Source organism: Python bivittatus, unplaced genomic scaffold (genome assembly GCF_059951505.1).
Source record: "Python bivittatus isolate LINGU-HERP-01145 unplaced genomic scaffold, Pbiv_v1 ctg000610_np1212, whole genome shotgun sequence".
Classification (NCBI taxonomy): Eukaryota; Metazoa; Chordata; class Lepidosauria; order Squamata; family Pythonidae; genus Python; species Python bivittatus.
Window position 1 is genome coordinate 20,729,750 of NW_028277088.1, and position 275,762 is coordinate 21,005,511.

Sequence of the window (275,762 nt, forward strand, 5' to 3'; positions counted from 1 at the left end):
CCTTCCAGAAACCCCTTAAAACTTGATTGTGTCAACAGGCCTGGGGATCCCAAGGGTATGGTAATTTGATTAGATGGCTCCATTGTTTATAATCTGATGCTCTCTCTTAGCCTTTTATAATAATATTAATTTTTTGTACTTTTGAATGGTTTTAAAATTGTTTTTATGATTGTTCTGTACACTGCCCAGAGTCACATTGTGTGAGATGAGCAGCCATATAAATATAATTAATAAATGAATACATAATCTCAATCATTTTTCTGAGAAATTGACTAAGTATGGTATGGTTTTGACTGTATTTTAGGAAACGTTACAAAATATTAAATAAAATGTTGATTTTAATATTTAATATTAACTTTTTAGAAATCATACGATCTATAACAAATGTCAAAGGCTCTTCTTGATTTTTATTTTTAATTAACCGATGCTGTTGATGTCTTATCCATGTGTTCATATGAACACATGGAGATCCTATCCAAGAATGCTTTTCTCATTCATCATTGCATAGGAAGAAACATGAATATAGATGTAAAATTCTTTGAACATGTAGATTGGAGTTTTGAATTGAATAAGCAAGGAGTTTCCATATGTATGAGGCTTCTGTACATCAGAAGATAAGAGTACACATATGGCAAGCAGGAAAAGTTCATTCAACGGAGACTTGCTTGGTACAGTTTTCCTTAAAATAGTTCTCTTTGAATAATTTCCCTCAGATGCATCTTGTTTATTAGAACACAATGTCTCTGGCTCCCAAAATAAATGCAAAACTTCAGAATTTAAAGGACTTAGAAGAGCACTTCCTTGTTTATATCCTCAAACTGTCATTTGGATGCACATTAAATAGATTTATTATTGTATTTTTTATTTCTTTTTTTTTTTAGTTATGTTCTTGAATGTTGAATCCTCTTTCCAAAGTCCATAGCCAAAGCTGGTTTGATCATGTATTCACAAGGCTCCTGGTTTCACAAAGAAAGCCAGAATTTATTCCATTCAGTATTAGATTTCGGGCTCAAGAGCAATATTTTCTTTTCTGGTGTTCTGTTTTCCACTTAGTTTTACTGTTTTTGTTACCAATGACCTTTCATAAAAAGATTGGCTTCAAAATATGTATATTTTAGATCTTTCTCTTATTTTTCCAGAATAGCAGAGGTTGATACAAATATGTGCTAAGACCATCACCCCAAATACCAGCATCAAATCATTTCTGATTTTTTCCCCCTACATCAAGAAGAATCACTTAATAAAAATCTAAGATAACCAATAATCCAAATACATTGCAATAAAGATATCTGAATATAGAAATTATCTCAAGCTTATTCAGTGCATCTGACAAAACAAGCTGCTTGTTCATACAGAACATACTTAAGCTATGAAATTCGCTTCTATAAGATTTGGCAGGGAGAAGTTATCTTTTATAGCTGTAGTGTCTGTGTGGAATTGTGGGAGCGTGGTGTAGATATTCTCATATAACAGCTGCATAGGGAGGGAAACTTGTGTTTTTGCAAAAAGGTTGCCATGGGAATTTTCAAGTAGGTCATGTCCATACTGAATGCTCACCATATTTCAATTGACTAGATGTCAAACTGAAGTATTTGACTCTTGACAATGTCTTCTATTTTGCTGGGTCATTTTTTGTCCAGCTCAGGTACATAAACTTGTGCATTGGGCGCAACCACTCACAGTCAAGCAGATCACTTCCCTGACTGCATCACCTCACACCTTCTCTATGCACCATGGATTATCTGGATGGGAGGTTGTCTTCCATTTTCCCAGGGAAAGGACTATTTTCATGCCAGCACACTTTGCACTGGCTTCAACCTGCCTCACAGCAGCTTTCCTACAAGATCACAGATTGAGTATAAGAGAAAGTGTTCCTATGGTTGAAGACTTCTGATTCAAATTGCCTGGCATACGTTGCATTTTGTTGGTAGTGGTGAGAAGATCTTCAGCAGGTGAGACACTGTAGAATTAAAGAATGGTCATTCTAAGCAGCTGCAGAAATAAACAAAATCTGCTAGTAAAGATGCAGCAATGGAACTGAGAATTCTGGTTCTCATTTCAATCTGTTGCTACTTGGACAACAGTTAAATGATCTTTCAGGAGATGCTGGAGAACCTTTTATGGAAGAGCAAATGTGTAGTTCTGTATGAAGCTCATAGATTTACAGTCTGTGTGGATACCAAAATGTTAATTCATTCTCTGATTTTAAAACCACTCTATGTAGACATGTAAACTTTTTTAGAATAGTGTAATGAAGTCAAGGGTAGCCAAAAAGCAAATCTCTCTAGGTCTATGAAACATTTTCTGCCTGGTCCCTAAAGAAGGACTACAGAAATCTGCCATTCCCAATATGGAAGTGTAACTCATGACTAAGTAGAGAATGTATAGTCCAGTTTTGGAATCATCTGTGTAGAATTGCTCATGAATGAAGGCCTGGGAGATATGAAAAGCAAAACAACTGAGCGATATCCCATGCTATAAATAGAATGCTGATGTTTACTCCAGAAGTACAAGCAGAACCAGTGGGAATAAATACCAAATTTCCAAAAGCAGGATTTTGGTCAAAATCTTAGCATATTAAAGCAAACTCATTTTTTTTTAAGTGTCATACACTCTGCCACATCTTTTTGTTGTTGTTGTTTTTTGCCTGCTACAGTCCTCTCTCTAACTTTTCAAAAGTCTTTACTAGAGAATCTGTACTAGGCAGACTTCCTAAAATCTATCAGTAAATCACACTTATTTTGTTGGCTTTCTACATAACCTTGAAAACACATCTGTTTGGAAGGGTATTCATTGTGTTTTTTATTGTTAATAGCTAAGAGATTTGAGTGGTTAGCTTGGTATAATCAATAATAATTTCTTAAATTTATATTTATTTATGTATTTATTTTATCAGATTTATATGGTCAACCACCTCACACAAGGTGACTCTGGGCAAAGTACAACAAAACCAACCATTAAAATCTAATATAAAAACCAATTAAAACAATTAAATATGCCGCCTGACTCTCAAGTATCAAATAAATAGATAAATAGGTAGATGTTTGATAAAACAGTTATTTAAAATTATTTTTGATTGATTGATTATATGCCATCAAGTTGGTGTTGACTCTTGACAAACACATAGATCGATTTTTTCCATGATGATCTGTCTCTAACCTGGTCCTTCAGGTCTTCCCATGGTGTCCCCATAACCACTGTACCTGAGTCCACCCACCTTGCTGCTGGCCGTCCTCTTCTTCTCTTTCCTTCTACCTTTCCCAGCATCAGAGCCTTCTTCAGAGATTAGGTCTTCACATAATGTAACCGAAGTATGATAATTTGAGCCTGGTCATTTGTGCCTCTAGTAAGAATTCTGGGTTGATTTGTTTGATGATCCATTTGTTTGCTTTCTTGGCTAAAAATTGTTAGACTTATTTATTATGAACACTTGGTGCCTTTTAATAGAAATACTTCAGAGAATTACTTTAGTACTGTACCTTCATGTCTTTTTGGCATAACATGGGATTGATTCTGGATCAACCTGAGGTATCCTAGTTATTGCTGAACTACATTGTATCCTGAAAGTTGTAGACTGAGAAGGGATTGCCCTGGCCTTTGTGTCTATACTTCTTGAATACTCCAAGGCTAGTATCTAAAAAATGTAGAACCTTTATTTTCTGCAGCAGGAGTGGGCAACAATTTGGGACTGCCCTCAACATTTTTGGGGAGACTCTGAGATTTGTAGTGGGTGGAGAGATGATACATTACAACAAAGCCACATATAGATAAAACCAGGAAATTTGTTTACATACTTATTTGCTTTTCTTGAAATCTGGGGAGGAATTTCAAGGGTTGTTTCAATTTTTAAAGTGATTTTAAACTACAGAGGTTTTTGTTTGTTTGTTTGTGAAACCATGCCATACGTTTTTGGCTATAGCTTTGAAGTGTCTGACTGCACACTTCTGCTCTACCACCTGGAATATTTATTAGAGAGTTTTCTGTTTTCTCTGGCAAAAAACTAATGAAAATAGTGTCGAAAATTAAACATCTGACATCTCAGCAGCCGATCATTTATTCACAGTTTTACAGTAACTCTCTTCCAGCTCCAATCATTCTAGCCAGCATATCCACTGAATGGTAGAAGATATAATCTAACATATTGCAAGCAAGTAAAAGCTGTTTGGAAGTGTTAGAGTCATCCTTGTAATAATTTTAAAGATGACCTTCACAAGAGAATAATATGTGTATGTGTGTATAATTTATATTATAATCTATGTTAAACTAATTTGCACTACCCATACTATTATTATCCCTGATTAAATAAAATTTCAAGCAGATCATTTTATAGATGCAGATAGAAGCCCTATGTAGAATATAAAAAATCCCCTTCTTAGTCACCCTGAAAATCCTTATTTATGCTTTAGCTGGCAAAAATTAATTATTTTTTTAAAGAAGAGTGTCTTAATACTTGCAATATCTGGCAGTGGAATGGAGGCAGACAGCTACTTGATTTCTTTGTTTTCCTTCCATTTGTATATCCCAATATTTACTACATAAATCCCTACTCAATATTTCCATAATTCCATAATTTTGAAAGGGAGGAAAATTTAGAATGACAAAATCTTAGAATCATAGAGTTGGAAGTAAACTTTTAAGACCTGAGTCCAACACCTTACTCAGGGCATGAAATCCAAATTAAACCTGCCACCTCTTGGATGGGTCATTCTGTTATCAAATTGTTCTTATTTTAGTTATTCCATTATTATTTGCCCTTGTTCTAATTATTTCCATTATTTAGTGACCTGCACACTGGTACAGTGGAAAATAGGTATTGACTTTCTGAATGATATCTTTTCACGGACTTGAAGTGTGCTATCATATCCATCCTTATTCTTCGTTTCTTCACAGGATACTTCATTTATACTCTGCATGATCAATCTCATTGCTTTGTCCAGTCCTATGGCAATTTGTCTGAAGCATTCTTAAAGCATGAGGCCAGGACCGAATGCAATATCTGAGATGGAACTTAACCAATGCAGAATAAAATGAAAGTGTTTGGGGGAAAATGTGTTACAAAGAACAAAGCAACAAAGGAAACACATTTCCTGTTCTTTTCTGTTGTGCCAAATTCCCAAAGTCAAACATTTCTCCACAATAGTCACAAGTAAAATATTCTATGTATCACCCAATTATATATTAGTATAAGTAATATCGGTATACTTGAAATCTGTTGGGAGTACAATATCACCATCTACTGCTCAGTCAGTTGAACTATTAGGAGGGAGCTGGTTAATAACCTGCGCTCAGTACTGAAGTTGCATTGTGCAGATATTCTTACTATGGCATTCTTACCATTAATTCCTCTGGTGCCTACTGGGAATGTATCCTGGATAAATGCATAATGATTGCAGATGCCATTGGGTATTTATGTCCCAGCACGATCTAGAATCCACGAGAACTGATTTAGCTGCATGGAGCGAGATGAGAAGTTCACATCAGATTCATTGAGAAATCAGTACAGTTATAAAAAGTGAATGGGAACTCTTCTAGAGCTGAGAGATTCAGTACCAGAGATTCTATAAAAAATTAGCCACGGGGTTGGGCTAGATGAAGCTCTACAGAGACTGAAAGCCATGGAATCACCTTCAACGCTTATATATATCTCTCTTCATTTGGATTTCTCTTTTAAAAGAAGGAAGCTACCTAAGTTTAGTGATTAAGATCTAGAATAACAGTCAATGATATTGCTAAGAAAGGAATGCAGAAATCATACATCTAAAAAGGACTTTGGGGGCTACTTCGTACCTTATTTTCATAATCTTGTGAAACTCCATGGATTGCAAAATGGGTCTTTAAGACATACAATGCTGTTATTCCTGCAGTAGGCAATAGCTTACCAGAAGTATAAATCTGATCTGAGAAGAACTTTGGGAGCTACCTTATACTAGACCAGATTGGGTCAATTATTGCCTACTGCAGGAATAGCAGTCCTGTATATCTTAATACTCCTTTTTGCAATCCATGGAGCTCCCCAAGATTGTGGCATTGAAAATTGATGCCATAAATTACAATGATTTCCTCCCACATAACAGTTAAAGTGATATTTTAAGCCTCCAGTGGCACATCTGTTTATTAGGAAAAAGAGTCTTAAATGCCATGCTTCTTGTAGGCCTAAGAGTCTGTAGAAATAGCTTGGAAAATGGAAAATTTCCCATCAAAAAATGATTGTCTTCCCTTATTCTATCATGACTGTCTTGGATATCAGGCAGAGATTTTTTTCACTATGTACCAACAGAATATTGTTGTTTTTAAAGTAAATTGGAGATACCAAGATTGGAGCTTCTGAATCTTCTGGATTCAAAGAACTACAGACCTTCTCTCTACTGAATGTTATGACTTGCTCTGAAACTTAATTTGATGGCACTGCTCATCCTCAAGGAAGTGAGTTATCAGTGATACAAAAATTTTGACGCAATGTTTTGTTTGTGCTAAAGATTCTGTAATCTCTAATCCATTCTGTAAGCCAAGAGCAGGTTGAAAGCTTTTTGGTGGATCATGGAGGTCCTATGAAACAGTCAAGAATATCTATACCTGACTCAGCATTCCCCCTCTCACCAGACAGCAGAAATGGAGACCATTTTGACGAGAACAGAGCCAGCCACGTTACCAAACAGGATGATAAACCTATCCTGGATTAAAGGATTTGTGCATCTCATAATTTGATTGATTGATTGATTGATTGATTGATTGATTTTTTGGTGCCGTCAAGTCAATTTTGACTCCTGGTGACTGCCTGGACTAGTCCCTGTAGTTTTCTTGGCAACATTTCAGAAGTGGCTTGCCATTGCTTCTTCCTAGGGCTGAGAGAGAGGGACTGGCCCAAGGTCACCCAGCTGGCTTTGTGCCTGAGGTGGAACTTGAACTCCTGGTCTCCTGGTTTCTAGCCTCAAAATAATTTAAATCAACTGTCTCTCCAATTATGCCTCTCCTTGCCAGCCTCACCCATATGTGTTCCATGTAGGCCCGAGTCTTTCCATTATACATGAGTGTTATCAGTCAACCTGAAGCCCCCCCCTTTTTAGGGAGGATAGGAAAATTACAACTACAAATATCAAGGTTACCCCCCATTTTGCCCAACCTTGGTTCTACCGTGAGTGCCAGGAGTTTAGGAAGGAATTGGTCACTTGTTTAAAAAATATGAAGTCAATTCTCTCACACATACTGTCCAAGATTTGTTATCTCTGAAAAAGTGTCAAAAGCATTTTCTTCAGTTCAAGAAGAGGCAGAGGAAATCATTGGCATCAGTTGGATTCTCCATCCAAGTATTCAGTTCTGTTTGGCATCTGCTAACCTCCCATCCAACTATCAGCCCTTCTTGTTCTTCCTTTCTTTCTACGGAGGATCATTCAAGGGCATTATGTAGGCAGGATCAACCAGCTGAGCTCAACTTAGAGCAGTGATGGCGAACCTATGACATGCGTGTCAAAGATGATGCGCCACAACATTTTGGGTGACATGCCAGCATTCACCAAGACCTGACAACAACTATTCTCCCTGTTTGAAAAGAAACTGAGTTTGTATTACTTGTATTTATTTTTGTAATTATTTGACGTTTCTTTATATAATACATAGCACCACACATGATTGGACTGTATTTTTTTTTAAGAATTGTTTCTCTTTTGTTCAGGGGTGGTGGTGGTGGTGACATGCCAGCAAGAGTCTAGTTAGGCATTTTACGAATTCTTGACACGCCAAGCCCAAAAGGTTTGCCATCACCAACTTAGAGCTTAATGCAGGTTTGTTTCCACAGTGGTCCCTGTAACAGGCTCACAAATAGAAGATTTGGTTAAACCAGGGTTTCTTAACCTTGATATGCTGGCTGGGGAATTCTGGGAGTTGAAGTCCACACATCTTCATGTTGCCAAGGTTGAGAAACACTGAGTTAAATAACTCCAGCCTGCTAAAGCTCCATGCAATGAAGTTATTTGAAATAATCTAGGCCGGTGGACCTGTTTGGGCCTCACTATTCACATCTGTAGATCATAAGGCAGCATAAAACCCCAAAGGATTGTGGTTTAGCTATGATAGTTTCTATCTATAAAAAAGGCAAGTGGGATTTGCTGTTAATTATTGGTCCATTAACATAATGAGCAAATGGTATGTTAGTCGTTTTATATAAACTCTTAGAATGGGTTGATTCAGGAAACATTCTGGCTGAAGAGCAAGCAGGCTTCAGAGGTGGACACTTGATTTTTGATCATGCTTTTACTTTGTAACATCTGGCTGAAAAAATTAAGTCAGGATCTGTGCTATACATGGCTTTTATTGATTTGAGATTCAGTTTTGATTTTCCTTCTAGAAATAAATTATGGTGTAAATTTAAGAATTCTACCATAGATAGGCCCCTGCTCCTCCTTATATATAAACTTTACAAGAATGCTAACTTAAAGGTTAAGTACAGTATGCAGGGCCATTGCACCAAGGAAATTATTACTGGCAGAGGAGTTAGGCAGGGAAGTATCTTGGCACCACTACTGTTAAATTTGGATATCAATTTTCTGGTGCTAATATGAATATCAAGCTCTTCGTCTTCCAAAATTAAAGAATAACCATATTCCAATGCTCCTATATGCAGATGATGCTGTACTGCCAACTCAGATGCCAGCTGGCCTAAAGTGAGTCAGAAGTGCTTACCCACATATTTCACTGGAGAAGCTCTTGAAATTAATTATTTAAAAATTAAGAACATAATTTTTGCTAAATGCCCTAAAATTCATGCCAGGCAACTGAACCTACTTGAACAGGTTAAAATATTCAAGTATTTAAGGGTAGAGTTTCATGCTACTGGAAAATGCTGGATGGATATAGAGTACGTTGTTCAAAAACATATAGAAATCTGCAACGGTCCTGCAATCTTTCTATTATTCTAGAGGTGCATTATTCATACCTGCTGCACTAAAAGTACAACTTGTATTCGGTATAACTTGTATTCAGAGCAACTTCACTCCTTTGAAGAGGAAGCAAACTAAATTCCTAAGGAACATATTTCAAGTTCCACAGTGTTCCTAATGTGGATTTGCATAGCGAGGCCAGTGTGGACAAAACTGAGACTCCTGTTTGGTCATGCACCCTCTGATATTGGCTAAAGTCACTTTTTTCTCCCATGGGCTTGGCCTCCGTGATTTTAACTGACAATTACGTTTAGTCTTGGAATCAGACATTGCATGAGAAATTGAAATGCTACGGTTTCTCACCTAATGTAATTCTGATGACAGGACGTGCACATGTAGCAAGCCCCTAAAAAGCGTGTCATGGATCTGGAAAGTCAATTAGACCTGACTGTCTTACCTAAAGATATAGCCTGGATGTTGCTCCCCATTTTTCAAGCTGGCAAAATATCTAAGCAAACTAACAGGTCCCAAATTCAGAAGAACCATAACTCTGGTAAGATGTAATGCTCATCTACATACTGTTCTTGAGCGGAAATTTCAGGATATTCCATTTGAACAAAGATTTTGCTTCTGTGCTTGAAAACGTTACTGAAACATTAAGCCATGCTTTGTTATCCTGCCCTTATTACAAAGATGCCTGATTACAATGAATAATTCCTCATCTAGTCAGATTTCCAGGCTACCTGGATTCATTCTATTTACACAGGAATAATAAGCATGCTAGTCTGACCAATTGATTTTATTTCTCTGAGCATGGCTAACTTTTGCTTTAAAAGACAGTATTTTAACCACATTGATTTTATAATTATTTAGTATTATTATGATTTTTATTTGCTCTCTTAGAGATTGTCTTCTTTATTCCATTTTTGAATTGGTCAACGACTGTAATAGAGTTGATTGATTGAATGAATTGCAGCAATTATTTAATTATTTAATTAAAAAGTGAAATGGTGAGAAAGTCATTCTGGTCTTTCCACCATCAGAAGTATGTTTGGTGGGAACAGAAATGCAAGGTTTCTAGTGGCTGTTCCCGGCTTTGGGAATTGCCTATCAGAGAGATCCCGGGGGTGGGGGAGGTCAAAAATATGGTACTGTGGCCATGCAATCAAAGCCGCAGCCATTTTTTATGCACATTGCAAATGCAACACATGTAAAAAGGGTAGGGTTTCAATCACATGGTCACAGCCACAATTCTGACGTTTTTTACCTCTCCCTGCAGACATTCCCGTTCTCTATGAAGGGGAGCTCAGGAGGTGGTTATCCTCTGGTTTTCCCCTTTATTCTTCTCCCAGAAGTTAGAAACATTTTGACAGGCCTTTGACATATAAACAATTTTTTGGCTGCTAAAGATGATAGGATGCTAGGTTTTGTTGAATGTCATTATAGCTATGTCTTAAATGAGTTTTCCATGATCTTTTAAATGCCTTTTTTGTTTGCTGCACTGAGTACTATCCATAGGCAGAAATCCCTGAAATCAACAATGTTTTCCTGTGTGACTAAACATGCTACATTTATGGCAGGGTGTAGGCCATCCCAGCTTACTGATTTTAAGGTGCTATATACAAAGCTCCATTCTTTTCTGAACCTGATAAACAGGTATATTGAACTAATGATGGCTCTCCTTGCCTTAACACAAAATAATGTGTTTGATCATTCATCTTGCTTTGGTAATGCCCATCTAAGAGAGTTGGAACCTTAAATGAATACAGGTCTTTCCCACTGACAAAAGAAGGGTCATTTTCACAGTTACAGCCAAATTTCTTTAAACTGCACTAAGATACAGATGTTCTTCTTGTTGGTTGTGTGTCAGAATTCCCTGGATAATATACAGTATTCCTTCACAGTAAGTTCAGTTTGCGCAAACCTGAATATGGAAAAGTAAGACCAGTAAGTGCAGTGGTATTCAAAGCTGGATGAATTTGCATTGAACAGAATTATTGAACTAAATAAAAGTAATGCATCAGCAATGCCAAGTTCAGTTTTAAACTTGGGTCAACACTAAGAGAAAGAACCTGTTTGATCATCTTTGAAAAACTGCACCCCTCTTGTCCATATGTATACGGAAATTATTCTAGGCATAAGAACGAATCCAAAATCTTGGGCATATCACATTATAGTATTTGGGAAACTTGGGAATTTTTTTTCGATTCAGGACCACATACGACATGAGGATTTGAAGACCTTAATAAATTGAACATGTAGACAATTCAGGCAAGAACACATTGTTACATGTGGCTGGCCGTAGCTGTGATTTTCCTGTGCGTGGATTTTTGTTGCTTTTGTTTTTAATTAGGTTATGTCTCCTTTAAGGACTTAGCATACTTTTGCATGTTTCTCACCTGAAAATGGTAGAAATCTGCATTGCTATTGTCAGTAACATGGAGACAGTTCTGGAGGCTGCAAAAATATCTGGGGCACGTGCAGCCGGAGGCCCTAAGTTGTCCACTCCTGATTTACAGCCTCAGTAGTCCTACAAATCATTTTGCACGTTACTTTTAGATCCTTTTCATCAGACTTTTCCAGAGGCCTTCACACTGCAATATATCAAGGTAATTTGGATTTTATTTCTTGCCTATTTCTTACTCTAAAGATACGTATGTTGCCTAATGCAATAGCCATAAGTTTTCCTGATTGATATATTTCTGGCTTGACTGTGCAAAGTGAGCAATGGTGAATCAGGAAAAGGCAGCAATGTCAGTACACCCAAATACACCAACAGTTTAACTTTTTTAATCATCTTATGTGAACATCTCACTGAAATAATACAGATGAATTCTCATAACAATGGCCAAACTTTTTATTTGAACAACCATCCACTCTCAGGAGCCCCATTTGGGCTCAGAAGTTTTGATTGCATATACTGGCTAATATGCCTTTTGTTAAGTGAGCAGACCTAAGTACATGGAAGATATTTTTTTTCTCTGCATCAACATCATCATAAAAGTGGGGGAGGAGTCTTTTGCAGAACCCAAACTAATTTTCAAGATACGGTTATTTTTTGCTTCTAGAATGTGTTTTTTATAGAATCTGACATGATTTTTTGGGAAGAAAATATGCGAGATTAGGCTAAAATGTGGTTTATTAGTTGTAGGTTTTATGGTTTTAGTCGTGGGCTAAAATGAGGCTGATGGGTTTTCTCAGCACAGGGTATAAACCTAACCCATCTGGGTCTCTGAAGCCAAACATTTGCCTCTCTTCCTCCATGACACTCCATTGTATTTGGAGAATTTAACAAGATGGCTGCCTGTTGCAGAAGAGAGCCAAGCAGAAATGTAGCTGACTGTAGTAAACATGCACAGGATAAACTCAGTACTAGGGAGAAAGGATTGATGCCGAGAGAAGGGGTTGTGGCTGCAACAAACATCATCATCATAGCAGTGTAACAGGGGAAGTAGGGGCTAGATAAAAATCTGAATGGCAACAGGTTGGAATAGAGTCTGCAGGTGCCCAGATATACCCTACCTGATGCTCAGGCTTTAGAACTGTTAAAACCCAAGAGGCCTACCGTATGTCAGAAAGGTAGCTTAGCTTAGCCAAAAAGAGAGCAGTGTGGGTGCCTGGCAAATCTCCTGGTGGAGGAATTCCATTAAGTACTTTGATGCTCTAGTACAGTGTTTCTCGACTTAGCACCTTTAAGACGTGTGGACTCCAGTGCTGGCTGGGGAATTCTGGGAGTTGAAGTCCACACATCTTAAGGTTGTTGAGGCTGAGAAACACTGCTCTAGTATTACACACCCTTATTTTACAAAGACAATTCCTACAATGTCTTCACAATGTCTTCAGGGAGAAGATGAACACATTGTAGGTCAGTCTTCCCCAAGCTATACCTTGAAATTTTTGGGAGTTGCAGTTCCAATATTAGGTTGAGCAAATCAGCCTGGTTTAGTTGCTAGCAGAGTATTGTATGTTCTGACATTTGGTTTCCTGATGCTTGTTTTCTAATCACGGCTGTTCCTACCATGTTACTGCAATTCCAACACTCCTAGGCAACTCTCCCAGGCACCTGCTTTTCCATCAACATTTACAAAGGAAAGTGCACTGAAATGTTGTTTATGTGACCTTGGCCCCAATAACAGCTGTTTTAAAAATGGAGTTAGAAAGACCTTTTACCTTGTGCTTTTTAACCATCTGATATTTTTCTCTCAGCCAATGGCATTCTTCAACTTTTAAAAAGACAATCTGACATTGCACATTTACAGCCAAAGAATGTAACAACATTTAAATGTGTTAACAAGAATCACGAGTTAAGCTGCCTCTAACTGTGTATTATTAACAGACATTCTCAGTTGTAATTTTGGTTTCAAGAGCCCAGAGAACAGCTTTGTTTCATGTGATGCAACACAGTTGGCATTTTCTCTTAGGTCATCTCATTTTTCTCTTGAGAAACGAAGAATTTTTCTTTTGGGAGGGGGGAATGTTGCTTGCCACTTGATCTCCATGAGGAAAAGAAAAGAAAAAGGGGGAAAGGAGGAAGAAATATCCAATAAGAATTTACGGAAGGAAAAAAACAGAACCATATTGAAATAAATACTTATACAGATAGTCCTCGACTTACCACCACAATAGGGACTGGAAAATTCATCATTAAGCAGTGCAGTCATTAAGTGAGACGTTGTGGAGTCCTTGGGGTTCTCTGAGCTTGGTTGTTTTTTTGCAAACGTTTCATTACCCGGCTAGGTAACACTTTCAGTGTGTGAGGCATTGTGAGACATTACGTGACCCACCCAATTTTATGCCTTTTTTTGCCAAGGTTGTTAATAAATCCCTGCAGGTCATTAAGTGTAACGCTGCATGATCACGACTTGTGACTTCCTGAAGGCTCCCCCATTGACTTTGCTTGTTGGAAGCCCCCTGGAAAGGTTGCAAATGGTGATCACATGACCCCAGGATGCTGCAACCATTGTAAATGCGTGATGGTTGCCAAGCCCCCAAGTCATGATCACATGACTGTGAGGACACTGCAACAGTTGTAAATGCAAGGATTGGTCATATATGTTCCTATGCCGCAATAACTATACTAACACAGGTAATCCTCGATTTATGACCATTCATTTAGCGACCGTTCGAAGTTACAGTGGAGCTGAAAAAAGTGGTCATAAGTCACTTTTTTCAGCTCCACTGTAACTTCAAATGGTCACTAAATGAATGATCGTAAATCGAGGATTACCTGTGTTAGTATAGTTGTTGCGGCATAGGAACATATACGGGATATATCCATGCAAAGACTGCATGGTTGCTTTCCAACAATAATCTTACGCTGAAGAGCAAAGAAAAGATAATCATCCTAAAGGAGGGATCCTTAATTGTAGCTGTAAGGAACTATTACATATACAACTGGCTTGTCAAGGATGAATGGGAACTCAGAATGGGGTCAGTGATGGACTGGAACTTGCAGTGCCTGGCATCTGGAATGATATTGCCCTGGAGATCCATGGAGCTCCCACATTTATTCATTTATATTTTATTTCATGTGGACACTGCCCAACTTCCAACTGACTCTGGGTAGTTCACAAGTACTAACATACTGATGATCTGGAAGTCTCTAAAAACAAGGCTGTTCTCCCAGGCCTTGGGATAGGGTGCTGATGGAACCCTTGGGAGTTGGTTGATGCGCAGTTTGTCTGGACCAGTGTTTCTCAACCTGACTGGGGAATTCTGGGAGTTGAAGACCACATATCTTAAAGTTTCCAAGGTTGAGAAACTTTGGTCTGGACACTTAGGGTTCTTTTGTATTGTTTTCCTATTTTATGTGTAAGCTGCTCAGAGTCATTCTGGAGTCAGGTAGCTTCTGAATGAACGAATGAATGAATGAACGAATGAAAGCCAGCCAGCCTTATACATACAAGTGAGGAACCTCCAACCAAAGGTCACCTAGCTCCCTTTCCTGATTCTTTGATTCAAACTCTTGATACAATTTCATTCAAATCTTTCCCCATTTCCAAAAGAAGTCTGAAATTTATAAGTTCTGATCTCTAGTAAGAGTGATTTGTCTCTTATCTGGCAGCTGCTGCATATTCTTTCTATCTATCTATCTATCTATCTATCTATCTATCTATCATCTCCTTTCCTGCAAGGGGACTGTCATAGAACTCCTTCCTTAAATTTTTCTTCACAACAACAACCCTGTGAATTAAGTTGGGCTGAGAAAGAATGACTAACCAAAAGTCCCCAAGCAGGGCCAGATTAAGGGTAACTGATGTCCTAAGCACAGACCAACAATAGTGGCCTTCAACGGAAGCTCTTCAACGCTCATGCCATGCAACGGAAACAAATGCAATATCTGATGACACCTTCAAACCAAATTTTTAAACTTTAGTCACTCACCATACCAAAGACAACTTTTTTTAACAATACAAATTAAAGTCAAACATGGAAGATAAAGATAGTTACAAAAAGTAGACTAAAGTTGAGTGTGGCAATAAAAGAGTTAATGGCATGTTAGCTAGGGGAAAATACTCCAAGGTGCCCCCTTACCTTGGTGCCTGAAGCGTGTGCTGATTTTGCTTAATGGTTAATGCAGGGCTGTCCCTGAGTTGCTGTATCTGAAGATGAACCTGAACCTCCATGGAGAAAGAGGAAGACAAGACATAAGGAGAGAATGGGTATTTCAATCTACTTTTGGCCCACTGCTTTCTTTAGCCTATTTGAGACAGCCTCCAACATATTATTCCTGATGGAATGATAACTCAATTTTGTTTTTAAAAAAGGTTGCCCACCTTTGCAAAGCAGGAAACTATTTGATTAAATAGTTTGCTTCCAAGTCAGCAACCAAAATGTTCCCCTTTTTTCATCAGGATGGTAGAGAACAAGCTACTCTGGTGTGAAATAACAACTCTAGCAGTTTGGGTATCTCTGGGGGCTTGTGAAAACTACAGGCTATATTGGGAGTAGTTTTAGGTAGAACCTAATAAATCTGTCAAGTTATTTTGCTCAGCTTTTCATTTTTCCAAATTTAAGTTTATTTCCTTCCATTTCCATGTCAGTTTAAAGTATTTTAGAACATTTACATCAAAATGTGGGTTTTTTGGGTATACTATTTTCACCATATGTTTCACACCCACCCACCCAGTACGCATCCTTATCCACTCTCATATCCAGGAAATTACATCACAAACCTAGAAGTTCGCAGATGTGTGTATTGGTGCAGGAAATGTGACTTAAGTACTTTTCTGTTAAATATGAATCAAAGAAATCTCTCATTCACAGCTAATGCCAGAAATGTTATGTAAATGGCAGCAATTTATATAGTACATATCTAGCTTTTCTGAAAATATTTATACCTTGCTTTCCACCAATATTGCAAAATGTTGGCTATTTGTGACAATTGATTCAAACAGATTGACAATATTAAAACAGTAACAGTTAAAAAAAGACACATACAACATCAAAAGCAAGATTGATTATATAACATCTTCAGAATGCAAATGCTGCCAATTGTCTGAAGAAAGAAAAATAGTTCTAATTAGCACTTTAAATGATAATGATGTGGCTGTCCCATGAATCTTCCCCAGAAATTTGCTTTTGCTAGTCTGGTGCCCCCCAGAGATGGCCAGTTTGTTGCAACCTAAGGGTTAAGGCACTAGGCTAGAAACCAGAAGTTCTCGTCCCACCTTAAGCACCAAGCCAACTGGGCGACCTTGGGTCAGTCACTCTCTCTCAGCCCTAGGAAGCAGGCAAGGGCAAATCACTTCCAAAATCTTGCCAGGAAAACCACAGAGACTTGTCCAGGCAGTCACCAGGAGTCAACACTGACTCCAAGGCACCAAAAAAAAAAAAAAAGTAAAAAACAGTATGGATGTTGACCTTAACTATCCCACTGCACTTCTACCTTGCAGAGAAAGGAATGGAGGAGGAGGAGGAGGAGGAGATACGTAGCGGCACCCAAGGGACTATCACAAGGGTCAGGTCCCATCAGTCTCCTGCTCACCTCCGAGTAGCAACATCACACAGTGGGAAAGGTCTTTATTTCTTCGTGCATGGTGTTACAGGTGAGTTCTATATTTTTGGACGGACTCGTGTCTGTAAGTCCTGCAGTACTAACCCAGTGTCACTCCGGTTCTGGGGCGCGACAGTGGAAACTACGCCCGAGCCAGCCAGCAGGCGGAGCTCCGCAGCTCTGGCTGGCTCGTCTGCTCTGGGCTGGGGAGCGAGCTGGGGAAGGGACGAAGGGACGAAGGAAGGAAGGAAGGAAGGAAGGGGTTAAGCAAACTGAGGACCGCGGAGGGGCTTCGCTGCCTCTTTAGGGAGAGCCACCCGCTGCCCGTTCCCCCTCGCAGCCCCCTCGGCCGTCGCGCTGCAACCGAGGCCCGCGCGGCGGAGCCGGCGCTCGGCGCGGGGGCGATGATGCGGCCTCTCCGGCAGCAGGAGCGGCGGCAGCGGCGGCAGCAGCAAGCCCCGGCGCGGGCGAGGGGCGCCGCGGCGGGCCACGCGGAGGGAGGTGCGGAGCGAGCCAGCCCCTGATGCGGTTCTTTCTGCACCTCCTCCTACCTCCTCTTGGGCAGCGGCTCCGACGGTCCCCTCCCTCCCCGCCTCCTCCTCCTTTCCCGGCGGCAGCGGCCGCAGTTGCCACGGCAGGGGGAAAATGAGCAGGGCGGCGGCGGCGGCGGCGCTTCTGCTCTGCCTGCTGGGCTGCAACGTGTGGAAGGCGGTGACCAAAACCTTGGCGGCGCCCGATGCGGCTCAAGGTCGGTGCGGCGCGGAGGCGAGCGGGGCAGGGGCAGGGGCCGCGGGCGCGCTTTTGTGCGGGGCTGCGGCGGCGGCGGCGAAGCGCGGCAGCCCCCTCGGGCAGGGTCCCCGAGAGCGGAGGCATTGTGCGGGCCCGGGAGGGGCTGCGGCGGGGCTGCGAGGAACAAAACCAACCCCGAGCCGCGCTCGGCTCTTCCCGGGAAAGGGGGCGGCGCCCGCCGTTGCCAGCAGCGCCGCCGAGAGAAGCTGCAGGAGCTCCGGAGCGGCGCCGGCGGAGCGCCCGGCTGAGGAGCAGCCCGGGGGCTTTTGTTACCGGGGCTCGGCTTTGTGCTTGCGAGACCCTTTTCCGCTTTCTCGCTCCGGGGCTCGCTCCCTGCCCCCTGCCCGCGCGGGGGCTTCCTTTCCCCCCTCGGCTGGCTTTCTGTGCCGGAGTGCGGGTCCTCTGCCGCTCGCCCCGGAGCCGCGATGCTCCGGCGCTGCCTTCTCCCTCTCTCGGGATGCCTTCCCATCCTCAATTGTTTGCTCTTAAAAGGTTGACCTTCCCCGTCGTGTGCAATGCGGGAGGGCCCCGTTTGATCTCGGGGCGCTGGTGCGTTAAAATTAAGAACAAGACGGGCGGATGGCGCGTTCTGCCCTGGGTAGGAGAATGAGCGTATCTGTTAGGTTTTATGTACTATAAATATGTAAGAGGCCATTTCCGGAAGATGCGTTTCCCGAACCTGGTTCCGTCCCGATGCGTCGGACTACAAACCCCATGAGCCACGAATGGAGCCTTGGCTGGGGGTGACGGGCATTGTAGTATAACCCATCAGGAGGGTGCCGGTTTAGACAAGGTTGCTCTGTCAGGTGTTCTTGTGTTTTTCCTCTTTAAATGTTCCTTTCTTTGGTGCCAGTACTGTAGTATGGCTCATTCTTCATGGACCTTAATTGGCAGTGGGATGTGCGAAAATAGACCCTGGAAAGTTTCTTCGCTTTCTCTGACATCTGTTGGGAAACAGCCTTTGGAGCTCCTCAACCTGTAATCTTCCATGGTGCCTTTTTGCAGGCATAAAAAAAAATAATAGTACAAAACCAGTGTGTTGCATGTTAGAAATGCCTGCTAAAAATGCCCATCTCTTGGAATTGGCAAAGATTACTGTGCATGATTCTCATGCCGTTCTGTGTTGATTTAAAATAAAAAAAATCCAGTGCTGATAGAATCCTATGTAATAAAATAAACTTGCTGCACTGAAAGCCACAGAGGATGTAGATTTTGCTGAAGTGAAATAGAAAATTAAGATTTGGGTTTGATAAAAGCCGATGTTTTTTCCAAGTAAAATTGCCTTATTATTAACAGCAAAATGCTTCTTTCTATTGTGCGTGTAATTGTGGCATGACAATATTGGAAGTGGCTGAGATACTCAAGTCACCTGGTGCAATTCAGTCCTTGCACTCAAACCACAGGAAGGCCCTACCTGTGGTTCTACTCTTGATCTGGTTCATGTTGTGGTTGCTATACAGCAGTGTTTCTCAATCTTGGTAGCTTTAAGATGTGTGGACTTCAACTCCTAGAATTCCCCAGCCAGCCATGCTGGCTGGGGAATTCTGGGAGTTGAAGTCCACACATCTTAAAGCTGCCAAGATTGAGAAACACTGCTATACAGTATCTGGACCTTCTCAATAGCTTGTCCCATTGCTGCCTTCTTTTGGAAGATGCCTGTTCACCCAGTCATGTGTAGGATAACAACTACCAGCTGGTTTTTTAGATTGCCTTTTAGTTTGCTTTTTTCCCCCTTCAAATTAACTGTAAAAAACATTTGTGTGTATGATCTTTAAAGATTGTCAGTTTTATTGCTGGTGGCTTTATTAGTCTATTGTGTACTGCTCTGGACTTCGCCAGGAAGAAGAGAAGTGCAGAAACCAAGTAATGTTTCCTGGTTGCATTTCTTATCTTTATTATTGCAGCAATGTTACCTTTTTCCTTGGGCCTCTTTCTGTATATTTTAGGGAAAAAACACCCCTTCCAAAGTATTTGATCTGTTGAGGTTTATAATTATATTAAACGATAGCAAGCTATTATTTCTTGGTGGTAACTAATTATTTGTTACATGATGAAATATCAACAAATTAGTTGATATTGAAATCCAATGTTGGTTTTTATTTTTTAAAACATGCATTTTACTTTGATGTCCACATCTGGAGTCCTGTGTATGATTCTGGGCACCACATATCCAGAAGGATATTGACAGGTTAGAACAGGTTCAGAGAAGGGCAAGAAAAATGATACAGGGACTCAAGGACCTGCTTTGTCAGGATAAGGTGAAGGAACTTGGATGTTCAGTCTGGAGAAGAGAAAACTATGTGGAGATACAGTATCAGTGTTCAGGTACATAAAAAGGTGCCATAGGGAAGATAGTCTGGAACTAGTTTTCATTGCCATGGAAACTAGGACCAGAAATAATGGGTATAAATTGCAGCTACCGAGATTTCCCTTAAATATAACTGAAAATTTCCTGATGGTAAGATCAGTGGAAAAGTCTACCCCAGAGGTTGTGAAATGTCAGCCTCCAGAGTTTTTTAGGAAGAGGGTTGGGAGGCAACTGGTTTTCCTGCACATTGCAGAATGTTGGAATAGATGGTCTTTGTACTCCCTTCTATGGTTCCACCAGGGCATGATAATAACATTCTTCAAATAATAGACAAGGAAACATAGCAGGGGTATGGTCCCACCCCCTGCTAGGTTTTAGGAGGGGAAATATGCAAGCAGAGGTCATTAACCTTTAAGTGACCTTACTGTGTCCTCAGTGAAGGAGGAATGACAATACAGTAGTTGCCATTACCATTTCTAAGTCGTCGTTCTAAATCACTTTGGTTATACATTAGCTTGAGTATCTGAAGGACTACTGTATGTTTTTGAATACTAGTTGCTGTGGGAGGATATGCTCGGCATGGCACTCATCTCTGGCTTGTAAGTTTTCTAAAGTGTTGGATTGGCCACTGTGGAAACAAAATCCTAGATGAGATGGCCTTTGGTCCGACCTAGTAGCACAACTCTTACTGTTTGTAATAAACCATTTTTTCTCTTGTCACACATTAAACAATGTATGTTCCCTTAGTCTGAATGTTTCTTTGACATCAGTTTTCTTTTCCTTTCTTGAACTTTCAGTTGTTGCTTTTGATGAATCTACTTCCATAGGAAGCAGCAATAAATGTGTGGAGTGAGGTGGAGAAAATTGTTGTGATAATTGTAATAACAGATCAGTGAATTATTACAAATTGGTAATCTGACAATTTTTTAAAGGACGGCTTAATTGGCATTAGCCCTGGTATTTATCTTTTTCCTTAAAAGTTAACATTTCTGATGAGACACATAAATACTATTGATTTCATTGAGATATATGAATGTAATTGTTCTGAATTTACACTGAGATTTAAAAATGGTTTTCCAAATAGTAAATATACAATTCATATCAGTTGGTGCTCAGTGATTGTGATATAAAGATGCTAATACAAGTACAGTTAAAATGGAGAGTTTGTCAACTCATTGGCTAGTAAATTATATTACACTCATAATTTCTCACTTAAATTATACTGTATAACCTGTTTCATACCACAGCATGGTAGAAATGTAGAGCTGTGTTTCTTATTTGAGAGATTTCTGAATACATTTGTTTACAGTCAGGTTGGTGATGATCAGCCTAATGATGACATGGAAAATATATGCTTGATGGAATTCTTTATGTATTAGATAAATTCCTCTGGATAAATTCCTAATACATTAGCTAGATCATTCATATATTCATTTTTCATTGCCTATGTCAGGCTTTTATTCTCAAAGAAAGATGGCTTAAATATGTTTAACTCAGTTTCTAGAAAAAGGGAACACAGATTGCAGCCCCTATGAAATGGCTTGATTTGTAAATCAAGGAGAGGTTTAAAGAAGGAGAAAGCTTTGACCATATAGCTCTATTGTACAGCTATTGTGTTGAGGACTCACTGTCTCTCTCTTTGAAAAGTTGACCTCTTTTCTGCTTGCAGCTATGTCACTCTTGAATGAGCAGCAGACATTGATTTATGCTAAATAAAGCAGTCAAGTTTGTCTCAGTGGTTGAAAATGCAGACATACCCCATGGATATCCAGTCTAATGGATTATTTTCTGTTTTATTTTTCTTCCATATAAGTGAACGTAAACATCAAAATAATTTAATAGACTTGACTGGGGGGGGGGGAAGGCTGGGGATGATGGAAACATTGAGGATACTACATTTTAGAAAGGATGCTCTATAGGGAAAATCATTTAATTAAGGTGGGAGGGGTAAATATTGGTCAGATTCAAGTTTCTATCAGTTGATGTCAGAATTCATTCCTTTATTAAAAAATAAAACATATTCATCTCTTACACATACTAGTAACTTATGTAGTTAAATTTCAGGAGGAGAGAGGAAACACTGGAACACTGGGAAGATTAGAACTCCTTTCCCAAAGATACTTTAAGCTCTACTGATATAAAACTTGCAGAAGTCCCTGCTTTCTTCCATTTGAATTAGAGTTCGGATTCCTGGATTTCTCACTGTGTTGCGGCTGATTGATTGATTATGTGTCATCAAGTCATTTTCAACTCCTAGCAACCACATAGATAGACCATGTAGTGTTGAGGCTAGAGCTCCGAAAATTCTCAGTCTTGTCCATGTGCTTGATGCAGCTCTGCCCATTTTTCACATTTCTTATGCCCTTTTTCTATTAAGCATGACCTCCAGCCACCATAATATACCTAACCCTGAAATAGACAAATGGCTTGACTTGGTATAAGAGGCTTTACATCTTAGACTGGGGAACAGATGAGGTTAGGGACATCTGTGGAGGAAGTAAAAAAAAACAATATGGTACCCACAACTGCGTGACTGGAGCCTCACACATGTGCCATGCATGTAAAAAGGGGGCACGGGCTTTGATTGCTTCCTCCTTGGGCACCATCTTGACTTTTTTTACACTCCTGCACTGTAGCCAGACCTGGAAGAAATACTTATTTTAATCTGATTTGATTGATGGCTGTTTGACCCATAATGCAGCTTAGCAAGAAAATAAAGCAAAATACAGGAAAAGGGGACACTCCTACACTAAGACAGTGGGGTGTAGCTGCTTCAGGGATCAGATGTTGTGGGATGAAGAGTGATGGGAGCTATTGAAGGGTTGGTCCCGCTCTAATTCCTGCTCTCAAGTGTAGTGGAGGATATTTCCTGTCATCTGCATGGAAATATAGTTCAGCTGCCAATTTCTGTCCTTCATCACAGTCAGAATATTCTGGGCTAACACTGCAAGGAAATATGACAGTGCTTTTGAATAAAAAGTGAAACTGATGTATTATAGAAAAATGGCAAGGAATAGCACCCTTTCACAGGGTGAAGAAGTCATGCACTTTTTTTTGCACTGGCTATGTCACTTTAAAATAGATGGCAAATTGTTCCCCATACAAGAGCTAGATTTCAGGCAGAATATTGGAGCAGTAGGTCCCAACTGAATGTCCTCCCTAGGTGTTGCTTCAATTTCCAGAATTCTCAGCAGTGACCATGGTGATTGGAGAACCCTGGAAATTGGTTTGTACACTGGGAGGACATGCAGGTTGGCCGAGGCTGTGTTGGACTATGTGAATTAAGTTTTTTTTTCTGATATAGAGAACAATCAGGTGAGTTTCCAACTGCCGTCTAAAATGATACAGTCCAGACATAAGCTTACAATTTTCATGAAAATGACTCCTGGTTTCATAATGGGCTCAAGACTTTTTGAGTTATTTTTCTCAAAACAGGAACCCTCTCAATAGCGCATGCTGAACTGATCTTGAAATAAAGAAGATTTTTCAAATGTTTTTAATGATACGGCAGGGAAGTGTCATCTGTTAAACAGGGGAAAAGTAACTGGGCTTTTATAAGCCCCTATATGTAGACCTAAGCAGTCTTGGCTTTGTAAATAATAAATAATATATTTATATGAAAGAATGTTGCCTTTTGAAAAATGCTATTTATTATGCAATATATGATTTTTTTTAAAAGAAAATGCTTAAGATCTGTGGTCCCTAGATTGTTAATACAAGTTCATAAATTAAGAGCAAGCAAGATTACTGAAATATCTGAATGTATAGCTAAATGTAATTAAATGTATGTCTATATAAGCAATGTTTTAAGGTAGGCCTTTGGTTGGGGCAAAAGCATAATGTCTGCTAACTAAAAATCATGCATAATTTAAAAATCAGTGTATGTTAATCCATGTTTATCCAATTTTGTTTATTTTTTTAAAATAATCCTTAAGTCTCCAGAACCTTTTTGGAGAAATGTTTATTATTCGATGGGAGGGGGAGAACATACATGCTATATCAAATGTAGATAAACTGTTGCTAGGGGCTATACTTTTTATAAACTTTTTTTTAACAGCTGCCTGATTGCAACTGGGGACATGGTCTTATGATGTCACTAGAAGAGAATAGAATTTTCAACCATTTTTTTATTTAGGAGGTTTAAGCTTCTTTTCTTTAAAGTAATAAGTAGGCGAAGCCTGTCAGAAGCTAAACACATCTATATCATTCATTACTCATTTGCTAAAAAAAAATCCAGGGAAAATTGTGCTGCTGCTATTTGCTGCTAAATTGGACCTGTGGTCTGACAGATTCAGCATGCTGCAGGGCCCAATCATTAAACAGTGTCACCTGTCATGGTATTTGCCCTCTGGAACACCATCTCACCTGAGATTCATATGGCCCTCATCCTGGCCTTGTTTAAGTGAGCCTTTAAAACATGGCTCTGTTCCCAGGGCCTGGATTAGAATGAGTAGTTGATCCTTTTGGGGATGTTTTGGTTCTTTAACTGTTTGTTGTTTTTCTATTCTGTGTTTTTATTGCCTTTTATTGTTGCATTCTGTAATGCAACAGTAATGACTAAATGAAAGTTCTTACGAGTTTCAAGCCTGGAATGTGGATTTCAGTCTAGACCTTTCCAGTTTGAAATCTTACCTGCTACATTAACTAGCCCAAGTATTGTATCTATGAAAAGATCTCAGAATATAGTTACTGGTTTAGATTATTTCCTTAGATCATGGATGGGGAACTTATACCTGTCCTAGATGTTGATTCCCATCAGCCCCATCTAGCATGGACAATAGGTAGAGATGATGGGAAATATAGTCAAGTGACATATAGGCCATACTTGGGCTCTATATCTATAATGGAATTCTGTGACTACAAAATACTGTTGACAGACAAAATTGAAACTAATGGTGCTGAGACTGCTGCCTTTTCTCTCTTGCTGTTTTTGTTATTTTTCCCTTGTTTTCCAATTCACTAGATGGCTAGAAAACTCACTAATCAAACTTGCTAGAATCCTAAACTGATCCCTTGCAATCTATCTGACCTTAAGTTTATATGTGCATTGCCTAAGGCTGTTTCTTTAGCAGAATTCTGCATTATTTATCTCTTGGATATTGCCTGGTCATCGACCATTGTGGTGGGATACTGTGGAAGGTGAAGACAAAGCACTGATATGGCACCAGCCTGACAGTGCCATCCAGGTGTATTGGACTACAGCTATAATGGTATGTGGGAATGACCTTGAGAGGGGAGGGAAAGAAATGCTGCCTAGAGAATGCTCAGATAAAAGGGGGAGGAGCCCGCAGCTGAATAACGGGCACAGAAAGAAACTTAGAAAGGATCTGCCCTAACTTATCAGGCTGTAAAAAGAGATGGCAGGAGATTTGTACTTTCAAACTTGCAAGATTCTGTTAATGTAGTCTTACAATAAAGTAGAATTAGCTCATCTCGTCGTGTTTCCTGTTTGGTCGACCTGGGAGGCTGACAACAACTCACAACATCCCCAATCAGCATGGTCATTGGGGATGGAAATTGTAGCAGTCAAACAAATCTAGGTGATATCTAGTTGACAAGATTGTCAAACTACTTATTCACAAGAAAACTTTATTTTGCCAATGAACTGTTGAATTATGAAGAAGTGATCTGTCAGTTTATGTGTGTGTGGGGAGGTTTCTCTGTGAGGCTATTGTGGATAGTTTCCAAAGAAACTTCAAAGAAGAACTCCAGCATGATCTGGACTGTATCAGTAGGCTTGGTCTTATTCTTTTAAGATTGTATTGAGGTTGAGGTTAGTTTTTTCCCTTCTGGGGTTAGATTTACATAGATAAGTTAAGAGGATCATGTTATTTCTAATTCATATTGTTGGGAATAGTTGCTGTGTTTACCTCCTATTCATCTGAGCTTTGACTAGAATGGCACATACCTCTAACATTTCTTAAATATCTGGCTCTGCTGCTTAAAACAAGTTTGAGTTCCTGATATAGAGCATCTCCCAATATTTAATGCATCTGAAGAAATGATTCTCTAACTCAAATGTTTCTCAACCTCAACAAATTTAAGATATGTGGACTTCAACTTCCAGAATGCTGGCTGGGGAATTCTGGGAGTTGAAGTCCACACATTTTAAGCTTGTTGAGGTTGAGAAACACTGCTGTTACTCATGAAATTACCCTGTAGTTCATCTCTGAATCTTTAAAGTGCTATGGGTTCTTTATATGTGGGCTTCTTTTACTACAGTCAGGGTGAGTAAAGGTTTTTCTAATCTCTCAGGTCCTTCAAGAATGCAGCCCACACCTGTTTGCACAATAGTTGTTAATATTTTGCTTGTCCTTGAAGTTCCTTCTTCATGCATTAGTTTCAGTAGTACTGAATGAACTTCACTCTGCAGACTTTGTGTCTGCTTTTCCAAAGAGTATCTCTCCTGTAAATGGAGCATTTCATTGCCAAGTTCCTCTTCTTTTTTTCCCTTAGCCTGTCTCCATTCCTTTGAAAGCAGCCAGACACACCGAAATTCATCAAACCAAACTTCTCTGGGCTAGGGAAAAGTGATGAGAAAAATGCCTGTGAAACTAGCACATGGTATAGTGCTGTTAAAATCACAAAAGCTAGGAAGGAAGGGAGGGAGGGACAGGACAGGACAGGACAGGACAGGACAGGACAGGACAGGACAGGACAGGAGGGAGGGGAATGAAGACTGCAGGTAGTCCTTGCTTACCAATCACAATTAGGACTGGCAACTTGATTGCTAAGTCCTGTGGTTGCTAAGTGAAAAATCACGTGACTCTGCCAGACTTACAACCCACTTCCATTTTTAACTGAATCACCACCATTTAATCTCGGTTGTTAAGCGAGACATCACATGACTGTGACTTATGATTTCACTTCCGCCTTCTCCATTAATTCTGCTTCTGGGAAGCTGGTTATGAAGCTTGCAAATGGCAATCACATAAATGCAAGGATTTGTCACAAAGCTGCTTTTTTTTTAACCATCATAATTTCGAATGGTAGCTAAACAAGTCAGTCGGTAAGTGAGGACTACCTGTATGTGCTAGGTTATCCAAGCGCACTCTCACTTCAACTCTGCCTTTCAAACCCACCTCTCTGTACTTCACTCCATTCCACTGTAGTCATTCCAAACGGAACAAAGCTCATTTAAGCACATACAACCTATTATTATTATTGCTATTATTATTATTATTATTTTATCCCACCTTTTATTTAGGTAGATGACAGGTAGATGATAGATCGATCAATCGATCAAGGTGGTGAACACACCTAATGCTCCTGCCTCCTATGTTCCCCACAAAAACAACCCTGTGAGGTGGATTGGGCTGAGAGAGAGGGACTGGCCCAAAGTCACCCACCCGGCTTTCATGCCTAAGAGAGGCCTAGAACTCACAGCCTCCTGGTTTCTAGGCCAGCACCTTAACCACTGTACCAAACTGCTCCCTTCCTGCCTTGTTTTACATTATTGTAAACTTAAGGGAATAGGGATCTATAGCAGACTGTAACACTGTTAGAGGGCCATTGTTGGACTGTATAAAAGCCATATTTAATGTAAAGTGCACTGGATAAATAATGCACAAGATGCTCTCTCTAAATATCATTCCTCAGTTTGGTGATATCCAGATGAGGTAACTAAAATCCTTATAGGAGTCTTCTAGCTTCGATTTATGGAGGCTGTACTCAAGTGCATCAGCAGGGCATCAGGTTGGAGGGAGCTGTTCTGAAAGGATCATAAAATTGTTTCGATGTTTCTGTTAATCAAATGGTAGACTGAGGATAGCGTTCAGATATATGTTGCAATTTTAAAGCAGTGAACAGTGATGACACTGGACTTAACCTATGCATAAAACTTGCAGCTATGTGTACTCTTTCTGTAGTTATTCTGAAATAATCCTCTTTTTTACCCATTAATCCTTAACTAGGTGAAAGAAAATCTCAGAGCTTGGAGATTTTGCAAGTGTGCTTTAATACTTCTGCAGATTCTCTTTCGCCTCTCAGCAACTACTCTTTTTAGGTTTTCTAATAACATAGTATTCTGAAGTCTGTTCCAGTTAGGATTTAACAAATGGTTTGGGATTGCGAGCAAGCTTGGAATTCACTCAGTCTACCAGAAATTCCTTTCTAAAGTCATACTCAACCTAATATAGGCTCCAAATATTTTCAAGTCTCCTTTTTATCTGTAGCTCTAATAATAGTATTGATATAGCATGTTAAGTCAATAGTATGTGGGCTCTGAGGAGGAATCAATATGGTCTTATCTTGGAGCAGTATTTTTTAATCCAGTGTCCAAGAGACAATGGATTATAGTTCTCACCAATTTTGGCTAGTGGGGACTCTGCCAGTTGAGGGAGAAGACACCAACTGGTGGAAGGTGGTCCTAGAGTGACAGTCCAGGTGAGGAAGATACTGGTAATTCTTTGAAGTCTGTCATAACTACACTCCAAGGCTTTTTCTGATGGATATTTATTTCACAGAGTTTGTAACCCACCCCAGTTCTCAAACTTTGGGCAACAAAAAATGAAGTAAAAATATGGAATAAAAACAAAAAGACACACAATTAATAGAACTCCCCCAGACAGTCACCAGAAACATTCAACCCTGGTTGAAAGCACAGTGGAAAAGTGTTGTTTTAACAGCTTTATGAAATACCAGGAGAGAAGAGCTGCTCAACAGGGGGTGGGTATTTACTGACAAAAAGCAACTGAGTCTTGAGGGAATGCAGTTGAGGCTTAGTTTGCCTCATCTAGACCCTGACAGCCTCCAGCTTTCCCTGGCATCCGAGTCTAGTCTGGAGTGGCAACAAGTGTCATCCATATACTGATGACATCTCAGCCCAAACTGCTGAGTATCCCCTCCCATGCTTCACATAGATATTAAATAACATGGGGGAGAGAACTAAACCCCATGCTATCCTGCACTGGAGCAATCATGGCCTCAAATCTGCCCTCCCCCCTCCAAATTACAGACTGGAACTGCCACTCAGGTAGGAGTAGAATCACAGAAGTATAGTGATTCTTTCCTTTCTTTTGACTCCCAATCCTTAAAGGCATTCTAGCAAGATGGTAGGTGATATCAAATGCTGCTAAGAGCTCTAACAGGACCAGGAGGGGTGCACTCCACCTCACCCATTGAGGTCTACATGAAAGTCATCACCAGAGCAACCAATTCTATTTCCATCCCATCACTGGATCTGCATCCTGCCTTGCAGAAGTCCAGATAATCTGTTTCTTCTAGATTGTGTTGCCACCACCACTTTCTCAGCCAAATTGAAGAGTGGAGGAAAGTCATCAAAAACAGCTAGGTCAAAGGACAGTGCACAACCTCCTCTTTTGAAATAGATGGCATGAACACCCCTCTCAAAGAAGCATTGACAATTTTCCTGATCTAGTCACTCATGCTCTGCCTTTGTGCCTGAAAAAAACCAGGAAGGACATGGATGCCCTTAAGTGATGGAACCTATCCCACAAAGGATCCCATCCATTTCCTTATGCATGATAAACTCAAAATAGTCCTAGACAACAACACAAGTTTCTGCTGAGATAACTTGGGAAGGCCTTCTGGCTGCCATGGAGGCTATGAACTCATAAACTTCACCAAACCCCTCTTGGCATGGAGATTGAAGTCCCTCAAGACTATCAATCTGGAAGCTCCAGTACTAGCCCTGAGATGACATCTACTGGTAGAGGGCCACTACTAAGCAACTAGGCAGCCAGTACACCTTAACCTGACATGATTGCCTAGTTCTGCATAGAGACACTTGCATCCAGTTACCTCCAGGGCACTGTTCCTCACAACTACAAATGTCTCCTGTACCATCACAGCTACCCCCTTGTCTCTGACAAAGATGTTGTGGTTGCAGGACCTGAAACCTAGTTGGGCACATTTCCTGTAGGGCCACGTCCCAACCAGGTCTTTATAATACATGAATTCATCCCCCAGGATATCATAGATGGGTACAGTCTTATTCTATCATAGAAGATTGCTGTCTTATTCTGCACTAATTCTGTATTTATCAGGAGCAGCTATCTGACAATTGGCCTCCTGGGCTTAGAAGAAAGGATTGCACCAATATGCAGATTCCTTCTTGTGTAATGGGCTACCCAGTGTGGTTAAAGGGCTGAACAACAAATGGGGAAATCAAGCTTCAAGTCTACTCTCAGTCACAGAAGTTCACTCCCTCTCAGCCCAATGTTCCTCATAGAATGGCTGGGATAAAATTGGAGGTGGGAGTGCTTTGAACCCCTAGAAGAAAACAGCATATGACTGTTTATTTCACTGTTGCTGAAATTTAGAATTGGTGCTTATTGAGAGCCTTTAGCGGTGCGAATTATCTTGCCATGCAGGAAGTTGCCACCTTAAAAAAATACTAAATTACAAAGTCTGTTACTGACAGGTCTCACAGGGCTAGAAATATCCAGGTGCGGGCACGTGGAATATTTTCTGTTCAGCCAAGGGAAGAACTGGTGTCTTAACAGTTGTTTATGGCTGTAAGATATGCAATTAGCCAATGTAAGCAATTTCGAAACATGTTTCAATTCTTTTTTAGCAATACTGGCTTGGCTTTTCTTAAATCATAGAGCCAAATCCAAAAGCACAGTCGTGTCCATGATTTCAAGTTCAAATTTCTTTTCCTGCTATCCTTAAACACCACTGCACAGTGAATTAAAACTGGCGAACAGCAGCTATCGCAACTGATGCCGTCAACCTTACCACTAAGGTACACAATATTTAAGCGAATGTATTTTTGGCACAGTCAGCATGCCACCTGTTCTAAACCTCTGGCAAAAGCAGGAGACAACAGCTGTTTGTGCCAACCCGTTCCTGTATATAAACAGCGCAAAAGAATAAAGAATGACTTTTTTAAAATGTTTGATTTCATTTGCTTTCCAGTGTTGGCTTTAAAACTTGCCGTCTTGCTGTTAAATGACCACTTAAATTAGAGCTCTAAGGCACAGGTAAGCAACTATTTGATTGTAATGTTTAAAATGACAGAACGAGGAAACTACGAACTACATGGTAAATAATCCTATTAATTAAATTCATTATTTATTTAATTTTAATTAAGTAAATTTTAGTTTTCTCCTGGGCCTACCCATTTTTGAAAAGTGGCCCAAGCATGCCACTCAAAATCCAGGTATATGAAGCCACCTTAGGGAGTGGTTAGCGTCTATTATATGTGCACTTTGGGGGCAAACCATAAAATACTCCAGTTGCACCTTCAAAATACATCGTAAAGATTAGCTCTGAAAACATGGTCCATTTTGGGATAGCATTCAGCTCATTTCCTGATAGCCGTAATTGATTTGGCTCCGGAGTACAGATTTGCTATTTGTGCAGTGCAGATGAATAACTCAGAAATAAGGAGTGGATTTAAAGGTATGCAGCATATTCTCTTTCCCTTATAAATCTGGAAGAATATATTAGTAAATGGGAGAACTGGTGCTTCTCTCTTGTCAAATATAGCTTCAGTCTGTACTGCAAGCAGTAGGCAGAAGCATTTTGTTCCAGGACCACAAAACACTGTAATTAGCGATGTGCAAAATCTTTCATTTCAGGGATACAACATTCTGGGCAATTCCAGAAAATACCATTCTTCCTGCAGATGATACCAACTTGGATAATCTGTGTGTATATGGTGGGGAAGGTTTTCAACAATTTTCTGAGTGGATCATCATGCAGAATGATGCAGAGTGTTCCATCTCCAGAAGAGAATATTTTACACAGCTCTAGCTGTAATGTGCATAGCAAATAATTCTAACTTTTTTCACTTCACAGAATTCTAGTAACACCATGTGTATATGTTGTGTGTGTGTGTATCTGCATTTAAGTGTAGCTTATGTAAGCATCAGATCAATTCAACTAGGACCAATTCAGTAAGTCAAAAACAGTATTCCAAATAAATGACACAAATGATGCTTAATAAGCTTGTTCCAAGCACAGAAATAAGATTAAAAGTTAAAATATCTTACAAGGTATGGTCAGGTGCAACTTTGCTTCACTCTGTTTAAGGACAGGGGTTGCTGTGCCAAAATTAGATACCAGATTTCATATTCAAGATGATCCTGAATTCTGTCTTATTAGTGTGGATTGGCAGGAAGTGGACTTTTATGGACTTCCTAAAATGGGTTAGCTGCTTTCAGGTTTTGTTTTTTTTTCATGCGTGGAATAAAATATGCTCTTCTGTTTTCTAACACTGATCACCCTTTTTTGCCTTTCTAAGTTCATTATGCCTTGCATGCAAGACTATCAATCATTTTCCTTCTAGAATTTGGCTGGTATCTTTAATATAGGTGTGTATACCTCTAAATAGCCAGAGCCCTTTCAGAATTTACAATTATTAATTTACAATTATTTTTTTTAACTTGACAGAAGAGGAATAAATAAATAAATAAATATATGGGACACAATTATATTAATTATATTCACATGAGAGCCAATGCATGGTAGGAGAAAAGTATTGGGCTAGGACAGTAATGGCGAACCCTTTTGGGCTCGGCGTGTCAAAAATTCGGAAAATGCCTAACTCTGCTGGTGTATCCTCCCCCCGAACAAAAGAGAAACAATTCTTTACATATTCATTTATTTAAAAAAAATACAGTCCAATCATATGTGGTGCTATGCATTATAGAAAGAAACGTCAAATAATTACAAAACTGAAATACAAGTGTTGGACTCAAACCAGGGTTCTTGCCCAGAGATGACTGCCAATAACTTCGCCGGACACGAGAAACCTTTAGATGTTTCTTTTATTGTTGCGCAGCAGTAAAGGGGCTACCTCTGTCAAAAGAGGCACCCCAAACACAAGGGGATCGGGTTTATTTATACATTGAGTTTAAGAAAACAGAGTCAAAAGGAAAGACATTGATTGGTTATAAGCCTCTTGTGCATCATACTGTTGGGTGGCTCCCCGTTATCAGGGAAGGGTCTCTAAGTTAATTTTCATTTATTTCCTTTTCACTAAAGGGAGAGGTACCAATTATCTCTCTAACCAAGGGAGAGGCACCAAAAGAAGAAAGGGAAGTTACAAGCCAAGTCCTTTGTGCCTTGGAGATTTCAGATATTAGTTGCCCCTTCCCTACACAAAAGACAGGTGGGTCCCTAAGATTAAAAGACCCATAATAGGTTACGCCTGGGAGGCTCTTGCTTTTCCACAGGAATTGCACGTACAGTACTTTTCCATTTTGTGCCCCTCACAAGTAAAACAAACTCAGTTTCTTTGGTAACTCAAACCGGGAGGATAGTTGTCAGGTGTTGGTGAATGCTGGTGTGTCACCCAAAACGTGCTGTGTCACCCTTGACACGTGTATCACAAGTTCACCATCACTGGGCTAGGATGTCCACTTTCAGTCATGGAAGCTCACTGAGTGCCTTGGTGAAGCTAAAGTCTCCTTTGTGATGAGCTCGACATCTGGTGACTTTTTGGATATGTCCATGTAGTTTTCTCAGCAGTAATCCAGAAGTTTGCTCTTCTTTCAGGATGTTTTTTCAACTTCCCCGTCTTGCCTACAGTTCTAGGACTTTCTGATGACCTTCCAGTCAGGTACTAGACAGATCTAACCCTAATCAGTTTTTTAAAGGTCAGGCAATGTTGGTATGGTGCTGCCAGCTAGATGGGCAGGCGACTTCAGGCCAGTCCCTCTCTTTCACAGGATTGTTGTGAGGTGAAACGGAGTTGCTTTAAGCACTTGGGCAGGATAAAAATTGGACAGATGTCTAACATATCTGATTTATTTTATTCAAGTTAAATTCAGTAAACTTGTATTTTTCTCTTGGCTGGGTTTGCGCTATAACCCCCTCCCAAGCTTGTGTAGCTGTGCTCTAGCACTTACATCTACTTAATACAGCTTTCCATTCCTTGTAATAATTAGTACCCCTTACTAAGGCAAACAATAATATATATTTTTTCTTTTAGCTGTGCCCCTGGTTCTCCGTTCTGCCTATTTGTTCCCCTTGGGAAAAGGGGCTACTGTGTTCAGGCTTACGTTCGTTTCCTGACGGTTTTCAGCCAGCTGTACAGATTCTTCAAGCTCCAGGTTGTCCATCTGCCTCTTTTGCCTTTGTCCGCTTCATAATTTCTTATTCTTCTTGTTCCAAAGAAAGGCTGGCTTTTATCCTGTGCCTTCCAAAGTGCGTTCCCGCAGTGACATCCTCTTTTCCGAAGGCTTTTCGCGGCGGGGGGGGGGGGGAGGAACGAGGCAGAAGTGCAGGGATGAGAAAGAGCAGAAAACAGCAGCCCCCTGCTAGGCTGGGTAACTGACATTACAGCTTGATGCTATTCAGGTTTACTGGGGAGAAAATCCCACCGAGTTCAGGGGAGAAGTAGTTTGGTTGCCACTTCCAGGCTTTATTCCAAAGCCAGATGGGATCTAAAAAAACCCAAACCCACTTCTCAACCCCTGCTGTATTGCAGAAGTTTGGCAATATGATTGCTTGAAAATCAGCTTAGAACCAGGAAATGCAAAAATAAAGAGCAGTGTGTGTCTTAAAAAAAAACAAACCTAGAAACATCCTGATCTGCCTGATCTGGCTTTTTGAATTGTACTGATAATGATTTTAGTTATTTTAATCTGTTTTTCATTTTCTATACTTTACATTGCTAGCTACCTTAACCAGTAGAAAGGCAGTGTATACATTTAAATAATAAATATGTACTACTTAAAAGTGATCAATATTAGGTATTACTGCTTGTGCTATTCACAAACCACGCTACATTAAACAAATATATTCAGTAAGTTTATTGTTTCATAAAAGTTGACATGATGTATTTAAACGAGCACTGAAAGTTACATTTTAACGGAGCTACATAATTTCCTAATTGTTACCATGACCAGGTCCATTGGTATCAAAATAATATTTTATATATTTTTCTGTAAAATAGGAAAGATTATTCTAATACATCTTAGTATTTAAGGATTCCCATTTTACAGTAGTGTGATAACTATAATCAGCGCTACCTATTTAACATTGATAAATATTCTTTGAGAAAAGCTTTCATTATGGAGCAATTCTATCAGTGCAGAGATACCACTTTTGATTATTGGTCTAATGTCAGAGAGAATGAGATACAGACCATTCTTTTTACATTCAGTTTAGGGGTTATGTTACTTCTTTGTAATCTCCCTCTATGATTATAATGGGAGAGAAATTATGTATAGGTAGTCCTTGCTTAATGACAGTAATTGGGACTAGGAACTCTGTTGCTAAGCAAGATGTCATGTGACCATGCCAACTTATGATGGCAGTTCCGGTAGTTCCAGTTGCAATAGTTAAGCGAATCCCACACTGTCGTTAAGCATGATGTCACGTGATCACCATTTGTGACCGCCTGCTGGCTTCCCCATTGATTTGGAAAATTGCAGTGAAGGTCACAAATGGCAATCATGTGACTACAGGATGCTGTGACTGTTGTAATTGCAAGCTGGTTGCCAAGTGCCCAAATCGTGGTCACGTGACCTTGGGGATGCTGCGATGGCCGCAACTTAGAGGACTGGTTGTAAGTCTCATTCAGCTCCATCATAACTTCAAACAGTCACTGAATGAATAATTTTTAACCGAGGACTACCTGTACATCAGATTCAGGGTTAGCGTACATTTTCCCAAGACTATGAAATCTGTGGATCTAACTTACAGATCTCTGTTTGGCATATAAATTACAGGTAGTCCTTGCTTAACGACCATTCATTTAGCAACCATTTGAAATTACGACAGTGCTGAAAAAATGGACTTAAAACCCGTGCCTCAAGTTACAGCTGTTGCAGCATTCCCGCGGTGGCATGATCAAAATTCAGGCACTTGGCAGCCTGCCTGCACTTATGACTGCAAGGGCATTGCAACTTCCCCCACCTGCCTGTCTCTTCCCCCAGTCTATGCCCTTTTGGCCGCCCTGTACAGTGGCACTTGGCAGTGCCAGGACTGGGGCTGAAGTAGAGGCCTGGGGCCTTCAGCAGTGTCAGCTAGCTGCCACCACTGCCACCACTGCCACCACCATCCCAGGCCTCTACTTCAGCTCCAGTGCTCCTGCTGCCACTGAGAAATGCCACCTCAAGGCCCATGCCATGGCCAGCCACCCCAGCACCATTGCGCAAAGCCCCAATTGCCCCCGCCACCCTGTGCTCTACAGGCTCTGCTACACCCAGCTGACCTTAGCCATTTTCCTCCCACTGCTGATGAGGTGAGCCCAGCCTGACCCTACTGTATGTGAGGCAGCTGCTGGCTGTGCCAGGCCTTCTTCCTGAGGCAGCTTGCACTGTTCTCCAAGTCGCTCGTGCCATTCCTTCTTCAAAGGAGTTGTAGCGCCCCTGCAGTCATAAGCACTGCTGGGCTGGGCTGGGCTGGGCTGGGCTGGGCTGGGCTGGGCTGGGCTGGGCTGGGCTGGGCTGGGCTGGGCTGGGCTGGGGCAGCTGGGGCTTCCGGGCGTGGCCGAGGCTTTGCATCACCCTGGAGCACCCCCCAACTTGTGTGTGACCTGTGCTGGGCCTCCCAGGGCTTCCCCCAACCTCCTGTGGCACCCTCCCCTGCGCTCCTTATCTGGGAATCCCTCCACAACGACCCATGATTTTTGGTTAACAACAGCAACTGAGAGTGCCGGGATTGTGGTCGCTAAGCGATGAGGTCATGTAATGTCTTGCTTTACAATTGCATTGCTTAGCAACAGAATCCTGGTCCCAATTATGGTCGTTAAGTGAGAACTACCTGTATAGGCATTTTGTAAGTTGTTTTATTAGTAATCAGTGGGAAGTCTGGGTATTGCATTCTACATGCTTCTGTTTGAGTATAGAATAGTGTCACTTTGAGGAAATGCCACATTTGTTCTCCTTATTGTCTCTTTAGGAAAACAAAGGTTGAGAATTCAAATTTACATACATTTTGGCTGTAAAATTTGCTCCCAAGGCTTTCAAAATGATTCCCAATTCCTTGCTGGCATGGCAAGAGCTGAAAGTAGGGTAGTGCATTTTTGTGATCTTCAGATATTGTGTTTTGTGGAGATGTGGTCTTCTAGTCCCGTTCATAAGCAAATTACTGGAGATGGATGTTGGGCTTGAGGGTTTGGACCTGTTTTGTTCCCTGCATTACGCATCATCCCTCCTCTGTGAAGACACTGGGATCCTTGTTAAAGATGACAATTTTATCTTTTGAAAATGCAAGTTTGCTATCTTTATTAGGTTACATTGGAAGACGTTAGGTATTTTCCCATTAAATCTGAAAATCTGAAATGATTTGGAATGGTTAAGATCTAGCACAAAAAATGGAGGAGAACTTCCAAGCATTAAAGGTTTTTATTATGTTCTGGACTTTAATTCCTTGGTTATAATTCTTGGAGGCTCCTTTTTTTTTAACATTGGATCCAATCCCATCTTTTTTTGTTTACAATTAAAGTAGGCATTTTATGTTGAGAAAAAGCATGAATAGATCAAAGGAAGATGAAGTCTCTTCAGTTCAATAGGGTACTTCTAATTATGCAAGCATTGCACTCTAATGGCTAATACACTTCTATAATTGGTCATCTGTTTGGTATATTACTATGGCCGTTATAAGTCCTTACTTCTTAATTATGTGTGTTTATCTATCAGATTTACATCCACTGCAGTTTATCTATCAAATTTATTCCCACTGCAAGGTTTATACCAAAGTCTTATTGAAGTTCTCCCAACTATTCTCCCTGCTCCCCTTCCTCCTTCCTCTGCTTATCTTTCTGATAATTCAGTTTACTCTACAGATAGTATCTTGGGGCAAACTTCTACTCTGTACACTTATGGAAGGCCTCTTCCAAATTTAACAGAAGAGTGTTGCATGAGAACTGTTGGAACAAAATCTGGTATGTGATTTGATCTGAGCTCTTTTGAAGATTGTGGCCCCAAAACATGCTCCATCTTCTGTTAGATAGACAGACAGACAGACAGACAGACAGACAGACAGACAGACAGACAGGCTTGTTTTACTTCTGTTCTTGCTTTAATGTGAGTGTATTGGACAAAATGCAGCCTGGAATGGGGACAGAGATTATCCCTTTTCCCTGAAACTCTGACAGCAGAAGAAATCCTGAGGCTCATGTTTGCCAAGGGCTGGTAGAACATTCACTATTGGCAATTGTGGTGACTAAACTTACAAAGTTTTATAGTTGTTATTTTTTACATTCAGAAACTTTGTCTAGTAGCTAAAACAATTACTTTTGCCATGTTGAATAAAAAAAGAAAAGACCTTCTATATCATTGCTGTCTTCCACTACACAGTACATGGAAATAAAGAAAACATTAGATGGCAAGATTAGAATGGAGGTGATAGAAATTGTAATATTTTAGAAATTGGCCTGTTATTATGTTTGTTTCAGAATTTGCAGTGATCTGTGTGTTTGGTGTTCTGTTGTTAGACAGACTACAATGAGTGTAATAGGATGTAGGCTATCTGACCTTCCTCAACTTGGTTCTTTCAACTTCCATAGTCCTCAAACAACTAAGAAGCACCAGACTGGGGAGACCGCCCTTTGCAAGTGCTCTGATCCACAACTTTTTTGCTCTCGGTGAGAACTTCTGAATCAGCATTTTGTCAAACATGCAGTTGTATAAATTTTCTTTTGAATATTGATGTGAAGAGCTTGTAAATCAATTGATAGGAAAATTTTTGTGAGAAATCTTACTAAAAATACTGTAGAAAATAGTGGAAGTTTTATAACAAGTATTACATGTGCATGGGTTGTAAATGTATTAATTGTTTGGTCTTATTTATAAAAGAAGAAAAGAGGCTGAACTTTTCAGCTCTCTTTAGTACTAGTTTAAAATTTCTTCCATTATATTTTTCCATTACTATATTCATAAAGGCTTAAATAATATATGAAGATGCATGGATACATGAGCAGTTGTATTATTCTTTAAGGCTGTAAAAAATGAAAAGGAACTAGGACTGCTTCAAGTACAGAATGAGTTTACTAACAAATAGCTTACTTGGTGGGTGAAAACAGGCAAACAGGATATAAATATGTATTTGCAATGTACATTTTATGGAAAGTACAAATAGGTACATTGCTCAATTGTTGTTTGTTAGTTTGTAGCTTTCAATGTGTAGATTGCACAAAAGAATCATCCTATATAACTAAAAATCATCACTTATTTAATTTGTTGTTTTCTTAATGGTAGAGCTAAGATTAACCACAGTTCATCCACTGATCAGGCCTCGTAATATGGTAATAGGAGAATAGATAGAATAAACTTGCAGTCTGGAAAATTGGCTTCACATTGTCTTGACATCTGATAAGTAAATATGGCTGAATTCAAATAAATCATAATGGACTTCTTCTGCCTCTTCATTTTGCTTAGCAAATCATAATTTGCAGAATTGCCTAAAACTCTTGATTGTTTCATTTTGAAAAATGTGCCTTCACAGGAACAAATTTGGTTGTCAGAAAACTGAATAATTAAAATTGGTTCAAACATGGTATTGTGAATGTAGTTCCCCTATCAGCTCACACATTTCCTTGAATCCATATTTTTTACCTGCTGTCTTGCCCTATCGTAGAGTCAGAAAATGTGACTCTTTTCAGAAAAAAAGGGACAACATGAGGAGGGAAGGAAAGAAGCAGCTGGAAAAAGCACCAGGTTGTTCTATATAGCTTCTGATTGAAGTTTAGATGAGGATGTCCAAGTAGAAGAAACAGAGGGAACATCTGTTTCAAGGGACTTCTAGTTCTGAAGGATTAGGTAAGAAGTCTAGCCAGAAACCTGCACTAAGGTCAGCATCTTTTTCTGTGGTTTTTAAATGTTCTGTTTTTTAAAGTTTCTTTGTACAAGTTCAGTAATTGGCATACTTTTAGGCAAGAAAATGACGTTTCTTTAGAATCTTCTGATCTGTAGCAATTAATTCTACTATCTTTCCATAGATTCTGGTACAGCGCTCTTCTGTAGTAGACCAGCAGCATTTTAAGATTTGCTGGGAGCACTGTCTCCTTCCCTATTGTATGTTAGCTCTTTGGATATTTAAAATTAAAAAGGATGTTTATGGTGTTTTTTTCCTAAAAGTTTGATCTAGTTTATCTCTAGTGAGATTGATCTATCATCAAAGTGGGGAGGAAAGGCTGAAACCTCTAATTAAAATTATTTCAGCTGTTGCATTTCTTGCCCTTTAATTGCCAGAAAAGCAGCACAGGTTGGGCAAGCCATATCTCCCTCACCTATTTGGGTTAGCGGTAAGATGATGCATTTCCTGGAAGATAGGTGCTGTCAACAGGAACTATCAAGCCACTACCCCAAAGCAGGAGGCAGGGCCAGTGTGTGAAGACTCAGAGGCTTCTGGGAGGGAAGGTTTGAGACTTCCAGCCATCCATCCTACAGGCTCAGCTGCTTCTCTATGCACGGGTATCCTATGAAAATAAGTCTTCCCCAGTCCTCCAGGTATTTTGGACTGTAACTGCCATAGTAATGACTGCAATTTTTTCTCCTCTCATTACTGTTCTAGGCATTGTTTGCAATGTTGTTACCGTTTCAGCAATAAACTGGAAATTTGGATGTTCGATAAGTAACAGTGCTACTATTTTCACAAGAAGAATTTCAGTTGATGCATTAAAATGCTATTTTGTACATTAGTTTAATGACCCACAAAACATCTTGTTCACTATTACTGAAGCCATGTGTGTTAAATGGGTACTTTTTATTAACAGCCCAATGCACGTATTGATTAGGTTACAAATGTGGACATTCTTTCCTTAAAACTTTTGGATTAGGAATGTGATAATAGAGGGCAATTCAGCAGTTATTCAGAAATCTGTTGATGGAGTGCATTTATGATTTTGTAGACATAAAGCTGCTTTTACTTTGTTCTGGCAGTTACAGTATTAAAAATCAAAAAAGGCACTGGAATGTTAAGCGAACTGGGTGAAGGACATAATACAAATGTAACAAATTACAAATTGTCTGTTGAGAAAAATTCTGTCTCAAAACACTTGAACTTTGGGTTAGCCAATGAAATTAAATGTCAATAGTTTCACATTGAGCTTTCAGAATTAATTGGCACAGGATGACTTCAGTACTGGCAGTGCTGAAATAGAATTTACATTCTTAATGAGGAAAGATCTTTCAATAACTGTTAATAATAATTTGTAAATGTGGTGATGTTTGTACATAAATGTAATGTAAACATTTTGTAGCATGAATGGCTATTTTGTTTATGAAAACAGTACATAAATTAAATAGATCAGCAATAAATATACAATAGTTCCTTTATTTGTAGCCTCCTAGGCCTTCAAACCTGATGCCTAACCTTAGATTAGTGTTTCTCAACCTTGGCAACTTTAAGATGTGTGGATTTCAACTCCCAGAATTCCCCAGCAAACATTCTAGCTAGGGAATTCTGGGAGTTGAAGCCCACACACCTTAAAGTTGTCAAGGTTGAGTAGCACTGAGTTTATACTTAGCACATGTTTACTGCAGAGAAGATGGTTGGGGAGAGACTGGCTGGGCATCTTTGCTTGGGTGTCCATAGGCAGGCCTTCTTGATACTTCTATTTCTTCTTGCCGCCTTCCTGAGCATTTCTCTCCAGGTTTGTAGAATGTGGGGAATAAATGAAAGCCAGCTTTTGTAAGTGAACTAACTATTGTTTTGCCCAGTGAAGGACTCCAGTATGCTCCAGCTATACTGTCCTGGGTCTAGGAACAAACCCATCTTCCTAATCACCCTCAACGGAATTACCAAGGTGCAGTCTAATTGTGACCTGTTTGCTTTTGTGTAAGTGTAATTACACGGGAGAGGTTCTTTGGAGAAACAAACCTGAATTCCATCTATTGAGATATCAGCCTGCAATCGATTTGGCAGATGTTTTGGAGACACTGTGGTGCCTCATCAAAGTCAGGAGTTTGTCACAAACAGTAAACAAGGATCAGATAGCAATTCTAGCTTCTGAAGGTATACAGTAATAGTTGTTGTTCCTTATTCCAAAGCATCATCCTTCCAATTTTGGGGTAAGATGAGAGAAATGGGTGTCTCTGTTATAACTATCTGGTCAGCATTCTCAGGTTAGATGATTTTGGTAAAATACAGTATATGTATGTGGCATACATACATATGTTCTGCCACTTGGCCTGGGGTGGGGAGGGAATACTTCAAGCAGGGGGATGGCTAGCCCCATAGTGGCCAGCTTTCCGCAGCCTGATTTTCCATCTTCTTGGATCTTCCTTTTTTAGTATTGTTTTAAATTTTGGATGTTTTATGTGTTTTAGATATATTTATAGTTTTAATGTTTTTTGTAAGTCGCCCAGAGTCCCCTATTGTGGGGGAGATGGGCGGGGGAGAAATCCAATAAATAAATAAAATAAATAATATACTTCAATGGGAAGCAGGTAGTATTTCAACATTGATTAATATTTGTGAGTTTGGTTACTATTTGACACTACATTCAGAGCCACTGCATTATTTTAGAATGTATTGCTTCTGCGCACATCCTCTTCCACCCGATTTCAGAGCAGCCCTGGACAGAAAATGGTTACATTTTTCTTAATTACAGTTTGGGCCAAGATGCATAACACATTGTTAGCATGCCCCCATAGTAATTTAATTTATCTGTGTATGTATCTGTGTGTGTATATATGAATAATTTTGGTTTCCTATCATTATTGTTCTTTCTGTAGCAGAGGACCTCGTTAGAAGCATTCATCTGAAAAATAATTCAGAATGATTTAAAGGAGAACATGGATGTAGTCTGTGTGACATTGAAAACTGGATGGAGAAATAAATGGTAGCTATTATAAATGACAGCAGGTTATGCTACAGGAGTTTTATTACAGTAATATCTAAAGAGGTTTTCTGTAACTAGTCCTGTAATTTAATGTCTCTATTAATTATCTGAAAGGGGATGTACAGCAGTTTAATTAAAAATGGCAGATTATGTTGAATCAGAAGACATAAAGACTGCAGAGTAATGACATTTTTTACATCCCTAGAAATCCTAGAAGCCTTTCTAAGAAAGCAAGGAGAGATTCAATACACAAAGAAATTAGATGTCTTCTGTGTCAACTTTTGCATTAACATATTAGAGTTCTTTCGATAGTTCTTTTAAAAAGGGACTAATTCCTATGCATGTATTTCTTGGAAAGGATTGTTGACTACAAATAGAAAAGAATTCTGCTGTAGAGAATGTGGGTATTAGACCTCCATTGGACTTCTAGCATAAAAGAAATTTTACCAATGTTTACCTTTCTCACATCACAAATCCACAAAAATGTTTCTTTTTTTAAAAAAAAGATGCTCCTGAAAGTTGTACTATATGCAAACAGTGGTATAGTAAATACATGATTTGTGGACTTCAGATACCCCAAGCACTTTTTTCATTTGGACCCCACCCCCACCAAAATGCATTAATATCAGGTTTTATCCATTAAGTCAAGGGTATCTCTGTTCAGCTGAGATTTTACTGCAAATGACTCAATTTGTGTCAATTAAGTAATTATGCAAATATTGTAAATTCACTTGAATGATATAAATTTGGGTTTAATGGACACCCCCTCCTGAAAGATTGGTTACATCGAAGTTCACCAATGTTACATTGTAGAATTTCTGTTTCAAAGGCCTGTAACATTCAAGTAGATATATCAAAAGATTAGAATAGGGTGATTTGCATTTGAATATATCTTTGGAAATGAACATTAACAATACCACATTAGCAAAAGATATGTCAATATATAGTATTTAACATATCTTTTGCTCATTTATTATATATTATATGTGAATTTATACTATTTATATACAGAGACATTGTAATATTAATAGTTACAAAATATTTTGTGATTTTAACAAAATAAAAAAAGATGTTGAACTGGTATATTTCCCTACAATTGCAGTTAAACTGTAGACTCAATTAAAAAAAATTAAAAGAATGTTTAGCAATTTCCACATTCCTATTTTTAAAAAAATCATATATTGGGCTTTACTCTCTATATCCTGTGGCCAAAACAGGAAAAACTATTTTGGCCACTGAATCAATGTTGGTTCTAAATAGCAGAAGATCCGGGTAGATCTGTTTGCTGAGAGGTCCTATGGCCAAAGTGCTGGGAAAGGATATTAACACATTAGTTCATTTCCAAGCTGCTGTTTGTACAGCATTCTGCTGTGCGGCTTCTCATTATTGCTTCCTCTATAAAATCCAAGGATTATCATAATGGAGTACCCATGATAGTTACGGCTTTCAGATCTTTAGAAGTTGAAGAAATGGGTGTGAAGTTACTTTTGAGTAAATGTTGGGCAAACATAGGGATTAGAGTTAGAGTTATAAGAGAGGGACCATGATTCAATGACAAGTGCAAATGCTATGCACGTAGAAAATCCTAGGTTTAATCACTAATTTCACTATTTAAAAAAATCAAGCTGGAGGTGATTATGTGGAGATGCTGTCAGTAAATTAGATTATCTGACCACATATAAGACAGCCAGAGATAACCTGTCTGGTGTCCTCCAGAAATTCATCCCACCATTTGCTATGACTGTTGGCTTAGTGAACTTGTACTGAAGGATACCTACTATGTTGCCTATACTCTGAAGACAGCTTGCTGTGTTTTAATACCAGAGGCTTAAAAAAAATCTTACATGTTATAAAAATTACAAATGTATTATCATATACACGTTTATGGATCACAGTTCCCTTCGTCAAATGTACATAAATTTTGAAAAGATAGATACACAATGTATAGACATTATTGTTGGGAGAGAAGAAAAGGGGAAAAGGCATAGATATCTGCAGAGAGAAGAGGGAATGTCTTTGAAGGACAGCAGGAGGATCCACAGTGATCAGACATTTCAAGAAATTAATTTGAGAAAATGTCTCAGACAAGCCCTTCCGTAATTCACAGGAAGATAAAGTGAGGGAGAAAGGAAGCACATTCAAACTTGCAAGATTCTGTTACCATAGTTGTTTGAATAAAAGTAGTTTTAGACCTATGTGGTATTGGTTTCTTAGTCTGATTTACCCTATAGGGCTTTCAGTATCCATATCTAAGCACAATGACATCAAGATGACCAAATGCATTGTGATGTCATTAAGCAAACTGCCCTTTCATGTTTGCATCACAATATCTCAGTACCTAAGGGGCAGAATCTGTGTTGCAGTGTTACAGCATATATTTCATCACTAGCCCCACTTCTTTCCCTCCTGTGGACACCCATAGAAGTGGAGGAAGGGGCTTAGTGAGAAGAGGGGTATACGAAGAATTATTTTAAATGTTGACCATAAACCAATCATTAACTGGTTTGTGTCATACAGAACTCCATCACTGAATAGCTAATTAACAGAGGTAGTAGTTAAAGGTAGTAAAAAAGAACCTTGATCTTTGTAATTGGGACTACTTTGAATTCTCTATAGCAGGGGTTCTCAAAGTACGGCCTGGGGGCCGGATACGGCCCGCCAGGGTCATTTATCCAGCCCACCCGCCTGATTGGCTGCCGCTGCTGTCTGTCAGAAGTGGAAGTGTCGGGGCTGTGTCGGGAGCTGCAGGCGATGCACGAGGAGGGAGATCGCAGAGCCGGACTATTCTACATGGCAGGTATGCCGGGTCTGGCGGCTCTCCTCCTCTCCTCATACTCCACGGGAGGGATATGTGCAGTGTGCATAGGAATTTGTTCATGTTTTTTTCAAACTATTGTCCGGCCCGCCAACATTCTGAGGGACTGTGAACTGGCCCCCTGTTTAAAAAGTTTGAGGACCCCTGCTCTATAGAAAGCACTGACACTGTGGAATATCAGCCTCCTGGTGGAGATCAGACTAACCCCCTCACTGATGGTATTTCAAAAACTTCTGAAGAAGTTTTGAAACTTCTGGAGTAGTGTTTGTTGATGGTGCCATCTCTAATTTTTATTTTTATTGCCTTTATTATTGGTTTTGGTTGATGTGGTATAATTGTTATTTTTGATGCCTTTGTCTAATTTTAGATTTTACTGTGGTGGTTTTAAATCATTTTGCTATATTCTATGTATACCAAATTCTCATTGAGATCATATACTACCAAGAATCTTTTCGACTGTAGTGTTATAGAAGGGTGTTTAATAAGTAAGTGCAATTTGAAATATAATAATAATAATGAAAAAATGAATATGTACTTCTTTTCAAAACTGACGTATTGAACTGGCAAAATACTCACAAAAATGTTACTAAGACTCCATGAAGTTAAGACATTTTAAATTTCAGCAATACAAGGTGTTAGAAAGGGTAAGGCAGTACTTCTACGTTGGGTTTCAGTTCTGCGCACACTTTTCTGGGAATGAATCCACTGACCCCACAGAAGGGTGCAAGTTCTGCCTCTTTTGTATGGGCATTGTTAAGTCATAAACATGCTGAAAATGAGCAGAGCTTACCGCGTGACACTGCTTTTGTGATTTTGACGCGGATGGACCGCGTTAAATTTACATCTCAGTAAGCATGCAAATGATCGTGCTGCTACTAGCTGTTGCTCATTATACAGAGCTGGATTGGGAAATAGTCTGAGAGGACCTCTCTTATTATTGAATGTCCTCAAATTCTGAAGCGCAGGAATTCTGTCTTTATAGTTGAAGAGTCTAGTGTTTTCTGTATGTTTATCCTATACTTCTCAGCCTTCGCTAAAGACTTCTCTCCCATATGAAAAATTTTCAGTCCATTGTATTGGAAAGAAATCTGAATTTCCGGCTGTCCCTTCAATCTAGCTTTTGACCCAGCTTTGCTAAGTTATTAACACGTGCATGTCTGTCTGCTGCTGAAAGCCATGTACAAGTTTAATTATTAATTAAATTTTCCATGAAAGAAAAGGTTTATTTGAAAACTATGCTATAGGGTGGAAGTAATCCACTATATAATACTAGATTGGCAGGGGTTTTTTAAAACTTCTTATATTCTATAACAATATGCATATAGATTTTTGCTTCTGGGAAACACTGCTAGCCTATCTCCTGTTTTTCAGTTGTTTAGTTGAAATGAATGGAGAGGGTTTTCTTTTTAGTGTTTATTTTTCTATTCTTTTTTTCTATTCTGGTTTCTCAAACCTATACCCTCCTTATGTGCTGGCTGGGAATTCTGGGGGTTTGCAGCTCACAACATCTGGATCAGTGTTTCTCAACCTTGGCAGTTTTAAGCTGCCCAGACTTCAACTCCCAGAATTCCCCAGCCAGCTGGCTGGGGAATTCTGGGAGTTGAAGTCTGCGCAGCTTAAAGCTGCCAAGGTTGAGAAACACTGATCTAGAGGGCACCAAACTGAAGAAGACTTTACTGTATTAGATACAGTTTATGGTGGAAAAAAAAAAAGAATTCACTGCAAAATATGATCTCCAGCAATTTCCAAGCTGTCAGTTCGTGTAGTGGTTAAGGCACCAAGCTAGAAACCAGGAGACTGTGAGTTCTAATTCTGCCTTAGGCACAAAGTCAGATGGGTGACCTTGGGCCAGTCATTCTCTCTCAGCCCTAGGAAGGAGGCAATGGCAAACCACTTCTGAAATCTTGCCAAGAAAATTGCAGGGACTTGTCCAAGCAGTCACCAGAAGTCGACACTGACTCAAAGTCACCGCCCCCCAAGGAAAAAAACCAGTATGGATGTTGGCTTGAAGTATCCCACTGCATTTCTACCTTGCACAGAAAGGAATGTAGGAGGAGGAGGAGGAGATATGTAGCGGCACCCAAGGGACTATCACAAGGGTCAGGCCCTATTAGTCTGCAGTACTGACCCTTTATTTGAGAGTAGTTATTTAAACCTCTGTGGCCCTCAACATATTTTGTACTTGAGTCCTCATCAGACGACAGACACTGTGGGTGAGTTTAAAAGAAGACCAAGTACACATATGTGCAGCGTCATAAAATAATATGTTATCTCAAAATTAACAATAATAACCAAAAAATAAATTTTAAAAGCCTGTAAAATTACATTATGAACAGAACAACTCCAAAAAAAAAAAATCCATATTACTTGGAAGTTTTCCATGCCGCTTTGTTGAAACCCCAGCAGTTTTCTTTCTACATGTGGCCAAGGACTGTGGGAGATGGCTAAAACATCTGGAAGTTACCAAGTTATCTAACCCTGCCTCAAAAACCCAAGCAATACTACTTTTAGGAAGAATCAAACTTTACTGATGTTACTGAAGAAAGAGCATAACTACATAAGCAAACAATGCTAAAAAGAGAAAAAATGTTTGACTGTAGGATGTGTAGCGTCATCTTCAAAATGTTTCTGATGTTCCAGTTTTATCATACTGTATGTAATAATTTTTAAAAGAACTCCCACTTGTTTCAGCAGTTCTCCACCTCTCCATCCTTTTCCATCCCAGAAGTTATCTATCTTACCATATACTAAAAATAAATGTTCTATTCCCAGATACTCACCCTCCCACTCAGACAGCCCACATCCAATGCTACATATTCTACTGGCCAGCCCTTCCTCTCCGGTTCTTGTTTTACTCAGTCTTCTGATTAGCTCCTCTTTGCTTTTTCCCCTTTAGTTTCCAATATTAGCTTCAGGAATTGGATCCACTACAAATTAGGGGGGGAAAGCATTCCTTTTTACTTGCTCTTGGACTATTTGGTGCGTACCACTCTGGGAAGTATTATATAGGGAGTTTGTTATTGTAGCATATTTTAATTAATTAATTTTTATCTCTTCTAATTAATGTTTATTCTGTTTTTGCTGTAAACCGCCCAGAGTCACTCTGCAGTGAGATGGGTGGTGACAAATTTGAAATATAAATAAATATAAATAAATAGGCTTCACTGACCCATCTGTCTTGGGCTAGTAGGCTGGCTGTGCTACCAGGCAGCATTATTTTCTCTATGTAGATTATCCTGATTAGGCCATCAGTTGTTCCTTCTCTTTGGTGCTATCCTGCTTTGCATTTTTCCACCACCCCCTCCTCACCAGTTCCTTTTAATCTTGAAGGTGTTGACACATTTTTCTTGTGCTCCAATTTTTACTCTTTGGCATTCATGTCTCTACCAGCTGGCCATGCACTCTGTGGTTTGATTCTGTTTTTGGAATAATAGGCGTGTAAAGACTTGTTTCCTTATTAGATTTCAATCCCACCTTTGATTCAGGAATTCAAGGCATTATGTAGAGTGCTTCCTCCTCCAACTTTTCCCAACAGCAACCTATAATGTACACTGGGCTGAGAGAGAGTGACTGGCCCGAAGTCCCCCAGTGACTTTCCGTGGCTAAGGATAAACTTGAACCTGGGTCTTACTGGATCCAGTTCAGCACCTTAACAGTTACACCACCCTGGCTCTCAGTTCACTGCCATGGGAGAAGAATCATATAGCCTAGATACATTTTCAAGGCATTTTGTGGTGTTCTGAAAGTTCTGTTTGAAAGCCATTGTATGAGGCTGTACCTTTTGGTGTAGCTTCATTCTTTACAGCAAGGTAGGGACTCACTGGCCCTCCAGACATTTGCTGAATTTCAGTGTGGAGCATTTCTCACTATTGGACACACTGACAAGGAGTGGTGGGGATTGTGCATGGGGCACTGACTGCCTACACCTGCCTTAAAAACAAACACATGGGACTTAGGAAGTTATGGTAGATATTATGTTTTGTTCACTTTATTGTAAAAGAGCAAGCAAAAGCAAGAAAGTGATTTGTGAAAAAAGTATTGCTAGTTACTTGCAAACATACTATTTACTGTTGTTCAGTGACCTAAGAATCTAAACCTCTCCCCCTTCCAACAGTTATCTATATTCTCATATTCTAAAGATAAATATTCTATTCCCAGATATTCCCTGTCCAGTTTAGAGACAGCAGACATCCTATGCTAGTTATTCCAGTAGTTGGTCCTTCTCTTTTCAGCCCTTGCTAGCTTTCCTTCGTGTTTTCCGGTATAAGCATCAGGAACGGAATCTTCTACACTAGAGCTTCAACTTTTCACTGGTCTCTATGACTGGTGTCCAGTACCACCTAGTTGTACTTTTGCCTACTACTCCCTTGTCCTGCTGGTTGGCTCTGCTGCCCTGGAGATTTTCTAACTCTCTAACTCTGGATCTGTCTAATATACCGTCAGTAGATCCTTCTGTGGGTTGCCAGCTTCTTTCCCACTCCTTTTCACACCCCCCCCATTCCTTTTAATCCCCATTCATAATGATGGCAACGCTTTACATACCATAACCCTTGGATCTTTTCTGTTTTTTTGGTGGTCATGCCTCTACCAGCTTGGCCATGCACTCTACTCAGTGGACTTTGTGTTAGGAATGCTGGGCTGGGCTGGAATCCAATCACACCTATTGGGGGAAATTACAAGGGTGGATCTGTGTTATGGTTTGAAGGAATTCCAGTGTGTTAAAAGGGCATCGTCTGAAAGCCACTGTTTTAGGTTATGCATTTTGTTGTTGAAATAGCATCATTGTTTACAGTAGGGTGGAGAGTCTGTATCACTCCAGATTTTGTTGGCTACAGAATCCTTCATTAATAGCCATAGTAGGTGGGATTGATGGGAATTGTAGTTCAAAATACCACACGAATACCAGGTTACCACCTGGAACCACCTTGCCCATGCCTTTAAAAAAAAACAAAACACCACATGCATCTCAGGAAGGTATATCCCCTGCTATTGTTTATTTACTTTGAGAGCAAGAAACAGCAAGCAAATACTACTAGAAAGAAAAACTCTGCTTGATTTTATTATTTTATTATTATTTTTTATCTAGCAAACATATTGCTTTCTGATGTTATCTGACTAGCCATCTAAACCTCCCACTTCCCTCCCAATCCTTCCTCTCCATTTCAAGGAACTCCTCACTTCTCTTCCTTTTTTCCATAGCAGCAGATTTATTCTTTTTGTGTTCTAAAAATAAACATTAGATGCTTCCATCCATTTTCCCATGATATCCTGAGATCTCCCATGACCTATACTTCTTAGTGTACTTCACTGTTAACTCGGCAACTAGTTTTCTTCAGTTCTCTGGTATGTTTCTCTGGCCATTCCTCCGCTAGCATTCAGTTTATGTCCTAATACTAGCTCCAACAAGTTAGGAAGAGAGCTTCTCCTTTTAACAGTCCGAGATTAATCTGGCCTTCTACGCCCAACTTTTTAGACTGCCTCTCCCTTGAAATAACTTCTTTGTTCATAGCAAGTGGTGGAGCCTGTTGGCCACCAGATGTTGCTGGACAACAACTCCCAGCATCCATTTCTTTTGTCTTAACAGAAGGGCTTCAGGTTCTTGTTTTAAAGGGATTTGTGTTGTGAAATATTTCCTTTGTACGATCTCACTCAAGTGGGTATTGGGGACACAGTAGAACTGGACAAGGAGAGCACAATCAAGCCTTTAATGTACAGTTTATGCTACTTGTCTGCTTCTTTAAGGGAGATTTGGAAATCAGGATTGATCCCACCTGGGAAGTTTTCAAATAAACTATATATTGAGATTTTTGTTATCCAAACACATCCTGAGCTTATATGGAAAGTTTACATACTAGATCTCCACATATCAGCATTCTTTTGGCCGCCAGGAACCCTAACTGCTTGCCAAATGATTATTTCAAGTTACTGCTCTCGGATGTTTTAATTGATAGTCCCCTGCTAACTGACAATCCCCATTTTTTAAAAAAGGGGAAGTATCAGTTTGCCAAACAGATGGAGCACAGAGAATTCATCAAATCTTGTGCAAATTTTCTTTTCAGCCTTAAGCAATCAGATCAGTCAGTTCTGGTTTTGATTTTGGATCCCTGTGTCTTCTGAATGCACCTTTCCTCAAATTACAACCTCTGGCAGTTTTATTTTCTTTTCGTGGTAGAACAAATTTAGCAATAGAAAATAAGAGTTATATTTGTCTGACTCTGTTTGACCAAAACTTAGTGATTGTGGTTTGTCTTCTCAGTTGTAAAAGCAAGTGGGGTGTAATTAGCCAAGATGCTCAAGAAGAAAGAATGTAAATGTTAAGAGCATGTTCAGTTTGTGTGACCACTAAATGCAGCAAACTACAGGGCTGTTTCCTCTGTCAGAAATCTGCAATATTGTACATTATTTGTACTGCACACTTAAAAAAAAAAAGCTCTGTTAATTTAAAAACATTTTGCAGATGCACCATATTCCTCCAGAAATGCTGGAACAGCGTTAACACACTAGGCAGTTGGCTACTCAGCAATGGCTTATGTACACATATCACATGACACACTAAGTGGGGGTTTTGTATTACATGGATGAGCTTCCCAGATAAAGTTAGTCCCTTGATCTAGTTGATAGATGAAAGCTGCATCTTAAAATTTAGTTTGACCCTACATTATTTCAGGACATACCCTACATTTATACAGGGTATAAATTTTTCCACTACAGACATTGTCCCTCAACTCATGATAGGGGCTACAAAATCTTAGAGTAAACACTTGGCCTCATAACTTTTTGTTCAAATACTGTTCTTTCAGGCAATTTGTGCCTATGTAGGTCTACATTTGAATTTAGAGTGACCTGCAGCCACAGAAAAGTTGAATCTGTTTTAGAAGCGTGGAGAGTTTGAGTGCCTCTACAATTCAATAATTACAGTTTTCTCACTTGGTTGGGGTTTCTATACATCAGGGCTGTGCTAGATGTACAATGTGTACTTGCCCAACAGAATCTACATCCATATTCATACTCCCTCATGTGCAAACATTATACTTATGTGACAATCCTGCAGTTAGAGATGACTGTTTTTAATACAAGTAAGAGTATTTTTATGGACTTTTTTTAAGCAGGGCGCATTTGCCTTCCTACCATTCTGCCTACTTTAGCAAAAGTGAAGAAAGAACACTAATCACACGTAATGTGAGACCACCCAAAAGTCGGTTGTGGTAGTGAGGAATGGAAGAAATAATTATCTGCATGGGTTTTGACAGATTCAATTGGAATATCCTTTACTAGCTGTTTTTGGAAGGGTTTGAGATACTTCAGAGTTCTGTGACCTGATGTCCTCCATATTGCTGGGGGAATTTGATGGTTATGATCCCTGTGAATCTGGATGGCACCAAGCTGGAAAGGCTGAACACTGAATCTATGAAGCTTCTTCATCAGAAAACAATAAAGGGGAGTGGATCATTATGGGTGAATCATTATAATCAAAACCCTTTGATTATCATCTTCCTTTTCTCTTATTTTAAGTTACATAATTTTATGCCCCTATGCAGTACAGTCCAAACAGTTGAATTTATAAGCTTTCAGCATTTTGAAATCCTTTTTGCCTTCCAAAGATGGAAGGGTTATATCTTCTGCACGTGCCTCATTATCCTTCACTATCCTGGTTCTTTTAAAATGAAAGTTGACTTGGAAGAAAATAAATGTATATGGTGTGCAGTCTATCTAGTTTTAGACCTAAGAGCTTAGGTTTCTTGCTGTTTTCAAAAAAATAAATATTCATTCTGCTACTTGCTGTACAGTTATAAAATGTAGAATGTCAGTAAGTCTCTCTTCATTGTAATGTTTCTTCTACCCCAAATAGAATTCAATTTGACAAGATTTCTTGAAACATTTTGTACAAAGCTAAAAGTTGCATTATCTTACAATTTATAATCCACATTCTGTCCATGTGCTCATCCTGCATGGATGTCAAGAATTTGGTTGCTATAACTGTGGTGATGGGCAGTTTACAGGTTCATGGGGGATAAACCTACCACTGGCTTCTGGTGCTGGTGGCAATTGGGAGCTTTCAGTTTTAAGGGTAATGGTATGTCTGGAAGAACAATTTGGAGAAGGTGATAATGTGTTTTTCCCTCTTCCTTCTAACCCTTTTTTATTTTCCCCCCTCTCTGGATATCCAAATTACACAGTGGGAAGATATTTTCAATGTTAGGTCAACTGCTTATCTTTCTGCATAAACTTTCATTTAAAAACTGATCAAGGGAAGGAAATTAATGCTTAATCATTGAGTGGGATGGAAAGAGCTGATCAGGATTGGTTATTGATCCCCCCCCACAAAAAATATTGAAACAATTTTTACCAAGAAGTAGCTGGATGGTTACTATGGTGGCATTATTGGAGAATGAAGTATGTGTAGGAGGTTGAAAAATTTGGACAGCACAGACAGTACTTTTTCTTAGGGTGAATTCTGAATCATGACTAATGCTCTAAATAATATGCTAGAAAATATGTGGTTGCGTAAAAGAAGATTTTCTGAAGATATGGGAATTTTAAATAAAATACACTTTAGCACCTGCTGTTATCTGTAGTTGGTACTAAGTTAATCCTTCCCAACCTGGCAGCTTCCAGATGTGCTGGACTGCAAAGTGAGGGAAAACATCCTTGTTAATTGCAGATGTTAGGCAGCAGGGGAAGGCTCTCCTGTAGAAAATCTAAGTGATCAGTACCCTTTTGATGTTTTCTGTTTTCTGGTTCTCCCCCCCCCCTTTCTTTTTTATTTGTCCATCTCCACCTTTTATAAAACATTTCAAATAGAAATAGTAAGGATACAAACTGGAAGCAATTTTCTTTAGTCAATGCTGAACCTCTAAGCTGCTTTTTAGAAAGTTCCTTTCTCCACAAGAATGGAAGAGATATTTTCTTTAAAAGACTGGAAGGACTACTGGAAACTAAAGTATCAATAAAAAAAACCTCAAGTGCAATCATGGGTTCCTCTGGGTTGTACTATATATTTTGCTGCTGTGTATAACAGGATAAGTTGACTTGTAATCCCAAGAATTGGATTCGCATAGGACCTGGGATCACAAGAAGGATATTGTTGGTTTGGCATTAGAATTTAATCCTGTGGCTACCTTACCTCTGCAACTTCCACTGTTCTCCTTCATGACAGATGGATGTGGCTTTGAAGCATGGATGTAAGGTGTACAACCTTCACATCTGTCAGTGATTTTTATGGCAGACAGTCATAGGACTTTGTTAATTCCAGAAAAGTAATATTTTTACACTTGTCTTCATAGCATGTTCTGGCCTTTGCAACTTAGCCTGCCCTTGTACTGTCTTGTGGATCTCTTGCTCATCTCTCTCTGTCCTCCAAGTCATTTTACAGTCTCAGTCTTCTCCTGAGTTTCCAGTTTCTGAACCTCTCTGTGTTTGTTTTGGTACCTTTGCATGGAATGAGATGTGGGGGGTTGGGTTGCAATCATGTGGTTCCTGGTTTTTTCAAACAGTTATGGGAAATAGCTTATCTGGATTGTCTTTGCCCACTGCATAATCTTGTCACAAACCTGCTCCCAAATTGGCTAATGAGCATCCACATGTCAGATCTTGTCATTCTGTCCTGTTCCGTATCTGCGATTGATATTCTGGTTTAAGGATGGTAGCCTAGCTTACCCTTTCTGAGGTGCTTGGATGTTGTTCTGGCATGGTGGGCTGGTAATCTCTGTCAGTTGGAAACAATACTGTAAGGAGAAGGATGTTGTCATGTAATCCTTAAATTTAAAAACATAGATGTACACACACACACAAAAACCCTCCCCCCCAAAAAACCCAACAACCCCCCCAAAATATCTCATTCTCCCCAAAACTGTAGTCCCAGACCACCAAGAGTTGCTTGCTTCTTACTACTCATATATCCATTAGCCCATACAGTACAACTGTAAATTCTTCTTGGGAACTTATTTGTCAAGAATGCACAGGGATGTCCATATGATGTGGTCAAAAAGGTCAAACTGGCAGTCACAGTATGACTGAAGCTCTGCTTATTTTTTAATATGTGTTGCACCATTGTGGTCACCAGCTTGACTTTTTTGGCCACAGCTTGTGGACACCCTGATGCACAGCACTATTTACTGCTCCATCACTGGCAAGGAACTCTCCTACATACCGGAAAGTTTCAGCAGTCAGGAGAAAGCCTTTGGTCCTCCCCTTCCTGCCTTTGCTTTGCTTTTGTCTTGTTGCCAAGGTGGAACGTGCTAATTGCCACTCTGTTTTTGTTGCAGAAGTGACTCTGAAGGTCCATGTCAGCGATGCCAGCACACATCAGCCAGTCACCGAAGCCTTCATTGAGATTTTTACCAACCAGGTTCCCATTGCTTCAGGAACCTCCGGAGCAGATGGCACTGCCTTCATCAAGTTTCAGTATAAGCTGGACAGTCAGCTAATTGTTACTGCAACTAAACAAGCTTACGTGCCAAACTCTGCACCATGGAAACCTGTAAGATTGCCTGGTAAGAGATCTTTATTTTTGTTCTGAGGTAAGATTTTACTTCTAAAAAAAAGTGGGGGGGGGGCAGAGGGAGGGACGGGTATCAAACTTCTTATAGTTGTGACTTGATGATTTTTATAGAATCATGCCTTTCTTATATGTCATAATTGAACCCTTTTGGTAATGTGAGCATGTCAAGGAGCATCTTTGAACATGCAAAGAGTCCCTTTTCATGGTGACCCCTCAGTAGAGCCATCATAGAAATGAAAGTTTAGAGGACAAAGAGGAGAGGAGTAATTTACACAAGCTGGTGCCATTTGACTTCTCAGTAGTTTGCGAACCCTAATTTGTATCTTTTCCCCCACCCAGGCCTTATTCCACTATCTTCTTCATTGTGCACCAATGGGGATGTGGTGAAACCTGCTGAAAGTGCTGCCGGCCAAGGCCAACATTTTCAGCTCTTTTTAAGGTTGATGTATATATTTATTTAGGAAAGTCAACTGGCTGTGGAGTATTTTCCTCAACATACATACATACATACATGTATATAAAATTACAAGCTTAACTTTCTTTTTAACTTTCTTTTATTTAACTCCCTGCCCCCCAAATCATTGTGTCACCAATGAAACTGAATTTCAGTGATGGGATTCAGAGGGGGGTTTAAGGACCCCTATTTTGTGGTCCTTAAAGCTACTTCTGACCAAACTTGGTGGCATGTTCTGTTGCCATTTTGAGGTAGGCTATGCAAGAAAAGAAAAAAATAACATAAGCCGTAAAATATTGCTTAATATACTTTATAAAACAAATAACTTTCTAAACTCATCCCTAAAACTCAGCCAGAATGCTGGGGAATGCTGGGAGTTGAAGTCCACACATATTAAAGTTGATAAGGTTGAGAAACATTGGGGTAAACTATTGGCTTACTAGCATGGAACTAACCCTTAGTAGCAATTCTACCTGTTACTTAAGAAATGGTGAGTTGTTGGACAGTATTGTTTCTTCAGCTTCTAACAAAAAAATTGGCAGAGGGAGTAGGTATGACTCAAGGATACATTAACAGACAAAGGGTGGAGAGTATTTATTTTTGCAATTAGGTTAATCCCTGTTTGCTTCATCCAGGGTTTTCTTAAGTAAAGGATTTGCTGTTAACATTTTGGGGGGAGTGGGGGGAAGGAATCAAATTCAACTACCACTGAAATCCAAAGCAGCACTTTCAGGAGGGATGGCACTTGAAACGAGTGTTTGTTTTTGAAAGAAACAGTTGTCTGAGCATTTTCCATCCAGTTCATTAGGCATCTTGCCAGCATTCTCAGTGAGAAGGAACTATTGTTTTGTCCCCTTTGCACTTTCTTTGTTCAGTGGCCAAATGAGGGAATTAAAAATAGCAACAAAATGCAAAAAAAAGAAGTAGTAGTAGTACCCATTATGTCTATTTGTGCAATTAACAATAAACGGTTCCCAAATTACTAGGGAACAATTCTGCATATGTTATTCCTATGGTTTTTCTTAGGATGATGATGATGATATTTTTATTAAACATTTTTGAGAAAGGAAAATAGAAAAACTAGAAAAAAGAAAAAGAGGCAAAAAAAGAAAAATAAAACAAAGCACAGGTAGTCCTTGCTTAACTACCACAATAAGGACCAGAAAATTAGTTATTAAGCAGGACAGTCATTAAGTGAGTCACCATGTGACCAGAGCCAAATTGTATTACCATTTTTACAATGGTCTTTAAGCAAATCACCACAGCCATTAAACAAATCACATGGTCATTAAGTGAATCACATGGTTGTTAAGTGAATCCAGCTTTGTCAATGGACTTTTTTGCCAGAATTTGCCTAACGCCCACGTGATTTGCTTTAACGATCATGTGATTCACTTCACGATCATCATAAAGAAGGTCGCAAATCACGATTGTGTGACTGCAGGGGGTGGTGAGATGGTTTGCAATGGTCATAAGTACAGGCCGTAAAGCACTTTTTCTGAGGCCATTGTAACTTTGAACTGTTGTTAAATAGTCATTAAGTGAGGACTACCTGTAATAAACAGGGATTTTAACAGCATCATATAATTAAATGGGATTAAATTTGTTAGGTAAATTTATTACCTAATCTTAATTTCCTTAGTTCATTAGTTAGCTTTTCATAATTGAAAATATATTTTATTATTTTAAAAACTGCATGTCATTGTTAAAATGTAAGTAATATAAAAATATCAACAGCAGTAATCAGCATTATATAAATCATAAAATAAGAATAGAAATTACAGTAATTTCTGTCTGAATAGTGAAAAATCAATCCTTATTTAACAGACTATTGAATGCTAGAATGCTAAGACTTTTATCTTAAGAGAATTCCAAATTTCAAATGTGATACAAGCTCATATAAAGAATTATACTCCAAAAGTGGCTTATAAGTTGAATGAAATTCTATGTCAGATTTACTTCTGAAATGCAAAGTTTTTTGGATATCAAGGCGTACTCCGACAACTTAATTAGCCATTTTCCCGCAGAAGGAATTACAATTACTTTCCAATAAGAAGCTTTCCACTAACTTACAGCAGTTACTAAGTACAAAACTAGTTTGGTATGCTTTGTGGGAATATAAAGTTTAATAACAAATATTATTTCAATTTCTCCCCCACAAGCTCTTCTAGCTGTCTGTTGTCAGACATTTCTAGCTTGAAGCATAGTTTTGAATAGAGGCAAAACAAGACACTTTTAAACTTAGCCAAGGGTTCAGGTCTGTGAGATAAAAATTATTATTTTTCTGAACATTTTAAAGAACTCATACACGAACAAATCATCTTTCTGATGAAAAGCAAAAAGGGATTAGTGACCCAAATAAGAGCACTGCTTGCTGGGTTGTGCTAAAATAACTGATTTATACAATTACCAGGCTTTTATAATTTAAATCAAAGATAGCCAAACAGATCTCTTTCAGATGTTTTGGGTTCTAAGACCCAGTGAGAATAGGCAATAGCAGAGGATTATGGGAGCTGTAGTTTAAAGCACCTTCAGGCTGCCCACCTCTTATATAAATTGTCAACAATTTCCTCAGTGACAAGAAGCTTGGAATAATTAAAAAAAACCAAATACATATATTAAATACTTGTATTAATTGTTTTTGGGGGGGGGGCTTCAAGTCAGTTTTTGACTCCTGGCGACTACCTGGACTAGTCCCTGCAGTTTTCTTGGCAAGATTTCAGAAGTAGTTTCCCATTGTCTGCTTCCTAGGGCTGAGAGAGAATGACTGGCCCAAGGTACCCAACTGGATTTATACCTAAGGCAGGACTAGAACTCACACTCTCCTGGTTTCTAGCCTGATGCCTTAACCACTACACCAAACTGGCTCTCTATATTTAGTGATAAAATAACTACTATTTAGTTATTTTAAACTAAAGTTACTTTAGTTACTATTTTACTATATTAAAAATATTTAGTAATATTTTAGCCCTTTAGTGGGCTTAAAATATTTGTGGAAAGTAAAAGTGCAACTGTCAACCATTAGCAGAATGTGTTGTTGCATATTTGAGGACTGGAAATTATAATTCAGCATCTGGACAGCCACATGTTGCTCATTCTGTTGTATAAAATTATACAGTTTTAGCTCATGATCCATTAGAAAAGGCAATGGTGCATATTCTCCAACTCAAGCTCTTAGCGTTCCATTGATGTTTGTTATTACAAATAAAATCGTATGCAAATAATTATTTTAATTCTGTTCTTCAGTAATTCATTTTGCTGATAATGTAATGCTTGATACATAGGTTGAGGCTATATGTAAGGAAGAAGGTTACTATGATGGAATGGCTGTAATTTGAGAAGAATCTGATTTACAGCGTGAATTTGCTATTGTTTGACAGAGCATTTCAGAAATTTAAATATGTTACAAAGTATGTTAGAGGAAAAAATCTATTTCTATACAGGTAGTCCTCAACTTATGACCATTCGTTCAGCAACCATTCAAAGTTCCAAACGCACTGAAAAAAGTGCCTGAACTTATGGCCATTGCAGCGCCTCCCACGGTCACCTGTTCAAAATTCAGGCACTTGGCAGCCTGCCCACACTTCTGACCACAAGGGCGCTTCAATTCCCCCCACGCACCTATCTCCCCTCTATCTATGCCATCTTGGCCCCGTGCCGCCCCCGCCTAGGAGCTTTTTGCAAAGGGGCATTTTGGAGCAAGGAGACAGCGAAAGTCAGCTGGGGTGGTGCAGCACAGGGTGGCAGGGGCCTTAGTGCAGGGTGGCGAGGGCAACTGCAGCTGGGACTGGGCTGGGATGGTTGCAGCTTCTCAGGGCACGGCAAGCAGCCCCAGAGCTGCACAGTTCTAGAGCTGCTTGCTGCCCCATAAGGCAGGATGCAGGGTGGCTGGAAGGGCAGGGATGGGGTGGAGATAGGCGGTGGGGGGAGTTGGAGGCAGTCCCTTACCTTACTGAGGCTTGGGCTGGATTGGGGTGGCCTGCAATTCTTAGTTAATGATGGCAACTGGGACTGCCGGGATTGCGGTAGCTAAGTGATATGGTCACGTGACATATCGCTTTACGACATCACTTAGCAGTCCCAATTGTGGTCGTAAGTCAAGGACTACCTGTAATGCAAGCTTTTTTAAAAAACAACAATTTCAAAATAGTCTTGACTCCTGGTGACTACCTGGACAAGTTCATTTAGTTGTCTTGGCAACCGTTTTTGGAAGTAGTTTGCCAGTGCCTTCTTTCTAGAGCTGATTGAGAATGACTGGCCCAAGGTCACCTGAATGGCTTATGTGCCTAAGGCAGGATTCAAACTCATGGTCTCCTGGTTTCTAGCCTGGTACCTTCAGCCAGTACAGTACTCCAAACAGAAAGCAAGCCAATACTGTACACCATCTTAAATTAAATGCCTTCATGCTGAATCATCAAGAGCACTGATGATTGCCATTGAAATCTGAACCTGTACTGTATAGTGCAAATAATTTTCCTGGGCGTGTCTGGCTATATGGAAGAAGTTCACAGCCTGAGGCCCTTGGACAATGTGCAGTCTGCCTCCAAAAGCTGCTGCTGAATTGTGTCAATGTGTTAACACTGTAAAATTAAATATACAAATAGTAATTAAATTTAATATTAATAACATCATACAGTATTGAATCAAATTTAATTTTTGATCTGGCCATGTCTATTTCTTGGTTCTGGCCCTACCAACTTTTGGAAATTCCTCTGGCACACCACTCAAAGACCTAAAATGGAGGATGCTTCACTCTTTAAAATACAGTAAAATAAATAAATACTGTACTGTAAGTAAGTAAATACAGTAAAATAAAATAATTTGCAGTAATTTAATGAAACACTGTTTCATCTTACAAAATGCCTAGATAATTTTGATTTTAAGATCGTTTGTCTCCTATCTCAGAGTTTCAACCATATACAGTAATCTCAGATCCCTTTCTGAGTTTTCCTTCTTATCTCATTATATTGCACGTTACAGCACAGTTCTGTTAAAGAACCAGGCTACATTGGAAATACTTTTGTAGCTAGTATTATTTTCAGTTAATATTAATGGTTGATTATTAAAAACATTTAAGGTCTTCATTGGAATCTTTGTCTAGTAAGTTTAAAGAAAAGGTACAGCTGTTAACTGTTTTTTTTTCCTGCTGTAGTAAACTCTGCCTCTTTTGTTACTGTATATAAATCTTAAATTAAGGCACTACTTTAAACTGTTTGGGGGAAAACATTACTGTCATACTCCTCCCATCCCCCAAGTACTGTGTAATACTTCTTGTTTCACTTAACAACTGCCCTGTTCACTTAATGGAAGGAAAATTGCAAGCCCCAGTCACGATTCACTTAACGACCATGGTGATTCGCTTAATGATGCTGCAAAAATGGTTGTAAAATCTGGAGTGGTCATGTGATGCCTCGTTTAATGACTGCATCACTTAGTGACCAAAATTCTGGTCCCAGTTGTGGTCGTAAGTCAAGGACTATCTGTATGTTTTCTTCCTACCTTTGTAGAGAAGGTTTGCAATTTTTACAAATATCCTTCCTCTGAAAAAAGCATGATATTGCAGATTCATATTAAGTGGCATTGATGAGAGTTATACATCACTGCAAATTAGAAGGCAAAAAGATGTTACACAGATGCTCACAGGAACCTATCTGCAATTCCTTAAAGCACAGCTGTTCCTAGGATAGGGCAATTGCTTAAGGAGTTTATGTATTTATTATATTTATTGAACAAGCCCATCTCCCAGAAGGAACTATAGGTGGCGAACAAGAATCAAAACCACAACGTAATTAAAACAAAAAAAAAACATTTAAAACAACATTGAAGCCACAATAAACCTTATGTCCATCAACCATGCCATGCCAGCTCCATCAACAGTTGCAGACAGATGCTGCCCTTGTAGTCAGAAGCATCTTTTTGTCTTCAGGTATTTCACACCAGGATTTTGTATGTTTGAGTCACTAAGATTACGCATCCCACCATGCTGACGGGGAAAAAAGGATCACATTTGGTATACCTCTTCTGAGATATTCATTAGTTTCCCCTCACTGTGAATTTCCCCCCTTTTGCCATTTTAAGCGGATCTTCTGCTTCTAAACTTCTGTATAAAAACTTGTTTAAACGAAGGCCTGTATTATTTGGTAGATGTTGTCATTTGAGGGAGGCATCCACACATTATCTAAAAAGAATGTTTGTGTTGAGGAATATTGAATTGGTGGTTGAGGAGGGAGGGTTGCTCCCCCCCCCAAGGATTGGAATATTGTCATGAACCATTTTTTTTTTTTTTTTATACAGTGTTTTCTTCCCTGAGCCTTGGCCTTCTTCCTGAGCGTTCGGCTACTTTGATGGTATATGAAGATGTTGTCCAGATAGTCTCAGGATTTCAAGGTATGTTTGGATTTAGAGACACTTCCTTTATGTTGTCCAGAAAGGAAGGAAGTACAATTTATGATGCATTTTATAGCCCGGTTTTATGGCTTTTAATTTCCTTCTACTATATGATGGGGAGCGTGAGCATGCTAGCTCTCTGAACTTTCTTTGTGCAGTCCCTGGAGAAGCTCTGTAGCGGGGATTGGTCTTACTTGATCCTGGTGCAATCAGGGATCTTCTAATTACAAGGGTGTTGCAGGTTCCCTGGAGCAAAACGCAGGGAGAGATCTAACAGAGGCAGTGAAGCCAGCTGGTTCCCCCTCTTCCTCATCTGACTGTAGTCTTGTAGAGGGCCTTTTTTATATATGGGTGTCTCATATAAATAATTTTACTGCCATTTTTTTGAGAAGAAATACAACAAAAACAATATACAGAAGGAAATTAAAAGAACAGCAGTAACATACACTTGCCCAACAAATTAATTAGCTATAAAGTCGCAATACCAAAAGAATCAAGAAGAAAATAAAAAGAATAAATTAAACAAAGAAAATAAACAAAGAAATAAAATAAACAAGAAAAGAAACCCTACTATATTAACATGCTAAGTTGATATAAATCAACAAAATATGTCACATAGTCATTTAAATCATTTAATTACAGTATGTCAGATTCCACATAACAACTTATCCATACTTGTAAAATATTATGAAATCTATGCCCAAGGGAAATGTGTCATTTTTCTATTAATTAATTATTGATAATTGATTGATCAATCTTCTGAAGGAATTGTATATCTGAGTTAGGCTTAAGAAAGTTACAAGGTAAGATTAATGGCATTGACAATGGCAGTTATAAGAGATAGCATACCTCTCAAGTGTTGTTTTGCTAGTTTAATATCTGTAGTGAAATGGGGAAAAAACAATAAATACTCCTTAGAGTCACATTCAAGTCATAGTGACTACATGGATGTGTCCATGGAGTTTTCTTGGCAATGATTCCAGAATGTTTTGCTATCATTCATTCATAAATGTATTCAACTTGTATACTGCCAAATCAATACAGACTCAGGGTGCTTTATAAAATAGTCAACAGGAAAATGCCTATAAACAGTTGAAATGTCCAGGGCGAATATACATAAAATTAAAAATAAGGAACTATTAATCAAAATTTCCAAATAGTACAGACAGTGGTATTCCTTGTGTCACTTTATGGAAGCAAAAATTGGACTCTGAAGAAGTGGATATAAAGAATATTGATGCTTTTGAACTTTGGTGTTGGAGAAGACTCCTAAGATTACCACAGACAGCCAAGAAAACAAACAAAGGGATCATCAAATAAATCAACCCAGAATTCTCACTTGAGGAACAAATGATCAGGCTCAAATTATATTTTGGACACATTATGCAAAGACCTAGCTCTCTGGAGAAGGCTCTAATGCTGGGAAAGGTAGAAGGAAAGAGAAGAAAAGGACAGCCAGCAGCAAGATGGATGGACTCAGTTACGTGGTGATGAGTTACTATTGAAGGATCAAGTTGGGGACAGATCATCTTGGAGAAAGTATATCTGTATGATTGCTAAGAATTGACATCAACTTGATGGCACGTAATCAAATCAAAATTTCAAACATACAACATAACTAGAGTAATAGTGCTAGTGAAAGGAAAATAAATCATTACAAAACCAGATGGAAAAATTAAGTATAGGTAGTCCTCGCTTAACAACCGTTCATTTAATGATGGTTTGAAGTTATGACAGCGTTGGAAAAAGTGCTTTACGACTTGTATTCACACTTACGACCATCACACCACCACCCCTGTGGTCATGTGATTGAGATTGGTGACCTTTTTTACAATGGTCTTAAAGCAAATCACATCATGAAGGAAATCATGTGGTCGTTAAGTGAATTCCAGCAAAAATGTTCATTGGGGAAGCTGGATTCACTTAATGACCATATGATTCACTTAACAACGATGTGATTTGCTTAACAACCACAGTGATTCACTTTACAACCATTGTAAAAATGGTCATAAAATCAGGTCTGGTCACGTGGTGATTCAACAACCGCCCTGCTTAACGACCAATTTTCCTGTCCCTGTTGTGGTCTTTAAGCAAGGACTACCTGTAACATAAACCAATTAAATCAATCAATTAAGTCAAAGTAAAATGAAAGTGCCTTCTTTGTGGAGGTTTTTTCAGCTTCCCAGTCTTGCCATAGCTTTGGGATTTCTTGGTCAAAATGCTAACTAGGCCTGACTCTGCTTTGAGGATCAGCCAAGCTGAGCTAGGTGCTGCCACCTCCTGTGACAAGAGGAAAACTTTTCTTGCAGCCTTAAGATAGACAACAGCATTCCCTGAAAAGAGAATTATTTTTGTGAATGGTAATTAAGAAAAACCCTGTTATATCAGGATAATCAAAACTAGTACTTCATCCAGAGAAAGTTAACTTGCTCCATATACTTCCAGTTTGAAAGCTGCTGTCAAATACAGTTATGTATTTCTCATCTATAGAGATTCTTTTTAAAGCGTCTTATTGTTGATTTCTGGGTAAAGTGTTAATATAAGAGATGGTGTGTATTTTGTACTAGCACAGGAAGCAATGGCAGAAGAGAATCTGGGGTAAAATCTTTGCTCCGTATAAAACTTGCCAGACATCATGTGGCATTGTGTTCAAAAAAAATTCTTTGAAAGACAGTAAAGTTTAGTGTTAGGTCAGGGCTGGCCCTTCCAAAGAAGCTGAACTGGAGTTCCCAGCATCCCTTGTTACTGGTCATGCTGGGTGGGATTGCTTTGAGTTCAACAATTAAGCCACGTCTGGAATAACCACACGCTCTCCATCCGAGGGCTGGATTGATGTACCTGAAAGAATAAAACAAAAGAAATTCCTACTTGGCCATGAAACGTCTTAGATGACATTGGCCTAGTCATTATGCCTTGGCTTAAAACTACCTCACAGGGTTGTTGTAAGGATGAAATAGGATGTCATATATGTCAGGGCCTTGCTGTTAGTCCAGAAAAAGCACAACCAGGAGTACTAGCTCTGTCTTTATTGTAAGGTTACATTAACAGAAACTTACAAGACTGGAAGTATTTCTCCCCTCCTTTCCTTTTACTCTCTGGGAAACTAGGGAGGGTCCCTTCTGAAATGTTTCCCACACCCTCCCTCCCTCCTGTGGGCTGAGATATCGTTTACACGCCGGTGGTCCAGTCTGTGGCTCTTCCTCCTGTCTCCCAAGGTTATTCCCACATACCGTTACCCTTACTGGCAAATGGTGCCACATTTGCCAAAAGCGGCAAGCTTGACCTGAAGCATCAGGGGGCGCGAACGGGATCCAAACTAGACAGAGGATTGTATTTTGGGTGGCAGCCAACTTGCGAGGTGCGTGGATCTCTGGGTGGCAAGAACGCTTTCAGACAGAATGTATCTTGCTTGTTTGTGGCTTAGTGTTGTGTGAATCCAGCCACTTGTGCTTTATTCAGTAAACCACGTTTAAGTAAAATATGACTTAGTATGTGGTGCAAATGCAGCTAGTGAGAAACTGCTAAGCTGGATAGCCAAACCTATAATTGTTGTTGCATAAAGCCGATAGGGAATTGTTGCTGCCCGAGGCTCTTTTCACCATGATCAGGATCCTGCTTTAGACTAGCAAGATTTAAGGCAACCCTTCCCTTTCTGTGATGTTTTATTGCAGGAATGAGCAGGTTCTGAGCTTGTTGGATCTACATCTAGAACCCCCCCAAATCCACTATCCAGAGTCAGGTGCAAAAGATATTTTTTTGGCAATAAAGAATAAAAGCATCTCTGAGCACAATCCAAACATAGAATTGTATATATTTTCATAATTCCAATACTCAGAAGTTCATGTCTGCTATCTCAGACTTTCTTTACATTAGCAGTCATATAATTGTAGCTTCTGTTGAAAAAACCTGGGATCATAAACCATGGTACTCTAATGCAAATCTCCTGGAGTTCATGATTTACTTATTGTTCCTTCCTGATTGCATTAAGTCTCTATAGCAGGGTTCTTCAACCTCAGCAACTTTAAGATGGGTGGACTTCAACTCCCAGAATTCCCCAGCAATTCTGGGAGTTGAAGTCCACCCATCTTGAAGTTGCTGAGGTTGAGGAACCCTCTTTATAGGATTTTAATTAATCAGATATAATTTAATCATGTAACTGAGTATCTGCATTAAATTTGCTTGAAAATGAAATCTGAAAAGCAGGTGTGTGTGGTGGGGGGAAGCATATATTATGGAGAGGGACTTGATGCTTGCTCACATCACAGCACCATGCTTCATATTTGCTTTCCATAACTTGCTGGATTATGGTCGTCATCATTTGTGTCATGGCCAGGGGTACTGGAATTTTAGTCCGGACATGCTTGGAAGGCCCAGGGTTGGGAAGGCTACCATAAATATTTTAAATAGTCTACTATCGGTTGTAGACATTTTTATTTGTGAATGTACAAATTAATTTGTGAATGTTCCTCAATTGCTTGGAGACTTTAAAGCAATGTTTTTTCAAACTTGGTAACTTTAAGATGTGTGGACTTCAATTCCCAGAATTCCCCAGCCAGCATGGTGACTGGGGAATTTTGGAAGTTGAAGTCCACACATCTTAAAATTGCCAAGTTTGAAAAAAACACTGCTTTAAACCATGGCTGTTGAACCTGTTTAAGTTTGTAGTGCTGTTCTAGCCTGACATCACTGCCTGCACTAATGGGTCCAAAATTATATTTCTCTTTTCCAATATGAATCACCTAGTGGCAGCTGAGAATCCTAGTTTTATTGGGAGGGGGCAAGAAATTATCTGAAACAATTCCATTTTTTGCATTGCGCTGCTTTTGTTTTTTACTGTGCATATGGAAAAATGCCTAGACATATTTCTGATGGAAGAGAACTGTCTCTGAGGTCCAGCAGGAATTACAGTATATTGTAAAACAGTGGGGAGATATGCCAAATCCTGGGCTGCTCAGAGTTAAGAAAAGTTCATTTGCAGAATTGCTACTTTCCATTTAGGACTGGAAACTAGCTTGAGAGGAATTCCTTCCTATTTGCCAAATGCATTAGTTTTGCTAGCAACTGTTTGTGCTCACGTTTTGTTTCACAAGGCTGCTATAATTATTTCAGCATGCTCTTGATATCACTGTGTTTTAAATTAACAGTGTTTGCTTGCTTTTCGAGCTGATGTTTTTGCAGGGCAGGTTTATGACTTGACCTTAAAGGCAGCCCATGTAGCAAATAATTCATATTTTGAGCTAGGTGTCAATGATTGTCAGCATAGCCTCACAAATGGCAAAGGGCTTAATATTGCAGGAAGATGTGTTGTGCTTGTGGTATATTTCTTTGTAATATGTAATCCTCTAAATCAGTGTTTCTCAACCTTGGCAACTTGAAGACACGTGGACTTCAACTCCCAGAATTCCCCAGCCAGCATGGCTGGCTAGGGAATTCTGGGAGTTGAAGTCCACGCGTCTTCAAGCTGCCAAGGTTGAGAAGCACTGCTCTAAATCAATATTTCTCAACCTCAGCAACTTGAAGATGGGTGGACTTCAACTCCCAGAATTCCCCAGCCAGCAAGGCTGGCTGGGGAATTCTGGGAGTTGAAGTCCACCCATCTTCAAGTTGCTGAGGTTGAGAAACACTGCTCTAAATCATCACTTAAGGTTTACAGAGAGGTTTTGTAGCTTTCTGTTAGAGCGCAAGAGTTTTGTGCAGAAAATCCCATCTAGTGATGATGAAGAAGAATTTTATATTCTACCTCATTTTTTTTCTACTTGGTGTTTTATTGTTGCTGAACTTTTTTGCATTTGTACTTTATTATTATTAGACACCTTGAACACCATTTGGTGGAAACATTGAATACATCTCCTAAAGCAATGTGGAGAACAAAGGAACATGCTCATTTCTGTACCAAATGAAAGGGATCTTTGAGCGGGTGCTCGCCTCCTATTTATAGTGATATGTAATTAAATTTTAATATGGGGTGGAATTTTGTTATAATTCCATTGTAAGCAACAAAAAGCCTTAAGGAGAAGACCACTTCTTATGAGTAGGTATTAACATTTGGATTTCCTACCATGTCACATTATTTTAAAATAACTTTGATGGCTTGGTGGTGGTTATGCAGGTTTAAGGGTATTTACTGAATGAAAAATCCTGAGAAGTATAAACTGGCAGGCCTAGAATCATATTACCTGATTTGCTATAAGGAGTTGAATCCTGATAGGGAAAGATTCTTTTAAACATTTGCTCTATGCCAGTGTTTTTCAACCTTGGGAACTTTAAGATGTGTAGACTTCAACTCCCAGAATTCCCCAGCCAGCCTTGTCCACACATCTTAAAGTTCCCAAGGTTGAAAAACACTGCTCTACACAGTGAACGAGGAGCTTTTGAGAATACAGAAACAGCTTTTCTAAATCTTCATTTGCATGTTATGCTATAGCCTTGCTGTGTTTCTTACAGAGTTTTGTTAGTGGTATGAATCTGTGGCTCTATAAGCAGATGCCTAATGGGCTCTAAACTGATAAATACTACATGAAGCGTGCCCTCCCTCCCTCCCTCTCTCTCTCATTTTGCCAAGACTCAGAATCCCCCCAAAGCCATATAGTGGTTTTGAACACAGACATCATTGATTGAAAGAATATCGGTCTTCCCCACCTTGACGCCTTTCCTGTATGTCAGACTGTACCCTCCATTATCCCTAACCAAGAGGGCACTAGTTGTAAATGATGGGGTTGGAGGCCTGCAGACCCGGGTTTGGGGAAAGCTGGCATAAATAATTTAGGTTAGCAGTCCCTAATATCATATTGTATTGTATGATGAGTTGACGGCTTGAACTCCACACAGTCAAATCTCTCTAACCAAATCAAGTCAAATCTCTCTAGCCCTGAAGCTTTTAGGTGGTGGCTGTTCTCTTGGCATCTGATTCAATAAGCAGAAAACTAAGGATACTGTAAGATGGAAACAGTATTCATAGACTTCTGGACTGGAATTACTGCTCAGATAAACAGGGATACAGACAGATATTCATCATTTTTGGAGTTATGTTCACTTTGACAGAGGAATGTAGCAGGACTTGTAAAAGATTTAGAGGCTCAGGGCCTCTACTGAGAAACTTGAGGTTGATCATATAGTTCTTTCAAATATGAATTTTACTTAGAAACTGCGTCCCTTTTGAAGGATGCTGCAGCTGGTGAGACTATTTCTTTGTCTTGATAACATTCCCCTAAGAATCTGAGTTCTTCCAAAGGGTTAGATAAGATTTCCCCAACCTGATGTCCTCTAGGGAGACATCAAAATAATGTTAGGGAGAGAACATATCTAGAGAACGTTTATAGAGAACATCAGGTTGGAGAAGACTGCGGAGGAAGTGCACAAAATATTGAGGTCTTGAGTCACTGTGGGTCCCTTCTCACGAAAGAGAGAGGAAAGGACAGGCAGAAAATAATGAAAGAGCAAATCTGGAGACCAGATTGGGTTCTATACTCTGCTTTGCCTCATCTATTTACACTGTCAGTTATCTGAGTTCAGGACTTCATTGTACTGAAACTTTTATTGTCTAAATAGTATATGACATCACTTTAACTCCTGGAAGAAAATACTAAGTGATTCAGTTTTGCCACTGACATTAAACAAAGCAACATAAGTTTGAAAAATATCCATAATGAGCCGGACCATGGGATATGAGGGAAAAGAACAGAGAGGCTGAAAGCTAAGATAATCTTAATGAAATAATAGGGTATGAAAGAACCTCAAGTCATTGCTGTTGATAGTAGATCTATAAAAGTGTCATGATTTGGTATGTGTTAAGTCTATATGGGCAGTACTATTTTTTATGCTTCTGTGGGGTTGTTTTTTTTTTTTGCCTGTTGCTAGGTGCCCGGATCCAACCCAAAGTCCATTTTCAAAGGAGAGCCTTGAGGCTACCAGAGAATACCAGCTATAGTGACCTCACAGCATTTCTTACTTCAGCTAGTTCACCTTGGGAAGTGGACAGTTTTCCTTATTTGCAAGGCTATGATGGCAATGGAACTGGTAAATGTTTAATCTTGATTCTTGGCATTTGTTTTAAGTTGTGTGGGACAATTTGGCTTAAATATTCTTAGAATGCCATCTCTACATAGCCAAAGACATCTCTTTTTCTCTGTTGACAAAGGAGAGTGTTAACATGGAAAGGTTCCTGGAAAAACAGAATTAAGTGATCTCTGTGAAGAAATACTGTGGAAAGAATAGTTCAATACCTTGTATGCTAATGATTTGAGATTAAGCCTCCTAATTTTTATCCATAAAGGTGATTGTCCACCAGCTCTCTCTTTGGAGATCCAGACAGATGAAGGGACAACAGAAATCAGAGTTTATTAAGTTGCACTTTCTTAGCAAGTTTGTGCCTATTCATTACTTCACAGTCCTTACTTTGCCTTCAGTTTTCCCCCAATTTTAACCTGAATTTGACTGCCCTTGGAATGTAGGGCTGCTCTCTGTCAAGCCAGTCGCATGGTCAAGCTAGAGCAGTCAGATAAATCACAATCTATGATGAAAGTATTTCCTAATCTCCTTTAAAATGATGATGATGATCACAAGTTAAAAAGGTAGCCTATTGATTCACGGCAAGGCTCTGAAGCACCTGTCAGTGCCAATGTACCTTGCAATACCTCTCTTGGAACCCATCAGGCTCTTTGCCCCACCTGTTTTTTTTAAATCAGTCCTTTTAATTAAAAGTAAATACATGGGAAGTTAGCATGCATAGCAAAGCACCAGTCTTCAGCATCTTAATTTTTAATAATATTTCTGGGATCTAGAAATGGCATACAGGCAGTTTTGAAAAATAAAACTGGTAAATGGCTGCAGCCTGGAACTTTTCTTGGAAGTATGTCCTCCTGCCCCCCTCCCCCAAAAAGGGAGGCAATTTCATGACTGGCCACAATGACAATGGCAGCTGTTTTGTAAGATTGCCCATAATAAATTTTCTGTATTCTAGATGTGCCCACTGGCCCAAAATGATTATGGAATCCTGGATGGTGAAGCCTAATTTTGGGGGGGGGGGGTATGTTTAGAAATTTGGGGGAAAATCCCTTATTAATATATACTTTGTAAGTGTATCCCCTTCCTTCCTCTCCAGTACCAATTGCCTTGGAGAATAGGGAATGAGACAAACATTCTTGCCATGACACGATTGTTGATGGAACTCCTCTAGGAACAGAACTACTTTTTCCTGCCATTATAGCGTCACTGAAGTGGACTGGCCTAATGCTTTGGAGATGAAATTAAAGTTTAAAGTTTCCACATTAAACTTTCACAGAGGCTTTATCCAGCCATTTTGCCTCTTATTTTATTGAAAGCACAGAATAAATGTTCTACTAAAAATTGGCACTTTTGTCAAATCATTTCAGCAGTATGACGTGGTTTTGTTCTGGAGGCTATAGAATGGGTGCTGTAGAGCCAGAGGTTATTCACCTCTGCTCCATACAGTTACATTTTTCACATCAGCCATTATAAAATGGTGTTTTTGCTTTGTTTTCTTTCTCTCCTTTATCAAAATTGTAGCTAATGAAACTATCCAAAAGAAAGAAAGAGACAAGATGCTTGTTTAAATATGGGTCTTTCCCATGGTAGCTTCAGCCAGCCCCCATATCTCTGCTACGGAGAGAGTCAGTTACCTGTCTGAATGTGCCATTGGAATTGGAATGCACAGAGATTGGATCTGTATAACACAATCTGAAGTTGCAAAATACTTTTCCAGGTCATGTCATCTTCTGATAATGGAAAAATAATTATTAAAAATATTTGAGTAATGAATATCTGCATTCATTGACTTGAATGTTATATGTTACGCATTTTTATAACATTATTCATTTGCTTGCAGGAAATAACACTAGGTATGATCTTACTCCTGTCACTGCAGTTAGTGTTCATTTACTCAGAAGTGATGGGACTCCAGTTCCAGTGAATGGGCCCATCTATGTAACAGTGCCTCTCCCAGCAAGCAACAACTTGAAACATCATACTCATGTGCCGGCTTGGAGGTTTGACCAAAAATTTGGTAAGCAGCCTTCTTATTACTGATTCCCACCATGCATGCCAGTAGTTTACTCATGGCCTCTAGCAGAATGTATTTCTGCTAGAAGGTCATGCACGAACTCTTCATGTTAATTCAAGAACAATGCACAGGGTCTAAGCATGGGAATTTCCCTGTGCAGTTTTACTCTGTTGTTTGTTATAAGTTTTATAAGGCTTAAGGGGGAGCCAAAGTGGATACCAAATTGACCATTGTCCTAGTATATCTGAATGCCAGTATAATTGTTGGTTTTCAAGGGATTTAAGTTACTGCTTTAATTTCAGGGCATAGCTTCCATTAATCCAGTATTCATTTATTTTGGTTTTTATTTATGATTCAAGACTGTTATGGATTTTGTTTTATTTTTACTTCTGTGAGGGAAGACTGAGAAAAAAGACTCATGTGTGCCTTTTCCTGCAGTAAGATGTCTATTTTTTTTTTCTCTTCCTATATTATGTTTCATAGCTGTACCATGGCATGTAACATTTGTAAGTGGTTGTTTGAAAAAAAAAAAAACAAGCATATTGAGTTGGATCATTAAGTCATAATGATCAGGTATATGTCTATTAGTAACAGCTATGTGCAACTGTAAATGGTATTAATTTGGCAGTCTGAATGAAGAACTTCCTCTATAGTATTTCAACATCTGTTTCCTATGCCATAATAGGTTTATCCATATTGACATCCATTTAAAACTGTAAATTCCAATGGTATTGGACACATTTTATTTGATCTTTATTACTATTAAACTTACCCAGTGCAAAAAATACCAAAACAGGGGAAGAAAACAATTAAAGAAACTCCTTAATCTTTTGAAATAATCATTCTTGATGAAGATGATTACAATAATAATAATGCGATAAGCAATATAACTGTGTTTCAAAACTAAGGATATATACAGTAATCACTTTCAAATAATGATGTCTTTAGAAAATACAAACTGATCCTCAGTTTCCAAACAAAACTTTCCCACAACTCATCTTTTTCTTTCTCTCTCTCTCTCTCTCTCTCTCTCTCTCTCTTCCTTCCTTCCTTCCTTCCTTCCTCTCTCTCTTTTCCTTCCTTCCTTCCTTCCTTCCTTCCTTCCTTCCTTCCTTCCTTCCTTCCTTCCTTCTTTCTTTCTTTTCTTTTTCTTTCTTTCTTTCTTTCTTTTTCTTTCTCTGTCTGTCTGTCTGTCTGTCTGTCTGATATATCCTTAAATTGCCCATTTATTTTATTTCTTGCACTTTAGTTCAGATTTTACTTATTATCTGTAGCTAAAGACTATCAGTTTTGTAAATCCTGAGAATTCAGTCTTATGTATGGCATGAGTAGGCAAATTCACAAAATGCACTACAGTATGGGCCTTTAGTCTGCACTTGGAGAGTTTCCCAAAACTTCTGGAAATGAGAAAAGCTGTTATTCAATACTTGAAGGCTCTTTCCTAATCATTTTTTATTTTTGTCCTTAAGAACCTGAATTTTATTTCCCTCATGCTTAGTCTTTGTGAAGAAAAGAGCAGTTTGATCAATACAGAAAACAAATGTGACTTCAGAAGCCAGATTCCATTTATGTTGGTGATCTATGTAGCACGTTTTGCTGGGCTTCCCTGCCAGGAAAAGACCCTGTATCTTGAAAGCAATGGCTCTTTCTTCTATGGTCCACGGAGGTGGGGTATTAAATCATGCCAATTGCTTTACTGCATCATTATCTATTTATATGCCATATTGTTCCCAGCAAGAATGATGCATTGCCAACAAAACTTAACTGTCTTGGGATGCAAGCATAGTAAAATAAAGGAGTGGCACCTTTTACATAATTGATAAAATTAGCAGCCTAATATTGCCCTGGAGACATTTTTACATTTATTCCTCAGATAAGATTCATTCAACAGTAATTGTTTATACTAAGGTGGTAAACAAAGAGATGCATTAACAATATGTACACATATTGAACACGTCTTAATGCAAGCATCCATCAATTAGCTTGTGATGTTGATAGATGGATAGAAAAGGCAAGTAGCTTGAGGGCTTTCCCAAAATTTAGTGGAAGTTTACAAGCATAATAACTTCTTGTGTGTTGATCTTTTTTTTTTGCCTGAACTCTCTTTCCTCTTCCTGTTCAAAAAGCTTTGTCAGTGTTTATTTTGGGCTGTATGCAAGCTGCTGAAACAATGGATCATTCCTGATTTGCTCTTTGTTCTTCACCCTGAGTAATTTTATGCCAACATAAAATAGAAAGGAGTGGTTGTTAAGGTGCTAGACTGACATTGGGACCCAGGTTCTAGTGCATCCTCAGCCACAGAAGCTGACTGGGTGACTTTGGATCAGTCATTTTCCCTCAGCCCAACCTAGGTTGTTGCTGTGGGGAGAAATGCAGGAAGGAGCACTAGCTAAACTGCCTGGAGCTCCTGAAGGAAAGGTGGAGTTTAAATCAGGTAGGTAGGTAGGTAGGTAGGTAGGTAGGTAGGTAGGTAGATAGATAGATAGATAGATAGATAGATAGATAGATAGATAGATAGATAGATAGATAGATAGATAGCAAAAGCAAGAACCCCCATCCCCCAAAACACAGGGAAAAGAACTTTGCATTATCATTCTAGCCACTGCGTCTCCTACCCTTTTGAAAAAGATTAACCCTTGGCTTAGTTGGGCTTTTGAATTTTACCTAACTCTGGAACTACAAAGCATTGTCTGGTACTGTCTTCTGACTCAATTAGGAGACATCCGAATCAGGAGATGACTCTGGAGACGGTCATAAGACAGTGCTTGGTGAAGGAGTTCTTCCTCTTTGAGAACTGCCTGGTTTATGCGCAAAACTGTTCTCTTGAAGAGGAGAGGGCACACCTTATTTCAAAGTAGAGGTCCAAATCACACATCATTTTTCCCGGTGAGAGATCTTTGCTTTGCATCACAAGGGAATATCTTTTCTTAAAACTGGGGATAAGTTTCAATTTTCCCAAGTACTGTAGGTAGCAATGCTTGGCTTCTTCTTCAACAAGAGAAGGAAATGTTTGTGTTTTGTTCTCATGTGCTTTACCATTTCCAGTTTACATGAGAAATAGCTTCTGATGTGCCATACTTAGCTTGCTCCAATTTCTTATCATGCATCTTGGACAGACTGCCTCTTTAACTGGCAAATTAATCATTGTAATTCGTTTGAAGCAGACAGCATGTTCATTCAGATTCAGATGTGGTATTTGAGCTAGAAATGAGCTGATGGGGATTATTTTAGTTTTTCAGATCTCTATATTTTGTATGGATAATGGCCTTTTATGCCTTGCACTGGCTCAAGAAGTTTGGAGTCAAAAACTCAAAAAACAGTGAAATAATATTTGATATTCTAATGTGAGCAGTTGGTGGTTTAGTAGGCAGTAAAGCATTACATTTTCCTCAACAATCATTCTCAAGTTCAGGGTTAAGCTATAAGCTTATGTGTTTAGAATATGGGAGGATGTGAGCTTGAGACCTCCTTGATGTATTGAAGAACAAGCTGTAGATACACAAACAAATATTCTTACACATACAGATATCTATATCACAGGTACACAGCTGAGACCTTGGAGAGCACATGTGATAAGTTGTCACCATATTATATTTCCAATGGAACAGAAGCAGAAATTAAATTAAATCATTGACTGGGAATAATTATGTGATCTATATTTAATTAAATTTTAATGCCACATGACATGAAATCGAATTTAGTTTTGTCCTGGCACTGTCTGGCCTTTGAGTGACATGCCCTTACCAGATAAAATAGAATTTGATTCTGCTTCATGTACATTTAAATATGGATGTTAAAAATCTCTGTATTTCCCTTTAAGCTTATGTGTGTATTCAGTTTTTCCCTTCTTTTTGCTTGCTTGCTTTCTCTTTCTCAGTTGCTTATCAGTTTTGTATCTGTGATGTGCTTTTCAAAAAAAATGATACCAATGGATTTTTTAAACAAGTTGGTGGATACAAAGCTTGACCAAACTAATGTATAGCACACTGGGAAGTCAGGCCATTTGTGGTTTCTCAGCACAGATAATGGTATGTAGGTGCTTCTTCTGTGCATGTTGCCTTCAGGTTCAGTAAGAAGAAGTCTTATTGCAACCTAAAATAATTCCTAATTCCTAATAAAGAGCCCTGAATAAATTACAGTTCCCTCTGACTTGACATAGTTCCCTTATATTAAGATGGTGACAGTTGATTGTTTCAGACAGAAGGTAAAATAGCCTTGCTGCTTGTGATATTACCTATAGTTGTGCTTGTGGTTATCCCAGTTTTTAACTCTGGTAACTAAGCACTGAAGTCTTGGGGATATTGATTTGAAAGCTTGGAAACCTGTTTGTTTAGAGCTGTAGTGGGGCAAAAGAGATATGCGTGGACGGTGTGGATCAGTGTCACTTCAGAAACACTTGCTGTTGTCTGTCTTCAGCTTGAAATCTTCATGTATTTATATATGCTCAGTTTTGCACATATAAGCTTGTGAGATTAGCATAACTGAATATGAAGGGGTGCAGATGAACACCAGAGGAATAGCAAAAGAGTACAATAAAAATCTGCTGGATGCAAAATGCATCAAAACATTGTTTTTCATTCCTGATATCTAAGGTTAACCCATCACTATAGCCAAAAGAGTTTAATTTTATGCCAAGCAAAGCATTATAGTTAATACAATACCACTAAATTGTTTTTTCCCCTCTCATCATTGTTTTTCAAGCTACAGAGAGGAAGTTGAGCCCCGACAAAGTTCATAGATCATAGTGTTGGAACGGAGGGTATGTTTAATTTTAAGATTGCTGATACCTTGTTTTAGACATCCTTTTCTGCCTTAAGAGCATTGTTAAATACTTTTCTCTGAAAGGAAATAAATCCTGTCCTGTACTAAGAATATAGGACTTAACTACTTCCAAAGAATTTGCTGTTCCCTTGTTGCTATAGAAATGGGAGCCCTCAAAAATAGTTTTTCCAAATCATCAGGAGCAGCTATGTAGTATAATCGATGCAAATGTAATTGCGTAACATTGTAGCATAGAGAAGGAAAGATCTGCTTTACTATATTGTGTTTAAATTCTACTGAAAAGCAATTAAAAGCAAGGAATGGAGATATATCAGATAGCTTTACTAGAGTACAGCTGTAAAAATAAGTTGTATAAAATATTTACAGCTAGTTCACAAATAATTTTAAACCATAGTGTCCTGGTCTGCACATAATGCTAAGCCATATTGAGTATGTTCCAGTCTTGTACTGAGCCAATATGAACAATCTACAGTACAACTCAGCATTATTATTACTATTAAGTAGACTTAATAAGCTGAGCCGTGGGGGACAGAAGAGACAAGCACTAAGATTTCTTCTGTGATATAGTACAAGGGTGCAACCCTGGTTTGGCTACTGCATTATGGTTAGTACAAACCATGGTCTGACTAGAATCCAGCTGGGAAGAACTACTGGAGAAGGTAGACATTTTTTCATTGCCTTAACACCAGTGGAGTTTAGTAGTCCCATTGTTTTTTATCTGATTTAATTAGATTTTAAAAAAACTTTTTATCAACCTTACTTAATTTAAACCTAAAAAACCCCTTTTGCCTCAATTTTGATGTGTATAATTCAGTAAAACATATTGAAAAGACAAAGATTATTTCATTAACTAGGAGGATGTTCTCATATGAGATTAGTTCAAGTTTGCACAATCCATGGGATAGTTTGGCTCTGAAATGTTATAGCCTGTCAGCTTAACCAGCCATAGCCGGCATGCCCAATTTAGAGAAACGATGAGAGTCGTACAAGAATATCTGGAGGGCCACGTTGTCCGCCTTTGATACAAACAAAAGAAGGTGCCATATACTATCAGATTATTTCCCCATCTAGTGAAGCAATATTGTCTTATTTTGCAGTAGCTGTTCTCGGCTTTCAGGCAAAAACCTTTCACACACTTGTTTGCCTCTGAGCCTTTTTTCTAACTGAAGATTGAGCATGATTTTAGCATGATTAGCTATACCTCTGAGGTGTGGTTTCCCATTCCTTGTTCAGGATATGCTCTGCATTTTTAGCCATGCTGTATTAGTAGCTGTTTCTTTTATAAATTTACCTGTAACATGATGCTTGAATATTAATCATAAAGTGCTACAGCTTAAAAAGTCTGCATAAATGTTTTTCACTACAAAAGCAACCTGCATGTTTTATGCCATCCATGAAGCAGCATTCTTCAGTGTAATGTATTATGTCTCTTGAGTTCTACCTACCTTTCCGTTATTATAAAAGAAGTTTGGGAGGGGGGAATTAAACAAAGGAAGCTACCTGTGTGTATAATGTGCTCTCTCTCTCTCTCTCTCTACTTCAGATGTAATTAGAATTGCTAAGTGCAGAGAACAGACATGTTCTTTTGTTCAGTATTAGACAGGTAATTTACACATACAACAGGAAAGGAGACAGAAATGACAGCAGAAACAAAAGAGCAAAGTTCAGCTTGGATTTTAGTAATAAATCAAAGGACTATCCTTTGGGAACATTTTTTTCCCCTAGAGATTGCATGCAAGGGTTCATTTTTTACTTACCAGTGCTCCCAGATTTCCAGAATAGCTTATATAGGTTTGCCAAATCATGATGTCTCTATTATAAAACAGTAGCCAGCTGAAGGAAAAACTGCAGCTGGCTGGAAGCCATGCAAAAAACCCAGAAACAATTGAGGAAAGTGAGGAGGATGTGACCCCTATCAAACCATGTTTATTTAGACTGTTGCCTGGTAACTTTAAAACAACCTCCATAGCCCCTACATCAGCCTTCCCAATCTGCTGCTGTTTAGATACGTTGGACTACAGTTCCCATCATACTGAGTCAGCATAACATGCTGGGAAAAATGAGTTTTTTGATGGGTCTCAGATACTTTGAAAGAGTGATTGATGGGACATAAAAATGAAATGTTGAGAACTAAGCAAACTTCTGTAGCAGGTATAGGCAACTTTTTGTCTTCCAGATATTGCTGAGCTGCAATTCCTTACCATTGGCCATGTTGCCTAGGAATGCTGAGACTTGTAGTTCAAGAACCATCTAGTCAGTCACAGGGTTGAAGACAGTTCCTTTGTGCTGATTCAGGACATTATTTTCATCCACTAGAATGAATGAAAAAGTAATTTATTTATTTTGGATAAATTAATCATTTCAGTATCCAGAGAAAGTTGATCCTAGTATTAATTCTGCATAAGGGAAACTGGAAGTTCATATCAAAACATTGGGGTGATTGTATCCTCTGGAAGACTTGGTGCATTTCCTTTAAGGGCCTTTCCAGCCCATCCCCAGATGTGTGTGTAGGCACAGGCATTTTGTCTCCCCACCCGCCCCAGCAGAAGTGTTGTCTAAATAAGCACAGGTGTGCCTAGGTCTGAGAAGACCCTCCAAGCAGCCAAGGTTAACTTCAAGTTAATTAGCTGTTCGTCACTTTAAGGAGGGGCACAGCTTTACTGTCTATCACCAAAGTGACTAGTACCTAAATTACAGTGTATCTAAGGGTTGCCAGTGCAAGCGTGTCTAGGGGTGGGAGGGTAGAGTCCTCATATTATGTATACCTTCTCCTTTGAATGAAAAGTCTCCAGGTACAAGCACGTGGTACGTTTGGCTTACTATGGGCATTTTCATTCAGCCATGGTTTTTACTCTACAGTTCCTCAGAATTGTACTCATGGTACCCTATGAGTGTTCCAGCTGCTGCTCCCAGGGGCTGGGGAAGATGTGTTAGGACAAGGATAGAAAGGCAAAAGGGAAGTATAAAACTCTTGAGACTTAGAGCCAGCAGCCTTTCCCCATCTTCTTCATTTCTTCACTTTGTTTATTTTGCCATGAAGGAGAAAAATGCAAATCACCATCTTTCTCCAGTTACTTCAAAAGATCAGGGGATTGTGGTCAGGTGCTATGGGGCCTTGGCTTTGGTTAGGAGCAGATCCAGGGAGCTGGGAGGTACCAGGTGGTCCCTCACCTTCAGAGGAGATGCTGCATTTCCTTTGAAACAGCAAGAGAGGTGAAAGTTTGCAAAGTCCTGTGGAAGCCCTACAGCATCGTGGGGATAGAGGCCATAACACCTGTTCCAGATTAGTGCAGTCCTTGTGTGTGGAAGGGGCTAAGTCACCCCTTGCAAGAAGATTCTGTCCTACACCAGAACCAGACAAGGAGAATTTGCTTCTTGTGGTAAAGGACAAGACACTTCCCCAGTATATATGCACACAACCACACAGAAGCTTAACTGAACTGGCACTAATAATGAGGCAACGTCCTTCTCTTCATCTGATTTATAAAATGCAGTGCAGGCTGTGTGCAGACACAGTTCCGTTCTCTAGCACTGCTCTGCAGTTCTCAGTGTATGCCTCTGCAGGTCAGCGCCTTGCTCTGCTGATGGTGGTAAGGCCTGTCTCCTAAATCACAAGAGCAGCTGATGTCCCCCAGATGTGTAGGGGCTGCAACTGTCATGACCCTGGCCTGCTTCAGATAGCTGGGAATTCTGGGAGGCGCAGACCCAACACATGTGGAAGATGTTAGGTTGGGAAAGGCTGCACAATAGAATGGGATTTGAATCTCTGAAGCATAAGGGATTTTAGATGAGTTCATGCCTCTTTGCAGACTTCAGTAATAAAAGGAGACATGCTTACCTGCTTTTGACTTGTAACTAAAGGTTGTATAACTCACCATTGCTAAAGGAAATAACTACAACTAAACAGTAAAAAGTAAAGATACATGAAATGTGGTGGAAGAATGAAGTTTCAGGGCTGATGCTAATTAAAATTGTTGGTGAGCAGAGGCAGGAATAAATTCTTACCATCTAGCAAAAAAGACCTTGCATATTCAATACCATGTCACACCATTCAATATTGAGCTTATTTAAAAGCATATCAAAGTTTTAAAATTAGAGGCTTTTAATTTATTTTCGCTAAAATAAAGGTGACGCTAAATTTTGGCTAGATTGTGCCATATGCATTTATGTGTTGTTTGTACTACTTGTGTGTTAAGGCTCTTAAGCAAGGTCAAAATAAAGCTGTTATTTTTTTAGCGGAACAATCTGTGCTCATAGAAAGGCTTTATCTTTTCCTATGTTGTTCTCCCTACATTTTCCCCAAGTTGCTTTTTAATTTCTTTAGTTTTGCTGAAACTTTCTATAGCAGATATGAGCATCTCCTTGGGAGGTCTTTGTCCCATTAGGAAAATAGTAAGTCTCCTTCTTAATTCCTAAAAAAAATGTAGCAGGAGCAACAGAATTTCCCTTAGAATTCCTTTGGTAGTCTCATGCTCAAGATATTTTTGGTATCTGCCTATCCTCCCTAAGCGTGTTAGCTGTTTATATGGCCTCTCTAGGGAGGGCACTGCAAGTAAGCTAGTTCTCTCCTGATTTATGTAGTAAGGGATGGAGCAAGATCTGAGATATCATATTTTTAGCACACATGTATCTGCTGCAGCATTTTGCTCCTCTTTTCCCTCTCAGTTGTCCAAGGCGGACCTGGGTCACCAGTACACCCCTTTCTGAAGTAAGAATGGCATTTCCTCCTTAGGGAGACCGGGGAGTTTCCTTTATAGGTTGCTGCCTCCTGATTCAATCCCCAAACCAATCTGGCAAACCATTGCATCACTTTGTAAGCAAAGTATTCTAATATTGATAGCGTATGTTTGGAGCAAAATCTAAAAGTATGATCTCATCTGGGTACTTTAGAAGCCAAATGATCATTGATTCTGGCCTGTAAAAACCAGCTGTTCTGCGGAAAATTATATGGAAAACTGAAGTTCCATTGTCTGTCTTGTCTATCTTCCCCTCTCACAGAAAGATTGGCTAATTGGTTCTCAACCAACATTATGATGCTAAGCAACCTGGCAACATATTGGTTCAAACAAAACTATCCAATGGAGAATTATAGCATTGTTGTGATGCTTAAAGTAAATTAATAAATTGTTCTCTCCCTCCCATTCATTCTCTTTGTATATTTGGATCCATTTTCTGGCATGTTTTAAAAGAAGCATAGCAATAACAATATATGTCATCCTGGGTTTTGGCAGGAGGAAACTATCTCAAGGAACTATACAGATTTCATTGGGGTGACTGATTAATGGAGGTCAGGAGAGGGGACGAATAGCTTATGCTACCTACTTGATACTGTACATCCAACAGAGTAGCTGTGTAAGATAAACTGCTTTGTAGTGTTGATGACTCAAGAAATGAAACATCTATTATAGAATAAAACTCTGGTGGGAGTAGGCACAGCCTGAAAGTTTTTGATGTTCAAAGTGCTGAATTCAAAAGGTATTCCTGTAGTAAAAAAATGTAAGTTCACACTAGATATTAAAATCATTGGGACTTACGTTAGTCATGACTAAGGATATCCCATTGATTTTGTTGGATCTGCTTTGAATATAACTAATTTTAGATCAAACCTATATCATTATATTACATTTGCTACAAATGGTACCATTTGGATTTGTTCTGTTAGCCATTAAATGTTAGATCCAGCAAATTATATACATATATTTAAGACAATTACAGTTGCCAGCCAATTAAAACCAGGGATGTGCAACATTGTGAAGGATGCTCCATTTCAGTGATGCTTTGAACGGAGCACCTTTCAAAGGGCACTCCTGCAGGCAGCCATTAGGATAAGGTCAACAGCAAGTTGGTGAGTAAACAAACCAGAAGACATCTTAATCTCATATGATAATAATGTAATCATCTTCCTCTACCAATACAGTATTTTCTTTTGTTAGCAGAATCAAGTGATCTCAGTTGTTCCTTGACTGATTCTACTGGGACAGTTAGAGGAAATCAAGCATGTATTTTTTTGGCTACCTCAAGTTGGGAGAAAAAAATGTATTGAAACATTCCCCCCACACACACACACACATACATGTCCCCCCAAAAAGAGGGGGAAATGCTTTCAAAGAGGCATGGATATTGTCTATCCTGGAACTATTATCATCTTTTAGTGTGGAGAGATGTTGGCTTTGTATTTCCAAGTAACTCAAATATTTTTTGGTAGTGTTAATTTACTAGATCTGCAACTGTAACACCGAGTAAAAATTTAGTTTTAAATGTCTCAGCCTTTTTTGTTCTCAGTGTACATGATGTCTCAGAATCTTCACATGAATTCTGGTCCACAGATTGGAACAAACTTAAATTTTGAGGATCCATGGTGCCTTTTTCTCTCCCCCCCCCTTTCAAATTCTTAACTCTGGCACCCACTGGTGGTCAGTAAACAAAACTACTAGCATTTAATTTATAGAAGATGGTTATTGCTATTATTACTGTTTTGCTGTTATCAGTTTGTGCATCTGAAAATCATGATTGATTTATAGCCTAATGGTCTATAGCCTAATGGTTTGTTTCTATTTTATCCTATTTTGTATCCCATTTTATGAATTTCTTTACATGTTTTACAGGGACATGGTTGAAAAGCAATTTAGGCACTGTTGAGCAAGAAGGAAATGAAATGACCTGGACCTATATTGCCTCCCAGCTGGGATATTGGGTAGCAGCCATGTCACCCACAAATCCAGGTGAGAGTGTTCTTTTGTTTGCTGCAATATAAGTATATAGCATTGGGCAAATACAAAGAAGTTTGCACTATGGATTTTATCTGTTCCCCATTTTATCCTCTAGCTCTTCAAAATAAGCTTATCTAGAGAGTGCAGGGGGGCTTTTAAATAGTAGGGGCAGTGTCTTTATAATGGTATGTGGGAATGAACTTGGGAGATTGGGCAAAGAGACGCTGCCAAGAGAATGGTTAGATAAGAGACAGCATAGCCCGCAGCTGGATAGTGGGCAGGGCAAGAGGCTCAGAAGAGACCCTCCCTAGGTTTTTGAGCTGTAAAGGAGACAGGGGAGAATTATACTTTCATACTTGCAAGATTTTGTCGGTGTATTTTTACAATAAAGTAGAATTAGTTCATCTGGTTGTGATTCCTATCTGGTTTACCCTGCAAGGCTGACAGTCTCACCCAATATGATAAGGGAATTGCCTAAAATTGGAAAAAAGGAGTCCTACACCATGTCTGTAAGAGTACTATTTTTGGCAGTTTCTTTCTTCTTTTGCAACTCTGCAAGAGATAGCCCACTATGTTCAGAAAGTACTTTTTGCCAGAGCTTTTCAGGACACTGAAGAATGGTGAGAAAGGAAAGGGAAAGATCCATTTCAGAACTTGCTATTAGTTCACAGTAAGTGTTACATTATGTAGTAATTAAATAACGTGTGCATTTCACAATAACATTTTATTGACGTATCTGAGAATTCTGAAAGCAGAGTCTAAAGTTTGTTAAGGTTTCCTAAGTACTTCAGCACACATTTTTTAAAAATTAAAAGTTTTAGCCTTAAGGGGATTTTATACACTGAAAATTAGGTCACTAATGGTTGCATTTTGGATGTCTGTAGAGCTGCCAGAAGAACTTCCAAACGGTTGTAGGATAATCCTCAAATTACATCATTGTTACAGTATGTGGCATGTGGCTGATTTCAGAAAATCATAGCATGTGGAGGATTTAGACCTTTCCTGCCATAGATAGAATGATTTTCCCCTTAGCTGCATGAATTGTCACATAAGTACAGCACAAATGGTTACCAACTCTGATATATGGTCAGTTTTAGTCCTGATTTACACATGGACAGAATGAGGTAAGAATGAAGTAAGAGTTCTAAAGTGGGAAATTGATTATATCCTAGGCCAGACTGCAAATGATGGATCCAGATTACGTTTCCGATGACTCTACTCAAGTAAAAAATAAATAAATCCTACAGTTAGAACATGATTAAAACAAAGGAACATATCATTTCCTTGATGTGCTAATTAGATAGAAACATACTTGCATGCATACAGAGAACATTCAACAGTGCTATCTTCCCACCCTAGGCACAGGCTGGCAGAATGCTTCCCACATGATCACCTAATTCGGCTGCATGTATAGACCAGACAGCAAAATCCTGTAAAATTCCTAAATCAACTTTGTGCAGATTCTAATGATTAGAGTTGAAGGGAGTTCACCTGCCGTGCTAAGTGAGGTTGCAGACAAGCAGCTCAAACAAGCAGGTTACCAAGCCCACTGGCTGACTGTTGGCCTATTGGATCATTCATGATGTGGGCACATGTCATCTCCAAACAGACGCTGCTATTGCTGCTGCTCCAGGATGCACTCCAGACAATGGCCCTAGCTCATTCTTTTGGTTGGTTCCACTACCCAAATGACATGTGTCAAAGGGCTGTGAACTGAACTGCCTACCCCTTCATTTACTCACCGTGCCCTTGGCACAGGCCTGTTCTGGGGCACTGTGGGTAATTCAAAACAGTGGCATCTCACAGCTCTTGAAACCGGTGTAATCAGGGTTGCTGATACTGTCAGAGAATCCTGCTAGAGGTGGATCAGGGCTCATCAGATGATATTCTGCTGCAAGGAGTTGTTGTCAAAATGAGAGCTAGCTTATGGCTAAAAATACACTAAAAGGGGTTAGAAAGCTTTGGATTGCCCGTCCTTGGAGTTTTAATTTTTTTCCATCTCATAGGTCTCATTGTATCAAAGGACATCACTACTTATCACACGGTGTTTCTTTTGGCAATTCTTGGAGGAATGGCTCTTATTCTACTTGTTTTGCTGTGCCTCCTTTTATATTATTGCAGGTAAAACGTCTCATTTTTATATTTGATTTTATTTGTACAGTGGGTCAGCTTAAAAGATATGAATGGAAGGAAAAGGGACCAAATTATTTTATATCAGTTAGTGCTTTTGAGGAACGCATTCGTTTTTGTATGAGTGCAACATTTTAGTAAGCTTTCTGTGGATTTATAATTTCCATATGCCAACCACAACCTTTGGATTTTACCTACTAGTCTAAACAAGCTACCTGAAGATTGTATGTCAGCTGCCCACAAACTTGTACCATTCAAATATGTTGGATTACTAGTCTAACACATCTCCATGGCACCAGACTGAGGAAAGTTCATTATGTGGGTCTAACTTTATCTTATCGTGTGCAGTACTTTAGGAACTGATGGTCTTATCATAAAGACCCTTTGAGAAATGAAATAATATTACAAATATTAGCATTTAAAATAAAATAGATCTTTATGTTAAGATCCTCCTGAAAGCAGAAAAAAAAAATGAATGATGCAGCTCATGTTAATTTTTGTACTTGCTTGTGCAACAAGCCATATTATGGAGCAATCTAATTTCAAAATGGAAGCTACCAATAATAGTTTATGAAACTATAGCATTTTGTTACTTAAAATGAAGAACAGTAACAGTTCTCTCATACTAGCACAGTGCAAGTAATCTATGTGGCATTTGCTAAAACAGAACTAAACCGGAAATAACAACATTATTTTTTTCTTTCCCTCCTAAATATTTCCTTCAGCAAAACTAGTTTGTTGTTAAAGTAGTCCTACTATATATACTATTATCTGTTAAAATTAATTTTAATAGAAAGAATTATAAGGCTGACTTTCTTCTGCTACATCTGCTTCTACTATATTGTCTTCTTTTACTATATCTCTTTTTGTTCTTAACATAATGAATTTCAGTATTTATCTCTACAGTTGAACTATTAAATATAATACACAGAGGTGTATGAAGTTAACAGCCCCTGAAAAATAAGAGAGAGAGATTTGTATGCTTGAAAGAACAATTTTGAAAAAGCAAACACAAGCACAAAGGGGGCAAAAAAAAAAAAATCTCTGCTGAGGACGTTCAATTTTAGTTGCAAAGAAAAATCAGGAAGCCTTAATTAATCTGCTTGAGTCCTTTACAATACAATACATATAGTGGACTACAATTCCAATAACTTCTGCCCATCCATATTGGGAAGCCAGGTTTATGATAATTGGAAGAGGGCATAGGTGGTTGAACACATAAGTGTTCACTAGACCATTCTTTTGCTGCAGGTCCCATTTAAATTAATTCTTTTTCTAATTATTTTTTTAACATTAGGAGAAAGTGTTTGAAACCCCGTCAACATCATAAGAAACTACAGTTATCCTCAACACTCAGTGGTGCTAAGAAGGATCAGTCAACTTCTATGTCCCACCTCAATTTAGTATTTTCCCGACGTGAATCAGAATTTCCCGGTGGGCTCTCCATTACTAGCAACAGGCACCCAGAATCTGCTGGCCACAAGGAGCTGATGGTGGCTGTTCACTTGGACAAAGGATGTTCTGGAGGAGAAGCAGATATGCATACCCCCATGCTGAAACATACTTACAGCACCTCACAGGAATTTAGCTCCCGAGAGGAACTGCTTTCCCATAAGGAAAATGACCAGAGCCGCATGTCTCTAGAGAATATGGCATCTAATGACAGTCTGAAAAAAGACTACCTTAAATCATTGGATTCTTTTTCTATAAACCCAAGGAAGTCTCTGGAAATGACAGAAGGATATGGTTCTCCTGACAAGGGAGACCATAGACACAGTTACAATGCAATGTTAAGCCGGCCTTTATTTGAGAAGCAAGAGCAAGCATCCATGAATCATATTTCTACAGGGAGTAAATATAATATTCAGGAACAAATGTACCCCATCCCTTCAGCACCTGAAACGGAACTTCTAGACTGCAGGTCCTCTGAATGTATGATGTCTCGCTCCGTTGACCATCTTGAAAGACCCACTTCTTTTCCTCGACCAGGTCAGCTGGTCTGTTGTAATTCTGTTGATCAGGTAAATGATAGTGTTTACAGAAAAGTATTGCCTACATTAGTCATTCCTGGTCATTATATGAAGCTTCCAGGAGAACATCCTTATATTAGCCAGCCTCTCCCTACTGATCAACCAATAGATATAGAAAGGCTCCAAGCTGAACTGTCAAGCCCTCATTCACAGCTTTTTCCACATTCACAGCAACAGATGCAGCCACAACAGCTGGCTGCTCAAGCAGTATCCCAGCAACATTTGCAGGAAGCTGGTGCAGGTGAATGGAAACCACAGAATGTTGCTATGTCTGAATCGGTATCCATTCCAGCATCCCTCAATGATGCCTCACTGGCGCAAATGAATAGCGAAGTGCAGCTTCTTACAGAGAAAGCTCTAATGGAGCTTGGTGGAGGCAAGCCTTTACCTCATCCTCGGGCATGGTTTGTTTCTTTGGATGGGCGTTCAAATGCTCATGTTAGACATTCATACATTGATCTTCAAAGAGCTGGAAGGAACGGGAGCAATGACGCCAGCCTGGATTCTGGGGTTGACATGAATGAGCCAAAATCTGCCCGAAAGGGAAGGGGAGATCACTTACAACAAACCCACCAGCAAGTGCAGATACATCCACAGAAAGAGCAGAAAGTTCCAGACAGCAGCACTTACACACAGCTTGTTTATTTGGATGAAATGGACCACAGTGGCAGTGAATGTGGAACTGCAGTTTGTAGTCCTGAAGACAATACTCTGAGATGTGTTTTAGAGGGAGGGAGCAGAAGAACAGGTGGCCAGTTGCCCAGCCTGCAGGAGGAAACAATAAAAAGAACTGTAGAAAGTTCACCAGAGCCTTTAACAAGTCCAGAACACAAAATGACTGTCCACAGTGAAGTTGACGACGATGATGATGATGATGATCAAGGAGAAGATAAAAAGAGTCCTTGGCAAAAGCGAGAGGAAAGACCACTCATGACATTCAATCTGAAGTAACCTATGGTAGATCTTTTTTTTCCAGGAGAATATATAATTGCCAAATATTTTTTTTTCTGTTGACATTGATGGAAGAAAAAAAGATGAAATAACCCTTGCGGTGGGTTACAACTGAGAAGGTTTGCTCAGATAATTTCTGTGGAAACTCACCTAGTTATTTTGTGAAGCCTGTATGAAAGTGTGACTTTGAATTCCATTTACTTGATATTGCCCATCAAGGACATTTGGACATTTTGGCATGTGGTATGGCAGATTATAACCTCAGATTTTCCTGAAAGGGGATCTATGTGAAACTTTGTTATTATTTCTTAATTCAATTGTATCATAATGATGCTACTGAAAGGGTATCTTTAACTAGAGTTCAACACTTGACGTCTACAGATATGCATTATTTCAAAGGAAGGCTATGCACTGCTGCTTTTTAGTAATCTTGTTTTTGCTTTTTCTTACTTATTTACAAGGTAGTTCCAAAATGTTGTCTGTCTTTACTGTAGTCTGCCTAGCCACCGAGTTTTATTGACATGAAACTTGACAAGCTTTTCTTGGTATTTGAAGAGCCTTTTATGAAACCAAACTGATTTTTTAAGTCAGCTGTGATTCCTCCAGTCCCCATTCCAAGTGCCTTTTTTACAGGAACAATGAACAGTCTCTTCTTTTGCTAGCGCCTTGAATAATCAGATTTTTTAACAGAAAAAAAAAAATTCTGAAGTCGTATCTTTTCTTTAAATTTTGCATGCCATCAGATGTCTCTGCTGAATGACTCCTTATTTCAAAACAGTGTATTCGCTAGTTTTGGTGTGTACTGTGGATTCTGTTTAGCAAGGATAGACTATAGGACATCTTTGAAAAACCCAAAGTAGCCAAAATAGTTTCACTGATTGTATATATGATGTATATAGTTTCAAGTAACATGGATTTTGGACCAAGCAAGTGGACTGAATGTGTTTTAGAAATGTCGAGCAGAGTTATAAACTATCCAAAAGTGCCAGATAGACTTCTGTGCTTTCTCTATATAAAACTGCTTGGTTATCCAAAAATTATAATTCAAAAATAAAGTTTTTAAAAACTGAGGATTTTTTTAAAATTCCTCTTTGAAGTCACAGCATTATTATTTGAGAGATAAAATAAGGAATATGTAGTAAGTGAGAGTTATGGTCAATTTGCTTATGTCCTATGAATAAATATTCATAGAATGAATATTATGAGTTATTACATGAATTTATAGAATGAATTAATATTCATAGAATGCAAGGCAGGACACTGTGTGATTAATTATCTTTGACTTTTGCTTGTCCCTACCTTTTCCTGCAGTTCTCCACAGAATTAACATTTTCAACTTCCCTGGTTCCAAGGACACTATTCTGTAGCTAGAAGTACCTGCACCAAAGTAGAAAGTAGCCACCTAAAAGAAGTTTCACTAGGCATGTTGTTCTGTGGATAGGTTTAGCACATTGTTCAAATAAAAAACTGTGGCTTCTTTTAGGTTAACTCAGATAGGGGTGAATTTATCCCATATATGTTTATGGGAGTAGGGGTGGAATCTATAATATTTAGTAGTGAAAAAGCTGGAGGTAAAAACAACTTTTCTTCCATCCAGCCCGTGTGCCACCAACTTTCTCTGTGTTTTTGTTGTTGTTGTTGCTTTTCCTTAAACAGAAAAAAGCTGCAAATGATACCCAACTAGCCACTACAAAGGTGTCTGGCATATCAGGCAGTTTGCTGGGTTAACTCTTTGTCCTGTTTGGGACTCAGCAGGCACCTGCGTACTGCTTCCTGGTGGTCAATAGAAGTAAAAACACCACATAGGATACTATGTATACCAGTGTTGTCCAAACTTGGCCACTTTGAGTGGACCTCAACTCCCAGAATTCCCCAGCCATCCATGCTGGCTGGGGAATTCTGGGAGTTGAAGTCCACTCATCTTAAAGTGGCCAAGTTTGGACAACACTGATGTATACTATGTAAAAAATCACCCCCCAAGGGGAGGGGGTGGCAGTCATGTCAAATTTGTATATGAGGATGTGACATTATGTCACCTCCATATCTCTCTGGTCTGAGGACTTAAGGCAGATGGATTGTATATACCATTCTAGACATAATTATAACTATTATGATTACAGTAATGCATTATGCCTCCATGCCTTATATACTAAGCCACTTGTGGCTTTGGGATGAATTTGCTGTGCAAGGAAGGTCAGTGAACAAACAACAGTTTGTTTTTGCACCTCTGGACAAAATTACATGTTACTTAGGCAAATGCGTAACTCCAAAATCAACGTAACGTGTCATAGTAAGGTGAATGTAAGAAAGGAAAATTGTCTATGTAAAAATGCAGAGGGGTGATTTCAAGAAAGAATCACCAGGCTTAGGAAAAGCTTAATCACTGCCTATTCCCATATTTATCCTTGGGAATATTCCATGCTTACCTTCATATTGTGAGGAGACAACACAAAGATAAATTGGAACTCCATATTTGCTTTGTAATGTGTTTTGCTCTGACATAATTGATTAAAAGTAACATGCAAGGCTTCTAATAACCTAGACCCCTCGGGGGCACCATCATACGCTTCTGAAGAGGCAAAGAAAAAGTATCACAGCCTTTGATGGGGGGAACAGGAGACCTAACAGGCATATCAGAAGCTTCCTTCCCCATTTTCCCTGTATGCCTACAGTAGCACCTCCAGCAAATCACAGTGATGCCACCACCCATGATGTCATTGTAAGTGTGGCCCCCAATGTGGACATTAGTAATAGCCAAAATGTGGAGAAAGCCATTGTATGATGATTACAGTCACTGTGAACTCCAGATGTGAATGTTTGAACCATTACAGGTTAGCACCAATCAAAGCTCTCAGCCCTCTCAATGAGCATTTCTCTGTTCCTTGGAATTAAAACAAGCGTATCCCCTTTTTTAGGATTTAACCAGTCTTGACTACTGACGACAGAGGTTAAGCTACAGCAATTAACGGAGACCTTTCGTTAAATAACGTCAGGTCAGTGCTTTTGTTCTGCTGCAGGACAACAGGAGGACCTGCTCCAGAGGTCCATTCTGGTACTTTACAGTGCTGTACATCATCACTATATTTAGCAGGGAACTAGTTACGTTTGTCTCAGAATAAGGCCTTGAACTGGTTCAGATATAACATACTGTAGTTTGAACTTCCAAGACCACCATATGCAAAACAGAGCTGCATCTGGTTTCCCAGATTGATAGCCTTGGCTTTCTACCCCTGTAAACTGGCTCCTATCTGTGATACAGCAGTCTCGTCCAGTGAACTAATGGCCCCCGTGGAGTAGCTATCGATTGACATAGAAGCGGTGCCTTTTCCTCCTCCAACCAGAGATGTCACGTTGATGTTTTGAACATCAAAGCCTTCCTCAACGTAGGTAAATATTTACAGCACCAAAAGAGGATGCTTTTGAAGACTGCCCTTGAGACAGGAGAGCGTCCTCCACAGACTCAGTCCTACAGCCACTCTCTAAATGCTGCCCAGGCAACGTAACTTGTTCTTCGGCTTGCAAAGGGAAAAGAAGGACTTATTTCTGCCACTAGTGATTCATCTGGGCAGCAAGTCCTGTTTTGGGCACTTCATTCTGGAACTCCCTGAGGGCCTTTGTACTAAGCAGCAGCAGTTTTCACACAAAAGACTCATCCAAGGTTAAATTAACTATAGTTTACTCCAGACAATATTCACAACACACTATATGGCCTGAGTTCACAGAATACACTAGATTAAAATGTGGTTACCTATTTCTTTCTTCTTTGTTAGATTGATATTCCCCCTTTTGTACAGGAGCTCTAAGTGGTATACACAGGAAAAAAAACCCCTCCATTTTTCCCTCCACAACCACCATCCTGTGAGGCACATTGGGGCGAGGGAGAGTGACTGGCCCAAAAGTCACCCAGGGAGCTCCAGGGCTGAGGGTGGACCAGAACCCAACTCACCCTAGTGCCAGTCCAACTCGTTAACCATTACACCACACTGCCTCTATTAGTTCTTAGCTGACTGCTGCCATTATCTTTCAGCCCACCTGCCTCACAGGGTGGTTATGAGGATAAAATGACACCATCCCCCGATGAACTGCAATGAGGAAAGGCAGGATAAATATATAGTAGTACATGAGTAAGTAAGAGACATCAGTCAAGCCAATCAAGGAGGTTAAAAAAAATTCAAATGCAATCCTAGGTCATATATCTTTATTAGATCCAAAGTCAGAAATGAAAGTGTATATCTCTCTTCATTAGGCAAGATGCTACAGAAAGTTGAGAAAACGGGGCAGAAAGTTTTGATAAATTTTGATACTGAAGTCTGCAAGGTCAGAGTCCAGAAAGAAACGCGGGAGGAGGGTGCAAATAATCAAATTCAGCATACAGTAGAACACGGGATTGGGCTGAAAAAACAGGGACCCAATATTCCTCTTTAAAAACTGGGGGGGGGGGGAGAGAAATAATCCATCTGATTCTACCCTAAAGCAAACCCAGATTTTGTGGCAGGTAAAAAACAAATAGAAAGAAAACGACTGGAAATCATTTTTAGTGGGTGTACTAAGAAAAACAAGTCAGACTGAACCGATTTCCCCAGTAGCTGGAGAGGGTGGCTCCACTGAGAATAAACTCCCAGCTTACTTGCCTGCATCCATACACGGCTGTTAATCACAGAGCAAAGACTTCTGAACATTTACGGACTGAGTGTGATTAAATGCCTATAACATCGCAACACTACAAATCTGAACTGGCTGCTCCTTTCTCACTAGCCCGTGACTTCTTCTCCAGGGAGCATTTGACTGTTTCACAGTTGTCTTTCTGACTCAGCTGCTGGCAGAGGCCACAACAGTTGCAATTAACTGGGACTCCAGACTTTCTGATAGCCTCTTGGCAATCCTCCCCATAGCCACCATAGGCCAAGGTTACTGCTCAGTAAACAGTGACATCTGCTCAGTTGTACTTTCCTGGACTTATTGCTTTATTATTTGAAATGAAGCCATTAGCAGGCAGAGTGTAATTACTGTGTGCAAATGGAGCATTTCTCATGCATAAAACAGGTACCCAAACAAAAACCGCGATCCTAATTTAAGGCATTCAATTTAGGATAGAGAAATAGTGTGATATATTTTGTGTCATTGAACCAAGTAAGTATTGAGGAAGACTGGTGATTAAAAAGGCTCCGTTTTCCAAAATGTTGAGTTTAGGAGAGAGTAAAGGAGTTATTTGTATTTAATTTTTTTAACCATATTTATACCGGCTCCCCCCAGGCTCAGAAACTCTGAATAAATTGCAGTATTAACAGTCACAAACTATAACTAGCAGCATATACTTTTTTCCAGGAGAGAAAGGTAAGTTTAGAATACAGTCAGTTAAGAATACAGGTATGTATTCAGTAACAAATCACTGAACAGATAACTGAGATCCTAGGTGGTAAAATCACAGGGATTTTACAAAGTGCTGGAGGGGTAAAAATGCACCTAAAAGACCACTAAGAATAGAAACACATAACCTCTTATTTTAATGTAAATGAAATAAAATTGAGGTTTTGTGCTGGCCCCACCCACTTTGGGAAATGAACACAGTACTTAAAAGCCAAAGGTATTCTTCAGCCAGAAAGAAGTTGTGCACAGCTAATTAAAAGGACAGCTAGGGGTACAGGTGTCTATTCCTAACCTTATTGATGCTAAAATGACGAAACCCCAAACAATAAACCACCTTTCATACATGCAATGTTGCACATAAAGGATGATGTTTGCATCATGATGTTGCCATGCATTTCTCTCTCGTTCTCTCTTGCATACAGGCACACACATTGCCTAGGACTAAGGTTATGTCATTTCTGGTGAGATCTTTTCCCTGGTCAGGTGTCAGGTTCAGCCCAAAGAACTCCCCGAGACAGTGCAGATACAGTTCTGTTGCATTTATTTTATTAGCTTCCACCTCAAGACAGAAATCTCTCCAGACTGAATCTAACTTCCCAAGCCAGCAAGCCAAAACACCATGAATTCCTTAGGGTGGTGCCAGTCTCATCTTCTTAAACTTCCCATGCTCCTGTTGAGGGCTAAGGGAATGCTTATCACCTCGAGCGCAGCCTTCATCCAACCATTCCTTCAGATCAGGTAGTGTAAGCAATCTTTCAGATAACTGTCAGCATTATGCTGTTCAGAACTTTAAAGGTGGCAACCGAAACTCCCAAAACTTTGGAGCGGAACAGCCTCCAACCCATAGGTTGCCCACCCTCGGCCTTCGCGGATCAGCAGCCTAGCTCAGCGTTCCCTCTTCACCCTTTAGATCAACTACAGCAGACGTGCTCTTGCTTTGCCAAGGCTGCCTGCCTGGGAAGCCTCTTTGGAATTTGAAATATTCCAGTATTTTTAAGGGGCCATGCCAAAACATGGAAATGTGGCACTAATTACAAGGCTACCAGAATTGGCTGAACTAGCTATAGTACAACCCTTACTTGTACTAATGGAGAACTCAGTAAAATACTTGATCTGTAGGTGGATTTAGACTGTTTCTTCAAAGGATCTATCTATACCTTTAGCATATTCTGAAAAAAAAATCTTATTTACTAAGAGTTGGAAAGTAACCCTTGAAGACATGATGCCATTGTCCCAAATGTTAAAAAAAAACTTGAATGCACACCAACCCAATTTTATTCTGCCCTTCTACAATGTCGTCATGATGGTGGCTTCTCCATCTTCCATCATCATTCTAGGCATAAGCAGCGGCCACCCCACTGCTGCCCACCGCTTGAGCTAGGCAGAATTCTAAACATCAGCTCTTTGACAGGCCAGGGAACAGTTTTGCAGGATGACAACCAGAAACCTGACAGTCTCCATGAAGCACCGTAAAACCTTAGTTCTTTAGCCAGCCAGGCACAGCGCAAGCTATGACCCCATCAGAAGCAGGGATCAAGGCGAAAGTCCCTATCAGAACACTTTAGCATTAGATGAAGAATATTTCTCATGTTAAAGAGGAAAGCCCTTTTAAGTGGTGGGCAGACCTGCCTCTAAAAAATCTTTTTAAAAGAGTACTCTTGCTTCCAGAATGCACTTTGTGAATTCATGGAAGCCTCAGGTGTTTTGTTTTTTTAAAAAAAAGGAGGAATTCTGTACATTTAAAAAATGCAGAAAAACGATGGTAGCATCATTTCAGATTAATTAAATTCTAACCGAGAGTCTTTTATCGCCTATGTTTGGTGGAAATAAGATTTAGTTTGCCGTGCTGTCGATGGCCTTTTAAAACGTATTTGATCAATTGCTCATTTGTTCTTTTGCCTGTTAATTTCTGAAACCTACATAAAGATGCTGAACAATATTTCAAGACAAAAATGACTCCTCCCCCCGCCTTTAGAAGTCACCCCTTCATCTCTCTTAGGAAGAACTGCTTCTGTTGTTTGCCACCTGCTATTTACTCTGCTGTTTCCTATGAAAAATACATTTAAAATACACGGCCAGGGCAGAGAAATGTGGAATTCCACTAGTTCGCCGCGTTATACGGTTCCGAAGCCCGCTTCAGCTTACACGGCGCCCCTCTCAGTTGGCTACTTTCGCACGACAGGCTGTTCAACCCTAATGCGGTTTGCCGGATTTTGGCTACGCGTGCACGAACCCAGCCTACTGTGGCTCATCCAGCAACCCGGGTTCAAGCGTCGCGGCTTGGCGGGGGCAGGAGGCAGCCGCCATCCCTCGACCCAACCTACCTCACTGGGCTGTTGCGCGGATAAAATTGCAGGGGCGGAGCACCGCGCGCGGATCCTGCAGGAGGGCAGGCCAGCGATGGCATTCACCGAGGAGCCATTGTCATTCGCGCTCCCAGACCCAGCTCCTCGGACGAGCGGGAGCGCGCCGGTGGGATCGCTACCTGCGGGGAGAGGAACCTCTGCCTGGCGTCAGCCGAGGGAGGTCGGCCGCTAGGGGGCGCTCCTCCGGCGGCGCCCGCCCGCCCGCCTGCCCGCCCGCCGGACCAGCTGCCTTTCATAGGCTTCTCGCGGGGAGTCCCTCCTCCCCTCCCACCCACCTTCCCCCCGTGATGGCGGAGGACAGCGAGTCTGCCGCCAGCCAGCAAAGCCTCGAGCTGGACGACCAGGACACCTGCGGCATCGACGGCGACAATGAGGAGGAGACGGAGCACTCCAAAGGGTAGGGCCGGCGCGGAGGCGCCCGCAGGAACCGCCGCGGCTCCCGAGGCGCCAGCCGGCCAGCCGCCCCGAGCTGCAGCGCGTTGCTCGAGCGCGCGGTCGGCCCGGCCGGGGCGCGAGGCAGCTCGGGGCGGCCAGCCCTGGCCTGAGCCGGGCTCCTGCGGCGGGGACGGGGACGGGGCGGGGGCGGCCGCGGCAGCCCGGGACCGGCGGGCCGGGGCGGCCACGGAGCAGCCTTCCCGGCGGGGCTTCCGCGCGAGGTGGGAGGGGACAGCCGCTCCCCTTTGCTGCGGGGGAGGCGGAAGGCGCGGGACCGGGAGGCAGCGCTTCCCTGCCGCGGAGGCGGCGCGGCGTCCCTGCCCGGGGCTTTCCGCTCGGCGCGTGTGGTCGACACCCGCAGGCTGGCGCACCGCCCTTCCCCGCCGCCGAGGCTTTTGGCCTCTCGGCTCGCCCGCCTCCCTCCGACGGCTCTCTGCCGCGATTTCCGCGCGGGGCAAGGCTTCCCCGTCCCCCCCTCTCCCGTCCTCCTCTTCGTTTCCTTCATGTTTCCTTTGTGACCACCTCCCATCCTTTGCAGCCACTTGCAGCGCGGGCGAGAAGCGCCCGCGTCGTTTTCACTTCGGGGAGGCGGGCCGGGGCGCCCTGAAAGCCCGGCTGGCGGGGCGGGGGCCCTTCCCACTGCCAGGCACCCTTCGGGGGGCTCTGACTCGCTCTAGGGATGGCGGGGGGCGGGGCGGGAGGCTGGACCAGCCCCTTAAATAGATCAATGCGGATCCCCGGGATGTGGTTTGGGGCCCCGCGAGGCACCGTGCACCTTCCGCACATTATGTATCTCGGCTGCCCTGGGTCTTGGACGTCCAGGTGTCTTCCCTGTGCCTTGTTGTACGTAATGTCTTCTCCGATGAAGCGTTCTGAAGAACTCCAAAGCGTCCACCCATTTTTGGTGATGTTTTTGTTGCTCTGACCTGTATTGGATGTTTTTCTTTTCCGTGGACCTGCTTGGCTGTCATTATCTTTTATGCGTTTCTGCTGCCATCTCATACTGTACCTTTTAGGATCTTTTTCCCCCCCAGATAAAATAGGGAGCAGGATAAAAAACATAAATAGATAATTACATGTTTGGGAATGGGTGTTAAATGCATGATTTCACTCAGTTCCCCGACCTTAAACTGCTTTTGAATGCCAGGGCTTTGATGCCAGTGAGGTTAAAGCAGATAGGCAGCGTTCATTTTCCACAGCCATCCATCCTATAGCTGAAAAGTTTAGAGTACAAAATTTGCAGATTTGATGACTTATTTCCCAGATAATGTCAGTTCAATTAACTTGTTATAGTTAATAACCCTAATACATAAAAATTCAAGGTACTTGAGTGACTTGTTCTAAGCTGCAAGACTTACCCATTGTACAAAGTTATAATTTACTTTGCTTGATTGCAATTAAACATCTTGTGTGAATCTGCCATTGTAATTTATAAATAATTGTTTATGGCTTAGCATGCTATGTGAAACTAAACAGTCATTTAGTAAATCATGATTAAGCAAACTAATGTTTAGAAGTATGTATGAACCAACATGGAAGAACCAGCTGGGTTCACGCTAATCTACAGCCAAACCAACCGTGATATAGCTTTGCATATGTATGAACTGAGGTTTGGAAGCATGGTTTATGGCAGAATATATTGTATTGATCAATCTATTGTTCTTTTTTTTTTTAAAGCTCATGGCTCAGTATGTGTGTAGTCTGCCACTGATAAGAATTTTTTTTTTCAAGTTGAAAAATCTCTCAGAATACAGAGAATATGTGTAGTAAGCTTCCATTTTTTAAACAAATCATATAATTGTTTTGGCTCATTCATGGATTTTAATGGGGAGACCAAATGTTATTATATTGATATTTATAACTTTCCTATGTTTTCTCAATACGTTGGTCTTTTGTACCAGGGAAAACAATTAAGGAAAAGACTGAGTTTGACTGTCAGTCCTAGGATCTTTTCTCTAAAAAGTTCCTCTTCAGAGTGCTTATATTCTGAGGATTGGATTCAGATTCCCTTGAATCCAATCCAAAGGCTTAACATGGAGGAATTGGATCAGGGCACTGGGGCAGAAGGGCCCCAAAGGCAGTGAAGCTGGCTTTTCACAATTTGGATTAGACACTATTACCAGGACATTATTCACTCAATTATCCCATCCATAAAACCATTGAAATTTGTCTAGTTTTATATTGAGGTCCACACATTACACTAAACCATATTACTTTGCTTTGACTAGGATGTTGTGCAAATCCAGTCATTGTGGTTTAATCAGACTAAGCTAAATTTAGATAGAAAATAGTTGCAGCTTTACATGTTGCTATTTAATTTTTAGCATAAGCATAGAAACCATGACGAGCGAAATGATGTACTTCTGTGTTCAGACAATACACTGAATTGTAAATTAGCCAGCCATATTCTAGCATAATTTATTGTTGAAATTCACTGTGTGTCATACAAACTCAGAACACGGAAATACTTGATTAAACTGTGGTTAATTCAACCATGGGTAAACATGTCATTGAAACATTACCACTCATTTCAGCTAAGTGTTATCAAAAATGGCTGCAATACAAGTGTGGTAAACAAACAGCAAATAAACAAGGTAGCACTATATAAAGCCCGTGTTTATAGGCAAGTTGTGTTCAGTGTGAATGATATGCAGTGATTTAGAAATTAACTACAAATTAGAAATATTTCATTCTGTATCTTACATATAATGTTTATAGTTTATTTTTCTTTTTTAAGTCAGGCCAGTCCTTATGATATATTGTATGTGTTTTTCTTATCTACATAGCATTGGCTTGTCCACGCCCTGATATTACTTACGCAAACATCTACAGTAGTATGAGAAACATTTCTAAAATTAAAAGCATAAAACAAATTTTCAGAGGTTACACTTTTGCTTTGCTTTTGAAATAAGATTTGATGTGATTATGTTGCTTTGAATTATACTGAATAATCATAAGGGTGCTTTTTGGATCCTTGCAGCCAATTCCTACACAAGTTATATGCAGAATAAAAAAAAGAAACCCTGGACATGCTAGTGAATGCATGCTAGATAGTCTCATTTAGCTGAAATAGAATGTTTTTGTTATATTGATAATAAATTTGAATTGTCTTAGAATTTTCTCTTTCATGCAACCTCTTCTTCCTGAGCTTTAAGACTTCTTCATCTTTTGTATTAACAGCCACGATCCATTTCAGTGGTTTTCCCCAATTTGTGGGATGAGTAGATGGAGGAGGATGAGGAGGATGAGGAGGAGTAATAATAATAATAATAATAATAATTATTATTATTATTATTATTCACATTTTAAAAGGCCATGCTCCACAAGACTGAGGGAAATTGGAGGGGAAGACATTAAGCCTGACTTAATGGCATCTGTATCCTCTGCACACCAGTCCCATCACATGCCTTCTTTTAGATACAATTTTGATGCATCAGGGCTTTGTTCACTGGAATGCATGTCCTAGGATTAAGACTGTCTTGTTACTTAATTTGCTTTTGGGTTCAAATGAATCGTTGTCTCTTAGTGTTGTGTTTCTGTGGCTGCAAATTTAGGAATTAGAAATTAAAAAGCAGTATACAAATATAAATTATTTGCGAAGGTTGGTTCAGACAAAGCATTCATTGTACATGCACCTTATATGGAATTTTGCAAGGATCCAGGTGATTTTCCTGTGCTTTCTTATGCTTCTTCCTCTTTTTTGCTTGCCACAAAAGAGGAGGGAAAGATAACATAGCTGCACAGTAGTTTTCGGTTGGTAGCATGAGAAGCTCTCTGTGTAAAAACACCTTTACATAGGATTAAGTTCAATTCATTTAATTTAAGTAAGATTTGCTTCTGAGTATGGGCAGTACTATGATTAACTTAAATAAACTGGAAGAAGTCAAAGACAAATCACTTCTTTGTTCATAGAATCATGTAGTTAGAAGGGACCTTCATCTACCTGCTCAGTGCAGGGTTCTCCACCGCATCTCTGACAGAAGATCACCAACCTGTGATTGAAGACTTCCAGAACAGGAGAAACCACCAGTTCATATGATGTCCTGTTCTGCTGGCTGAGAGCTAATACAATTATGAAGTTCTTATGTCTGCGCCTGCCCTAATAGAGACTAAATCAATCCCCTTGTCTGTGTGATAGCGACCCTTCAGGTATTTGAAAACTTTTATATCTTCCTTCAATCATCTTTTCTGTAGGCTAAACATACTCAGATCCTTTAGCCCAGTGCTTCCCAACCTTTTTCCTTCAAACCCTAACTTTGAACGGTTGCTGAACAAATGGTCATAACTCAAGGACTACCTGTATTATGAAAACAATACCACCAAATGAACTTTATGTCATTTCAACAAATTACCATTGGTAATTTCATTGATTTTTGTCTTAATAGGAATACTTTGGGAGATTTTTGAATACATTTTAGTACATGTGGCAATCTTTAAGTCAATTTAAATGTCCCTGTTGTGATTGGGTAATGGGTTCCTGTGCCATTAAAAACCCAAAGAAAAACCAAAAGAAAAACCACTTTTACCCAGTTTTGGGTAATTTACCCAGGTGTGGGAAACATTGCTTTAGCAATTCTTCATAATGCTTGGTTTCCTCATTGTCTTGGTAGCCCTCCAGTTTGTCACTGTCCTCTTGGAACTGGGATGCCCAGAACTGGAAACAGTGTTCCAATCGGAATAGAGTAGAATTATTTCCCTTGATCTGGAATCTGTGCACCAGTTAATGCATCCAAGATAGCATTTGTTGTTTTTAGCACCTGAATTACATATTGTTGTTTGGACAAGCAATATGAACATATCTTTGTGGTCTCCGAGAGTCAGTCTCAACTCAAGGGAGATTTTGTTTAAATAAATAAATAAATGCTGGCAATTGCAACTTAATCTCCAGGATAATGTATAGCAATAATTGGTGTGTGTCTCTAATCTGTTTACATCCTACATATTGTTCAGTGGCTTCTAAATCAGGGGAGCAAAACTTTGGCCTTTAAAATGGTATATGGAAAGGTGAGGCACACTTGGAAAAATAGTGGAAAATGTCAGGATAAAAACTAAAATTGATTTTATTGCATTAATATAAACATCTAATTAAATGTACTTATATATTTAATAATTTTCTCTTCTCGCATATATACATTACAATTTCTGGAAGTTGCAGAAAGCTGTTGCCTCATGGTGTGCGTCCTGTTCTAAACTGATTGGAATCAGCATTATGAAGCACTCAGTGCAAGAATCAGAAAGACACCAGTGCCATCATATAGTTCTGTAATTAGAAACTGGCCTAGATCTTTGCAAGATATTGAGCTGGAGGAGAATTGTTTGCATTTCCCAAAGATATATTCAAATTTCCAGGCCATTTTTCTCAGTGAATGCAAAATTCATTCTAAACCTTTTTGATCCACTATCTAGTATTTAGCTAGTATCACTTTGGTATATTCCCCTCACTACCGCTTGTCCACTTAAATACTTGGGGAAGAGTTTTGCATGCCCATCATCTCTGGTTCTATAAGCAGCATCTCCAGGAAGATCAGAGAAAAATCTCACTTTGAAAACCACAGCCAAACGTTCAGAATCTGGACCAGTGTACAGTGATTCACTGTACAGGTAGTCCTTGACTTATGGCTGTTTGTTCAGTGATGGTTCGAAGTTATGATGGTGCTGAAAAGTGGACTTACGACTGGTCCCTGAAATTATGACCATTGCAGCATCCCCGTGGTTACATGATCACAATCTGGGTGGCAACCCGTTTGCATTTATAACAGATTGCCAAGGACCCCCTGATCACATGATCACCATTTGCAACCTTCCCTGCCCGCTTCCCACAAGCAAAGTCAATGGGGAAGCTAGCAGGGGAGGTTGCAAGTTGCTTGGGTAAGTCTCCCCCATCCACCCCCATCCACCCCAAGCCTTTCTTTGTTTTCATGCACCATACTCTCCTTCCCCCCCTTTGCTCGCACACTCACATTAGTGCCCTCCTTCTCCTTTGCTTGCACGTACCCACCACACACTCCTTCACTTGCTCATATGCACTAGCACCCTCCTACCCCTTCACTTGCTCACATGCATGTACCACGCCCTCATGTCCTTCACTCACTCACACACACCAGTGCCCTCTGCTCACTTGCACATAGGTGCTGTGCCCTCCTTCCCTCTTTTGCTCACATGCACCAATGACTTCCTTCCCTCCTTCGCTCACTGGTATGCATGTACTGTGCTCCCCTTCGTTCACATGCATGCACTTCACCCTCCTTCACTTGCTTGCACTCACCAGCACCCTCCTTCCCTCCTTCGCTTGCATGCACTGCACCCCTTCGCACTGTGCTGCAGCTCTGGGGCTTTGCAGGAGAACAGCTTTGCAGGAGAAAGCCTCATGAATAGCCAGCAGCTTCCAATGTGAGCTGGAGGGTGCATGCCGGAAGTGCCCCTGGACAGTCCTTGAGTGAGCAAAGGAGAGCACTGGTGCATGTGAGCAAGTAAAGGAGGGCAGGAGGGCAAGGTGTGTGCGAGCAAGGGAAGGAGGGTGCTGATGTGTGCAAGTGAGCAAAGGAGGGAAGAGGGCATAGTGCGTGAGCGAGGGAAGGAGGGTGCTGGTGCAAGTGAGCAAGTGAAGGGGAAGGAGGGCCAGGAAGCCCCTGAGCTGCAGCATGGCAAGCAGCCCCAGAACTGCGTGGTTCTGGGGCTGCTTGCCACCCTGCAAGGCAGGGTGCAGGGCAGCCAAAAGAGCAGAGATGGGAGCGAGATAGGCAGGTAGGGGGAGTTAGAGGAGGTCCCTTACCATACTGAGGTGCGAGGCTGGGAGGAGCCAAGCCTGGAATGGTTGGATTGAGGGGGTCCTCGGCTAACAACCGACAGAATTCACTTAACGACAGCAGTGGGGAGTGCCAGGATTGCCGTTGCTAAGCGATGTGGTCATGTGAGTCTTGCTTTACTGCTGCATTGCTTAGCAACAGAAATTCTGGTCCCAGTTGTGGTTGTAAGTCAAGTACTACCTGTATAGTGGTGGCCTGTGTTCCCATTAGAACAGGGATGGGCAAACTTTTGGTAGCTATTTAACATTTTGGGGAGGGCTGCAAAGAGGGAGGTGAGCACCATATCATTCCAGAAGACTGAATCAGGATTGTCTGGTTTTTCACAGGAGTCGGAAGGAAGGTCGAATTAGGAGTTTCTTTCTTTTTAATTGTGTTATGCTTAGTTTTAGGGTGTGTACTGCATTTTTTGTGCATTTCTTGCCATTATTTTAATGGCAGATCATGTGGCTAAGGTCAGAAGGGACTCGAGAGGTTTCAAAAAGATAGTTTGAGAAATGCATGCAGTTCTTGGGTCTTCTGCATTCAGAAGTGATAAAGATACCAATCTGGGCTCTCTTTTTTGGAATTCTTCTCCTATATTTTTATGTCCCTTGCTAGCTCTCATGCTTAAGGAATCCTCCCTAAATTTCCAGTCTTCCCTGAAGCCATGCTCGTTGACAGTTATGGAATTCTTGGCCAACACATTTGGAGGACGTGGGGCTAAAGAAAGCATAGTCTGATAGGCAGCAATTCTTCAAGGATTTTCTGAAGTAATTTGGGTCTGAGCTAAATTTCATGTACAAAATCTGAATTCAATAATTGGAATTACAACTTTTAATATTGTCTGCTGTAAGTGATATTGTTCTAATAGCTTAAATATTTAGCTTGACTTTTCTTATAGTGCAGTTCTTTTTTGTGAATAGAAAAATAGGCAGCCCTGATATTTCTGCTATCCTTCAAAGGAAGAGAATCATATTCAGAATTGAGACAGACCGGACCATCCAGCCTTAAATAGTATATAATCATTGACCTGGTCATCAGGTCAACCAGCAATTTGTAAAATCATAAAACATGCTTGCACATTGTTTCCAGGAGAACGCCAGTATGTTACAAATACATTTGTGTATAACATCAGGTGTGTTAAAATCTGTTTACTTGTTTTTATAGCTAGTATAGGAAGACTGACTTTATGATAGCTTTGACTCCTTGAAATTGCTTCTAGCCATTTCTTCCACCTCTCTCTTGATCTGCTTTTTGATCAATGTTAGTTTGGAATTTAATTGGTGCTGGTTGTTTTCCCCTGAGTTGTTTGAACTCATCAGTATGTAAAATTCTGAAGCTTAGAACTGTGTTTGTGGTCTTGATCTGAAACAGACTGGGTAAGGTGTTGCTTTTTTTTAAAGGTAGGGTTGTTTTTTAATGCATGCTCACTTAATGCAACAGTATATTGCACAGCCACTATTTTCTTCTCTGCAGGAAGACAAAAATGGAAATTTAACACAAATCAAAAGTACAATATATTATCTATAGTGGAACTGAAAGATTTATTATACAGATGTGTTAATATATCTTCAAGTATATTGCCCTGTCGAAATGTAATTTCATGTACTGTAGTTATTATGTTTTCATTCTGTTTGCAGCTTATACAGGGTTTTGGCAGGGTTCTATCTCAATCTGTTTAGGTTTAACAGTATAATGCAAGTGTATTAGAACACAGCTTTTTTGGGGCTAGGAGCACATTTGGACTTTTGAGAATATATGTAGGGTGCACTCAAAAAATGGCTGCTATAGGGCACTCCCTATTCATTGATTCTTGCCATTTTGGCATGGCCAGCCAAAAAACACCATTTAATAGAAGGTGAACTTGTTCCTTAGATGTTCTCTACCACCCCAGTGGGCCATAGAAAATTTAAAAAGAAATCCAGAAACATAAATCAAAGCAGAATGTTCAATATTAAAATAAAAATTCAATTAGCTTTTCTCCCTCCCCTCCCCTTCCCTTCCCTCCCCTCCCCTCCCCTCCCCTAGCAACAGTGAAATTTGGGTGGAAAGCCACATTGCCCAAGTTTGCTGGATAACTAAGTGGGGTTCTTGTGTGTGAGCCCACATGACCACCCCAGGCTGAAGAGCAAGCCACTTTTTCACGTTTCTTGAGCAATATGAATACATGGAGGGGACCCAGCTAAGGAAATAGATCAGCCATGGTGACAAAATGTCAAAATGATAAGTTAAGCATGCGAGTTACTCCATGCACGTTTAGCAACAGAGTGAGACGGCCACATGGTTGGCTAACCTTTTCTTCTTTCTGATAGTAAATAACTTGGCAGGAATAACCTGGCAGGTTAATAGTCATAAAAATAAAATAAGAAATACATAAGAAAAATAGTAACAGCGAGGAAGGCAGAACATCCCTAAAAATTTCTATTAATTAATTTATTTAAGTGCTTTAAATCACTTGAGTTTCATGACTCTACATGGCCTACAACAATATCAGCATAATTATTTATTTATTATTTATAGATCTATTGTTTTATTGTATTTTAATTAATATTTATTCTTTTACTGTAAATCACCTAGAGTCGCTTCTAGGGAGATGGGTTAGGGTTAGGGTGAAATATAAATAAATAAAAATACATAAATAATATATGTCACTTAAAACGAAACTATAAAGCCACAACATCTTCCATAACATATCTCATTTAAAACAAGATGGATAAAATACTATAATAAGCCAGTATCCTATCCACAATCACATTCCATCCTCTTACTAATGGCATCATAAAGGATCAGTGTTGTGGTCCCTCACTGTACTATTTCAAATGTGTCTAGAATAACTAGGTTTTCAGCAATGTCTGGAGTGATATTTTGGTGGCTGTTGATTGCATGTCTACTGAAGAAAAGTTGTGGGTGTATAACTTCATGGGGGCAGGGCATGAATATAACATTCCTAACTTGGGAAATCTGACAGAAATTGGAAGAGGGTTGTCTAAGGCCTTCAGGTAGAGGCATGCAAAAGGTTTCACATGTGAAACATTTCTTTATCAAGATAGACCATTTTGACTGCTTTCACAATCAAAATGGTTCACTTCAAGGTCAGAACAAGTGAAAACAGGTTTTCGGGGAAGTAATGGCCAAGTGAAGATGGCTCTGCTGAGAGTGGAGCTGACAACCGTGGTGGAATGAGGAGCTGGTGAATGGATTGGTTTCTCAGAATTCCTCTCCAGATAAAGGGGAGGACCAGAATCACCCACAAGTGCTCCACAAGGTCTCTGGTGGGTTTTAGAGCGCTGGGAGCCGAGGGAAAACTATCTTTGCCTAAGCCATGGTTTGGCGCCTTTATGGACACAGGGTTCACATACTTCCTTTCTTAAACACTTTTGAAAATTGCTTATTAACAGCTTTTTGGATATTAAGAATCTTTGGAAAGCCAAGTTTCATCACACTGGGTGAGTCTTCTTCAATCCTTGGCAAAAGAAGTTTTATGGAAGTTTAAGGACTCAAAAAATTCTTATTTTGGAACAAACAGCAAAAGAATGATTAGAATATTGATTTAGGAAAGTAATAAATGGACTAAGGGGCCAGATGGATTTGAAATAAGATTTTGAAATTAATTATAAGAATCTTTCCTGTGAGTTGGTTAAAATTCTACAAAAAATATATGAAGATTTTGGAACTAAGTGTAAGAAATCTTCCCATGAGAAAAGGCTGTGGATTAGAGAAAAACATGATAAGAGGGGACTTTGAAGGTTGGACATTAGAGGGAACCAGAAAGAACTAAAGATTACAATTAAAGGAGAAGAGACCCCTGAATACAGAATGGAGTAGCATATTTTAACTCCTGAAAAATTCAACATTATTTGGGAACAGTGCATTCAGAAATTTCTCTTAAGATTGCCTGCAATCATAAAAATGGATTTAAAAGGGGTGAAAAATGATAAGACTGAGACTGAGGCTGTTTTGAATGTGGACTTAATAACAAGTTACATGACGATGTGGAAAAAGATGTTACACTGGATTTACAAATGAAACCAGCTGATGTCTTCATAATTAAAAGGGACACATAAATAATAAACCAGGAAAATGACTTGGATAAATTTCTTATCTTGGACTTACAAAAGAGATGTGTTAAACTTATAAAGGAGTACTAGAGAAAAGACAAAGAGAAAATGAAAAAAAAAACTGTGGGGACCTTATTTAAAGGGATTAAAGATCAAGGTTTTTAAAAGCAAAGGGAAAAAGTATAAAGTTGGCTTATTTGATCAAGGTTAATATATGTATGTATATATGTATGTACGTATGTATGTTATTGTTTCTGGTAACTCTTAATGGATTTTTCTTGGCCACGACTGAATGATGAGGATTTAAAGATTTGTTTAGAGATAAGATACCTGGGAAGAAGAGATATTTTGTTGTATTTTCAGATAAGGTGATTACTTATGGTATTAAAAGTAAAGTAAAGGAATACAAAGTTGCTTTTTTTTTCTTTTTTTCTCTTTTTAACATTTTTTTCTTTGCACTTTTTATTTTTTTATTTTCTTTATTTTCTATTTTTTTTATCTTTGTATCTGTAAACTTTAATAAAAATTATTATTAAAAAAAGAACAAGTCAAAACAGAGCCTTTTAGTTGGAACATCTCAGCCTCAAAATGCTTGTCACCTCTAGGTTGGAGACATTTATAGCAGCTTCCTGCTTGATGGGTATCAGTTTCTTTGCTGTCATGGAGAAAGTAACGTTTGAGAAAAAGAGCATCACTCTGAGAAAAGGGATATTCATGCACAGACTGATTTTCTCTTGCAGCTACCCCTCACAAGGTCAGGTGGCTTCTGTTATCTAAAGATATTTGCTACTTATATGCAAAAGTAGCAGGCAGGTTGGTTTGATGAGCATGTAAACTGAATGATGGTTTACCTGCCTAGTATGAAATCAAGAATAATCTAAGTATATTGGTAAATGGAGTTGGGGTGGACTTGGCAATTTCATTGAATGTTACTATCAACAGAGTGAGGAGATTCAGCTGTGAAGTTCTGGAAATTAAATTTAGGTGCTTACCTGGAGATGGAAAGTTGGGACCACCAAGGTGGCTTACTCTGAAATGCTGCTTTTCCAAGTAATGTGCCAGATAGGCAGCTGAAGACGAAGGGACTAGATCATAGAAGATACAGTGCTACAGGGATTTAGATTTTATTAAGTAGCAGAGAAGATTTGGGCTCAGGCTCCCACAAAGGAATGGGCTACACTCTACTTGGCTGAGGATTAAGATCAAAAAGGCAGCAGAGCAGTTTTTAAAATGTTCCCTGGGGAAAAGATAACAGTAGCTAGGATCAATCTAGTTTTGGCTGTATTATCCCAAAAGGATGAGGATGAAAACACTTTTGATATCCAAGCCGGATAGAAGCAGAAATAGGTCACAGGAGGGAAGGAAGGAAGGAGTAAAGATGCCACCAGACACACTTGGCAAAAGATGTAATGTTTATTTGTTTATTATTCAAATTTATATAGCCACCCATCTTGTGTGTATGACTCTGGGCGGCTTACAGACAATTAAAATAAATATAAAAATGACAAAAAAGAACAATACAATGATTGAAAAAAAAACAATATAGAAACATATAGAAAACCATCATAAATATTGAATGCTGAAAGCCTAGATAAAAAAATTGGAGAACTTGGTTTTAAAAGAGAATTTATTAAGGAATGTTTTTAAAACAGGAATATATGTGCTTTGAGTCTAGAGTGAAGGTGATTTATGGTTCCATTAAAACAGGGGTTTCAGAGTTAAGTTATAAGCAGAAACGAGCCAGCGAGTTTTTTTTATCAGAGACTAGTCTGACTAACGAACGTACCAGATTTTCCTCTGGACACAAAAATGTGGAATATCTGGATCCCGAAATGGTTTGTAGTGTTCTAGATTGAGTTCTCTGGAAAAAAATTGTAAAATTGACTAGAGATAAAGGATTGCCAGAGTAAATCAATAGAACCTAAAGCTCAATTTGTAACATTTATTTGTAAATATGTTTAGCAGCAATCCTTTGCATACAGGCACTTTTTAGTTAATATTAGTTCAAAACATATTTGGAATAATGGGATTTTTCTATATTTGAATATTGCAGTTATTCAGTTAAACAAAAGTAGGTGGAGTTTTACTAAAACACAAAACAAAAAAATAAACGTGATCTCCAGCCCGGGTTTTACAACAAGCAGGCAAAACTTTCAAAATATCAGGAGAAGAAAAAGGAAAACAGAATATTAACTAGGTCAAAATCACTGCAGCATAAACTGTTCTAAAATTATTTTGGGCTTCTGCTGTGCGTCATGGCTGACCAAAGACATCTCTGCGAATGAGCGGAAACGACCGCTGTGAAGAATGAAAGAGTGGTGAGTAGACCGGTCCTTTGAAGCTCTCCAGAGGAGAGAACGGGAGATCGCCCATGAGTACTCTGAATGGCAGCTCCTTGAGGAGATTGTAAATCAGTGGTCTCCTGCAGGTTAAAATGCCAGGAGCCAATGGGGATGACATCTTTGCTCTCAGCAGTGGGAGCCTTTAATAAGGACACTAAGACAGCAGAGCTCACTTTCTAATCATATTAGGAAATATTCAGGTTAACCACTTTATGGATATTAGGGACCTTCAGAATGGAATACTTAATTTGACACCTGGTGAGTTTTACCTTCTTCTTTGATTTAAGAAGTTTTAAACAGATTTGAGAATTTAAAATAATATACAATTGGCAATATATATATATTATATATTATATATATATCTTATATATATATAAGAAAATTTTAAACGGATTGGGAGATCAGAGACATTTGGAATATTGGTTATTTTTGCTGTAAGATTTGAAAAACAAGTATATAATTAAATAATATACTCATGGGAAACAACTGAAATGGAACTAAACCCATATTAGGAACTGAGGCTTGATGAAGCTTGCAAATGAACAGTAGAGGAAACTAAAGGACCAGGCAGAAAAGAGTTAAAATGGCTAAGCTGACTATAACTTTTTCTTATCTTAAAGTGTTTTTTGATAACTGGGTTGAGATATTAATAACTAATATCTTAGAAAGGATACAGATTTCAATAGATAATTTTTAGAAGATGATGAGAAAAACTTCAAAAACGTTTACCTGACACAGACATTATAGAGCTTTGAAGGCATGGAAGACAACAAATTTGAGATTACCAAAAGGGGAATATAAAAGACAAATCAAGAAAAGGATCTGGACATTGAACAGCTGTGACAGGAAGCCCTGAATGATGCCACTTTATGGGATTTACCAAGTAGGTTGTTGAAAGCTTTGAAGACTCCTCTTGAATGCCAAAGATTGATGAAAGATTAAATCCTGCAATGCCATTGGAATGATTTAAAGGTTAAGATTGTGAAGAGCAAAAAGAAGGAATGTAAAGTTGGACTATTTGACCAGAGACAAACTATTTGTTTGATATTTCTGGTAACTCCTAATGGACTTTTTGCTGAACCAGGATTGAAAAGATGACAATTTCTGGATTGCTTATAGATAAAAGTTAGGCTAGGGGGAAAAGAGGGTTTTTGTTATTTGTAACTTTAGAAGAGGGTGAAAAGTTAGTATATTAGCTTATACTCGGTGTGATGAAGGTTGGAAGCCACTTCTTTATTGTTGCCTTGTTGCCTTTTTCTTTTCTCTTCTACTCTTTTCCTTTTGTTTTTCTTTCTTCTGCACCTTCAGAACTTTACTTTTATTTTCTTTTTTCTTCTAGTTTAGTTTGTGTTCATTTTACTATGTTTATTAAAAACTTCAGTAAAATTATTTAGAAGACATTTCTATAGAATTCACTGAGGCACAATCTAGCTTGTAATGTGTGATGAGTTTGAACTTATTAGTCCTGAGGAACGGGATGAGACCCTTGGAGCTGTCATTGCAGCCACCTGTGTTTTAGAGTCAAGTCCTGCCACATGGTTGCATCCTGACATGGATCCAGCCATGTGGCAGAGAGGCCCAAGGAGCTCTCACTGGATCCACAAAGCTGGACAGTTTCCATCCAATCTCAAACCTTCCCTTTTTACGGAGGGTTATTGATAAGGTTTGCTATTTTCCAGACCTAAATATGTCCACATGAGTTGGGCCCTGCCATTTTTTTCCTACTATTTTTATGCCAGACAGGGTGCTTTTCTTTTCAAATTTAAGATTAAGCTGCATGATACAAAGAGAGTGCAAGGTCTCTTACCTGCGTGTTCGTTGTGATGTTTGCACAGGATGGGGTACAAATAGGAGAGAGTGAATTAGAAAAGAATAGTATTCTCCTCTCCTACCCATTTTCCCTTTTAAAGTAATATCCCATACAATTTTTTTATTTACATATGATCTCCCAGCCAAACCTCGGTGTCTGAATATAATTCCAGACGAGTGAAGAAAACATTTTGGGGGTGTTTCTGGGGAAGGAATGACAGGATGAAGAAGAGTTTAACACGTATCCCCCTTTCTCCTTTGGAAGTTTCTGTACATTTGTATTCTCAGCAAAATAGGCTTGGGAGCACAGGTTGGTCTGGATTAATTAATTAATTAATTAATTATCTATTTCTTTTATTTCTAAGCCACCCACTTGCCAAACAATTCTGGGAAGCTTACAAGGTTAAGAACAATAAAAAGCAAACATTACGCGAAAAGGCGACTACGTAATTGTGTACTTCTGCCTTTAGCTTCTAATACACAAATGACAACTTTCCTCCAGTCTGGGCTGCACTTTTACATTTTTAAGCTTCTGTGTGTTGCAAAGGTGACATAATATCGGGGGGGAGGGGGAAGGTTGGAAAGTTTGGCCTCTTTTTAATTTGCTTTTTGGAGTTGGGAGGAGGTATATTTTAAGACAAAATGGGTGCAACAGAGTTAGCAGAGGCTCGGTGCATCTATTTTACCCCTTCCTTTAAATACACACCCCTGTACCCACATATACACGCAAGGTACGCAGCCCCAAATCAATCATTTGGCATCAGATTTTGGCTCTCCAATCTTGCAGGACGCCAGCACTGCAAAAATGGAGCTACACATTATCTGCAGGCTGCTCATGGGTTCCCTTCCTCTTTTCAAGGCTTACAGCAAATTGTTGTCTTGCTCTTTTTGCAGAAGTCCAGGAGGAGAATTGGGAGCTAAAAAGAAGAAAAAGAAGCAGAAACGAAAAAAGGAGAAAACAAATTCCGGAGGCACCAAATCAGACTCTGCTTCTGACTCCCAGGAGATTAAAATTCAGCAACCTTCAAAAGTGAGAGCTTGGTCTTTGTTTTCACATCCTATTTTACTCTTGCTATTATTGACAATAGAAATCTTTTTTTTCCCCTGAATTAAATCAGATTTGTGGACTGACCTGATTCATAAATTCAAATTAATGCTTGGAATCAAATCAGATTGAAAGTTCAAATTGAATCAATTACTGCATTGGCTCAATCCAATATTTTTAACAAATCAGATCAGACTCAATTCACATAAACATTATAATTTTGTAATTGGTTTTTTTTCCTATAGGTTCTCATTACATTTGATAAAAAAGAATTTGTTTTGGATTTTTTTTCAAAGAAGAAGAGACTTTCAAGAAAATTCTGTGGTTGAGTGTGGTGTTCTTACATATATTTACTTGTGAGGCAGCCAGTGGCTATGTGTAAATGTCACACCATCATTTCTCCAGTAATTGTACCCTCCCTGTATAATAATAATAATAATAATAATAATAATAATAATACACCCAGTGAGGCACTACCTTGATGTGGTTATGTGGCTTGTGTACTCCAAGGAGGATGAGAGCTGTGCCAGAGGTTCAACCATATTGGACAGGTCTCATCAGAGGAGCCAGATGAAGAATATCTCTCCCATAAACAATATGGTGAGATGTAATTTACAGAAACCTATACCAGATCAGTCACCCAGGTCAACAAGGATTGTGCTAGGTGTTTTAGTTCCTGGACATCTGGTGACAAGGGGGCTATAGGACCCAGGACTATTGGCTGAGCAACCAGGGCCAGCAGCTGCGGGACTACTGGAAGAACCGTTTATCTGTTGCAAATATATGAAGATTGAAAACAAAGAAATAATCTGCTATTACAATTCAAGACCAATGAGAAGAGGATATCTGAAAAGAATGCACCAGTTCTGGAAAGAACAACCAGAATCAGAAACAACAAAACAGAGGCTAGCAGATCAACATCAATTTATAATATGAAATACAGTAACCACAGAAGTAGAATTGGAAGAACTGCAAAGGTCTACCCAGGGCAAAGAAACTGAAGCCTTGCCAGAAGTAGCTCAGACTGTAGAGGCAAACCAGGGGGAGTCAACAGTAGAGGAAGCCAGCATAGCTATTGAATCATTTTCATTCCCTGTCCTCTGTCTTCTCCTCAGAAAGAACAAAGCCCACTAATTAAAAAAACAAGAGGAATTGAAACAATAACTGAGAATCTAGAACAGCACAAAAACAACAGAATAAGGTTGCCTGCATTGAAGCTTGTTACAAAGAAACAGCTCTTTCCACCTGAGCAGAAAGGAAATCACCCGAACAGCAGAGGGACAAAAGATCAACTCCTAATTGACAAGATGATTTTGGAAAACTGCAAGAGAAGGAAGACCAACTTGGATGTACCTTGGATTGATTACAAGAATGCATTCAACTCCCTGCCACATGACTGGATAATCAAATGCCTAGAAATAACAGGAGTCAGTAGAAACATCAGAAGCTTTGTGCAAAGATCAATGGCACAATGGAAGACACAGTTGCTGGTCAATGGTGATAGACTGGGAGAGGTTAATATCAAGAGAGGAATCTTTCAAGGAGACTCACTATCACACTATGTTTGTCATTGCATTGTTTCCTTTGTCAACAATACTGAACAAGTCAGGCCATGGCTATCAAACATCAAAAACATCTGCCAGGCTATCCCACCTTCTTTACATGGACGATCTGAAGCTGTATGGAAAAGCACCATCTGACATAGAATTGCTGTTCAACACTGTCCGTATATACAGCCAAGGTATTGCAATGGAGTTTGGACTGGACAAATATGCCACCCTGACTATCAACAAGGGAAAAATAGTGAACACTGAAGGAATCAAGATACCCTATGGAAATAACATCAAGAGTCTGGATGAAGAAGATCACTACAAATACCTGAGCATCCTTCAAACTGACAACATCAAGCACATTGAAGTCAAGAAGAAGGTTAGTAATGAATACATCATGAGAGTGAAGAAGATCTTAAAGCCCAAACTCATTGGAGGAAAAACCATCAAGGCACTTAACACCTGGGCAATTCCAGTCATTAGATACATATCTGGAATAGTGGACTGGAATCAAGCAGAACTAGAAGCCCTGGATAGGAAGACCAGAAAAATAATGACAATGAATCATGCCCTTTGTCGACACAGCGATGTTGACAGACTCTACTTACCAATGTGGAATCAAAACGCACAAAGGCAAAATAATCAAGGCTTCACTGCAGTGCTTATTAGGCAGTACGTACTGGAGGGGGACCCCACCAAAGGTTAGTGGGAGACACTCCCCCTCTAGGCAAAATGGATGCCCTGACATTTATACAGTTCTACAAGAAAGGGGAAGGGAAAAGAGCACATACGTATACATATTCGTATGATGATGCAGGCATATTTTAATGAGCAATACTTCTCAAGTTACTTTCTGTCCCTGTTCTTGGCTGCTATATACAAGGATGGAACAACTGCTATCTATAAGGAAAGCAATAGTGTTAGAGGGGAAGAAACAAATTGTTCAAGGTGCCAACTGCCAGGAAGAAGACATCCTCCCTTACATTGCTATTGGGAATGTTTGTGATAAGGGGTTTACAATCATCCTAGTTCATGTCAGCTTCAAGGGTAATGCACATTCCTTTATGTTTCAGTTTTATTAAGGTGGTCCCATTCATCTAAGGCCTCTAAAAACTTGCTTCTTTCACCCAAAGATTCACCCAAAGAAATATTTTCCTCGTTTTCCTCACACCAAGGAGCATAGGTGGGCGTGGAATGTTGCAAGTATATCAGACAATTGGAGAAGAAAAAAGGGCATTGGAAGAATATCTGAAGGACAGTGAAGATGCACTGAAGCTAGTACACCATGAAGACTTACTGAATACTGAAGAGACCAAACTGGCCTACAAGAAAGACCAAATGAAGAATAGAAAAGAGACATGGCAAAGCAAAGTATTACATGGCCAGTACACAAAAAAACTAGCAGGCAAAGCAGATAACAAGACCTGGCAATGGCTAAGAGTAGGAAAGTTGAAGAAAGAGACAGAGGGACTAATTCCGGCTGCACAAGACCAAGCCTTAAGAACAAATGCATATAAATCCAGAATTGGGAAGACAGCAACAGACAGCAAATGCCATCTCTGCAAAGAAGCTGAAGAAACAGTGGACCACTTGGTTAGCTGCTGCAAGAAGATCACACAGACTGACTACAAACAATGGCATGACAAAGTAACAACAATGGTGCATTGGAATATCTGCAAGAAATACCACTTGCCTGTACTCAAGAACTGGTGGGATCACAAAACAGACAAAGTAATAGAAAAGGAAGAAGCTAAAGTGTTCTGGGACTTTAGAACTCAAACAGACAAGCACCTGCCACACAATACCTCAGACTTAACAATTGTTGAAAAGAAAGACAAAAAAGTCTGGGTAGTGGAGATTACAATACTTGGAGACAGCAGAATAGAAGAGAAACGGCTGGAGAAAATCGCAAAATATAAAGACCTGCAAATAGAAGTAGAATGACTGTGGCAAAAGAAAGCAAAGTTAGTACCAATAGTAATAGGTGCCTTAGGTGCAATCCCAAGACATCTGGGGCACCACTTGAACACCATCGGCATTGACAAAATCACCATCAGTCAATTGCAAAAGGCAGCTTTATTTGGAACAGCTTACATCCTGTGACAACCTTTAACAACATGAAACAACAACATCTGCCTACCCCAGGTCTTTGGGAAGGACTCGATAGGTGGATAAAAATGCCAAATCCAGTCTAAACAAGTGGCTGACTGTGCGACCAACAATAATAATGTATTAAATTTATACGCTAGCTGACTCCCAGTGACTCCCTAGCTCATATATTAGTTGAATTCCAAGGTAAGGCATTTTAAAGGATGTCCTCCTGCTGTCAACACTGAGGAGGAGTTCTGCCCTTGAAAAATTGTTAGAGCATTTCTTTTTCTGTATGGTGATAGTCAAATCAAAAGTTATGTGGAGAATTTCAGAAGACAATTGATACCTGCAGTGCTGATGATTTTTATAAGTAAATGCAGCTCTCATCTTCTACCTATGTATGTATCTCATCTACTACCTATGTAGAATAAACTTTCAGTCATGGCTGTTTTCAAGCATCAAGGCTAATTTAACAATTTATAGGGAGTTTTAGCATAGTGTGTATATATTGTTGCTATTTCCCCAAAGGTTAGGGACATCGTTTTTAACTGCAGCACATATAAGAATTGTAGCCCCAAAGATCTTTTGTATCCATGGGACTTGCCTGGTTCATTCATCTTTCTGAACTAATGTCTAACATGATGGGATTAAAGGTAGTTCTTTAAACGTAGATTTCTTTCTGAAACGAACTTCAGCAAGTGTATATGCTGCCATATGCGTTCTCTGACTGAGCTCCACGTGAATTGATGAATAAGACAAATGAGACCCAGCGGAAGGTCATAAATTACTATATTGGAGAGAGTTCTATAACGTGGGACACTATCTCTTTTTAGCGTGATTTGAATGTTAATGTTTTGAATTTTCTGTGATCCCAGTTTGGTGTTATTTTAACACCAAAGTATGCTGGATCATGAACAAAATGGAAGTGCAGCATAATTTCTGACTAGATGCTGTGAAATCTACAGATATGAGTAGGATTACGTTTCCCACTGGAGAAACCTTGCATATTTTTTAGAACAGCATTATATTTTTTACTTAAGTATTGCATTGCATTGCAATATTAGCAACTTGCTCCTCATCCACCAAATAACCTATTACAGCCCTCCAGATCTGTTGAAACTAGATCCCCCGGAATTCTATGTTGTAACTATGTTGTTCTATGGTGGCTGGAAATACTAGAAGTTTCAATACATCTGGAAGGCAGCACTAGGGGAAAAAAATTGCTGTAGTTGATGAATATCAGTCCCTGACTCATCTATCATAACATTTTACCTAAGGGGAAAGGAGGGATGTGAGGAAAGAGCATATATCTTTAGGTGACATCAGCAACGATAGCTCATCAAAGATAGGCCACGACTCCATGCTCTTAATTGGGTCAGTTGTAATCTGAGGCCAAAATTAAGAACATTGAGGCAAGTGACAGTAAGTGATGCTTGAGCTCATCACATATGAACTGGGTGAGGAAGAGGAGATGAGTTCTTCTGAATGGACAATAGGTTATTCACATGAGCAGACAAAACTTCATCTGAATCACACTATTGGTTCCTCTTTCCTGAGTTCCTGCTCAGATCTCAGGTAGAATTTTTTCCCAGGTCGTCTTTCTGTGCAGCATTGATTAAAAGTTGCTTGCAAATTCTGTTCTATTCAGAAATATCAAGGTTTGTGTCCTGGATTTTCTGCATATAATTTTGAAAACTTTGGGTAGAAATCTGTGGTGCTATGTCCATCACAGAATTTCTAGACTGGTATATATTATAGTGTTCTCAGTTTGCATGATGTGGAGAAATTATGAAATCTTCATTGTTACTATTAAGGTATTGGAACCTAACTGATCTTCTCTAGGCTTAGAAACTTAAGTAGGGTCAAGCTTGGTTACAACCTGGATGGAGACTACCAGGGAATATTTGGTTTATAAATAAACTGAGAAATTAAAAAAAAAATGTTTCAGAAGAAGGTAATAACAAATCACTCTGTACTGTTGTCAAAATCCTGCATGAAAAAATCTGTGGGGTCACCAGGAGCCAAACTCAACTCAAAGAAGAAATAGTAGTATTAGTAGCAGTAGTAATATCATCACCTTGCAAAGATAGGAACAAGATTACCTTGTTTCTTCCCCTATGCTAGAAAACAACTTTACATTTCACAGTGATATATTTCTTTCCTTTCTTTCCATTTGGCACAACTAATTTGCTCAGAGACTTTAGCCTAAGCACTTTAATAGCAATAATGCAGAACTAACTAATAATTTGAAACATGGCCTTAACTAAATATACTTTCAGCCCTTTGCCCATAAGTTTTCATGTGTGATGGGAATGTTCTGCTGCTTGCTGTAATGTTGAGCCTGTTGTGGGTTTTGCTTTGCATTGATAACAAAGCAATATGCCAAACAGAGGTAAAGGTAGATCAATTTATATAAGAAATGGGAGGGAAAGGAGATTGTCTTTTCTGCTTCTCCAGGTCTTTGACTGAAAAGTCTTGCACATTTGTTCTTCCTTTCCAACTTAGGAGCCAGTTGATGGGAGAGTGAGGAGAATGGGTAATTGAAGAAGAGAGACCCATTTAGGCCTTCCTTAAGGACTCTCACAAGGATAAAGATGACATAGAAGATGGTGATAAAGACTCAGACCTATTGTCTGAGGTGCTCTAAAGTTGCATCCTGGAAGGATAAGAACATAAGTTGTGCCCTGCTGGATCAGATCCCAGGCCCATCTAGTCCAGCAGTCTGTTCTGACAGTGGTCAGCCAACTCCACAAGGAAGCCCACTAGTCACCCAGCAGATGCCCTTCAGAGGCAGTCACACTGCCATCAAGGCTAATAGCCATGGCCCCCATGAATACCATAAATTGGTCCAACCAAGCTGGTAGCCAGCGCCGTATCTCATGGTAGTGAATTCCAAAGTTTAATTACATGTTGTGTAAAAAAAAAAAAAAATCCTTTTGTTAGTCCTGATTCTTCCAGGATTCAGTTTCATTGGGTGATGTAGGATCTCAGATTCTTGTCTGATTGGAGCATCAAAGAGAAAAAAAATGGAAAAATCAGGATGCTGAAAAGACATAAGTAAGAGATAAAGTCATAGTTTACTATGACCTCCTCATCCTCTTATTAGCAGGTCCAAAGGGCCCATATTATCACTCTATATACTATTCGCAAACTTTACTGATGTATCTTGGAATTAATATTTGTTTGCTTTAAATACAAGTCTATTTTTCATCCAGAGATTGTTTATGTGAGATAAGTTTGCTGGAAGCAGGAACAGATTTTTGTAGGATAGCTTTGAGGACAAGGTGTAATATATCAAAAAAGCACAACAGCTTGGTAAACCCAGTAGGGTTGTGATAGTATCAAAGGAAACCACATTCTCCTTTTAACTGTGATTATATGCCTGCAGAATCCAGCCATTCCAATGCAGAAACTACAAGACATTCAAAGAGCCATGGAGTTGCTCTCAGCCTGTCAGGGCCCAGCAAAGAATATTGATGAAGCAACCAAGCGTAAATACCAGTTTTGGGACACACAGCCTGTACCCAAGCTTAGTAAGTTTATTACTGGTGACTAGATTTAAAAAGTATTGATTCCTTTTTTGTTGTTGTTGCTTTTTTTAAAATGTACAGTTTACAGATCACAAAACGTTCACCCCAGATGCACAGATGAAACCATTCAGTACTCAAACACCTTTAAGACTAAGTTAAAAATGAGTTTTACCACATGATGAATTAAGTGCAAAAGTGGGATTTGGAAAAGTATAATGTCAGATTTTCAGCAATAAAGAGTTAAAGACTTTCATGCCAAATCTTCTACGAAAATTTCTTTTTACTCGTTTCAGGGTATAATACTTACAGTCCTTTGTCAATTTATATCTTAGCCTTGAATAAAAATTCTTTAGACAAAAATCCCTAGTAAAACACAGAAGAATTAAATAAGTTGTTTTCAAATGAGAAAAATAAGTTAGCAAATAGTGTCAGCAACAGCAGTAGTCAGATTTGAGATCAAGACTAAATAATGGTTCCCAACCTGTAGATCAGGAATCAGTGATGGTCTACAAGGGTACAACAGGTGATGTCTACAGCAGCTACCTCATGAAAATAAGTTTTTTTTTTTAATGGCCAAATGTGAATGAGGGCAGCAAAACCTTGTGAGATTTGGCAGACTTGAGATATTTGGAGCATTTAAATTTTATTTTTTAAGGAAATAAAATACCTTCAATTTTATTTTGGGTTATTATTAATGTCATCTGGGTAAGACGTTTGCATCATGCTGCTTGCAGGTTCTGCTTTATTAACCCCTCACTTATGTGATAGTTCCAAAAGTTTTATTGCAGAATTGTTCTCAAACATAAATAAGTAATTGCCTCTCATCTTGCATCTATAATCCAGGAGGCTCTATTGCATTGCAACTGCTCCTCCTCATAAAGCAGAAACACTCAGGAACACATCCATTGTGGTCAGGAGATGACAACTGTGTACTGAATTGTTCTAATTATATCTATGAAAGATAATGGGATTATGCAGTAGTAGTTTGGAAAGTCAAATGTCTCCCCAAATGTCTGCAGTCATTTTGGAATGAAGAAGAGAAAGTGTAGTTTATATTTGTTTTATTACCTTTTTGAGTCTTCTGTTAAAATGTTACAATTAATAATTTTTGCGAGGTTCTGTTTCTATGCCTTGTTTTGTTTTTCAGTCCTCTGAAAAATGAGATCGGTTTTGAAATGGTAATGGAAAGAAAAATTGGATGTTTTAACTATAATAGCTGCACTGAGAATATGGGTATTGCTTAATTATATGTCATTAAAATTAGTTCCTAATTGCATATTGCAAAATATAAAATCAATTAAAGTTGGTTTTTTGAAAGCCTGGCATATATTTCATTATAAATCCTTCTGGTAGACAGTCAAATATGAGGTATGAAAGAAGAGATTTTTAAATCTGCAGACTCTAGTATGTTACTAAAAATAGTTCCTCCTTTAATTGAAAATGATAGATCTGCTGTTTGAATTCGCATCTAAAGTGAGTCATCTTGAGAAGTTGTTTATTGCAGTCAAAGAAAAGAGGCTCAAGGTGGTAAGCAGGCCGATAACATGTAGTGAAATTCTGAATAGATTGCTCTTCCCTTGACAGAATTAATATTTACAATGCAATTAAATCTTTAGGAAAATACAGTGATATTATTGATAGTCTAGTTTACATAAAATGAATTTAGCCACATACTTCTAATAGTTTCATGTTTGTTTTCTAAACCTTCTCTCACCCTCCTTGAAAGCAGAAGGAATGATTTAAAAATATATCAAGTGTACCTTCTTTTTGTATTAGGTGAAGTTATAACATCTCATGGTGCTATTGAACCAGATAAGGACAACATTCGTCTAGAGCCATATTCTTTACCGCAGGGTTTTACGTGGGACACGTTGGATCTGAGCAATGCTGAAGTTGTAAGTAGAATTACTTGCAGTCTTTCAAATACAAACCAGGGGTGGGGGTGGAGGTGGGGGGTGGGTATGCATTCTGCCAGTGTAGTATAATCATCAATGGATCAGGCATGAACTGGAGAGACCCACATTCAAGTCCCTTCCTGACCATATAGTTCTCTGTCTGACTTTCTGTTAGGGTTCCATTTGTTGTTCTGGGGAAGAAAATAGTGAGGAACACCCCTCTTTCCCCCCATATACCTAATTCTTAGTTCCCAGGGAAAAAAATGTTGAACTACAGAACAGAAGTGAGAGCAGAACAGGTGAGATACAGAACAGAAGTGAGAACATTTTATCATCTGGATTCTTCACTGAGTGAAAACTGGTATCATTGACTTTGCCCTCTCTCTCTGAGTAGACAAGGAGTAGCTTTCATCACATGACCCTACCAGCCAGTGTTATGACCCAGAGCCAGGGTGCATAGTGGTGAAGGTCTTGGGCTAGGACTGGAAAGACCTGGATTCTACCCTCAGCCATGAAAGCTCATTGTTTGACTTCAGGCTAGTAACTCCCTCTAGTAGCCCAGCCAAGTTCACAGGGGTGTTCTGGAGACAAAAAACGGAAGATTCCTAGGTATGCCACCATTGGCTGCTGGAAGAAAAGTGGGATATAAATCTAAGAAATAAATAACTAAACCTTAGCTACACTGAAAACAAGAGGGTAGAAGGAAATAAATTTTGTGCATTATGTCTCTGGTGAACCTAGATACGCGTCTATATATGTAAGCAGGCCCTTCCATTGCCTACCTCTGCCAGTGCCCTTCTGGCCCGAATTCCTGTCCCTCTCCACCCCTTTATTGATGAGTTTGAGTTGGCCAAGTAGACTGTTTCTCTTAAGATAACTCAGGTGCTCAAGCTCACAGCAAAGTAAGCTGCTGAATTCAAGAAATTAATGGTTTCCCTCTAATGTTTTTTTCAGTTAAAAGAATTGTATATGCTGCTAAATGAAAATTATGTTGAAGATGATGATAACATGTTTAGATTTGACTATTCACCAGAATTTCTTTTGTGGTGAGTCACAGTTTCCATATACATCAAGTGGGTATCTGTGGAGAAGTACTTCCTGAATGTTGTCATTTTCCTATTCTTTTTTCAGACCTTTCCCTTTTGTCTCATTTCTCTTGGTAGACAGCAAGGAGGGGTTGATTATGCTGATTTTTTTTTTCTGTATTTGATGCTTAGAAAGTTTACAACATTCTATAAAAATTGAGAAGTAATTGTTACTTTTTTGCTTTTTTTCACCGTTTTAGGGCCCTTAGACCACCAGGTTGGCTTCCACAGTGGCACTGTGGAGTCAGGGTATCGTCCAATAGGAAACTGGTAGGGTTCATCAGTGCCATTCCTGCACACATTCGGATTTATGATAGGTAAGGCCTACCTGATTTGGAGGTTAGCTAGGGTCTCTTAGGTTTTCTTAAAATCATTTGCATGTAATTTTTTATTAGCAGAGGGGTTAGATTTGGCAGTGCCTGTTGGAAGAAAATTTAAGGGAAACCCTTCGTGAAGTATTGGAAAAGTTTTAAATATCTCAAGATAAAATCCTTGTACCTTTACTCCAACAGTTAGCAACTTTTTCTGGTGATAGGCACCATCATGCAATATCTCTAGAGTTTATTGCCATTTTAAAACATTATCTTCCTCTTCTTCCTCTTCATCATCATCTTTTGGAGATCACCAGTCACTATCTAGCAATACTTTGGGCATCATGGTGCAGACACGCACAATCCCTGTGCTTACTTTATCCCACTAATAATGTTTAATGAGAATGTTCACAATTAATAATGCCATTTCAGCAATTTTTTGCTTCCCAGAAGTATTGGAGATTGCTGTCTTTAATGCAGAGTTGTATAATCAAGATATTCATCAAGTCACTGAGGCAATACTGAAAGGAGAGAGAGCTCTCATCCAGTTATGTAGTGGAGTACATTGGAGAATGCTAATCAATTTCAGCCTTAGATTTTCTCCTATACTTCCGTGCATATGCTTACACACATGTACATCCAAAGCATATATTCCTTTGCTTTCTTCCTCTTTGTCTTGTATTTGTGCCTCAGCTTTCAGCAGTACAATCCAAAACATGTTCTTACCCTTACTAGTTTTAAGGGTCAAAGTATTCCTGAAATTTGGCTGATGACCATTAATTTGGAGAAGAGAAGGTTGGCGTGTTCAGAGCAGCAAATGATGTTAAGGTAGCAGGAAGAGGTAGACATGGATGGGCAGAAATCCCAGATCCATATTGCACTTGCCAGAGTCAGCAATTCAACCTGTGCCCATAATTACCTAGATACTAACCCAAGCCCTGAGCAACTAAAATTAGGATTTACCATTAAAAAAGATCTAAATTAGCAGTTACTTTTGGTTTCTAGCAGAAAGTCCCTTGAAGCAGAAGATCACTGTCAGAGCAAGTTGGTTGTTTTTGTTTTTGGCTTCATTTTCTTCTGTACAACCCTCTGTGACCCCTTAAATATGGGAATAGTCAAGCCAGAATCTCCCACGTACAGGACACTTGGCAGATAGTTTTTATTGTATTTATTTATTTACACAGAGCACCTACAAGGGATCCTGCAGAGGGTTGCAGAGTGAACTGTAAAATTTACACAAGAAGTTATTTCAGACACAAAACAAAAATGTCCCAGATCAGCAAACTTGAACTGAAACATTTCCTTAAAAATCAGAAGATGCAGTGTGCCTGGGCAAGTCAGAAGTTTACTATCCAGATGTCAGGATTTTCTTTCTCATGGGAAAGGATTCATCCCGTTATCTTTAAAACAATAACAAACAATATTTTGGCTACGGAGATCATGTGAAAAACACCTGTTATTGTGCGTTGTGTATTGTGCTATTTACTGCCACCTATTGGCGTGTGTATGCTAGTTGCCCAGCGGGGGTGGCACAGCGCTATAATACAAGGGGAGGAAAAGATGCAGCCTCTCTGAGTAGTTGTTAGTTGTTTTAGTGTTAGCCGCTATGTAGGTTTTATGGGCTACGTAGTTGTAACAAAGTACCAAGTAGTGTACCGCTTCTCTAAGAGTTTGTAGCTAGAGATTTTGTTAAGCTTGTGTTGCTAATAAGTCTTGGATGCTACAATTACATGAGAAGATGTGTTTTTCTTTATATTTTGTATGATATTTGCATTTTATGGAGTTTTTGCATTTTTATCAATAAACACCAGTTAGTATATATTTTCTGACTGGATTTCTTTGGGAAACAAGAAATGGACATGGCATTGTGTTTGCTGTCATGGCTAATATTTTCCTGGAGTTTTTGCTGCGCTCTGCACAAACAGGAGTGTTTGTGATTATCACTCTGCCCGACACCAGAATCCTTCCTATAAAGGAAATAGTTTGCCTTGCTATGCTATATTTTTACACAGTATTATCCACATGCACCACCCCGGGAAAGAGAATACTAAAAATGAGTGTGCCAGATATGGATTCAGAATACTTTCTGTTTATACAGCTGGAAGACAGCAGGATTTAGAAATGTAGCCATGTCCACTTAATAGCATGTAGTGGTACATGATCTGCAAAGAGCACATGTCACTTCCTGAATAAGAAATATTGGCAACAATCCACCGGAATAATCTCTGTTCTTTTTTTTTTTAAAAAAAACTTCTTTTAAAAGATACAAAAATTCCATGCACTGAAAGTGTTGGTGCTAGAAAACAAATCAACTTTATTTCCGGTGTACCTCATGAAAAGATGTATAGAAGCTGTAATTATGGAAATAGTTTATTCTGTTTTGAAACGTGATGCTTGAATTATCTGTGTAGAGCCAGAACCTCCCCCTTTTCTTTTCACGAAGCCCCGTTAGTAACTATTTAAAGAGCAAGAATAGATGCAGGTTCCCCGTGGACCACAGCATCTTCCTTGAATTCTCCAAGGTGGTGCTTCTGAAATTAGCAGCAAACCCAGAGATAGCAGCCGTGACACTTTTCACTATCTTTAAAACATACAGAACAGCGCAGGGTATTAAACCTCTAATTGATTTAATTCAGCTATTTTATTTTTAAGAACAAACAGCAATTCCCCCCACATTTGCAAAAAAGAGGGGACAAAACTTAGGGTTCTGTACCCCTCTGATATCATTACTCTATACCAGTAGTTCCCAACCTTTTCTGTGCCCCACACCCTTAGAAAATGTTTGATTAATGTTCGCCCCCCCCAAAAGTAATGTTGGATTTGAAGATGAGGAAGTCTAATTTCTAATGCTGGTGAACAAATTGAACTTAAAAAAATAAACTTTTAACTCAGTGCATAAAATTGTCGCACCCCCTGAAATTCCATCTTGCCCTCACGAGGGTGCAGGCACCCCAGGTTGGGAACCCTTGCTCTACACCCTTCAGTGAAATGTTGAAGAAGAAGAAGAAGAAGAAGAAGATGATGATGATGATGATGATGATGATGATGATGATGATGATGATGATGTTCTTTCTTAAAAAATTACACTTCTGGGTTCAAAAATTTGTCTGTTCCTTCTGTAGGGAATATGATTTCTATAAAATTTGGAAGAGCCAGTCAGTGGGGTAGGTAATATTAGGTAGATAATATATAAGAATATTTGTACAAACAAATATTGCAAGCAAACAATGCAACAAAAATGCAAGCAGTTGCTTATATATTTTTCATTCACAGTGAGAAGAAAATGGTAGAAATTAATTTTCTGTGTGTCCATAAAAAACTACGATCAAAGCGAGTAGCACCAGTCCTGATCCGTGAAATAACCAGGAGAGTAAACTTGGAAGGGATTTTTCAGGCTGTTTACACTGCAGGAGTGGTCCTTCCCAAACCTGTAGCAACTTGCAGGTAAGCAAAGGTTTTTTGAGAACTTACATAATTTTTGTTGTAAATGCGTAGCCAAACTCACCTTATAAGTTGAATTGTCAGTTTAGGATTCTTAAGTTCAGATTGGAGGGAGGGCTTATGTATTAGAGGTATACAACCTGAATTCCACATCTGGCCTTCAAAAGCCATGGGTGCAATCCCCAGAGCTCTAGAAATTTGCCAACAAATTGCAGTTTTTAATTTGTCCAAAGGGGTATTATTAAGTACATGGGAATTAATGATATTAATTCTAATTCATATCAGAATTACAGTAGATATGAATTAGATCACTATTGAAAGTTTAAACCTGTTTTGACTTTGCCATTCTCTCTTGAAAAAACTTGCAGAGTCCCAGTTAACTATAGGAAAATGAAGCACTGGTCACATTGCTGGCAGTGATGAATAGGAGGTTGGCATTTCTGCCTTCCTTGAAAATGTATGAGCTCCAGTTGTGAAACTCATGACCATGGAGAATATGTATGAGGTTCCACTTTGCATGTTAGTATGACAAGATGAAAACACAAAAAAGTGGAAGTTGAGGTGTGGTTTCTTTCACCTCATTTCCTTTGTAAATTACAAAACTTGTGGTTGGCTTCTCATAGCTAAATCCTGACAGTCTTACTTGTATTGTTTTAAGGACTTAATCCACTTGAAGGTTTTATTTCAACACTGGTTTTATTAGCCACCTAGTGATACCTAGCCTGAAGAGAAAGTCTATAAAAAAAGCCACAGGCACAGTGAATAGATGAAAATATTTTCCAGTCAATGACTGCCTAGTCCATAAATATTAATCCTTTTAGGTTCCCAATGTATTTCAGTTTAAGCAGCATAATAAAGTTGATTCCTTTCCTTATTTTATTTCAGTGAAGACAATGCAAGTATCCATGTAGTCTACAATTGTTTGCAGCTATTCCATTTTCTAAACAGAATGCTTTTTTCCCTGTTTTTTTCCCTGTTTAATTTACAAAAATAATTCTCTCGTGCTTTCTTGAATGTATGACCTTTATCATTAATCCAGGTTAGGCTGGCCACATGGCAGTGGGTTTTCATCATGCTGGGAACATGATCCCTGATTGTCTGGAGTCAGGTTGCCAGGAAGAAATTGACAGTGTTATTAAAAATAAAAAATGCTAAGTGGGTGAACAGGCATAGAAAACACATTAGGCATTGGAGTGGTGAAAGCTAAGGAATACTTCAGGACAGCGAAAGCTTCCTTCTCATGCCCAAATGTTGACTATGCAAACATTCAGTAAAAAGCTAGTATCATATACATATATTTTCCTCTATGCTTTCTCTAAAAAGTGTTCTTTCAAGGGGCAGTCACCACATGGAGGCAGCATGGACTATGCGGAGAACTTACTGAGTCAGTTTAATATGCCAACATAATATCAGTTTTTGTTCAGCCTGGTTTCCTTCACATGTACAGGAATTAAAAGTCCCAGTTGATTATGAATTCTGGGAGTGGTGGTTCCAACACATCTGGAGTCCACAGTCTTGGTGAAGTCTGGATTAGTCCGAAGCAGTGTTTCTCAACTTCGGCAACTTTAAGATGTGCGGACCTCAACTCCCAGAATTCCCCAGCCAGCATGCATGGCTGAGGTTGGGAAACGTTGGTCTGAAGTATATGTAGAAGTCATTGTATTCTTTGTTATGCTTTGATTTTATTTTTTGTACTGTATTTCTTAAATAAAGTTACAGTAGTGCATTTTAGGATGAGTTGAGCACTCAGACTATTCTGCCTGAGCTGAGCCTCCACCTACTTTAGAGTCTATATATTTGGTGGCAAGTTCATTTGGCAATATTTTGTCTAGGTTCAAATTATGCCTTTATTAAAGTTGCAGCATACCAGTTGTCGCAGCAAAGGATATAAATATTTTTTAATAGCTGCCTTTGAAGTCATGTTTGGCAGAAAATTGATTTTTTTCTATTCGTAATACAAATTCAGTTTCTTCTAATCAGAAGTGGCCCCATAGTAGCTTTCAAAATAAAATCTGGTAAAAATAAGATCATAATACTAAATACAAAAAATGCACAAGAAGATACAAAAGCACATGGTAATGGGGTTCTTTGGTTGATTTTGTTTTTGTTGTTTTCTTCAAGTTTGGGTGGAATATGATAAACATTTGCAGGGACTTTGCAGCATGAATTTAATAGTAGACTTCAGCAAAAATCTTTCAAGAAAGTAAGAGAGATATCAGCAAAATAGCCCAAGATCCGAAAAATAAATTTAGTTTTGTGCTGCTTAGCATCCCTAAATATGCAGAGAGAGAGGATGGTGGTCTCTACTACCACATGAATCAAGGAACATTGCCTCTTATTGCTAACAAAATCCAGAGCTCATTGGAAGAGATTGTGTAAGGGCCCAGGTTCCACTCCTTGCATTTCCAGGAATGTTTGGGAAAGACACCTATTTCAAATTCTAAATAGCTGCTACGAGTTATTGTGGAGACAATACTGAATGAGACTTGTGAATAGTTTCACTATGGATAAAGGAACTTCTTATGTCTCTTTCAGCAGGAACGGTAAGAATGGTTAATTGTAGTTACCATGTTACAAGAATAAATCTTCACACTGTACACATTGACTGTATGTGTGTAAATGCACACCCCTACAGGTCTCTTGCATACGCTTAACCAAATGGCCCATAAATATTTCCTATGTGTAGCAAGTACTTGACAGAGCTGAAGTGCAATGATATCCTGCAGCCTTACCCATCCTGCTACCCCCCAGTTGTATTGGAACAACAATTTCTATAATCAGCAAGGACTTTGAGAGATGTGTCCCAACACACTTGGAAAATATCAAGTTCGGTGATGCTGATATGCAGCTACTTACTAAGCTTTAAAACTCACTGATCTTACAGACTCTTTATTTCTGAGTAGACATGGATAAAACTGCATTCTGAAATAATATGTTGAACTGAGTACCCTGGAAGATATTTGCTATCGGAACTGAATTGGAAACATATAAGCCATAAGAAATCATCTAAGCTACTGGACATGTCAGGTTCTTGGTGGATTATGTATCTGATGATAGTAATTGGGACTGAAGATTTTATTAGTATTTGATGCAAAAAGGTCCGTCAGAAAGAACAAAGATTTGATTTCAAATCTAAAACTTCAGTTATTGCTCAAATGTCCTCTTCATGAAGCAGACTAATATTGTCTCCTACATTAGCTAAATAAATTTGTAAAATTAATTTCTTGAAGAGAAAGCAAAGCCATTGATGGTGCTGAGCAAAATATCGTTTACGTGTGTGTGTGTGTGTTTATTTATGTATATATGTATATATATAAATCATTTGATTTTCCAGATACTGGCATCGATCACTGAATCCCAGAAAATTGGTAGAGGTGAAATTTTCTCACTTGAGCAGAAATATGACGTTACAGAGAACAATGAAGCTCTACAGACTTCCTGATGTAAGCAATGCGTCCACCCAGAGGACCCTCATTCTCACATCAAAATAGCCTTCTGTCCCTGCCAAGGCAAGCTTTTCATTTGGGGGAGGCACTGCTGTGCAAAAGGGGAAGGTGTACTAATGGTTGTGGGGCAGAGCTTCCAAAGAATAGACTTTCCTGGAAAGATCAGTTGCATATGTAGACACAACTGGCAGCAGGAGATATTTTTTGTAAAGGCATGGATTGGTTGGAGGAATAGGACCATTTTCTTGAATATATGACACTTGAGAAAATAGGATTCATGTCCTTATTTGAATATACTAATTATTTTTTCAGCTCTAAAATCTTGAGGAGAAGGCACATTGTAAAAACCTCTCTGGTGCCAATGGGAAGTACTTGGTGCTAATGGTGAATTCTGAGGTGGAAAAGTATGATACGGTCGAATTCTCTTAGTTACTAAACTTTCACAGGAATTCCTTTGATAAACACACATGCATGGACACACAAAGAGAGACCAGTTTAATTATGTGACCGTGGTTTATGCTCTTTTATTTATCCATTCATTCATTCGATTTATATGACTGCCCATCTCAAACAAGTGACACTGGGCAGCAAAAATCATAAATCTTTAATAATTGTTGGGAAGAACAGGAGGGAGTATGTGCAAAGCCTTAATCAAAAGACTGCTTTTGTACCAGTTGAGTATGTGTACTAAACTCCCAGAAATGCTGGCTGAGGAATTTTGGGAGTTGTAGTCCCAACGCATCTTGATTGTTGCCTTTGGCTGAATACTCTCCTGTTGATGAAAGCCTTGGTGGGGTATTAGCTCTTCTTTTAATTTCTGTCTTCTTTCATTATAACAAGGCCACAAAAACTTCAGGCTTGAGACCTATGGAACGAAAAGATATCAAGGCGGTGCAAGAGCTGATTAACAATTACTTGAAGCAGTTCAATCTCGCTCCTGTTATGGACGAGGAAGAAGTGGCCCACTGGTTCCTGCCTCAGGATCATATTATTGACACCTTTGTGGTTGAGGTGAGAGAGAGGCCCCTCCTGCTTCCTTTTCCTACTGGTGCCTCTTCCGTCTAGACCAGCATTTTCTCATGCTGGCTGGGGAATTCTGGGAGTTGTAGTCCACACATCTTAAAGTTACCAAGGTTGAGAAACGCTGGTCTAGACCCCTGACCTTTACTGGGCTGTTTTGCTTCTAATTGGTGAGGTTTCTGTGCTTGAAAGGAGGACTTGTGTGTGTGTATACATACCCTCCTTTAATTAATTAATTAATGCTGGGCCAAAATCTGTTTTGTAATTTCTCAAATGTTCTTTCCCCACACCCAGAGGCTTCTGTTTTTCTACCTTAATCTGTTTCTTCTGTATTTCTCTTGGAGGTGTTCCTGAGACTTTTTTTATTGTTGGAGGTGATGGAAGGTATTATGTTAGCGTTTCTAGTTACACAGCTTCCTACCACTCTGACACCCTTAATCCCCTCACACTGGAGGGGAGAGTGTGTAAAATATTTGTCACTGAAAAAACTGGGAGTTGGTCCGAACATCAGAAGGGTACCCAGGGTCAGAAAGATCTGGGTTAAAGTGTTCAACTAAAACTGGATGGACTCAGGTTCCAATCCTTGTTCTGCCTCACCGTTTTATACACAATTGTTGCAATCTGTAATTTTGCAAACCAACCAGGTGACTTAAGAGTTTATGATGCTGTGGAGTCCTTTGTTTTCATTCCTTCATGTTTTTTCTTTTCTTCCCCAGAGTTCAAATGGTGTTTTAACCGACTTTCTGAGTTTTTATACGTTACCTTCAACAGTCATGCACCACCCTGTTCATAAAAGCCTCAAAGCAGCCTATTCCTTCTATAATGTTCATACGGAGACCCCTCTCTTGGATCTGATGAATGATGCACTCATTATAGCAAAGATGGTAAGCAGTGCAGTAGTTCCTTTATTTTCCTTTTCTTACAGAAGAGTGAAGTTGGACTGAAGTCTCTCGTTGATTCACTTGCTTCAGCAAGAGAAGTATAATCTCTGAACAAGTTGGGATAACGTTTTCTTTGCACATTGGAACTTTTGTTTCAACCTAGTCCTTGATATGAAAGTGTTAGAGACGCAGCCTCTGCTTACTCAAAACTCCTGTGCTTGCATTACAGCCCCAGATGACTTTGGGGTTGCACTTGACAGTTCTAAATCAAAGCTTTATAGCTGGGCTTCTCCTGGTACAAGAAGTGAAAAGTCATCGTCAAGTATGACCTCTGTGACCTACTGTAGGAACATAGGCAGAGAAAAAGGTTTGTCTGTGTTGTGTATGCGTCATTTGCATTACACAAGGGTTACTAATGCTATAGATTTTTAGGCTCTAAGTTGTAAATGTACAGAGTACAATGTTGGTTTGGTTGGCGTTTTTGAGCTTTAGTGTGTATGCAGTTGCAATCTATATGCTGTTGGATTGTGTTGATATTGAGTGTGCTGGGTAAACTCACTGCTAACATGCAAAACCTTGCTGGTTTATTGAGTTTGCTACCTGGCAGACACAGTGGGATTAGTGTAATGTCACACAGCTGCTTCAGCTTCTTTTCCTTTGAAAGTTACACCTAGTACAAACAAGCACAGACATCCAGCCAAAGAAAAGCATGCTAAATTGGCTGCCTTCATTCCTTGCTATGGAGTGTGAGGGGAAGATCTTTTCCTTTTTTTAAAAAAAGGCATCCTCTTGGCTAATTTTTCAGTAAGTTAGTAGGATTAGCACCCTACCTAATACTGTGGCCTGCAGTAAAAAAAAACAAAAACAAAACTGGAGCATTCAAAATCTTTTGTTCCATATGCATACATGATTCAAAGTAAGCTTAGGTATAATTTCACTTCCAGTTGTATATTTTATCCATGTTTAGGTATTATGTTAATTATAACTAGAATTTTAGGAGGAGGAAGGACAGGGCTATGTTGTACTCAAAGCAGTTCGTAATGTAGTTAATTATAGGAGAGGTACATACCTGTTATGCAGAATGCTTCACAGATTGTGGGGTTTCCTTTCTAAATAAAATCTTTTACCAACCTTGATGTAAACCCAATTAGAAAATTAATTTATAATATCTTTATGTTGCCAGAAAGGATTCGATGTGTTTAATGCACTAGACTTGATGGAAAACAAAACATTCCTGGAAAAACTGAAATTTGGTATTGGAGATGGCAATCTGCAGTATTATTTGTATAACTGGAGATGTCCTGGCATGGATTCTGAAAAGGTAACATATTTATACCAGAGATTCAATTGTCCCTTGACTGTGCTTCTGAAGATAATAGTAGTAATTAATACATCTGGAAGGTATCAATATAGAGAAGGCTGATATACAGTAATTTCCATTACAGATGTTCTGTACCTTCATTCATTTAATGGTATTTAATGTACTGATGAGTTACTCCAATAGAAGAGTTTGGGTGTGCCTACCTTCCCTCTATATTTGGGACTCCCCATGCAATGCCTGTGGACACTAATGTGTTAGTAAAGTCTTCCCTTGATGGAGTCTTCATCAGTGGGAAACTAGCATGCTGCAAAACACTACCCTCAGCAATACTTTCATTTTCAAAAATGCCTCTGGGCCCCCTAAATAGGCATCGGCTCACTGCACATAGCTCCCCACAAACTGGAGGTGGGAGTGTCTGGGGCAGGTAGAGAACATAGTGGGGTATTTTGTGACTGGCCATGCCCATCATGATAACCATTTGGCCAATAGGCAGGATTCTTCTCCCTGTGGGAGTACTTCCCTGGAGAGTGTTTATAGCTTCCTCCTAAAACTCCAAATGCCCCAGCGTCCTCTAAGCATGAGGGACTTTGGTTTTATCTGCAATAACATCCATGTTATCATCTTTCCAGGTTGGTCTCGTATTACAATAAGGTGAAAGGACACTTATATTTATAGTTCTTGGAAGTCATCATCTGGGCTGATGGATGCTCTTGGATCAGTACAATTCGAGAGGAGCAAAAGCACAATCCCTGATGAACTTAAATCAGTCAGTCAAACCGTGGGGGAGGGGGATACAAGAAGAAGCGAAGATTTCTGTGCTCAACCAGCCCTTCGACTCTGAATGGGAACAAAAACGCTTATGAACCTTTTACTGTTTGTCAATGAAAAAAGAAATAAAGCACATTTGTTTAATTTTCAATGCTTAGCTCGCATCTTGATGAAAAGGGTTCTTTTCTCTGTTTCCCTGCATAAAAATAAAAAGACTTTTTGTACAACAATGCAGTTGCAATGGTGGAATAGAGTACAAATACTTTACTGTAATGTGACTGAACTGCTGCATTTCTATTTATTAAGTGGTAGTGTATGTTTATCAATGTAACAAAATGAAGGAGCCGATTTTGAGTATTTCTGCTTATTTTCATGACGTGGATGTCATCATCGCCAGGAGAAAAGCCTTGGGAATATGACTGTTTGTTAGGAAACATGCAGATATTGGATGTCTTTTGTAATGTGGAGTGGTACAGAAATGTGCTGGTTGGACTAGTACATGTTTCTCCATAAGCAATGCTGCCAAATCAATAAAAATACTAATTTGTAATTTGATCTTCAATAGATCAGTGACTTGATTATAGTATAGCACTACTGAGTGCAAGTGTTGATATGTTCCCTGAACTATAGTATTCATCTTACAGCTCTGAAAAAGAAAATTTTACACTGTTTTTGATGGTACAGTAGCAGCAGCCTGTACATGAAACTCAGAATATTAGTACTGTTATGAAGATGTGTTAAGACTGAATGTGTTTTAAGGCTTTTGCAGAATTGCACATATTCTTTTTGTCTACTTGTTTTTTAAAAAAAAAACATTTTAAACTGAAAATATGTTTGTGTAAATAAGTAAATTTGTTGCTAGTAGTAGCAATATAATTCTGGTTTTGGGGAAGAGGGGGTTTCATAGTACACATTTGTATATGTCCTTGCAAATGCATTTTTGGTTGGCAGCAATACATGCCAAAATGTCTTGGTTCATATCTTACGGTAAACCTTAATATGGTTTTGTTTGGCTTAGCGTGTTATGCGAATACAACCAACCATAATGTCCTTAACAAATCATAGCTTAGTGAAATGCATGAACCAGGTCAAGATCTCTCTCCCCCTTTGGATTAATAGAGTTCAGTTTAGAATATGGTGAAGTACTGTATATGCATCCAAATTTTCAACAGCTGTTTATATACAATTTGTCAATTAGCTGTTTTCACACATCACAGTAAGCCATGATTTGTTGGAAAACTAGAGTCAGTCTGGCAGACAACAAAAATATTCATTTGGCTGATTTTTGAGTGGTTTTGTTTCCTTTTTTATTTATTTTAGGTTTAGTTAATAGCCCTTCCCTAAACGGCATTTTCCTGATGCATTGAACTGCAATTTCCAGAATCCCCCCCATTAATATGTCTTCAGAACTAGAACTGCAGTCCAATATATCTGGAAGGTGCCAAATGGGAGAAGATTGGGATTGGATCAGGAAACCTACAGATGCATCACATCAGTCAGTACATTCTACAATCTAGAATACTTCCAGTCTAGAACTGGCTTATTTATAAATCTTACGCATCACTGTAAATCAGTGGCTTGGTACACTACAGGAACTCTGCTTAAGTAAGTTAAATTGATTAGATTGTTTCTGCTAGAATAACCCCAGATGAATACAGTATTCTCACTTGCGCATAGTGCTAAGCCATAATGTAATTTGTTTGGTTTTGGTTGCATGTGATGTGCCAACCCACCCATGATAGCTTGCCGTGCTGTGTGAACTGGCCATCTGAATTTTGATATTTCTTGAGTAAGTCTGTGTTTTTCCACATTTCAAAATAACATCTTGGTTCAATCACATGTGGGGGGGGGGGTTGCAGATGTTAGCCGTGATCTGAACATCTTTTCAAGAGATTCATCAAGCACAAGGTTGCTAGAGAAAAAATGTTATCAAGCATTGGTCTTAATTTATCAGAAACCTTGGTAGATATTATAACAAGCATAGTTTAACCAAATAGCTGTAACCACTTTTGTATGTTGCCTATTTCAGAAAGATCCAATAGCATAGCTTTGAATGAACAAGAGATCATGTGGTTTTTTTGTTGCTCCTAAAGCAAAAACTGCTAATCCAATTGCTAAATCTCAAGCTTGCACTTTCCCATCGTTAGACAGCAAAGGGAGGACTCCTGTACAAGTTTTCCCAAATGCTGATGTTGCATACAAACCAGGAATTGTAATTTAAAATGTTGCCAGAAACGCCCAACCTAGCACCAATCCTGGATTTTGCACCAATTACATCCTGTGCTTAAAAGTAACTTAACACTTTGTTAATGCATCCAGTTCTTGTTGCTATGGTTCCTATCCTGTTTTCCCCTCCAATTTTCCTGTTTCTACTACCTGTACTACAGCAGCTTATTGAAGGAAGTTTATTCTGAACAGTGATTTCAGTTACACAATCAGGACCAATTTTAGTGCTTGGATTCAATGACATTTATCTGAATATGGTAAAGCTGTGTTCTCCACTTAGAAATCTGGTTCTTTGGATCTGTGAACACCTCACAACCTATTAATCCAAAAGCCTCGGGTTTCAAATGCCTCTCTCTTAATGCAGGGAACTGATCTGATATGCTAAAGAAAGTATTTCTATTATTAAAAGCAAAATGTGTCTATGCTCAGTTCTGCATGTCCTACTCGATAAGAATCACAACTGTTCTAGAGAAAAATATTAAGCAGAAAAATGCTGTGCTCTCAAATGTGCAGCTGTCTTCAATTACAACATCTTAACAGTTCTTGAATTTTATTGGCACCAATGAATGTTTGAATAAATGTATCACTTTCATACTATTTTGTTTTGAATAATTATGTTTAACTTAAAATATTCTTTATTTCAAACACTAGGGTATTCTGTTTAAAATGATGCATGCCTATTGGCTGGGGAAAATGGAAGTTATAACCCAAAACTTCTGGAGAGCACCAGGTTGGGAAAGGCTGTCCTAGTCAACTGTAGGAAAGCAACCTTGAACTGAATATGACTTCCACCCCAACATCATGTGCAATGCCCAGCTTCCCCATCTTGTCTAGCTAAGGTTACCAACACCACCTAAAACAAACCCTGTCTATACATATACACTTGTAGAATACATATATACAGTACATAAGTACTTCTGTGCTGTATCTACCTGCAGAAGCCACATTCCAAAAAAGGGCATAGCCAGGACAAAAAGGTTATATTTATTGAAATCATAATTCCTAATTAAAAAATCACCTGGAAAGATAGCCCATTTATACAATGAACTGATTCTTCTGTTGGCATACACTAACACATTCTCCTTGTTTGTTCTGGCAGCAGAAGAAATTTACAGGCTGGAGATTGGTTAAGGGAAGGCAGGAGAAAAGTATGAAACAAAAATGAAGATGAAACAAGGGGAAGAGAGAACAGGGAAGGGAAGAAAAGATTCTATTTTTTTAGGCATTACATTCACTGGGTAAGCAGCCCCTTCTAACTAACAACAAATCTTCAAAGGTGCACACACTTATTTTTAGCAAGAATGCCTTGTTTTCAACAGCAAATGTAAGATGACCCTTCACACTCCACTTCCAATTCAAACGTAATTTGGAAAATATGCTCCTATTCAGTCCATATGGCATTATTATACATCACCTTTCAGGCAAACAGAAATGCAATATGTAAAGAAGAAATCAAGTTTACTTTGAAATACGTTTTTTAGTTTTGGGAAGCTTCCGGCTTTTCTTTGGATTGGGAACTATATTTTTAACTTTAAGTGTTTGCAGAGCTATGGTAGGGGAAACAAGTGGGCTGGTATCTGTTAGTTTCCGCTTGTGACTGGAAGAGCTCCCTACTGGGGTAGACTCAGTGAATTCTGCAGCTGAAACAGTCAACAAATTAGTATCTTCATTTATTAAAGGTGGTTCAGTTCCATGCTGGATCCATGGCACGTCTAAACTAGGAATTCGTGGAATAATCATTTCAACTACCTTTGCAAACGCATCAGCAGTTCTTTTAAACCCCAGGGCCAGCACAGATGTTAATCCAAGCATTGGGGCTAATGTTTCGCTGAGACGTGGCACTTGGCCAGCAGGGATGGCTCGACTTGCACTGAGTGGGATAAGGTGAGATGTTAGCAAGGCAGGTTTGGCAGATTTGCACACTAACACAAGACATAATTCATTTTTTTCCAAAGCTCTGGTTACTTCATTGATCCCAATAGCAAGCTGGTTCCTGATTTGCACATCAGTCCAGCCATGTGCTTTTGGATCATCAGCCTCTTTCTCATCCTGAAATTTGCCAGGATGATTGCAACATTCTTCCTTCTCTCGCATTTTTCTGGAGGAGGGTTTCATCCTCTTCCGATCCTCTATCTTTTTAAACCCAATCTGTTTCATGACTTCTTCCAAGGCCTGCAAGACAAAGTGCATATCCTCTCCTGGCAGGGTACACCATTGTGGAGTATAAGGGTTGTTCAAAGATGTTTTCACAATTATTTGCTTGGATTTACGAGCTGATCCTTTCCCCCGTATAACAGACATTTGGGTGTTCTTACACTTTGGAGCTCAAGCTGAAAAGAACACAGGTCAAAAGATTTAAGCATTTTGCAAATTACTAATCACAAAAAATGAAATGTCCCATTTGCTTTTATTTTGACTTTATTCTATGCTATTAAAAGAATCTGAAGCTGTAAACTTACAGCTGACAAATGTTTTTACCTTTGTTGCATTGGCAAAAACCTGCACCCATGTAGCTAAATTGCTGATAATGATTTCCCTACAATAATAGAAAATCCACAGTTTAATCAATCAGTGCAGAATTTTCACTTGAGGCACAAATGACCAAGTTCAAATTATCATATTTTGGATACATTATGCAAAGACCTAGCTCTCCTGAAAAGTCTATAATGCTGGAAAAGTGGAAGAAAAAGGAAGAGGCCAACTGCAAGATGGATGGATTTGATTACAATGGCAATGGGTACATTGCTGGAAGACCTGAAGGACCAGGCTGAGGATAGATCATCCTAGCGGTCTATCAATGTTATTGCTAAAAATCGATACAAACTTGATGGCACATCAATCAATCAACAGGAAATCCCAGGAGGGATTGGAAGGAGTGGGGCATCAAGATAGTCTTTGAATTTATAGATTCCAAAACCCATTTGTGCTCAAATATGAGGAAAAACTTACACCACTCCAGAAATGGAAGGTTTTTTTTCCCCACTGATGTGAATAGAAGGAAAAGGTAAAAGTAGAATAAAGGGAGAGAGAAAAAAATTATCTTCTACTAGGGCCTGTGCAAGCCAATGGGGTTTAGGAAGTGACAACTCCTCTGCCAAATATTGTCACCTCCTTCCCCTACTGCAAGACTTACTTTATGCATGCTACTGCTATTACTATCCAGTAGCCATAACTATATATGTGCTCAAAAGCTATTAACTATTCCAGAACAGACACCCCTTCCTGGCCACAAAATGGTTGTGCCCTCATGATACATTCATCCATAACCTGATGGTTTAGGTTCTCACAATATTAACCATCTACATGGGCTGGGTTTATACAACACACTAAGCTAAAATGGGTATGGCTAGTTTGTCATCCTCCCTTGAAACATATATATGGCTGGGAAAGGTGGAAGGAAAAAGAAGAGGATGACCAGCAGCAAGGTGCATGAACTCAATTAGAGAAGTGATGGATGCAATTAGAGAAGTGATGAACTCAGAGAAGACCTGAAGACAGTGGTGTCCTGGAGCTGGTTCATCCTGCTCATGACGTGCAATTGTTAAATTTCGTAGAAACTTGTAAGCCAGTTGAGAGCACAGCTGAGCCACAATGCTTAGCACACCAATCAGCTGTTCAGCAGCTAGCGGCACAGAGCAATGGAATGGAACTGGCAGAATGGAAATGTTAAACATTTACCAGCACACTACTGCCCAAAGGGCCAAGTTGGAAACTGATCATCCTGGAGATGATCTATCTATGCTATCTATGTGGTCCCAAGAGTTGACATCAGTTTTATGACGCATAATCAAGTTTGTTATCCAGTATGTCATGCAAAACACAGCCAATTTTTAGCCTTCTCTGATAACGGTGAGAGCACTGAGATCAACTTCTGGAAACTACACGGCAAAAATATGGAAGTGATTTCTTTACTTCTTTGGCGCTTTTCCCATTCCCAGATCCCCACCCCACCCTCATTCCCAGTCCACTTTCTTTCAGTTCCTGGCATTCTTTCCTCCAATTACCAGTCAGGCCTGATGCTGCTTCACTTCTGTGCCTTAACAAGGCCAGCCAGTTGCTATCATCTGCTGAGGCCATTAAATGCCCCGAACTACCCACTGGAAGTAAAGGCTCCGTTCTACTCTCAGAATATTGGGACACCTTCCTCTGTTAAACGCTGCGGATCACCTGAGAGGCAATAGAATGATATAGAATCCCAGCACAATGAAGCAAGTAGGGCAGCTTCAGGCTGTAGACAGAAATGCAATTTTTGAAACCATCCACTGACCCAGATTAAAAGAAAGAAACGCTCCGTAAGTTGCAACAGTAGTAATAACAACAACAGAGAAGGAAAGGATAAGTCGCATCAAGGGAAACGGCCAGCCCCTGAGCTTAGTGCATGGAGCTTTCCATCCGACTTCAAGGGAATCCTGGATCAACGAAGCAGGCAAAAGACAGCGCTCCCCCCGCGCCTCCACTCACCTTGCTAGCCAGCAGCTCACTGCAGCGATCGGCTGCTGTCTCGAACCCACCGGAGGCTCCAGGACTCTCCAGACTGGGCGCTGCACGCCACCCGCTTCCCCTCCAAGCTCCAGCGGCGCGACCAATTTCTCCCTCCACCGACGGAAGCGCAGCGGCGCTCACGCGAGAGCGACGCCGGGCGGCAGGGGCCTCCTCCCTTGCGTGCTCAGCAGAGGAGGAAGCGGAAGGGGCCGGACGCGCGTCCGGCCAAGCCCACGCTCGCCTCGCCTGCGACCCTCCGCGTCGGGGCGGACTCTGGGCAGCAAAGGAAGGCCGCGCAGCCGCCGGCACCAATCGCCTCCAGGTCCGCCGCGAGCAGCCCCACCTTTCCGGACGGAGGCCTCTCTCGAGCGCCCCCGATGGCCGCATACGCAGAACCGCCTGAACGACCAACGGAGGTGCAAAAGCCGGAACGGAGTTCCTGGAACGGGCTCTTTTAAAAAAAAATGATGCTCGACACAGTGCGAAGTGAAAGCGATAAATAAGAACCATCGGGAATTATAGCTGGTAAGATTATCCCCGTAAGGTTCGATCATCCCTCAACACTCCCAAATCATCCGGAGCCGTAGAACAACCCGAAACATTAGCTTCCTCCCTGCCAGTCCAAATGGTGAAATTCATCAGTCAGAACTGGGGATGCAGTTAAGATGAAGATGCAGTTAAGATCCGCAGGATTAATTCAGGATGATCCCAAACCTCCACAGAGAACATGTTCCACGTTCAATTCTGAGTAAAAATCCATACATCTTGGTTGACATTTGAACTGTGTGAAATGTTTTGGGTCTTATTCCATCATTCCTCTTTAGTCCTGCGTGATTGTGAATTTGGCTAGATTGGCTGGGTTGGAAGGCGGCATCAATCTTGCAATTTTGCATCTGGTCCTTTATGACCAGCAAGTGATTAGGCTGGATGGGAAATCAGCATTCTATGCAGTGTTCCAAAATAGGTATTTTGGGGGTGGGGCAACGGATAGCAGAAAATGATTTGGGTCTTAAAGCACCAATATCCTTCAGGTTTTGGTAATGAAAATGTTTGATAAATGTGGCTGATTAGGAAGTTGGCATTCCAAGCTGTTTTCCCCAATATGGAATTTTGCAAGAAGCAAATAGCAGAAGGTGATTCTGTGGGAAATGGTGTGTCTTACTCTGCCAAGGCCTTCTAGCCTTGCACGACTGGTTAGTTCGTTAAGCTTGGCCTCGGCTGGCTCTTTTTTTATTATGTGTCATCAAGTTGGTGTTGACTCTTAGCAACCAAATAGACAGATCTTCCTCGGGATGCTTTGTCCTAAACCTAGCTCTTCAGCATCCTAACACCTTGCTACTGATCATCCTCTTTTCTCTTTCCTTCCACCTTTCTCAGCATTATAGACTTCTCAAGAGAGCGGCATCTTCTCAAAATGTGTCCAAAATATGATAATTTGCACCTGGCCATTTGTACCTTGAATGAGAATCTCTGGATAGATTGGTCCCATGAGCCATTTGTTTATTTTCTTGATTATCCATGGTATTTTCAGGAGTCTTTTCCAACACCAAACTTCAAAAGCATCAATACTCTACAGGTAGTCCTCAACTTACAATGACAATTGGGACTGGAATTTCTGTTGCTAAGTGATGCAGTCATAATGCGTGGCTGCATCGCATAGCAATAGCAATCCCTGCAGTCCCAGTTGCCATCATTAGTTGAATCCCCTGGTTGTTAGGCAAGGCAACTTCCCGGTGGATTCCCACAACCAAAGTCAGCGGGGAAACCAGCTGAAAGTTCAAGTCCCAGGCCAGCAGGCAGGTAAGTGGCTGCTACCAGGTAGAGGAGGGAGTGAGGGGGTGCATGGGGAGGGTGCGCGAGGGTGTGAGGGGGTGCAGAAGAGGCACTGCACAGATATGGAAGGGTGCGCGAGGGTGCAGCACAGGTCAGGAACAGTGTGAGTGGGTGCGTGAGAGGTGCAGCGCAGGTCAGGGAGGGCACACAGGTGCATGAGAGGTGCCATGTGGGGCTGCTGTGAGGGTTGGGTGTGCAAGTGGCCAGCGTGAGTGCAGAGGGGCTGAGGAGGGTGCGCGGATGGAGGAGACTTGCAACCTTCCCTGACAGCTTCCCCACTGACTTTCTGGGGAAGCTAACAGAGAAGGGTACAAATGGCAATTACATGATCATCGGGTGCTTGGCAACTGGTTTAAGTGCAAATGGGTTGCCAAGCACCCAAATCGCAATCACGTGACTGCGGGGGCACTGCAAAGGCCATAACCTTGGGGACCGATCATAAGTCCCTTTGTTCAGCACCACTGTAACTTCAAACGGTCGCTGAACGAATGGTCATAAGTCAAGGACTACCTGTATCTTGCTTCTTCAAAGTCCAATATTTGTGTCCATATAGTATCACAGAGAAAACTATTGCCTGCATGATTCTGATCTTTGTAGGTACAGACATATTCCAACATCTGAGCATTTTTTCCAAGCTTTTCATTGCTACAGTACCAGTCTTTTTCTTGACTACTGGTTCCTTTAATATTGATGTCAACCCTAAAAGGCAGACGCTATCCACCCCTTCAGTATCTTCACTGTCAGTTCTAAAGCTGGCTACTGTGTCTGCTATCTTTAGTTTATAGTACTATCTTCTTTCTATTTTATTGTACTTTCTATTTTATGGTACTATCTTCTTTTTATTTAATCTTAGTCCCATTGCTTTCATTAATCCTTGATTTTCATTACTAGAGCCTGCAGATCATTTGCATTTTCATCAGCACAATATAAGTTATTAATGTTTCTTTTTCCAGTTTTAAAATTACACTCATCTTCTTCCAATATGTATTTGTCATATAGGTTGAATAAATATTGGGGGAGTATTCAGCCTTGTCACACTGCTTTACTGACCTGGGGTTGATCTGTTTTCCATCCAGGCTGTGTTTTCCTATACTGTATATAAGTTTCACATGAGGACAATGAGATGTCCTGGGATTCCCATTTTCCTAAGCACATTCCAGACACAACTGAAGCTCTATGAAGCACCTCCACCTGTTCTTAACCCACCAGGAAACAACCTCTCCCTGTTTTTTCTGCTTTCATCAAAAGTACAAATATCCTCATTTAGCGACTTGTTCATTGTGAAGCAGTTGCTAAGTGAAACTGCAATTGTGCTTATGATCTGACTTTAGCTTTCCTTCACTTTACAGGCTTGCAAAGGTCATAAACGCAAGGATTGATCACAAAGTTACTTTCTCATCACCATCTTAACTGCAAACAGTCACTAAACAAGGCAGTCACTAAATGAGGACTGCCTGTAGTGTTTTCTGACTTGTACTAGCGTAAGCAGTGCTGTCTTGTCACCTGCTATGTTTCACTTCACTGCAGGCAACTTCATTCCAAGGGCTACTGTCATTTCGATTGTGGCAGGAATGACCCCTTCCCTCCAACACTGGACACCAAAAAGCTGGGCTTAAAAAAAAAAATCTTAACAGTGAAAGGATAGATCTTTTTATCTTTTTCTTTTCACCAGGTGAAACTGAGAAGAGTTCTGTCACTTCTAACCAAAGTGACAGGACAAACTGCATTTTTCTTCTCTCCCTTTCTTTTAATAGGGAAGGGTAAAGAAACAGAGGAATCTACCAGTCAGGGGCTGTGGTGAACATCAGGCCATCACCATGGCCAAAGCAGAAATGAGTTGAAAACCACAAAAAGAGTTCTTAATCCAGCTTCACTTCCAGTTTATTCATAGGAGACAGTTTAAGGCTGCAGTGTGGAAAAGCCCTTAACAGTATTGGGAATGAGATGAGATATGCAAATTTGGTCTTATCAAATAGAGAACTGGATTCGGATGCATTAAGAATTCTCCTAAAATTTGCTAAGCAAAAGAAACAAGCAAATAATTATTGGTGTACTATTTTATTGTACATTGCTTAAATATTTAAATTTTACAAGAAACAAAGTCAATCAGAAAGGGAACCATGCCACATGCACACAAATTCCTCTTCAAAGTTGATTTTCTACAATTGAAATCAACAGGATTGCATCAGAAACTGCAGTGCTTCACTTTAGCTCAATTAGTTTATATATTTAATAGTGAACTGTAGACAGGGCTGCTGAGAAACAAGAGATGTGCTTGTTATCTCTGAAGCATAAAATAACTTTTCAGGAAATGGCCATCCCAATAAAACAGCCCAGTAAAGATTGATCAATAGAATACTGACTGTAACTGTATTTACCTGAAAGAAATGCTACATTTTCTCCAAATAATTTACTTTTAAAATAAATGTTGCCTTACACTAAAAATATGGTAATGAAAGTAAATGAATTTTTCTCATGCTCTTTTGGCAAAGAATGGGTACATTTCAAAGTTGTCCTCTTTTCAAATTAATATTAATTCCTTTCAGATTAATAAAGTAGCTGAAAAGAAAAACTGGAAAAAGGGAGGCGTGAAATGCCCTTGTACTTTATTCTAATCTATTCTACTTTGTTTTTCTTCTGAGTTAGAAAAAAAGGCGGGGAAACCATTTTTTGTTCAGGCCGCACTTTTTCGGCTGTTGAAGTGACAAAAGCCGAGGGTGGGCGGGACACCCCCTTTCCCCCCGTACTACCCCGTTTTCATGGCTGCACGTAGACTCCATACTCTTCTGGTTTACTAATTTGCGGAGGAAGTTGCATAAAGCAATGAACCCCCAACTAACCACATCAGCTGAATTCACACAACTTAGTGGGCTAATTTGTGACCGAAGGGGGTCCTGTGACCGCGTCGACAGGTTTAGTCCTAACCATTTTGCTAGATATCCGTCCCTTCGGTGCCATGAAGTACACGAAGCGAATTGGTCTGACAACCAAATCTTACCTCAATGCTGGCGACTGTCCTCCACAACAAAGGGCAGCCCAAAAGCCGAGTCCTGGTGAATAAATCCTACAATAAAGCGTCGCTGAACACTGCACGCAGGCTGCGCTTAACATCTTGCGGCAGCCCCAACGCGCTGCTATCTGACCTTCTCTTGCTAGCTTCGAAATTCTCGCGGTTGCAAAACAATGCCGCCCGACCGAGGGCGAGGTTCCGCCGCTCCTCCTCTGGCTCCGCTGTCCGTCTCGCACTTCCCTGCCCCGCTGCACTCGAAATCCGTCCCACCTCGAGCTCGCTTTGGCGCACTGGGTACAGCCCTTGGAGTGACGTCACAAAGCCCCGCTCCGGTGAGAACATTGGCCGACCCAGCCTCATAAAAAGGGCTGCGGGGAAGGCGCGGGCGTTAGTGCCGGGTTCGCTGTTTGTTCGCGGGAGTGCAGGTGTTCGGTGCAGCAAGCAGGATGACTCTTCAGGTAATGGAGTAAGGTAGGGCACGGAGAAGAAAGACGACGAAGGGAAAATGGGACTGGGTTTGCATTTGTGGCTTCTGGGCTTCATTGCACATGAAAAGCTAGGTCATGGGCGGGGCTTGGAGGGGGAGAATACGCTTACTTGCTAGAAATCGGCTCGGCTTCGGTTCGTCCTTTAAAAACTACTTTTCCTTCGCTGTGCATGGCTACGTTGACACGGGACACTGATCCACAGACTGGCAAACGCATTTTAATGTGTCCCGTTATGCGAACCGGCCAGTTATTAGTTCCATGTGATGTGCGAACCGCGGTAATTTAGTTAAGTGGGTAAAGTTGGTTCTTTTAACCATGGATGAGGGTTCCTGTGAACACAGCCTATACGTCTACTTTGAGAAAAGTCCAGTTACTTCTATTCTGCATTCAGTAACTTGGGGGAAGCCTCTTGGCCAGTGTTGTCCAAACTTGGCCACTTTAAGATGAGTGGACTTCAACTTCCAGAATTCCCCAGCCAGCATGGCTGGCTGGGGAATTCTGGGAGTTGAAGTCCACTCATCTTAAAGTGGCCAAGTTTGGACAACACTGCTCTTGGCACTCGGCACAGACTGGTGAACTCTACGCTTACCTAATTAGACGGCAGCTCCATTTCTAAAGCTGAAGCAACATAGGACTTTGTTTCAGTGTGCAGGAATTTCTTTTCTCCCTTAGTTGAGAAGGGAGGAAGCCCTGCTGACCTACGATGGACTCCCTCCCTTCTCATGTGTTTTGATCTTTTACACCCTCTTCATCCCAAGTATGTGGGCACAGAAATGGGATTTAATACTTTATGTACAGTATAAATATGGTTCTTAGAAAGGTTTAAGCAGCTGTGACTTTATAATTTCTTCAGCCAGCTTGAATGTGGAGAATCTGGTTGAAGCTCTCAGAGAGGCTACTCCATCCATTGAGAACAGTGTGTGTACTGTATTGAGCCCCATAAGGAGAAAAGGCAGATGTTTAATAGTGAAAAATGTTTACCTAGGCATGATTGCTCTCAAGAGTTGGTGGATTTGCTATGGAGAAGCAAGGATTTGCCTACCAGCTGGATTAGAGCTTTAGTTTTGAATGAAAATGAGGAACAGGAGTGATGGCTGTATCATGCCTTTCACTCCTGGGTTCATGTTCAGAATATAAGAAAAGCCATGCTAAGTGATCAACCCAAAAGCTATTAAATCCAGCCAACAGCCAGGCAGATGCTAATAACACCCTCCTATTCATATTCCCCGCAAGAGAGGCAGTCTGTTTCTGATAGCAACAGCCACATATTTCTATTGTGATTAATAGCCACTGATACCTTTCCTCTCTTTACATTGATGTAATCTCCTTTCCAATTATCACTGCAACTTATGACCATGAGTTGGATTGTTTAACTAAATGCTCAGTACTGTTTCCTGAATCACCCACCATTTTAGCATTGTGTAGAGAGGGAAAAAGTTCCATCCATCTGCTCCACGTCATGTATATTTACCTGCACATTTGGTGTTTTTTTTCTTAGCTAAATAGCCACCAACATTGTCACTTTCCCTTCTAGTATCTTGTCTGCTGTGGTTCCATTTTCAAGCCCTCTATCTTGTGCTGGTTTCTTGGTGCAATCTCCTGCACAGCTGACATGAGTTTTTCCTTAATCTGAGCCTGCCAAAGTTGGAAATAAACAGTATTTCACTTGCTTCTAGAAAATCGAATATAGGTTCCACTTGCGCTACTTGCCACCAGGTCTCCCTCTTGGTCTGACTACATGCAACTTGCTCTTACTTTGCAAATGTCTTCCCTTTCCCTGTCAGCGTATTGAAGTAGTATGGGAAATAAAATTAAAAAGAATGAGAGCAATGTTCTTCTCAGTAGGGAGCATCTGTCTGGGCTTTGTAGTTAAGCAAAGCCAGGTACTTGGATGGGAGACTGCCAGGGAGTAGTGTAAAGTAGACTGGAAAGTTAAAAAAAAAGTTTTAAAAAATCCCTGAAGAAGACAATGTTAAACCATTTTTTTTTTAGTTCTTGCCAAATAAACTGCAGGGTTGTGTCCATGAAGTCACCAGGAGTGAAGTTTAATTCAGCAAAGACATTTTCTTTGTGTTAGAAAGGCAATGATGATGCTATTATAACTCTTTCATCTAGAGATTATTAAATAATGTGGCAGTAAAAGAGCCAATTTAGTGTAGTGGTTAAGGCATCAGGCTACAAACTGGGAGACTGAGTTCTAGTCCCGCCTTAGGTTCAAAGCCAGCTGAGTGACCTTGGGCCAGTCACTCTCCCTCAGCCCTAGGAAGGAGGCAATGGCCAACCATTTCCAAAATCTTGCCAAGAAAACTGCAGGGACATGTCCAGGCAGTCACCTGGAGTCAAGACTGACTCGAAGGCATGCCCCTGCCCCCCAAAAATACCCAAAGCATCTTTACTTAAACTTTAGTAGCTTCAACAAATTATTGGACTATGAAGTTTCAAAACTATTGTTGTGAAATATGCAAAGGTTTTGTTGACAGGTAACATTGAAGATAAGACTGGTTTAAAGATTATAGGACCTTGGCCAGTAGCAGCTTTATTATAATTTCATCTTGATATACTGTAAAAAAAAAAGTAATAATGTCAAAGCAATTTAAACTTAAAAGCGCAATGGAGCTTTAAAAGTGAATATTTTCAAATTTGAATGACAGTGACAGTGGTGCTGGGCATTCCATGGACTCCCCCCTCAGGGAGAAATCAAAGAGAAGATGCTGAAGTAGATCCTTGCAAAATCTGCTGATCCTGCAGCTTCAGCCACTGATCTTTATCCTGCTGCTTAGCAGAAGAACAGAAGGCTGAATGGTGAAGATTGCAAGGTTGGGCTCCCCTAGGAAAGAGCACCTCCCTGAAAGGCGGTCTCATGAGTACCAGCTCAGTCTGGGTGGGACTGGGAACTTGATAAGATAGTATCAGAGGCTGTTGTTGGAGGCAACATTTGTTTCAGCCAGCCTTGAGTTCTGATGCCCAGAATCTTTGATTGTGAATCACTCATCCAGAGCAGCTCTGTATGACCTTTTGGATGTAGCATCTCCATCTACTTATTTCCTAACAGTTGACCTCAACTTCTACCATCTGACTAGTTTCTGTTGCTTTTTGCATCTCTGGGACAAAATGAATGGGTACAAATAAGGAATGTAAATTATTTAAAGGAATAATGACTGTTAATGCCATGTTGACTTCATAAGAGTTATATTTTTAAATCCTCTGTACCTCTTCCTTCTTAGAAGAGCTTATAAGCCTTTTTATCTCTGCAAATTATCATCATGGACTTCCTTCTTTGTCATGGTGCACTAGAAACAAAATGATTGGAATCTGGATTTTACTATTGGTTGTCTACTCGTCTGAAAAATCTTTGCTTGATGTCTTGCTTTTTTTTTTTTTTATCAAGATAGGCTCACTATTAGTAGTACAAGGAGTGGAATGCTGGGCCAGACTAAATGTACACATTGCTTTAACCCATCACAGTCAGGACTCAGGCCTGTAACGGCATTGCTGTGGGAGTGGGGGACAGCAGCCCAGCTGTGGCAGCAGTTTGATGTGGGATTAGGTCTGCATGGAGCCTCATTTTCTCTTCACCCTAAGGAAGGATCCCTACAATTATAGTCAAATGTGAATCTAATCCTGTGTCTCTTAAAAAATATTTTAAAATTACTTAACCTGTGCTTTATTTCCTTTAATGTACAAAAGCGCTGCATCCCTATGAAAACTACCTAGAAACCTACCATTTTTGAGAATTTGTCACATGTCATGGGATCATCTTGTGTTGTCTTCCTGAACCTGGTGCTCAAGAGTCTATTAGATGGAAATTTTGGGTGTTGGGGTCCAGCTTGAGAAAGGCTGATTTAATGCGATTGGCAAAATCACTAAATCATCTTATTTTTATTTACTTGGCCTTGTCCATGTACACAACAGCATGGAATATTTGAATGAATACTAGATATATTGGAAAAATACAGTATAGGATAAGAAAAAGAAAATTAGGAGCATAAAGGACTGAGAAGAGCTCTACTAGATCAGATAAAAGAGCTGTCAGTATGCCCGCTCTTGTTTTCACAGTGGTGTATCTGTGGTTGTAATAAGTGGTTTTAAGAAGAACAAAATATGTGGGGAAGGGTTGTATGCTTTAAAGTCCTTTTGCACAATGGACTTGTGATAAAACTTGTAAATGTTGTATGAAATAGAACTAGGCTATTTTTAACGGAATCCTAAACCTTATTTAAAAGCAATTTTTCTTTTTTCCCATGGGTCATTTTCTTGATTAAATCAAGGCAAAGAGAAGTGAGATTATAAACTCAACTAATAAATCAATGCTGAGTAATTATCCCAGACTTTGCTTGAATGGTTCCTAGAACTTTGAAGTTTGTTCTTTGCCAGTGGCTGTTCAATAATGAATCTAGTTTATCTTTAACAGTAATTCTCCACACGTATAAACCTGCTTTGTATGCATGGCCTCTAGCTCAAAAGGCTGAAGGGAATTCTTGTACTGGCAAAAAAAATAAATAAATGGTACAGGGGGTGTGGTACCACACAACTAGAAAAACAGGAATATTTTACCATACAACTAGAATCAGAAATCAAGTGTTTAGTAAAAATAATGGCAAAAAAAAGTGTTACATTTTAAAATTAAATTTATATCCATTTCCTAAATGGATGACAGTTCAAAGTAAAGATGCTTTTGTTCTTATTTTTGTTTTCTCATCAGGCTGACTTTGAGACTGTTGCAGAAAATGTTAAAAAATTAAAGTCCAAGCCCACAGATGATGAACTAAAGGAACTGTATGGACTCTACAAACAGGCTACTGTAGGAGACATCAACACTGGTAATTTTGTATACATCCTGGAGAAATTGAGTATGAGAGTTCTTTTCCAGAACACACATGATGCTTAATGATTGATGTTCTCCCCTTTGGCAGAGTGTCCTGGGGTATTAGATTTGAAAGGCCGAGCCAAATGGGAGGCCTGGAACTTGAAGAAAGGTTAGTCTTACTCTCAACAATACTGGTTTGTTTTTTCCTGATAAAAAGCAAGGCGCAGTAGTAACTGCTGATTTTCCATTCCAGGTATGTCAAAAGAAGATGCGATGAAAGCTTACATTTCTAAAGCAAATGAAATGATCCAGAAATACGGAATGTAGAATTCTCTCAAACACTTCACCTCCAAGTAGCTCATGGGTACTTCAAAAACTATGTTATTAATTTCAATGTCTGGCATAAAATTTAACTTGTAACGAGTTCATTGTGCACATTATGACATTGTGCTTGTTTACAATACATTTTCTAACTTAATACATAACTTGTTTCAATCAGTTCTTAAGATTCTACGTTACAATGACAGAGTCTTGTGGTACTTTAAAGTCTCAAAAGATTTATAATAGCATGTGCTTTTGTGATCACCATCTGCTTCATCAGATGTGTGGAACAGAATTCTGAGAGAATAGTTCTATAATATACACACAGAGAGTGATTATTGCTGGTGAGAGAAGGTTGGGATAGTAAATGACAGGTCAGAAATAGTGACAATTGCAGAATAATTCATTGTCATTAACAAAAACAGTTCTTGGGTGAGACACAAACTTGCATTTATGAGGTACTTATATTCAGTATGATAAGGAATCTTGGTCTCTCTTTCATTTGTGAGAAATATCATTAAGTCTTATATTGCTAATGATAACTCTCCTAATGAATTCTATCTGTGCCATTTCACAGTCTTTATAATTCCATTTCTCAAGAATAGCCATATTGAAGTCATGATAGTGCTGAAAAGTTTCAACACTATCATGACATCAATACCATCAAACACCATTGCTCTTCAGTCAAATTTGTTTTGACTATTTTAATTTTGTTTCCAGATTGGCTAATTTGTCCATTGTAAATTATAGAAAATTGCTGAAAAGTAGTGACATGCTCCATATTGGAGATGAGATGGTGTATTATCACTTTGAACTAGCACTGTCACAGTGAATCTGGGCATGGAGTTGCTTTCTGGTTTCTATATAATTACACCATGTTTTCTGCTAATTAGCAGCTAATTGTGGGCAAATCCAGTAGTAATACTCAAGGCCTGTAAAAGAAAAGTGTCATTGATTGTCCACATATCAGTCTTTTCATTGTCATAATTCTGGTAGTTTTATTCTACAATATTTTATTTTTATTATTTATTCATCAAATTTGTCACCACCCATCTCATGAAATGACTCTGGGCAGTTTACAAGAAGATAAAAAATCATTAAAATACAACATAAAAACAATAAATTCCAAGAAGATAGAAAATTGGCAAATAATTCCAGGGAGCATCATCAGGGGACTAACCACCCCTAGGGGCGGTTAGAGCCCATATCACCCCATGCACACTGACAGAGCCAGGTCTTTAATCTTTTCGGAAAGCCGGGAGGGTAGCACCCTAAGCCCCCCAGGCACTCCAGTTCCCCCAAATCCCAACCCCCCACCTTCCCTAGTTAGGGGACCCTCCATCCAATCATACAGCAAGCACCCAACCAATCAATCAAGGGGGTTTGATGGGCTCCCAGGCACTTCAGCTCTCTTCAATATTCTTGTACAATTACTTGCATTTCCAGGGATGTTAAATCCAGAATTAAATGGAGCAAAGGTATGGAAAAGCAAATAGATGCATTATCAAAGCCTCTGAATAGGGTTGTGAGGAAAAGCAAATAGATGCATTATCAAAGCTTTTGAACAGGGTTGCAGGAAGCATCATTTCTGTAAGCTGCTATTCAAAAGACTGATGCCAAATTTTGGTGGCACAATTTTGGGGAGCTCTACAAACTTCAAGAAAAAATCAGAGCTGTATGCAAGCTGGGTTCTCACTTTTGTTTTAAGCAGAGATACCAAAGACTGTATGTGGTAATTAGGTACAGTTGATATTAGGAACAACATAGAATTTCTAGTATAGATCTTGCAACTCTCAGAATGCACTGTGGAGATATTATAGCATTGTCTTGGATATTAAGGAGAATTAGACCTGGTTAATACATGGATGGGAAACCTCCAGAAAATGCTATGGCTGTAGGCTAAACTAGGACAAACCATTTATGTATTGTTGCCAGGAAAATTTCATGGATGTGTGTCTGCATTCAACAAGAGTCGGCCTCAACTTGAAAGAGACATTACCTTTATATTGGGGATTTCATGTGAAGCCAACCAGATGTCTTCCAGATGTATTAAAACTGAAACTCTCAAGCTAGTTAGAAAGACCATCAGTGTTATATTAAAGTGTCCATGTAGTTCCAGAAGTTGAGCATGACTCAAGGATGTCTTTACTTTTATCACATTAGAAAGCTAACACATTGGCTGTTTGGCTAATTTATTGTTGAATGTGTCATGCAAACACATTTTAGTCTAATGTGTTGCATCAACCCACCCTATGTAGTTCATGTTTTTTGTATTATGGGAATCTAAAACAGTAGTCTAATTAAGCAAGGATATTATGGAAACTCAACCATTTGGTGTCTAACGAGGAGGGTCTTTTCCCCCTTTTCCACAAGCTTTTTCTTTGCAAAGAAATTTGTTGCACAGAAAGGTTTGACTTACAGTTGCAAATACAATCTCCACTCTTTTCACTTTAAACATCTACATTTTATTAATTTGCTTTATACTATCTATATCCAGATTATATGGTTGGATGCATATGTAGTTTTGGCTATTAATAAATAATAACAGGTAAACAGTCCTAGCAATCACTAAGTTATATCAGCTCTAAGTATTCAGAATGCCATAATTTAATTGTAACTTGGTGAGAAGTAGGGAACAGAAGTTAAAAAAAAAAAAAAAAGGAATAGCATGAAGTGCAAATGGTTGCAGACTGATGCTTTTTAAGATGAGCAGGAAAGTGACCTGTTTGCCTGGTGCATTTAACCCTTTTTGGAATGCCTGTCTGGATTTTTTGCTTTCTTCTCAACTGAATATTTTCACTCACATCTCCATCCAGTTGTGTTTCATTCTTAATGTAATTTTTTCTTCCTCTTAAGCTTGGCTTTTTCCCTGCTTGGAAGGAGAGAAATATGTATCTGTACAAGTTTTTGTATATGAATCAGAAGGGCAGATGAGGCTCAAATAATTTTATGAATGGAACACTTTATTTAAATAGCAATTTAATTGGTTCAAATTCATTTAATCTTTGATTTTGTTTCAGCTATGCCAGTGTGGCCGTAAACACACACGTATGTACAAATATACATGCACATATACACATATGATCTACAGGTAGTCCTTGGGTTACAATGGCAATTGGGACTGGAATTTCAATCACTAAGCGATGCAGTCGTAAAGCGCAACATCACGTGACCACATCACTTAGCGATGGCAAATCCGGCAGTCCCTGCTGCCATCATTAAGCAAGGACTATGCGGATCATTAAGTGGGGACCTCACATTATCACAATGTGGGAAGAGGCACTGAAACCACATCCCAGGCAAGCAGGCCAGTGGGTAAGAGCTGTGGGCCAGTGACTGACGGAGGGGGATGCTATGGAATGTAGGCAGGCAGGTGCTGTGGGCAGGTGCTACAGAATGTGGGTGGGCCCTACGGAGGAAAGGTGGGTGCCATAGGTGGGCACTGTGGAGTACCGGTGGGCGGGTGTTATGGAGTACAAGATCCCCATGCTGTCCAGGGGCTCCTCAGGAGCAAAACCGGAGTGACTTTCGACCTTTCTGGGAGCTGAAGTCCACACATCTTGAAATTGCCAAGGTTGAGAAATCCTGGAGTAATTAGAGTACACCTACCCTTCATAAAGGAACAATGCATGTATGCACAGATGAATGAAGTTCACACTTTTTGGTCTTTATTTCAAGAAGAAATTGCATTATTGATAGAGCTTCAAATTTATTATACAAAGAGTGCATGCTGTCCTGAGAATCATACTGAGCTTATACATTTGCAGTGACAAGAATATACAGTATTTTTAATTATCATTTCTTCCAGTTTATAGAAAAGCCTCTGAGTTTAAACAATCCCACTGTATGGAACAGAAGAGCAGCCCCAAGGTACCTGAAATAAACTCACAAGCATTCTAATACTTCCCTTGATTACTTTTAAAAGCAAGAAATTATAAAAACTATGATATGCATTTCATTTAGAAAGGAAACATGATTCCTGCAATGGATGCTCAAAACCTTTCCACTTTGTTTTCCACTGAAGTAAACCAAAGCGAGCTTCCCCAATGTGTACTTCTGAAAGCACCAACTTGTAAAAAACTGAATTAAACTCATTTAAATATTATCTTGTATCCTTTATTGCTAGTAGGGTTACATATTAAACTTTTTTTCTATGGAAAAACTATGGATTCAATCATCTTGCATTTTTGAAGCTTAGTTTATCATTGCATAGTTCTAATCATATTTTGCATTGCTGTTGCAGACTTAAAGAAAATTGCATTGTTACTGCAGTAGAATTTTGCATTATTTATGCCTAGTTTATATAGTAACTGTCATTAAATACCATGTCCACTTCAGTCACTCCTTTTAGGTAAGGTTTTCATTCCTCAAATTTTCAGTAGATATGATAATATAAAAAAATGGCACTGGAACTCCAGTTTTTTTTTTCTACAGCTGGGCTGTGGTCATTAATTTTACCATGTCTTGAAAAGTTTGGAACAATTCCTTACATAAATTTTCTGCATTTGTGTCTGGGCATGACTTCCAGGCAGTACAGGAAACAACAATCCTACCAGAGGAAACATGAAACACAACTATTTAGATAAACGCCATTTTAAAAAATCAATGAGTTTCAGTTGGGTATACACAAAGTACTGGGCACCTAAATAATCACAGTTTTACAAGGTACAATTACTACACATCCTAATCATGGGCAGATGGATTTATGCTATAATATTGGAATGAAAGACTCTTCCTGACGTGTTTCACACTGAACATCAACATGAAGAAATAACTACCTTCAAATCAGAGAAAAGGGCTTTAAAAATGATGTAGAGTGAAATACTTATCACCAGTATTTTACATAATAATGTTTAGCATATTAAGCTCCTAAAATATTGGCCAGCACATTACTCCTAATGTAAGCAGCAGAAATAGAGAGCAAGACAAGAAATCAGCACTATGGAATGAACAAGACCTGGTTAGGAAGCTGAATTTTAAAACTAAAATATGGATGCACTTATATGAATTATGGTTTACTGAGTTAACCCAACTGGATTCATAACACCACACTGAACCAATGAACTAATCACTCTGCTACATTCATACAATGGAATGAGTCACAAACCATCTAACCCAGTTTAGGTTAGTGGGTTATGTGAAGGCACACATAGAGTAGATCACATAATTGACAGAATGGATAGATATGAAGACATTCCAGGAGAAAGAGTAATCATATTTAAAACTCTACATTAAAGAAAGTTAAGAGTGCCTGTAAGGCCACCTGTGAAGGCAAGCTTTCTTTATTGAAATAGTACAGTAGTCTCTCCCACACTGATGCATAACTCAAAAGAATTTTTTATTTGGAGTAATGCTAATGGTATCCTTACCTGTCATCTCTAATTCTGTAGAAAAAGCCATAACCATGCTTCACCATTGGAACAACGCTTCCCGCAATTCTTGTGTACCCTACCAGGCTAGTTGAAAGCACAAAATTTCCACCTCCCCCACTGCAAATTGAAAGAAGAACAAAATAAGAAGACATGTAAAAAATAAGACCTACAGATTCAACCTAGGAGCAGGGTGAAATAAATACAATTGCTTTCCTTGCTAAGATTAAAGGACTACACTGGAATAAATGAATGGGCTTCAGCTCTCAAAGTTATATTATAAAGACTTCTGAACAACCTTGTTAGTGGAAAAAGTGGATTATTTATTCCACAACAATGATTTAAAAGAGGTGCAACTCCTTAGTCACTGGAAGCTACTGGCGCTATGAACATTCGTCCCATCACCAAAACAACATTCTCAGCTCCTACGATGAGCAATTACTTGTCCATTTATCTTCTCAACTCCAATACAAGTAGTCCTCATTTAGCCACTGCATCGTTTAGTGCCCGTTTGCAGTTACAATGGTGATGGAAAAGTAACTTTACGACCAATCCTCGCATTTACAACCTTCACAGGTCTGTAAAGCAAAGGAAAGGTGAAGCATAAGCACAGCTGCCATTTCACTTAGCAACCACTTCACTTAATGACTGAGTTGCCAATTCCAATTGTGGCCACTAAATGAGGACTACCTGTAAAACCTGATGATTCAGTTTGGTATAGGTTTAATGCTAAAGATAAATCTAAATTTAAGACTTTTCAATACCTTCTAGTGAAAGCAGGATCTAAGAAGAGTTCTGGCATTGGAAGGTTGTGTTCTTTGGCCAGGAGCTGGAGGCCTAAAAAGTGACGGTCAAAGCCTGTTTGAGAAATATAAAATTCCTCTGTATAAAATGCATTGCACAATTCTCTTGCTCTTGGCCAGCAGAAATAGCTAATTATATCCTCTTGTGAAAAATTAATAGTGGGCAAAGTACTCAATCACTTGATCAGCGTTTATTCTATTCAGCCTGTTGAACTTGTGAGAGCAGCAGAAAGGATGGATTGAGAATTGTGCTGGATGGAAAGTGATGCCAGTTGAGCTTACAGGGAGTCCCTGGGTTAAGAATGAGATCTGTTCCTAAGTCTGTCTTTAACTCAAATTTGTATGTATGTTGGAACTTGTTCTTACGAACAGGCTGCCTATTACTAAAAATGGTGGACAGCATTCTCCTTCCTTGAGCGAGCAAGCCATTGAAGTTCCTCAATGTTTTCATGAACCACTGAAAACTGCTAAAAACAGGCTGTATATTAAAAACGTACGGCTTCGGAGGTTCATGAAAACATTGCGCAGCTTCAACAGTTTGTTGGCTCGAGGAAGAACGCCATCCAGCATTTTTAGTAATAGGCAGCCCATTCATAAGTACGAGGTGTCCATAAATCAGATGTTCTTAATCCAGGGACTGCCTGTATTGTATACATTAATTTGTGGCCCTACTCAGCAGTATGTTATAATTAGAGCCAGAGTGGGAAGAAAATAAATCACAGAAAGGAAAAAGATATTAATGCCAAGATGCACAACTACTTCTAGGTCAAGGTTTACACATGGCCTTTAAGTGGAGTCCTGTGGGCCATACTTCTAAAAGAAGAAGATTGGGTTGGAAAAAAACTTTCATTTAATTGTCATTTAAATATAATTAAAATTAAACAAAGAATACTATTACTCTCAAGGGGTAGATTTAAAAATTTCCCTCTTCCGTTACATTAAAAATTAGTTTGATAATTTGAGTCCTTGGGATGTATCTCTCTGCTTCTGTGAAATAAAAAAATGTACCTCTTCCATTCTCACACTCTTTCATCAGTTTATTATGTCTTGCAAATGCCTTTAACATAAGTTGTTTTCGTTGGCCTTGCTGCAGAAAACAAGAAAAACAAAATTATTGCACCCAAACAACTTACATCTAAACATTTCTTTGGAAAATAGCATAAGGCAGCAGAAGGAAAAAAAAAAATAGTACATCCCTGTAATTTCCTCAAAATGTGTTGTTGAAATTCCCCATGTACCTTAATTACTTGCAGTCCTAAAGCAAAATAATAATCTATTAATTCAAAATATTTGCTTCTCCAAAGTTTATTCACTCAGTCGGGCTGCACTGCTCCTTTTTACAGACACGTACTAACCTGTCTGAGAAAGGAGAATCCATCTCCAAACCACAGAACTTGGTTTATTGACAGTAAATGCATTTAGTGATACCACTGAAGACTTGTCCACGTACCACTTAAATGTACATCTTATAAGCTGTTTTTGAAGCATAATATCTGATGCCTGTATGATGGCATTTCCATGAAATGTTACGTAGACAGGAAGAAGGGCCAAGATAGATCAGCTGCCATTTGGGTTCTCCTATCCCTCAATTATCATCTGTCTCTTCCATCTGCTTGCAATAGGAGATAGGAAGCAGAGTGACTCTATCAGTTCAGCTGAGTAACCACCACCAGCTATGTGACCTTCCTTGCTGAGAGTTGAAGCTCCACATCAGATTAGGGAAAGCTGCTCTTAAAACATGAAGGATGATCCAGCCATCATTAACAACATGGAAATAAGGTTAATGTTGTGCTTAATTTGCTCCCACTGAAATCAGGGTGATCCAGAAGTATGTAACATGATTATATCCCAAATAACTAAAACTATGTTTTACATATCTAGAAACCATGAATGGTGGGGAAGAAGTTACTTTTTGCATGTAAGGTCATACATAACGTGGTATATGCACAATCAACATTGGTTAAGATATTTAATGCAAATACATTATTTCCTCTAAGTAAAAAATCTAGTTAACAGAAATAACATGGTGAAACATAACTCTGCTGTTAAAAAGGAATAAAAGCATCCATGAGGAGGAGATTCAGTTTCTTGTTTCAAAAGGGACTTTCTACAAGTTTTATTTCATACTGAACAAGATTGCTTTAGTATCTGAACTTTCTCCCATGCTGAGAACTAATGAATTCTGTTTATGAAATGATGTATCATTATCAGGTAAGATGGCATCCACTAGATGTTGACCCTCTATGACATACAAGAGTGAAGACATCTTTGATTATTCTAGAATCATATCAGCTCTTTGTACCAAACACAAAATAAGTAAGGTCAGAAATTTTTAAAGTCTCTTTAACTACAATACTTACAGTGAATGTAGGGTCTAGCATGGATTTACACCATTCAATTGCTTCTGTGGTGCATGGTCTCATAGTCTCTGTCCGGCCATGATAAAATTTTCTGGTTGTAGCAGTTTCATAACAGCAACCAGGGCTAGAAAACAGATGGTAAGCCTATTACTTAACTGTTTTAACCACTCAAAGGATAGACATGTAAAAACCCTGCTGTCCATCCAAATAAGAAATTATTTTGTAACAAAAAAAGTATGTGAAGCAAAGAAGTTCTACTCCACTTTTTGAAACTTAATTAAAAAATGATTTACTTCTATCTGGCCTTCACAAGGCAACTTAGTATAAACATATTTATAGAAATAAAACTGAGGATATAATAAAATACAAACCGCGTCAGATAAAGGGATACTAACATGAAGAATAGTGCATATAGGAATGGCAAAAATATAAAAGGAATGAAGAAACTAGATTTTTGGATTAAGTCTGTACTACTGGCAAAACAATATACAAATGAAGGAGAAGAGAAGAAAAGTATAAAAGGCATTTATTTGATAATTCTAAGAAATATGTAAAGTGTGAATACAGATGAGAAAATCATTTCCATCTATCTGCAAACTTGCACAAAGGCTCCATAAATTATACAGGCAGTGCCTGGGTTAAGAACGTCCAGTTTAAGGACAACCCATAGTTAAGAATGGAGCCTACTGTAGCAAAGTTTGAGTTAAATACACAATGATTCAAGTTAAATACATAATGGTTTGAGTTCATTACCCAATACTACTTTTACAGTATTACACAATAATACTGTTCCGGCTTATGTATAAATTCAACTTAAGGACAGATCTTGGGAATGGAACTCATTCTTAAACTGGGGACTACCTGTACTCTATATGTATTTAATACATTGACCAATAAAAATATTTAATAATTGTTTAAAAATTATTCTTACTGTCCATGACATCTGTAATAGGTTAATTGTAGGGCAATCTGAACAAATGTATCAGGATGAAGGTGCTGTTTCTTAATCAGTGCTTTCCCAAAAGATGTAAAAGCATAATTCACAAGCTCTAAGTCAGATGTCTGAGAAGAGAAAAATAATGCAATTTCAGAGAATTAACGGAGGAAAATTTTCTCCAATTTGTAATTACAAAGAACTGATAGCATCTAGCAAAGGTCAAGAATCAAGACTTTAGAATCTCTGATTGATGACTGTTACCATGCTATTGATAGAAAATGGTAGTAACCTCAGGCTATAACAATGAAAACTGGTACCCTAAAGTCATGCTTATCACCTGGGCATATGAAAAAAGCACAGTTCTGCCTCAATGTCCTACATCCAAGGAACTATCTGATACAAAATCTCCCAGGATGGAACCGGGCTGCAGTGCAGACAGGTGGCAAACCAAATTAGCAATTCACCAGCTGTGCATAGAAAGATTTCTGTTTTGCTTCATCCTTACCCACTTCACATAATGGAACCAAAGAGAATGCACTAATACCATTCATAAATATGTGACTTACAAAAAAAGCTACATGCATACCAGGTTGTAATATTTCTCCTTCGCATGAGCAATGTCATTTAGCACCTTCTGATCCAGCTTAAACACAAGCTCCTCCGGCCGAGGGATATCCCGCACTTTGTCCGATCCCTGTTTTTTTGTTTGAAATAAGAATAGAGAGAACCATCAAATTTATCTGACAAAGGAGGGGAATTTTATCAATTGGAAAATGATGGAACTACAATTAATAGCATACCTTCCATCTTCCTTCTGCTTCAGCAATCTTGGAATCCATATAAGAGCAGAGGGCTACCAAAACCATGGCATCAAAAGGAGAATGCTGGAATATATGTATAAGATAAAAACTACTCCATAGAGCAATAAATGTTTGAATCAATGTCACTTTTTAATTTTTTTCTATTACAGCCACAGATAAGCTATAACACTGCTGGCCAAGCTAGCTGGGGCTATTGGGAACTGTAATTCAGCAGCATGTCACATGTTACCTATCTGTGTTCAATAGTCTTTTTCTAGAAGAGTTGCTCATAATTTGGTCATATCAGTGATATTTCTTATCTAGTAATTAAGATTGTAGCACAGTAACAAAATGAAAAAATCCTTTATAAGTTATGATTTACAAATACATGTGCATTTACTGCTACATTAAAACAAGCTTAGATATTTCTTAAGATTGCTGATTGTAATGTTTCTAGGACACAACACAAAAAATTTGAGAAATGCAAAAGATACAAACTCACATCACAGTTTGATGCAAAAGAACCATTTGAGAAGGCAATGAAATTATAGGATTTGTCTCCCCAGCGTACTGCTGGATCTCCTGCTAGTGCCAACTTGGTGATCTAAATCAAGAATTAACATTATTAGTTCTGAAAGAAAAATCTGCCAAACTGCCTTTCAAAGTCTCAAAAGATTTCAGGGGGGAAACACTCACTGGGATAATCTATTTCTCATGTCTTCTGGCATCATTGCAGGGTGAAGTGTGACAGCAAGATCTCCATCTACTACTGAGTTCCTCACCTCCAATACTACCTCCTGCAGTGTCCATTCAATTTGATAACTGCTTTTTAAAATTGCTGTCTCTAGACACCAACTGAGGATGCAAAATTGCAGCTTGGGAGCCAACAGTACCCTCTTTATGGGCAAAGAGTCCCTTCAGACTGAAGGGGGCCAAAACTGGGGCTGCTTCTTTTGCATTGTGGGGGCAGGGGAGGGTAGGAAAGTAAGAGGAAAATAAATAATGTAAACCCATTTTAACTCTCAAAACTTCTAAAATCTCTCCCCCAAATGGCTTAGGCCTCATCCATGTTTATAGTGCTGCCCTTAATAAGTTGCAGATGCAACCTTGACATAAAGCTGCAATTTTATACATGCTTAAGAGGGAAGGAGTAAACAGAAATGACTTCTGAACAGATGTCAAGCCCTCCAATGCTGGGAAACTCAGAAAACAAGAACCACTTCATTTCTGGAATGATCTGTATTGCTAGTATGATAGCAATAAATCTTGATAACCTGCCAAAGCAATTCTCCAGATGAATTTATACCTAGCATAATTAAGGAATTATTCTGAGTCTTTTTCTCGTGCTCCCCTCTCACTTGGAACTTTAACAGCTCTACCCTCTCCTCCATATTCCCAAGGTCTACTAGATGTTCCATCACAACAGACACCCATAGAATCATGCTGCAAAGGCCTTATTTACAATTCATTATGGGCAGTGCAATTCTTATGCATATATTGGTATCCTATATACCTGAATATAGTATGAAGAAGAATACTGAAGATCTCCACTCAAAGAAGATCATAACAATTTAGTGGTACTCCAGGATGATGGTTCTCAGTAACTTGGTACAGCTTCTTGGTATACCCAGGGGTTTGGCTATATGTTTTCCTATATAACCAGTTGGGTGGTAGCACTCAAACTACTTTGGCTAATGTCAAAAACCAAAGTAGGGTTGGAACTGGTTACTGATTAGATGGGAGACCACTAGGAAATACCAGGCTATAGGCAAGATTGGGAAGTAAAAAAAAAATTGCAGAAGGTGGCTGCAATTAACTACTTTCATTCTGTTGCCAAGAAAACTACACAGACATATCCATACAATCACCAGAAGTCAAGTCCACTCAAAGGAGGCTTTACCTTTTGTTTACTGTCATACTTAATTATGCATAAAGAGACAAACCTTTGTTTCAAAATGTACAAATTGGATCTAAGAAATGCTGATCTGATCTCAGCATGCTACAAAATTACAGCTTATTCTCCATCTACTAACTGATCAGTGATTTCCCTCTCTTGCCCATTTTAACTATCTATAGGAACTTTATACTGTACAGGTAGGAGGGCTATGTGGTGCTTTAATTTTGATCTCTAAAATCTGCACAGCCTTAATAGCCATTGTGAAAAACTAAAAAACAAAACAAAGCAAAATCACCCCCCTCCCCCAGGTTGCAATCCAATGTATATGTAACTGAAGGAAGTATTTCTAAACATGGCATTTACTATTGACAAAACAAATGTATAATTAAGTAGCCTGGTGAGGAATGTTGCTATGTTCTCTTTGGTGTTGTATATTTTCTTAATTCCCATATCCTATCTGTGACATACTATAATTTACATTTTGAATAAACCAGATACATGGTGTAATTACCCTATGCCATTTGATCTCTCCAAATCCTTTCATTCTATAATATAACAAGGCTAATTATAGTCAGTTAAAGACAATTATTTTCTTAAAACTGAGCAGACTATTAAGGGTAGCACAGACTTTGAATTCTGATATTCTTAAAGTACCTCTGTATAATCTTCAGGTGTAGCTTGAGGACTTGAATCATCTAGGCTTATTACAAATAAACTACTCTGAATTGTTTCCAACAGAGACAGGTTCTTTGGATCAAGGCTGATAAGATAATCACGTGTCTAAGAGGCAAACAAAACAATTATTAAACACAAAAGCCCCTACTAATCTGTACCAAATGTCTCTTCAAAAAAAAAAAAAAAATCCCAACCTTTGCCCACGTGGTTCTTTCTTCAGATGTTAAGGCAGACAATCCTGGCCCTTCAGGTTCATTCTGACATTTCTTCTGGATGTAGGAAAGTTGCCTGTAAATAGTATAAATCCCAGGCATAAGTTAAAAATAATTAACATTTCCAATGCAAAATATCACTTAAGACCAATCATTTTTTCCTTAGGCCAGCATTTCAGTTAATAAAGATTGAAAATGAATCAAGTTTCCAGCTCCTTGTTAACTAAGCTACCCTAGACACATTCACCACTTCTATAAGTTACTTATCAAATATCAAAAGTAAAGTACTGCAGATATAGGATTAATCTCCTCTAATAGTTATAGTTATATTCTTTGATAGAGATTCTATACGGAGAAGAGTTATTACAATTAGCTCTAAGGAGGAACAATACTCCAATCATCCACCATTTTCAATGGCACTCAGATTATAAAATTGAAAGAAAATATGTCAGAAGTGTGCATGTTTATGAGAGAGAGGGAGAGGGAGGAGCTCAGCAACTGCAACAGAGTTTCTCCAAGTAGATATTATTTTTCCTCATTCTTCCTTAGCACAGTGATACTCCTCCCACCAGTTACTAATTATACTCTGAGGCATTTTGAAAGGGAAGAGAAACAAGCATGGCCATTATGTTTCAGGAAATAATGTAGCATTCTCTCTCCCATTCATTTCCATAGCGGAGTTCTTTGACGGTAAAACTCCCATTCAGCAAATATCTTTAACAATCATGAAGCAGTATCTTGATTTTAACATATATCCTTTTTGTTCTTGTTCAATGCACCTGGAATTTATTAGTTTCTGTCCTCCTGAAGTTGGGAATTGTAAATGTTACTTTCCTTTCCCTTTTTTTAAGTGTGGGAAACAAAATCTCAGCTAACTTTTATCATTTTCCCCTTCTACACTGAACAAGAGGCAATAAAAGGAGAGACACTCCAGAAAATGAACTTCTTAAGACACATAAAACTACTAAAAGTAGTAAAATTCACATTTAATTGTATTTAACAAAACAAAGCTATAAAATGCTACAAATCAGACCTAAAAAGAAAACATTGGACTGCAGTAATTTAACAAGAATGCAATCTGCATTCACCATAAAATGAGTGAAAAAATACATAGAAACTACAGTACAAAGGATATGATTAATACGGAAGCAACTTAAAATAACTCCTGATAAATATTACTTCAAAGCTGAATACAGCATCTCCCTCATAGGTCTCACACAGAAGCCCCTTAAATTTCCAAAATCTTCACTGACCAATTCTTTCTATTGGGTATATTTGGAGTATCAGTATGAATATGTTTACTGTCAAATTTATATAAAAAGAAACTACAGACTAGCAGGTTGTTTATAAAATTTATTCTAAACATACCTAAAAAGCTCTGGTGGGCTCAGAATATGACCATCATGTAAACCACTGAATTCAAAAATTCGACCTCGACACAACACTACCAGATGAGATGGACATTCACCTTCATTTTCTATAAGAAAAAGAAAAACTGTAATTCCTTCATACAGACATCTGTATAATCTTCATGAAATGCTTCCTAAGACGATGAGACAAAAAAAGTCAATACAATAACCCCTTTCTGTTATTAGCTATGTAGGCCAACATATTGGAGACTTCTGATTTATCTCAAATGAGCTGCATCTTCATTGTTTAGCGGAACGGTGGTCATCTGCAACCATACTTACTATTCCTGGCTCCCCAGCTGAATGGCAAAAACAAGAGAGTTGTTTTTCCACTGCTAACAGCAGAACTAACACACAGATTCTGAACAGGTGCAATAGGGGAGAAATTCTAACCACTGCTCTTCCCTAGCAATCCCATCTTCACATAGATGTTTTCCCATTCCTATCAAATAGCAGCTTTGTAGAATGAAAAAGCAGAATCTCCTCCTTCTGGAAAGGAAGAAGAAGATTTTATACTTGGATGGTGTAGCATGTCAATTGCACCAAGAGGGTTTTCTTGTTTTGATTTCACCCCATGCAAGAAGTAAGGGTTTTTTAAAACCATGTGCACTAAGCTGGGGTAAGCAGGTGTAGCAAATAATGTCTCCATCTGCATGTGTATATGCATTTGCAAGCACACACACACACATCTATACACAAACACACAAATTGGAGAAGCAAACATAGAGTAAACAAGCTGCATGCATCAACACACAGTGCACCAATGACAAGTCCAAAGTCCTGATTTAATTGTGTACAAACGCAGCTATTACTGGATACAGGTTCAAATGAAAAGAGTGTTGAAAATTCAGGGTGATATAAAATGCTTACTTAGAAACCAGTATTGGAAGTTCAAACAAATTTGCTTTGAACAAAGCACACAAGAAGCATCATTATACAACCCAATGCTTTGTATGCAAATTCAGAAATTAAATCCCACTGTGTTAACTTATACTTGTTTATACATATGCATGCTTAGGATTGTTGTCTTAAATAGTAATTTAAGTTTTGGTTTTGCTGGGCAAAGATAAATTACATTATTCATTACATTTATACACCACTTTTTACTACAGGTCCCCAAATGATTTTCAATTAATAGAATTATAGCAGGATATATAGATGGATGTATAATTTGTGCATTAACTGATGGCATGGTTCACATTTTGTGCTCTTTGGTGTAGATGGAGAAAGCAAAACTAACTAAAGGTGATTCAAGGTTTGGCTGATAGTAAAAAAGCCAGCCTGTAGAAACAGGGCTTCTTCTTCAGAAGAACTGAAAAACTATAAGATCATAAATTGTACTTGATATCTCTTTTTCCCCCACAGCTATGTTTTATTGCTTTTAATGAATTCCCTTCTCTGATTCCAAGTACATAATCACTACTTAGGGACTCAGGAGATCCACATAGGTTTACAAAAGGGACAAAACAGCTGTTGTCAAGTCTACAAAATCCAAACCCCAATTTAGAAGAATTCTTGTGAAACCAGGCTTGGTTCAGATAAATGCTCCTTTATTGGTTGATACATGCAGCTTGAAGCAAAGCACTGCTAAAACTAAAGCCTGTGTAAAGTTCCCTCTACTTATTACCCCCGCCCCCCACTTACTACATTGGCGGCAAAATCCTTTCTCACAGAATGGTGGCCTTGTGCATTCCTCCCATTGATAGCACAGTTCTTCCCAGCCTTCAGACTACCGCCAGTTTTGTCTGCATTTAGGTATTGCTGTAAATTCCCATATCAATTTGAGCGCCTCTCCATCTCATAGCAATAACACAAACACAACTATAAACTACCATTCCCCCCCCCAGATACAAATGGCAGAATCAAATCAAGCAAACACCCAATGACTGCTATAACTTCCTAAAATGATATTTGATTGATGCAGGTTCTGACCGCTGTTTTTTTTCACCAATGCACAATTTCCACATCCAATCTTCTACATTCTTACAGTAATTAAAAGTTAAAGCAGACCAAGTTTTTCAAAGGTAACATAAGTGAGCATACTTATAAAGATGACTATCTTACAAAGTTTCCTATCCTATACTTGCAACCCAGTATTTATAATTATTACATAATGTAGGTCTATGACATCAATGTAAGCCTAGATTTATCAATACAGGGTCATTTTGCTAGGATATCTGTGATGTCTGTTAATTTTCCATGACATCTCTTCTCACAGACAGAAAGGTTGCACAATGACAGGCCTGAATTCATATTAGATTTGTGAGCTTTGGATGAAATGCAGAATGGTTTAGGACATGCATCATAAGGTATTAATGCACAGAGCAATGCAGCACACAAAACACAAACAACATATCCACATTAATGCTCTGAAAAATTTCAGCAGACACAAAAATAACACCTTCTGTTTATAACATAGACAGGGATGAGTCTTGAAACAAAGCTTCAAGAAGTACTGTGCCAATATAACTAAGATTCTAGCCACCCCAGGACAAGGGGGGAAAAGAATGTCAGGTATCTTTCTAAGTGCTTATCCACATCTTCCTAATGGCAGTTCAAAGATGCCTTGTTAACCATTCTTTGAGGAAGTGTCCTTATGATAATGTCTTTCATCTCTACCCCATAGCTTAGGCCACCTAACTTTGTATTTAGCTGTTCTGAGGATAAAGTGGAATCCCCATGTTATTCCAATACAAGCTTTGCTGTACACTCAATTTATACCCAACTCCTATCGGTTGCAGCATACAAAGCACCTGCCCTTCAGTCATTCAACACTGTCCTCCATTGCTATTTTGCTTGGTGCTGTTGGACTGACATGGTACCTGACTTCTGCAGAAAGCTGCCTGCATAACGATTGATTGGCACTTTCTGAAGTGCAAGTCAGGTCTTACATGGGCTCCTTATTAACACATGTTTACAGCACTAGACCTCTTTGAAAACATATGATCAGGGATTTCCAGGGAAGAAATGGCAAACTGAAGATGGCTCTGCAAAAAGTAGAGCTTATGACCACAGCAGAATGAAGGGCCAGTGAGTAGACCAGCTCTTCATAATTCCCCTCTGGACAAGGAGAGGACTTGAGACACCCAAAAGTGCTCCAGACGGCTGCTTCCTGTGAGGAGACCACAAGACAGCAGTGTCTGGCAGATTTAGCGCTCTGGGAGACAAGGGAATAATCATCTTGCTCAAATTGCAGTTGGCGCCTTTAAAAGGACATTGGGTTCGCATACTTCCTTTTCTAATCACTTTCGGAAATTACTTGTTAACTACTTTTCAGCTATTAAGAACCTTTTTACGGCACTGGCTGAGTTTCCTTCAATCCTTAGCAAAAGAAGTTTCAAATACAAGTTTAAGGACTTAACAAATTAAGACTAATTTTCTGCACAGGTCAATTTCACCAGGAAATACAGTATTTTTAGCAGTACAGTTTTGTCCACTGCTTCTGCGGACAAGGGGACATACTTTTATACTATTTTTAATTTGTTGGAGGGCCCCATTATTCCTATGTTTCAGACTCATTGTTCATTCACCACCTGGACTTCCTCACTTCAGTTTTGGAGGCACTCATTGCCATGGTAGTGGTGATTATACATAGGCCAACTGCAATCATGTCCATCAATTCTGGAAACTAAAACCTATGGCACCAGATCAGGATTTGATGTCAGCAACCGCCATTTCTTGTTAAAAGTTTTAGGCACTCACCACTCTACTGAACAGTAGCCACTGTGGGAATGGCAAGATTGCTACAAACACTGCCAGCAAGATCATCATATAGAATGCTCTTCATAGCACCTTGGATGGGACAGAACAAATTAAACCAGCATACTTTTGTGCCACCTTACAGATTGGAGAAGTGTTAAAGCAACTTGCCTAGTGACCCACAAGTATTATTACCCTGCTATGCATTTTTATCTAATGAAAGACTGAAAAACTCTTCAGCCCTTTTAGTATTTTTCACAATAGCTGTCTTACTAAAAGGAATCAAACCATCTATTTGTCTCTGGATATCCACACTGCATACTAAATCATGGACCAAAGTGAACTGTAATGAGAGCAATTCTATCCAATGAACTCTTATTTTATACTTGTCTACTCATCTCACTATTAGATTTTATTCCCAGGTACATGGGTTTAAACTGCAAACTAAATATAACTATTGAGCAGCCATATGTATGCAATAAACATTGTACACACTGCATTGAAGCCATTTTCTTTTATTCAAAAATATATGTCATTTACCTGTCCTGAAATAATTAGCAATGGAGTCTTGAAGAATGCCTGGCACCTTGCAAGTGCAAAATAGCATTCGGAACTGATCCATGTCCAGGGGCTTATTGCCAGATTTATGTACAGCCAACTTTTCCCTGTAAGACAACATAATGTGTAAGTTATTGAAGATGCATGGACAAGCATGCATTTTATAACTAGGATCTAAACGAATGCTATATTTCAGTATGTTTCAATATATTTCAATAGTATATGTTCTGAAGGCCTATACTGTCTTTCCATATAATGTGATGTAGACAAGGCGCTCAAATTACTAAACTATCCTTCAAAAAGCACTACAGGTAGTCCTCGAGTTATGACTGCAATTGGGACTGGGATTGCTGTCGCTAAGCAATGTGGTCATAAAGTGTGACATGATGTGACTGCATCGCTTAGCAACAGCAGGTCATTAAGCAGGAAGCAGAGGGAGACCCAGGTAAGGAGTACAGGGGTGCCATGGTGGGTAGGGGAGGCCCTGGGAGGTCTGATGCAGACTGTGCATGAGTCAGGGGAGGGGGTGCTCAGTGTGGCACGAGCTCAGAAAGGCCAGGGAATGAGGGTGTGGGATGCACGTGTGAGAGTGCAGGGAGGCCATGGAAAGAGGGCATGGGGTGCATGCAATCACAGGGAGGCTGTGGAAAGAGGTCGCGGGCTACATGCATGTGTGTGCACGATTGCAGGGAAGACAAGGAAAGAGTGTGTGCGGTGTGTGAGTGTGTATGTGTGAGCACAGGGAGGCCAAGGAAAGAGGGCCCAGGATATGTGCAATCTCAGGGTGGCCATGGAAAGAGGGCATGGGGATGCGTGCGTGCGATCACAGGGAGGCCAAGGAAAGAGGAAGTGAGGTGTGTGCATACATGTGTGTAAGCACAGGGAGACGGGGGAAAGAGGGTGCAGTGTGTGCGAGCAAAGAAGGGAATGAGGGCACAGTGCATGTGAGCAAAGAAAGGTGGGGTGGTGGTGGGGGAGACTTACCTTGGTAACTTGCGACCTTCCTTGCTGGCCTCCCATTGCTTTGCTTGGGAGAAGCCGGCAGGGAAGGTCACAAATGGCAATCGTGTGACCACAGGACACTGCAACTGGTCGTAAGTGTGAGCTGGTTGCTAGGCACCAGAATTTGTTCACATGACCGCAAGTGCGCTGCAATGGCCGGAACTTTGAGGACTGGTCGTAAGTCCCTTCATTCAGCACCACTGTAAATTTGAACTGTCGCTGAACAAATGGTGGTAACTCGAGGACTACCTGTACAGAAATGCCCACTATTCTCTCAGTCTATTGTGTTTGTGCTCAGTTAAAAACAATGGTACCTATTCTAGCAGTCTTAATTTATAAGAAGACAATAATGTGCTTGGGTTCCTTCCCTGTTAGAATCCCACACTATAATTTTACAGATTTTAAAAATAAATCTGAGTTTTTGGGGACCTGCCCCAGGTAACCAGATATAAAATTAATATGAACTAAACTTAAATTGACTGTTAGGAATATTAACAACTCAGCAACAATAACATGATAAGTAACTGTACACAGCTATAATTACTACATTGAGATTTTAAATTTCTTACGTTCTCACTTGTTCCCAGAATTTCAAGGTGTGCCAGACAGATATGGATGTTCTTTCTATCTGAGTCCCTTCTTTAACTGGCCAATAATGTTCAAGATAAGGGCCTGGTCCTCCAAAATTACTATAGACTTGTGTCGGAAAACGGGATTCAAGATAGACCACATTCAGCCACCATTCTTCCAGCTGAAAAGAAAAAGCAGTTAACAACAGGAGGAATCTTTAACATAGTTATTTGTTAAGTTCAGGTTGTATCTCATGGCTAAGACTGAAAGCACAGCACAAAACATTTGGTACAACAAAGAAATGCTGTTCAAACAGCAATCCTTCATCCTACACTACAGAACACATATCAAATCAAGCAACTCTTAAAATAATTTCAGATCTGTTCAAAGGAAAAAGATTTCTAGTGGGATTTGCTATTCAAAAAAGCAGTTTCCTGTTGAATTAGATTCTGCTAATGTGACTTTTTTTTTTCCCTAAGAGACAGTATCATAATATTGATAAGGACCAGAACCTAGACTGGATTCTGATACCATACTCAGCCATGGCTTGCTGAAAAATTACAATAACTACAGGGTTGGGTTAACACATTATAATAGATAAACCATGGTTTATACATGACAACTGCAAGGTTCACAAACATGCTAAGTCAAACCAACAAACCCACATTATGGTTTAGTGTAATGTGTGAACACAATGTCAATCTTTGCATATTTTCTTACTTATTATTATACAGAATGACTGGGAAAAAAATTGCCTTTCTTGAAAACATACCCAATTTTTCTTCACTGTAGCCCTTTCAAGTAATTTTTGATGTAGCTCCTTTCCAATGCCATTCTCAAATCTTTTGACTATGTCCTGCGTTCTTTGATATTCTTCTTGATTTAGGAAAGGCCTCACTGTAAAACATAAATCGTAAAAAGATGTTTTAAACACATTTACATCTCTACTTCAAGCTGTATTACTGCTCCATCTTTATTCAAAAATGGGTTTCAAATAAACAAACAAAACTTCTAGAGATTGCATCTCTTTTGGGATTTACAGTGGGGCAAAAAAGGATTTAGTCAGCCACCAATTGTGCAGGTTCTCCCACTTAAAAAGATGAGAGAGGCCTCTAATTTTCATCATAGGTATACCTCAACTATGAGAGACAAAATGGGGAAAAAAATCCAGAAAATCACATTGTCTGATTTTTAAAGAATTTATTTGCAAATCATGGTGGAAAATAAGTATTTGGTCAATATCAAAAGTTCATCTCAATACTTTGTTATATATCCTTTGTTGGCAATGACAGAGGTCAAACGTTTTCTGTAAGTCTTCACAAGGTTTTCACACACCGTTGCTGGTATTTTGGCCCATTCCTCCATGCAGATCTCCTCTAGAGCAGTGATGTTTTGGGGCTGTCACTGGGCAACACGGACTTTCAACTCCCTCCAAAGGTTTTCCATGGGGTTGAGATCTGGAGACCGGCTAGGCCACTCCAGGACCTTGAAATGCTTCTTACGAAGCCACTCCTTTGTTGCCCAGGCGGTGTGTTTGGGATCATTGTCATGCTGAAAGACCCAGCCACGTTTCATCTTCAATGCCCTTGCTGATGGAAGGAGGTGTTCACTCAAAATCTCACGATACATGGCCCCATTCATTCTTTCCTTTACACGGATCAGTCGTCCTGGTCCCTTTGCAGAAAAACAGCCCCAAAGCATGATGTTTACACCCCCATGCTTCACAGTAGGTATGGTGTTCTTTGGATGCAACTCAGCATTCTTTCTCCTCCAAACACGACGAGTTGAGTTTAGACCAAAACGTTCTACTTTGGTTTCATCTGACCATATGACATTCTCCCAATCCTCTTCTGGATCATCCAAATGCTCTCTAGCAAACTTCAGACAGGCCCGGACATGTACTGGCTTAAGCAGGGGGACACATCTGGCACTGCAGGATTTGAGTCCCTGGTGGCGTACTGTGTTACTGATGGTAGCCTTTGTTACTTTGGTCCCAGCTCTCTGCAGGTCATTCACTAGGTCCCCCGTGTGGTTCTGGGATTTTTGCTCACCGTTCTTGTGATCATTTTGACCCCACGGGGTGAGATCTTGCATGGAGCCCCAGATCGAGGGAGATTATCAGTGGTCTTGTATGTCTTCCATTTTCTAATTATTGCTCCCACAGTTGATTTCTTCACACCAAGCTGCTTGCCTATTGCAGATTCAGTCTTCCCAGCCTGGTGCAGGTCTACAATTTTGTTTCTGGTGTCCTTCAACAGCTCTTTGGTCTTGGCCATAGTGGAGTTTGGAGTGTGACTATTTGAGGTTGTGGACAGGTGTCTTTTATACTGATAACAAGGTCAAATAGGTGCCATTACTACAGGTAACGAGTGGAGGACAGAGGAGCCTCTTAAAGAAGTAGTTACAGGTCTGTGAGAGCCAGACATCTTGCTTGTTTGTAGGTGACCAAATACTTATTTTCCACCATGATTTGCAAATAAATTCTTTAAAAATCAGACAATGTGATTTTCTGGATTTTTTTTCTCATTTTGTCTCTCATAGTTGAGGTATACCTATGATGAAAATTAGAGGCCTCTCTCATCTTTTTAAGTGGGAGAACTTGCACAATTGGTAGCTGACTAAATCCTTTTTTGCCCCACTGTATTTGTAACTCTCAAATGGAAATAGATATGGGCCGTACTGCCAAATAAACAAATAACTATTTTATAGAAGCCAGAGACAACTGTTTGCAAAGTTTGAGTTGAGAATTAATGTGATTAGAGTAATCAAATCAGCTTACAGAATTCTTTAACACTACAAACTCAGAAGTGTGAAAGAGATAATTTCTCTAGATTATCAGAAACTAGACATCTATTCCTGTAGAATTCAAAAAGGCAGGTGTGGACTAAACTTTACAGATCAAGCCCTTTATTGCTAAGCTGTAAAACTGGAGAAACTGTTTGATTCATACGCTTATGAAACTTTTTTTTTTATACAAGGATTTTTATACAGAGAATGGTATTACCTGAACATAAATACATTTAGCAAAATAATAAGATTTGGAACATATTTGCAAATACAGGTAATACCTGTCAGAAATCACATTTTAAAGGTATTTGTTCTTCTTTTCCATTTATATTTTAAACATTTTTATATTAAATTAATTTTGTTTTTATGTCATATATTTTAATTACAGTACTGTGCAAAAGTTTTAAGCAGGTGTGAAAAAATGCTGTAAAGTAAGAATGCTTTCAAAAATATATATTGTAATTGTTTATGTTTATCAATTTACAAAATGCAAAGTGAGAGAACAGAAGAGAAATCCAAATCAAATCAATATTTGGTGTGACTACGCTTTGGCTTCAAACCAGCATCAATTCTTACACTTGTACACTTTGTACACTTGCACAAAGTCAGGGATCTTGTAGGATTAGAGTCAGGTGTATGATTAACCAATTATACCAAGCAGGTGCCAATGATAATCAATTTCATATGGAGGTTGAAACACAGTCATTAACTGAAACAGAAATAGCTGCATAGGAGGCTTAAAACTGGGTGAGGAACAGCCGAACTCTGCTATTAAGGTGAGGTTGTGGAAGACAGTTTCATGTCACAGGTCATACACCATGGCAAGACTGAGCACAGCAACAAGACACAAGGTAATTAAACTGCATCAGCAAGGTCTCTCCCAGGCAAAAATTTCAAAGCAGACTGGGGTTTCAAGATGTGCTGTTCAAGCTCTTTTGAAGAAGCACAAAGAAATGGGCAACGCTGAAGACTGTAGACGCAATGGTCAGCCAAGGAAACTTAATGCAGCAGATGAAAGACACATCATGCTTACTTCCCTTTGATACTGGAAGATGTCCAGCAGTGCCATCAGCACAGAACTGGCAGAAACCAGTGGGACCAGGTACACCCATCTACTGTCTGGAGAAGTCTGGTCAGAAGTGGTCTTCATGGAAGGTCTTCATGGAAGAATTGTGGCCAAAAAGCCATACCTCTGATGTGGAAACAAGGCTAAGTGACTCAGCTATGGACTGATATACATAGGAACTGGGGTGCAGAAAAATGGCAGCAGGTGCTCTGGACTGATGAGTCAACATTTGAAATATTTGGCTGTAGCAGGAGGCAGTTTGTTCACCAAAGGGTTGGAGAGCAGTACAATAATGAGTGTCTGCAGGCAACAGTGAAGCATGATGGAGGTTCCTTGCAAGTTTGGGCAGCATTTCTGCAAATGGAGTTGGAGATTTGGTCAGGATCAATGGTGTCCTCAATGCTGAGAAATACAGGCAGATACTTATCCATCATGCCATACCATCAGGGAGGTGTGTGATTGGCCCAAAATTTATTCTGCAGCAGGACAATGACCCCAAACATACAGCCAATGTCATTAAGAACTATCTTTAGCATAAAGAAGAACAAGGAGTCCTGGAAGTGATGGTTTGGCCCCCACAGAGCCCTGATCTCAACATCATTGGGTCTGTCTGGGATTACATGAAGAGACAGAAGGATTTGAGGCAGCCTACATCCACAGGAGATCTGTGGATAGTTCTCCAAGATGTTTGGAACAACCTACCTGCCAGGTTCCTTCAAAAACTGTGTGCAAGTATACCTAGAAGAATTGATGCTGTTTTGAAGACAAAGGGTGGTCACACCAAATATTGATTTGATTTGGATTTCTCTTCTGTTTGCCCACTTTGCATTTTTTAAATTGATAAACATAAACAATTACAATATATATTTTTGAAAGTATTCTTACTTTACAGCATTTTTTCACACCTGCCTAAAACTTTTGCGCAGTACTGTGTGTATTTTTTATTGACTATAAACTGCCTGGAGATGACTTGGGCATAAGAAGTACTATAACAATGGATGAGATAATTAGATAAGTTGTACTGACAGAATATATGGTAGTAACTCTAGGATGTGGTTCATGACTTGGGAGCAGCAAGTGGAAGCTGTATCTGGGGAGCTTTCACCCAGATTCAGTCAATGCATTCCTTATGACCCTTTCTAGACCATGATACCAGGTGACAGCAACTCATACATGGATCATCACTTTGCTTTTTTTGGGGTGGGGGGATGCCCTCAAGTATGTGTTGACTTCTAGTGACTGCCTGCAGTAGTTCCTGCAGTTTTCTTGGCAAGATTTTTGGAAGTGGCTTGCCACTGTTTTCTTCCTAGGGCTGAAAGAGAGTGACAGGCCAAGGTCACCCAGTTGGCTTCATGACTAATGCAAGAATAGAACTCATGGTCTCCTGGTTCCTAGCCGGGTACCTTAACTACTACACAAAACTGTCTTTCTTTCTAAATCTACAGCAGTAGAAAAGCCCCTTGCTGAGGAATAATAATTATTAATAGAAGAGAATATATGTAGCTCAGGGTTGAACTGTGGAGTCCTTGGGGTTCTCTGAGCTTGGTTGTTTGCTTACAGATGTTTTGTTACCTGTCTAGGTAACATCTTCAGTGCTAGAAGGGAGTGGGGTTTGCTCTCTGTTTATATACAGTAATTTGCCCTGTCAGTGTTAGTGGGGGAGTTGTTTTCTCCTTGGTGTTCCTTGATTAGCTTGTTGTTTATTGCTTGATTGTCCCAACTCATCTTAAAATTTTCTGTAAATAGGATAATGCTATACCTTTTCTTCAGCAAACCAGTAGATAAGACATTAAATAGTGCTAAAATAAAGGCTTTCCTGAGAGAAACAGGTAGGATGTTAAAAACTCTTTAGTCTTATTCAGGTACAGAGAGGGTCTACAAAAATGCCCTTCATTATATTTCTGCAGTATAAGTCAAGAACTCTGTTTCATTTCAATAAGCCAAGCATAATCAAGGATTTTGCTGAGAAGCTGCAATAGGCTAGATCCCCGATATTTTTTTTCTAGGAGGAAACAAATCCATTAGTAAAAATGAACTGAAATGGGAACGTGCACCAAAAAGCCAATTTTACCCAGCATTTCATATGGCAAAGTCCCATACAAGACTCTACAAGGGTGAAATCAAGCTCCAAATGAAAGAACATGTTAGGCATACATTACAGAATACAGAGCAGGGTTCTTAGAAATTTGGACTGGATTGCTTATAAAGCGCTCATGTTTTTATAGAAGTAGAGTCTGCCCTGTTTAACAGAAGGTTAACACCTTTGCTCTAAACAGCTTAGCAACGGCTGGAACAAAATTGTGTCTGGTGAAACTAAAATTTTAATCTGTTCAATCTGAGGACCATTAATTTTCCATTTATGATAACTGATGCCATAGTTAGTAAAACCATTTTAAGTTTAAAATAGTAAATTTCCAGTTCTTCACAACAAAATGTTGCAAGGGCTCACAGGCTTTGCCTTTGCAAATCTTAGTCTGTCATAGAATGACTTCATTCTCAGCATAAAATAGAATGGAGATGGAATTGTTACCTGACATTACAGGGTGAAACTCACTTTTCAGTAGCGTTTTTAACTACAGAGTCTATATAAAAATTAAACAAAAACTGAGCAAGAATACACCCCCAATATCCTTCAAGATAGGAGTTGAGGCAATGGGATTTCCAGTGATGGTATAGCTAAGAGGCATGAAGATGTTCTCATGTATTACCATGATCAGCCACAGTAGGCATTGATCTATAGAAAGGGGCTGCTAGTTTCCTCCCCAGCCTTACTCTAGAGATGGAATCAAAAGCGGTCTTCAAGTCAATGAAAGCACCACAAAGAGTTCCTCTTGGGCATCTGGAACATTTTTTCTCCAAGTGATGAAGTATAATATATTAGTTAAATGTTGATCATCTGGTTCTGAAGACAACTTGTTCCTTGCCAAATCTTTCTCTTGCATCAGCCAATCTATGAGTTTCATGTAAAGAAGTTTACTTATTTGTTAGATTTATATTCCACATTTCTTTCAGGAGCTTTTTGTTGGTAGCACTTACTAAACTCATTGGGTGGTAATTGGCAAGGTTAATATTGTCTCTTTTCTTAAAAACTGAAACTATTATAGATCGGCCCCATTCTTTAGGCATCTACAAGGACTGATTAGTGCCAGTAAATAGGGAGCCAAGAAAGGATCCCATCAATCTAAATTTGAGTCATCTCTCAAAGCAGTGGAAAGTTATGAGAACAGGAGACAGAGATAGCACACTTATTCTTAATCTCACTCCTCACATGTTGACTCTACAAAGAACAGCTAAATAGATTCTGTATCTTTAATAAAATAGGACTGGAACAAAGTTGCGTAATTAACGGATTGAATGAGTCACTGCATATGACAATATGTGTAAGCCAGAGATCAAACAGTTGTTATTTCTAGTAGTTACCCAATTTCGAGCAACAAGACAATTAAAAGTTACATACCTGCATCAAGGTATTTCTTTAGAGATTCATCAAGAGGAGGAACAGGCAGTGAAGGCAAGGAATTCTGATATTGAAACGTACGTTCTTCAGAAGAATCAGTTACTTGGTTTTCCATTATGTTGATCTATGGCAAGTAATATTTTTCATTGTGACATTTGTATTGGTGCAATTTGCTTACCCTTTTAGAATCTAGATCATGTATATTTATGTATGAGAGCAAAACAGGAATAAAAATTAGTTCGTGTTTATGTAACCTTTATGCCCAGAGAAACTTACCTCACCCAATTCTCATTGTTCTGTTACTTACATACATATATAGTTCCCCCACCTGTTTGGTTTGTTATACAATAATTAGAACTTGCTTTAATTCTATTGGTGTTTAATATGATGGACTCAGTTACAGTGGCGATGAGTGCGCCATTGAGAGACTTCAAAGAACAGGTTAGGGATAGATCGTCTTGGAGAAAATCTATCTATGCGGTCACTAGGACTCTATGGCACATAATCATCATAATCAATTACCAGTCATTTAGGGTGCTACGTAGGATCAGCCATCTATATCTACAATGAGCATCTTCCAAACCAAAGAAAACAGACAACACTCCTTGCAACTCTTTAGAATTTTAGAAGACTGTACAAACTTCTTTTGCAAGTCAGCACATCAAATGGCTTTTCAAAAAATAGAAATTAATAACATGGTACTCTTGTCTTTACAGTTAAAAGTCCAAAGCCACACCTCTCATTTGTGATACATCACATTTGGCCAGATCCTCAAATCATATCTGATTACTAAGAACAGTGGTTGAAAAAATATATTTACAAAAACATTTTATCATGAGTCTAAATGTGAAAAATATTTAGCCATTTGAACAGCATGTGTCAATGTTATTTAATGTTCTATTTTTTGTTTTTGTATAAGCTCCCATAAACATATACAGTGGGGCAAAAAAGTATTTAGTCAGCCACCAATTGTGCAAGTTCTCCCACTTAAAAAGATGAGAGAAGCCTGTAATTTTCATCATAGGTATACCTCAACTATGAGAGACAAAATGAGAAAAAAAATCCAGAAAATCACATTGTCTGATTTTTAAAGAATTTATTTGCAAATCATGGTGGAAAATAAGTATTTGGTCACCTACAAACAAGCAAGATGTCTGGCTCTCACAGACCTGTAACTACTTCTTTAAGAGGCTCCTCTGTCCTCCACTCGTTACCTGTAGTAATGGCACCTGTTTGACCTTGTTATCAGTATAAAAGACACCTGTCCACAACCTCAAATAGTCACACTCCAAACTCCACTATGGCCAAGACCAAAGAGCTGTTGAAGGACACCAGAAACAAAATTGTAGACCTGCACCAGGCTGGGAAGACTGAATCTGCAATAGGCAAGCAGCTTGGTGTGAAGAAATCAACTGTGGGAGCAATAATTAGAAAATGGAAGACATACAAGACCACTGATAATCTCCCTCGATCTGGGGCTCCATGCAAGATCTCACCCCGTGGGGTCAAAATGATCACAAGAACGGTGAGCAAAAATCCCAGAACCACACGGGGGGACCTAGTGAATGACCTGCAGAGAGCTGGGACCAAAGTAACAAAGGCTACCATCAGTAACACAGTACGCCACCAGGGACTCAAATCCTGCAGTGCCAGATGTGTCCCCCTGCTTAAGCCAGTACATGTCCGGGCCTGTCTGAAGTTTGCTAGAGAGCATTTGGATGATCCAGAAGAGGATTGGGAGAATGTCATATGGTCAGATGAAACCAAAGTAGAACGTTTTGGTCTAAACTCAACTCGTCGTGTTTGGAGGAGAAAGAATGCTGAGTTGCATCCAAAGAACACCATACCTACTGTGAAGCATGGGGGTGTAAACATCATGCTTTGGGGCTGTTTTTCTGCAAAGGGACCAGGACGACTGATCCGTGTAAAGGAAAGAATGAATGGGGCCATGTATCGTGAGATTTTGAGTGAACACCTCCTTCCATCAGCAAGGGCATTGAAGATGAAACGTGGCTGGGTCTTTCAGCATGACAATGATCCCAAACACACCGCCTGGGCAACAAAGGAGTGGCTTCGTAAGAAGCATTTCAAGGTCCTGGAGTGGCCTAGCCAGTCTCCAGATCTCAACCCCATGGAAAACCTTTGGAGGGAGTTGAAAGTCCGTGTTGCCCAGCGACAGCCCCAAAACATCACTGCTCTAGAGGAGATCTGCATGGAGGAATGGGCCAAAATACCAGCAACAGTGCGTGAAAACCTTGTGAAGACTTACAGAAAACGTTTGACCTCTGTCATTGCCAACAAAGGATATATAACAAAGTATTGAGATGAACTTTTGATATTGACCAAATATTTATTTTCCACCATGATTTGCAAATAAATTCTTTAAAAATCAGACAATGTGATTTTCTGGATTTTTTTCCCCATTTTGTCTCTCATAGTTGAGGTATACCTATGATGAAAATTAGAGGCCTCTCTCATCTTTTTAAGTGGGAGAACCTGCACAATTGGTGGCTGACTAAATACTTTTTTGCCCCACTGTACAGTTTAATTGCAAAATAAAATATATAAGAATAATTTTGATAGATTTTCATGCTTCTTTGGAGTTCATTTTTCTCGCCCTTTCTTTTTGCATATATTAAAAGTAATTTTAAAAATCTATTTTTCCTTATTGTTATGTCTACTGTTAATGTGAATGTTAAGTTATAAAAACTGCTAGAGAAAATTGGCTAGCACTTATAATGTTGCTTATACAGTGCATTCGGAAAGTATTCAGACCCCCTTCACTTTTTCAATTTTATATGATGTTATGTTGTACCCTGATACTATAATCATTCAAATTCATTTTTTTCCTCATTAATCTACACTCAGTACCCCATAATGACAAAGTGAAAACAGAATTTTAGAAATGTCTGTAATTTATTAAAAGGGAAAAACTGAAATATCACATGTACTTAAATATTCAGACCCTTTACTCAGTACTATGTTGAAGCACCTTCGGCAGCAATTACAGCCTCGAGTCCTTTTCAGTATAACACGACAAGCTTTGCACATCTGGATTGGGGGATTTTCTGCCATTCTTCTTTGCAAATCCTCTCAAGCTCAATCAGGTTGGATGGGGACCATTGGTGGAGAGCCCTTTTCAGGTCTCTCCAGAGATGTTCAAGAGGGTTCAAGTCAGAGCTCTGGCTGGGCCACTCTAGGACATTCACGGAGTTGTCCCTAAGTCATTCCTGTGTTGTCTTGGCTGTGTGCTTAGGATCACTGTCATGTTGGAAGGTGTACCTTCGGCCCAGTCTGAGGTCCTGAGTGCTGTGGAACAGGTTCTCATTGAGGATATCTCTGTCCTTTGCGCCATTCAGCTTTCCCTCAACCCTGACCAGTCTCCCAGTCCCTGCTGCTGAAAAACACCCCACAGCATGATGCTGCCACCACCATGCTTCACTGTTGGGATGGTATTGGGCAGGTGATGAGTGGTGCCTGGTTTCCTCCAGACATAACGTTTAGAATTAAGGCCAAACAGTTCAATCTTGGTTTCATCAGACCAGAGAATCTTGTTCCTCACAGTCTGAGAGTCCTTCCAGTGCTTTTTTACAAACTCCAAGTGGGCTTTCATGTGTTTTGAACTGAGTAGAGGCTTCCGTCTAGCCACTGTGCCATAAAACCCAGATCGGTGGAGGGCTGCAGTGATGGTTGTCCTTCTGGAACTTTGTCCCATCTCCACACAGGATCTCTGGAGCTCAGTCAGAGTGACCATCGGGTTCTTGGTCACCTCTCTTACTGAGGGTCTTTTCCCCCGATTGCTCAGTTTGGCCAGGCGACCAGCTCTTGGAAGAGTCCTGGTTGTGCCAAACTTCTTCCATTTGAGAATTATGGAGGCCACTGTGCTCTTGGGAACCTTCAGTGCAGCAGAAAATTTTTTGTAGCCTTCTCCAGATCTGTGCCTTGCAATAATCCTGTCTCTGAGCTCTGCAGGCAGTTCCTTTGACCTCATGGCTTTTGCTCTGATACAGTATGCATTGTCAGCTGTGAGGCCTTCTACAGAGAGGTGTGAGCCTTTCCAAATCATGTCCAATAAATTTAATTTACTACAGGTGGACTCCAATCAAGGTGTAGAAACAACTCAGCAGCTATCAAGAGAAATGGGAGGCACCTGAGCAAAATTTCAAGTGTTGTTGTAAAGGGTCTGAATACTTATGCCAATGTGATAGTTCAGTTTTTCCTTTTTCATACATTTACAAACATTTCTAAAATTATGTTTTCACTTTGTCATTATGGGGTACTGAGTGTAGATTGATGAGAAAAAAAATGAATTTGAACGATTGTAGTATCAGGCTGCAACATAACAAAATTGAAAAAAGTGAAGGGAGTCTGAATATTTTCCGAATGCACTGTAATAACAGATATAGTTCTCTTAAGTATTTACACTGAATATTTTTAAAAAATAAGTTGCAAAGGCTTAATATAACTGCTACTTTCATTATCACTCTGCTCCTTTTCCACCCTGTTATACAATTCCAGAAATGTATGGATTATGTCTCTCAATACATCTCTGCATCTTCCAAGTTAGGTTTTATGTCTTGCTAGTTTAAAACAAACTCCACCCTACCCATTTTCTGCAGCTGTTGCTTACAGTATATGTCAAATTTAATATTACAATTTTTTGCCACCCAAAGTTTCACAGCAAGGATAACTTTCTATAACCCAGGAATATGGAAACAAATCTAGAAATGCTAGGAGCAGCTACTGAAAAAGGCATTATTCCTAAGAACCCTGAACCCTGATCAAACACACAATGTTTCTAAAGCTTTTACATTTACTGAGTTTGGCTTTAACTATTAAAATGCTACAATGCATAACAAACAATATTTTTTCTAAAAAACAATCAAATAATATAACCATATTGCTATTATATTACATCCCCAGCTGGGGCACAAAGAATTGCTCCTTTATGCATTTTATAAGTTGCAATTAGTAAGTAAGAATGCGCACATTCTGGTTTTATTTCAAGTCATGTGCTACATGCAATATCAAATTAAATTATGTGCCATGGTGTTCTGTGCAATATATTGTATTTATATTAGCAGTAACCTTTGCTCCAGTTCTCTCCATTCCCTTTGTTTACCAGCAACACGCTCAACAGCCCTACCCGGTTTCACTGCTGTTTGTTATGGAACGTTCAAAAAAGTTCGCGGTGCACTTATCCAGGAGAATTAGGAAACATGCTTTTGGTGTTACAGCTGAATTCTTATTCTGCTATATCATTGCAAAATAAAAGTAAAAACAAAACACTTGCTGAGATGGGTGTTCATTTAAGGTTCCTCCACTTCGTGCCTTCCGGGCAGATTAGTCTTTGATTCTCTTACAACTTTGCCCACACTGGTTTTAGGATGAAGGGTGTTGAAAGGGAACACATTTGGGAGGCCCCAGATTGGAGAACATGGATCTCAGTATTATCCCAAATGATCTGATGAATGTTTAGGGAGTCAGTCTAGCACAGTTTTTCTTAAACGTTTTTCTCTCAGGACCCCTTCCCACTTTTAAAAATTATGGAGGACCCCAAAAGAGCTTTGGTTTGATGGGCCATATTGTATTGATCAATATTTACCAGATTAAAAATTAAAACTGACACATTCACTGCCACTTCTCACGACTGATGGGATTTTAGTATGGTATTATTTTTCAATATAGGCTGGCAAGTAATTTTGATTTCAAGGACACCTGAGAAGGCCTTGGGAGACCCCAAGTCCTAGGACCACCCTTTAAAAACACTGGTCTAGCCAACAGAAAGGTCCCATAAGCTATTTTTAGGCATGTTGTGCCGAGGTCGTAGTCACAAGCCTTTGATGTCCTGCCATGGTAAATATTGTCAGTGGGGGAGAATTAAGTTTTTAGGGACGATGTTTACACTCAACAACGCCTGGTGGCTTTTCTATGTCCCTGCAGAACGGCACACAGCTCCGTGTCTGTGCGTCCGTGCGAAGAGTTTTTGTTTCCGACGAGCGGAGACACCCTGCTAGATCCAGACCCCTGAAGCTGGCGGGGCAGGAGAGGGTCAGGGCGAGAGGCCAAGAAAATAACGGGGCGTCAGAGTAACGACCCTCCCTCAGCGAAAGGGCCTCTGGAGAACTAGGGCCGAGGACGCGGGGAGCCTCCCGACTTCCCCGGGCTCTTCCTGCGCTCGCAGCTCGACTCGCGGCTGAGCAACTCTCGGGACCCCCTCGTCTGCCCGCGGGCTCGGCTCAGACCCCTCCGAGGCCGTTCGTGGACCCCCTCACCTCATGCCCACGCCGCCCTCGTCGCTCGCCTCTGAAGCCTTTCGCCGCGTCCCCCCAAGTGCAGCCAAAACAGTGGTTGAAGAGAAGGCGGCGGCGGCTCCTCCTCCTCCTTCCCCTCCTCTTGGCATCCTCTGCTCTTCGCTTTTGCCCTACATTCGAGCCCACGCGAAAGGAGCAGGAGGAGGAGGAAGCGCCGACTCGCGGCCTTGCCCTTTATGGCGGGCCTAGAAGCGAGGCGAGGCGAGGCGCCGACCAGGGAAGCCGTGCTCTCTGGGGACGAAGATGTCACCGCGACCCTCATTTCGTCTATGGCAGTGTTTCTCAGCCTGGGTAACTTTCAAATGTGTGGACTTCAACTCCCAGAATTCCCCAGCCAGCATGTGCTGGCTGGGAAATTCTGGGAGTTGAAGTCCACATATCTGAAAGTTACCCAGGTTAAGAAACACTGGTCTAGGATATGCAATTTCAGACAGGAAGTCATATCCTCCTAATTTTAATTCCTGTCAAATGACAGACCACATCTGACCCATCTCTGCAGACAAGCCGTTCCCATTAGAGAGCGCCCGGGTTTGGGGGCTGCAGTGGTGGTAAAATTATGAAAGCAAGGAGGCTTGGGTCTTCTTGGAACATCGCAATTTCAGCTGGCATCCACCAGTAAAATCACAGATCATATCCATCTGCACAAAAAGAGCAAAATTGTAGATCTAATGATAATTGGCCACAAGATTAAAAAATGACCCCAAAACTGAAGCTGAAGCATGGATAGATTTATGAGACATCTGGCAAAAGGAGGGCATGTCCTCTTTTTTGTCCTCATGTCCTCCTGCCAGCAGGCATAGCCTTAAAATCAAATATGTAAAAAAAAGTGGACTGTTTTCACAACTAGTCATTCAAACTTTTATGTATTGTGGCCTTGTAAATTGTCTGCTTCTTTCTTTTCTTCATCTGTCAATTCACTCGACAACCTAGACTTATGTTGTCCTGATTTATTTCCTGATTCCAACAATCGCTTCAATCCAGCCCCTTCAAATGTACAATCGCTGTAGTCTGTAGATCACATGAGTTATATGTTTCTATGGTGAAATTTGGAACGTGTGGCACTGTGGAATCTATATTACTGCTAGCATACGATCTTGAAAATAAAGATTTGTTGGAAAACTACTGCAATTGAAAAACCAGTCTTTCAGGCACTGGAAAAAGTAATTTCATATCCATGTAACCATGTTTTTTGTTTTGTTTTGCAGTTTTTTGCTGTAATTTTCATTGCAGATGCCAAGAAAGTTAAACAGCATGTCCTCCTTCCCCTGCTGCCCCCATTTGTCTTCCTTTCCAATTGTCCATGCCTGTTCAGATAACTGGTAACCCTAGGCATGGATGACATTAAAATGTTGCATTTTACCTAGGATCTACGTAAAACCCCAACTAAATCACAAATCATGGATCCAAACATGGATGCAACTATTTCTGCCATTACTATGGTGTAAAATGAACAAAGTATATTGAGGCATAGATTCTAATGCTATTTTTATTATAAAAAAACACAGATTCAGGACTTCATAGCATCACTGTGACACAGATGTATACATTTGAAACAAGAGTTGTCCTCACAATATAAAAAGACAGCTATGTATGTATTTATTTAGAAATGTATATGCCATATACTCCCTTAACAGATCTTGATGACTTACAATGTACATTGGAAACATTTCTAAAAACAACTTAAAACATGAGAGATACACTACATAAAAAATAGTACAATGGTACTATTTAAACTATAGTATTTAATAGTATGAAAGGGCCACAGGGGGATTAATTCATTAATTCATTCATTTTTACATATCTTCTGATAATATAGCACTCACCTGTGTGGTTGCCCTCTACAACAGCTGCCATGCAATCCTGGGAAAAGATGTGGCTGCTTTCAAGAGTGGCAGACAGATTCTACAGCCACATCCTCACACACTCAAAAACACATTTTTGAAATCAAATTTAAAGCATTGAACAACCACTTTAATGTAATACACTCATAATAATCCCCATCCCTTGTCTACAGATTTTAAAGAGATAGTGGTATTACATGGTAACTGTCAAAGAAAATAATCAGAAAGATGCACAGATCTTAGCAGTCAGCTTCCAGTATTATGTCAACAAGAACATCTATTGTCTAATATTTCAGTGTTATAGTACTAAAAATCAGAATCACACTGAACTAATTTAATATTTGTTAACATTATACCAGTCATAAATATATAGCGACTGTGAGAGGTATTTTTAAAAGTAAATAAACTTCTGTAAGTGGATAATCACATTTCTTTTATTTTGATATCTGTGTGTTTCTTGACTTACAGGCTAAGAAGAAATAAATAACTGGCAGGTGCTCCAGTAGTTTAGAATCTAGTAAGTCTTGCTTCCTATTTTTGCCTCTCACTTACATAAAATATTTAAATATAATTCATCACGTGTTTACATTAATTTTAGATTCAAGAAAAAAGCTTAATTTCCAGACAGTTGCGAAAGTGTTTTCATGGTGAGATATGTTTAAAATAACATAGTAAACTAGTTCTGTGTCCTTTAAGCTTCTCTTGCAAAGTCATAGAACCAGTTTTGTCTGAATGTGCTTTAAGAAATATAGTTAGACATCTCATTTGCAAAGTAGATTGATGAATATATTTCCACAGTGACCTCATTGTTTAATTTAGATTACAGTAGTTATTCCCAAAGTTGGGGTCAGGGAGGAATTAACAGAGGGGATCAGGTTAACACATTTTTTTCATGATCTAATGGTCAGCATAATAAATAAAATTGGAGTTGATTACTACAGAATCAAGATAATTCATGGTTTTTAAGATGTCTTCTCAACCAGAGGCTTCCAAAGATTTCAGTAGCGCCACCATATATAACAGTAGTGTGGGAGCTGAAAAACTTAAATTCTGATTCCATTTTTCTGTTTGAGTATATCTACCTTTCCCAAAGTAATTTTCTTCACACAATACTACAAGTGTGTAGTCTCCTCGCCACCTACACCACCCTGGATAAATAACAGCTTCAGGAATAGGGTGGGTTACTTAGAAAATGGTTAAGAGATCTCTTCCAAAGCTGCTTTCAATATTTTGAAAACTGAAAAAATCCAATGCCAGGCCTCCAACCATTATGTCTTTGAAGATAGATAACAAAGAGGAAAGAGGGGTATGCATTCAGAGCTCATTCCTAGATATGTCTTTTTTTGGTTTGGAATTGATTTGATGGTATTCTTTTCTTCCAAGACAGTGTTTCTCAACCTTGGCAACTTTAAGGTGTGTGGACTTCAACTCCCAGAATTCTGGGAGTTGAAGTCCACACACCTTAAAGTTGCCATGATTGAGAAACACTGTTCCAAGATTTAAAAATGTGTGAGAGAGAGTTATGTACAGAAATTATGTAACAGTTATGTAACAGAAATGTAGCATTTCTAATAGGTTCAACTAAATATCATACAGCATGCAGTATATAATTCCCAGAATTTAAAATTATAGTCTAACATGAATAAAGCAGTTATCTTTGGAAAACACCAAGGTTACAATATGAGAATCTACATGTTCTCTGTTTGTGTTCTTCTTAAAGAAGTATTAATGTACACTATAGGTTTTTTGCTTTATCTCTGAAAGAGGAAACATGGTCTGAAATGCTAATTGTTTGTATATATTTTTGTTAAATAGGCTGTGGCCAGACCTATATCCATAAACCATAAACTCCAGGAATGCGCTAGATGCTCTTATTCTCTGCTTCTGTTATGTTAAGGAAATCTTTCGTTTCAAGAATTTATCTTTTTAGTGTTTATCTCATGGGCTATAAATGTTTTAGCTTTTTATTGTTTGCAAACACAGATCTGAGAAGCAGCAGTGAAAATAGCTCCTCCCTGTGGTCTAAATCACAATATAGTTGAACATCAAGGTTGCTTGCTTGAAAGTCTTCCACTAAATAGCTACTTCCTTTTGCCTCCTAAATTTCAGCAAAGGCTTCACACTTGGTTTGTCTCATCTTGAAATTTTCTTTTAAAGAACTTTCTGTAAGATTTGCTTCAGTTAATTAAAGATGTACAGTAGATGAACATATTTATTTTTTTAAAAAAACAACTTTTAAAATAATATTTTATTACTTTGCTTTAATTTCTTTATATGTATGTTGGCTATTCTGTACAAATAAAGCCTAGTTTATTTATTTATTTTATTTATTTATTTAATTTGTCCCCACCCATCTCCCCACAATGGGGGACTCTGGGCGGCTTACAACATACTAAAAAACATGAATACAGTTAAAAGTTATAAAACCAAACATTAAAAAATAAAAATAAAAAAGCTAAGAAATCCAAGAGGCCGCTGGGGCCACAGCATACCACTAAGGTAAATCACAGTATTTTGTCCAGAAAACAAGAAAATACAATTTGGCTAGGCCATTATATTCCCAAACATTCCTGCTCATTGTGTCGTTATTAGAAGAGGCCAAAAATGTAACAAAATCAAGGAAGACTGCATTGGTAAAGAGATCTTGGCAGCTATTCATAATATTACATAAGAAAAGATCTACAAAAAGGTTGTTACAAGTTTAGAAAGTTAAATTCTCTTTCTTCCTGCAAGCTAAGAAACAGATAGAAACCACAGTGAAGCTGAGCTGTGTACAGATTGGAAATCAAAGCAACAAGGTGATAATTAACCAACTACTATTAAAATGCTGGAAGCACAAGTATTAATAATCTTCTGGAAGGATGTCATTATTTGATGATTCGTGGGCACCGCTGATAACATGAACTTCCCCCATAGCCAGTACACAATTAGAAGGTTGTGCACTTGAACTGGTTTGCAAACTATGGTGTTGCAATTTTCCATCTTAATTGTAATTCATACAAACAACATCTCCATGTTATCTCAAGTTATCATAGGTCTCATTAACAGCCTTATATATTCCTCAAGACCAGGGCACAGAAGTTCAAATTGTGGATAATTATGCCCATAATCAATCTTAATTTTGAAGCTTAGAAAGCAATCTTTTACATATATAGTCAGACACCATTTTGTATTCCTTGCCTTTCTTTGATGAAGTTCATTTCCATTTTTGTTCTCCATATTTAAGTAAAACCTCTATTCTGGTTGCTTCCATACCATTTTCATAAAGCATTGTGAAATCACCCAACAATCATCATATACTGGGAAATGCTGAATACTGGGAAATGCTGAAACAAACTACTTCCTCCAACTGACCAGCAACAGAGCACGAAAAGCTGTGGTTGATGCCTTGCTCTTAACTACTGCTATCCTAAAGCTGTAAAAACCATTCCAACTCCACATAATAATAAAGAGGATAAATTTTACCATCATTCCCCCCCCCTCCACATTTTCTCTTCATTAAAAGGAGCAGTTGCTATGAGGTAAGTTACAAAGCTGCCTAGGTATTATCCCAATGTTGTGTTTAAGAAATAATAGCATCTTAATATATTGAAATTGCTGCTGGACCTCTATGAAGAGAAGGGAAGGGTGGCTTGAGCCTAGAAGCTGGTGAGTCAAGAATCCCCACCAACAGACTGGCCAAAAGCTCTGAGATCAGCAGAGTTGGAAAAAAAAACAAAGCAAAACGTCAGCTTAGTTTCAATGGAACCTCAGTTGAAAGAGAGAAAGAAAGTCTGCCATCAGTTCAATCACCACGCAATGACATAGATCTGGAGCTGATTCCTAACTGGCAAAAATCCCTTGTGCAGAAGTATATTTTCTCAAGAAAATCTTTTTTTCAATGGCTTTTTTGGACATTGATCATTAACCATGTTGACGACTTCTTGGACTTGCAGATAGCTTTCCTGATTTGAGAGATGCATTTTTTTATTATGATTCTATATGCATTCTGGAGAGAGTCTTTTGAATTTCCCTTTCAGTTTTTCCCTTTCCTTCCCCCCCCCCTTTTTTTTTCTTCTTTTGAATATACAACTGTGTATGTTTCCTCGGCAAAAAGTCCAAATATTTAATATTGCTCTGATGATTGTTTCCAACAGGAAATATTATATCAGCAATATTATCTTGCCCTAGATCCCAGAAAAAAATTAGGATTAAAGAATGACTTCTATCCCCTTTGGTTTGGTTTGTGATAGCTGGAGAAAATATTATGCATAATTAAGGTGTTTATTTTTTTTAATGAAAATGTGGTTTTATCCAGTTTATATGAAATCAAACATTTTACATTTTTTCATTTCAATATTTTTCTGATCTCAATCTCCAGATCATCCTAAACATTTTTCTCAGGTAGATGATAGCATGACTTTTGAGGCCTGGATTGTTACCCACAATGATTCTCTGGAGGAGTCTCCTCTTTTGAGATTTCTAGTTTGAGACTATATTTGAGAATAGTTTTGAAACTATGCCATGTGTTATGTATAGAGCAAAACCATCTTCAGTTTACTTCCTTTTTCTATAGACATATATATAGATTATCATATCTACTTAATTCTCTCTATTCCATTGTTTTTCTATTATGCCCATTATTAAATTGAGCATTTCAACTCCCCAACATTTGTTCCAATGCAACTGAATTAGCAAAATATACCTATGCTCTGTCCCTCTCCAAATATTTCTACTCACTAGTATATGCATTTTCCCTTGTGGCCATGCACTTGTTTGGCTCCAGTATGTTATTTGCTCAAAATATATTTGTGCAAACAGTTCGTTAATCCTCAACTCCTAAGGCTGATTCAACTCAAAGAAGAAGCCAATGGCTCCTTTAATTTTGTCCACTTTATTAAGACCCTTAATCAAAGATTCACATATAGCACTCACATCACTTTTTGATCTGAAATTCCTATACCAAAGTAGATGATTTCCCTGATTTCTTTGGCCCACGATATTGAATCTGTCTGAAAATGAATGTATTGTACACTATTGTAGCAGCATGGCCAAGCCTGTAGAATAGAAGGCTGGAGGTCTAACTCTCCTCTCCAGAAACCCTCTATGTCTTCACAGCCTGCCTCTATCATCTTGCCTTGAAGTAGTGGCTTGATAGTTTCTGCTGCCTACAACTTATCTTCTAGGCCTTGAGTCACCTGGCAATCTTCATCTAACCCTGGTGTGTGTGTGTGTGAGAGAAATGAAATAATTTCTACAATCCAACCTCAAGACTATATCACTTAGAGGCATGTAGCTAGAGGATCCAGCACTCCCTCACTCACTTTGGGAATTAGACCAATAGATGAATAAAATCAAGCTTTATTTTTTTAAAAATAGCAAAAATAACAAATAAAACCTCTTTTTAATATTATAATTTTAGAAGGCAAACATTAAGTTGTTAAGGAGCTAAATGACATAAATGATAACCTGGTTAACACACCAGTTTAAAAAAGGAAAAGATACAAAAGGCAAATGTTATGTTCCCTCAAGATGATGATGGTATGCTAGGAAAGATTTGTTCTTCCTGCCAGAAATTTAATAAAGTAGCACCTGAGAGGGTTCAAGAAATCATTACAGGTTACAAGAAGGTAAAATTATTCTCATGCCCAGCTTGGAACATGGGTAAAGGCTGAGCTTTAAACAACCAATTCTATAATTTATAATATAAATATAATATAAATTTTATATAGAGAACTAAAGACAGGAAACTTAAAACTGCACAGTAAAAATAAAGTAATTTTAATTCAGGCTCCTGGCTAAACATATTAGCTATTACTTAAGAACAAATATTCCCTTAAAATAATTATTCTCCCTGTCTTGATTACCTGGACATTCCCTAGGTCCTGGGAATGTCCAAAATCTAATTGGTATCTCTGGGGAGTGATGTGGGTCTCTTCTTCTTTCTGCCTTGGTCCACAACTTACGCAGTTCTGCTGATTTTAAATGGAGAAGGATGTTGGTATAGCTCTCTGTGCCTATAGGACAAAATGCATCTGCCTCTCATGAAGGTATATGTTATGCCTGAGATAAAGATATCTATTCCATGTCTGACATGAACGGCTGGCAAGTAGATTACCTCACAACATCTGTACTATTGCATTGCTTCAAAAACACTTTCTTGCATATTCCTAGGATCTGTATTTTTATTTTCTGTTTACCAATGAGAACAATCAGATTGGTGGGTATGAGGGAGAGAGTCATATCTGCAGTAGCCCTACCTCTCTGAATACTCCACCAGTTAATTTGTCAAGTCTCACCAATACTGATCTTTAGTCTTTCTGCGAATTTCTCTTGATAAACTTTTTGGCAATTGTTTCTGGTGTCCAGTATTTTGGATTTTATTAGTTTTGAGATGTGTTTAGTGAACTACAAATATGACAACTATGTTTTAGCTTAATGTGTTTGTAAAACCAGCACCTGACAATGGTTTATAGTTTAGTGTATTTTGGGAGCCCAGAGAATTGGGTTGATTAATCATTGTAGGTTAGTAATAAATAGGTTTTAATGAATAGAGCCAGTTTGGTCTAGTGGTTAAGGAACCAGGCTAGAAACTAGGAAACTGAGTTCTAGTCCCACCTTGGGCATGAAAGCTGGATGGGTGACTTTGGGCCACTCACTCTCTCTCAGCCCAACTATTTTCCTTACAACAGCTCACCTCACAGGGTTGCTGTTGTAAGGAAAATAGGAGGAAGAAGTAGTATTAGGTATGTTCGGCGCCTTGAGTTATTTATAAAAATAGAAAAGGAGGAATAAAAAAAATCTTTAAAAAATTCTAAATTTAAAATAGGTATCTTTGTAAATACAGTCATTGTTTTATTTGGTAAGTAGAAAAAGAATCCTAAAAAATAAAAAGCCTTTATTTATGTATCAGTCCATAACTGGCATATCTAGTAGAAACCTTTCCTTTAATAGTGAATTCATATGGTTGGTATCAATGGCAGGAGCCAAAATGAGGCCTCAGGAAACAAGACAGCAGAATAAACAAGCTTGAGTGAACCTCAAATTTTAGCAAAACAATGAAAAATCTAATAATTGTTAGATACAAGTAGAAATGTTCAGAAACCAGAGTTCCTGAAAAATAGTTAGTGTGGGCAAACAGGAGGATGTAGATACTGACAGCATATCAATATCTGGATGGTCATTTTCACTTAATTTAAAGCTAGAAATGTCAGCACATCCACTGAACATGGAAAAAAGTATGGAGTAGTCATATCACAGAGGTATGGAGATGATCTTGGTGCAAAAGTGAATATCAGTTTTAGAAGAACACATTCAAGAAAGAAAGAAGGAAAGGACAAAAATCTTTAATCCAAATAGACCCTCCCAACAACAGCCCAGTTAAACCTAAGCATGCTGAATAGACCCAGACTTATGATTTCTTTCTTTCTTAGTCTGATTAGACCTTTTTTTTTTCAGGGCCAAGATATTCACCTTTCCATCTCTGCACTTCATCCTCTTGTTGACTTGTTTGCGCAGATAGAGCCGTTGCCTGGTAGGTCCAAAGTATCACATACCTGTGGCAAAAAAATCTCCTACCAGCTCCTCTGTGTCATCCTGTTAACTAAATTCTGGAAGGCACCAGGATGGAACAGACTTCATCAAACTATACAAACACCGTTCAGTATAACCAAATCAGATCTTGAAGAGGTAGCTATATGATAGGAATCTAAAGTGTGTTATGAATATCATAAGCTCTGTCTGAGGGGAGGGGAGGAAGGAAAAGCAGCAGATAGAGCAAAAAAAGCAAAGAACAAAACTATCTAAAGAATATGGCCGTGCAAAGCCAGTGTGTGATCTGATTTAAATAAGATGGAACCCAAAGCTAGCCCAAGGTGAAGGAATGTTCATCAAGTGAAAAGAAAGGCCCGGCTGATGTGGATCTAGATCAGTGACATCAACAGCCAAGGCAGAGACCGTAGGGAGTCGGCTGAGGCAAAAGAAGAGCCCTGCTCTAAAAGAACAAGCCAGACAGGAAGAGGGTCGGGAACCACCCTGTGTCTATGTGACTTCTGAAGCTGCAGCTCATTTGCTCCAGTCCCCACCCTCAGATTCCTTGGCCAGTTGCCAAGTGAGTCTTGCCATTTAGTACTGATTACTTGCTCATCCTCAGTCCCGTGAAGGTTATTATCTCACTGAGAGATGTGTGATATAAACTCCTCCCCACCACCAACTAAGGCTATATCTCCAGCAGTCTCAAGACACCCATTACCGGCCATTTTAAATAGCAAGTGGAGAGAGCTAGTTGTGTGTACCTCAGTGGTTAGCGGAAGGAAGACTGAGTTACTATAACAGAGATGTAACTAGTGTGTAAGTTTATGAGCTCATACATTTACACACTAGTATACACTAAGCTCATTTCTCCAACTGAAATAAACATATGGAAAATCTGGCTGTGATGGTTTCATAATGTTTGAGGAAAAAGTAATTATGAAATTCTTAACAAATTGTATTTTGTCATGTTGTTCTGTTCTATGTATTGGGCTTTATAAAGATAAAATATACATTCCTCTCCCCCCAGGCATTTAACTCTGATTTGCTTTTGATGTCACAACAGGTTGTGATTCCAAATATACTTCCTTTAGAGGAATTAAAAAAAAAGTTATTTAAATGTATATTCATAGAAATGACTCAATGCCCACTAGTTATTGAAGTTTTATTTAATGAAGTTCAAAAGACATTAACAACTGTCTCTTTTCACTGGAAAACTATTTTTGCCTTTAAAGCTTGCCTGTCATATCACTTCCCCTCCTTCAAAACACAAGTGTTAGTTTTCAAGCCCTAGATGTACATTTAAAATCTGAAGTATGTTATTTTATACTGTAGATCACAAAGGAAACTTCTTGATCCATCACTTCATGGGAAAGATAACAGTGACAAAATTCTTAAGTATCACACAAGTATAGCTATCAAGGTACAAAGTGCTTAGTTTAGACAGGTTAGAGTAATAAGAACGCTAAGAGAGCTGGAATGCAGAACACAAAATAGCATGTTTAACGCTGGTGACCCTTCTAAGGAATTTGGCCTATTTTGCTTAATATGAGAATATGAACAGCATCTTCTGTATTTGTCACATCCAGCAAATACCAGTTGGGAAGCCACAGTCTAGAGAGAACATGGTGAAACAGACTGGCTCCAGATTGGGAAAGGAGTAAGAAAAGACTGTGTATTCTCCCCTTAATTTATTCAGCCTATATGTGGAATATATATATTGCAGGAAGCTGGGAAGATAGTGAAGTGGTGACAGCTTCTCACTTTTAGGATCGACTATCAACAGTAAAGGAATCAGCAGTCAAAAAATACTTCTCAGACTATGAAGGCCTCAGAAAAGATGTGTCTATATCTACAAAGATCAGAATCATGCAGACCATGTTTTCCTTATAACACACTATGGAAGTGAAAGTTGGACTTTGAAGAAGCAAGATAGAAAGAGTATTGATATTTTTGAATGTTGGTGTTGGAGAAAATTCCTGACAACACCATGGATAGCCAAGAAATGGATCTTTGAACAAATCAACTCAGAGTTCTCACTCAAGGCACAAATAAATGACCAGGCTCAAATATCATACTTTGGGCACATTATGTGAAGACCTAGTTCTCTGAAAAAAAATTATAATGCTGGGAAAGGTAGAAGGAAAAAAAAAGAATATGCCTCAATATACTTTGTTCATTTTACACCATAGTAATGGCAGAAATAGTTGTATCCATGTTCTAATGTCATCCATGCTTAGGGTTACCAGATATCTGAACAGGCATGGACAATTGGATTTAGTTACAGTGGCAATTGGTGCAACCGTGAAAGACCTGAAGGACCAGACTGGAGACAGATCATCCTGGAGAAATCTCTCTGTGTAGTTGTGAAGAGTTGACCCCAACTTGATGCCACATAATCCATCAATCAACTCAGTCCAAGTAATGTTCACTTTCTTATTTATACATGAGTTGTTCCTGCCTGTACATTAACTAGCGAATAATAAATTCCTTTTCTAGCCAGTAGTTGTTGATGTGTTCCTTGTTCCATGACTTTCCCATTCTGGATCACAGCTATGCTGTCAGCATTCTGCACTGTTGATAAGCGATGAGCTATTATAATGCACGTACGGCCTTGTCTGGCTTTATCCAGAGCTTCCTGGACAATCTATTGAAAAGAGAAGGTATAGTTTAATAAATGAAAAAAAAAATCCCTCATCTGTTCTCTGAGGATATGTACATTTTGTCTATAACTGTTCATTGTTAAAATGAACTATGAATTATTAAATAATGAGCAACCATAAAAGAAAGAACAGTCTTGTATCATCTTTGAATGCTATTTTATTGCAGCATATACTTGCATGACTAGAATTAATTTCGTCCAAGACATGGAAAGTTATTAACACATCTAATTCTGCATGTTTCTATAGAAAAATGTACCCACCATTTAATAATTTGATTTAATTTAATTTAATAAAATCTTTGGTTTATTCAATAGACTCTATATTGAATATATATAGCTGAAGCATCCTGCAATCCTACTGTATATGCATTTAATACTTAAGAGTTTTTACAGAAATTACTCCACTGTAAGTGTATTTACAGATGTAGCCTTAGGAGGCCAGTGTGCAGCTAATTCTGAAACAGCTTCATGCTTTCATCTGAACTGCTGATGTTAGTTTTCTAGTTTTGAACCGTTTTGGAGAGCCAACAGCCTGGTGCTAGGTGGCTGGAAGGCCAAGAACACAAAATCTATCTTATAGTGAAGCAATTAGTCCATTTAGCCAGTATTGTCCACACTAACTGAAAACAGATCTGCCCATCCCACTAAGTCAAATAGAATAGGCATGCTCTGGGTCCCATCCCTTAAATGTTGCAATCAGATGGAACCTTGGAAGCATGCCTTCTCTGTAGCCACCCCAGCCCTTTGGAATAGCCTCCTCTCAGAGACTCAAGGGGTCCCTGTCCTTTTAGCCTTCTGGAAGGCTGTGAAGACCTGGCTCTTCCCCCAAGCACTGGGTTAGGGTGGAAGTTGAGTCAGGAGGCTAACAGTCTGGTTGGTCTAGCACCAGTGAGAAGGTTATTTTGTTTTTATTCTTGTTTTTACTGGTTTTGTGAGCTGCCTAGGTTCATTATATAAAATAGGCAGCCATATATGTTCTTTAAATAATATCAACAACAACTGGAGGAAGGAGTTTTTCCAGCTCAACTGAAATTGCCAGGGACCGAAATGGAGACTTTTGGCATGTGCGTTGCTAATTAGCTATAGTCTTTCTGAAATCATGTGCTGTATTGTGAAGTCTTCCCAGTTGGAAGCCTATGTTCTCTGCTTAGACAGACAACATTTAAATAGTTACCTTTTCACTTTCTGTGTCAAGCGCAGAGGTTGCTTCATCCAATAGGAGAATTCTTGGCTGGCGGATGAGAGCACGGGCAATAGCAATGCGTTGCTTTTGGCCCCCAGAAAGTTGAGTCCCTTTGTCACCAACAGCAGTATTGTATTTCTATAAGCAATCAACATTATTTCAATAAATATCAGTGCATCAATTACTTCTATCATCTATGCCAATGAATAAGCTAGGATCCTTTGCATGGAAAACACCTGCTCACTCTCACGCTCTCTCTCTTTCTCTCTCTCTCTCTCTCACACTCTCTATGTGTGCGTGTGTGTATGTGTGTGCGTGTGTGTGTGTGTGAGGTACTGCTTTTTCCCTTAGGGGAGCATTTCAGTTAAAGTACAATCTCTGAGTGGACTGCCATTCCTCCAGTTCTGGCAAGAGAGGTGTATCAAGAGGTAAAAGGCTGAATTATTTCACCCTACTAATGTCCTGTAAGCAGCCATGTACATAGAGTATTCAACTCTACACCCAAGGGTACATAGCAGTGTTTCTCAACCTTGATAACTTTAAGATGTGTGGACTTCAACTCCCAGAATTCCGCAGTCAGCCATGCTGGCTGGGGAATTCTAGGAGTTGAAGTCCACACACCTTAAAAGTCGCCAAGGTTGAGAAACACTGCTATCTAGGTAGTGAGCCAACATTTCAATGATTATATGGCAGTTGGGGAAAATGAAAGAATGGTCCCAGCTCAGCAGGCAGTTGTAAGCTTAGTTCATAATAACCTTTTGTATATATCAAGTACAAAGGGCCCTAGATGAAACAGTTTACACCAGTTCCTTTTGGTGGGGGTCAGACTCAAGCATGGAATGGAAACTGCATTGGCTGCTAACATGGATGACTTGTGACAGGACGTGGATGGGTGGAGCTCACTCTTTGTCTCAGATCTCTCAGTACCATGGTATTCTTTTATACTGTTTACAAAAGATGGGAATCAAGGCCACTGTTCTGCAGTGATTCTACTTCTTCCTAAGTGGATGATTCCAATAAATGTTGGTGGGAATGGAGAAGCTGAGTCCCTTGGTCACTTCCATGTGGGGTGCCCCAGGATTTGTCCTTCTCCCACATTCTTTTTATTATCAATCTGGGCTGAGATATCATCAAAACTGTATACTTATGATGCCCAGTTGTATACATCCAACCTGTGCTGAGCAGGAGATACAAGTCCTGATTTGATGCCTGGAAGCTGTGAGGGGGTACTGAACAGAACCTAAACTGAATCTGAGCACAATGGAGCTACTCTCTGTGGAGAAGTCTCTAGTTCCAGAATAATTCCAATTTTAGCTCTGGGTAGGATGACATTTCCTCTGAAGGAGCAGGTCTTAGTTGGAAGGTCCTCCTGGATCCTGCTACAGCAAGAAGTGGAGGGCATGACCAGGGACACTTTCAGCCAGCTGTGCAATTGTGACCTTTCCTGAATCAGGAGGTATTGTACAGTGGTTCACGAACTTAATTCGTTCCGCGACTCTGGTCGCGACCTGAATTGGTCGCAACCCGAATCAAATTTTCCCATAAGGTTCAATGTAAATACGGTTAATCCATTCTGACCCTTCCGAATTTGGTCGCGACCCAATTTTTGGTCGTGTCCCGAATCAAATTTCCCCATAAGGTTCAATGTAATTATGGTTAATCCGTTCTGAACCATATGTTTTTTTTTTAAAACCGCAAAAATATGAAACAAAATACAGTACAAAGAGAGAGAACGCTAACCTTGCTCGACGCGACTTCTGGTGTGGAGGACAGGAAGGTGGATGGGGAGGCGGTTATTGCTTGGAGGGAGAGTCCCCCTCCCTACAGGAAGCCGTGACCACGTGTCATGGGAGGGAAAATGGCCGCAGATCCTGTTCGTCACCTGATCCGGCATTCGCAAACGGAGGCAAAATTTTGCGAACGGAGCTGTTCGTGACCTGAATTGGTCGTGAACAGAAGCGTTCATGACCCGAGGTGCCACTGTACTTACTACAGTGACCTGAGCTCTTGATATCTCCTAATTAGATTACTGCAACTTGCTCTATGGGGTGTGCCTCTGAAAATGACTCAGAAACTACAGCTGGCCCTGTTCATCTACTGACCAGGGCTAATTGGTACAGCAGAGTGACACTTATGTTGCAGGACTAAACTGGTTGCCAGTTTGCTCCCAGGCCCAATTCAAGATGCTGGTTATCACTTATGGCTTGAGTGTTCACCACCTTTGGGACTGTTGGGTGAGATCTGCCTGTCTAGTAGATACAGGCTGAGAGACACACGTTAGAAGCTCCAACTTCCCAGGAGGTAAGGGGAAGTATAGGGTTGGAATATGATCTTCTCAGTCACTACCCCCTGACTCCAAAATAGCTTGATGCCTGAAGTCAGGATTTCTGTCCTTGAATCGTTTTAGAATACCAGTTAAGACTACGCTGCTTGGTGAGGAGAGTGCTATATTGATAGGCTGCGCACTAACAAGGGGCTGTGGGCTTGGCTAACATGGATTGTTATGATATTGTAATGATTCTATTGATTATTTATGTATTTATTCATCCATTCATTCATTCCATTTCTAGTCTGCTACAACCCAAACAACTCTAGGCGATTTACATGATATAGAAACATTAAAACAGGCATACAAATTAAAATCCAGTAAACAGCTTAAAACAATATAAACCATAAAGTCCAAGTAAACCAAGAGAAAAGTAACACTAAGAAATGGCAATAAGGTAAAAAAAAAAAATCCTACGTTACAATGTTCTCCAGAACAGTTTGGCTTTTAGTATCTTCCTCAATGCCACTGAGGGATCGGGTGGTTGGGGCACTACTGGGAGACTGTTCCTGAAGACTGGCACTGCCACTGAAAAGCAGCACCTTCTAGTTTTCTTCACAAGAACTTTATTATATTACATTACAGAGTAAAGTTAACATACAAAACAGAAAGTACAGCAAAGAAAGAAGACAGAACTAAAAGAAAAAAGATAAAAACTAAAATAGTGAGGATAGATAGAAAATTGAAACAGAAAGTGACTTCCGACTATCCCAATAAAGATATAGATACAAATTTTTAAAAAGTTAATCTCTTACCACTAATTAATCCAAATTCACATTATTTCTATCAACACAAACCATCTAATCATTAAAGCTCACAATCAAAACCTCGTTTTTTTCCCACACAAGCACGTAATCTAAGAAGGGTTGCCATAAGGAGACAAATTTAGAAACAGTATTATCTCTTATTAATGCTGTTAACGTTGCCATTTGAGCCAATTCCATTAATTCTATGATCCATTCTTCCACTGTAGGTGTTTGTGGATCCTTCTAAAAAGCAGCACCTTCTAGTTTTAACTTCATTCACTAAAGTGGGCAGCTGAAAATAATTCCTCCCTAGGGATGACCCAACAGGTTCGGCTGATTCAGGATGGAGTAAACAATCCTGCAGGTACTCAGATTCCAAGCCTTAATCAATTGTTTTAGAATTGTAAGTTACCGAGAATCACTTGTGTAGAAATATAGAAACATTTATATAGAAATATTTTACAAAAAAAATAGTGTACTATACATCCATAATTGCCTGTGAGAATAACTTAATTCGTATAATAGGAGGTAATTCTAACACTCTAATTTTAATTTGCTAAGAGTTTTTAAAAATGTAATTGGTTCAGTGCTATCATGGATGTCCAACCCATTATTCTTTACGGTAACATTTTATTTAATTTCCACATCAAGCAAAACTCCTGAACAATATGCCAAACTAAAAGACTCTGTTTGCTCCCGAGAAAGCACACTTAAGAATTCAGTGAAGGGCATGTTAGAAAAAGAACTTACGTTTGGTAAAGAGTCAATGAAGGAGTGTATATTGGCTGCTTTAGCTACTTCGCAGATCTCATCAAGTGATACCTCCCTACTGTTATCACCATAGGCAACATTCTCCGCAATACTGCAGCCAAACAGGATTGGCTCTTGAGAAACAATTCCAATCTGAGACCGTAACCACTGAATGTTTAACTGCTTTGCATTTTCACCATCCAAGAGCTGAAAAACGAGAATTATTACAAGTTCAGAGGCAGAGATTTCTATGATGTACAGTGGGCACTGGCCTTCCAAAATGTTATGAGACATTTTGAAAGCTCCTCGTTACAAAAAAGGAAGAGGACGACCAGCAGAAAGGTGGATGGACTCAGTTACGGGGGCAATGAGGGCACTGTTGGGAGACTTAAAAGAACAGATTAGGGATAGATCATCAGGGAGAAAATCTATCTATGTGGTCGCTAGGACTAAAAAGTGACTTGATGGCACGTAATCAATCAATCAATCAATCAATCAATCAATCATTACAAGTAATTCACAGAAAATCCCACAAGAAATAAGATGAAAATATGATCAATCCATAAATTATGGCTTAGAAGACAGAATGATGAAGCAGAAAGGAAATTCTTGGTTCAGATTTTACCTCATCCCAAGATGACTTTATATCAAAGATGTTGCTGGAGTACATCTCCAGCCAGCATAATCAAGATTAGGATGCAGGTGGGAGTTACAGTCCAACAACACCCCAAGGGTCACAAGTTCCCCACCTCTTCAGCTGCCTTAAACTATTCTTGACATTGGGGTGCCTCCTGGAAAGGACTGAAGGACAATAGCCCAGAGTAAGGGAAGGGACCTAACTCTTCATTCCCATGCCACAGCACCAATTCCAGTAGGGCCACCTTCTTCTAAAGATGTTCAGAATTCCAATCCACGGAGGGAAAATAAAGAAGAAATATATTAAAAAATAAAATGCTACCTTGTTTTGGCAAATAGAGTTCAGTCCTGGGTAGGAATATTTTATTATCTAGCATCATGTTGCATTAATTTGAATTTTAAAAAGCAATATAAGCAAACTCCCAATGAATTTACCACTTCTCCACTGAGGGGATCATAGAATCTTTCAAGCAACTGGACTAGTGTGCTCTTTCCACAGCCGCTGCTTCCGACAAGTGCCAGGGTTTGCCCCTTCTCTACTGCAACATTCAGTCCTTGAAGTACTGGGACATCTGGCCGGGTTGGATAGTTGAAGGCCACTTCCTTAAATGTTATATTGCCACTAATATTTTCCTAGAATCCAAGCAACATCCATATATTTAAGAAAAATGATTGAGTGGTGGCAAATACATATATTAGACATATCAAAAGTAAAGTAAGCAGTTTTAGTGATATCAACCCTCCAAAATATTTTGTAACTTTCCTTTGCTAAAACCACTCTAAAATATCTGCATTTTTAATACCTTCCAAGACTGAAAGACATTTTATAATCTCAGAAGGCAGATTGCATTGAGAGATGATCCCTGCATTAAGACACTATTCTGACACAATCCAGTTGTGCTAGGCTTACAACTCTGGATTTCTAGCTAGGAATTCTGGTAATTGTGCAAATTCTAACACATCTGGAAGCCTGGACTAAACAAATGAACCAGTCTGGGCTACAGAAACCAATAAGATAATTTGAAGAATGCAATATATTGATTTTTGCATCATAATTTGCTGCATCAATAGCACAAATCTATAACTGAGCCATTATATACATGGTAATAGATAGTTGGCATTATCTGTGCACATGAAAAGAAGAGAAGGAGGCTGATAATTTATTAGGCTGCATGTGTCGGAATAAAGTGGCACAATTTAATCTTGTGAATCTAGCAATAAATAACACATTAACTACAGTCCTTGCAGAAGCTAAATCAAGTGCTGAAACGATATCCAAAAATCAACTTACAGGCTTCTTTCCTTCCTCGCTGTAATTATCTATTAACGGTACTCTTTCAAAGAGCATGAACATGTGAGCAGCAGATATCTTGGCTTTGGCATAGTCTGGTGTGAATGAAAACGTCTGCCCTAGAGCCATGGCACCAAACACAATGCAGGAAAATACTCTGGAACAGCAAAACAGCAAAAGAGGATGAACATAGGTTGTATTACTGAAGAGCTGGGCTGTGATCATTTTTACATGCACATTTTGTTACTCTGTTTTTTGTTAATGAGAAGTGAATTATCATAATGGCTGGGAATTCAGGGAATAATTGTGCCAGTGCATTTGGAAGGCACCAGGTTGGGGAAGACTGCTCTAGTAAATGACCTATTTTCTGTTCTGGGAAAAGCTGCATGTGCAAATGTCTCAAAGCAGTCATGCCCAAAATTACTCAAATATTAGCTACCTATCTTTATTATAACTGAAGTTCATGAACTATATCTCTTATTTTAATTGAATGTTTAAACAGCTGCTCTTTTGGGAAAAGCAATTGATGCTGTTTCTAAAGACATGGCTTCCCAACTTTCAGATCACTATCCTTGTCAAACACTCCAGAGAGTACAGGTAGCCCTCACCTAACAACCACAATTGGGACCAGAATATCAATTGTTAAGGGAAGCGGTCGTTAAGGAAGATGTCTACGTGTCTGTTTCGCTCAATGACCACAATCCAGGAGCTCCTGGTTGCAGTTGTTAAGCAGATGGAGCAAAACAGCTGTCTGCTGAAAGATTTCAGCTTCACATGGAGCTGAAATTCTCTCAGAAGGCAGCTTTTTGAGAGTGAAAGGGCTGCCAAACAGTTTCAGTTCCTCTGGAGCTGAAATCCTCCCATCAGGCAGCCTTTTCACTCTCAAATGTTCCTAAAGCCCGCCAAGGGGTTTGCCCTCCCCTCTGTGGACAAAGGGGAAATCCTTTGTAGGGCTGAAGGAATGGAGCTCAAATCTTCAGGATTTGAGCTCCGTTCCTGCACACCACCAAGAGGTTTTCCTCCATCCCCTCTGCTTGCAACCTTCCCTGCACTGATTTTCTGGGGAAACCAGCAGAGAAGATTCACATGATCACGGGGTGGTAATAACCAGTCATAAATGCGAGCAGGTTGCCAAGCACCTGAAATGCGGCCACGTGACCAAGGGGGGGGGGCAGCACAAAGTTTTACAATGGCCAGAAGTGCTTTACGGGCTGTAAAGCACCCTTTCCAAGGCCATTGTAACTTTGAACCATTGTTAAATGAGCAGCCATTAAGTGAGGACAACCTGTAATTTAAATTGGCCAATCTAGTGCTTTGTTAAAAAAATATTCTCATCTCATGCTAGATCACTACTCCTGATGTTTTATTCTTTATCTGGGAATGCTCAGGGTTTTTTTTACTCTTAATATACAACCTTTGCCCTGCTTAAACAGCCAGACAATTAAGGTCAAGAAGCCAAGAGCCTAGGTAATGATCTCCATTCATTCTAGGAACCAAATTATTCATTCCTTTGCTTAATTTCTGCTGTGCATGGTTCCAGAATTTTTCTAGAGCTTGCCTGGCATATCCTTCATTCCACATTCTTCTTCCCGAAGCTAAACCAAACACCTTGCTGCTTTGAATGTCCCACTAGGACCATCCATTCTGGCATTTAGCCAATGGCAATTTCAGTGGTACTATCCTAGCATACTATGATGCAAGTTTGAATGGATTTTTGGATATTGCAGTGTTACTTACAAGAATACAGCCTTAAAATCCATGTATTTATTTGCAACAAGGTAGGCCCCAAAACGAAAACAGGCTGCATAGGTGAAATACATCATGGCTTGGGAAAGGCCAAAAGTTAGTCCGTGAAGATGTGCTTTTTTCACAGAATTTCTGAAACAAAAATGGAAAAGGATTGGTTTGTTTTTTGGATAGTGACATATTCCCTGCTCTTATATCTATTTAAATCCATGCGAATTCCATATGGGTTAACTCATCCTAATCTTTCTTAATGTGGTAGAAATCTGTATTTATGGAACTTTCTAGAGGATGATGGAAGTTGTAATTCAGTACAAGTGGAGGGCACCAGATTGGAAAAGGCTGTGATAAAATCTTTGATTCTGAACTCATTGTTTTCCAAATGTTGCCAAGACATTTTAGTATTTCTTACCTGTATGGTCCTTTCAAATGTTCTCCATACATTTCTTCAAATTTTCTTTCCTGAGTGAGGGAAGCTATAGTTCGAATATTTCCAATTGCTTCTGTGGCAATCTGTAAACAGATGAAAAACACAGTAGCAACAGGAAAATGTTGAACTCCCCAATTCGAATTTTACTTGAACAAGCAGGATTTAGGGCAGTGGTTTCCAAATTGGTGTCATCCAGATATGTTAGGATTGGAAAACATTTAAGAGCATCACCCTGGGGGAAAATGACTTGGCAAAAGAGCTATAAGAGTAATAACACCACACTCTGGCACTATGTCAAAATAGTTTTATATACAGTGGTACCTCGGGTCACGAATTTAATTCGTTTCGCGACTCTGGTCGCGACCTGAATCAAATTTTCCCATAAGGTTCAATGTAAATACGGTTAATCCGTTCTGAACCATATGTATTTTTTTTTTAAACCACAAAAATATGAAACAAAGTATAGTACGGTACAGTACGAAGAGAGAGAACGCTAACCTTGCTCGAGGCGACTTCTGGAGTGGAGGACAGGAAGGCGGGTGGGGAGGTGGTTATTGTTTGGAGGGAGAGTCCCCCTCCCTACAGGAAGCCACGACCACATGTCACGGCAGGGAAAATGGCTGCGGATCCTGTTTGTCATCCGATGCGGAGTTCGTGAATGGAAACAAAATTTTGCGAACGGTGCTGTTCGTGACCCGAATTGTTCGTGAACAGAAGCGTTCGTCACCCAAGGTACCACTGTACTTACCACCAAATTTTAATTATTGAGACCAGAGCACAGTTGCTTCCAGGCATCAATTGTAAGCATTTACACAGCAGTCATTATCATATTAAGTCATGGAAAATTTAGGTATGCTTTGTTGAATAAGCCACAAGTCTTATGGTTTCATTTTTACCACAAACCAAAATTAAATAAATCATTATGGCTTAACATAAGTGTGGAAGCTTTTGAGGGGCTGGAAACTACATCTTGACTTCCTGATCTTCTGAAGGGCTGCAGGACAAAATCTGGTAATGTTCTCATATCACCGGAAGTGGATGACTAAATGTTTTCTGCTTCTTTTTTGGATAGTTGTTATAGGTAGGATTGGGAGTGGGAGGAAAACTCATTCTCATCCTTAGAACTCCCCAAATCCTGGGAAACAGGCCAGAACCACAGAAATAATCACTATGGTTGGGGAGAGGTGTTCATTGCAGCATTAAGGTGTAACATCAGCAACAAATAAGCTGTAAGATGCTTTGAAATGGGAGAGCAACTCGGGAGGAGAGTATGGATTTGAATATCTGTGTCTTGAAGGGTTTCTTCCCAAATACAAGAAAAATGGAAGCAACAGGTCCTAAAATTAAACAACTATGATGATGCAAGATGCAGTATTATACTACAGTTCCCAAACAGGAGTTTGCCAGTTACGTCCTCTGTTAGAATTCAGTCTTCCCCGACCTGACACCTCCATTTGTGCTGGGACTCCCTGAATCCCCAACAGAGTATGGCTAGGAATCCTGGAAGTTGTAATCCTGAAATATCTGGAGGACAAGTTGAAAGAGGCTACTATAGATTGTAAGAGATTCAAGAAAGATGACTTCAGTTTTGTTCTATATCTCTCAGGTTCTCTGCTTTAGTTTTAATACAGCTGGTATACCAGTAGTTGAATTTGCTACTCAAGAGAATAATTGATCAAAAACTTACCTTCCCTGCACTTTGAAGTTTCTCCTTATCTTTCTTGGCGTGTCCAGATAACATTCTTATTTCAATTAGCCCTCCTATGGCAATGATTGGCACAGCAGCCAGAATTAAAAGGGTCAACTGCCAGCCATACACAAATGATATAATAATTCCAGTCCCAAGATTAGCAATATTTTGGGCAATCATACCCAGCCTTGCCCCTGTAGCCTGAGAAAGAGAGGGGAGAAAAGAATATAAAACAAATTAGGAGATGAACTCTTCATACTGAGAAGGGGCTAAAACAACAAACCAGAACTTGACATTGAAAGAGGCTAGACATACAACCCACACTTTGCTAAGATATCCTCTTAGAAAGACAATAATTCTACTGTAGGTAAAAATCCTCAGAGTTTTACAATAGAACAAATTATAACTTGCTAACTCCTTTTTAAAATAGGTATCTTCCAAATTTGTTTTTGTTTTAACTAATTTCAGTTTATATAATCTAAGCAACAGATTTGTCAGTTGAAGTAAGTTAGTGAAGGGTCTGCTAACACAGCAGGTATGTTGTTACACCTCCAATTCATTTTAACTTTTTTCTTTGACTATTTGCCCCAGCTCTGCAACAGCTGATCTATTTTATGTCCGTAACACTATATGCCATGATAAATGTGTTAGTCATCATAACTGCAAGATGCACTTTATTGTTCTGGCCATCCTTTTTCAAATTAGTGACTGATTATAATGGCTTCACTTGCCCCAGAGTAAGTTCAGTTTACTTTTTCAGATGCACAATTTACGACAGGCCTTGGAGACCTTAATCCTTTTTTAAAATATAATTTTATTAAGATTTTTAATTACAATAGTAAAAACTAATACAAACTAAACTTAGAGAAAGAGAAGAGAATGGAAAGAAAGAATAAAAATGCAGGAAAAAAGAAAGAAGAAAAAGAAAAGAAAGAATATAATAAAGAAAAAGAAAAGAAATACATAAAGAAGTTACTTCCAGCCTTCATCACAAGTATAAACAAATGTAATAACTCCTCACCCTCTATAAAGTTAAACAGATATCTCTTCATCCCATATCCCATCCCTTATCTATAAGCAATTCCATAAAACATCAACTTCTCAATTCTGGTATCAGCAAAAAGTCCATAAAGGATTACCAGAACATTGCAAAAAAAAAAAAAAAAAGACTTATTTTAACCTTGATCGAATAAACCAGCTTTATATTCCTTCCTTTTTCTTCTAACAGTCTTAATCTTTAATTCAATCAAATATTGTCAGAGGATTTGATTTCTCTTGAATTCTTCTTTATCCCATCACACAGATTTCTTCAAGGTTTTAAGAAGCCTGTTTTGTAGATCCAATAAGAAAACATTTTCCAGGTCATTCTCTTGGTTTATCATTTGTATTTCCCTTTTAATTTTTAAAACTTCAGCCAGTTTCTTTTATATATCCAGTAAAGCATCCTTTTCCAAATCATTCTCTTGGCCTGTCATTTGTAGTTCCATTTTCTCTGTCTTGTCAGATAAAATTTGTTCCACATCTGTCATTCCTTCATTAATATCTTTTAGACATAGTCTATCCATAGAAGCAGACATCATTACTGACAGTGTTGTTATTGTAGTTACTAATTTCTGGCTCTATTCTTCAAAGATCTCCTTTAATATTTCTGATGTTATAATGTTTTATGTCATTTTTTAAAGTCCCAGTGTTAGGTGACATCAAGAACAGGCTTGTATTTTTTTTTCTTCTGCTTAAAATCCTTAGCCCCTTCTAGTGTCCAGTTTCTAAAATCATCACTTATCTTTTGTTATGACTTGCAATAGCCATGATAGCCAAAATAAATGTTTCCCATGAGAAGCTGTTTACTTTTTATAGTTAATTCCAAAATTTTATAGTAAAAGTCAATATTCCAAATTTATCTGGACCCTTAATCCATTTATAACATTCTTAGATCAAAATCTTATTTACCTTTTTGCTGTTTATTTCAAATTCTTCAGGTTCTTAAGCTTATAATTAATTTTTCTTTTGTTCAGAGTTGAAGATAAACTCACCCAATGAAGACTTTTCAAACTTCTTGTTCTGATCATCCAAATTAAGATTGTTAATAGGCAATTTCCAAATTATCTGGAGAGGTTCCAAGGAAGCGGTCTACTCACTGGTCCCTTGGTCTTTGCTGTGGTTGTTGGCTCCGCTTTCACAGAGCCATCTTCAGTTCAGCATACCTCACCTGGAAGTTTGAGACCTTAATCCTGAGGTCCTGAGTATGAAATTAAATGTCCTTTAATTTCATACTCATACCTGAGTATGAATCTGGCTGGGGAATTCTGGGAGCCGAAGTCCACACATCTTAAATGTCTGGAGGTTGAGTCATGGCAACTGGATTTCTTTTCTTTTTGGTAGAGACTGAAGAAGCTGCTTGGACAAGTAGTGAAACATCTCTACCAAAAAGAAAAGTCCAGTTGCCATGACTTAACCCTCCAGACAATTCCACCTGCATTACTGAGAATCTTCATAAACACACATCTTAAAATTGCCAAAGTTGAGAAACACTGATCTAAAACAAAACCTCCGCATCTATTGGGAACTCCATATCTGCATATGAATGGTTGAATTTCTATTATGGAAAAAAGCCCTGGGAACAGATTGGAAACATGTTATTACTTACACCTTTTACTTCAGAAGCATCATGAGCAAGTCTTGTCGTCAGTGCTCCAGTACTGTTTTTAGGATCATCAAACCAACTGATGTCCTATAAAGCATTTCAAGAAACAAACATCAATTTATTTGCAAATGAAACCCCATAAGGGATAAAATAAAAGAACAGAATTTAGATAGAATCAGAGCTGTAGTAGTCATTGCTGCATTATAATTACTATAATTCCTTTTCATGCATTTATGAGGTTTTTTTGGTGGCTATCTATTGAAAGGTTGGGTTTGTTTTTTTAAAAGCTATGCAAGATTTCTTCTCTTCTTCCCAATTATATACTTATGGATCTAAAACAATAAGCTTCAGTTTTCCATTTCGTCTTCAAATCCCTTCTTTCAGGTCATTAACATGCTTTTGCTTTTTAACATATCAAATCATTTACCATGATAATGGTTTCACATGAGATTTCTAGATTTTATATATTTTTTTCCAGAAGGAAGAAAAGCAAGTCATAAAAACAGAAAGAAGGAAATCTCCCAAATGATGAAAAATGAGTAGAAAAAGTGGAATGTTAAAGAGAACTAAAAAAAAGTTTTTCTTTAGTTAAAGAATAATGCAACAGAGCACAACATTGAATCCTTCAGAGAAGCAGTCTTCCTACTATGGAGAATGTTTAAAAAAATTCTGCCCAATATTTATAAATTCCATCCCTCTTCATGACCTGTAATCTCCAAATATCGTACACCACACCCATTAACTGACATCAGGAGATGATGTTGCTGATTTGTATTTTTCATTTGCATACCCATTCATTTGTTTGTTATTTAGATTTGGACATCATGTTTCCTTCAAAGGTTCAACATAGCATATACAGCACTCTACCATATTTTTCCCCACAGCAAGAGTTCTGTGAGATAGACTCAAAGATGATGATTTAAAGTCATCTACATTTTGATTTAAACTTGAATCTCTCCAAACCTGGTCCAGTACCTAACCGATACTACCCATGGCTCTCAATAGCTGTTGTAGACTAGCAAACCTATATAATAGCTAATTTTTAAATTCATACTTAATAGTATGAATCTATCTAACTGTTGTGAATGTTGAGACCATTTCTAAACAAGAAAGCTGATATTTAAACCAATGTTTGTCCTGTCCTTTGGACAAAACAAACTGTGTAGCATTTACAGAGAGTCTATTACTTTAATAATAGAGTCTATTACTTTAAAAATGATTTATTATACTATTACATAAGGAAACACTTTGTTTAAGAAATATAACTCAAATTAATCCTTGGATACAATTATCATATCTTTTGGAATGTACATCGAAACATGATCAGTTGGGCTGACATGATATAAAAGCAACAAAACAAGAAGCCACATTTCTTCTGCATACCTGTCTAAGTATTGCTTTGAATCCCATGTGACGTATTTTCATTGTAAGAATCTCTCCAGCTCTGCCAAAACTGAAACCCTGAAAAAGAAGAATGTTGTGCCTGATTGTAGTAAATTCAGAAGCAACACTAAGCACAAATGGAAGATCACTACTCTCTTCATATGAGAGAAAATAAAACTCTGAGAAAACAAACATTCAGATGTGTCCACAGGGAATAGTAAAAACAAAATCAAGATGGCAGCCATGATGGTGCAATTGAAGCTCTGCCTATGTTTATGAGCATCACACATAAAAAACAGGTGGAGCTTCTATCTGGCACCACTGTGGTTGCCATCTTGCCTTTTGTGACCACATCCTGTGGATACCCCTGCAAACAGTTGTTCTACCAGAGGTCCAACAGGCTTTGTATTTATAGCTCCCTCCCCCTTTGGACTACTTCCTTCCCATTTTAACTTGGCTTTCGAAAGTAAATATGATTAGGCACCCCTAGTAGAATCTACACTTAGCCAGACTAATATTGTGTATGATTCAGTGATTATTATTAAATTATCATAAAGTGTATCATGCAGGCAGAGGAATTTAAAATACACTATGCAGACAGACAGGCCCAATGTTTTCCTTTCCAGAGTTAAACCACTTATTTTCTAAGATAGCCACACACGCATTGAAATATGAGGCAATGTATCAAGACTCAGATCAGATAGATATACTGAAGGAACCCCATGAGACATGGCTGTTTTCCTGATTTAATAACAGCTCTAGAATGCAGCTATGGGGATCACAGAAGTCTGGAGCTGCCTCTAAACTGGTAGAAATTCCTTGAGTTTTCTTTCCCTTGGCTCATATTTTCAGAATCCACCCAAATATGATGAGAACAAAACAATGTAACCTACCTGAAGAAAAAAGGTGATGAAAGAAACGACCCCAACTCCTAAGAACAGCAGTGAGTATAGATTGCTTTTTTCACGTACAACATTGTTATCTGCGATTGCAAAAACCTACGGAAACAATAATCTCAGCCTTAGTTTTATGTCATTAACTTCCAAAGTGGCACGATACTTTGCTTAGACAACAAGGTTCATCCTCACATCCTGCACACCACAACATGAAGAGGTCCTCCTCATTGTTTTTAAAGGACAAGTCCTCATGACATTGCTCTTGTCTCAACTCCAGTCCAACACAAGGCAGCCTAAAGTAGCATTAAACCTGTTTCGGTTTTAAAGTAAAGTTTTCTTTCTTTTCCCAATAGAATGATCTACAACACTTCACCAGCAATATTGGTGAGGAGCTTTCAGGGGCTGGAATGTGCCCAATTCTTGTTGGTCACTTTCTCCTACTGCTGGCACCTTCCCTGCCAGTCGCTGGGCACTGCCCTCCAGAGGCATTTTGGCAGCTGCTGCGGACAAGATGCCTGCCTTGTGGGTGTCTTCATTTGCCTACCTAATGTTTTGGAGGGTGCCAGGCAGGCATTATGTGGGCTGCTTAAATGCATGGGTATTGGCCAGTTCTTTAAACATGGGTTTAATATGCTTTTAAAATACCACTAATCCTTTGCTCATAGGAGGTCAGTTTTAACCATGAAAGAGAGAGAATTTCTGTTAGCTAGCATGTCACCAATAAGTATATTACAAATTGTCCAACAACAGGTCCCATGCGGCCTTAGTTTTTTGGTGTGTTTTTACTTTTATTACTGGGGGGGGCTCCACACTGTGTCTACTCCATAGGTGGCTTATCAAATATTTCACAATCCTTTGACCAACGTTAGAGAAGAATATCATCACTGCCATAGAAAATAAAAATGCACTCCAGGATACAGTATATGGATTATGTATAAAAAGAAAATTTTCAAATAAAAATGATTTAAAATAAAATTTACAACTATCAACATTATAACGAACAATTTTAGTAATAGTTATACAAAGCAAATAAAATTTTGCATCTATAGTATAACCTCACAGAGAAATTAATATCTATTGGTACCCACAAATCTTACATGCTGCTGCGCAACATTTTGCAACATTATGTGTTATAAAAGAATTACTATCTATGTGTGTGTGTGTGTGTGTGTGTGTGTGTGTAGGTAGTCCTCACATAACAATGCTAATTGATACTGGAAGGATGGAAACTCCATCGTTAAATGACACAGTTGTTAAGTCGAAAAACCACATGACCATGCTGCTTAGCAACAGCACTTCCGGCAGTCCTGGTTGCCATTGTTAAGTGAGGACCTCATGTGACCGTGACTTGCAACTTCCTGCTGGCTTCCCCATTGACTTTGCTTGCAATGGCTGTAAATATGAGGACCAGTCATACCTACCACTCATTCAGTGCCATCATAAGTTTGAATAGTCGCTGAATGAGTAGTCGTTAAATGAGGACCACCTGTATTTAAAAACATATTGTGTGTACATTTGTATATACACATATATCTATGTATATGTATGCATCTACATCTATATGTGTATGTATACATATACATACACACACATGCACATGCATACACACACACACACACACACACACACATAAATAGCTTCCTTCTAATGTAAATGAAGGGAGAACACCACAATGAACCAAAGTAAAGACTTCACAGTCTTCCAGAAGAAGGCTATACCCATGTTCAGAAATAGCCTGAAACTACCTTTATGCTGGCAACTTTTCACCCAGACAAGTTGAAAGGTGACTAAACCTATCCCAGACATAATGTGATGGAATGTTGTTATGAAGGCCACGCTCAGGGAGATAAGCGTTTCCTTAGCCCCCAACAGGAGCGTGGGAAGTTTAAGAAGATGAGACTGGCACTACCCTAAGGAATGCACGGTGTTGTGGCTTGCTGGCTTGGGAACTGAGGTTCAGTCTGGAGAGATTGATGTCAGGTTCAGCCCAAAGATCTCCACGAGACAGTGCAAAGACAGTTCTGTTGTGTTTATTAGCTTCTACCTCAAGACAGATCATGTGACCATGGGATGCTGCAACAGTTGTAAGTGTGAGCCAGTCACCAAGCACTTAGATTGCAATCATGTGACCACAGGGACACTGTGATGGACGGAACTTCAAGGACTGGTCATAAGTCCCCCTCATTCAGCGCTGTTGTAACTGTGAACAGTCGCTGAATGAGTGGTTTTAACCCGAGGACTACCTGTATACGTTTAATGATTATCATCAGGCTGCACCCATTAGCAATCTAAAAATAATATATCCCAAGTTGTTTTTGCTTATGTGTATTCTTTTCATTCTGTCATAACTATTCTATTGTGTTGTAGAACATTGCAAAAGGCCATGTATGAATAGGTGTGGCTGAAAGCATGCTTCCGAAAGGAGGCTTCCTGTCTCCATCCGGAGAATTGCTTGTGGAATCCTGTCTGTGTTTGTGCATTTGTGGCTAACAATTATGGCCGCCTAATAGAAGCCACGTGCAAATTTTGGGGAATCCTGTGGCCATTTTAAAAAATGATTTGGATCAAGGACCTGGGCTTTTGTGTGTTGCAGCTGGAAAGCCTATTATGAGCTCCCCAGAAGAAACAGTGAAACTCTTTCTCTGCAGGTGGCTTCATAGACACAGGGATAACGCAATCTTTTCAGAACCAAAATCTGCCAGTGGCAGCTTCTTGCCAATCCTGACTACAAAAAGGTTAGACTGGGTTAGTACCTGCATGAGACACCACCAGGAAATCCAAGGTTTTACAGGAAAAAATCTTGAAGGAGGCCAATGGCAAGCTACTTCTGTACTGATGCCAAGAAAATTACATAGATCTAGCCACGTAATCAATAAGAGTTGAGCTCAGCTTGAAGGAGACTTCAGCTGCATCAGCACACATTTTACACGAGTAAATTACTGGTACATAAAGTTTATACAAGCCAGCAATGCCATGTACATCTTGTAAAGTTATTAATTCAACTTGAGACAGTTTCTATTAAAAATTGGCCTGTATTTTTAAGAGATAACTTTTTGAAGATTCAATCTTGGTTTAAAACATGGTACAGGAATGAATATTGGAGGCAGAACCCACCGTATGATGACATGGGAATAGTATAAAAATGTATTAAATATATTAAGTACTCACCCCTATGATTTCTGAGAATATTATTGCAAATCCAGGCTGCAGTGCTCCATTGATCAGAGAAGCAAAAGTTCCCACTATAAAGTAAGGCCATTCAGACAGATTCAACTTCATAATCTTAAGAAACGAAACTTGAGGAATATTTTCATCCTAGAATACAGAAAGAGATGAAATGTAATCTATTGTGTTTTTCTCTGGTTTCTGCTCACACACACACACACACACACACTTTTTTTGAACGAATGTCATAGCATTGATTCCCACCTCTCCAAATTTCAAAGGTTTGTGTATGCCCAACAGTCTTTGTTAGTTCCATCAGCATCTCTTTAGGGGCCTTGAACTTGCTGTCTGCAGGCCTCATGCTATTCTTCAGGTCCTTTTGTGTGGCCTGCACTTCACTGACATGCACACTTTTGGCCAGGTGCTAAGATCCTCTGGCTAAAAATGAAAGCAAAGCTCCTTGGCTGGATGGGGCAGGCCAAGGGGCAGCTGCGCTCCTAGCCCTGCATGGAGGCACCGTCCCCTGTCACAGCCTGGGACAGCCAAAGCAGAAACACCATGCACAATGTCTACAAAAATGCATCAAAAACTTTTAGGAAGAAAAAAAAAACTATGTGAGCTACCCCAATGAAGACTAAGCATGCTTATGTGGAATGATGACAAATAGTTGGATGGGAAAACCTGATGGAGTACCTCTAAGACAGGCTCTGTTGACTGACTGGAACAATAGACAGGAACGTTCCATAGTACAGAATATGGAACATTTTGTTGCAGATCCCAGCTGTAGAAACAAAATACAGTTAACAAGTTATACCTGAAATGCAAATCTCTAAACCCAAAATACTTACAGACTGAACTATCTGGACCTCAAGGTCCTCCTCCTGCATTTCTGACTTTTTGAAACTTTTGCGAGTAGAACGTCTCCTCAGCCCATTGGAAAAAGCATCTTTGCTTATCTCTTCTGGTTTGTTTTGCAGATTGGATTCTTTTTCTGCTGACTCTTCTGATTGGACCTCAGTGGAAACTGCCTGAAAAAACAGGATGAACGCAGTGAAAGGATTTCAGATCTTCAAAGAGTGCCCACAATACAGAGTCCAGCTGAAATGTATTAATGCCACTTGTGCTCATATCTAGCTTTTGTGATATAGGCGTAATCACTGACAATATAAAAGACTGAACAGGTCACTAGATTTCTACAGTTGATTGGATTTTTGTTTGCTTTATTCTCAGAAGCTCAGTATGGATAATGATACTGTGAAATAATAATTATGCACTTTTGAAAAAGTTTCTTTTTTTTAAAGACATTTACTTGTAATAAGTTCTGTCTCATTTTGTCATGTCACCTGTGAATAATATCCTGCATCTCCTGGGGGACAATCCCCAGACCACAGAATGACTCTGGCTGTGAAGTAGAACTGGCCCATCATAGAATGAGAAAATTCTGTTCTAAGCCAACCCAGAGAAAGGGTTTTTCCCCCCATTGCTTTGCTTCACCACTGGGATATGTCTGTCTCTGTGCTGCTCCTCAACTTCTGGGTGTTTTCTGTTGAGCAAATGCCTGATTCCTGCTTCCAGACTGCATCTTACAGGATATCCTGAAGTGGGGGCAGAGAAATACTGAATGGGCACAAGGCTGTGATATTCACAAATCACACTGAGGATGATTGCAAATCCCACAGTTAGCAATGGAGCTACTCACAGGTCATTGTAATAAAAAGTCTTTGGGGCCATTTCTCAAAGGACAATTTTCTCCCTTACAAAAACAAGAAGTAAACTGTTCTTATCAGCATATCCCACCACAGGCAAACATTAAAGAAGGAAAAGCTATCTTGAGGACAACAGTCTGAGTGAAGACATAGGAGAAGGGAAAGGGGATAACCAAACACAGCTTTCCTTGTCAGCAGGAATCAGAGTGAAGAAAAGCCACTCTGCTTTTTTTACCCATACATCTCACTTTTACTACACTGTCTCACTTCTTCTTCTTAAATGAAAAAGTATCCAAACTGCTTTTTTTCTTTTTCTTTTTCTTTTTAGCTTTGGGAGGAGAGAGAAGTTGTGGATATGCTTTTGTAGAAATTGCTTTTGCATACTGTTTTTTTCTTGTGATTTTTAATCACCTTGACAATCCCTATAAATCAACAGATATTATTGATAGACAAAATATTGTTTATATAATAAATAAAGTAGGTACATAGTATTGCAACAGGGAGCTGTAAATGATGGTATATCATAAACAAATGAGGTATTGGAGGAAGAGGAGGAAGCGCCAAGCCTCCCGTGACAGAAATAAGATCAACTGGCTCTAAAAGCAGCTCTTTCCACTTTGGTGCCTTCCATGATGCGCACTGAGATCACAAATCTCAGAATAGCCAGTCTGCATGGGCAAAAATCACAACATGATCTACATGAATCATTGCATATGAAGGTTTCCCGCAGTTTTAACAATTGCGTTAACAGGCTGCATCTGCTGACATTTCTCTTCTACACAACTATCATCAGTCAGGAGCCCTGGACTCCAGTGCTACAGCTTAAAGAAAAGAAAAGAAAAGAAAAGAAAAGAAAAGAAAAGAAAAGAAAAGAAAAGAAAAGAAAAGAAAAGAAAAGAAAATCCTTGTCTAGGATGCTCTGTTTGGGATAGAGACAGGTGACTGCAACCAGTAGTACAAATCAAAGTATTTGCCGCTTAGAAGAAAAGCTCTTTGAGTTCAGTAGGATTTGGAAGCAAGGATAGAATTGTAGCTGAAGGGCTTCTTCAAAGAATTATTTGAAGCAGCTAAAAAAAATGCAGATCTCTTCCAGACTAATAACATACCATCTAGACATTGCTCTGGTAGTGCATTACTAATATATATGTATGTATGTATGTATGCATCTATACATACACACATATCCATAAGGCTAAAGCAATATAGATAATTATAAATTGTTAGTCTGGATGCTTTTTCAGAGAGTTATTGTGACAATGGGGTAAAACAGAAAGGCCAAAAGGGAGAAGCACCTTTCCTGATTACTTGAATTATTCTTTACAGCAGGGATTAGGCAATGCCTGATTTACTGTCTGCCAGATTTCCTTACTTGATCTTAAATTCTTGAAAGATACTTCTAAGTAAGTATTTTAAGTGATACAGTATATGAGTGGGAAGCTGGCAGCATCTAACATTAGCCTGATTGATCAATTGCTGTTTGAAATCCTATATGGAACCTGTAAGAACTTTTTGCAAAAAAAGAAATGGTGGGTGGATTCAGCCCTGTCCTATGTTTGAAAGTGGGCCCACTTGCCCAGAAACAAACAAACAAACAAAGATACAGTGGAGTGCTTGGGCCCTAGAAAAGACACTGAGGAACTTTTCCAGTTTGCTTCCGATAAATGGTGTTTGAGCCTTTCCCCACCACTGAGTTAAAGAGCTAGCCACTCATCCTTTATCCAGAAGAAAAGTAAATGGGCACAAACTTTCCTGCCTCATGATCCAGACTGGATTGTATCAACTCTGACTCACTTTTGAATTCCTCCATGCTCTGTTTGAGAGGCCACGAGAGGGGTTGGTTCCATCATTTCAGCCTGCTACATTATTTCACTGTCATTCTTTTTAACTATTATGCCATTTTACTGTTTTACTGGTCCAACCTTAGGCTAAGGGCTATGGAGACTGGCTGAGCCGCCTAGCAAACTGCATAATTTGGATAGACTACTGGCATAGTATTACTGTACCCAGCTTTTTAAGGAAGTCATGGCAGATTGGAGGGAGATGAGGCTGACCAGAGACTGATGGAACAACGGAGAGTCTGCATCACCTGGAAGCAGCCAGTAAATACCACTCTGATCCCACCTCTACTGGTCAGCTGGCTTTGTCTCCAATATAATGGGTGGCAAAGTGTAACAGATTTTACCCGTTTCAGCCGTCCCCGCCTTACAGCGTAAAAGACTGTCTCATCCTTGAGTTGGGTACAAGATGAAGGCAATGTTATGGGGACATGGCAGGCAAAAAGATTTAGACAGGGAATGCTGATACTGTGCTTAGGTTCCACGGAGGTTAGGCCTTCAGGTGAAAGAAAGGAAAAGAAAAAACAAGGAATAAATGGATGCCTACCTGCATATTGACAAGTTTGAAGTAAACTCCTTTCTTTTTCATCAGCTCATAATGGGATCCTTGCTCTTTGATGACCCCATCTTCAAAAGCAGCTATAAGGTCTGCATTTCGGACGGTTGACAAGCGATGGGCCACTACAATAGTTGTGCGGCCTTTCCTTGCCTAAAAGACATATTCAGGTTCAATTAAAATAGTCAGATGTTCATTAGCTTTCCTTCATATTTAGTATAATTAGATTGAAGCCTTCATGCCTTTTGCCCTTTAATCTCTTCCAATTTGTTAAAGCAATGGCCATGTTGACAGTTCATGAATAAATACCTGCACCACGCAGAAAGGATTTGTCCAAGACCATTCAGAGAGCAGGATATTAGGGCATGGAACTAAATCCAGATCTCCCAGATGGTATTCAGACAGTCTACCTCTTTGCATGGAATCTATTTTTTTCTGAAGGTTTCCTTGGTTATATTTCAGGGTTGATGGCAATGAAAAGATGGTGAAAAGGAATTTACAATTTATTTATTTATTTATTTATTTATTCGGCTTGTATGCCACCCATCTCCCCCACGGGTGACTCTGGGCGGCTCACAATAAAAAAGAAAAAACACAATTCTCTCCAAGATGGCTAAAAACTATAAATAATTAAAAAATATATTAAAAATGCCCTAAAAAACCTCCTCTAATTTTGGCCCTAGAAAAACCTGTAAGATGCTGGGGGGGGGGGGCAACCCATCAACCCACCAGCCATCTCCACAGGTGCGGGCCCCCCTCTGGCCCCCAGGCCTTCTGGCAAAGCCAGGATTTAATCCCTTTCCTGAAGGCCATGAGGGAGGGGGCACACCGGACCTCAGGTGGCAGGATGTTCCATAGGGCGGGCGCTGCAGCAGAAAAGGCTCTTTGCCTAGACCCCACCAATCGAAATTCCCTGACTGGTGGGGTCTGCAACCTGCCCCTTCTGCTGGACCGAGTGGGACGGGCTGAAGTGACCAGGGCGAGGCGGTTCCTCAGGTAACCTGGTCCCGTGCCATGAAGGGCTTTAAAGGTGATGACCAACACCTTGAATTGGACCCGGAAACAAACCGGTAACCAGTGCAGCTTGCGCAACAGCGGTGTTATATGTGCCCTCCTAGGGGCATTAAGAACTGTCCGCGCCGCCGCATTCTGCACCAGCTGTAGCTTCCGGATACTCTTCAAGGGTAGCCCCATGTAGAGCGCATTACAGTAGTCCAACCCGGAGGTGACCAGGGCATGAGTGACCATGTGGAGGTCCCCCTAAAACAGTTAGCTGTTTTCACTGTGATATTAAGTCTTCATTCCTTTCATGCCAAGATTCTTGTCATCTTATTATCATGTGAAGGTATATGGCTCACTTAGCACATGGCTTGCTTGCTTGCTTGTTTGTTTATTTGTTTGTTTATTTATTTATGCAATTTCTGTAGCTGCCCATCTCAATCCAAGTGACTTACTGTGATCTGGGAAGCTAATCAGGGGTAGGCTTCATTAGTACTTGGATGGGAGACTACCATGGAACACCTGGGCTATAGATTAATCTAGGGAGTGGAGAAAAAATGCCAAACCACCTCTGTATTATTTACAAGAAAACTTCGTGAATATGTTCATGAAGTCACCATAAGTTGAACTTGACTAAAAGGAGACCTTGTGTTAATCTGTGCCTAAAATTTGCTGCCAGTATCTTATTAAACCAGGACTTTGGCTTGTTCTTTTTGCTCTCCCATCTCCAGGAGACTGCGTTAAACTTTTTTACTCCTTGCTTTTGAGAAAAAACAAAACAGGCATATGTTTTGGAAATTCTAGGCTATAATTGTTGGAGTGTTCTTTCCCAATATGGTGCTCTCCAGATCTGTTTATTTAAAACTTCTGTCACCTTCACACAGCATTGCTTCCTGATTTGGATGACTATACTTCTTCAGATCCAATAAATATTATTGATGTAACTTTCAAACAAGGCATGAATTGTTTCTCTTAAGTAAAACTGTATTTAGAGGAGGTAGGCAGAGAAATCAGGCTATACTATAAGTCCTGGACACCTGATCTTCACATTATCTCCTCTGCAGCCCAATCCAAGTTTCTACTGAATATTCACTGACCCATAGCAGAAGGTTTCAGAGAGGCATAGGAGATTCGGGAGGAAGACCCCATTGGGCAAATGAAGTGCTGCAACTCACTATTGTGGGTCAGATCTTTTACCCCCCTCCCTTTAATACATTTGGTTTAGTTTCATTTTTAAGGACCTTCTCTAAAGCTGCTTGTACAATAGCTTCACTTTCTGTATCCAAAGCTGAGGTAGCCTCATCCAGCAATAGAATTTTTGGGTTCCGCACAAGAGCCCGGGCAATTGCTATCCGTTGCTTCTGTCCTCCACTTAGCTGTGCTCCTCTTTCACCAACCATGGTTTCAAACTTCTGCAGAGCAACAAAGAAACACATTTAACTTCATAACTTAGAATCAATAGTGAAGTTGTCATCAAGGTAGCATCAGTATGGGTGGTAGAACATTTCAGCTGAAAATAAGCAGCAAATCATTCAATGAATAAGAAGCATCAGCCTCTTTCTTCTGCAAATTCACCCTATATTCAATAGTAAGAAAAAACCTTGCACAAAGTATTGGTATTTTAGGGATTTTAGGTATTTCCCCACCCCTGAAGTGCAAATAACCTCATGGCCAATGCTATCACTTGGTTTATAGATCATGCAAAGCATATTTGGTTGAAACTTGACTTGCTGAATAAATCATCATGGGCTTATGCAGAATACTAATCCATAAACTATAGCTTACAAACCACAATGGCAAATCTCACAACACAGTAAGCCATAATAAGGTTTCTTGCTTTTGGCTGAATGTGCTGCATGAAACCAGCCGTAGTGGTATGCAGATCATGGTCGCTAATACAGAGCTTCCAACACCGCTGCAATGATTGGGGTGATCTCTAAAATCTCATGAGATTTCAAGAATGCTTTTTATTTTAATTCTGTATATGTATTTTGGGAGTGCCACATTTTAGTGCAAAAAGTTGCTGATCCATGATTTATGGCCTAGTGCAGTGTTTTTCAAACTTGGCAACTTTAAGATGTGTGGACTTCAGCTCCCAGAATTCCCCAGCCAGCATGATTGGCTGGGAAATTCTGGGAGTTGAAGTCCAGAACAGTTTGAGAAACACTTGTCTAGTGCATGGATGGGTACCATTTGAGATACCCATCCATTATGATGTCATCTGAAAGGGCATAGCTGAAATTATTCAACTATTTTTTAAAATCTTTTGGGGACTTTTAGGAGCGGAGGTGGGAGCAGAACGCTTCCCAGAAGCATATAATATGATACTATATTATATCCCTACTTGCCACCAAAATGCCAAAAATGGGCTGAAAAAAAAAATAGCCATTCTCCTTCTGCAGCTGAATTTTAATAGCATATTTGTTTTATTTATATCCCGTCTTTCCTTCAGGAGATTACAATGATATATGCAGAACTACCTCCTCCAATTTTTCCCCACAACAACTCTGTGAAGTAGGTTAGGCTGAGAGAGTGTAACTGGCTCAAATTAGTGAGTTTCCATGGCTGAGAGTAGACTTGAAGCTAGTCTCCCCAGTCCTAGTCCAGTAACTTAACCAGTACTCCACACTGGGTCTCTTGGGATGTTGGAGGCCACATGTGGATCACAGGTTGCCTATTCCTCACTAGGCATGTAGTGAGAACCTTGCCAATTGGACTTTTCAGTAGTTAAGGCTAAAGAAAGACTGGCTTAGCACAGTGTGTAAAAATAGCTAGCACAGAGCAGCCTTCCACAATCTGGTCAGTGTATCCATATACATTGACTACAGTTCCCATCATTCCAGTTGGCCCAGCCATGGTGCATGGAAATTGTGGCAGTTGTGATCATCATCTGGTGGCACCAGAAAACTTGGGGAAAACTGTGATAGATTCCCTTTTCCATTCCTGTGAAAGGTTTTCAAGGGCTTCATGCAGCTTTACTGATGCTCTTATTGTATCATCTTAAGGAAAGCTGTGATAAATGAAACATAAGTAAACATGGCGCTAGGCTAGTAATCACTGACCTCCTGCCTTACAACTACCCTGGTTGCTGGGAACTCCAATGCTAATGCGATACTTCTTAATGCTTCCTGCAACTCCACTTTAATCTGTAACTTAAGGCATTAGAATAACTTAAGGCAAATAATCCATATATTTTCTTACGTCAGGTAAATTCATGATGAAATCATAGGCATTGGCTTCTTTGGCAGCTTTCTCTATCTCTTCCATGGTGACATTTTCACGGCCATATTGAATGTTTTCTGCAATTGTCGTGGCAAATAGCACAGGTTCCTGGTTCACAACGCCAATAACTTCCCTCAGATACCTTAAATTCAGGGTCTTAATATTCTGTCCATCAATGGTAATCTAAAACAAAACAAAAATTTCACAAATTCCAGTTGGGGCTGAATAAATAGTGAGAGGCTATCAGAACCTCAAAGCAAGAAAGAACATCAAAAGATCCCCCTGAGTATCTAACACATAATTTACAGAATGGAGTAGAAGGAAGATGTATATCTAGATAGGAATGTGGGAAGATGTGGAAGAGAGGTCTATTTACAAAAAGCTGCTAATAACAGTCACCACAGTGGTCTTCCATTGTCAGGATGGAAAAAGACAAAACAAAACAGGAAGCTGCCTGTTTTCTTGGACATAACAGCAAAGGAGAAAAAAGACCTTTTCTATAATAGGCCCTGACTGTTAGAAATCCTGAAGTCTCCGTCTTGCTGAAGCTTTTTTCATAAGACTCTTAGTCAAGGTTAAAGTTCTGCTCCCCCACTTTTATGCTGATTTATTTTATCCTAGTCTTTGTGATATTATATGAATTATTTTAATAATTGGAATTGTTTTTACTGTAATTTGATTTTTTTTTCTTACTGTGTTTTACTATTTAATGATTTTTTTAATAAGCCACTTGGTTTCCTTGCATAAGAAAGTATTTTTAAATAAGTAAATAAATAAGTGTTTTATCTTATAAGAATGTGATTAAAAATTTCAAAACAGAAAGGAGAAGCATTCTTCAGGTATTATTTACACTGAATACTGCATGATTCACAGATGTTTATTTATTATTCTTATTTGAAATACTTTCAGGATACAACCGCTCTTAAACTAGTTTAGAGAATAGAACAGCATTTTATAACAATGTTTAATTTTTAATGTTTAACTAGAGTGGCCAGATTTCCAGCAGTCAAAATTAGGACACATTAATTTGTTTCAATCTATATATTTATCAGTACTAATCCATAATTTAATATCCCAAGATGTCCAGACAAAAGCTGTATTAAAGAAAAACTGGAAGTTAAAGTTTAGAAGGGCTTCTCTGTAATGAAAAAGTTTTCCATCATGCCAAGTACTTCCTTTTTTATTGAACTCCTACCCTGTACGCAAAATGATTACTGTGTCAAACCAAGTTAAGACTTAAAAGCAAAAGACCCCTTTAGCTATCATTCCAGCAAGGGGAATGGTACAGGTCTTCTCTTTCATCCCCACCTCCTGCTCCACCAGGAAGTACCCCAGAATTTGATGAATAAAAGAAATCTGAAGCACTATCTCTGATTACAGTACCCGGTATCATTCTAACTCTTCCTTGCCATGCTACCACAGCCTGCTTGACTTCAAGTACTGTACTCATCCCGGCACAATGAAGTTCTTTCCTGCACTGTGGGAAGGTATCTGACATTTAACATAAAATATGTTCCAGGTACACTTGGATGGCTTCAAATATCTTACCGTGCCTTCCATGGGATCATAAAACCTTTGTATCAGTTGGACAGTTGTACTTTTTCCACAACCACTGCTGCCAACCAGGGCTATTGTCTGCCCACTGTTGATCTGCAGATTCAGTCCTTTTAATATCTGAATGAGAAAAATAGAACATGTGCTAGACCACAAGTCACAATGAAATGTGTTTTATTTTACAAAATAATGGCAGAAAGATATCCACACTCCTAGACAGTGCAGTCCTAATGCAAGTTCAAACAGAAGAAATAGATGGCAATGAAATATATTTAAGATTAATCTCAATAAATTCTATTGGCAAAAAGAGATCTGCAGCTGCTTCGATGCCATATTCATTATTGCTTCAGGACTGGGCATTTATTTATTCACAGGAATTTTTTTTTCTGAAAAAACAAAAACTAGGAACTGTAGAAGTGAGCATTCAGGGCAGAACCTCAATTACATAGAAATAAAATGTAGCACATTTTTCAGAAGACTTCTCCATTCTGGCGCTGTCCAAAGGTCTTGGGACTGTAACTCACAGAATGCTCATGGTGGCTGAGAATTCTTAGAAATGTGGCTTCAACACATTTGGAGAGGACCTGTAGGAAAAACTAGTTTAAAGCAATTATGTGGCATTCATGCCATGAAGTCTTTCTAGAATTGGCTCAGTGACTTATTTTTCTACCACTTTGTTCTAAATAAAGCTATATAGTATTGAGATCTTCCTTTAATATTTGAAACCAGTTAGTTACGATTTAAATGGCAACAGTGAAAAATACTTCCTGATTTAACTCACGATACCTTGACATCTGGCCTTGATGGATAATTGAAATATACATTTTGGAAACTGAGATTTCCTGTAATTTTGTCAGGTTTATAGCCACTTTCTGAATAACTATCAATTTGGGGTTCCTATATAAAAGGAAACAACAAATTAAATCCAGTCAGTTTAATACCTTTGCAGATTGAAAGCCAAAGAAAATATTGCATGTAAGACATGTAACATGAAACTTTACCTATATTGTTTGCTATTTTCTCATAAGTAGCCATAATTCTTTTTCCCATAATCATGAAAGGATTGGTTTTACACAGTGAACTAAACCAATCTTCCCCAACTGGTGCATCCTCCAGATCTGTGACCTTCAAGTCCCAGATTCACAGGAAAGACCATGCTGATCAGGAAATTCTTAAAATTATGCACATCTAGAGGATATCTTGTTTGTGAAATCTGTGCTAAGCCACAGTATCATTGTTTGGTTTTAGCTTAACATGTTACCTGAATCTACCAATTGTGTTTTATAAGCAATGGGCTATAGATTACTATTATTTATTAACCCAATCAATTCTGGCTGTAGTCAACAACCTACAGTTAAATATACTTTGGTTTACTGCAATACATGAACTTACGTAATTGTTTACAGCCAATTTAGATCTTTAGATCTGTTCCTTGTTCTTGACCTTTATCTCCCTTCCCAAAGAATTATATGGACTCTCTTTTGACTTTGCTTATAGGAACAGAGAAAGGCTCTCATTAAAAATATATCGAAAGACAAATCGATCCATCTTTTTTCCTCCATGTCCATCAGTACATCTTTCAACTTCTGTTTTGGGTTTCTTAGGCCATCTCTTACAAGCATTTTGTCCCACTCTTTAGCTATGCCTCTGGGGTCATACAGTTATCACCCTCAGTTGGTATTATTTAAATTAACCTATCTAAATTAACTATTTACAGAGTAAGTGCAAAGATTCATTTAACTTTACTCTCTTTGGTTGTCAATTGACACACAATACAGCTATCTCTGTATTCTGATCATTCATCTAGCTCCTCCTGTTTTCTACTCCTTCTCCTAAAAGTATATCATCAATGAACTGGGTAGATCATTTCACTGTAGTGATAAATACTGCAATCTGTTTTCTCTGTTGACTTTTTAGCTAATGTTGAAACATAGCCTTTTAGCCTTTACTGTTAGTTTTGAGACTTGCTTGGCTATTCACTAAGAACCAGAAAGAGGCAATTAACAATCTTTGTTAATGGCTAGATTCAAAGAATTACCTTAGGTATGCATAGCTTTGTGGGATTTTTTAGGAAAAAAGATCTCCATCCTTTGAAAAACAGATCTGATATGCCTGCCGCATGCCCAAAGCTACAAAATCCAGCGATCCAATAAATGGCAGCAAAACAAACCTCTTTCTGCTATCTAATGGTCATCTGGATTGTTGCACTATCCATCTTTGGTAGCCCTACTATATGGTGCCACAGCATAGGGATCTAATTGCCTTTTTACCTGGTTTCCAGCAATAATGATTAAAAACCTTTAACAGATCTCCGGCTCCCTGGCTCTTTTCATTTGTAGGCATGGTTCCAAAAAGGATACTTACATTGTCTATAATATTGAATATTGTATATGCTGCTCCTCTTGCACTAGCAAATGCTTCTAGGTTTGGAGAGACTTGGCCAATGCTAAATGCTCCTATGAGCACAGCAAAAAAGACCTAAACAGAAAGGGTTTCAGAACAAAAAGAAATATCCATGGTTAGCTATGTAGTTTCCATATGCAGTAATATAACAGTGATGTGGCCGAATTTCAGCAAGCAGAAAAATGTCTACTGAAGGAAATAATGATGACTGCGAGGAAATATGCTCAGTATAATGTTTGAATAATTTCATTCAGAGTGTAAATGTAATGGTATATGTAGCCATTTCAAAGTTTGCATTGTAGGAAAATGTGGACATTTTCACTGAGATGATCTTATAATAGTCTGACCGTGTTCTAATCCCTGCGCTATCAAATTGATAGAGGAAATATGGAGTTTATATTTGCAATATGTATTTCTTTATTATTTTTTTTCCTTCCTTCCTTCCTTCCTTCCTTCCTTCCTTCCTTCCTTCCTTCCTTCCTTCCTTCCTTCCTTCCTTCCACTGCCCTGACTCCCAATGACTCTGGGTGGTTCACAAATGAAAAACATTAAAAGCAAGGGAAAAAACCCATTATAGACAAAAATAAAGAAATAAAAGTAAAGTTAAATATATTTAAATACATACACACAACACAACTAAAACAGAATGATGCGTAATAATGCAAGCTGGGCTGGTCCGTGGGTTGAAGTCAACGTTTTCACTTGACATAATGAACAGGAGAGACTCCAAATACTGCCGGTTGACGTCATTTTTAAATAAGTGAAGAGACACACAAGACTAAGATCTAAGATAATGTATTGTACTGTACTTGCACTACTTGAGGATTTGGGGAGTTAAACATCTTTGCATAGCAAACCATTCCTATAAAGCTGGAGAGAACAATAATAATTTCAGGAGAAGGGCTTAGGGTTTGGGGAATAACACAAAGTAGATAAGTCTGTTATAATGTCAGCCCTTCAAGGTAGACCAGACTAGGAAACCAAAGTCATGAAGGCCAATACTACTTTTATTATAAGGTATAGTAACAGAATCTTGCAAGTGTGAATGTGCTTCCCCCCTTGCTCCCTTTATCTTCATGAGAACTAGGGAAGGTCTTATCTGAAATGCTTTCTCAGGTTACAGTTCTGGCCCTGATTCAGATTTCTTTTATCTGAATGTTGTCTTGGTAGCGGCAATAATTGGCTGAATGCGCCATTATTTACTGAACTTGATGAACCAGAAATTCTATTGCAAAACCATGCTTTTCTACCACCTTCAGCTGCAATGACATGCGGTGCTTGGCAAAACAGGGAAACATTCAGTAACTCTGCACCATTTCCTAAACAAAGGCCTTAAAAGCATCCTGATTCAGGAAATCTACAAGCAAAATATATGGTGGTCTCACGTCTCAGGCCTTTCGTATTTAAGAATTACCATTGCTTGGCAGGCAAAAAGAGAAAAATAAACATGCCACATAAATATAGTCCACCCTTGGCAAATCACACTCTTTCCAGCTAGGAGGGTTTTTAGACAGAAAATATGCAGTGCCTCCCTCAACAATAATATACAGCTTTATTTGTCTTGCCTAACCCCTTGAATGATTATGGAAATTGGCCAAATAATCATGCTGGGCTGCACAATGAAAGGAAGCTACTACATGTGTAAAGGCATATTCCAGGTGACAGCCTGGACTAATGGGAACTGAAATAGGATGTTAAGGAACGGGCAGGGAAATTAAGAATAACTAGATAACGAATCCAACAAACAGATCAGCTCCCAGCAGACCTGGGATCAAAGGACACAATAAAAGAAGCAGAAGTACAAAACAAACAGAATCAAAAGTATATTCTTAAAGGGAAATCCAGCCTTGGAAAAGCAGCTTTGTCATGAGATAAATGAAGCAAAGGTCCTCTTGCATAAGCTACATATAGCTAAAGGAGGGAGCAACAGGGATGAATGGGAATGCCACTCTGCTGGTTCAAATCAAGGGGAAGTCGATCTCCCTTGCCACTGACCTGGTGCTTCGAGGACACCCATAAGCAAGATAGGAAGTTGATAGCTATCTCTCACAACAGTGCATATGAAATAACATATAATATGAAGTCTCCTTCAAGTTAAGGTCGACTCCATAAAATTTTCTTGGCAGTAATGCAGACACGGGTTGCCACTGCTTTCTTCCAAGATAGCGTTTGACCTTCCCATTTTAGTCTACTGCCCTTGGATTTGTGGTGATCTCCTAGATGCTTAACTCTTCCAGATCAACCAAGGCTCTAACTGGATGAAATAAAATATACATGGCTTTGTACATGTGCATTTGCAAAGTTATTTTCACACCATAAAGACCCAACTTTTGAAATTGGTTATTTTTTTGCAAAAGAAAATTGTACAGCTGTTTGCCAACACTTACTGTAAGGACTTTCCCAATACTGTAACCTTCATCTATTATCAGTGTAGTTCCATACCAGAAAGCCAATGCATAGGAGGCATATATTAATAAGAAAGCAACTCCAAGGGAAATACTGGTTGTCATAGCCTTCCTTATTCCAATGTTTTTAGCATCTTCTAAATTTTTATAATATCTGAAAGAAGAATGCAAACTCAGTATATTATATAATTGCATTGGACACAAAATGCATTTTCCTCTCAATTATATTGTTTATAGTTATTAACTTATCTTAAGAAAAATTATAGAATAGTCATGCGTTTGCTTATCATAATTCCATAAAAATATTTCTGCGCAAAATTAATGATTACAAACAACCACTTGTCTTTTGGCTCAAGGAAAAAGGAACAAGCGATATCTATGCTAAATGAAGAGCCCTATCCTGAACTGGCCAAATGGTCAAGTTCTCTATCAGCTTCTCCTGCAACAAAAGTGTTACAGTATTTCATTCTGGCCAAAATTAGTTATTCTAATTATTCAGTTATTCCCTGACACATGCAGCTATAGTGTCTTTTTAGTAGCAGCTTGTTGTGTGTGTGTGTGTGCATGTGCATGCACACGTGTGCACCTTATATTCAAATTCATTTAATTTCCTTTTTATCATGAACTGATGTGGTTAACACTGGAAGCTACTGCAAGTCCTGCGTGTTCCATTTTTCCATTTACTGTTGATCAGGAAATGGACGAGAGGAATCAGGAAAAAAGAAACAGAAGCCGATTTTCTTTTCTGCTGTAAAGTACTCTGTTTCATTGCAGATGTAGAGCATCACTGAGAAGCAAGAAGTAACATCCCAAACTGCAGTCCTGCAGGAGTTTTTCATTTCAACTCCCTGCTGGTTGAAGACAATAGGTGCTGTGCTCCAAAAGATCTGGATGGCGTTGTTTTGACAAGGCTAACGTTTTAGATGAACTCTCATGCCTTAACAAGGATGGGGGAGTGTGGAAATGAATGCTACTAGTCTATTGCTTATTTGCTTTTGGAAGAAGTCAAATATACAGAATGAAACGAGCCAGATGTGTGGACATAACAGCCCCAGAGGTGTTATGTTTTCCTGACCTTTCAATTTCTTTCTTCTGTCCTCCAAAAGCTATCACTGTTCTGATGGCACCTAGGACTTCCTCAGCAACCGACCCAGCTTTTGCATATGCAGCAAGTTCCTGGTTGGTGAATGCAGAAAGGATCTGTGGAAAAGAACAAAGTGTTGACCTTTCCATTTAAAGCAATTCTCCATTAAATCGAACACCAGCTTCATTTTTTTTTACATAAACTTCCCCAGTGGTGCATTGAAGATTAGACACTCCCACCCCCTGAAAATGTCTACAATATGTTTCTTCTTAAAACCAAGTTCTGCCTGCCCCACCTTTGTTCCCCTTCCCTTGGCCAGCACCTTCCTTCCCCCATCTCTCTCTGTCCTCTTCTTAATAGGCTCTGGCATCTTTCTTTTCTTCTCCATTGCCTTTAATTTTTAAAGAATATGAACACATTGTACAGTGTAGTTGTGCCCGGTATCTTTATTTTTCAGAGGACTCTTTGGCAGCACCATATTTTGCTGTCTAGACATCTTCTGGAGAACCCAAGATACCAGCTGTGGATTTATTCTGTAGCCAGGCCAAATTCTGGACAGCCACCAACAACATCTTACCCTTTAGAGACATTTTACAGCACTGAGCAAAGGTCTTCACTGTTGCATTTCAGTCTCCTACTGAGCTGCCTTTGGCTCCCTTCCACTGGCCACATAAAATTACAACCTGCAATGCCTGGTCTTTTCTTTCCTCACCATGTTTACTTCACATGGCAAGGAATTCTTTTAAAAACTGACCACTGGGATGGGAGCAGCAAAGTGCAAGGATAAATGTGGAGGATGGGGGAGCAAGCAAATGCACCAGGTTGCCTGGACTGTAGGAGAGAGAACAATTAGAAGAAAAATTGTAAATCACCAAAGGGTAGTGCTTAAACAACTGAGCTTCCCAAGGGCCATGCAAGCCTCAAAATATGGAGACAAGCAGAGCGATTGACCCCAAGTGTGAAAAAGCTCTCTCTTAAAGGACAAAGGACACTTTCGCATCACCACAATTTTCATTCCCCAGATTGTCAGATGCAAGATTATCTTCACTTTGGCTGAGTCAGAAACACTGAGTGAAATCCCCTAACTCCCACTCCACATAGAAAAGAAATAAAGAACAAAAGCAGGCATCCTGGGGCTTTGCATGTCACTTATCCGTTGCAGAAGAGATGTGCTGGTGTGACCATGTGTGCGCGCATGTGTGTGCACTGATGGTAACTTGCAGGGGGTTCCACAAGAGGGTCAAAAAGGTCAAGTTGACAATCACAAGTGAGCAATCAAAGCACCACCTCCTTTTATGTGTGCCACCCACAAATAAACTTGCTATACTGTCAAGACACAATTCAGGAAAATTCAGTAGAGTTTTAGATTTAAATATTCCATTCTGTAACCAAAACTAATAAATCAGGGGCCAGCAATGAACCAAACATGTTCTTCCTTTTTCCTTGAAAGAAGGTATATTATATCCTGTGCTACCACAATATTTTGCTCATGACATGCAGCCCCTGGACATGCACTTATTATCCCTGCTATTATTTCAAGAAACACAGACGCAATCCAAACCCCATTTTAGGCAGAAGTGCAATGGTGTTTTCATGACTGAAATGAGTGAACTGTGTACTGTACCATTACATTTCAGCACAAGTATACTTGCCTTTGCCCAAATTGCAGCTGAGATTCCTAGAACGGGACTGACGGCAAGGATTACAAGGGTCAATTTCCATCCTTCAGTGAATCCAACTATAAATCCTGCTAGAAATGCTGATATTCCCTGCATTAGCATTCCAATTTTATCACCAATTCCTTCATTGATTTTGGAGACATCTCTAAAAACAAATTAGAGCAAACTGGTTAGAGCAATATTCAGGAAATAACTACCAAGATGCATTTTTCCTGGTTTTCTGACATAGTTCAATTGTACAGGCACAGCACAGTTTGAGCATATACACGGGCACACGATATACATCCCCCCACCAGAAAACATACAGTCTACAAAATATAGTGCCAGAGTTAAATTATATGTTGAAAAGAAGCAAATATTTAGTTATCATCATTATTCTTTTCCAAAAGCCATTCAGATGAATATGTCTACTTTTAAAAAGCTCCTGATATTAAATGATTTTTTTCTGTGCTTAAGCTTCAATACTCCAGAATACATTTCATTATGTCCATGAAATATTATGGCAGGTAGTTGTATCATGAATAAAGGGAAAAATTGTAAAGGAGGGAGGTAAAAATTCAATGAACTGGAAGGAGTATAATTTGTAAGCATTCTAAATAAAACTCACAGATATTCAAGATAAGGTATTGGTGGTAACAACTGTCTTTTTGTTCTACTAAGAAATGAATGAATTTGATGGAGACTTTAAGCCAGTGTTGTCCAAACTTGGCCACTTTAAGATGAGTGGACTTCATGCTGGCTGGGGAATTCTGGGAGTTGAAGTCCACTCATCTTAAAGTGGCCAACACTGCTTTAAGCAGACTCAAAGATATATTTTAGTTTGGCAATTTCAAGCTGAAGTTCCCCTTGGAAGTCCTTTTCTTGGGGACCAGCACAATGCAAAGAATCTTTGTCCCTCGGCCTTTGCCATCGAGTGCTATACACATACATTTCAGGGCTGAACTTTCCTTACTTACATTAAGCAGTTGGGATTTTACTTTAAGGTTAATCAGACTGGTAAATTAAATTAGCTACTGAAGAAAAAGCATGAAATATGTACTCACTCTATAAGTCGTGTATTTAGTTCCCCAACATCATTTACATCAAACCATCCAATTTCTTGCCTCATGATGGCGTGGAAAAATTGTTGCCTAATTCTTTTGATCTGGCGGCCAGCCGCAAGTGTCCAACATGCAATGTATGCGTAGGCAGAGACAAGAACTCCAGCTCCTATGGCTGAATACCAGTATGCATGCCTAAAATGCAATATTGTAGAGGCAAATTCAAGAAGGTAATCAATGTTTGTCCATAGTATCCTAATTAGTCTTAGGAAAAATTGACCATAATGTAGACAGTATACTCAGTGTAAACAACTAAAATTGTTATCTCAAGGCAAGTACATGATGACCTGACCGAAAGAATATCTGGTCTATTAGATTTTTTCAGTTACCAGTCAGGGTCCTAAAAAGTAGTACAGTGGTACCTCTAGTTACGAATGCCCCTCCTTACGAATTTTTCAAGATACGACCAGCTCCAGCCCCAAAAATTTACCTCTACTTGCGAACTCCGCCTCTACTTACAAACCGGATCCGCGGCCATTTTCCCTACTGCCATGCGGTCGCGGCTTCCTGTGGGCGAGATCGTGGTAGCAAGGAGACATTTGGTGAGGCTTGTGGTGTGTTTTGTGGCGTTTGGAAGGTTTTTGTAGCGTTTGGAAGGTTTTTGAGGTTTAAAAATAAAATGCATATGTTTCAGAACTGTTTAGTCGTATTTACATTGAACCTTATGGGGGAAATTTACCTTGGGGTGCGACCAAATTCTGAGGGCGGAACGGATTAACCGTATTTACATTGAACCTTATGGGAAACTTTACCTCGACTTGAGACCAACTCGAGTTGCAACCAGAGTCACGGAATGGATTAAGTTCGTAACTAGAGGTACCACTGTATAAGCATAACATTGAGCCAAGTAATCTTCCTATTCTTCTCAAACGTTTGTATTCAGTTGGAAGCATACTCTCAAGTCCTAACGGTCAGTCTTTCTCAAGCTGGTGCCTTCCAAATAAATTAGGCTGTATCACCCAACATACATAGCTACTGTAGCATGGCTACTAGCTCTACTGCCTGGTGGATTATGAGACTTCTAGTCCTACACATCATGAAGACAACAGCTTGGGGAAGTTTGTTGCATGAAGTAGACTTTGCATAGCATTAAGCCATCTTAACTTGATTAATAAATTCATATTGTTTTAATCTGCAGAAAGATTCTTACAGCAGACATAGACATCTGCAGCTAGCCAAAATGATGAAACATGTGTCATGATGTCATAGTGGAAGCCCTTTTGTACTTTTATGGTACCTGACCCCCACTCCCCATCCCCTTCTGTGGATGTCCATGGTTGTGGGGTTGGAGAAGCCTACATGTAAGATACTCGGGGAAAAAGAGCAGATTGGGCAGGAGCCATTTTCAGCCTCTTTGGTCCCATTGTTGCATAAATGCAGCTATCTAAAGTATAAGATTTGCATCCTTCCCCCAATTCTCTAAAATCTGGATTCTTACCAACATCAGAATGCACACTAAGACAGCCTTCCCTAATCTGACAACTTCCAGATTTGTTGAAGTAGAGTTGGCAGGCTGTCTCTGGAGTTGTACTTCAACACATTGGTAATCATCAGGCCCTCAGTTGAGTGCCCCTCCCTCCAAACTACAACATCCATGATAATTGATGTATAATGTATTTTCCCCAGTAACTCTTCTACTTGGGACTGATAACATGTTTGCTCTGATCATCCCTTCATATGTGGTGCTGATATATTGTTTTATGAGCACCACAACTTGCTATACTGTGGCTAGCCAAGAAGCATCTATTCAGCTATGGTCTTCTGGACTACAGACAAAATAATTAAGATGCATCACTTTAATCAGCTCCTTGCCATTTTTGTTTTTTAAATGATATACAGTCAACAACCTAACATGAGACTAAAATGGTTTCTTTACAGTATAGGCAACTTCATTGTTTTAATTTTATCCAGACTTATATACTTTATTACAGGAAGTTATTTAATCCTTGTTTAAAAATATGAACAATTTAAATGAAGATCTCAGCTATTACACTGTATTACACACATGCAAATATAAACATATCAAATACATAATGTATAATGATATATATTAATTCAAGCTACCTTGTCATTTGTTCTTCTAGAGTCTCAAAAAATAGGGACTGGGAAATATTAATTAAAGATATATTCTCTAGATGGAAGGAAGAAAAAATGGTGTAATAACAATAATAATTAAAGACAATATTAAGGGAATATTAGAATATTAAGACAATAAGATGTTTCATTCGCTTTTTGTATTCAGTCTAGATCATTGGCTCTGATCTATTCCCAGTCATTTGACTATAAACCTTTTTAAAACTATATATTCAGATAACAATTGCCTGATAGATTCTTTGTAGCTATTCCTGCAACTCTTTTCTTATTACAAAATCGTCTTTGCTTTTTAGCAAGCTTTTGAATGGCTGCACACATATAGAATCCATTGCCAAGGTCTCTGAAAAAAATATAATTGACTTGATCAGATGCATTAATTCAGCCCTGATGTCTTGCTGGCATATTTGATTAATTACCCAAGAATATTGCTATAAATATTGCATGACTCCAGTTATTTTAATATCCCAAATAACATTCTATTATTTCTGCTTGGTACCTTTTTTTCTTGAAAACATATATGTACAGTATAACATTAAACATGATTTGAAAAAAGATGGTATGATGTACTATTCACAGGAGCATAGGAAACTAAAGAAGTGCCTACTTGTGTTACCAATTTGGCTTGTGATCCCAATTCTCCTTGCTGTTATACAGGTAGACCTCACTTACCAACTGTCTCGTGCAGCGACCATTCGAAGTTACAACAGTGCTGAAAAAATAACTTTGCTACCAAGGTGTGTATTTACTACTTTTGCAGTCTCTCTCTCTCTCTCAGTCATATGTTTGCCATTACAGTCAGTTAGTACACATTGTCTTATGCCTGACCCATTTTTTTCTCCCCCCCCCCCCACAGTGCGGAAAGATTGGAGAGGAAGAGATTACAAGAGAGTAAGCAGGCACACAATGCTAGCACATTCCTTTCAATGTGTATTCCCCATTGTGTGTCTGCTTACTCTCCTGTAATCCCATCCTCTCCAATGAATGTAAATACAAACATTAATTCCCTTATTGCTAATTATCCCAGTGCCGGGTTGAGCATTCCAAAGGGTGGGGGAGTGGGGAAAAGGAAAGCGCATTCACAGTCATGTGACTTCCCATTTAGTGACTGCTTCACTTAGTGACAGAGTTGCTGGTTCCAATTGTGGTCGCTAAACAAGGACTACCTGTATCCAAGTTAAGTAGGTTTTCTCCTAGAGAAAATAGGAGTTAGGAGTACTACAGATATCACTTGTTTGTACAGTTCTCTGTCCATGGCAGGAAATAATAAAGCTCAGAAAAGTTCTGTTGAGGACCACTTAGGACTTCCTGTTTAAGGAGTTCATTGTCCTTGTTTGTATGGTTCCATTAAAAAGCCCTTAGATCTAAGATTGTCAGAAATGGACAATCTAAGGCTTAGGACTACATGTAGCCCCTAGAATGAGCCCTGCCTACAGTTGTCAAAGATAGGTAGTATGGTTTCTTGCCATTTGGTAGTGGAAAACACTAAAAATATAGTGTAAGCTCTAAGATAGATTTATACTTTATAAAACAAAGAAAAATGCCAAACTGCTGCAACAAACAAAAACAAAAAAGAAAAGAAAAGGCCTACTATAGCCCTTGATCATCCACAAAATGTTAACTTTTGTTCTTAAATGTACATGTTTATTTTAAATGCATATGATTGTTATTTGAATGTGCTGGTCTTGCTTACTTCTAAATGGGCATGCATATGATTCGCAAGGGCACAGTTATTTTTGATTTTGGTCCCACACACTTCTATTTTGACTCCATCTGATTTTAGAATATGGCCTTGTATAAGAGGAACTCAGAGTCTAATTTGGTATAAGGCAGCTTTCCTATGGTGCTATGACTCCTTACATGCTCCAAAGATTATTCATTATGGCTATAGTCTGGTTTTGGCAAATGATTCTATTTTGTTTATAATATTTATTACCTGTGTTAGGTATACCTATCTGTCCAGCTGTATCATGTTATCATGTACCTTTTATATGAGTTAACGATATAATGAGTTGCAGTATTCTGGTAATGCGATCAGAGTTGCTTAGAACTCCTTTATCAACATATAGTCATCAACGTAAGACTAGACTGTTCTTGTCTTGTATACCCTGTACTAGTCAATGCCAGCGTTCAACTGCCTACTGAACTTTTGGCATTTTTCTTAAGGATCGGTTATAAGACCACATGCTTCCATTCTCCTTCTTTGCATTCTTTTCATGACATGCTCCTCTTACCTGTAGGAAGACGTCCTGATTGAACAAAGCTATTTGTCATATCTCCAAAGACAATCATCATAACTGGAAGGGAAGCCCCGTGAAGGGCTGCAAAGACAGTGCCCAGTATCATTAAAAATTTATCCAGGGAATCGGAGTAACGAAACTGAAAAGCAAATTATCCATATGTGAAAAGAAATTTGTCCACTTACTGATATCTATCATACAACTAGAACACATACTTCTGTGAGAGTATTCCACAACTAACAAGCAACATTTATTGACTTTTCATTTTTTCTTATTCTTGCATTAAACAAGGCAAACAGTTATGGTCTGTAGTAATGCCTTAAAACATTGTGATCTGGAACCGTCTTAAAAAAAATAGTTTAAATGTAAAATTGCACCATAATATTCACAAGATGAGTTTTCTTATTGGCCATTATTGAATATGAACACACACACACACTGTTGTTTTGAAAGTTTTGCTATTTTAATTTTAAATTTTAATTTTAAAAGAGAGCCAGTTTGGCATAGTGGTTACGGCATTAGGCTAGAAACCAGGAGACTGAGTTTTAGTCCTGCCTTAGGCACAAAGCCAGCTGGGTGACTTTGGGCCAGTCACTCTCTCTCAGCCCTAGGAAGGAGGCCATGGCAAACCACTTCTGAAATCTTGCCAAGAACACTGCAGGGACTAGTCCAGGCAGTTGCTAGGAGTCAACACTGACTCGAAGGCACCAAAACAAAAAACAAAAAAAAAACCCAAAACCAAAAACCCAACATTTTAAAATTTACCATTGTAAATGGGCTGACCATATTAGGTTTTTCTTTTTTCTTTTTCCTTTCCCTGTAAAATAATATATAGTTAAATTTCATTTTTTCTATAATGAACCATTTTTACACAATTCAAATAATAAACAAGAAGCATAATTTGCACTTCTCATAATTTAGGTGTCTCTGAAAGTGAAAATGCTACTGATCCTAACTGAGATGTCTTAAGATCTGGATTATTCCATAATGTTGATTTAGCATGAGAAAAAGAATCAAGATCCAGTTTTCCAGAACTAGCAAACCACAATATTTGAATCAAAGTAACAGTGTGAGGAGTTATGTTTAATCTGTTTATTTTGAACCTCCAAATTGTGTTTTTCGCGCAATTAATTTTAATAATAACTATTGTTACATGCTGTTGATATTTTATTGTTTATTTCTGAACTTTTTACTTTGGTTCTGGATTCTCTGTTAATTGACCTAAGTCAGAATTGATGCAAATAAATAAAGAACTGTTTATCAGAACATTAAGTAATGATAATATGTATAAATTATTTATGTATTCTTATTCCATGTGATATTTCTCAAATTATTACATCAAATATGAATATTATATAAAGATATTTCATTTGATATTGATAGATGGGAGTCTTGAAACCTTATCCTTTTCAATCTAATTTGTTTTCACAATTTTTTTGGTAAAACCATAAACATCTCAGTAATTAGAACTCATTGAAGTCAATGAGTTTTCAAATAATCATAATTCCCTAAATCTGGAACTGATCCATAAACATTGTAAACAGGAGAAAAGCATTTATGTTCTCCTGTGCTTTTGGTGGCTGAATTCACACACTGTGCTCTGCCATAATGTGGTTTATAATCAATAATGAATACAGCCATTGTGGTTTATAATCAATAATCTAATTGCCTACTATTATATGTCTACCAAGCCATTATGACTTTTTCAGCCAACTAGGATTTAAATGAACTATGGTTTATCAACTCATGTGTGAATACAAGCACAGTGTGTGCTTATAACAGAAGCGGACAACTTATTGAAATCAAGGTTCTCATTTCCGTGAAGGTAAACATTTGGGTAAATACATGCAACTCAGGGGTATTTTGTCCTAGTCCAGAAGAATATGATGGGAAGAACAACGTCTGCCTATCTACAAATGGGCTCTATAAGGAGGAGGGACAGAAAGTGGCAAAATCTAATATTTTTGTCCCACTAACTGTTCTCAGCTACCAAAAACAAACATGAAAGCAATATAAATATGCAGATATATTTGTACACTTTCACCAGTTTGTCAGAAGGTGATGATGATGCAGAACATAAGCAACACATGGATTTCTTAAATGATATTTCCTTTTTTTTTTAACAATCCTTCTCTTATTGCTGAAAATTTTGAGGCATATATTTGCAACAAAACTATTGTAAAATGTAAAGAAAAAAAAGAAAAGAAAATAACAAGACTATTATATACTTCATAATAATGAAGAAATAAACAAAGTGACGGGACTAAAATGAAAACTCTCAGTAAGGACCCCAGTGCCCTTTTACGGCAGATGAATGACAAGGTACACTTAGAGATTTGCAACACTAAATATTTCTGTTTAGCTTATAATCCATGGCATGACAGCAAACTTGTAGAATATATTAGTTAGCTCTGAAAAGTAGTATATTTTGAAAGGATGTTTGGCCTCCATAAAAGAAAGCATTATAGAGCATAAATCAGATAAATGCACCAACTGAAAATGCAAAAAACCAACCGACCAAAACAGAAAAACCTACTTTTCGGTTCCAGAAGCATCTTCAATTATAATATTGTCCTCATTAACATTTCCATTAATATGTTTCTTTCCTTCATTTTCAGAAACTGTTTCTACCTGAAGAAAAAAAAATGAATTTCTCAGGAAATGATATGATAAACCCATGTATTGTTTAAAGGAAGATGCAGCTACTAAACTAGGAACACAAACACACGCACACATTGCTCTTTGGGTTTTTTAAACAATGGAAATAATATTGAAAACTAGTGTTCAGTAATTTGGTTGATTAAATAAAGCACTATCTTGGATGCTCTAGCTCCAGTTACACAGAAATTTATACAATCTCTCTGTCTGGAACCTGTCTCAAGAGATCCACAAAGAGAATAGGAATGTTGGATATTATTTCAGGAATTCACCTGAATTCAAATTGATTTTATAATATTAACAGGTGAGAGATTTCTTTTTAAGTTTATTGAACAGTAGTTTACACAGAGGAAAAATGAGGAGTAATGCAAAAAATAATATGAATAAATAAAAAGTAAAAGGCATCCCTAACAAGACAGATGGAAAGTTGTTCATAATTTCATAATTCATAATTTCATCATTTCCATCTATCATAAGAGTTGACAAGTTACACCTGTTGCTATTCACATAATTAACATCATTTTGCCCAAACTGGACAAAAGTGTGATTCTTGCCTCTGAAAGTTCAACTGGGGAGAGAATGTCAGAGCCCTCTTAGGAGAGCATTTTACTTAGATATCATATCTTTTCCCCTCTTTTTAAACCCAGTAGTTAAGTGCACAGTCTATATAACCCACTGAAAAAGATAAAAACATGGACTTACCATTTTGGATATATTGATTGCCTTTTGTCTTGGAAGTATTCGGTATCTAAGGGTTGAGCAGTGATGATGGGCTGTAGATTGGTGGAAAGAATTGGTTCAGTTACACCCAGCATTTATAAACCAGCAGTCTATTGTGGCAGACAGCTGTCGGCAGTTGCCCCTCCCTTTCCTCCTTGTTCTAGCCCTCGAAGGACAAGTCCATGCTGATTGAACTCTACCTCCGCCATAACTAATATTTAACAAAGCTTGAATTGTCACTTATGAACTCTTGCCCTGTAACTCCTCCCTAAGAAAGAGCCCCTAGTGTTAAATGAAAGCCTTTTAAGTTCAGCATTTGTTTCTCCAAACAGGGATCAGAGTAACTGTCTCCTACTTTCTCCATTCTTTTGGGTGGGGATGGAGGGGAGGAATCATTTTCAAACTTTTCTATATATAACAGAGAACAAAAGAAGAAGAAATATTTGGAGGGAAATAGAGCTAAGGAATAATATGAGATAAGGTTAAAAAAAAATAGAATAACAGAATAACAGTAAGAAAAGGCAGGGTGAAAGCAGTGTTGCCATGCTCCTTTCCAAATCTCTCTTGATAGGGAAGACATTTATTTATTCATCTATTTATTTGATTCATATCCTGCCTTCTGTCCAGGAGCTCAAAGTGGTGTAGATAGTGCTTCATCATTCTATTTTTGGCTACAACTGGAACTTTGGCCTCCCCACTCCTAGTCCATGTTAATTAGTACACCCATCCTGGCTCCCACAATGTTAGAGCTTTCCATTCTTGATAGCAGGACTAGTGGCACCTTCTATAGGCTGATTTTGAAAAACCATGCAGAGTCAGTTTTGGTAGTACATGAAGAGAAGACCACAAGGAATGCCGAATGGCTGCCAAAAAACTGCTTATGTGTATCCGTGAAGCCCCCAGGAATCAAGGTCAACTCAAAAGAGCCTTTACTTTTATTTTTACCTTTATGATAGAACATACTACAGAGGGTAGGTCTCTGAAGAAATCTTGGAGTTAAAGTAATATCAAAGAATTATTTTGAGTAGATCGGACTCAGCAAACTGTTTAGGGCTTTGTTGCAACTGAGGTAAAACAAAGTGGTTTAAAAAGTGCACATTAAAAGCATGCTGGCTGCCACATTTTACACCAACCAACTTTCTAAACACTTTTCAATATACATTGAGTTACAGTGAAAATCTTCCAAATTGTTCCTCCAAACATCTTTCTACATCAGTGTTTTTCAACCTTGACAACTTGAAGATGTGTGGACTTCAACTCCCAGAATTCCCCATGCTGGCTGGGGAATTCTGGGAGTTGAAGTCCACACATCTTCAAGTTGCCAAGGTCAAGAAACACTGTTCTACATCTTTAACTAGGTATTCCCCATCTAAAATGGCAGTAATGTTAAATGGATGTCCATTTCTCCTCAAGTTACTGTTTGCTCTGCCTTTTATGCAATTTTGATGGCTTGTTAGGTTTACATAATTTACTTATTTATTTAGCTAACCCTCTCAATACCATAAATCTCAAAGCAAGGTATAATTAATTGAACAATTCAGTAACAGCCTTTAAAAAAAAGATACTAATGATACTAAAATACACTAGTTGAACCACATAAAATCCAAAGGCTTCTGTAAAATTTTAACGTTCTCCTAAAATGAAGTCAGTTTTGATGTCAGCCAGATTTTTGAAGTGCAGCATTCTAAAATCAGAGTTTCAAGACCAAAAGTCCCCTCCCTATGTCTCTGTGTGGCATGAAATTTCCAAAGATCATACATCAAGGAGAGCCTCACTCAGCAAACTGTAATGCCTAGGTACAACTGTCTCAGATATTTACATTCCAAAATGAAAATATTATTACTAATTTGTTAGACTGGAATCACATTTAACCCCTTTGTTTATACAATGTTATTTCTAGGCAAGGCTTTTAATTGTCCAATTGCTCTTTTCAATTCACTGAATGTAACAGAGTTCAGATAATGACATCTTGATCTTAGATTTGTGACTTTCTTATATTTCCCTATTGCTGATTTTATTTCCTTCCCCAGAGAATATATGGAAAGAATGGATAGAAGGAGTGGCTGTGCAATATTTTTTACAGTTGTGGATTTACCTTTTTATATGGGAGCATTCCAAATGTACGTTTCAGTCCTTGCTTTCCTCTTACTAAGAGTGCAGTCAGGAGAAGAAGCCAGATATGCCCAGTGTTCACTTGATTAACTAAATAATTGATGAAATAAATTAAAATAAATTCTTGTACAGATATTGTGCCAAGCAGGACATTATACTTTCACACTATAATGATAATCAGATATGGCTACTGACCAGATTCAGCAACAGATGAAACAAAATAAAACAGCATAGTTTATAGCAAGATCATTGATGCAATTGAAGGGTATCTGGTTTAACAAATAGCATAGCAAAATCTGTCCAGGTTCATAGGAGCAAATCAAACTGGTCTGATAATAGCAGCTTTTACACAGAATAAATTATAAAAGGTATAATTGTTACACTAAAAGCTGCAGAACCTATGAGAAATACATCAGATCAGTCCACCTAGGTTTGTCAAATCTTTAGATTTCAACTAAGGCTATAAAAGTTCAGTGGAATTTACTGCAACATAATGAAGTTGTATATTAAAATCTCCAATTCTAAGCCCCTAGTCAAGGGAGTACATCCTATTGAAAAAGATGTGATATGTTTCTCAGGATTGCACTGTAATCATTTCAGAATGAAACTAAGCACTCTTTAAAGAAGTTCAGAAATTCCTTGATGGATCAGACCAACATATATTTAGTTCAATATTATAAAGTGTTTTGTGTAAACAAGGAATGAAAAAGATTTGAAAACCTGTGACTTTCCAGATTTTTTTTTTTTAGATTTTTTAAAATGCTGCCTTTGTTATTGTTATAAATAACTCATACCTAATACTCCATCCTCCTCCTATTTCCCTCCCAACAACTCTGTGAGGTGAGTTGGGCTGAATATCCCTTCCATTAGCTATGCTTCCTGGGGATGCTAAGAGTTGTAATTCAATCCCCAGAAGTTACAAAGCCACTATACCAGTGTTTCTCAACCTTGGCAACTTGAAGATGTGTGGACTTCAACTCCCAGAATTCCCCAGCCAGCAGAATTCCCCAGCCAGGTCTTCTGGGAGTTGAAGTCCACACATCTTCAAGTTGCCAAGGTTGAGAAACACTGCACTATACTATTGCTTGCCTCCAATACCTTATGTTCCATTTACTTGCTATAGTCAACAGCTTGTAGGAAATTAATTCTCATGGAATTATCTAATCCTTTAACATTCTGAATTCTAGGCTGAGTATTAGAAAGGCTCATCTTCCTTTGCTGGGTAAACATTAATCAATGCAAGTTATGAAATATTTGATTACACAAGCTTCTTTTATAACCCATGTAAAAGATATCAGCACATGAATCATTTCACACCAAGTAATATTAACCTGCAGATGTTTGTACGATTACATCAACTTTGAACTTTTACCTGTTAAAGGAAGGAAGGTGAAGCAACTTATATGATCTTTTTTATGAGTCAAGCAGCTCAGTACATTTGTCAATATTTCTGGTTGAAGATGAAGTAAGGGAAGACACAGATTAGTATAACTTTTGAAGTCTGTTCTAGTGGAGATTTTGTTGGGTCTAGTTTTTGATACAAACAACAGCTTTAGGGTTGCAATTTAATGTCTTAGAATTATACTACATTATGGCCAATGAAAAAGTAGATAATTAAATAAAGTGATCACAAATAAATATTATTCCATATGCAGTAGAATAGGGGAAGACAGTGGGACAGCCAAAATGGACAGATAACTTCTTCCAACTAAGGTACAACTCCCTAAATTAAGATAACTATTTTTAGGAAAAAGAATAAATATAAGTTATATACATGAAGGTAAAAAGATAATAATTGTATAAGACTTGGCTTCTGTTAGAGTGAAAAAGAAGAAAGAATTCAGCAGCAATACTTTATTACTGTATACAGCTGATAGTCTTTATTAGTGGAGCTTCCTATTTAAACTTACTATGTTTAAAGAAAATCACACTTATATAGCATCCACTGAATGAAAAGTTGGCTTCAAAATCCCAAGGACTGAATCTTGAATTATTGAAGGGGGCATTGAATGATTTCCAATGTTCAGATTTGTTGAAACCAGTCATACAAAAATGGTAAATTTCAGCTGGCAGAAAACTAACTCAGGATCAAAGATTCAAATTATCTTCCAAAGCTAGAGTGGGCTGGTGCAGAGCTACCATATCTGGGCTGAAAAACCCTGGACAACCACTGGATGGGAACAAAAGGATCTTATTATACTTATATCCAATCTTTTTGTACAGTTCAAGACAGTTTACATAATGCTCCTGTTTTTCTCACAACAACCCTGAAGAAGGGCTGAGGAACAGTGACTGGCCCAAAGTCACCCAGCTGGCATTCATGCCTAAGGGAGGCCTAGAAGTCACAGTCTCTTGTTTTCTAGGCCAGCACCTTAATTGCTACACCAAACTGGCTCTCTATTTTATTGGGCTCACCCCTTAATCATCATAATACAGCAGCCTGTATCAATCTGCAGCATAAGGAGATGGGAATTAAGGTTATTCCATCAATTCTGCTAAAATACCAACTCCACTGGACCTCTCTTCTCCTTGAAGTGTCCTCAGTTGGTCACTGCAAGATCTACTGTTTCACTTTGAGGATTGGTGGCTGGTTTGCTTTCTCCCTCTGCCTCTTCCATCTGTTTGTTCTTTTGAGCCATCTTTACATTATAAATCTGTTATCAATAACACTCAACTCAGGTCTTCAGAAGTAGCAAAGTATTTATTAACGATTTTGCAAAAACAGCACACATTAGCAAAGAGGTAGACCCAGATCTTAGCAATTGGTCTTCCTTATATTCCCTATCACAGATGCGAAAAGCCCTCCTCCAGTTCCCCATTGGTCAGGTACTAGGAAATTTACAACCTATCCAATACGCCTAATACAATTCCCAGAAGTCCCGCCTTAGTTTACATCTCCCATTATTCTACTCCAAAGCCCCTTTACCCCTATTTACAATTGTCCATATCTGGTACTTCTACTTATGTGTCATCTTAAAGGCTACTGTGTTCCTGTAGTTTCTTAAATAGCTACAGTCTGCGGTTATGTTAGCTGCATCCTGTTGTAGCTATTTACCTTCTTCCCTTTTTCTGTTTTTCACAATTCTACTCTAATGTAAGATTAGTTTCTTTGTTTTTGCTTGCCCAAAGCCATAACTATTATGCCATAAACAATTCTCCATATTCATTTATCTCTTAAGCTACTGTAAAAACAACAAACCTACCTATGTCCTATTTCTTACAATTCCCCCTTTTCTGTTTATATCCTCATGTTGCTTTTTACAATTTCCTAACACTGTTCAGTTGGACATTTCTAGTTGGCGAAGCATGGCCTCGCATTCCTTGTCAATACTGTCTTCCATTAACGTCGGGGTTTCATTATAAGAAGGGGGTTTTAGTGGGATTTGTTTAGAGACTACAGTCTCTATTAGTCTTTGCATTAATCCTGTTACGCATGGGATGATACAACATCCCAATGCTACTAGCACCCCTGCTACTATTCCTAGGGATGTGAGGAAAGATACAATTACTCCTTTCCTTTTGCCGAACCAGGTTTCTAACCATCCTGTGAGGGAGGTATCCACCCCTGAATTCTCAGCCAACTCCTCAGACAAGGCCATTAATCCTTGTAAGGTTCAGGTAATTGTTCCATCTGGTGTGGTGTTAATAGGGATAAATGTACAACAGCTCCCTCCCATCCGAAATTCCTTTAATACTATCCCTTGTATAGTCTATAAACCTTTGTTGATTATAATAAATATAGTTTATCCAATCCACATTTTTATTTATTGTTACCCACCAGAACAAAAATGATTCGAATCCTGCAGCTATTTGGTTCCTAGCTTTAAATTTATCAGGGACTCCTCTTGGTACCCCTATAGAGTCAATGTAAATGCGGTCATCAAATGATGTCACCAAAATTTCTCTTTTGGCTTGGTGTCCTGTTATTACAGAGCCTTTTTCAAATGCCAGGGTAAATGGAATGGCCAATTGTACAATTGCACAAGTGCCTGACCATAAGGGAGGAAGTATGAATCTTAAAGTTTCCCCCCCACAATACCACCATAGATCTGCTCTGGGGATTCTCATGTTAGAATAATTCCCATGTTCATCTCTTTTTCCAGTGAGATTTAGGATATCAATGCATGTTTCTAGTTCTACAGCTATGGTAAAATTTGCACCCTGTCTGGTGAGGCACGCAGTGTGATTCCCATACACTGCAGAGAATACTGGTGGCACCTTTATGTAGATTTGTTTTTTAGTAGTGGGAACAAGAGAGAAAGAGACTTACAGCTTTCATTTCCCCAGATGGTCTTTTCTTGGTAAAGGGCCTTCATACATCCCATTCCATTAGAATCTTTTTCCCATCCCAAAGGGAAGGGGACCACTTGGGCCACAGGTCTTCCTGAGACACATGCATAGCAATTGCTTTTGTTTAAGCTTTTTACAGTATATTCGACCCATTCTACCCAGGCATTTGTGTCTCCATATTCTGTTCCTGCCAGGAGGTACCTTTTATAGTCATTATAATTGGATTACAGTTTTTATCACCACAGTTTGGAGCGGGAGTCCCCTTCCTTATATGTATGAGTCCCTTTATTTGGGCAGAAGTTCTGGCTGTCCAGTCCCATTCTGGGAGTGGAATAAAGGGACTGTACATACAATTTCAGTAGTCCACCAGACCTCGTCCCAAAAGGGACAGGGCCTATAAGTGCACATGTACTTCTCTGAAACTGCATAACTCTTTTGTTTGTCATTATTCCCACAGTCTAAACGTCTGCATACATCAAATTGAATTACCTGGGGGTTACTTGTCTCCTTTATATATATGGTGAACTTCACAGGATGTTCTTGGAATAGTTCATCGTCATCCCATGAACACATAATTTGACTTACCTGGGTCAACCCCAGAAAAAAAAAATTGGATAAATCCACATTTTCAATTATCCTTCAATTATCTTCTACACCCTAACCACCCCAATGATTTTCAAATCCACCTCATCACACCTCCTCTTACATTCTGTATGTTCCACACAACAGTCTACACAATGAACACAACAACAATCAGTTATACACTTACAATCACAAAACTCACACATTCTCACACATTGGTTGTCTTCACAATACTCTTTCTGTGCTGATCTGCTTCCTCTCTCACTTCTTCCTCACAAAAGAACTGATATTTCACAAAACAAACCACAATCAATCCAATAATGACTAATAGAGCAACCCCCCCTGTTCCCACAATACCATACACCAGCATAACTTTATTCTCTCTGGAACTTAAGTTTCATCGGGTCTTCTGAAGTTTGGATTGTCCGCCCAGGTTTTGGCTCTTTCACTGGGCCCTTGACCCTGGTATAGTGAGTCCAACCTTTTTCGGCCATTCTTACAGCAGTTTCTGTGGTCAGCAGTACCTGGAAGGGACCTCACACTCAGGTTGTAGTTTGGATTCCTTCCAAGATTTAATTAACACCCATTCACCTGGCCGAATGTTGTGAACCACAAACTCCAAGGGAGGTGTTTGGGCAAGAAGTCCTTTACTCCTGAGAAAAGATAGAGAAGAAGACAGCTTAGTATATAATTCTTAAAAAAAAAATCTTTAGTCTCGAATTTGGGGAGTCCTCCCACCCTTCCTGAATAGAGTAAACCAAACAACATTTCATAGGGAGACACACCCACATCTTTCCTTGGTGTGGTCCGAATGCGCAGCAAGGCGATAGATAAACACTTGGTCCATGGTAATCTGGTTTCCAAAATTAATTTAGATAATTGTTTCTTCAGGGTTTGTTCATACATTCAACTCGGCCAGAAGATGGGGGGAGGGAGGGGGGGTGCCAAGGTGTATGGAATTCCCAAGCTATTCCCAATCCTTTCGTGATTCCCTGCAAGACCTTGGAAGTGAGGTGACTTCCCTGGTCTGAATCTATATGTTCCACTATCCCATACCTAGGGGTGATTTGCTCCAAAACGATTCTAGCCACACCTGTTGCAGTCACAGTGGTCATTGGATAGGCTTCCACCCATCTTGTTAAATGATCCACCAACATTAATACATACTTAAGTTTCCTCACAGGTGGCAATTCAGTAAAATCCACCTATATACTCTGGAAGGGTCGTAATCCTGGTTCCCTTCCTCCCAATGGTTGTTTCCTGAGAATTCTTTTATTAATCCTTTTACAGATTATACACCTCTCACAAATTTGTTTACCCACTGTATATATTCCAACACAGCCATATTTCCTAAGCATTAGATCACACATTGCTTGCAACCCCCAATGGCTTCCTTGATGTAAAATTGCTATTACAGTGGTACCTCGGTTCATGAACTTAATTTGTTCCGTGACTCTGGTCACGACCCGAATTGGTCGCGACCTGAATCAAATTTTCCCATAAGGTTCAATGTAATTATGGTTAATCCGTTCTGAAGCATATGTTTTTTTTTTTAAACCACAAAAATATGAAACAAAATACAGTACGAAGAGAGAGAACGCTAACCTTGCTTGACGCGACTTCTGGCGTGGAGGACAGGAAGGCAGGTGGGGAGGCGGTTATTGCTTGGAGGGAGAGTCCCCCTCCCTACAGGAAGCCACGACCACGGGAGGGAAAATGGCCGCGGATCCTGTTCGTCACCCGATCCGGCGTTCGCGAACGGAAGCAAAATTTTGCGAACGGTGCTGTTCATGACCCGAATTGGTCGTGAACAGAAGCGTTTGTGACCCGAGGTACCACTGTAATTCCCTCATTATTTGTTTATTCACCATTTCTCTCCCGTCCAGAAGAAGCCACTGACTTCTTTGGTTTCAACAGCTCCTGTTTCCCTCATCTCCTCTTTCTCCTTCTTTCTGGTGTTACAAGTTCTAATCGTTTCTTTCAATCTTTGTAGAAACGCTGAAGGCACTTCTTTTTCTTGATGTATCTTGAAGGCTTTTACAAAGTTTTGAGATTTAGGCATAGCCTGTTTTATGTCTTCGATTATTAAATTCCTAAGATCTCCCATATTAACCCGATGCATAGGGTCATTCTTATTCCAATTGGGATCCACATTTGGAAATTTTTGTTCAGCTGGCACAACCCCTTCTGCCGGGGAATGCCTTCTTTCCCACTCTGCCATAGGAGCCCTTCTAATCATTCCTCTTTCCTCCCCAGTGAAGAGGATGTTCATAATGGACATCATTTCAGCCCATGAATAAAAATTTGGCCCCAAAAACTGATCTACTTGTTTAGCTAAACCAACGGGGTCTTCTATCATGGACTTTATTTCCTTTTTAAAGTTCCTTACTTCCTTACTAGTTAGGGGAGCATTAACATAACCTACTTGTCCTACCCCAAGAGGTACCTCCCTAAGGGGAAAGGCTCCCACCACAGTATTTTTCCCCATCCCTGGTTTTGTCAAGGGGAAACTAATTAAATCTTTCTTACACTGTTCTAATTCTTTAATTAATTTGGGATAAGTTCCTGAAATTGGAGCACTGGCCTGAGTTTCATTAATAGTGGCCATTTCTCCCTGACCCTCTGGTCTTACTTCCAATAATTCTTGGCCTCCTCCTTGATCTAAATTTCCGTATTTCATAAGGAGATGGTAAATTCTCAAGAGGATCCCATCTACATTCCTCTTTATCATTTTTATTTTTATTTATTTTTGTTTTCATTGAAAACATCATTGTGTTGGCTTTTACCCAACATAAATCATATGCTGATTCTTCCTCAGACCATGTTTTTTTATTATTAACATAAATATTGAGAGTCTGTCTAACCCAATCTTCCCAGGACCCATATTTCAGCCACCAGACCGAATCTCCCTTTATGGGTGTCTGGGGCCAGATAAAATAACAGTACTATATCATTTTCTTTTTATCCTTCCCTCGTGTTTTGTGGAAATGTTGCCAATTTTTCAACATCCCCCCCCCCCCCCATGGACTGTCTGGGGGAATGTTCCCAGGGACCTTGTCCTCCGACTTCTCTCTTTTACTAGTCCTGTTTCCCATGATAGAGACCACAATCAAACTTTTAATGTTTAACCAAACCACCTGCTTTGTCCGTTTCTGGCTGTTTCCCTTGCAGGAGGACCGAACCGCAGATCAGGACTCCACACTCGCTTCGTAGTCCAACTACCTCTCACACATCCCGTCTTTCCTGGTCTCACACAAACAAAACCTACCCAACCGCCAGGGTAATACTTTACAGTCCTCAAATTTTCTTACCTTGGTCTGTCAACAGAGTTGCCCAGTTGAACAGAGAGTCTAAATTCCTGTGGACGTCCACCTTTTATTTCATATATCTTTGCATGTTTGCTACTTACAAGACCCAAGATTTTCCAGATATGACGGGCAAAGGGAAGAAGACCTCGTCCCGGGCTGGGGACCATTGAAATCAATGGGACATGTCTTCCCCTCCAGATCCGATTCCTTCTATCCTGCCATCTGGATCCCGGACAAGCCCCCAAGTGGTTATCAATAAAACCCAGCTCAGGTCTTCAGAAGTTGCAAAGTATTTATTAATGATTTTGCAAAAATGGGTGCACACACATTAGCAATGAGGTGGACCCAGATTTTAGCAATTGGTCTTCCTTATATTCCCTATCACAGATGCGAAAAGCCCTCCTCCGGTTCCTCATTGGTCAGGTACTAGGGAGTTTATAACCTATCCGATATGCCTAATATAATTCCCGGAAGTCCTGCCTTAGTTTATATCTCCCATTACTCTACTCCAAAGCCCCCTTACCCCTATTTACAATTGTCCATATTTGGTACTTCTACTTATGTGTCATCTTAAAGGCTACTGTGTTCCTGTAAATACATGCAGTTTGTGGTTAAGCTAGCTGCATCCTGTTGTAGCGATTTACCTTCTTCCCTTTTTCTGTTTTTCACAATTCTGCTCTAATGTAAGATTAGTTTCTTTGTTTTTGCTTGCCCAAAGCCATAACTATTATGCCATAAACAATTCTCCATATTCATTTATCTCTTAAGCTACTGTAAAAACAACAAACCTACCTATGTCCTATTTCTTACAAGTCTCCTCATAGGGACTGCCTGCTTATATACTTAATTGCTCTCACTTTGGCAGCTTTTTTAGCTCATGAATGTAGTAGCTTTTAATATATAAATAATTATATTACTGAATGTAGTTCATTGTTTTTAGATACCCCATGTGCTAAGACCAGCATGTGTTGTTTCCATGTATTTTTCAATAATTCTTATCAAGCTTGTAGATAATTGTCAGGGAGGAAATGTGACAGCAATCACATAGGCATTCATGTTTGGTGCAGGGTTTAACTAGCTTCCACCTTGTCCCCCCCAAGTGTTGTTTTTTCTACTATGGGAAATCTGTAGAATGGGAAATCTGCTTCTGATTATTTGCTTTTAAGTGTTGGAATTTGTTGTTGAAAGTTGTTGAGAAAACAAAAGCCAGGGGCTAAAAAAATCTCTTTCAAGTTTTTGTCTCATTTCTCCAATAAGTTCTTTTAAGCTGGGTGTTGAGTTTTAACAAAGCTTAGTTTATGAAGATGGGAACATGGAAAATTGAAACAAACCTTCTTTCGAGTACTCTCCCTATCTCAAATCTGCAGGAAAGCATATGCAAATGTTGCACTAAGCTATAGTTTGGTTAATGATTATGTAAAGACCTCTCATTCACTCCCATCATCAGGCTCTTCTATGCAACCAGGACAGCCTTGGAATGAAGGCCAGAGTGATAGTTGTCATTAGTAGTTACTGCCACCATCACCCCTTCCCCACTTCTCCAAAACCAGGCAGATTGAAGCAAGCCTAAAAGTTGGCAAATGCTTTGCCCTTTCTACTACTGAAAGAAAGCACAGAGGCAGATTAAGGCCAACAAGGTAGCCAGTTTACAAGGCTTTTTAAAAAATGACACTGAGAAGGCAGAGTTTCTTGTCACTACACGATCCTTCTTTATAGATTCTTAAATGGAGAGTAGAGAATTCCCAGAGGATGGGTCTATTGCATGTTATTGAGTTTCTGATGCTCTAAGATACTTGGCTGTGAGGCAGGAAGACTGGATAGCTGAAAAAAAGAAGACAGATATATGAAGAAATTAGGAAAGGAGGACATGAAGAGGGGGGAAGTCCACGTCTGAAAGTAAAGAAGCAGTACTTCAATTTTTATTGCATCAGGAGAATGTCATCTGGTGGCAGTCCTCAGGATCAGGCAGAAGGTCCTCCCACTGAGCCATTGTGACTGAAAGTCATTTTGTTGAAAAAATGCTGACATTCCTCTGGTTTGGACTGTTTGGGCACAATGGAGGTAGAAAGTCTTGTTATGTCATCAAGGATATGTTTAAACTTGAAGATTCTGAAGTGGAAAGTTATTCTGAAATATGAGTTCTGCAATCTGTCAGTTCAGGTGGGCAGGGATGATTGTTCCTTCTGCTTTGAAACAGGCAATGCTACAAGTCATTGCTACATTAGACAACTTCTGCCTGGTCTCTAATCTTTCGGGTTTAGGAAAGATTATGTACAAAGTTGTGGGACATTACAGAGAATCCTTGATGAAGCATAGTATCTCAATCTTTTCCCATCAGGTTTCAGGCTTTGTGTAGGTCAGAAAAAGCATTGGTTGATCTATTGGATGGCTTTAATTGGGATTTGGGTGATGGGAATGAGGTCTACCTGGTCATATAAGATCTCTCAGTGGCATTTAATATAATCAAGCATAGTATCCTTCTGGATTCCTTGTGAAGGTTTGGAGTGAGAGGAGACTGTTTTACAATGGTCCACTTCTTTCTGAGTGGGAAGTTCAATGAGTGATCATAGAGGAAGAGTGATCAAGCCCTTGTCCCCTTTTGTATGGGGTGCCACAGAGCTTGGTCTCCTCTTATATGTTGATCAACAGCTACATGAAACCACTGAAAGAGGTCAACTATTGGTTGGGGTAAGGTATAATCTATGGTGAAGATACTGCTTATACATCTCTGTCTTGGGCTGCACAGGAGATGCTCTAGTGATTACGAGCTAAAGAGATCAGATGGGTTGAAACAAATTCAAACCAGGTCCACACTCACTCTGAAAAACTGGTCTGTGACTTGAGGGTTCTTCTGGATTTAGAGCTTCTGCTTGTGGTAAGGGAAGCCTTCACCAAGCTTTGCCTAATGTGCCATTTGTGACCATTTTTGGAGAAGTAGGCCATGGCAATAGTAACTCATATCCTCATTATCTCCAGATTGGATTATTGCAGCATGCTCTAATTTGGGCTGCTTGAAGATATCTCAGAAAATTCAACTTGTGCAGAAATGAGGTAGCCTGATTGCTCATCAGTGAGAGTTATTTTAGTAGGATAATACCTACATTCTGAGTGCTGTATTGGTTGCTTATTTATTTCTGAGTCCAATTCAAAGTGCTGATTATAACTTGGATTCAGGTTACCTTCAAGACTCATATTCTTCTCCAGATGGAATATGTCCACCCTGTGCATTTAACTCAGGAGGAAGAACTTCCTTGGGAAGTGTGAGAAGGGACAGTGTGGAAACAACCCTTTTCTGTGGCTGCTCTGGTCTTAAGGAATTATTTACCACCTGATGTCCAGAAAGCCTCTTCTAGCCTTTAGGAAAGTGACAAAGACCAGTTTTTACCATGATTTTGAGATAATGTTTCCACTGACTGTTCTTTTTGCTATTTTTATTTTTTAAAATTTATGACATTTTTAAATTATATTAACTTTTTAAATCATCCTTTTGATTGTTGTTGTTTTGATAGCTTTGTAAACCCACCTTGAGTCTTTGGCAGGATGTAAATTCTAAAATAAGTAAATAATAAACTTAGGGGCTGTGATCTGTCTGTTTCAACATATTATATTGCACAGACGTTTATATTACACAAACCTGCAATATAAACGTCTGCTTAAAATGGTATGAATTTTATTAGAAACCATAATTTTGCAAAGAGATGGATGCTGGGCTTAGTGAGAAAGAACTGGATTCAAAGAATAAGTGTAAACAAAGAATAGATATGATAATCCAAAATGGATGTTGAGCCTCATGGAAAAAACAAAGAGAACAAATTCACACATTCCTATTAAGTTACTACATGTGACTAGTACTTTTTTGAGTCCTTCAAACTTTCCACTCTATAACCTGGAGTGGGCCCTGACTTTCTTTCCATAGGCCAGTCCTATGCCCAGGAAGACAACCTCAAGCAAGCTCCTCCCTGATTAATTAGCCTCAAAGGGGTAATGGGTGTGGTAGTGGAAGAAGAATTATCTTTATGCAGGAATTTAGCCAATTATCCTTTCTCGGTTTTCTCACTAGAGGTTAAGATATTAGGTTACAGTCAACTGTGTGTATGTTCTATTGTACTGTAACAGGGACCTTGAAAGCATCCCTTGTTAGAGGGGTCCATTACCCATAGTTTATTGTATAAACCACAACTGCCTGAATTCATAGCCAATAAAACACTATAAACTATAGTGACTGGATTCACAGAACATGTGAAACCTGAGTCAAAACCAAATAGGCTACATTATGCTTAGTACAATGTGTGAACTCAGGCAGTCAAGAAAATATTATGTGGTAGCTGAAGTGTGGAATTGTTCCCTGTCATAATAACTCCCTGTAGATTACATGGAGAAACAAATAACCAATATGTCAAGAAGAAGGATTTGAGCTGGAAAAGACTTAACGGTGCTTTATTATTTTCTTGAGGAAATGTTTTCTGTTGATTCTTCAGAAAATATAATTAAGCAGGAATAAAAGAGTTAAGAATAGGAAGGATAAGGGAAAAAGGCAGAGTAAGAAAAGAAACGTGCAAGTATATTTATGACTCAGGAAAACAGAACTTAAGTCACCTAATTAGTCAGAATATAAACACATAGAGTATAGGGAGCTACTGGAATAAATTCCATTGAATTTAGTGGGGCTCATAGTACTTTTAAATAGGGTTGTATTGGAAGAAAAAGGCCATACAATCAATGGGAACCAATGTTCAGTAAAGCTGTCTTGTGGCACTGTTTAAACCATGAGACTCTTGTCTTAATCGATCCATTAAGATCAACTTCCAAGTCTTTGGTACCATTTGTTGACACTCATCACCAGCTATCATGCACTGTGACATCTAACCTGGCTGCCAATGCTGGAATACATACTTCATCCTCTGGGAGAACATTAATTAGAGCTATCTTATCATCAAACTATGAAGAAAAAATGTAGCATGATCATCTTGAACCATTTGAGCAACCACAGGTGATACTCTGAATCAATTTCCATAAAATATTAAGTGGAAATTATGTAAAATCATGCTGCATTAATTGAAAGAGCCTTATAAGAAGATAGTATAGTGTACTGAATCATATAATCTACCAAATCATGCTCCACAATTTCAGAGCACAGTTATCTTCTGCTTCATCATCCGTTCCTTTGCAATTTAACTGATTAATCTTTAGGGAGCTCTATAATCTAAACAGGCAGCCAAATCTTTCTCCTAGAATCAAAATCTTCCTCAAAAAAATGAACTTTCTTGATGACATAATCAGAATAACCCATGAAAAGCAAAGAGGAAAAAGTAAAATACGTAAGTGAATCATCATTTTTAAAGGAAAGTGTCTTGAGTCAAAATGCCCAATGATGCTAATACCGTACCAGATGTGTTGAAGCCAAAGCATTCTGTACACATTCAAAGGATGGTGCAAATACATAAACATTAAAACTTGGAAATAAAAATTGGCCAGGAGCTTATGACTTCAGATAAGGAGCACTGTTGCTGTGTTCACCGTTGTTCCTGTTTCAATTAGTGGTATAGGTCAAGGCAAAGGTGGAACCACCATACAGGGAGTCTGGCTAGGACTTCAGTCTTCAGAAAAAACCTTCCCTCAATGAAAGAGTATAATATGCAAGCAAGTAGTTCCTTAATAATGCCTTTACTGATTTTTATTTTTATTTTTGTTTTCTTTCCATTTCTTTTTCTTTCACTACTCATTACTAGAAGGAGAAAAAATCAGACAAAACAAACCTGATGTTATCTTATACTTTCTAGCAGAACTTACAGTGTGCCTAATCTGTACATGAACTTTGGAGCCCTGTACATGAACTTCAACGAACCTAGCGAACTTGAAAAGAAATATAGCGGCACTAAATCTATGTGTCATATATTAACCTTTGACTAGGATGGCAATAAACACCAGTTCTAATTGTATTGTTCCTTCTCATACTGTGTTTGTCACTGAAAAATCATTTACAACATAAAATCTTGTGCTTACAAGAATATTTCTTTCATAATAATTTTACTGAAGTTTAAAAATACAAAGATAAAAAACTAATATGAACTAAGAAAAATATAAAAAGAAAAAAAGTGCAGAGAAAAGAAAAAGAAAAAAGAAAAGAAAAATATAAAGAGAAAAGAAAAAAGATACATGAAGAAATGATTTCCCCCTTCATCAAGACAAGTACAATTTCAATAATTTATCATCTTCTCTAACATTTCATTAAACATTTCATCCCATATCCTATCTATCAATCAATCTTTAAAGCCTTTTCATTCGAACCTAATTAAGAAAAATCCATTCAGAGCTACCAGAAACAACAATATATTAAGAATCCTTTTGTTTCTACAATCTAAACTTACTAAGTTTTAGGAGAAAGTAGTGGACTATATAAATATGTTTCTGTGACAAAAGCTAAAATCTTTAGAGATAATATTCTTTTGAACTATATACCTAGTACATGGAACTTGACAACCAGACAATGTAAATGGATTCTCCATGCCCTTACTATGGCCAAAAAACTGATATTGCAGCACTGGAAAGATAAATATATGGCCCCATTTATTCAATGGATTGAAGACCTGATTGCACTTGCTACTTATGAGTGGATTGCCTATAGATGTAGAATTTGTATGGACAAATATAATGAAATACGGGACTCATTTATACAAAAATACAGTAGGTTAAAAAAAATGATAGTCATATAAATATATTAGAAATATATGCATACTTGAATAATATTTGCATTAGATAAATATATATAGAATTGTAATTGCTTACTGTTATAATGAAATATTAACATGTTTTTTTCTTTGTATTTCTTTCAGTTTTTTATTAGCACTTTCTATGTGTTTTCTTCTTCTTTTCAATAATAAAAAATAAAAAAGAATCCTGATCTTTAATCCCTTCAAATAGAGGCCCACAACTTAATTTATCATTTTCTCTTTGTCTCCTCTCAGAAACTTCTTCACAAGTTTAACACATACCAGAAATAACAACATCTATATTTTAACCTTAATCAAATAAGCCAACTTTATACATTTTTCCTTTACTTCTAACACCATAGTTTATAGCTTTCTCTGGAAATACAAAAAAAAAAAATCTCTTCTTCCAATATCTTACCTATAAACAAATCTTTAAAGCCTCATCATTCAGCCCTGGTTAAAAAAAAACCCATTAAGAACTACTAGAAAGAACATCATATATATTTTAACCTTGATCAAATAAGCCAATTTTATATTCCCTCTTTTTTACCTTTAAAATCTTGATGTTTATCCCCTTTAAATAGTGTCCTAGAAGCTGATTTCTTTTCATTTTCTCTTTGTCTTTTCTCAGGAACTCCTTCATGAGTATAACATATCTCTTTTGTAAATCCAAGATAAGACAGTTGTCCAAATCACTCTTCTGATTTATTATTTGTGTATCCCTTTTGGTTATTAAGACATCAACTGGTTTCATTTGTAAATCCAGTGTAACATCTTTCATATCATTCTTGTAGCTTATCATTTTTAAATCCAAAACCCAAAACAGCCTGATTCTCACCTCTTTTAAACCATTTTTTATGGTAGCAAACAGTCTTAATTTAATTTAGACTTTAATTTAAGAAATTTCTGAGTGCATTGTTCCCAAATAATGAATAAAGTTAAAATATTTTTCTCTATTCTGTATTAGTGGGTCTCTTCTCTTTTAATTGTAATATTTAGTTCTTTCTGGTTTCCTCTAGCATCCAGCCTTCAGAGTCTCCTCTTATCATGTTTTTCTCTAATCCACAACATTTTCCCATGGGAAGATTTCTTACACTTGGATTCAAAAGCTTCATATATTTTAAATAAGATTTTAAACAACCCACAGGAAGGATTCTTATAATTAATTCCAAAATCTTATTTCCAATCCATCTGGCCCCTTAGTCCATTTGTAATTTTCCAAAATCAATGTTCTAATCACCTTTTTGCTGTTTATTTCAGAATTTTAAAAAATTAAAATTCTTAAACTTATATGAAACTTCTTTTGCTGAGGATTGAAGGAGAATCACTTGGTCTGAAGAAACTTGTTCTGAAGGTTCTTAATGTCCAAAAGGCTGATCCCAATTGAGGTTGGTAAGTGAGGACTACCTATACTGACATTTCACCAAGTTATCTGTTAATAACCCCAAATATTCCTGTCTAGGTGACAGATGCTATCTTAGCGATAGTAGTAAAATTATAAGATACTGTTTGCTATGAGTCTTGCACAGGTTTACACCTTCATCTTTGGTGGTAAATTAGGGACTTTCTGAGCATACTTACAACAGAGGCATGGGATAATATGCAGTAGTCTTGGTCTCTTAAATCTGTGCCCTCCCCATGTTGAGTAGAAAGAGCTTTGGAGGGCTTTTTCTAACCATGTTTGTTGCTTGATGCAAATAAAGTATTTTCCACACTTTAAAACTGTAATAAAACAGCAGTCCTGGCCTGGTGGAAACTTGCAAGCAAATGTGAGTGAAAGTTCTTCATAGTGAAATATAGGAAGCAGATCACAGATATTCGTTTGGCTATTCTCCAATCTCTCAGCCAGATTCATTCATTCATTCATTCATTCATTCATTCATTCATTCATTCATTCATTCATTCATTCATTCATTCATTCATATATTTGTCCTTCAAGCCAGTTTTTTTTTCTTGGCAAGGTTTTTTGGAAGTGGTTTGCCATTGCCTCCTTCCTAGGGCTGAGAGTGATGGGCCCAGGGCCACCCAGCCAGCTTTCTGCCTAAGGCAGGACTAGAACTCATGGTCTCCCGGTTTCTAACCTGATGGCTTAACCACTACACCAAACTGGCTTGCCTTTCCTTCCTTCCTTCCTTCCTTCCTTCCTTCCTTCCTTCCTTCCTTCCTTCCTTCCTTCCTTCCTTCCTTCCTTCCTTCCTTCCCTCCCTTCCTCCCTTCCTCCCTTCCTCCCTTCCTCTTTCTCTCTCTCTCTTTCTTTCTATCTCTCTCTCTCATTATGTGCCATCAAGTCATTGCTGACTCTTAGCAACCACACAGATAGATTTTCTCCATGATGAACTGTCCCTAACATGGTCCTTCAGATCTTCCATTTGTACCCTCATTGCTACTGTAATTGCGTCTATGCACCTTGCTGCTGGTTGTCCTTTTCATCTCTTTCCTTCTACCTTTCCCAGCATTACAGCCTTCTCCAGAGAGCTAGGTGTTTGCATAATGTGTCCAAAGTAGGATAATTTGAACCTGGTCATTTGTGCCTCAAGTGTGAGCTCTGGGATGTTTGTTTAATGATTCATCAGCATGTTTTCTTGGCTGTCCACAGTATTCTCAGGAGTCTTCTCCAACAACGAAGTTCAAAAGTGTCAATCCTCCTCCTATCTTGCTTCTTCAAAGTCCAATTTTGCTTCCTTAGATTGAAACTTTGTTAAGTTCCTTTCTGAGATTTTTGTCTTTCCTGGCTTCTCTTCTCTTCTTGGCAATTTTCATGGTTTGTTCTGGCATCCAGGTTGCTTTCTTCTCTTTCTTTCTTCATTTTTGGCATACAGAAGAATACCCCTACCTTCTTGAGTGTATGGTTTTCTACTCTTGCTATGTAATTGGGGAGAGGGAACACTCAACAGTGATCTCTACTACATAGCCTTTTTTTAAAAAAAACAACACTTTTCTTCTATCCTCATACACCCAGCTATTCCTGTTCCAATCTCTATGTATATTACCTCATGTCTTTGCCAGCCAGTATGCCCTCTGGTTGATTTATTCTTCAGCTTGTCTATATCCACATAACAATTATGCTTCCTAAGTCAAAATGAAGGAACTTTTACCCATTATGAATATATTTTGACCTTAAGATGTGCAAGAAAGATGTTTTGAAGATGTGCAGATGTCAGCCTTGCAAGGTAGTCCAGAGAAGAACCACATCCAGGAGTACTAGCTCTATCAAGAGATGCCACATAGTTGGCAGTTTTTCTGACTGAATATGGGAAACAACACACCACAATAAGTCATACCTCAAAATTTACTAATTGCCTAGTTTTACAATGCACTAAATCAAAACCAACAATTACATATTGTAGTGCATCATGATGTGTGAACCTATATATTATACATAAATCTATTTTTCTTAATATATGTTCTTCTATTTGGATTTCTTATCATTTGCACCATAAGTAGCTGACTTGCCAAATTACTAATCAAATGCGTACTGGCCTAGAAAATGTACAAACTTTCAATCAAACAGAAATAAGAAAAAAGCAAATTACTTAATGTTAATTGTATCATCTGAAATTATTTGCATAATTATTCAGTAATAGAATTGGTGATTTTTTTTTTTAAATGAATCTGTATTTTGCTGATAGGTTTATTATTATTCCACAGTAAACTGGAGAAGGTACCTCAAGCATTTTAACAGAAATAGATTTCCTCATTTAATATGAAATGGAAGAGAAGCCTGAGAGCAGATATACAAAGCTATTTCTGCAGTCTCTTTCTTTCTCTAGATCAGTTTTTCTCAGCCTTGGTGTCTTTAAAATATGTGGACTTTAACTCTTAGAATTTTCCAGCCAGCATGCTAGCTGGGAATTCTGGGAGTGGAAGTCCCCATATCTTAAAGTTGCTAAGGTTGAGGAACACTGCCTGTATGAAACCACTCTGTATTATATGAAACCACTCTGTATTAAAGATATAGTTAGTTGTTACTTGTTTAAGGTTTCTTTAAAATTTAAGGCCAATGGAGCTGAAACTGGTGAAATTAAAATATTTCAGTTAATTTAATGTTTGAATTATTGAATTATGATATATCTTGTGTAATTGTTAGTGTGGCTACATTCCCAACACTTCACAATATAATATCAAAAACAGGCCGTCCTACAAAGCACAGGATATCTGGCAATTGTTTGTATAAAGCACCCTCCCACCCTCCAGCACTTTCTACAAAGGATAAATCCTCTTATATCTCAGACGTTTAGCTTAAAGCTAAAAAGGGATTATTGTTATCTGGAAACACTATGCACAACAGCCTGTCTATGTAGCTTGCTGTGATTAGGAAGTACTGTGTATATTTCAGTTCACCTTCTGGGAAGACTATTGATAAGCCCTTAAAGATGCTGGTGTAGGGTTATATCAGTAGAACAACTAAAATGAAAAGAAACATGTTCTTGGTTAAAAATATAAAATATTTTTCTTACAGTTCAATATCAGTTTGGGGAAAAACTAGATATAAAAAAGGGAAGTACCATGTTTAAAACCATCAAAAATTAAATTCTCCTTTCTTACGGAATGCTGAGACAATGTTTGTTCAATAACTTCACACTTAATTAATCTGTAACTTTTTTTTTTCATATCCTATTTCATTAATGTATAATCTGGCTTGGTTATAACCTGCTGCTACTGAATGCCAGGTTGGTCTGCAATAAGGCTTACATCATTCATGATTTAATCATTGATGAGAGGGCTCACCTGGCATGTATTACCGAGACCTGGCTGACTCCGGAAGGGGGGGGGTAGCCCTTTCTGAGATATGCCCAGTGGAGTTTTGGGTGTGGCATCAGCCGAGACTCTGAGGCAGAGGTGGGGGTCTGGCAATTGCTATCCAGGAATCCCTTATGGCTTTCAGGAGCACTGCCCCACACGTCTCTGGATGTGAGACTCTGTTCATTAAGTTGGGCTCTAGGGATCAGTTGGGGTTGTTGCTGTTGTACCAGCTTCCCTGCTACATAGCAACCTCCCTGCCTGAGCTCCTTGACTCCATCTCGGGGTTGGCAGTGGAGTTCCCCAGACTTATGGTTCTGGGGGACTTAAATCTGCCTTCTCTGGGAGTGGGGTCTGAAGTGGTTCGGGAGTTCATGGCCACCATGATGGCCATAGGCCTATCCCAGGTTATCCAGAGCCCAACATGGGACAGTAGTCACACTCCAGATTTGGTGTTCCTGTCAGAGCAGTGGCTATATGATTAGAAATTGGGGGAGCTTTTGGTGTCTTCCTTGTCATGGTCAGAACATGCCGATTTCCATGTGATTCTCTAGCGCTACTATCTACTGCAGGGAAGCATTAGATTGGTCCATCCCAGTGACTGATAGACCCAGATGGGTTTCAGAGGGAGCTGTGGGGGGAGGTTCCTGTTGGTCTGCTGCCCAGTCCATCCAAAGCCTTGGTTGCCGCTTGGAATAAGGGGGCGGCTGAGGTGTTGGATCAAATCACACCCATGCAACCTCTCCCGTCTGGTGGATCCCATCCCTCCCTGTGGTTTACAGAGGAGCTGAGGGAGATGGAATGAGAGGAGAGGTGTCTAGAGCATTGGTTCTCAACGGGGGCGGTGGGAGGATGCTGAGGGGCGGTGAACTTGTTTTGGGCGGTAGAGGGGCGATGAGCATGTTTTGGCATTCGAACTTAATTTTAAAACTCCCAAAAAAATTTATTAAATCGATTATCCGGTTTACACCATTTGTTACAGCAATAAAATGAACTTACGCGACGGCTGCCCTCACACACTTCTAAGAATGGTGAGATGAATTTGTATTCTAGGTAGGCTGACCTTGAAGAACTCGACACTACGATTCTTCTCCGATCCCAACCAGCACAGCGCATGTGCCAGCTGTTTTCCCGCGCGATTAATCGCAGCGCGTGCGTCAGCTGTCTTCCCGCACGATTAATCGCAGTGCGTGCGTTGAGCGTCCTTTCAATATGAATGTTTGATTTGACCTGTGTTTCTTGAGTTGCTTTTCGTTCACTTCATTTCTGTTTTTTCCCCTCAGTTTCGATTTACTTTCATTGTTTATTTGGCCAGTCGGCTAGGTAAGTGCTCTTATTAGTTCTTTATTAGTTCTTTGTAAATAAACGTATTTACAGCATTTTGAAATAAACGTATTTACATAAAAGAGCATTTAAGCATTATTTTTGCATTAGTCATTTTAATTTTAATAAAAGGAATGCAATTACCTTCCAAGGCAAAAGTATCGAGTTAAATCGAACAAATTTGGTGTGTAAGTCTACTGAAAAAAATTACTTAAAATTTTTGCCTTTTATAATTCAGTAACTCCCCCCTCCCATACCCTAAATTACAGGATTTTCACAAAGGGTAGCGTTGAAAAATTTTCCACTCCTTAGGGGGGCAGCAGCTTCAAAAAGGTTGAGAATCACTGGTCTAGAGTATAGCTGGCACTCAACCAAGGAAGAACTCAACTGGACACAGATTAGAGCTGCTATTAAGGCCTACCTTGTGGCGGTAAGGGCAGCGAAGCGACAGTACTTCTCCACCCTTACTGCATCCACAGTTTGCTGCCCTGCAGCCCTGTTTCAGGTGAACATGAGCCCCCTTGGGTAATGGGGGTCCAGAGAATCTTTTATAGGGGCAGGTGGAGGAATTTGCTGAACATCTGTTGGATAAAATCGCTTGAATTCGTTCGCAGTTGGACACCGTTCTTGTTGCAAGTCCAGAGGAGATGCCTGGGGTGGAGTCTTGCCTGGTTATCTGGGAATGGTTTGATACTTTTGGACCTGAGGAATGGACAGGGTCTTTTGAACTGGGAGCTCAGCCATCTGCTCTCTAGATCCATGCCCCTCCTGACTTGTGAAAGCGGCCTGGGGGTTGTCGTGTGAGTGGGCTCTAGCAGTGGTTAATTCTTCTTTGAGGGAGCAGGCTGTTCCTTTACCTCCTAAAGAGGCCTTTGTGCACCCCCTCCTCAAGAAGTCAATGCTGGATGCTACCATACCAGAAAATTTTTGTCCAGTATCTAACTTTCCTTTTTTAGGAAAGGTGGTTGAGAAGGTAGTTGTGCAACAGCTTCAGAGGGCCTTGGATGAAGCGGATTATCTGGATCCTTTTCAGTCAGATTCAGACCCAAGTATGGGACAGAAACAGCATTGGTCACACTTTTGGATGATCTCTGGTAGGGGCGGGAAGGAGGTTGTGCATCCATCCTTGCCCTACTGACCTCTTGGTGGCTTTCAATACCATCAACCATGGTATCCTTCTGGATTGGCTCAGGGGAACTGGGGGTGGGTGGCATTGCACTGTGCTGGTTTGCCTTCTTTCTCCAGGGTTGATTCCAGTTGGTGTAGATTAGGGAGGAGAGGACCTGCCCTCTGCCCCTACTATGTGGGATGCCGCAGGGTTCGGTGCTCTCCCCTCTCCTATTTAATATCTACATGAGGCCGCTGGGTGAGCTCATCTGTCACCACGGGTGGAGTATTATCAGTATGCTGATGATACCCAACTATATATCTCTGCCCCTGGCAAATTAAGTGATGCTGTGAACGTCTTATCCCAGTGCCTGGAGACTGTGAAGATCTGGATGGAGAAACAACAGGCTTCAACTGAACCCTGGCAAGACTGAGTGGCTTTGGGTTTTGGGTCCTGCCGGTTCTGGGACTATACCATCTTTGGTGCTCAATGGGGTGGCACTGCCCCAGACAGATCCAGTGCGCAATCTGAGCAACCTTCTAGACTTGCGACTACTGCTTGAACATCAGGTGGCAGTCATGGCTAGGAGGGCCTTTGCACAGCTTTGTGTTGTGTGCCAATTGTGCCCCTTCCAGGATCGGGAGGCTCTGCTCACAGTCACTCATGCCCTAGTCACCTCCAGATTGGACTACTGTAATGCACTCTACATGGGTCTGCCCTTGAAGAATATCTGGAAGCTTCAACTGGTGCAGAATGAGGCAGTGCGGGCTGTTACATGTGTTCCTAGAAGAGCACATATTACATCTCTGCTTCGCGACCTGCATTGGCTGCCAGTTTGCTTCTGGGTCCAAATCAAAGTGCTGTTTTTGACTTTTAAAGCCCTTTATGGCATGGGGCCAGGTTATTTGAGGGACTGCCTCTCCCCGATTACATCAGCCCATCCCATTAGATCTGGCAGGGGAGGTATGCTATGGGTTCCATCGGCAAGGGACTTGCATTTGGTGGGTCCCAGGAGATGGGCCTTCTCTGCTGTGGCTCCCTCCTTGTGGAACATTCTCCCTCCTGAAGTTAGGCTCACTCCTTCCCTGCTGTCATTTTGGAAGTCCCTCAAGATCTGGTTATGCCCTCAGGCCTGGGGGTCTTTGGGAGCTGGAGACATTCTTAGATGGCTCTACTGTAATTGATATTGTACTCTCTCTGTGGGTTTTGTATATTTTAAATTTTTTAAAATTTTTGGTAATGTTTTTATTTTAATAATCATCTTTTATCTCTTTATAATGATTGTTTTTTATTTGCGGTTTTATTTAATTGTTGTACACCGGCTAGAGTCACTTTGTGTGAGATGGATGGCTATATAAATATGACTAATAAAATAAATAAATACATAAATACATAAATCTGCAATAAAAGGTTGTTGACTTTTTAATGACTTATCACTGGATCGGAAATATCTGATTAATCTGTAACTTCAGAATCTCACAGCTTCAGTACAGTCACGATAGGCTTTGTTAGTCATATACTTTTTTATACTACAGGCTAGGCTATTAGGATCCAATGCAAAAATAATAGCTTAGTGGGAGCATTTGCTCTATCCCTTCCTCTATAAATCTTTTTTTTTTTTTCATGTCTAGGAGAAATTAGCAGCTAATTGGAACATGATATTCCTGTGTGGCCATAATCATGAATGTCACAAAGTCCATTACATATTATGATAGAGTTTATGCATAGAACTAACTAATCCAACACAAAAACTAACAAACATTGTGATTTAGCATGATATGTGGACCCAGTCTATAATACAGATAATTGCAACTTATTTTGTTGCAAAGTCTGGGCTCCACTCAAACAACTTTTAAAACTGGAAATTGTTGAAGAAATATGAATATTCTTCATATTTCATAGATTTTTAAGTGGTAGTGCAGAGTTGTGACTTTAAAAATAGACCAACTATTTCAGATTACTAATATATATTGCATCCCCCCCCCCCACTTTCTATTTAAACTTTATCGTAGCACTGCAAGCTTATTTCTATTGTTTTGATGCCCAGGATCTCCTGAAAAGAAAACACATGATTATTCTTCATATATGGCTTTTAAAAGTCTCTAAGCAGCAAGAGATTCCCAAAGAAATATACTGCAGCAGTAGCAATCATTAAAATAATAAATTGTAAATAGAACTCTCTGACTTGATTGAAGACGCTTAAATTAATTCCAAACAGTATGACTTGCAGAAGACATTGCTACCACCAGAGGAAGCTCGTGTATGAACATAATGGCTTACTCCATTTAAGTTGACCTCTTTAATCATATTATGATGTGCATTTCTATCAATCAATTTGTAAAGAATGTGTATTTACTAAATAAATGAAAAAAGTCATATTTCCCCCAACAAAGAATACTTCTTGAGCATCATAGGATATTACTTCAGTATATTCTTGTGAAATTCTTAAATTGCACTATAGTAATAAATATCTCAGAAATGCCTTAAGAACCGTCATATATACTTTGGCAAAGAAAAATATGACCTCAGAATCAAGTATAATTTTATCCATCCCTGAGATCAAGTAAATCAAGTAGTCAAAAGCAAGCTAAGAAAGATATGGGTTCATAAATGCATGTGATTTCTGCTTTGGACTTCAACATTGCCATATAATACACTTATGGTTCATGATGTAGTATGACAATATGAACCCAGACACTGTAGCTGATTCAGCAAACCATGTCTTAACATGATGTGTGAACTAAGTTATGCGTTTATTTAATTAATTTTTTTTTCAATGAAGTCAAACTTTCTCCTGAAAATGGATTTCTTGATCAAGAGTGATAACTCTAAATGAATTTGATAAGCGGTTCTTAACTGGATGTAAATTCATTGACATGTTCATTAAAGAAACACTATCCAATCTAACCTTAGGTAAACAAATTGCTTGTTTTATTTTATTTATTGCATGGTTGTATAAATGGCCCATTTGTATAGGCCTCACCATACAGCTTACAAAACAAGAAGATATGTATAATAGAAATAGGTGCCACAACAGTTTGCAATCTAACTAAAAGGTAGCCTACACATCATTATTAAATGAGGACAAATCAAGGACGTACTGGTGCTTAAATTATTAGATTATGCTATAAATGTGTAATGATTTAGAAGATAAGCAATTTAGCAGGTGGGTGATATACTTAAGCCTGGACTTGAAGCTCAAGTCCAAGGTATACCCTAAATCATAGGTGTCCAACATGTGCATAATGTGAAGTGCATGGTTACCAGTAGCTTCTTGGTACAATTCAAGGTTCTGGTTGTCATCTACAAAGCCCTACATGATATAGGGCTACCTAGTTATATGAGGGACCATCTTTTTCCCATTGTTTTGCCCATACCATAAGATTTGACAGAGTTGGCATGTTCTGGGACTTAGAAGGCATGCCTTTTCTGTCATGATGCCTGCCTTCTGGAACAGCATCTTTCCAGTGTTTTAAACACTTCTACCACCACTTCCTTCACTTCCTTCAAGTGAGCCCTGTGTCAGGTTATTTTATTTATTGCATGGTTGTATAAATGGCCCATTTGTATAGGCCCCACCATACAGTTTACAAAACAAGAAGGTACGTATAATAGAAATAGGTGCCACAACAGTTTGCAATCTATCTAAAAGGTAGCCTACACATCATTATTAAATGAGGACAAATCAAGGACGTTCAAGCTAGCCACCATTCAAGCTAGCCACCATTCAAGCTAGCCGCCATGGCCAGCACGGCGGAGCGGGGCAAGACTGAATGATCCCCATCCGAGTCCGGGTTGTCTGGAGAGGAAGCCAAGCCGGCAGGAAACGAGCGGCGCCCGCACTGAAGAACATCCCAGTGTGGGCAGAGACGGCAAGATGTGAGGACCCACTGATAAGTGGGGATTGACCTCCCATGCAGATATAGGTCCACCTCCGTGGGGTGAGGGCGGGCGCAGAGACGAGCCTGGAAGCCCCACTAGATTCCGGCTGCACCCGGTCCCTCATACACCCTGTGATGGTGTCAAGACTAGGGCTCTTGAGTACGAAGACTCAAGGAGCCCATAGCACTTAGCCAAATGGACGGCTCGATTGCAGGAGGGGGACAGCGCAGTACTACACTGAGCTGATCGAAATGACGATCGGGAGCCACCGCGAGGAGCTGCGGTTCATGGTGGTTCTGACAGCAGACTACGCCCTGTTACTGGGCTTGGCCTGGCTATGGCAGCGGAACCCCAACATCGACTGGGCGATGGAGGCGCTAACATTCGGAGGCATGGGAGAGCGTGTGAGGGAGACCCGGGGCCCAAGACTGACGGCGGCAGAGGGAGTGGCACTGCCGGAGCAACAGCAGATGGCGGAAGCGGCACCCAGACAAGGTGGGACATGAGAGGCAGCAGCAACAATGGCGGGCACGACGGCAGCGGCAGCAACGCGGAGCGCCGAGGCAGCGTGGGTCCAGACGGTGGCTGCGGTGGCATTGGCACCCACTCGAGTGATGGCAGGAGAGCCATGGGGCACCAACAGCATCCTGCATCCTTACCGCGACCTGGGGGCAGTGTTCAGCGAGGCAGACTCACCGATCCAGTGATTACACCATAGATTTGGAGCCCGGGGGCAAGCTGCCGAAGCCAAAGATGTATTCCATGTCAGGGAAGGAGCTGGCCGCCCTGAGGGAATTCATAGACAAGAACTTGGAAAGGGGGTTCATCCAACTGGCGAAATCCCCAATGGCGGCCCTGGTGCTTTTCCAAGAGAAAAAAGACGGCTCACTAAGACTGTGTGTGGATTACCAGGGGCTGAATGCCATCAGCACCGAGTACAAATACCCCCTCCCACTGATGAAGGACTTACTATCCCACCTGTCCAAGGGGAAGGTGTTCACAAAACTGGACCTGAGGGAGGCGTACTTCAGAGTCTGGATATGTGAGGGCGATGAGTGGAAAACTGCGTTCAATTGCCCGCTAGGCAGCTTCCAGTATCGCATGATGCCGTTTGGGTTAAAGGGAGCTCCAAGGGTGTTCATGCAGCCAATTAACAAAGTACTGCATGATTTTCTCTACCGGGCGGTCCTGGTCTACCTGGACGACATCCTGATCTACTCTGAGACGCTGACTGAGCACATGAAACTAGTGCGGGCCGTGCTCCAAAGACTGTTAAAGGCACAACTATATGCAAAACTTTCCAAGTGTGAGTTCCACTGAGAGAGACTGGACTATCTGGGGTACTGGATATCTAGCCAGGGTATAGAGATGGACCCGGTGAAGGTAAGGGACATACTGGGGTGGGAAGCGCCGCGGACCTGGAGGCAACTCCAAAGCTTCTTAGGGTTTGCCAATTTCTACTGGCAGTTCATCCCGAACTTTGCCCAAGTCGCCGTCCCTTTGATGGACTTACTAAAGACTCGAGGCAGTGGGAAAGCCCCCAAGCCAAGCATGCCCCTTGCGTGGATCCCAGAGTGCCAGGAGGCATTCGACGACCTCAAAAGATGGTTCACCACAGAGCCTATCTTGCGCCACCCCGACCTGGACCGCCGCTTCGTGATCCAAGTGGATGCCTCCAACGTGGCAACGGGAGCGGTCCTTTTGCAGCCAGGACCCAAGGAAGACCTCCATCCGTGCATTTACGCGTCCCGGAAATTTAGCAAGACGGATGGTGTGGGAGAAGGAGGCGCTCGGCATAAAGTGGGCCCCGTCTACTTGGCGGCATCTACTGGAAGGGGCGAGTCAGCCATTTGAGATGTGGATGGACCATAAAAGCTTGAGGCCCTTAGGACCCCCAGGAAGCTGTCGCCCAAGCAAGTGCACTGGTCACAATACTTTGCCTGGTTGGACTTTGAACTAAAGCATATACCAGGAAAGAGAAACTTTCTAGTTGATGGACTATCTCGCATGCCTCAGCATGACAGCCAATGGGAGGAAATTGTAGACTTCTGTACAGTTATTCCTGTAACCCAGCTGGCCGCGAGAGCAGTGACTCACAGCCAAACAGAGTGGCAAAGGCAAGGAATGGAGCCGGAGCTTAAACGGACTTTCGTGGAAGCTGGCAAAAAGGACACTTGGTTGGCATTGAATAAAGATTCGCTGATGGGGCAGGGGGGCTTGTGGTAGTGCGAGGGCAAGATCTATGTAGCGGAAGGGTGCCGGAAGGAGGTGTTGGAACAGGGCCACGTTAATAAAAATGCGGGGCACTACGGGTTCGTAAAAATCCCCCATCTCCTCTGGAGGCAGTTTTGGTGGCCGACCCTATGGAAAGACACAGAGGCATATGTCACAGGCTGCCTGACATGCACGACAGCCAAGGGACTCAAAGGGAAACCCCAGGGGCTCCTCCAACCCATGGCAAGTCCAGATGCTCCATGGCAGGAGATTGTGATGGACTTTATTGTGGAACTACCCAAAAGCAGGGGAAAGACGGCCATTTGGGTGGTTACGGACTTGTTCTCAAAACAAGCACACTTCGTGGCTTGCAAACAGGCCTCCACGGCAGAGAGGCTGGCCCAGTTGTTCATCCAACACGTGTACCAGTTGCATGGCGCCCCCCCCCGGCGGATTGTGAGTGACTGAGGCAGGAACTTCATTGTGAAGTTCTGGCGGGAGTTCCTGAAACGGGTGGGGACTCAACAAGCCCTGTTGTCGGGGGCACATCAGGAGATGGATGGAGTGACAGAATGCCTTAATGGGGGGCTGGAACAATACTTGCGGTGCTACATAGGCTACCAAAAGGACGATTGGGCAGAGCTATTGCCATTTGCGGAGGTAGCCTACAACAACGTGGTGCACAAAAAGCACCGGATTTACACCCTTTAAGGTGGCCACTGGGTAGGAGTTTGTGGCCATGCTGGAGCTATCCCAAGTGCCATCCCAAATAACCTCGTTGGATGAGTGGTTCGGCCGCATCAGCATCATGCAGCAGGCAACCCAGACGGCGCTGGAGGTGGCCAGGGCAGAATACAAGAAATATGCAGACCAGAAATGGCTGCCAGAATGGGAATGGAAGATGGGGGACAAGGTATATTTGTCTATGAAAAACCTGAGGACGCATCAGGCATCAAAAAAGCTGGGCCCAAAGTTCATGGGGCCTTTTCCCATTACCAAAATAATCAATCCAGTGACCATCAAACTGGAGATCCCCAAAGCGCTAGGGAAGGTGAACCTGGTGTTCCACTGTAGCCTGCTGAAGCCGCACCGACCTTCGGCTGACTGGCACAAGGAAGAGCCAACTCCAGCAACCCTCATGGTGGAGGGAGAACAGCATTTCGAAATAAAAGAGATCTTGGATGCCAGGAAGCACAGGGGCCAGGTCCAAATGTTGGTGCAGTGGAAACATTTCCCAAAAGCCTACAGTGAGTGGGTTAGCAAGAAACACATCAACGCACCGCAGCTAGTCAAAGACTTTTATAATTAGTACCCTGACAAGCCCAAATAGCAGGGGAGGTCGCTCTTCAGGGGGCGGTATGTCAGGTTCAGCCTGGCACATGCCATTCAAGCTAGCTGCCATTCCACCTAGCTGATTTCAAACGTGCCTAGTCAGTTTCCTTGCCTCAAGCGCAGGCAATCGAAAGAGGAAGTGCTAAACCGCAAGTGAACTGCTGACAGGTGGCGGCAATCAACCCGTGGCAGGAACCAATTACTTTGTAACAAACGGGATTTCCCCTAGCCACCGGAGGCAAGCTGCCAACAATGAAGACAAAGAACTCCACAACTCAAGCCACGCTCAACCGCTCATCAAGAGCAATCGTGAGTCAGCCTCACAGGACCTGCCGCACAAGCAAGGCAGCCGAAAACAAAGGACACTGGCTGAACCTCCCATCAGCCCGGAGCGGGGAGAGCCAAGGGCAAGGGGCGAGCCAAGGATGGGCAAAGGTAGGCGGGACTTGCAAAGTGCGGGAAATGGGGAAACTATAAAATGCTATGTAACCTGTGCCAAGCCAATCCTGGCTTTGTTTGTAACCACCTGCATTATACCTGAGTACATTGCTTTCGTATGAGCCTGCGTCTCACGGAGTCTTTATTCAGCAATGAATGCGGCAACTCTTACACCCTGAAGATCTGGCTGGGCTAAGTGTGGGATACACCCTCTATGGCAGTGTTTCCCAGCCATAGACATTTCCAGGTCCATGGACTTCAAATCTCAGAATTCCATGGCCACTGTGGCCATGGATAAGAATTCTGGGACTTCACGTCTACACCACTGGAAGTTGCCAAGGTTGCAAAATGCTGCTCTATGGTATTGGTTTTGCATGTTGATAGCATGTCTCTTTTTGTTATGACAATTTTTTAAAAAATGTCAACTTTTTATTATACTGCATTGGGTTGTTGTTTTTAACTCTGAACACTATCTAGAGTTGGTGATGAGTTGGGC

At 39.3% G+C, this 275,762-nt stretch overlaps 6 protein-coding genes and 1 long non-coding RNA gene across 16 annotated transcripts; 3 read left to right on the plus strand and 4 right to left on the minus strand.

Moving 5' to 3' along the window:
- The first annotated feature begins 16,804 nt into the window (after positions 1 to 16,804).
- On the plus strand, positions 16,805 to 90,522 carry FAM171A1 (family with sequence similarity 171 member A1). Of its 4 annotated transcripts, none has more exons than XM_088150473.1 (9): positions 42,593 to 42,674; positions 45,291 to 45,471; positions 55,755 to 55,982; positions 62,739 to 62,831; positions 70,689 to 70,847; positions 72,715 to 72,852; positions 84,237 to 84,353; positions 86,348 to 86,462; positions 87,769 to 90,522. In XM_088150473.1, exons 1-9 carry the CDS (start codon positions 42,672 to 42,674, stop codon positions 89,450 to 89,452), a joined length of 2,718 nt encoding a protein of 905 aa, XP_088006599.1. In that variant the 5' UTR covers positions 42,593 to 42,671; the 3' UTR covers positions 89,453 to 90,522. The 4 variants fall into 4 exon arrangements, with proteins under 4 accessions (XP_088006600.1, XP_088006599.1, XP_025020209.2 ...); XM_025164441.2 differs by having other exon boundaries at positions 42,594 to 42,674; positions 72,676 to 72,852; XM_088150474.1 differs by lacking the exons at positions 42,593 to 42,674; positions 45,291 to 45,471 and adding an exon at positions 16,805 to 17,617 and having other exon boundaries at positions 72,676 to 72,852.
- LOC112540249 (uncharacterized) lies at positions 49,501 to 97,376 on the minus strand. 5 transcript variants are annotated; one of them, XR_015797798.1, is made up of 4 exons: positions 97,144 to 97,376; positions 88,368 to 88,481; positions 79,833 to 79,943; positions 49,501 to 55,214 (listed from the first exon to the last, which is right to left on the minus strand). It is a non-coding gene; the product is annotated as an uncharacterized LOC112540249 (long non-coding RNA). The 5 variants fall into 5 exon arrangements; XR_015797799.1 differs by lacking the exon at positions 49,501 to 55,214 and adding an exon at positions 61,760 to 65,164; XR_003084314.2 differs by lacking the exon at positions 49,501 to 55,214 and adding an exon at positions 65,181 to 65,669.
- Positions 97,377 to 97,431: 55 nt separating this feature from the next.
- NMT2 (N-myristoyltransferase 2) lies at positions 97,432 to 137,821 on the plus strand. Its single transcript, XM_088150476.1, has 12 exons — positions 97,432 to 97,582; positions 113,509 to 113,644; positions 120,689 to 120,833; positions 122,607 to 122,725; positions 123,680 to 123,771; positions 124,011 to 124,127; positions 127,395 to 127,565; positions 130,897 to 131,005; positions 131,849 to 132,019; positions 132,745 to 132,912; positions 134,093 to 134,230; positions 134,860 to 137,821. Exons 1-12 carry the CDS (start codon positions 97,473 to 97,475, stop codon positions 134,878 to 134,880), a joined length of 1,497 nt encoding a protein of 498 aa, XP_088006602.1. The 5' UTR covers positions 97,432 to 97,472; the 3' UTR covers positions 134,881 to 137,821.
- Positions 131,518 to 141,912, minus strand: RPP38 (ribonuclease P/MRP subunit p38). 2 transcript variants are annotated; one of them, XM_088150478.1, is made up of 3 exons: positions 141,686 to 141,912; positions 138,974 to 139,554; positions 131,518 to 131,873 (listed from the first exon to the last, which is right to left on the minus strand). In XM_088150478.1, exons 2-3 carry the CDS (start codon positions 139,523 to 139,525, stop codon positions 131,613 to 131,615), a joined length of 813 nt encoding a protein of 270 aa, XP_088006604.1. In that variant the 5' UTR covers positions 139,526 to 139,554; positions 141,686 to 141,912; the 3' UTR covers positions 131,518 to 131,612. The 2 variants fall into 2 exon arrangements, with proteins under 2 accessions (XP_088006604.1, XP_007424770.1); XM_007424708.4 differs by lacking the exon at positions 131,518 to 131,873 and having other exon boundaries at positions 138,190 to 139,554; positions 141,686 to 141,911.
- A 4,936-nt stretch (positions 141,913 to 146,848) lies between these two features.
- Positions 146,849 to 152,329, plus strand: ACBD7 (acyl-CoA binding domain containing 7). The gene is made up of 4 exons (XM_007424706.4): positions 146,849 to 147,007; positions 151,740 to 151,857; positions 151,951 to 152,013; positions 152,098 to 152,329. The coding sequence occupies exons 1-4, from the start codon at positions 146,996 to 146,998 to the stop codon at positions 152,169 to 152,171; spliced, it is 267 nt and encodes an 88-aa protein (XP_007424768.1). The 5' UTR covers positions 146,849 to 146,995; the 3' UTR covers positions 152,172 to 152,329.
- Positions 152,330 to 155,811: 3,482 nt separating this feature from the next.
- On the minus strand, positions 155,812 to 186,298 carry CROT (carnitine O-octanoyltransferase). 2 transcript variants are annotated; one of them, XM_088150480.1, is made up of 17 exons: positions 186,042 to 186,298; positions 179,767 to 179,890; positions 173,229 to 173,353; positions 172,456 to 172,637; positions 170,867 to 170,991; positions 166,587 to 166,695; positions 165,201 to 165,294; positions 164,986 to 165,111; positions 162,937 to 163,038; positions 162,435 to 162,518; positions 162,221 to 162,328; positions 161,629 to 161,759; positions 160,698 to 160,821; positions 159,346 to 159,424; positions 158,299 to 158,371; positions 157,535 to 157,654; positions 155,812 to 156,714 (listed from the first exon to the last, which is right to left on the minus strand). In XM_088150480.1, exons 2-17 carry the CDS (start codon positions 179,879 to 179,881, stop codon positions 156,594 to 156,596), a joined length of 1,818 nt encoding a protein of 605 aa, XP_088006606.1. In that variant the 5' UTR covers positions 179,882 to 179,890; positions 186,042 to 186,298; the 3' UTR covers positions 155,812 to 156,593. The 2 variants fall into 2 exon arrangements, with proteins under 2 accessions (XP_088006606.1, XP_007424767.2); XM_007424705.3 differs by having other exon boundaries at positions 158,299 to 158,392; positions 186,042 to 186,296.
- A 10,278-nt stretch (positions 186,299 to 196,576) lies between these two features.
- On the minus strand, positions 196,577 to 243,338 carry ABCB1 (ATP binding cassette subfamily B member 1). The gene is made up of 28 exons (XM_015887483.3): positions 243,210 to 243,338; positions 242,386 to 242,480; positions 240,615 to 240,666; positions 239,844 to 239,988; positions 237,583 to 237,649; positions 235,462 to 235,653; positions 234,392 to 234,563; positions 232,731 to 232,855; positions 231,638 to 231,809; positions 229,212 to 229,325; positions 227,634 to 227,744; positions 226,842 to 226,967; positions 225,273 to 225,476; positions 223,313 to 223,483; positions 221,064 to 221,225; positions 217,824 to 218,003; positions 216,979 to 217,125; positions 213,808 to 213,912; positions 212,915 to 212,992; positions 211,535 to 211,618; positions 208,885 to 209,088; positions 207,180 to 207,280; positions 206,762 to 206,902; positions 205,025 to 205,181; positions 204,169 to 204,366; positions 203,098 to 203,304; positions 199,267 to 199,413; positions 196,577 to 198,077 (listed from the first exon to the last, which is right to left on the minus strand). Exons 1-28 carry the CDS (start codon positions 243,210 to 243,212, stop codon positions 197,871 to 197,873), a joined length of 3,867 nt encoding a protein of 1,288 aa, XP_015742969.1. The 5' UTR covers positions 243,213 to 243,338; the 3' UTR covers positions 196,577 to 197,870.
- Between the last annotated feature and the right edge of the window lie 32,424 nt (positions 243,339 to 275,762).

Coding starts and splice junctions, on each gene's coding strand:
- FAM171A1 (XM_025164441.2), top strand. Junction 70,848..72,675: donor CTATGATGGCAATGGAACTG/GTAAATGTTTAA, acceptor ATTTGCTTGCAG/GAAATAACACTAGGTATGAT. Junction 84,354..86,347: donor CATGTCACCCACAAATCCAG/GTGAGAGTGTTC, acceptor TCCATCTCATAG/GTCTCATTGTATCAAAGGAC.
- NMT2 (XM_088150476.1), top strand. CDS start 97,473: ATGGCGGAGGACAGCGAGTCTGCCGCCAGCCAGCAAAGCCTCGAGCTG. Junction 113,645..120,688: donor AAATTCAGCAACCTTCAAAA/GTGAGAGCTTGG, acceptor ATATGCCTGCAG/AATCCAGCCATTCCAATGCA. Junction 132,913..134,092: donor CACTCATTATAGCAAAGATG/GTAAGCAGTGCA, acceptor TTATGTTGCCAG/AAAGGATTCGATGTGTTTAA.
- RPP38 (XM_007424708.4), bottom strand. CDS start 139,525: ATGTCTGTTATACGGGGGAAAGGATCAGCTCGTAAATCCAAGCAAATA.
- ACBD7 (XM_007424706.4), top strand. Junction 151,858..151,950: donor TGTAGGAGACATCAACACTG/GTAATTTTGTAT, acceptor CCCCTTTGGCAG/AGTGTCCTGGGGTATTAGAT. Junction 152,014..152,097: donor GGCCTGGAACTTGAAGAAAG/GTTAGTCTTACT, acceptor TTTCCATTCCAG/GTATGTCAAAAGAAGATGCG.
- CROT (XM_007424705.3), bottom strand. CDS start 179,881: ATGGAAAACCAAGTAACTGATTCTTCTGAAGAACGTACGTTTCAATAT. Junction 160,822..161,628: donor TATTACAGATGTCATGGACA/GTAAGAATAATT, acceptor TCTGTTTTCTAG/CCCTGGTTGCTGTTATGAAA. Junction 156,715..157,534: donor TACAGAATTAGAGATGACAG/GTAAGGATACCA, acceptor TTCCTCTGGTAG/GATTGTTGTTTCCTGTACTG.
- ABCB1 (XM_015887483.3), bottom strand. Junction 209,089..211,534: donor ATGCTTCTGAAGTAAAAGGT/GTAAGTAATAAC, acceptor TCTCTTTCTCAG/GCTACAGGGGCAAGGCTGGG. Junction 199,414..203,097: donor TCATTGACTCTTTACCAAAC/GTAAGTTCTTTT, acceptor GATTGCTTATAG/AAATACAATACTGCTGTTGG.